This window comes from Excalfactoria chinensis, chromosome 13, assembly GCF_039878825.1.
Source record: "Excalfactoria chinensis isolate bCotChi1 chromosome 13, bCotChi1.hap2, whole genome shotgun sequence".
Lineage (NCBI taxonomy): Eukaryota > Metazoa > Chordata > Aves > Galliformes > Phasianidae > Excalfactoria > Excalfactoria chinensis.
In genome coordinates, this window is record NC_092837.1 from 15,917,326 (window position 1) to 16,148,371 (window position 231,046).

A 231,046-nucleotide genomic window follows, 5' to 3' on the forward strand; every position below is an offset into this window, starting at 1 on the left:
TCTGGGAACAGACCTTTATCACAGCTCTGTGCTACTACAGTTAGCTGATGGACCATCCCACTAACCCAAGTGGGACAAGGGGCTATGCCACACAAGACCAGCCCTATGAGGGATAAAAGCACCCCAAGAGACAGCAATGCAGGTCTAAGAACAGGCTAAAAGTTGTAGAAGCCAGGTTATCCGCAGGAAACCTCCCTGTCTTCTGTCAGAAGTGGGGACTGGGTGCCCTCAAGGGCCCAGAAGCCACAAGATTCTGCCTGGAGCAGCCATGTGCCAGGAGGGTGCCTATGACAGCTGCAGTCCATTCCCACCCTGCTCTTCTGCAGAGCAGAGGCTGAGCCCCAGGCTGTACCACAGGCCCAATGGGGTGCTGGCTGCACCGCTGGGAATGTGAGAGCAGCCAGCCCTGCCAAGCTCCAGTCAGCTCCTCCACACAAAAAAAAACAGCTCAGCTGGCAGCCAAGGCCATCCAGACCAAGCCTTTCCTACCGCTGGGATTTTCCCCAGACTCACAGCACTTCCTAGAGTGATTTCAGCCTTTGACTCCTTCCCTTTGACCCCTTTCTGTGCCAGTGCGATTTGCTGGGCTGCGCAGCAGACCAGAAGAATGGATTTTTCAAGCAGAAGCTGCCACACCTCTCCAGCATGGACAAGGCTGAGATGACCTGGCTCCCACAGCTAGGCAGTGGGAAGTCAGTGCTGGAAACTGGCACAGCCAGCCAGCCATGGGTTTTCTGTGTGCCCTCAAGCTGCTAAGCTGTTGGTAAGGCATCTGAAAGTCAGGTCAGTCCATGGAGATATGACTGCAGAGAGCTGGCACAGTCCATTATTAGTAGACAGTGGTGTCTATGTGCTGCTCCATGTGATATAAATAGTGTGAGAATGAGATGTGCAAGAGGCCACAGACAGGGAAGCATTCTGGTAGGGTCTGAATTCAGCAGGGTCCCGTGGACCATGGGGCTGCACAGGCAGAAGGACTGGAGAAGATCACATGGTTGACCTGTGAAGGCTGGTATTGCTTGAGTCAAAACCCTTTGGTTTAGAGGCACAGGGAGCTTCTAACATGGGTCATGGGTCTCCAAAGTCATGCAAACATGCAAAGACAAGAGCCTTGGAGAGAGGAGGTCTGGTTTGGGCCATACCCAGGTCTTCCATGACAAGGTCCAAAACCCATCATCTTTCCAGCTCTTAACAGGGAAACTGAGCAAAACCAAGGTCAGTAGAGAACTGCTGCTGAGGACAGTGAGGACAGGGTATCCCATCCCTCATTTCCTCCACAGACCTTGTGGTGTTTCCTGCCTGGTCTTGCAGCAGCCAGCTCGTTCTGCGGAGCATCGAGGGCTCTGCTGCTGGGTACCCCCAAGGCGGCAGTCCTGACAGCAAATCCCCTTTGGATCTCATTCTAATGGGTTCTGCTCTGCCCTGCCCTCTTCAGGCCATGTCTGCCTCCACTCACCATGCTGCCCAGGCTTCCTGCAGCCCCTCGCAGCACACAGGGCTCCTACCGCTGCTCCAGGCTCCTGGAGAAAACCACTCAGCGGCCTTGTGGCCTAAACACAGGCCAGGTTTCTCAGCCCACATCAGCTCTGCCAAGCTGCCATCGATCTCTTGTGCGAGATCGGAGTCAAGCCAGCCCATGAATGAATTACTGTTGCTGGCTTATTTGCTGCTGGTGTCTTGGTTTCCCACAGCTCGAAAGCCTCTGAAGCAGAGTCAGCAAAACTGAAACGTACGCTACCTCAGCTGCTGCCCAGCACTCCTCAAGGTAAGGGGATTTCCTCCTGGCTCTAGCAGCTGCAGAATGGCTGCACCATGCCCTCGGAGTGTGCCAGCCCAGCCCCCTGCTTGGCAGCACCTGGAATGCATGGACCAGACAGCAAAGTGATCGCATTACTTTTTGAACGCAGATTCGTGGACGTGCTCTGCTGCCTGCCTTCCCCAGGACAAACCATGTCCTTTCAGCAGCGTGAGACTTGGGTTTCCTGACCTCCTCTGCACACACCGGTGAGTTGAAACCCATGTTTTTGAGGGTGACCTCTGCTCAGCCTGTTCTTGCAGACAGGAAATCCAAGGTGCAGTAGAACTTCCATCAGTTGGGCTGGGAGTGCAGGGAGAATTCAAGCGTCTGTGATATAGCTTCAATATTCTTACCTTGACAGAGGAAGAAAAGAGCTATGGCTGTAACTTTACCTTCCAGTGCAATTCCTTGAGCCTCGGGTCTTGCCAGGGGACCCTCTTTTTCTGTGTTAATGAACCCAAGTAAAACAGCCTTCATACCCTGCATTCCAGCATAAATCCTGCTTGACTGGGTGGTGAGGGAGCATAAAGCAGGACCAAAAGACACTGAGCAGCATAGAGCACAGAGACCCAGGTCTTCAGAGAGACCTTGTGCAGGACTTGGAAAGGAAGCCAGGCCCTAGAACATGTGAGCAGCAGAGTAGATCAGAGCAGGACCAGGCTTTGAGAAAGGAGCTGTAGGTGTCCATTGTGTTCATTGCAGGTAAGCTGGACTATATGACCTCAAAAGACCCCTTCCAAGTCAAACAATTCCAGATATCTCCTTCTAAATCCTAGTGTCTCTGAAACAATGGACCTGAACATTTAAACTGTCAGTCCTCAGCAGGCAGGGCAGAGAACTTTCCAGGTAGCACAGATGATGCATGAGACAGACCTTTGTCCGGGGCAGACCCTGGCTTCCAGCACACACAGTGCAGACCTGCCAAGTGCACCCTGCATGGCAGCATTTTCACTCTGAGGTGTTTTATCGATCCTGGGTCTGCTCGCCAAGTCCACAGCACTGCGGTGTGGGAAGAGCAGAGAGGAAGAGGGCGGGAGTGCCGGACCAGGATCTCTCCATCTGGCAGCACTGCAGATGAAGACATCTCACTCCAGCCCTTCTGCCCTCCAGACACCTCCACCAAATCCGATCGCTGGCTGGCAAAACTGCCCAGCCCTGCCTGCAGCCTCACATAACCGCCCTGCAAGCCAGCAGGGTGTTTCACAAGGCTTTTGCAAGAGGTTTCACCTAATGACTGTGTGGAAAGAGGTGAGAAATGCAAAAAGAATTGTGGGCAAGCAACAGCAGCACGTTCTCTGCACAGTGGTCTTGCACTCTGTTTTTCCCATCTTACAACTCCTCTTCTTGGCAGTGCTGTGTGAGCTCGGCTTCTGCACTGTGCTTTACAAAGTCAAGCCATGCCCTCTGGGTTGTATCTCCTGGGCATAAAGATTGAACAAAGTAAACAACAAAGCCAGAAGCTGTGATTATAAAGCATCTGGATTTACCCAGGGTGGGGAGGGCTAGGGGAGGTAAATCTTGCTCAATCACAGTTTGCAAGCAGCAGTTTGTCCCGTAAGATGAATTCACATTTCCTTTCCCCTGTTCCCGAGTAACAGCAGGAGAGAAATGCAAGAGGAAACCAGTGGTAAAAGAAAGGGGCAGCAGGGGCTGTTTTGGTAAGAGCAAAAGCCTGTCTGTCCTCTAGCATCTCAGAGTGTTCAAGTGATGACATCAGTGCATCGCAGGAGATTTCTGCCCTCAGCTGCAACTCAGTTGTAACCACATCGCATGCACACGGGGCAGGAGCTGAACACTCCAGCAACGCCTGCAGGAGGCTCCTGAAGCGCTCAGGTAACTTCTTGTGGAGTGCCAACGCACTGATAGAAACCAGGTGAGCAAATCACATCTGTCCTGGTCCACCAGGAGTCTCACCTCCTCCCATCCCATGGAGAACTGGCTTGGAGGAGCGAAATCCCAGTCTGCTATGTGGGGGGAGATGAACAGTGTGAAATCCCAGCCTTGTTTCAGGGGTATTCTCACCTACAGAGAATTTCTATTAGAGAATAGAAGACTTCTATTAGAAGTCCGGACTCCATTATCTGAAGTGTATGCAAACTGGGTAACATAAAAGTAGACTTAAACATCGATTGTCATCTTAACATTTTAATGAAGCCAGTGTTTTCCAAAGTGCTTTCTAAGTTAATTTTTAACAAGACAATGGAGCGCGTCCACTGGCAGTACAGGATCGAGGTAAGTTTAACGTTAACCAGTGGAACAATGTATATCTGCCGTCCTGCACAGGCAGGACAGGCACGTCATTCACCAAGGCGTACACAAATGAACGCCGGGGGATTTGCACAGCTTCTTCCCGGCTGAGCCTCGTTAGGGACCCGGCGCTGCGGCGGCCCGACCGCCCCTGCAGCAGCGGAGGGAGCTCGGCCCCGCAGCCCTGACCCGCCGCGTCCCTGGCCTCGTTTATTTTACATCGCCCTCCCACGCCCGGTTTCCCGTTGGTAGCAAAACGCCGCGACACGCTGAGCGATCTCGAGTCCCCGCTGCACGGAGGGAGCTCAGGGACAACCGCGGCCCCACGCCCGGCTGCCGGCCGTCATAGCGCTCTCCGCGCTGCAGAGCCCCCACCAGCGGCACGGGGCCGCCGCCGCCGCCTCCCACGCCCCTCCATACTGGCCGCGCCCCCCACGGGGCGGCCTCGCGACGTGGCACCGCCCCCGGCAGCGCCCGGCTCCGTTCGGGGGGAGCCGAGGGCTCGTCCGGCCGTCGGTGCGTCACTGTCCTCGGTGTCCGTGGCAGGTGCGGGGCGAGGCGGCGGCGCTGCAGGTACGGCCGGGATGGGGGCGGGGGCGGCCGCGGGGGGTCCCGATGTTCGCGGTGCTGCCGCCGACCTCGGATCGTCCCCGCTGACCTCGGATCGTCCCCGCTCCTCCGGGGCGCGGCCGGGCTCCGCGGTGGGCGGCGGGGTTTCGTACCGCCGGGAAGGGCCGCGCGGTGCCGGCGGGGCCCAGACGGGGGCGGCGCCGCGCGGTGTCCGTTGTGGTCGCGCTGGATCCGCGCTTCCCCTTCCCGTAGCTCCGCCGGGTAGCGGGAGAGCAGGACCGCCGTGAAACAGGAGATGGGAGCGGGAGGCGCTCGGCTCCCCGCTGCCCCAACCGCCCCCCCCGGCCGCGGCCCCTCGGCGACCGTGACGGGAACGGCGTCGGGAGGGACCGCTCGAGCGGGGCTCGGCCCCACGCGGGGTGGGAAGGCGGGGGCTTCCGACGGCCGGCCGGCCGGGCTCCGTGCGCGGCAGCACCGTGCGGAGCTGCTCGTTTGCTGGGAGCGTCTTCTCAGCCGCGTCGGTTGAGTTCAAAGATGGTCGTAGCGCTGCTGCCGTTCGTCACTGAGCGAACCTCGCTAAGTTGCGGTGATCGGATTTCGGTGCTTTTTGGGGGTGGTCGGGACTCAACAGTGCACATGGCGGTGTTTTGGTTTGTGTTCCGAAGTACGGGAACTTACGCCACACTGACTGTTACGGGCTGCCTCCCCCGTGCTGGATAAAAGCCATCTTTATAAACGTACGGGTTTCTTATTCCCGGAAGGGTATGTGAGCAGTGACCGACAGTGTGCAGGTGCTGCTGTGTGCTCTCGCCGTGGAGGAATGTCCTGGGAGCGACTGACCTCTGTATACAGCCTGCCTGTGGCACCCGGCACCCCTGGACTGAGATGGGGCTGCCCCAGCACTGGGGCGAGTTGCACTGGGGCTTGGCTGCAGCTTGCTGCTCACAGCCCAAGTGTGCTTGCAAACATGAGCTTCAGCATCTCTGCTTCTAACGTTGCCCTGGAGTGATGATAGGGGTCTACCTGGGGGGCTCTGTGTGCAACCAGCAGAGGAGCAGAGGAACTACTTCTTTTCCAGGGTAATTCTGTGCATGTTCAGATGAATGTCGTGTTTTGTAGCAGGGCAGAGCAAGCTTGTGTAACTCCAGGTTTTCAGCACACAGGTTTACCTTCCTCCAGTCACCTGTTGTCTGTGCCCAGGCCATAAGGAGCCGGGATCACTTTTAGCGGCAGTGCTTGAGCAAGCGGAGCTCACGTATCCCCCTCTGATGTCGACATTTTCTACTGAATCCGTTGTGTGCTGTGCCTCTTAACTTCCTGTTTCTCAGTTGAAGAACAGAGTAGCACTCTGTCATTTTCGGGAAGAGGGGAAGATAGGGAGAAGCCTGAGTCATTCAGACAGGCTCATTACTACTGCTCTGGCATCATGCAGTCCGCAGCCAGCACATGGGCTGTTGCCTGCCCCAGCCTTCCAGATGAGGTGCTCTGCTATGGTGGGGTGCCTTTCCCAGCTACTGGCACACTCCTGCTTCACCGCTGCGCTGTCGTGGGGGGATGCCGGGAGCTGTGCTGGGTGCAGGCAGGGTGTGCAGGGAAGGCTCCATCCAGCTTTGCCAAAGATCTGGGTGCTGCAGCCCTTACATCAGTCATTACTATTGCAGTTTCATTTTCCTGCCTGCCAGAAAGATGTATTCTTCCTCAGCATTATAATGCATTGTAAAGGCATCTTTGGTACAACGAGCTGCTGATGGCCCTGGACTCTTAGTCCATCCTATATTGAGCAGAAGCTGTAAGGCGAAGGCTTTCTTGTGGTAGTGTTGGCTTCAGAAGCGCTAGCTTGTCCCCTGTGACTGGCAGCCATTAAAGGAGATTCTTGTATGTCCCCTGTAGGCTAACTAAAGCATCTATTACAGATGCATGTGTGATGTGGAAAAGCAGGAAAAGTGCAAGCAAGAAAGCCTATGCCATCCAGTTTTCCAGCCTGTGATGAAAAGCCTTTTTTTGAGGAAGGAGATCAGAGATGTAAGAAATGTGTGCATGATCCTGCTGCGTGTAAGAAGCCACGTGCTGCTGCTTCAGAAAATGGGGTGTTGTCAGGCAGGCAGGGCAGCATCCTCCGTTAAATCCACCAGCGTGTTGGTGTCGGGGACTGCTGCTTCACCACCGGGCAGCTGTCAGGGCACCGTCTGAGTAACACATGGGATTGTGTTACCTATGTTAGGTGCTTATAATCTTCTTGCCAATCAGGATGTTTGTTGTTCCAACTGAAAAGAGAACAAGAAGTAAAGTTTTTTTGGCTACTTTGCAATCTCGTTTAACTTGACAGTCAGATGTTCTCAGTGATTTTTTGTTTTAGTATTTGTCATGCTTTTAAAAAGTCTTAATGCATCCCTTTCAGTGCAACATATATACTCACATATTTCTGGAGGTGTCTCTGGTGTAGCACATTGCACAAGGCCCTGAACAACTGCATTGCACAAGAAAGCTTTCAGAGCCTGAAACCAGAACATTCACATCTGTATCTGCTGCGCGTTCCTTAAAAAGGCTTTTCTTTTTCACACGTCTTGCCACACCACAGGGCAGAGCTCAGCTGCTGTGTGACCGAGTGCCTTGGCTTGTAATGCTGGTGCTGGAGGATCTGTGCTGTGCTACTTCTCATCGTCACAGCTGCTCGTCTGTGCTGTTACATCACGTGTTCCTAAAACCTTCCATCACATGTCTGAAAATTGTGAAACGTTTTCCTTGGAAGGTTACGGGTCATGTGATACCAGAAGCAGAACACAGGATTTGGTCATCTTTTCCTCTAGCAGCTTCACTGTCAAAGCTGCACAAGCAGCTCTTCAGTCTCATACTGAAACTTCTGCTGTGCAGCCCATGTAGATGTACAGTGGGCAGCGTTTTGGAAGAAGGGAGATTAGCAAGGGAAATGAATAGCATTTCTTCAAAACAATTACTGATATTCATAACAGGAAGGCAGCGAAGCTTGTCAGCATAAATACAAAGTTCTGTGGAAGCCCATGTGCGAATGTGGTTTTGTTAAGAAAGTGTGACAGGTAATGGGACTGGAGAGGTGGGAAGGGTTGAAGCCCTCTGTTTGAAGGGGCATGGGGACAGCCTTGCCTATCCCTGGGCAGACCAGGTACCTTGGTGGGCTCTGAGGGCCCTGTGAAAGGCAGCACCCAGCTGGGGCGCTTTTGAGGGTTCATGCTGTTCATCGAAGCCTGAGGGGGTTTGGCCAGCAGAGGTGCCTGGCCTGGTGGCTTCTGCCCTTCGGAGTGGCCGCAGAGTTGTCATTTAGGGGAGTTCTGGCAGCTGTTTGGAGGACGATGAGGAAATCCAGCTCTTCCTGTTGCCCTATTCCCTGCACTCAGAGATCTCCTGAGGAAACTGATTTGAACAAAACAGCGTTTGAAGCTCTTCTGAGCAGGCAGGAGCCTCGGGAGGGGCCAGGCAAGGAGGAATCATATCATTTATCCCTGATGTACCTGTGATGCAGTCACTGTGTGGAGCTTAGATAGAAGCTGGTAGAAGGGAAACACAGAACCAGTGCCATTTAAAAGCCAGTTGTACTTTTTTTCATTGGGATGCCATTCATATGAAATATCATTTAAATTCTAGGCTCGCTGCCAAGAGCTGCGTTGTTGATGTTCGATGTACTTTCCATTAGGGTTCTGTATTGGCAAACTGCTTCCCAGCGCTGCAGGCATCGGCACGGTGGGTCACGCCAGGGCGCTCCACTGCCCCGCTGGGGCTGTGCCACTCACTGCATCCTCCATCTCGCTCAGCATGAAGCCTGATGGGTCAATACCCACCGTGCAGAGTGTGGTTCCTCCTGAGCACAAACAGCGGACGGAGTGTGGTGCTTGTTCTGCTCTCATGAAAGCCAGCTCTTGTTTCTCAGCTTTATGAAAGCTGGTAGTAACTCTTTTCCTCTACAGTGGAAGGCTTTCTGTCCTCCTTTGGTACGCAGCTCAGATCGCTGTGTCACCTCGTGTATGCAGCTTCTTACCTACTTGGTCTGTTTTCATAGGAGCTGGTATTTGAAGACTCAGACCTCCAGCTGCCCATAAGGATTGGTATTTCTTTGCAGGTGGGTTGGTACCTTTGATGTACCTTGCTGCTCGCATGTATCACATAAATGCAGATTCTGTGCGTACTGGTTTCAGTTTGGTGGTGATGTCAAAACGTGCTCCCCACCAGCAATTAGGTACACGTCCATACTGGTCTTCTTTACAGGGCTAGAATTGTGTTGACTGCAAAAGAAGTACCTGGGAGGGCCAGCCTGCTAAGGGCCCTTCTGGGGGAGCTGCAGGGCTGCTCCAGCCGTTTGCTCACTCAGGGAGATGGAGAAACCAGAGGCTGCTATCAGACAAGCCCTGTGGCAGCTTTGCAGGGATGCTGATCTCATAGGAGGCAGAAAGTTTGAAGCCGGCAGTAAGAACTGGATATTTTCAAAAGCATAACGGTGAAATTTGTTTCTTCAGAGTGTAGTGGTTGCCAAAATGGACAGGTTAAAAAACCATATCTGTAAGTACTCAAAGCATTATGTCTGCACCATTTGCCTGTGTTAGTCACAACTGCAGATGCAGAAAGACTTAAGATTTTAAGAAAGGTGGTTCTTAGGTACAAACCTTCCCTCCCGCCCTGTGTCTGTGTCTGTGTGTGGCTCATAGAATGACTTAGGTTGAAAGGTACCTGAAAGATGACTGAGCTCCAGCCCCTTACTGTGGGCAGGGCTGGCAGACACTGGATCGGGCTACCCGGGGCATTTATGTGTGCATATATACGCTGTACTGGTTACATACTCCTATTTTGGTGTTCAGCTTTATTTGTAGATTTTTTTTCTCCCTTCTCCCCAGCCCTTAATGGAGCCAGAATGTGGCCTCCTGGGGCATGGTGAGCTGCTTGTTTACAAATCCTGCCCTTCTGTTAGGATAGGGGAAGCAGTGTTTGCTCGGCAGCATGGAACAAAAGTTCAAGGAGAGCTTAGGGAAAAGTAATGGTATATTAGCAAGCTTATCTCTTAAAAAGAAGTGGGGAAGGGAGAAAGAACAGGGACTTGTGCATCTGAAGAAAATGGTAAAAGCCATGATGTACTGGCACGGCAGCAGCAGGCAGGGGACGTCCTTAGTGGTGTCCCAGAGGTCTGAGTTTGCTGGATTTAGTGCTAAACTCAAGCTTCACATCAGGCAAGGCTGCAGCACAGCCCTGGCTCTTCCTACTGGGACTTGCCAGTGTGCTGTGAAAAACAGATGGCTTCGCTTGACATGCTGGCCTCTTTCTTTAGAGCTTTGTCTTCAAAGTGCCTATTGGGAAACCTACAACTGTGACTCCTGATGCAAGCTCACAGCAGTTAGTCGTGGTTGCAGCTTCCATGGAATTTAGGGTGAGAGCCCACAGCAATGCTTGATAATACGCTTGAGTAGGAGCTCAGGTATGTCTCTGAAATGTATCTGCTTAATGATTTAAGGCCCTGCCTTGCTAACAGGTACCTAGGTGAGTGAATAGGGCTATTAGCCATGTAAATTTGTGCGTGGGTTCATGAGAATGGAGGAAAAGTACATATTGTCATGTGGTTTGAAATGGGCAAATAGAGAAGAGTAACCAGTAATGGAAGTGGGGATAAGGATAATGTATTCCAGAAAATGTACCTAGGGACAAATTCCCTTGCAGGAACGTCTCTGCCGGAGGTTGGTAGCATGGCCAGATGGGGGTATTGCGCTCTGAGTGTTACCATGGTGTGCTGTTTCCAGGGTGCCAGGCTGTATGTGGGAGTGAGCTGTAGGGCTGCAGTCCCAGCAGGCTTCCCCTGGGCCTCCGCTGCTGCAAACACACAAAGCCACGAAGGCAGCTGCTGTCCTCCTTCATGCAGCTGCAGAGCTGCAGGCCCCTGCTCCGAGCACAGGGTCAGCTCTGTGTTCCCATGTCTGGCTTGGGCATGGGGCACCACGTAGTGCCGTGCCGGTATCTGCCTGCTCCTACTCACACACACTGCTCCAGCCTTGTTCTTCCACTGGAACTTTTGTTTGGCCACTCCTCTGGCTGTTTCTACATTAGATGAACATTAGTGGTCTTTGGCGACCCATTTCTCTATCTGTTGCACCTGAGTAAGCTGTGGGTTGTTGCTGCTTGCCTTTGGCCAGGTCTATGAAGGGAGAACTTCCTTGCCGCGTGCTTGGGGGAGCTACTGAAACCAGGAAGGCTCCTGAGCACAGGGCACTGGGGACACTTATGTTTCTCAAGCAAAGGCAAGTATCAGAAACCTTGTGTAAGAGATGTCTTGCTCAGTCATGCTATTTGGAGGCTAACTGAGGTTGCATCATTGTGGTGGCAGCCTTGTCTTCTGATGGCTGTGACTTGAGTAATGCAGTAGAAAGGTTTGAGGAACTTCAAGTCCCTGAAGTGTTTTTAATGTTGCTTTTTGAAAGAGAGTGAGCCCGTGGTCCCAATTGCTTGTGACTGCTTAATGGATTGGTTGCACAGTGCTGGGAGGAGCAGCAAGTGATGTGCTGGGTTACACAGTCATCAGGAAACTCTACATACAGAGCCTTGCTCCAGAGTGAGTCTGGAGTCCGGGTGCTAGTAAGTTAGCAGACATGTAGTGTTCTGTGAATGAAGCACTGTTCTGCTGGAGATGAGGCTACCTGGTGTGTGTCTTGGATGGGCTGCTTTTCTGTCTGTTTTTCTGTTGTTGTAATGTTGACAGAAACATGAAGTAATCAGTTTTAAACATCTCCTAAAAGCAATTTAGCCATGAGGGGGAGCAGAAGGCATTTTCCTTGCAGTAGCAGATTTTTTGTGTGACTGGAAATGAGCAAGCTGCTCTCCATGCTGCTGTGAACTGGTTGCACTTCAAAGAAACCACTTCAGCTCAAGCTCTGTCCCTGTGATGGGGTTAGAAATCAGTCTGCTGCTTGAGCAGGTACTCTCAGGTCTGTTGTGTCCTACTCTGTTCCTCTGGAGTGCAGTCTGAAATGGGGTATGTATGCTGGGCCGAAAGCAAACCAACTCTCCTGTTTGTTTCCTTTTTCTACAGGACAGATTCTGCATCCCAAATGAACTACGAAAATCCTCCACCTTACCCTGGCCCGGGCCCGACGGCCCCTTACCCACCCTATGCACCACAGCCGGGTGGCCCTCCCGGCCCCTACCCTGGCTATCCACCAGGACCCACAGGGCCATACCCACCAGGCCAGCCAGGCTATCAAGGTTATCCACAGTATGGATGGCAAAACGCACCTCCACCTCCAGGACCAGTGTATGCAGATGGGCCTAAAAACACAGGTATGTCTAGTAGCAGTGGTGCTGGGTGATTCTGACCCCTTCCGTCTTACAGATGCATGACCTTGAAGTAGTGTGGTTACCCACTTCTGGCTGGTGGAGGTGGAGACCTGTTTGAGGGAAGTGTTCTGGTTATAGCTTGTTTTGCTGTCACCTTTTGCTGCTTAGCCTCTGATAGCTCCTTTGCTCTTTGAAGATACTGCAGAAGGTCCTTTATGCTGATCTGTCCGGGGAATTGTTGCACTGATGTTGTTGTACCACATTTTGCTGGCTCTAGGTTTCCCACAACTCTTCTGCCTGTCTTCAGGTCGATAAAAGTTTGCTGCTATGTGAGGCTGTCCTTGGCTGTTACTTATTGAGGTCATTGTCCATATATTGCCCTGTGCCTCTGGGGCTATGTGTAGCACTACTTGAAGCCTTCTCAGGATTGGAGTCGTTATGCTTCTGCTGTGTGCTTGAGATAACTGCCTCCTCTGCCCCTCTGCTTTACCACTATGTGATACTCTGACTGAACAGGGCATTGCAACAAAGGAATGTTCAGGTCCCTTGTGGATGCTCCACACCTTATGGCATCGCCTTCAGTAATAAAAGCTGGGGGGGAGGAAGGAGACGGCTGTTTTGGAGTGCTGGCTCTTTCTTCCTAAGAAGCGGTTGCACACCAGGAGTCCTGCTTCACTGGCAGTGGTGAACGTCTGCCTGCTGTGGGAAGCAGCAACTCAGTTCTTTGTCCTCTCCTTGTGCACGCAGCTATTGCTTTACCCAGCAAACTGTCCATATCTACACATGTAGTTATCACCTGCACCTTTGCACTTCTCTCCCCAACCTGGGGACAGCGAGCAAGCAGCTGTGTGCTCCTGAGCTGCTGCTGACTAATACACAGCAGTTCTGCTTGAGCAGGGTGTCCCATGGCAAGGCACAAAGACGTTGTAATTAAAAGGCTTTAATGACAGCAACTGCAAAAGTATAAGGCTGCTACCCTCCATTAAATTCTTACTGCTGCATCATGACTGACATTAAACAAAAACAGGACTAGGTGTGTTTGGCATCCAGAGTTTTCCACACAATGCTTAGCACCTCTATGCGTGCTGCCTGTGTCTCCTGTAATGCGTTAAGCTCCCATATTACAAGGAAGGAGCACATCATCTTGTACTCAAGGGGTGATATCCAGATGTCAGAAAGGCAGACTTCACAGTAACAGAACCGCTATGGTCACTATGAGGATTTTGCTGAATTACCAAAGAAAAACAAAAGCAAATTGTAGAAGAGATGTCAAGAGTGAGGATGAAGCTTCCAGACAAGATAGTACAAAAAAGAGCTGTGGTTGGAGGGGGAGGGTTATTTTATGCCTCACGTATAGGTAAGCATGTGCACAGAGCTGGGTTAGAGAACTTTCTAAGCTGAGGAGCTCACAGTTCAGATTGCACCTCAGTGGCAGAATTTCACAGTAGATTTGAGAAGGTTGGAGGAGCTCCTGGGTTTGCTGCTCCTGAAGCAGTGAAGATGCCTGGAGAAGTGATTCTGAAAGTCTTTAAGGTTGAACACGTGAGAGAGAGAAGCTTCGCTGGGGCCCTCTGCCTGTTCTTAACCACTTCTAAAAATAAATGCAAACCACACAAAATAAATTCATGCCAATGGGGATTTCTTTGATGAAAATAACCCTGTACTTCTAAGTAGGAGCCAAGTATTTCTAGCACATGGGTTGCAAGTGCACTCTTCAGCATAGTTTTGTTTCCCTAAAACATGCAAGAGCCCCACATGCTGGAGCAGTGTACTTTGATTTCTGGACCAAAGCAGTCATTCTGTGTAGCACAGTATTGACACTGATGTCTTTTTTTGCTTGATCTTTGCTTCTTGCTGGCACTGCTTTCATCAAGGTGTGTTTTTATTGCATGTGCCCCGGTTGTAATTCTCAGCACTTTGTGGTTCTGTGTGTTCCACAGAACAGGCAAAAAAGTAAATAAGATGAAGGGTAATTCCTCGGTGGAATACATTGTTTGCTTACGTAAAAGAACATTTATGAATGTGTAAAATGAAGTCAAGGCTATAACTCCATTTTTTTTCTGCCGAAGCTTCTCTTCCTCGATTCTTCCCCTGAGCTCCTGTTATTCTCCTTCCCACCCAGCCGATCAAACAGAAACAGACCTGTGTCCTGTGACAGCTCCACAGAAATCTTCTGAGAGAGCTCTTGGTGGGGCTTCCCTTAACGGCCGCCTCCAGCAGCGTCTAATGTAGAATTGATGGCCCTTAAAAAAGCTGAATTTTAAAGATGTTACACCGATGCTGTAAATCTGAGCAACTGAACCTCTCACAGCAAAAACTGTCACTGTGACTGAATCAGGGGGTTGCTGACTGACCTGGCGTGGTGTGATGTGGCTGCTCAGCTCCAGCAGTGTTCCCAGGCAAGTCTCAGGGCTGCTGTGTGCTTGCTTTGCCACCTTGAGTGCACATTCTGCTCCCCCACCTGAGTTTCCTTAATGTTACGGTTTAAGCTACTCCAAGTCATACACTAGGATTTATGTATTTACATTCTCCTGCTTAATTTTCGTGCTTAAAGGTATTGTACCATGTGCACAAACTGCAGGGTGGGCTCTTCTGCTGTGCTGATATGGAGAAGCAGTCATTTATCCAGCTTTGGTGGATCCGTGGGTAGAAATAAGAACTGCTGAAGCACTTTGGATCTGGATGTTTTCCTTCTGGTATTTATATGTAGGTCCTCACATACACACACTATCAGAATCAGATGGTAAGGCAGGATTTCTATGGTGGCAGTCTCCAATGGAACAACACCTGCGTCTCACAAGGGCTCATGGCTGGCTTGGCTTTGGGGGTGGGAGCTATACAATTTGATTTCTACCTGTGGAGGTGCATTACTTTTGGAGCAGCCCTCCTATTCCATTTCCCCCCCAGTATTTTAGTTACAGCATTAATTTAGTGTCAGCTGGTGCAGAGGAGCAGGTGATGACCAGCAGGTGCTTCCTTCTCACTCTCAGTTAGAGGTGTGGTGTAGTCCTGTTATTGATTATGTGCTTTAAAAAGAAGTGTAATGGTGCAAAGTACGAATGTCATCCTTTGTTTGTAGCTGTGAAGGTGCTGTTTGACGTTAGCAGTTTGCCCAGCTCTCATCTCTTTGTTTTCCCTGTTGGAGGATGTTTTTCATGCAGAAGGGTGATGACACACTGGAACTGGTTGCCCAAGGAGGCTGTGGATGCCCCATCCCTGGAGGCATCAAGGCCAGACTGGATGTGGCTCTGGGCAGCCTGATTTGGTGGTTGGTGACCCTGCACACAGCAGGGGGAGCTGAAACGAGATGATCATTTTGCGGTCCTTTTCAACTCAGACCATTCTGTGATGATGATGATCCATAACATCGTGCTTGGTGTGGGATCCAGGTTCTGGCAGCAGCCCACCTTCCTGGTGGCCAACAGAGCTCAGTGCTGCATTTCATCAATTGCACACACAGGGAAATCAGATTTCTGCAGGCTGATGAGCAGCAGAGGTGCTTGGGGCGGTAAGAGCAGCAGACACAGCGATGCTGCCTGCGTCTTAATGTTTGGCTATCTGAAAGAGCAAACAGGCCAAAGTGTGCGTTCTTCCTCTTTGCAGGTCTCAGTGCTGAGGGGAGGGAGCTGCAGGCTCTCCAGCTCGCCCTCCAGATGCCTTTCGGTTCTGCCATCCCCAGAATAAGTTTCCTTAGAAGGCAACGTGAGCAGCTCTGCAGGCTTTCTCTCTGCATGTCCATCCTTTCCAAACAGGCTGCTGTGGTTCTCGGTTTAACTGTTGCCTTCCAGCCCTGTCTCCAGACAGCCGGTATCCTCGCAAAAAATGGACGGCTGTGACCTGTTGGCAGCTGTTCTGGTCACTGCTTCTTACTGCAGTGTGCTTTGGAAGTCACTGTCCTCTCTCCCCCAGCCCTGCTGTACAGTGCCTCTTCCTAGTTCCAGTAATGCCCCTGGCACGAGCTGCTTGTTGGCAAGAGGGCTCCTGTTCTCCAGGAGTGCAGCCCCTTCTTCTGTGCTTGGTGCCAGCATGGGATTTACTGCAAGATGTGCAGCAGTCTGGGGAGCTCTGGTTGATTCTTCCTTCCTATGGGGCACACATCCCAAGGGGTGGCTCAGGATCATGGGATTTCTGGTTGCTGCCCCTTCTGTGTCCCTTGGCTGCTGCTAATGCCCTTGTGCTAACTTCCTCTGTTCTGTCTCCGTATGGAATGGAAGGACTTTGGGAAGACTTCAGTACCCATGTGCCGAAGGCTTATGCAGATGCACAGACAGTAACAGTGTGCTGCAGGCAGTGATTAACCATCAGAAATCACTGTTAAAATAGTGTTGCTTTTCACTGGCTGTCTGAACAAGCAAAAATAAAGCTCTTGGTGCAGAAGCAGCTTGTAACAAATCTGCTTTAATCACAAATGCAAAAAATCTTATTGGTCCATTTTCTTCTGAGTGCTCCCTCCCAGAGGATAAAGCAGTGGCATTAATGAACGCTTCTGCTCCAAGCAGCTGTTGCTGTGACAAGCAGTGCTGGAGATTTGCAGTCTGCAGCAGCAGCGGTCAGTAACCGCTCATCACCACTTCCTCTTGGAGCACTCCCAGCGTCGCCTGATGCGTGCAGCAGCGCAGTGCTGAGCAGGTCTGTGTCAGGGCTGGAGCTGGAGCTGAAGAAGCAGCACCTCACTTCTCCCTGGCAGCTGTGCTCATGGTTGCCTGATGAAGTGGGGTTTGCTGAGTGCCCAGGTGCTGTGCCTGAAATACCTCAACAAGGACCGGGACCTCAGGGGTGTCTGGAGGGGCTCATGGTCCTCCCAGCTGTCCAAGGGGCTCCCCATGCTGTTTTGTTGGCACCTTAGCAGAGCAGCGATGTCTGTGGCAGCACAGTCTGGGTGTGTTAGCAGAGCCCGTGTCACCGTGCCTCAGTCCATGTAGGTCCCCTGAAGTGCTGGGATAAGGAGCACCGAAGCTTAAGGTCATGGCTTTGGTTTATACCGAACTGGGTGAAAAGCACTACCTGGCGCCTTTCCCTCCTGGAGCTAATGATTAACGTATCAATGAGGTATGAGCAGAAAGAAAATGTGTGTGCTTAAGATAAAGGAGACTGTGCATGAAATAACAAGGTATTGTAGTATTTGTTCTAAAAACAAAGTGGGAGGTATTTGTATTGGGCTGTGCAGACTGGTACTGCATGATTACAGGGAGCGCTGCTGCTTCGAGGCCAGCGTGATTCATCATGATCTGCAGTCACTGAGGTTGATTAGAAGATGGGAGGGTCTGCTCCGTTCTTACCCTGTCCCATCCCATCCTACAGAGAGCAGTAGAAGTGGAAAAATTGAGCCTTTAAAAATCAGACAATCCCCCAAAAACAACAACAGAAAAAACACAACTTGAGTGCCTCTAAAAACAGTCGCTTCTGCCTGTGCTTTCAGTTGGACCTCCTGTCCCAGAGCACCCGTGGGCTTCTGCTTATAGTGGGAAGGACTTTGGTGTGGGAGATCCTCAGGTGTTTGACCTCGGACAGTAATTGGGCATGAAGGGCTCATGACCTCCCCATAAGGTGTGCCGTAACCATCTGGCTGCAGCTGGGAGGCATTCTGCTGTCTGACACAAAGCATATAGAAACGGCTGGTCCCTAGCTGACGTTTTAGGGGCTGGGTTTTTGTCAGCAGTTCTTGTGGCAGCAGACCTGTTAACAGCCCTGCTAATAGAAGGCTGCTGAGCTGTCAGAGTGCTGGGAAGTTTGTTTCAGTAATGCGGTGGTTTGGGTGTGGGTTTGTTATGCTGCCCTGTGAGTGCCCTGTTTATAGGGGATCCTATACAGACAGTTCCTGGAGGAGCGAGTGAGGTGCTTTGAGGTGCTCCTGCCTTCTCTGGGTCCTTCTTTCACTGTGTTTTAGTGCTTTGAAGCTGATGTTCAGTTGCTCAGTGCCCAAAATCAGGGAACTGACATTCCTGGCTCAGTGAGAGACTTTGCTGGGAATGGTTAATCTGCTCCCCTGTTGAACTGGTTTTTGTTCCATGCACATTGATAGCTGCAAGTGAATAACCAGCCAGCCTTCACCTTACAAGTGAGCCCTGCTCCCAGCTGGCTGCTGAGAAAAGCTCCTTAACGTCAGTGCATGTGGCACGGTTGAAGTCTCTCCAGCAGCCTGCCCGCTGCCAGCTGTATGCCCACCGCTCTGGAAGCTGCCAGCACTGACTTGCAGGGATGGGAGCACAGGGCTGTGCTGACCTACTTGTGCTGAGCAGCAGCATCCATCTATGATCCAGCACAAGCCACCTGTGTGGCCGTACGGCAGGAGTGTGGAGCTGCCATTGCGTGGGCTCAGGTCTGCAAAAGCCATTTTGTTTAATTTTCAGCAAGCATTTCGTAGCAGTGCTTTGTACGTGCTTTGAACACGTTTTGTCACTGTCCTCAGTGCTTGGCTGTACTTTAAAATTTCTGACGGATTAAACATAAATACTTGAGGCAAACTCTCTTCGTATGCCTGCAGTCCCAGGCAGCTTGCTGGATATAAATGCCCCAGGCAGCCGTTTCTGCTCTGCCTTGAGATGGGGGTGGTTATGCAGAACTATCCTCCAATGAAACTGCATATAGCGGATACTTTGTGAGTTATAAACAAACCAATAAACCTTTTATTGGTTTGAGTAGTGCAACAGAGTTGTTGTAAAATGATACACTAACAGTGACAGCTCTTCCGCATCCTCGTGCTGAAGTGACCAAAGATGGGGCGGCTGTGCAGGCAGCCCAGCGTGCTGGGCCATGAGAGCAGCCGCAGCAGACGTCCTGCCTGGCGTGGCAGTGCAGGGCCGTGGCCTCCTGCCCGCAGGTGCTGTGCAGGGTGGCTGGTGAGCAGGACGTGCCCTTGCTCAGGGTGAAGCACTGGCCCCGTGATGTGTGGGGAGGAGGCACAGCCGTGTGCTGCCAGCCTGAGAGCACCATCCGTCCCAGCGACTCCAGCACCCAGCTGAAGGATGCGAGGCAATGCCTTCAAAGCAGTGTAAGCTTACACTGATAAGATTTGAGAGTGTAATGTGCTACTGAGCTTTTTCTGGGGCACAAGAGGTTGTGCTGTGCCTGCTGTGCTTTCCGGAGGATGGTCAGCCTGCTGCCTTCAAGCTGCCAGAACCCCAGGGCTGCCAGCACATCCTCCTGCCCTGCATGCAGTGCAGATCTGGATGTGGCCTTCAGCTCTGGGTACATCACCCAACCTGCTCTGAAGCAGGAGAGCTTGAGCTGCACCGTGCAGCACTGGGAGCTGCTTCAGGAGCTTCCCGAGCAGCTGTGGGAGACGTGGCTGCCAGCTCTGAGGGGCGGCAGGAGCTGGGGACTGTCCTTTTCTGCGGGGGTTTTCTGTTCTGGCAAGGAGCTCTCGCGCTTCCTGTGTGCCCTTCAGCAGACTGTGTGATGCTCAAAAACTACGTCATCTTTTTGTACTGGGTTTTATAAATGTTTTGTCATTGCTCACTGTAAAAGAACTCCTCTCAGAGGAAACAAAGGCACCAGAAAGTTCAGACCTTGTGGATCTGCCAAGGGAAAAAAAAAGAAAAGCTTTGGAGGCTTTTCCCTGCCTGAAACTCAGCTCCTCCCTTCAGTCCTTCTGAGCTGAACTTGTTCAGCTGCTTTCTTTACTGAATGGCTTGATCCTGCGGCACAAAGGCACTGTGTGTTTGCTGCCCCATCACAGCTCTTAGGCCATGCCTCCAGGTGGGATGTGCATGTGGTCCACCCTTTCAAAGGAGTGGAAGAGGATTCCTGGAGAAGGCCCGGGGTGCTGAGCTCAGGCATCATTGCCCTGTGCTGCTCTGTGCTGCCGTGGAGCGGGCTGCCTACCCCTGGACAGCACAGCCCCAGCCCCACGTGCAGCCTTCCCTCACTGCCCCCACAGCTGCACACTGCCTGGGCACCTCACCCTGAGGGATGGAATGTTGCATGCGTGAGCTCTGCAGGGGCGGGTGGGCAGGATGACAGGCAGGTGCTGCTCCTCTGCTGTGTATGAAAGTAACACAGTGGCAAGGAATCTACCTGCATTTTTTTCCAAGTCCTCTTACTCCCCTCCCGGTGCTTTTGCCTCCTTGTATGTGTGGAGGTGGCAAAGTTCTGTGATGGATTCACTGCAGGGCACAGCTGAGCACATCTGTGAGGCTGGTGGCACCTCTGGGAAAATGCATTTAAGGCAGCTCCTGCTGCTCTCAGTGCTGTTTGCTGGGAGTGCTGACAGCCATCTGCTCCATCCCCCATCCATAACAACCCACATGGAAATGAGCGGGACCAGAGCACAGAGTGCTTCAAGTGCATGCAGGATGGGGAATGGGCAGGCCAAGTTCAGAGTGCAGTTGCAGGGCTGTAATTTTGTTGGCAGTGGTTTAACACTGATAGGCAGCTAAGTACCACCATACTGCTCCTCCTCCTCCTCCTCCTCCTCCTCCTCCTCCTCTGAAAGTGGAAAATATAATGGAAAAAAGGCTCCTAGGTTGAGATAAGGACAGGGAGTTCACTCACCAGTTATTGTCATAGGAAAAGCAGACTCAGCTTAAGGGAGATTAATGTAATTATTGCCTATTGATAACAAACTAGGCAGTGTGAACTAAAAGCGAACTAAAAGCAAATTAAAGCACATTATTCCCATCCACAGTCTCCTGCCTCCTCCTCAGCGGTCCAGGACAACCAGGAGTGGGGGTTGTGGGCAGCCCAGAACACCCAAGTCTGTACCAGTTCTTCTGCTCCTGCTGCACGTGGACACCTGCTCTGCACAGTGCCTGTGGGCTGCGGGGGGACAGCCTGCTCTGCCATGGCCTACCTGTGGCTGCAGGGAACCTCTGCCTGCAGCACCTCCTGCCCTCCTCCTACACTGACCTGGCTGTCTGTAGGGCTGTATCCCTCACATTTCCCATTCCTCCCCCTCAGGTGACACTTCTCAGCAGTAATTTTCCCTTCCTTAAGTCTGCCTTCGTGCCTCAGCTCTGGCAGCATCAGGTCCCTTTGGGAGCAGCAGGAGCTCTGCTCACAGAGGGCATGCTGCAGCCCCCCCCACCAAACAGTGCTGCACGGGTGCAGTGCGTGGGCTCAGGGGAACGTGGTGGGGTAGCTGCCATGGCTGTGGCTGGAGGGTTGCCCTGGAAGGACAGGGACTCCTTAGGAAGGAAAGGCTGCAAAGTTTCCCTTTATGTGAGAGAACAGTTTAAATGTATTGACCTCAGCCTGGGCATGGATGAACAGCCAGACAGTTTATGGGCTAGGATTAAAGGGAAAATAGACAGGTGACATTATAGTGGATGTCTGCTACCAGACACCTCTCCGCATAAAACAAGCAGATGAGGCCCTCTATTGACAGATAGGAGCAGCCTCATGTTCACAGGCTCTGGTCCTCGTGGGGACTTCAACCACTCCGGTATCTGCTGGAGGAACAACGCAGCAGGAAGTAAGCAATCCAGTTCCTGAAGTGCCCTGATGATAAGATCCTTCTCCAGATGACAGAGGAGCCGATGGGGAGAGGTGCTGTGCTGGATGGCAGTTGCCAGCAGGGCGGGTTTTGTTAGGAACATAAAGGTCAAATGCAGCCTTGGTTGCAGTGACTGTGAGGTGGTGAAAGGCCTGGGGGTGTGGCAGGACCCCGAGAATAGGAGACGTGCCTGTTCTGCATCCTGAGCTGCATTAGACCCAGCATTGCCAGCAGGGGAGGGAGGTGGGCTTGTCCCTCTGCTCAGCTCTTGTGAGGCCACAGCTGGAGAGCTGTTCTGGGCTCCCCAGGTTAACAGAGAGAAACATGGAGCTACTGGAGAGAGGCCAACAAAGGGCCATGAGGGTGATGAAGGGGCTGGAGCACTTCCCCTGCAAGGAAAGGCTTAGAGATGGGACAGTTGTTCCTGGAAAATAGGAGGCTCAGAATGATCTCATCAATGTCTATAAACACCTGAAGGGAGGTGCAGAGAGGACAGAGCCAGGACAAGAGGCAGTGGGCACAAACAGGAGGTTCCTTCTGTACTGTGCAGGCAACCAGCGCTGGCATAGGTTGGCCAGAGGCTGCAGTGTTCTCCTAGGAGCTGCCTATTTGTGGTCCTGAGCCACCCTGACCAGGGTGTCCCTGCCTGAGCTGCGGATGGAGCAGATGGAGATGGAGGTCCCTGCTGGCCACAGCCACCTGTGACTCTGTAGGGCAGGGAAGCACCCCCAGCTCCTCATTTTCACAAGCAGTTACACAGCTTGCATCTCCTGGCAGGGGCAAGGCAAGGTGCAGGGAGGCTGAAGAGTGAAGAGAAGGGGGAATTGCTGTGTGCTGACAGCATCTGCCCCTCACCGTCGGTGTCTGTGGGCAGGGAAGAGGAGGCAGAGGGGTCAGTGGTGCTGAGCCGGGAAGAGGGAGGAAAGGTGTTGTGTTAATGTTTGTCTTTCTCACTACACAAATTTATTTTAAGTGAGGTTCAATTAATTTTTCTCATCCCCATTCCTGAGCTGGAAGCTCCTCCCAAGGCTTGACTCCCTTCCACAGAACTCCCCAGCGATGTGGGTCCCCTCTGGGCGCCGGGGCCAAATGGGCACTGACTGATGGCTCTTCTGTCCCTGCAGTGTACGTGGTGGAGGAGAGGCGGAGGGATGACTCGGGCGAGAGCGCCTGCCTGACGGCGTGCTGGACTGCGCTCTGCTGCTGCTGCCTCTGGGACATGCTGACCTGAGCCGCTGGAGCTGCCGTACCTCTCACGAGTGCTATGCAGTCTCCCCACTCCTTTCCTGACTCCTTTCTGTTACTGTAATCAACACTCTGCTTTGCACAGCCAAGAGTTCCTGTCTGTCAGTCCTAGCGCCTTGTTGGGGTGGGGGGGTGCACTCCTTTATTTTAGTAAAGGAAAATCCCTTTTTAACATTTCTAAAACTTTTGTTGTAACCTTGAAGAATGTGCTCATGGTGTATTTCAGCCAAAGGCATTCTGATGAAATGTGTATTTATCAGTTGAAATTTTCCTAGCCCTAGAAATGAGGATATATGCAATAATTAAAGCCAACAGTTGATTTTATTTGCTAGGTCCCAATTGTTTCAATAAATCTGTCCCATAGAGGGTGTGCTTTCCCCGTCGCTGTCTCGGCCTCCTGCATGCTCTGACTGCAGTGCAGCAATGCTGGACTCGGCTTCCAGCACTTCTGCTGCAGAAACATGTGCCTCTGCCCCTTGCTGGGGCCTGGCACAGGGTGTCTGGCACTGCTGCTCCCAGTATCTGTGGGGTTTCTGCAGAAATCTCTTGCATAAGCTGTGGCAGCGCAGTGAAAGCAGCCAGGGTGGGGAGGAGGAGGACGACGGAGTGTTGGCTACTGACAGCATTGACCACTGCTGTGTGGGGCTGCCCCTCGGCTTCCTCAGGGCCACTCCTGCTTTGGGATGCTAATAGGGTGGAGTTGATTTTGGGAGGGCTCCTGCTGGAACCTGGGACCCTCAGGCAGGTCCTGGAAAGACAGAGGGCAGAGGGGAGACAGCACACTGCTGCTGTGTGCACCAACAGCTCCTGGCTGCGTGCTGATCCATCATATGCTCCACTGTGGCACTGCTGCAGAGCCTTGGTTGCAGTATGGGTAAATAAATGGGTAAGAAACAATGGATTAATGTACTGCTCAGAAGCTGCCTGACATGATGGGGTGAAATTGGGCTGACAGTGCTGGAGCAAAGAGGGCTTCATCAGGACTGCAGCAAGCAGGTCAGAGCCTTCCCTTGTGTCACGCTAGGCCAGCGCTACTCCTGGGCACTGGAGAGAAGCTCAGCCCCAGCTCTGTGCATAGAACTCCCCTGCCCAGGCCAGGTCTTCTCTGTGCCCAGGGCCAACACAGATAAGCACCTCGAACCAGGGTGCTCATGATGCACTCACTCCATCACATCTCATAAGCATAAGGCTGCCAAGCAGTGCTGGACGTGGGCTGGAAGTGGGATGTAGCAGACACAAATGCACACATGCATGTGTGCACAGACACCAACAGGAGTGGCCCATACCACACAAGTGCCAGCAGCAGCACTGGGTTGCCTCACACTTACTGCACAGGGCGGATGGCCAGTGCCCAGCCATGGTGCTCAGGCAGGCAGGACCATGCCTGCCCAGTGCAACTCAGCCACTGTAACATCCCAGCAAGCTGTCGGTGGGAGAGGACACCACTGAAAAATCCATTAACAGCAGCCAGGAGTAGGAGGGAGTGGGAGGCCCCAGTGCAGTCTTGCTGTGATCGCAGTATCCACCAGTGAGGGAGCAAGGAAGGCAGGATGTCCCCAAGGGCACCCACCCCACGTCCTGTCCCTCTCCTTTATTTCTCAAAGCTCAGCAGGGAAGGCAGATGCCACATGACACAGGCAGCTGGCAGACACAACGAGCCGACACGGGCTTTGCAGCAGGGTTTATTAGATCTGCCAGGTAACAGCCATCACAGCAGAGCTGCCAGTGTCACCCCGAGGGTGGCACAGGTCCATCCGTGGCCCAACAGGAACTCACATCTACTGCGCCCTCCGGGCCATCAGCATCTCTCTAATGTTATCTTCTGCTTCCTTCACGCTCCGCTCCAGGTACGACTTCTTCTGCTGCAAGGCAGAAACCCAGAGGAGAGTTAATGTCTAGTCTGGCACTGGCAGCAGTGAGCATGCCCAGGGCAGAGCCCCAGCACTGCCAAGGGTGCAGGACACGGTGCTTCCCCAGGAGGGAGACCATCCCCAGACACATCCTGGAGGTGTCAGTATTTTGCCTTTCTGGCTGGGCAGTGGTCGCATCAACTGAATTTTGTTCCCTCTGAAAGCTCCTCAGAGCTGCTGGGCTGTATCAACCGTGGAGCTACAAAGGATCTGCTAAATTAAATGCAGATCCAAGAAAAGGAAATGAGATCCCATGTTTGGTGCCCAGTGATAAATGAATGCACCACAACATGCTTGTGCTGCCATCAGCAGTGGCACTGAAACCCCTTCACACACTCAGGTTAAGAAGGTTCTTTCCCAGATGGGATCCTCAGAAACCAGACCCTCCTTTCTATCTGCTGTGTGTTCAGAAATTCCCTACTGTCACCACAGAATGTGTATGTTTCTTTAATCATCTCTCATTATCCAAGGCTTGGCAGGGAAGCAGACCGAAGCTGTGCATCCTAAGATAGGAATTCAACAGACAGCATTTTTTCCTGCTAGTCCGGGTTCTCCTAGGTGACTGGAAAACATGTATTTGGCTTTCCTGACTACTTTCTCTGGGTTTCCAAACGACAGACACAACAGTCTCTCATGGGTGCCAGGCCTGTAGAACGTGTTCCTGTCCCCATGCTGTTCCAGAGCTGCCCCAATGCAGGGCATGCCAGTGTCTGGTGCTTCAGCAGAGCCCACTGGAACCACCATGGGCAATACTCCCAATACTCTCAAGCTGAGGCTCCCTCACACTGTCCCCATGAGCACAGCGCAGCCCCAAGCTGGAAGAATGATCCTTAACACCACAGGAGGTGGGCTTGGGGCATCACAGAACCATCTGAGTTGGAAGGGACCTCCAAAGGCCATCCAGCCCAGTCCCCTGCAGTGCACAGGAACACCCACAGCTCCATTAGTGCTCAGTCCAGTCTGACCTTGGCTGTCTGCAGGGACAGGACACTACCACCTCTCTGGGCACCCAGCGCCTCACTGCCCTTATCCAGATGCTGCACTCCAGGTGAGGTCTCACGTTGCAGAGCAGAGGGGCAGATCCCCTCCCTCACCCTGCTGGCCACACTGGTTTGGATGTACCCAGAGCATGGTTTGTTCCCTGGGCTGCAAAGGCACATCTCCATTGAACTACTTCCCAACCACAGGCAGAGGAACCCAGTATGATGTGAATGACCTCCAGATCCCACTGGCACTAAGAAGAGCTGCACTGCTCCCAGCACTGCCCAGGCACAGAAGGTGGTGTTAGGGGTGCTCAGCCCCAGCCTCACCTCACTGGAGCAGAGCAGCAGCAGGGCTCAGGTATGATGTGGGAACTGGGTGATGTGGCCTCCAGAAGCTGATGCTGCACTCATGGCACCTAGCTGCTGGTGGAAGGCCAGATGGACTGGGTGTGTGCCATAGAACAGTGACTGTCGGCAGCAAAAGGGTGGTAAAAGGGTGCTCTGCTGATGGCCTCAACTAAACGGTGTGAGAATGCAGGGCGCTGGGGTGTGTGACACAGAAGTAAACCCATTCGCACATGGTGCAGTCCTGCTGCCATCCGCACTCCCAGAGCTGACCCACTATGACTCTCCCATACACCCACCTGAAATTCCCATGCCGAGAGGACAGCCCTTCCGCTCCCATTTCTAAATACCGAAGAACTTTCATTTAAGCAGTAAAGGTTAACAACAGCTAGGGCTGGGGTTACAGTAAAGGGCTCCTTGTCTCCCTGACGTGGTCACAGACACGTGGGATGCCTCTTGCTACAAGAGCTGCTTTTCAGGAAGCAGCTGGGAGGCGGCCCGGCGTGGGTCCCTGCTCAGATGCCTTGCCGGAGCTGATGCACGAGCAGGACAAGACATCCCCAGCCACTGGGAACTCCAGCCCCTCCTCCCCAAGCATGAGGGGCTTGGGCAGGGACCAGGCTTGGTACACTGCTGCTGTGGGGATGGTGCCCATGTGGATACCTACACAGGATTGAGCTGCTGGGGATACGGGCAGCCCTGAGCAGGGCAGGATTCAAGGGATTTGTATTCACAAGATGCATGGCAGAATCAAAGTGTTCCTTCCTGCAGATCTGAAGCATGGCTTCTGTTTAGGTAATCACAGGAGAGGGAGCAGGAACTTGTACCGATCCCCTTCTCACCACAATTACCGGGGTCTAGACAGGAAACTCAGAGTCTCTGATGCTCTTTCCCGGGGAGCAGTGCTGTGAGCCAGCAGGGCTGACACATCCCCACCCATCCAGGCTGTGTGTGGGGCTGGCAGCACAGCTCTGAAGTCATCCTTGAGTCTGTTCCAGCCTGGCCGGCACTGCTGTGCTGCCAGTAGCCGCTAGCTGTACAAGGAATGCCCTCTGCGGCCTCCCAGACTCCACCTCTGCAATTCCTGCACCTGATGCTGCCTGGCATTAAAGGAATTCTGAAACTGCAGGCTTGGAGGCACTAAATGCATTGGCTTTTTGGGAGCACTTTCTCCAGCTCTGTTCTCTGTCAGCTACTCTCTGCTCTCAAAGGTTCAGAACACTGCCTTGCTGCTGTGATCACCATTTCCAGCATCTCCCACGCAGGGAGGAATGACCTGAGGCTGCAGCCCTGGTGGTGCAGAAGCAGCTTTTGCTGCAGGAGGAGCAGGAGGCAGCCCAGGAGGCAGCTGAATGCACGCAGGGACATAACAGGATTCGCAGCAACAAATTTCCGAGAGGGCAGCACGCTCAATATGCACCTTGAAATCCAACCAGCTACCCTGCTCCAGAACAGGACAAACTCCTGCACCCACCCCATCACAGGCTGTCACCCATCAGATCCCATCTCAGCCACTCCTTGCAGAAACAGCTGCTCCAACCCCTCCTACTCAGCTTCTCCCCTGCACAGGAAGGGCACTGCCACCCACACTGGAACATGTGAGACAGCCACTGCTGCCACTGCAGCTAGCAAGGCCCAGGCCATGTGGAGAGCAGCTGAGAGAGCAGAGTTGGAGAAAGTGCTCCCAAAAAGCCAGTGCAGTTAATGCTTCCAAGCATGCAGTTTCATGATTCCTTTACACTAAACCCTGTAGCCAACAAGTTCTCGTCCCCAGCCAGGAAACTGGCAGCAAAGCAAACCACAGAATTACTGATGTCTCCAAAAGCTAGCCCTGAAAAAATGTTTTCACTTATATCTGCTTTCCCTGCCTGGCACCAAGAAAGAGAGTCAGGACCCACAGCCAAGACCTGCTCTCCAGGCAGCAGAGCACATCCCTCGTGCTGTTCACAGCTGTTCACAGGGTCAGACCCCCCTGCACCTCTCAGTACCCCTGCAGTCATGCCGGGGCTCTCCTGGGCTGCCCCCATTCACCCCAACCTTCCAGTTCTTGGGAGCCTTCCCCACCTCCAGGTACTCCTGCAACCCTCCTAGACCCTGTGTGTGGGGCAAGGGGCAGGAATGGCGCATGCCAACCTGGCACAATGCACCCAGTGCCCGGAGCATCATAATGCCCAGCCTCAGTTGGGGGCTGGAGGAGATGACACTTCCAAGGCACCACTCACTGCAGCACGGGGGCAGGTCTGTGCCCAGGTGCTTCTGCACACAATGAAAGCAATGCCCTAAGTACTTCCAGCTGTCACTACCCTGTTTCACAGCTTGAACTTTGCTCTCTGATGCAGGTAACCTTCCACAGTCTGCTCCCTGACCAGCTCCACACTATGTGCTCTCAGCAGCTGCTGCAGGAATTCTGGATTTAGTGCAAATACACCTGCAGGTCACAGCCCTGAGGAACAGCTGCCGTGGTTAGCAGACATAGACAGTGACCTCCTGACACTGCATAAACCTCCCACCTCCACGCTATTGCATCACGCTGTGAACAGCAGCCAGGCTTTGTCCATGATGACACATCCAGACTGTGCATTCCTGTCAGATTAAGGAGCCAGCATCCACAGATTCCACAGCGAGAAAAAAAAAACATTCATCAGCTCCTTGTGGATCAGATTCAGATGATCAAAGCACCATACTCACTCAGCATCATAATCGGAGCACCACTGCCTTCAGAGCGCTGCCCAGGGCTGGCAGCTCCATGCAGGGGTTTGGGGCCAGGACTCTCAGCTTCAACAGCCAGCACAGCAGTGCTGTGCTCAGCAAGAAACCAAAGGACAGCAGCTAATATTTATTCAGGCTGCATTATGCCTAGAACTCACAGGTGCTGCCCTTTTTCAGACAGCGGCTTATCATTCAATTCCTGCTTCCTTTGCTTTTTAAGTTTTACTTCTGTCTCCTTACCACAGCTTGTAAATTTGTGGCCTGCAAGCAGAAGTATGAGGTGCCTAAACTCAAATTAAAACATCTCCCAGCAAATTGAAGGATCTAGAAATGGAATGATATTGGACAATCCAAAGCACGGAGGAGTGGCTGACGCACTAGAAGGCTGCGCTGCCACGTGGTGAGATCTGGACAGGCTGAGAGTTGGGCAGGGAGGAAAATTATGAGGTTCAACAATGGCAAGTACAGCCCTACACCTGGGGGGGGAATAACTGCACGCATCAGTACAGGTTTGGGGCTGAGCTGTTGCAGAGGAGCTCTGCAGAGAAGGACCTGGTATCCTGGGGTATTGACCTTGTGACCAAGAAGGCCGATGGTATCCTGGGGCATATGAAAAAGAGTGTAGCCAGCAGAACGGGTTCCTCCTCATCTACTCTGTCCCGGGAAGGCCACATCTGGAGCACCGTGTCCAGTTCTGGGCTCTCCAGCTGAAAAAAGATGGGGAGCTGCCGGAGAAAGCCCAGCAGAGGGCCACAACAATGATCAGGTTCTCAACGAGAAGAGGAGGCTGAGGGGGAAATCTTATCAGAACTTATACATATCTAAATGGTGGGGCCAGGCTCTCTCCAGTGGTGCCCAGCAACAGGACAAGGGGAAATGGGTTCAAACTGAAAGGCAGAAGCTCCATCTGAACAGGAGAAAGGATTTCTTTGAGAGTGACAGAGCACTGGGACAGGCTGCCCAGAGCAGCAGTGGAGTCTCCTTCTCTGGAGATACTCAGAACCCACTGGAAGCTTTCCTGTATAACCCGCTGTCAGGAGCCTGCTTTAGGGGGTGGGGAGGGCTGCTCAGGATATAAGTTCCAGGGGCCTTTTCCAACACATACAGTTCTGTGAATGCGATTCTCACATATGTATTTATTTCTTTTACACCACTTCCCTACAACTCCAACGTGTGAGGATGATACACACTCAGGTCCCTCCAAGAGTCCTCCCTGGCACACCCCTCCCACACACAGAAGACTGCTGTGGAAGAATGCCCTGGAGTCTTCAGTCATGATGCAGTGCTTCAAATAGGTGCCCTGATATAACTCATCTTGTGACAGTCTCAATAAACTTGCCTGCTTAGTTTCTCTATCCCCCAAAGTTAAATCAGGTCATTTTTGGCATTCCTTGCAGGCTCTGCGTGCACACTCTTTGGGAAAGTGATAAGCAGATCCCATGATAGAGCAGAGAATGCACCCTCAGCTGCAGAGAGCCCTTCTCCAGAGGAACGTGGGCTGTGCCATGGGGCTGTGCCACAGCACAGAGCTCTCCTGCACAGGGTCTCATTGTGCCCAAGAGATGCACTGTGCTCACTGAGTTTTCCACTTAAAACTTCTCCTGAACAGCACTCAGCCATTCTGCAACAGGAGACACCAGCAGCCCACAAGCAGCACAGAGGGGAGCCCCACACCCCCCAGCCTCACCCTGCAGCATGGTGTGGCACACTGACACTGTGAATAACACAGCAATTACCAAATATTTAGATGCACTTCAGACTTTCCAAGCAGCAGGGTTATTGCTCTCAGGAAGTTGCCTGTAGTTTGCTTAAGAGTGAACTGCAATAGGAAGGGATCACAGCTGGTTCCTGACGACAGCCACTGACAGCAGCATGATGATGCCACCCACCAAGGAGGAGAAGCAATGATTCAGGTCCTTGGGTTTTCCCTCACTTTCCACAAGGCAATGGGGACACACAGTCACTCTCAAGCCATCTGAGCTAGAGAGAGGCAGCACAGTCTGCCCCAGCTGGGAAGGAGATGTAGCATCATAGAACCATTTGAGTTGGAAGGGACCCCCACAGGCCATCCAGCCCAGCCCTCTGCAGTGCACAGGGACACCCACAGCTCCATCAGTGCTCAGAGCCCGTCCAGCCGGACCTTGGCTGTCTATGGGGACGGGGCACTGCCACCTCTCTGGGCTCCCTGTGCACATAACTGTCATGTCAGACACATGGCAGCTTGTTAATTAGAGGTGGAGACAGGTGCTTTCCATGACCAGGAAGTGACAGATCATTCCAGTGAACTCGTGCACCCTACCCCAGTGGTGTCTACCAGGGAAAGCTGATGGGAAACGTTTCAGTAGGTGGCAGCAGAAATATATCTGCCGTGCAGGCTCCTATTGGGACACTCCTTGGAAAAATCACCCTTCTAGAGGAGAGTTCTCAGACGCATGTTGCTCTGGGCTCGATACCACACTGCTGGCAGCCTCATGGCAGTAGTCATGTCATATACAGAGAACTGGAGAGGAAACTCACCCTGGTGCTGAAATCCCCACATTCTGCCTGGAAGGAAGTGTGCTTCTTGCAAAACATGGTAAGTTCCTTCACTCTCTGCTTCAGTTTCTACATTCCTGCAGAGCCAGAGTGGCAGAGCAGAGCACCTGCTAGCACCATGGCTGTTGTATAAACCAAACCACATCTCCATCTCGCTCTTAGAGTTGGAGCCAGAGGAGGCTGTTTTTGAAGAAAAATGACTTCTGTAAATGTAAGAGACTCAAAGTCAGCCAGCAGAAGACATGAATGCCTGAGCAGTCAGCACTTCCCCAGTCAGTGCCCGTGGGCTCATGGGCAGAAGGGAGGACATGGCCACATCCCCCCAGGAGCTGTCAGGCAGAGCAGGGCAGCGATCCGACAGGGCCAGCAGGAAGTTGTGACAGCCTCCCGCATACCTGGAGAGCAAGGTGTGGCTCCGCAGAGCTGACTCAGGGCTGGGTCAGGCCTCCCACACGCAGCAGCACGCTTTGCAAATAATCGCTTCCTGTTCTCCCAGGGCAAGACAGAGGAGATGGGGGCGGCAGGTATGTGTAATCCCCCTGCCCAGAGCCCTGGAATCGCCAGGCACAAAGGGCAGCGAGGAGCAACTGTTTGAGGCCGGGTGACTCAGGCAGGCACAGCGCGCTGGGTTTGTGACTAACTATTACTCATGCAAGGAGGAATTTGGAGAGGGACCCACGTCCAGCTCTGCTTGCTGCTTTGGTTATTTCCACTGCCCTAAGTACAAAGAAGAGCTTTGACAATGAATCAGACCCTGGTTTAAAATGACAAAGAAAGACTTATCTATCAGTTCAAACAATTTCAACATGTTCGTAAGAGCAGCTCAATGCTAAGCAGAGGAAACAAGCAACATTTTCAGACTCTGATGACAAAATGCGTGCTCCTGGGTGGACAAAGCCATTGAGACAGTGGAAGAAGTGGTGGTGGGTTTTTTTTTATTAGCGTGTAATGTACTTCGCTTTCCCCGACTGATAAAGGAATGCCAAAGCACTGGCACAGTTTGCTTCAAAAAGCTTTTTCCATTAGATTTGTGTGTCAGAACAAAACCAAAAATCCCAAATCAAGCTCTGGGATAAACTTGTTTTGAAAATGCCTCTGTAACGAAGTTAAGAAGGATTTAAAAGGAAGCATTCAACATACATATTAATTATAATCCCACCTCTATAATCTACAATTATACAACATAAAAGGTAAGAATAGCAGGGAGAAAAAAAAAAAGAAAAAAAAAAAAAAAGCTGCCAAATTCCAGTTCCCCCTTCATGAGGCCTTTGCCCTTTCATCTAGTTTGTGTGCTCACTTTGCAGTCTGCCATGCAATGAAGGGTAACACAATTACTAATTAACTTATTCCTTGCAAAATTTGGGAAGGTTGAAAACTTTATGCTGTGAATGACTGCTGCAAGTGAAAACTCCAGCCCTGTGAGCATCATACACGTGACACTACAAATTCAGGTCAACCTACAGGCAATCAAAGGGCATCACCTACAGCCCCGCTCCAGAAAAACAGAATGAGTTTTCATAAGCTATTCTGTGTCTGAGCTGGTGGGAGATCCTTTCCAAGAGCTGGGAATTCCCTCTTAAATGTGATTATTTTCATGCTCCTTCACCTGGGAGGTTACAACTCAGCATTTTGCAACTGGTGACTTCTGCGCTACTTAACACATGACCAACTTGTTAAGCAATTTTCAGCACAGACACACACCTATTTGATCTTTATCTAACAAATCTCGTACAGGGATGTGGACCAGTATAAAAAACATACACCTTCTTCCTTGCAATTACTGAAGAGTATTTGTTCCCTTTTGAAGCTACAGGACACGAACTGCACACAACCAACTTTCATTTACCTGAGAGTGAAATTATGCGATCTGGATAGAAGGAAAACATCACAAAATACATGTAAGGTAGGCTGTAAGAAAGCAACCCTCTTACTGTCTTCTTCACTTTTCACAAGCAACATTTAAGACAGACAGTGAGGCTTTAAAGAGCCTTGGAAGCAAGGGGTAAGCATGCTTGCTTCTCAGGCTCTTGAGAGCAGAGTCAATCCAGAGGATAGAAAGAACTAAAGCAGCATTACCCATGCTCAATATTTACCTTAAATTTGTATTGCATCAGTCCAGCATCAGAGGACTTCTCCATTAAGAAGGTTCTGTCCCAAGAGCATTAGCTCCAACACTCTCAATCTTTTCATCTTTACATTACATTTAAGGCTTGTTTTGCTCATTGTTCAGAGTATTTCCCTTTTCAAAGGGGAAGAAAAATTCTCCTGCGCTAAAAGACACCCAGACCTACAGGGAAAAGAAACAAATGAGCTTCATCACTTCAAGCTTCATCACAACAAGCCTGCAGGTGGAGAACAGATGCGTGCCAACAGCTCTGTCCATGCTCTGCTCTCCTATGGGAGCAGCTGTGGATGCCCCCATGCTGACAGGAAACTACCTCTGGAAGCTTCCTTCCTGGACCCAAGGCCTCCTCATGGCCAGAGAGAGCTAATGAAGCTCCCGAGCATAATTCAGGCTGCTGGATGAGCAGTGGGGACAGAAGCACAACAGCCTTCCCTGGAGGAGACAAGGCCATAATGCCAAGAGGACTGAGACCAAGCCAGTGTCTGACATCTTCTATATGCATACTTAAGGCTGTCCTTAGAAGCAAGGGGCTGCTGCTGCTGTGACAACTTTAAATCACGTCCTGAGCACATGGAGATATGCTAGCAATGCAATAGAGAAAAACACACTCTTCCAAAGTAAGATCTGCTCTAGGCTAAATCATAGAGAGCTATTCTTGAAGCTTCCCCCTTACAAGCCAAACACAAGCATTCCTTATTTTCCCCTGTTTATTTATGTGGTGAAGCACACCACACATTCCTGGGCACTGGCCTATCCATTCCAACTATGGGATCAGAGCTCCCATACTGCAAATCTCGGGAAGAAATTGGCCCAACAACTGCTACCTTCTGGTGGTCACCCAGCAGTCTGCAGAACTTTCCACACATCTCAAGAGACTAGACTGCACACCATTAAAGCTACCCTCTGAATTGGCCTCCACATGGACAGCTTCAGCACAAAACTCAAAGGACTGTCCAAAGAACTGCTGCAGAGCAGGCCATGCCTATACTGAGAGTACAAAGCACCAGCTCTCAGACTCTGGCACTACTCCCTAGACACACCTCACCCGCTTCAGCCTTAGCTGCCCCAGGGAAGGAAAACTGTGCTGTGGCAGCCAGCAGACACCCTGCTTGCACAGCAAGAACAGGGGTGCAGCCATGGCACTGAAGAGCTGCAGTGAGGCCATTCCAAAGTCCCCAGAAAGCATCACAGAACAGACGGCTGGAGTGCAAGCAGGTTTGTGTCCAGGCAAACCAGGGAAGACCTGTTGCTACATCTGACAACCAAGCACCTCAAAGCACCACAATTCAGTGGCATTTTCACTTCAGCACAAAGGAGTCCTGCCAAACCTGATCACGGAGCAGTTTTTTTCCAGTCATGAACAAGAGTTAAGAAGCTTTCTGCGTGGGATGGGGCAACCGGACACTGCGCTTTGTTTCAGAAATTCTTTCTGCGGCCCGTAGCACTTGGCTGTGCCTTCCCCCAACTTATTTTCAACTTCAGACAGACAGAGAAGAAACCAACCAACCCTTTAGCCCTACTGCATTAAACATTCAGATGCCATACAAGTGCATAAAGAATTGTATGGGAGACAGGCGCACAGCAGTGCAGTGGGCAGAGCCTTAAAAACCAAATTCAATTCCCCAAGGAAGCTGCAGGTTACTTTTGCCCTTTGCATGAAGGAGCTAAATTCAGTGGCACAGTCAACAGCACAGCACAGCCTCCCCCTTATTTGTTATTTTTAGAAATTCAGTCTGACAACGCCTGACGACTAAACATGCTGAATATAGCAGGAGAGAGAGGGATTATCAGATATTATCAGAGAAAACACACAGCAATAATCACTTTCTCCACCCCTAATGAAGAACCAATTTTCCATGTCTTTGTAATATCAGAGTTTGTTCTTTTCAAAATGCCACATTTATAAACAGAATCCATCTAGCCCTACAATGGAAACGGATAACATTTCCTGAAACAAAGCATTGTTCCACCCCTCACATATCATGTTTCCTTAAAAACAAGGGAAGAAAAACATTACTTGGTTTTTCTCTTAATACTGCACAAACATTGCTGAGCTTAAAAGAGTCAGTGCTCATCCCTTTAGAATGCTTTCAAAATAGATTTACTCATACCCTTCGCACTGTGAAACACAACAAGAATTTGATATTATCAGGACTGGAAAAATCCAATAGCCACGCTTAGGCAGGAAGCTTCCCATGTGATGGCAGGGACTCATACACTCAGTCTCTGTAAAAGCCAAGAAGGTTTTGGTAAGCTTCACTGGCACAGCCTGTAAGCAAGCATGTGCATTTTGTAAGCAAGCCTAGACAGTCACTTTGGATTCCAAAGGATTATACACAATGTGTGAAGATAAGTTTGCTAAATGCGTATATATACACATTCATACCTACTTTAAAAGAAGGATAAAACAACTTTGTGTGCTGACTGACTGGCAGACTATGTCTGCCCCTGTTTGTTCATACGTATCGAAAACCCCTTTGGGTTTTCAGAGCCGTGCTCACACAGTTCCATTCACAAAGGACATGGAGTGCATATTCCAGCAAAGCTTTATTTTCACAGCTCTGTACAAAGCCGGCCCTGGCTGTCCTCACTGCTTTGCTGTGTGGTGAGCAGCAGGGAGAAGCAGGTTAGCAGTGTCACAGCCCTGTCCTGATGCTGACATAAAAGAAACAGTGCAGGTCTTCAACAACAGGCAAACACAACAGAGGGGAGTAAAGGAAAGAGAATAACTGCAATCACTGTCAGAAAAGAGAGAAACAAACCTCCGAAAGAAGAGGCAAAACCCCTTCCTGCTTTCAAAGTTCATTTTGACAACTGTGAATGTCAGGAAACCCAGCTCACACCTCCAAAGCAGATGAAAGCCCACATTTTCACAAACTGCTAGCGCTCAGGAGTTCTCCTTACAAACAGCTGAGAAGAGTTCAGCTGTGAACCCAAACTTTATTCTGCACTCCTCCAGAATAAAACTGAGCTAGCAGCGACAGCACTTCTGAAATTCAGATTTATATCAAAACTGCACATTTCATAGTACCTTGGCAATGGCTCTGTAACTGCAGCGCGCAGTTGCCTCCAGCTCATGCTATGAGAGTAACCAGGTGAGTTGCACTGCACAGATACTGGAGAACTTCTCTGGCCAACTTAAGTAACAATGCGAAGTGTAGTAAGATGACGTACAATGAGTAATAAGGTAGTTAATATGAAAAATAGCTTTAATTTTTTGTCCACTTTTAACAGTTGATGAAGGGATATTATAACCTGGTTATCTTGGGCTTACATTTATTTTACAACAACATAGTGGGAGCACGAGGTCACAAAGTTTCACATTCTTTTCTCTTTCTGTCACCACTTGTTTTCAGCACAGCAAAATTCTCTGCTCCTGTGATAAGAAGACTCAGGTATTTCCCTTGAAATGTTACTTTCCAGCAACTGTCAATCTAATCCTCTTCCTTAGCGAATCCCAAGTCCAAGGAATATCCGTGAAGGATGTGTGTGAAACAAAACTGCCAGACATCTGGAAACTAGTTAAAAGATGGACCTGAATGTTCAATTAAAAGAAACTGACAAAAGTTTTGGCAATCCAAGACTTACTTTTAATAGTTAAACAAAAAACAATCTACATGGCAACCACCTCCCCACTTCTATGAGCTTTTGAGACAGTTACTATTGCTGGGAATTGCAATTCAGTGGCCATAACAATAGACCTGAGGCAACAAAGAGCTACAAAACAGTAAAAAAAACATCTGTGAAGCAACCACCTCCAAGGCCGAGTGCAAGAACGGCAAAGGTTATGATCTGGGAGTGGGGGGGGAATTCCATCCACTCTCCTGAACTCAGCAATATGAAAGTTCAGGAGGTAAGATTATGCTCCATCAGGAACAGGGAGAAACTGAGATGCACAGCTGAAAGGTACAGTAGCCAAAAATGTCAAACGCGCTCCAACCAGTTCCAAATGCAGGCACACTGCGATGAAGTTCTATAACTTCAGTGACAGTGCTGGTTTTATTCAAAGCCAGTGTTTTCAGGCATGGTCCCAGAGTAGCCAGGATACAATCACACTTAATCACGTAAACATAAAAAAGGACTGTGCCTTGCCAGCATGAATACTAGCTGACATATACAGCCTATCCATGGAGCACTTACTTTCCTTGTGTAGAAAGGTTCTGCTGGCCCCTTATTATCTGACACAGAAAACGTGGCAGGCAACACAACCTGCTAGTTCCTATGGCAAAATGTGTCTTAAGAAGAAACGCACAAAAAAAGCCACAAGTTGTGAAAAAGCACAACCTGACTTTTACTGTAGTGTAAATAGGAAACAATAGAGACCACACAGTCCTGTCTGAGCACCTACTTCCTATTGCTGCTTGTCCCTACTTTCCTGGTCTGCACGCTAACCTTCTCCAAAACATTAACAGATTAGACAAGCAGCTTGACTCAACTCAGCCTATCCTTGTTATCATTCCCCAAAAGCTAAGGAACACAGTTATGTATTGATTTTATTTTAGGAGCATTAAGAATAAAAAACAACAAAACACTAATGGCCTTGGGAGAAGTACAGTCTAAACACCTTCTCCAAAGAACTGTGATCTGTACACAGGACCACTAGAAGATACTCAGCATTCAGATGATGGCATGTTCATACAGACTACTTTGTACGCCTCAGGTATTCCTCTCTGCCTCAATAAGCACTCCCTCCATAAGAACACAGGAGTACTCTGATTACATCATTACAGTCCATCCTCCCTAGGGTCCAGTCTTCAACAGCAGCCATAAGTAGATGTCTAGGGCAGAGTTTAAGAACGGGGTAAGCATATATGGCACTTCCTCCTAATATTTTCCCAGCCTCCAGACATTTTTAGATCACATACTTCCTTAATAGGATGCAATTTCTACATATTTGGAAATGCTCAAAGGATTTCTTTTCCTTGAATCTGTGCAATTATCCTGCTCCAAAATAAACTTTTAATACTCAGAGCAAAGAGCTTCCCATCACTTACCTGCTGCAAGTAACCTATGGACACCCTCTAAGTACTTTTAAAGCTAGCTCCTACTAGTTTCACTTGAAACCCGCACATCCAGTTTTCATATCAGGACACAGAGGGAACAATCAGTCCCTATCTGCTATCTTAACACTCATAAAGTTTGTAGACCTAGCAAAGAAACCACAGCACACAAATTACCTGTAGGTTACTTGCGACAGCCCTCACGTTCCCCACCAGTTACCTGAGAATTAACAGTATCACATAAAAATAAGCAATGTAACAAACAGTACCTTGTTGACCTTCAATGTTCTGTTTTCATCATCTTTACTAGACAAAAACTTACCTCTAACTCCTTAATTTTCTCTTCTGCTATTCTCTGCTTCTCTAAAAGCTGATTATGAATGACTCCTTTAGACTGAAGAATAAACCTACAAGTAAAAAAAGAGACAAAATCTGCTGGATTTTGCTTTTAAAAAAATAAAATAAAATAAATCTAACCACTGCATGCTTAGCTGCACAATAAGTTTAACTGCGATGACCTCTGAGAAGTATTCATTCTCATCCATGTTCTAGACAAAGACAGAAGAATGAACCATGAGACAGAAGAACTGACCCAAGAGGCTCAGAAAAATCAGCTGGAAAACACTTGCTGCCCGCTACTAAAAATTCATCGTTATTTAATGCCTCCAAATAAAAATTTCCACTGTTAAAGACTCCACATTTTCTTTCTGTTCATCAGTGCTGTAATGTTTGCCAACCTTCCATCTTCAGACCTATCTTAACATTCAAAAAACACATATAGAAGACCACTGAAATACTAAGCTGGATGGCAAACAACACAACAGCAGAACTGCCATGTCATCAGGCTCGTCTCCCAGGTTTGCTTGCTGATTTCACCCATTATTCTGCAGGAAGAAAATGAATGCTCACAGGTTGCCCTCTACAATCAGTGTTCTGGATATTTTAAAAGCAGTTCTGGGATACAACTAGCAAGGTAAGTCCTTCTTATCTAATAACATTCAAAGAGATCTTCAGCAATGACAGCATAATAGTATGGAAATACAGTCAAGGAGAATTGACCAGCATCCCGCAAAGAAGTAAAGGACAACCAAGTTCAGATGAATTTTAGGAACCCTCCATAGCTGCCTCTTGTCCTTCAGACATAAAGGACGCACAAGACACAGATCAGCCCCTTCCCTACTTAGAAAGTCCCCCAGGGGATTTAGAAGGAGCCTCTGTGGGTCATACCAATGAGGTCAAGGTCTGCCCCAGCACTACAGAGCGTCTGGGACAACACCATGCTGCCAGGTGACAGGAGCTCGTGCTTGGACAGTTACAGCTTCGTACAGTGCAGCATCAGAATGCATTCCTCATCTACCACAGCAAAGCCTGCAATCCGTGTGCAGTGCCATCTCCAACGACAAATGATATTATTAACAGGTTTGCTCAGGGCCTGCAAGATGTTCTTTGAGCACAAATGGAGTCCACTCTGTTTGGCTTGAAATTCAGCCTACTCTGCACCAGCAACACAACAGCCAAAAGAAAAACTACGTGCCACATTCATTCCTGAAATGCATTGGAATGGAACTGTGGTTAATTACAGCAGACGGTAAATTAAAACTCCTCAGTGCTGCTATTAGCTGTGCTTAGCAATCACTTCCTCCTCCTCCTCTCCTTCCTCTCTCTTGTTCCACACCACCCTGTCTTTTCTACAGGAATTTCTGCTATGTTTTCTACTTTGGAATTTTCTCCAATCTTCCCTTATTCTTTTCCAGTCTCTCTACTAGTATCATCATGGCTGTCATACTCGTTCCCATTCTTCACAACACAGCACACTCATGCTCTCTCCTCCATTCAGCTCCCCGTTTCAGGCAGTGGTTACATTTCCAGTTCCCAGCACACGCCACCGTGCAGACAGAACACAAGAATCTCATTCAGCCCTGTGAAAGTCCCATCCACAACCACCCTTCTGTCAGATGCAAACCCCACAGCCAGGCAGATGGGAGCTGCTCTTCAGAATCATCACCTGCATCATCACACTGATGCTCCTATACTGCATCTGGATGCTGGATAAAAGAAACATGGAAAGAAATATACTGGAAAGAAATATGAGATTTCATATCCCCTGTGGGTTTTGGGGTGAAGACAACATTGTGCTTTGCTCCTGCTGTAGCTGTCATCAGTGAAAAAAGCAAAGCTGCAAGGTGCCCTCAGAATTTCCTGCCACAAGGTCACCAAGCCCTCAATGATCACAGGTACTGCCCCACGTCTGTCCAAGGCCACATTCTCAAAGCTGAAGCTGCAAACCCATATCCACAATTAAACATATAAGTCTATGGTTTCACTTTTCAATGTAGTAAAGACTGAAAAACTCACCAGTGTTTTAGCTTTAAGCTTGGGATACACACCTTATGAACACCTTGGCCAAAGTTTTTATTAGGAAATAACATGGCTTAAGAAGTAACTGAAATAGCATGGAATTTCTGTTCACTAGGTAAGAAGTGCCACAGACAGGGCACCTGTAATATAGCAAGATACATCACTGAAAGGCTTCCTGCACAAACCACTCTGCCAGGTCCATCCGAAGAGGCTCCACACTCATAGCTTGGGCACAGATGACTTTTAAGTACTGGCATTCCACAGAAGACAACTAGCACGACTCTTGCAGATAGCTGCAGCCAGCTGTGTCCTGCAGAAACGAAGCTCTTCTTGCTTACATGCAGACACTTTGCAGCACACACCAGCTGTCAAACACAATACCTACACTATCAAAAATGAAATACTGATTCAGAATGACACAGCGTCACTGAATGCTTTAATTAGAAAGCTTAACAAATAATCTTGCCATGGGAGCTTTTTTGCTACTAAAAAATTACCAGAAATGCCCTACTGCAGGAGGGGGCCCTAGGCAGCCTGCTCTAGTGGTTGGCAACCCCATGCATGGCAGAGGAGTTGGAAACTGATGAAGGCCCTTCCAACCCAAGCCATTCTATACTCTGCCTCAAAACAGACAGCTTTTCCCAGCCTTGGTTGCTCACTCATTTAAAAGGGAACAGCAAGTAACACCAGAGCAGAATATGCCCTATTCCAGATGCTTACCAGATTACCCAGTACTTACATATACAAAATTACAAGAGAAAGTGACAGAGGACTGGGGTCCTTCAGGACAGCAATGCTCAGCCAGCTCTGAGATGCCAACAAGAACAGCTCTAGAACACAGCCAAGTATTTTTGAACCAGCAGCATCTACGTGGCCTGGCATCCCAGCAACTGCTGGTTCATAAAGAGCAATGCGAGGAACAAAAATAGAGCATAAGGGAACTGAAAGAGAAACCTCACTTTAAATATTCCCATTTGCTTCTATTCTTTTCCCTGCAGTCCCCTGCTAGCTCCACATTGGGTATTTTGTTTCTCTAAGGCAGAGCAAGTGATCTATAATACTACAGGATGAGTTGGTTGCTTCCTTCTGAAGAGATCTTTTCCTCCAAATTTGAATTTCTAGATCTCATGTCCCACTTGGTCATTATTTACATAGGACTCACTCATACCCTGGCCAAAATGGTCTTCAGGCTCCAGTTACACTGTTCAGTGATGCTGTTAACTTCATCTGTGACATGTACACACCCACCAAGTGATGTTCATACTATGTAAGTAATTCCATAACCCAGTTTGTTTGCACCAAAATGTACTGTTTACTCGACTTTAAAACACAGTATTAGATACTGAAATATTCATCTGTTAATGAATGAGGTTATGGAGATGTTTGTTCAGCACACGCCAGCCTTCACTATGACATAGAACATATTGAAGTTATTAAAGGTGGAGTAACAGTGATGCTCATGGCAAAGGTTTTCCATTAACAACATTTCCAATTACTTGCAACCTCAGTCAACTTTAGCTTTCATGTCTGGAACTCCTGCAGGCAGGCACCTGGCCCAATGACAAGCACTTCTCCCCTTCTGCTCTGTTTGGTAACAGTTCAGGTGTTTCTCAGGGAGGACAGAAGCTGGCAGTCCGCAGGTGCGGGGTTTTTGGAGAGGCATTTTTAGAGGTAGAAAAGTTGCAAAACAATTTTAATTAATGGTAGATCCAGAAATCCACTCGTTCCAGCTTCCAGCTCACACACAGTGATTATAACATCAGCTTTAAAGTCCCCTTTATATTTGGGAAACTCTTTTTTCCTTAACATAAGTTTAATGCAGAAAACTGTCAACTCTGTACAAAGTCCTAGTATTATCCTATCATATATGCTGTATTTCCAGAGGAACCTAATATGTACAGCACAGTTGTTTGTACATAATACCCTTCTCCTTGAAGCCAAGCATGTTCATTAGACTACTCCAAGAGAAAAGTTGGACTAAGCCCAGTCATGCCCTTATCTATTTAAAGACGCTTTTTAATTCTGAACTTGCACTGCTGTTCAAGCTCTGAGCGTACTCAGAAAGGGATTAATGCATATTAAGCACTGCTCAAAGCCAATGGAATAGAGGCTTCCAATGAGCTGATCCCAAGCAATCTAGCTTGACTGAACAGGAGCTGGCTGTTCACCCAGAAGTCCCCTTTTGCTCTCCCAGGGTATGCTTCTGTTTCTACAAATGATCCCTTATTCTACAACATGCAGCTTATAACAGGCACTGATAGACCCCAGCAAATTCCAGTTTAGCCACCCTACATGAGTAAGCCAGTTCCAAACAAGACAAGCCAGCAATAATAAAAAAGGAAAACCGTGGCTAATTATATTCTATGCTGCCACCCTTCACGTTCAAGGGTTTTGCATTTTTCAGTCTGATTTTGAATTTCCCATTCACCAGATCACAGTCTTTAAGCAGAGCTCCCACAGCAGCTCACATGGGTTGAAATGGTTGCGGCTTTTCCTCTATCTGCCATTACTTCAGAACCCCCCATCTCACTGGATCACCCAATATAGCTCAGTGTAACTGCCCCCCTTCCCCTTGCCAGAGCAGCACATACCTCACAGCAAAACAAACCCTGCAGCTTATATTGGGAGGGTTATACATGTACACATTCTAGAAGCAGCCATTTATAGTTCACGTGTCATTTTACCAGAGCGGTGCACCCATGCGAGCCCAGCAGCATGGGGAGGGGGATTAGCAGCATGGGCAGCATGCCAAAAGCGGTCTTATGTAGGCCACAACAAGGGGAACTTTTACTCAGATGAACACTGGTAAGCTATAAACCTATTTACCTAAAGGAGCTAAAGGAAAAGAAGAGCAACACCAGACTGGCTGCCTCTTAGCTGCTGCAACCTGCCCAGCTCACAGCCACCCTGCTGCAGGTTGATGCTTCTGCCCCAGTCCCTGGGCATTTCTTTTTTTTTTTTGGTGGGGGGAGGATGGGATCTGTCAATAGCTACAGTGTATTACATTACCTCAAACAAAGATAGTAACACAGCTTGCAAGCAGCAGTTTCTGCATTGCCAGACACTTAACAAGATGGTAGAATTATACCATTGTTCATACTTGGTTCTTTTAAAAAACTGAAATTGTGAATATATCTGAGTGTGTATTAAATATAGCACAACCCAAAATAACAAACCAGTACTGTGCTCAGCTTTTAAAGGACTTCATCCATTCTTTTTGAAGGCTCAAGAGAGATAAGTGGAATTAAAGGGAAAAAAAAAAAAGCAACCACCTCCATCTCATTATACAGGAATGGGGAACATCTGAGATTCAAAACCTGTGTGCAAAACAGCACGAGCATGACGGACTGCAGTCCATGGAGGTGAAAGCTTCACCAATAGTTCTCCCTCATTACTACCCTGGTTTAGTGACTCTAAGTTTGTTTTACAGTCATTTTTTGTTTGTTTGTTTTGCTATGCAGCAATGATACCCTGCAGCTTGTTGAGCAAAAGAAGCTCAAACTCGTGCAGCACTTCAAACAGATTTTTCTGAAGTGTATTTTCCACTAACCTTCAAAGTTGCAAACTGCAGAAAACAGAAGCAATTCCTTCCAATGACGGGAGGTCCAGACCCACTTCTGATACATCCGGGATTTTCAAGAACATCAGACAAATTTTTTTTAGAAAGAGCAATTCACACAGCAAACCAACAAAGCACAAAACAAAATACAACAATCAAATGAATGGGCACCTAGGAAAACAGAAGCAAGCAAAAAGCTGGCTTGAACACAAGCACCCTGGTCAAGCAATCCTAAATATGTTTCTATTAAAAAAAAATAAAATTCTACTGGTAAAACCTCAGTGATCTGAAAGGTGAGGTTTGTATTAGTAAATAAATAAGTGACATGGGCATACTGCCCTACTCTGACAAGCAAACTTATTTATTCTGCTTGGTAGCATCTCTTCATGAAGAGCCCTCACAGGCAAACAAGGAAGTCAAGCTGCATCTGTCTTGAAAAGGAAATCCATCCCCAGATGCAGGGGAAAATAATCTCCTTCATTCTTCCTGGCCTACCCAAACCAGAAGTGAAAACATGGGCAGAAATAGGGTAAACCACCGCAATGCTGGAATGAGAAGGAAGACCCAGCTATCAGTTCATGGTTCTTAAATAACAGCCTTCACTCCTGCACGCCATGAATCCCACTATTAAAACAACAGATCATCAAAGAAACCAATACAGCAAGTATCACAGAAGTGGGTGTAAGGTAACTGTTTCAGTCAGAAGAACTCAAGCATTACATTCACATAGGGATATTTCTGGTGCTAAATTTAAACTAGTTAGAACAAGATTAACTCCACTCGCTGTTTTCTCCTAATCATTAGAACAAACTTTTTTACATTAACATTCAGCCTTTTTTTTTGGTCCAGAAATGCTGTTTTGGACAAATCATTCCTTCCCAGAAAGCCTTTCACCCCTTCCCTCCCCCCGACTCCGGCTCCAACTGGCTGAAACGTTCTGTCAATTCAGCAAATAGTTCTGCTGAAAACAGGAATAAAAATTCAAGACAGAATTTTCACAGAATTTCTGAGTTAAGGACTTTGCTTCATAGCACTGCAGAACAGCGGGATGGGGAGGGCCTTGAAGCCCCCCAACTCAGGGCCCATCCATGGCCTGGGGCACTTCCAGGCATGGTGCAGCACAGCTGCAAGTACACACTGCTGCTTCAACCTCATGTCCAGCTTCTCACCCACCAGAACCTCCAAGTCCCTTTCCACAGGGCTGCCTTCAGGGAGTCCTTCTCCCAGTAGCAGTTCTTGTTGTGCCTCTGTACTCAACTTACATAAAATACAATCTCACTGCACAGCAGTGCAGCCTGTGCCCACCTGAGCATGCTCCATTTCTAATCCTGAACAGAACTCAGCAACCGAAAGTCCCAAAATCCCACTATTGCAGTTAACTATGAGAACCACTGACCGAGCACACCCTTCTCTCACACTACACATCAGCCAACAAGAGGATGGCAAACAACTACTGCCACTGACTGCACTGCTCGAGCTACAGACACCTGTAAAGGCTTCAACCAGATTACCGGCAGATTTCTGCTCTCTGTGACAACTCTCGAAAGACAGCCTACAGCTACTATACCCACACTCACCCATAACATGGTAAAGAGCACTGTTCAGGCTGCAACAACATCAAGAAATGAAAAAAATAAAATAAAATAAAAAATAAATAAATAATAATAAAAAAATCAGGACAAAGCCACAGTGAAACAAAGGGAGTTACATAGAACCCACTCACTTACGGTGCCCTGCAGCCTTTTGTTCCACACAAACAACTGTCTTGTTCAACACAACGTATAAACAGTGTCCAATCACAAGCAGCAGGATACAAACTGTTTTCTTCTACTTCACTGGACAAACCAGACTTTATGTGGAAAATTAAACTTTCACTTTTTCAATATTAAGATAAGTGAGCTTCATACTTATGATGTGCATATTGGCCAGAGGCAGAGACCAACACATTTGTCCTGGGATCCATTTAAGTATCACAGCACCTGCCAGCTACTCAGCAGCTGGGGTTCAGCACTGAACCTGCACAAAGCCTTACCTAAGGCAATGGGAAATAGTGGCCGCTTGTATTTCACAGGCCGACCTATACATAGTAACCAAACCATAAATACAATGCCTTGCCTGTCCTTCCATTCTGAGTGAGTTTTGGAAACCTGAGCAGGAAGCAGAGGATGGCTACCACGTTCTGCAGTGATCTGTCCTCAGAGAACCACACATATCCACAGAGCAAAACAAAACAAACAAAAATCAGCTCTTACTTCTGCATCCAAAAATACACCATTGGAAAATCTTCAGGAAACTTTACAATTATCTGTGATGTCTTAGTTAGAAGCAAAATCCAGAATCACACTAAAAATGGGAGTGCATTCAAACCCAAGAAATGCTCTAAACCCTTGAATCCTCTCACAGCTTTCACTCACATATGGTTCTGCCAAAAAATCCGTGTTGCTTTTAAAAAAATAAAAACTAAAAATTCCATTATTACAGCCATCTCTGTAGGAATAGTATACTCACAGAAACCCTTAAGCACAAAGGTGTGCTACAGTATTTGCTTGATTTTTACTTCTACAGCAAATGAGAGAAAACTAATGATAAAACACCAAAACAAAGTGGAACATCTATTTTGGCATGGCATGAAAAACTGCAGCGGTCTCCTCGCTGTGCCCAGCATAAAGCCCTGATGTTTTCCTTTGGTAAATAAGAAGCTGGTCCAGGTCATCATTTAAAGGAATGTGAAGGGAAAGGTCGGAAGCATTCAGACAAAATTCTGAAGCTTAAGCTTTCGGCATAGTTCTCAAAGCAGCATGATGATATCAGTTCACAAATAGCTCAAGCAGGAGTCCACCACAGTGGTAGTTGTCTCGGGCTACATAACAAGCCTTTCGAAGAGCATGAAGTAAGAGAATGAAAATGTATTTGGCATGATGCCACTACTCAGATGATATCCTAGTCAAACAGATATGTACAGTACACAGCAATTCATCACCTCATACTATGTGGCACTGACAATGGTTGTGTTGAACCAAAATTAGCTACAGTAAATGTTTAGGAACAACAAATGGACTTTCACATTTGCCAGTGGCTCAGGGAAAGCCTCTTGGGCAGGAAGCAGGCTCTGGGCTCAGAGCAGAAACCACATAATTCTTTTCAAGTAGCGCAGAAGCAAGTATGGAACTAGGTAGACTTCTTCCCAGGATACAGCACACCACCACATTCCTGAAACACTCCATTTTCACAAAGTCCTGGAGTAGCTTGTTCTACAGAAGTGTCTGCACTGTTCCCACGCACACAGCACGTATTAGAACACAGAACAGTTTGGGCTGGAAGAGTCCTGAAAGATCACCTAGTTCCAGCCCCCATGTGGCAGGCAGGGCTGTTGAGCACTACATCAAGCACTAGATCAGGTTGACCAGAGCTCCATCCAACCTGGCCTTGAACACCTCCAGTGACAGAGCATCCACAGCCTCTGTGGGAGCCTATGCCAGCATCTCAACATCCTCTCTATGGAAAACTTTTCCTTGTCATCTAAACTAAATCACTCCTCCTTTAGTTTAAAACCATTTTCCCTTGTCCTATCACTATCTAATTGTGTAAAAAGTTTATTTCGCTCCTGTTTAAAATCTCCATTTAAATTTTGGACTGGTCATAATGAGGTCTCCCTTCTCTTCCCTGGGCTGAACAAGCCTAGATCTCTAGTCTGTCTTCTAAGAGAGGTGCTCTAGCCCTCTGAGCATCTTTAAGGCTCTCCTCTGGACCCTCTCCAAAAGCTCCATACCTGTCCCAGTTAGAGGCCCCAGGCATGGACACAGAACTACACATGGGGCCTCGTGAGGGCAGAGCAGAAGGGGATAATCACCCCTCCAGCCTGCTGCCACTCCTCTATTGATGCAGCCCAGGACACAGTTGGCTTTCCAGGCTGCAAGCGCACGTTGCTGGCTCATGTACAGTTTTTCATTCACCAGAACCCCCAAGTCCTTCTCCACAGAGCTGCTCTCAAGGAGTACTTCTCCCAGTCTGTACTTATATCTGGGACTGTCCTGGAAGAAGTACACCTTGCACTTGGCACTGTTAAACCTCATTAGGTTTACATGGATCCACCTTTCAGCTCACCTCCATGACATCTGCAAACCTGCTGAGAATGCACTCAGTCCCATCATCTATGTCACTGATAAAGATGTTAAAGTGCACTGGTCTCAAGACAGACCTCTGGGGAACATCCACTTGTCACCAGCCTCCACCTGGACAAAAAGACACTGACCAAAACCACCTGGCTGTAACCATCCAACCAATTTCTTATCCACAGCTGGAGAAAAATAAAACAAAATAAAAAAACACAGCAAACTGAGCAACTATCAGAAGCCAGACTCTAAGCAGCAGCTTACGTGGGTTAAAGAAGAAAAGAATGAAGAAAGTAAAGTTAGAAACTGACTGCAGGAAAAGCAGCAGCAAATCCACCTTAAAGAATTCAGCTATTCAAACAAGCTGTCATAACATCACCAATCATCAGAGCTAACACTGATGCAGACACTCATCTTTTCTGCATAGCTGAAAGCCACTAGAGCTCCAACACTATTTACAGAAAACACACATATCTCTTTTGGTCATATGAGATGACAGTAAACTACACCACAGAGATATAGGTGTTGGACACATCATAACATCCCTTTGGTGGCTGAAATCGCCTATATGTACAAGTTAGCATGCTGCATAGTGAGTCAGCACACACATCAGACTGGAAACCAGTTTGTATGCTGCTCTTCATGAGGCTGCTGCAGCCAGAGCTACGCTGCCAAAATCAACCCAAGTGCATTACTTCAGGTGTAAGGTGTGTGACAACCATCCGGCACGGGCACGCAGCTTCTCGAGTGTGCATACCAGACTCATGCTCACTTCCAGACCCAGGGATGCGGACACCAGCCAGACACACACGCTGATACCAAGACGCGGTGCCCGCCGCACGCTGAGGCTCCTCGGGGAGCCCAACACACACCGAGGGACGGAGCGCGGGGCGCTACTCACATCCTGCCCACGCCCTCGTACATGCGAGTCTCGTCCACTAGCGTCATGATCTCGGTGTCGGTGAGGTGCGCGTGCTTCTTGGTCTTGCTCAGCTGCTCGATCTGGATGTCGGCGAGCTTCACTTTCTGCTGCGTGTCGATCACCTTGGCCTGCAGCTCCGTGAAGGCCTGCGGTGGCAGAGCGGCACATCGAGTGGCTGCGGCCGGGCCGGGTGCAGAGGGGCGGATGGGGCCCGACCGGACCGAGCCACCCAGACTGCGGAGAGAGGGCGAGGAGGGGGAGGAGAGGGGAGCAGCAGCCCGAGAAACCCGTCGGACAGCGCCGGACACCCGTTACCTTCTTCAGCTCCAAGTCCACGGGCGCCGCCATCTTCCCCCCTTCTCGGCGCCTGCGCGGTGGGAGGGGAGGGAGGGCGGGACGAAAGGACGAAAGAGAACGCAGCCGAATCGGTGGCCTGGGATGGAAGGGACCGCGAGCGTCGAGTTCCAACCCCCTGCCACAAGGCAGGGCCGCCGACCTCCAGGTCTGGTACCAGACCAGGCTGCCCAGGGCTCCGTCCAGCCTGGCCTTGAGCACATCCAGGGATGGGGCAGCCACAGCCCCTCTGTGCAGTCTGTGCACCTCACCGCTCTGTGAGGAACTTCCCCCAGCATCCAATCTAAACCTTCCCTCCTTGAGCTTAAAACCTTTCCCCCTTGTCCTGTCACCGTCCACACGAGTAAAAAGCTGATTCCTCTCCTGTCTATAACCCCCTTTTAAATACTGGAAGGCTGCAGTGAGGTCACCCCACAGCCTTCTCCAGGCTGAACAAGCCCATATCCCTCAGCCTGCCTTATCCTCATAGGATCATAGAATCACAAGGTTGGAAAGGACCTACAAGATCATCTAGTCCAACAGTCCTCCCATTACCACTGCTACCACAACCGTACCTCACAGCTCCTCATCCAGACACCTCCTGAACACTGCCAGGGACAGCGACTCCACCACCTCCCTGGGCAGCCATTCCAGTGCCTGGCCACACTGAGAGAAAAGGCTTTTCCTTACGTCTAATCTAAACCTCCTCTGGTACAACCTGCAGCCATTTATTCGGGTCCTGTTTGTTGCCTGGGAGAAGAGGCCAAACCCCTCCTGATCACAGCCGCCCTTCAGGAAGCTGTAGGGTGCAACGAGGTCTCCCCTGAGCCTCTTCTTCTCCAACCTAAACAACCCCAGCTCCCTCAGCCACACCTCACAACTTGTGCTCCAGACCCCTCACAAGATTTGTTGTCCTTCTCAGGACATGTTCCAGGGCCTCAATGTCTTTCTCATAGTGAGGAAGGTGCAGCAAGGTGATGCACAACAAAAGGGCCTCCTGCTCAGTAACTGGAGATGTTAGTTATTTAACAGACATTGAAAAGATCCAAAGTTGGGAATCTCATTAAAACCAGCATTAAGATTTGTGCAAGGCAGAACTAGTAACTTGGCCTCCTGCAGCTGCCAGGGGCTCTTGCTCTCTGAGTGATAATACACAAAGACATCCCCCTGTTAAAAACCTACTTCCCATCTGCCACAACTGTTCAATTTAATCCTCCTGTCCTGGGAAGCTCCACAGAGCCCAGGACAGGGAGCACCCCCCCCGCAGAGCTTCATCCCCCTGCCCACACCCAGGTTTTGCTTTACAAGCTGCACAAAAGGTTTGAACTTGTAAAGTCACTTCCTCAGTAACCCACAATCCCTTCCCCAGGCAGCAGTTGAGCACAGATATTATTCCATGCACTGCCAGAGCTAAGTATGGGTTAAACTCATCCAAAACACAATCCTTTTGCAGACTACTTACTGTCCTTGCTTCAGTACACTTTGTGGGTTTGATGTCTACAAAAGCAAAATGGACTGGAGGAAAGCAGATTCTTGCAGTGGGACAGCCATTTTTGTTTGCTTCATGTCTCTTCTTCCCCCATAGAAGGCCAAGAAAGAGGACAGACAAGCAACCTGGTGGTCATCTAAACAGCAGAATCAGGAATGGGCTCTGAATCACAATCCAAAATGCTATAGGTGACTACAGCCCTCAGTTCACCCAGCAGCTCCTGCAGGGCAGGTGTGACTTCCAACTCAGGATCATAGCCCTCCCCCAAGGCCAGCAGGCTTGAGATCTGTGCCACTGTTCCACAGATGCTCCAGGGTAGCTTTAGTACCCCACCAGAAAGGGCAAGTTGTTATCTGTACCCTTTGGAGACCTGACTCCTTCCCGCATCTCTTAAATCAACAACTCACGTGTTTGTTACAAAGTTATTTATTAGAATATTACATTGCACTTAAAAAATAAAGGAGGTCTGACCCACACAAGGATCATCTTGACTTACACAGAGGGTGCAGAGGCAGACCTCCAATAAATATAAATACTATGTACAATTTATCTAAAATAAATATATAATTTAAAAGGAACATTCTCTTGTTAAATAGCTGTTACCCTCCCACCCCTCCTGTGCCTACGGAAGCCTCGAGCCTGCTCTCCGAGCCTTCACAGTTCGTTCCCCTGCATGGATTGCAGCGGGCGGCCCCAAGCTGCTGGACAGTCCCACGCAGCCGGCTTGGCTCAGAGCCTGCACGAGAGCATCGCTCCCAGCCTCCTCCATCTGGAGGTCACCAAAGCTCCCTGCAGCGGCACAGCTGCCAGGCAAACCCTGAAGCAGCCTCATCCTGCTGCGCTGCAGGGTCCCAGGGCAGTGCTGGCTCCATGGCTCACATCTTCCAGGAGGTAGAACTGCATCAGTGCCGAGCCCTGAAACAGAGGATCAAGGGAATGGTAACAGCCTGGCCATGCACCTAATGCATCATCTAACACGTAGGATTTGGAGCAGAGCTGAGGCAGGCTGGCAGCACCCCAGCACCCAGTGACCGCTGCTGGGAAGAGCACACCCAGCCACAGTGATGGAGAAACACCACAGGGCACTCCCATGCCCAGCTGCAAGGCGTTACGTTGCAGTAAGTAATGAGCAAAGAACAAGTGGGAGGGAAAAGGAAGCTTTTTATATATGTATATAAATAGAGGAAATATCTAAGGAGGGGAAATGACTCAGTAGATCAGACAGAGGGTACAGAACAAATTGCGGGGGAGACAGTGGGGAGGGCAGGGAAAGCAGTTTCACTGCTGCCAAATGTCACCAAACTATGCAGCAACAGGCCCAAGGAAGGAAGTAAAGAAGGTGGCAATAGAATCATAGAATCCTTAGAGTTGAAAGGAACCTCTGAAGGGCACCTAGTCCAACTCCCCTGCAATGCACAGGGACATCCACAGCTCCATCAGGTTGTCCAGGGCCTGATCCAGCCTCACCCTGAAAGTCCCCATGGACAGGGCATCAACCATGTAACTGGGCAACCTGCTCCAGTGCCTCACCACCCTCACTGTAAAATACTTTTTCCTTATATCTAACCTAAATCTCCCCTCCCTGAACTTGAAGCCATTTTCCCTGGTTCTGTCATCACAGACACTGCTAAAGAGACTGTCCCCTTCTTAACTGTAACTCCATTTTAGGTAATGAAAGGTCAGGAATATCAAAGGAAATGAGTGTGAATGGGAAGCAAAGATGGCTGGGCCCAAGCAAGACAAGCTAGGCTCTCAGGCCACCACACACATCCAGCTCATGCCTCGCTCTGGCACAGGATCACACAATAGTCCCAGCCAGCAAAACAAGCAGAGCCAACAGCATGCAGCAGTACTCTATAGCCCCACGCCCAGCAAGGGCTCACCTTGCCAGCACCTGGCATCCTCAGTGATTCACAGTGATGCCCAGCTTTATTTTTTCTTCATTTTCTACATCGTAGACACCCCTCTTGTGACACCTGTGAGGCCAAGCAGAGATGCTCAGAGCACAGAGCAGCCATCCCCAACTGCTCCCACATGCAGCCTTCCCGGGGACATGGCTCCAGCAGCACAGCCCCATTCCACCCACCTGAACATCAGCAAGGCTGTGATGATGATTAGGCACAGCGAGGACAGGACCACGGCAACAACAGCAAGTGCTGTGGTGTGGTCATACGTGCTCAGGGGATGCTCTACAGGCAGCAAGAGGCCATGACATCTCTCTCCATGATATCCTGGCTGGCATCTGGGGGAAAAGAACAAATTTCAAGGATGGTGGTAGCCAAGCAGTGGGATGTTGTGTCCCTTACACCTACACACAAAGACTCCCGGAAAGGCCAGTTTAAGTCTCAGAGGGACAGACAGCAGGGACACAGGAGAGCCCAGCAGGCTGCCATGAGCAGGTTCCTGGGGCACACAGCAGTGGGCCGTGTTGACTTGGGACACTCCCCCATCCCAGTTTCTTTTTCTCCCTTGCTGTGGGTCCTTCTCTCACCCTTCAGTGTGAGACGGGCTGCTGCTTGTGGGAGAGGAAGGCCTAAGGCTCAGTGTTTTGCTTGGGGCAGGGTTTCCCCTGCTCTTAGCCAACAGGCAGGTGGGAGGTTACTCACATACCAGAAATAATGATCCTCGTCAGAGCTGCGGGGCAGCCACCCAAGCCCTCCCTGTGAGCCAAGGCATGCCAGTGTGACCAGCTGGATGCACTCAGCACCACCAACACTGTGCAGAGCCAAGCAGAAACATCAGCCCCTCCCTACATCCAGCTCTGCTGCCTGGGGCACAACATCAGGGCCACTCTAACACCACCGCATGCCAACACTTCCACCCATGCAGAAGAGCTGGGCACTGTGCCCCAACACCCAGCCCCAGCCATGGGATCTGTTAGAGGGAGCAAATGTTGAGGAGACCATGAGACAGAGTTAGCACAACTGGAGCCAGCTGTGAGCTGTGAGCTCCAGCCACCAAGAGCAGTGTCCAGGCAAGCAGCCATAATCTGACACCAGTCACAGACACGAGGCCTCGTTACAGAAGGAATGGGGTTGTTTTCCCTAAGAACATCCCAGAGGTGGGCTGAGGCCAGCACCAAGGATGGAATGCCCCAACATCTGCATGTACCCAGATGTCCCCTTTTGGCCTCCAGAACCAAGGGAACACCTGCTAGGAAGGGGATATGGCTCTCCCAGCCCTATGTGCGCTGGTGCTGCCACCTGCCTCACACTGGGACAGGAGCCCCAGCTGATCCTGGAGAAGTCTCAAGAGCCCTGTTGAAGGGCCCAGCAACAACTCTGTGATGGTCTCCAGGCACAGAAATCTAAGCAGTTCACAGAGCTGTGCAGGCCCTGATCCCTACAAACCATCAGGAGTGAGAGCTTCTGGGCACTGTAAGCCAGGGAGCTATTATCTTCCCTGGGCTCTGGGCTGGGTGGCTCAGGGGATTGATAGCAAAGAACAAAGCCTCTTATATCCACCAGCTCAACCTCTGCCCACGTCAGCAGGGATCAGGCACACACCCTTGGTCGCTTCTCAAGGCAGCAGTACTGGGTCCAGGTGCCCAGGCAGCGAGCAAACTATTTCTCCTCTCTGCTTGCCTCCTCCAATTCCTGCTCAGCACCTGCATCCCTAGAGGGTGCGAGAGGGAATGCACAGACACAGTCTCACCCCTCAGGGTCAGAGGGCTATTAGCATGCAGCTTTGTCAGAGCATCCCCCAAGAAGCTGTCTCCATTCTGCCTGCTCAGGTGCACAGTGACCTGTCTAGGCCCAACTACAGCTGAAGGAAAGTCACCTCTGCCAGAACCTTGGCCCCACAGCAATTCCACCTCCTCCAAACTCCACAGCCTCTTCCGAGCTCAGGCAGAGCTCAAAAACTGACACCCTGCAGGCAGGGGGTGCTGGAGCCTCTGCCCTAAGGCCAGATGGATTTTGGCAGAAGCCAAGTTTGCTTGAAGGAGCAAATCCTGGCTGAAGTTTCTCAGTGCTCTTCCAGCTTCAGTGTGCAGAGAGGACACTGAGTCAGAGCAGTCCGTGCACGAATGGGGAACAAGCACTAAAAATATCCCCTACGCTCTTCCTTTGCACTGCCTGGAGAATTCAAGGAACAATGACAAGGCTTCCCCGGCATGCAGCACTCACTCACATGCAGGATGGAGCACCCAGCTCTCTGATGTACTTGCATTCACCATGAATGCAGAAATCCTTGTACTTCCGCAGGCACGGGTCTCTCTTCTTCCCCAAGCCTTTTCCTTTTCTTCTTTTATTCCCATTCCCCTTCTTCTTGGGAGTGACTGGGCCTTGAGGCTTTGACAAGAAAGCAACTGAAAAACAAATTCAAAAGGAGAAAACATTTATCACCTCAATTTGCCATTTACAGACAAGGCAAAGCAGCGCAGCCCCGGTGGCTGAAGCCAACTCAACCCTGGCATTTGCACAGCCTTTTGTTGTCTGCCCCCAAGCAGACGTTTTTCCATCTTCCCAGATTTTCACAAATATCATGGCCTTTCTGATTCATACAAATAATTCTAAAGGAAATAAAGGAGCGAGTAATCAAGAAACCAGGGCAAAAAACAGAGCTTTATGCATCTCAAATGTTGCCATTATGCCCACTAGTTTCCACTGAACACAAAACAAAATTGCTAATTGTGCTGTTATCTGGCTTTTATTTCCCCAGTCTTTTGTAAGAGTCCATTCATGGCCCTGAGGGATGCTCCTTCCTGTGGTTACAAGAATGCTTGCACACAGGACAAGAGCAGGATTAAAAGGGCAAACTCAGGTCAATTTTTGGTTTTGCAAAACCAAGCAGATGGTAAAGGAAGCATTCCCATGAATTGCAGAGGTATTCTTTAATTGCAGGACATAAGCTGGTGGGGTTTGGGCCAAGGCCAGCTCCCTGCCAGGCTGGTGGGAACTGGAGCACCAAGTTCCTTGCACACTCCCTACAGACACGGGACAAAACCAGCAACATGCTAGAATAACTTACGATAAGCCGGTGCCAGAAGTAAGCCCTTCACTCAGCCTCGCAGGGTGCCGATAGCAGAGGGCACTCACTGCTTAGATAGGGACTGCTCAGCTCTCCCTGAGCACAGTGCTCAGTAACTGCAGCAACACTGTGGGAACAGGAGCTGAGCAAGGCACTAGCTGGGGAGCAGGCAGCACATCAAACCTGGCTAGTTCCATGCTCCTGCCCAGCAGCTCCCTCACAAAGTGAGCCCTCAGCAAGCTCCTCCCTGCCACGCGTGAGCCTCTTGTGCTGCAGAACTCCATCTGCAAGTCTAGGAAGTCGTTGCGCAACTTCAACGTCCTTCAAGGATGAAGAAGGAAACTGATACACCAGTAAACTGGGGCTTGGAGAAACCCCCAAGCACAGGTGAGGTACCAGGCTACAAGCAGCTCTTCTAGGGCAAGGGTTGTCCTCTCACCCCCAGGCACCCCACTCAGGAGCTCTGCTATCATCAACCCACATCCCACGGCTCTGCCCCGTGTTGAAAGTCAGAAGTGGGAAAACTGCCCTGGCCCAAGCAGGTAGGGGGATACCAACAACATCCTTTGTGCTTTGGATCCTGGGGAGCCGCAGCAAGGAAAAGGAAGGAGACTTCAACATTGGACAGACTTATCTGTCCTTAGCTCAATTTGATGCACTGAGGGAGCTTGCACTCGGTGGTGGAGGGCAAAGAGCAGACGAGGAGGGAACAGGGTGGAGGGAGGCGAGGGGGACTCCCGGGGGGCCGAGCACACCCCGCCAGGTGCCGGGTTACCGAGAGCAGGGCCGGGCAGACACGGGTCCCCCATCCCCACGCAGCCCCCGGGACGCCCCCCGCCCTCCGTCCAGGGGAGAGGAGCCGAATGCTGCCGCGCGGAGCGCTCTACAGCCGGACGGCGCCACCGGCATCCCGGCCGAAACTCTCCGCTGACGAGCCCAAGGCATAAAAAGCAGCCGCGTGTGGGCGGCGGTGAGTCACGGCGGTCCACCCCACCGCCAGGGTCGCGCTCGGGAAAGCGGCTCCGGCCCGCCATCGACCCGGGACTGTCCCAGCGCGGCTCTCCCCTCTCCAGCCGAACTCGGGCTGTCGCTCGTTTCACCCGCGAGTGCTCGAGAACTCCGGCGCGGAGCAAAAGGGTGCCGGAGCCCGGTGCGCAGCCCCGAGTGTCCCTGACGGCGCTCCGCCGCCGGAGCTGCTCCCCACTGCGGCCGAGATCCCGCCGCCCCCCAGCCCCGCCGGTTGCTCCGCTGGAGCCCCCGGGTTTCCCCCCAAACCGAACTCACTCCCCTCCCGCCGCCCAGACGCACCTCTCGGCAGATCGCTCAGCGTGTCCCCCGAGGCCGCTCCGCCGCCCTCCTTCTCCGCGACAGTCCCCAGCAGCGGCGCCGTGGCCGGGACCGACGCCACGCCGGCGGCCTCATGGAGCAGCACCTCGTTGTGTAGCGCCTCGCCGTGCGGACCGTCGCGGCCGAACCCTCCTACAGCCGCCGAGCACACTGCGGAGAACGAGGCGCGGTGAGGTGGGATGAGACCGAACGCCCCGCACCCAGGAACCCCCGAAACCGGACCCCCAGCTCCGCACCTGCCGTCAGCAGCGCGTGGATCAGCACCGCCCGCCCATCCATGACCGGGCACAGCGTCCCGGCAGCCGCTCAACTCAGCTCTGCTCCGCGGCGACTCTTCGCCCGCACGGCCCCGCCGCGGGTAGAAGCCGGCGGGGCGGGGCTGGGGGCCGTCCCTCCACCAGGAAGGGCTTCCCCGGGGCACCGCGGGGCCGCCTCCGTCGGGGTGCGTTTCTGCCTTGCGAGGAGCCGCAGGATGCTCTCTGGAGCCTAATTCTGCCGTGAAACGTGGGCTGGAGAGGAGCGAGGCTCCCCTAAGCACCACCCGAGGGGTGTTGGAAGCAGAATACAACGGCTCGGAGCTGAAACCTCCTCACTGGTACTGAGGCTGGCAACCATTAGAGGACTAGCGATAGGACGAGAGGTGAAGGCCTGGTATCGCACCAGAGAACATTCAGGTTGGACATTAGGAAACATTTATTTGCAGAAGATATGGTGATGCGCTGTACAGGCTGCCCGGGGAGGTGCTGCGATCACCATCCCTGGAGGAATTCCAGAAACGTGGAGATATGTCACCGAGGGACGTGGTCAGGGGGCATGGTGGGGTCTGGTCTGTGGTTGAGTTCGGTGATCTTAGTGGCCTTTTCCAACCTTCATGATTCTGTGATTCAGTTTTGTGTCTCTTTCCCTGTTACCATGCAGTGTTGATGCTCAATGCGGCAGCCTGCAGAGGTAGTGGAGGTCCTTTGTGTCAGAGGACATAACTGCAGAGCATGCGAAGGGCCATGGAGAGGCTGAAGGGGCTGGAGCTCCTCTCCTATGGGACAGGCTGAGGGAGCTCTAGTGTTCAGCTCAGAGGAGGCCCAGGGGTGACCTTATCAGTGCCCACAAATACTTGAAGGGGGGACATGTAGAGCACAGAGCCAGACTCCTCTCAGTATGCCCAGTGCCTGAACAGGAGTCGAAGAGTGCACGCTGCAACACAGGCTGTTGCCTCTGAACATCCAGCCGCGCTGCTGTGCCAGCAGTGGCAGAGTTCCGGCACAGCGACCAGAGATGCTGTGGTGTCTCCTGGGAGATCTCTGAAGCTGAGTGGACGCAGTACTGGACACCCTGCTCTGGATAGCTCTGCTGGGGCATGACTGGGCCAGATGGGCCCAGAGGTCCCCACCAGCCTCAGCCCCCTGTGACTCCATGATAAGTCCTGGAGCCACCTCTGTGCCTGGATTGTGAAGCCATTAACCAGGTGGACTTGTGGCTTCCCCAGAGAATGTGACACGTCAGCAGGTTGCCCTGGATACTGGCCCCGTTGCTCCAGCAGTGTGTGTCCTCTACCACCCCGGGAACCACTTTGGGTTGTGTTGTGTTTGGCCTTATTTTCATCCCAGGTGACAGGCCAGAAAACACTGGTGATGCCAAACACTGGGCAAGTGCAGTGGCTAGGCATCATTCCAGGTTACATTTAGCATGGCCGCCTGCCCTGCATTGTTCCTGGTGGTAGCTTAAATTCCCAGGCCCAAAACCCTGATGCCAGTTTCAGTTCCGCACAGCAGCAGCATAATTAAACATTCCTGTGATTGTTGTTGTTGTCTCCAAGGAATACTGCCGGATTTGGTAACCCCCTGGCTCACACCCTCAGCTTTGCTCAGACCTGACTTTTGCAATTGTTTGCTGGATGGCTTTCCTTCCGGCTCCTCCAGGCACCATCAGCCTTTAAGAATTTGGCACAAAGGCAGCGCAGGCAAGGTGAGTGTGTCACCACATGGCAGCTCCTGCCTTGCTGACCTGCACAGCTCCAGTACCTCCAGTACCCCCACACATCCCTCCCCAGTCATGTCCCTTCCTCAGGAAGGGATTTTCTCTCCTGCCCCTTTCCTGCCACCAAAATCCTCTAGAACAACCTTGTGCAGCTGAGGCGCACAGGAGGAGGACTTGCATTTCCTGGCAGAGTGCAAAGGCGGCACTGAGGTCAGCAGAGGTGCTGCTGTACCCTGGAAGTGGCTTTTGCTCCAGGCGGCCTACGCAGCTGAATGGGGCACGTGCTGGACCTGGCAGGGCCAGAGTGCTCACAGGTGCTATTCCTGGCCTTGGGCTAGTTCCAGCACCAATGCAAACACTTTCCCCCCTGCCCTGTTCTTCAACCACTCTTTTCTCTATCTGTTGCGTGCAAATACCTTTTGCAGACAGAGGGAAATGGCTGAAAAAACTGGCTATTCCGGAGGAACCACAGCAGCAGCCAAGCTCAAAGATACATCAAATACATTGAGCAAACAATCTGGGAAAGATAAAGAAGTTTACGGTTCCCATTTGGTTCCCTGCAGCCCCCTATTGAACACCAGAAAATGCCAGAGGCAACACCACTTCTCCTGTATTCCCATGTTTCCACTTCCCTGGGGCTGCTTCTGGAAGGTCAGGATGAGGCAGGCTGGGAGCAGCTCCACACCCCTGCTGTGCTCATGCCTCGGTGCCAGTCTGCTCCCACTCTGCTGGCAGCAGCCCCCCAGCCGGGCGGCCCTACAGCCCTGCTGGCAGCCGCACACTGCCCGGCTCTGCACCCCGGCACACTCCTTAGGAAAACGCCGCTATCGCAGAGCAAACAGTGCGGCTGTACGCAGAGTGCAGCTGGGGTGGAAAAGGCTCCTGGACGATTCGGGTGACTGAGTCCAGCCCCGAGGGCAGCGCTCGGCTCCCTGAGACGCGGCAGCTGAGCCGTGGAACGGAGAAACGGGAGAAAAGGGCCAACACTAAACCAAGGGCGAAGCGGGAGCGGGTAGACGGGGCGGCACACAGCAGGCGGGTAGGATGGCTGTACGGGGAACCCGGCGGAGCGGGTGACGGCCACCCCCGTGCCAGCCGTGCCCAGCCCCTGCCGCGCCCAGGAGCGCCCTGCGGAGCCCGCTGGCAGCCGGCTCCCCCCCGGGCTCCCTCCTGCGGTCTCTCGCGGCCATCGCAGCCTTCAGCTCCGCCTGACTCCTCTCTGCAGTTCCAGGGCACGGCCTGAGCGCCGAGGGTACAGGGATGTCCGTGCCAGCTGTAGCCCCATTCTCTGTGCTTGTGGCAGGAAGGATCCTGATGGGGTGGCCCCATTCAGCACCTGCTGGTTGCTGAGGGCTGGGAGGAGCAGTGGGATGCAGGCACAGAGCAGGGCAGGTACGTGGGGCAGATCTGGCTGTAGTCTTGGGATAAACAGGGTTGATGAAGAGGGGCCCCATCTCATCAGGGTGGGACTGGGTGCCTCATGGAAAAGTGGGCTGACCTTTCACTGCAGCCTGGGAAGGGCAGAGGGAAGGCTGAGCAGCACATGCAGTCACAGCAGCATTACGGTTGGAAAAGGCCACTGAGATCACCAAACCCACCATGCCCACTAACCACGTTTCCAATGCCATGTCTACACGTTTCTGGAATACCTCCAGGATCAGTGACTTCACCACACCCCTGGACAGCCCGTGCCAGTGCATTACTGTTCTTCCAGAGAATAAATGTTTCCTAACACCCAACCTGACCCTCCCCTGGCACGACATGAGGCCATCACCTCTCATCCTTTCACTGTTACCTGGGAGTAGAGGCCAGTCCCCACCTTGCTACAGCCTCCTATCATGGAGCTGCAAGGAGCAATGAGGTCTTCCCTGATCCTCCTCCAGACTGAACAACCCTGGCTCCCTCAGTCGCTGCCCACAGGACTTGGGCTCCACATGTGAGAGGAGCTCCTGCTCATCACAGTCAGCCTGGCACATCCCAGGGCCTTATGGGGACCAGAGCCATGTCCCAGCCTCACTCTCAGTCCCAAGCCCATTGAGTCTGAACTGCAGTTTCTACAAGGCACATCTCAGCACACTTCAACCAAGTGTGCTCCCCTTTGACACAAGGGCCGACGTTTATGACCACCCGTGCTGTCCCGAAACGTGATGTCTGCCACACTGGTGCCTGGCTCCATGCCACCCTGCTCCCACCAGTGGCTGCTGCACAGGCTGGCTGGCTGGTTCCAGTACAAGCAGCCTGTGTTTGCTGGGGTGTTTGTGCTGTGTGTTGTGGTATTTGCACTCTATACAATGAGGCTGTTTGTTTGCAAAGAGTGAAGGTAGCAAAGCCTGGTGGTGAAGCACCCTGTGCAAGCAGGGCTGTGTGTTGTGGCAACACGGTGCACTCGTCTCCACCATCCCACTCAGCCTGGTGGTGTGGGCATCACTTGGTGCTCTCAGCCCTTCTCTGGCTGGGGACAGCCCGGCTGCCAGCTACAGGCTGCTGGTGGGGCTGAGTATGGCAGTCAGGGGGGTTCCTCTCTGCCCTGGGGATGCAGGCTGTCTCCTGTCGTCCCCTCCTTCCCCACTCCAGATTCCCTCCCAGTCACACATCCCCACAGCCCCGTGACAGCAAGGAGGGACACCGTGCCACATCTCCCTGCCTCAGCACTGATGCTGCAGGGCCATCCGCTTCCCATCCCTTGCACTGATGCTGCTGTCAGAGATCCACTCTTAGCCTTGCCATGTGCTCCCCAGAGCTCTATGAGGTTCAAGAGGGCTCGGGGCCATGTTGCTTCTTCCCAGAGCACAAGAGCAGGTTGTGGTTGGCCTCAGGGGCAGGTGCAGGTGCTGGGTGTGACATTCAGCTGCGACGGTCACACCTCATCCTCTCTGCCATAGTCACACAGTGACAGCAGCAGCTGTCTGCATCATTCTCGTGTCCCCTGCAGCAAGCCATGTGAGCAGTGGTGGGCTGCGATGCCCACCAGCCCAAGTTCGATGCAGCTGGTGGCAGAGCTGGAATCCCCCAGTCTTTTGCCCATGTAGGCAGCTGGGGCAGCGGGAGCCACTGACACCACGGCCTTCAGGGCTGGTCACTGTGTTTTGATAACACTGTTTGGGGTTTGGCTCCTGGCTGTTGGTCTGTGGCCAGTTTGAACTTGCTCACAACTTTTATAAGGGTGTGATGAGGTGCTGCGAGTACTGGCAGCTACAGAAAGCAAGTGCCCAGTGGTGCATATGGCTCCTGGCTGCTCTGCACAATGAGAGCAGAAGCACCGGGGCCAGCCAGCACGGCTACAGCTGTGCAGCCCGGGCAGGGGGACTCTGCAGCCGGCAGCTCTGAGCTCCTCCACACAGTGATCAGCCATAGCATCTTCTCATCAAGCACCTCTGCAGCAGCTGAGCGCATCAGTGCTATCCTGCAGCAGGAAGAGCTGGGGGACCGAAAGTCCCCACTGCTGTTCGTCCAGCTCAATGAGCTGCTCAGCACCGCGGCAGGCCCGGCATGGAGAGAGACAGCTAGGTAGGCAGCGGGAAGTGGGCAGGGCCTGGTGGCAGACTGGGAGCAAGAGGGAAAGCCTGTAAGTGTTCTGCCTTGGGGGGTGCCCCAGGGGCGCCCTGCGCTGTGGGAGCGCTCAGTTTGCTTTGCCGCCTCCACTGGCAGCACCATGCCTTCCAGGAAACCCTTCTTCCTGAATCGGAGTGACTCATTTCATGTGAAAGCTTTTACCCCCTGTGAGGGCATGGTGTCAGGCTGGGTGCAAATGGTCACGCTGTCTTCTAACAGCATTCATGTATTCTCTTAGTTCTGCTTCTGCATTCACTGCCTCTCCAAGTCCATGGCAGCACGCCAGCGGTGGGAGTGCTTTGCTGTCTGGCTGGGCAGAACCGAAAGCACAGCGCTGTGGGAAAGGGGCAAAGACATCACGGGAAAGCTGATCGGAAGGATGCGCTCTGCGGGACACTTGCGTAAGAGGCGGAGCCTGCGTGCAGTGTGAGCAGCGAGCAGCTCTGGGCAGCTCTTAGGGCGGGGGGTGCATCCTTCCCACAGACCGCTGGTTGGAAAGGAGGCGCAGCGCTCACCTCAGGGAGCTGGGGCACTGCAGGTGTGAGAGGCCTGTGGCCGTCATCCCAGAGCATGTGCCTCGAGGCCCTGGGAGATTGTTTGGTTTCTTTTCCAGAGCAAGCAAGAGCAGCCTGTAAAAAAGGCTTGGCCAGGAGGCAGCACCCCCACTGTGGAGCTGGGCTGCAGTGGGAATGGAGAAGTGGAGCCTGAAAATGGCTCAGATGATCAGGGCAGCAGGAGTCAGAAGCAGCCTGGGGGCAGAGCCAAGTGCCAGGAGGACACTTGGTGGAGCATGAGGAGGGTGATGGGATCCTGGGCAGGGGCACAGCAGAGCTGGGCTGTGTGGGAGATTGGTAATCACAGCCTGAACCTCTGATTAATCAGCTGAGGCAAGTATGGGGTCAGCTGTGGGAGCACAGGTGAGAGTGATGTAGCTGTGCTCCCGGAAGGGGTGGAGCTCGACTCCATCCCCTCTGAGACCTCATTGAAGGGCTGACTCCCACTGAGGCAGCATCTCTTGGAGATCGCTCACCAGTGAGGACTGCCCCAGCTTCTTCAGCCAAGGCACCACCACTGGTGAGTTTTCCTTTGCTTATTCCTTCTGTACATTTGTTACCATCTGTATATTAACAACCAATACACGGGCCCATCGCAGTTCTGGTGTGGGGCAGGAGCACGGTTGGAAAATGCCACCTCACTATGCTGCCCCTGGTGATGCTTGAAGGGACACGGAAATACGTGCTGGCAGTCCCCACACAGCAGTGGGCCTGCCACAGAGGCCTGCAGGTCTGGAGCCATGTGCCCGACCCTCCTCTCCCAATGCAGCTGTGTCCGAGGCAATGCCCTGAGGCCTGGCAGTGGGCTGCACTGGGCACTGCCCTGAGGAGAGGCCAGCCCTGCCCTGTGGGTGCTGCTGGGCACGCTTGCCCCATGCTGCATGCCAGTGGATGAAGGGAAGCTCCGTGTGTGCTGCTCTGTAAGGATGTGTCACAGCCTGACTGTGGCAAACTGCTCCAAACACTTCTGACTGCCAGCAAGCACTGCTGCCCACAGGGCTGGGTGGAGTCCCTCCAGCCAGGGGCGCAGAGTGAGGTGTGGGGCGGCAGGGCCCTGTGCCCAAGTCAAGCTTAGGGAGCTGCGCTCCTGCTGGTGAACACAGGACACCAGAGCAGACATTCCCTGCTCCTGATTGGGCTTCTTTTCCTTGGTGTATGGGAGATTGGTAATCACAGCCTGAACCTCTGATTAATCAGCTGAGGCGAGTATGGGGTCAGCTGTGGGAGCACAGGTGAGAGTGATGGAGCTGTGCTCCTGGAAGGGGTGGAGCTCGACTCCATCCCCTCTGAGACCTCATTGAAGGGCTGACTGCCACAGAGGCATAATCTCTTGGAGATCGCTCACCAGTTAGGACTGCCCCAGCTTCTTCAGCCAAGGCACCACCACTGGTGAGTTTTCCTTTGCTTATTCCTTCTGTACATTTGTTACCGTCTGTATATTAACAACCAATACACTTGGGCAGGTGGATTAAATTTGAGGAGAAGGTGGAAGATGGAGGGGAGCGCTGGAGCATACCCCACGTTCCAGCACTCCGCCTGCACAGCCTCTTTGAGCTGAGGACATGCCTGCAGGAGGGGACGGTGCTGCTGGATCTGGGTGCCCACAGTTTCAAGGAAATAATCGGTACGTGGGTAACGCAGAGAAATGGGATGGGATGCTCCTGGGGCAGGAGCCAGCCCACCAGGAGATCACTAGATAAAGCAGTGATCAGAGAGTACCTGGATCCACCAGCAAAGAGGGCCTTCCCCAGCAGAGCCCCATGGCTGGGCAGAGCTGGGTCTCAGCACTGCCCCATGTTGCAGAGAAAGCAGTCTGTGCGCAGCCTGAGGTGTGGGAGCCTGAGCTGCAGGACTGCCTGGCAGATTTGCTGCTCCGCCAGCCGCTGCACCGAACCACCGTGTCCCCACTGCGTGTGCTCACAGAGCTCAGCCTTACTCCCTGCAGAGGTATGCCTGGCACCACGGCAGAAGCTGGCAAGCTGCTGCTGCCCCGGGATGTGTACTGTGCTCATCTTTTTCTTGCGTGTGTATTTTGCTGCTTGCTCTTTCTCTTTGCAGGGAAGGCCAGATCCTGCCCTGAGCCCACAACCCACTTCTCAGAAACACCTCTCAAGGAGCAGGTAGGGTGGGAGGAACTGGGTAGACTGATCAGGTCTCTGTGGGAAAAACAGTTTTCCCAAGAAATGCATCAGTTTCTTGGTCTCAGGCCCTAAATGAGATGCATCTGTCCACAGATGGCAGAGAAAGGTTTTACAGGTCAGGACCTGTGCCTGTCACTGCAGGACACAGCCTCCCTGACAGGTTCTCACTGGGGGAGGCAGAGAGTCCCCTCAGGCTGCAGGGCCCAGAGGAGGTGGGGGGGGGGGCGGGGGGGTCGTGGTGTAGGTGATGAGGCTGGAAACTGGAGTTTGGTCTCAGCTGGCCATCCCACATGGACCTGACTTTTCATGTCCTTTCAGCTGAGAAACCAATTTAAGAAGAAGCTCCTGCCAGGGGCTGAAGTAGCCAGTGTTCTTGTTGGGGAAGTCGACTTCCTGAAGAAGCCGTTTCCTGTCTTCATTCGCTTAAGAGAGGCCGTGACCCTTGGCTCACTGACTGAAGTTGCCTTCCCCAGCAGGTAACTGGAACAGCCAGTGGCTTTCTAGCCCACTCTGCTGTCAGGGTCCCTGTTCCTTTGGCATCCCTTAAGCTCTGTGCCTTGGAGCACAGAACAGCCATAAGGACCCAGCACCAGTAGAAAGACCTTACCTGGTAAAAGCAAAGTAGAAGACACCCAAAGGCATGTACAGATCCTACACACAACCCCAGAACCTCTACTTATTGCCTCTCCTCTTGCATCCTGCAGCACCTCAGGAGCACTCAGAGCATTGCAGTGGGGATGCTCTGAGAGCAGTGTCACCACTGTCAGGCAGCCTTGGGGCAGAGACACAGTGCTGCCCCTACACAGGCTCTGCATTCACCCTCCTCCCTAGGGGCCTCTGAATGCACTCTACTTACTCTCTGGGAGCATCAGTGATCAAGGCTGGAAAGGGATGTAGATTTCTAGGACCCTCTCTCTCTTGCCAAGCTGCCCCGTGGGAGTGCTTTCCAGAGCTCTTGTCCAGGGTGAGGAACAAGAACAGATGTTTTTCCTTGGTATCATTTGAAGCTGTAACAAGAAAACCTGTGTGTCACACTGAAGTGGGGACTTCCTTAGGAAGCACCCTGAGGAAGGGTAGGGGTCAGGATGGACATTGCCACCTCCTGGTCACTCAGGCCAGAGCGCCCGCAATGAGCATGCACAGAGCAGAACATTCACTTCCTGCACTCTCCTCAATGGAAAATGTATGGCTTTGGGGTTGAGGCAGATCCACGTGAGGTCTTGCTGAGTGTCTTTATTTGGCTGACAGCAACCGCTTTTCATGTGTTTTCTGAATGGCCTGAAACTGGATGGAAGGAGAGCTTGTCCCTGCCCAGCTCCATGCCCTGAGTGCCATTCCCCTTTGCCTGCTACTCCGAGGTACAGTCAGAATTTTGGGGCTATCTCCCACTCAGATCCATCTCTTGGATATTAACCATCTAGTTTTCCCCTAGTCCTGATGCATGTACATTGGTCATTCCAAAAGTGATGCCTCCTATTTATTTCCATGGAAACTACAGCAGATATAAAGTGTACAGTAACACAGCTTGATAGAGCAAATTCTCAGCTACAGAACACTATTTCCCAACACAGTCACCACCACTAGCCAATTTGTGCAGATTAACACACCCCCTATATACTTAGGAGACTGCCTGCAGAGCACCTGGCACCATAGCGCCTGCCCTCAAAAGGAGCTCCCTGAGATAAGCTGCTGGTGCTGCAGTGTTCATGGGTTGCTGTCTTGTCTGCAGGTTTCTTTTCATTCTACTGGGTCCCCAAGCCAAAGCGAAAGCCTACCATGAGATTGGAAGGGCTATGGCCACACTGCTGACAGATGAGGTGAGCCTAACACAGCACCTGTCCTGAGCATACAGCAGCAGAATGGGGCCTGAGCTGAAGACACAAAGGCTCTTCTTCTCTGCAGGCTGCAGCAGAGGTGGCCAAGAACAGGGTGGGCTGGTAGCCTTTCTGGCCCAGGATAAAAAAAAAAAAAAAAAAGAAAACAACAAAGAATGCGGGTAGTTATGAGGTCTGAGCACATCCATTGGCAATGGGCTGGATGGGTGCCTTCCTTAGTGATGTCTACATACTGGGAGAAAGGCTCTGATTAGCTGAGTGCAAGGGTTTGTGGCTAATCCACTGCGTCTCACCACAGCTCTTCCAAAGGATTGCCTGGCAGGCTAAGCACCAAGAAGACCTTATTGCAGGGCTTGATGAGTTTTTGGATGAACTGGCTGTGCTTCCTCCTGGAAAATGGGACCCCAGTGACCGAATTCCTCCACCGCGTTGCCTGTCATCCCCAGACAAGAGGTATCCTGGGGGGAGGGCACTCACAGCCTTTGCTGTGTGGAGGGTCCCAGCTGGAGACCTCTGCTGCAAGTCTGTGGTGTTGAAATCACAGAATCATAGAACGGTTTGGGTTGGAAGGCACCTTTAGGAGATCTGGGTCTCAATGGGGATGAAGCTATCTAGGAACCAGCCTTTGTCAGTGAAGCATTCCTGGCCAAGCCCCTTCGCAGGTGCTGTTAGTTCTGCAGTCCCACTTGGCTCTTGCCAGTGAGGGAGTGGCAAAACCATCCCATGCAGTGTTCAAGCAAGAGCTGCTGGGAATGCAGGGCCTCAGCACCTCCCAGCAGGATACCTCCTGCTCTGCCCAGCTCCTCTTCCATAACTGGTCTGTATGGGGTTGATTCAGGGGCTGGCCTGCCAGCTGGTGCAAATATCTTGTCCTCATCCCACCCCACCTCATTGCCCGGGAATACAGAAGATCTCTCCAGCCCTGTCCCCTTTCCATCCTCCCTGTCCTCTGATAGCATCTCCTTGATGCACTGATGTCCCATGGGCTCTCGTCTGCAGCCTACCTGATCATGCTCCCCTGGCTCTGCCTCAGGATCTCCATGCACCTGCGGGAGCGGAAATCTCACTGCAATGGGAACAGAACTGCTGCCAAAGACAGGCCTAGCCCAGCCCACCTGCATACCAGTGAGGAGCTGGAGAGGACAGGAAGGTCAGTGCATGCAGATGGGTGATGGAGCGGGGTGAGGCCTGGCCTGCTACATCAATCCTGGCTCCACTGGGCAGACCACTACTGCCAGGGCCACCACCTCCAACCAGCACTGGCCAATGATTCCAAGGGGGGACTCTGCTCTCTGGTTGGTGGCCATGGCCAGCTGGAGGGTGCTCAGAGCCCCGCTGCCTCTTCTCCTCTCTGGGCTGCTGCAGGCTCTTTGGGGGGTTGATCCGAGACATCCGAAGGAAGGCGCGTTGGTACCGCAGTGATTTCTCTGATGCCATGCACATCCAGTGCCTCTCAGCAGTTCTCTACATCTACCTGGCGACAATCACCAATGCCATCACCTTTGGGGGCATGCTGGGGGATGCAACGGCCAACATGCAGGTCAGTGTGACTTGGGGTGCTAAGCTGAATACGGACTGTGCTTCAGAACAGTGGGGCATGTGGGGTTTGCCAGCACATGTAAGGGCAGGGCTGCCAGGGAGTGCCACGTGGAGCTCTCTGCTCATGCACTGCTCACCCAGGCTGCAGGGTCTCCTGCAGCATTGCTCTCCATTGGCAGTCCCAGAGCACTGGCTGAGCCTGAGCAACTGTAGTGCTCAAAACCTTCCCAGCTGCCCAGGGCCCCGGTGCCCAGCTAGGACCCTGCACTCTGTTCTGCAGGGGGCTGAAGGAAGGTGGCTGCCCTGAGAATGACCTGCAGGCACAGGCAGGGCTGGCTGTGTGCTGGGGTGCCAAGCGAACCCCTCAGCAGGCTACGGGGGGCTGTGGCCCCTGGTGTAGCCCTGCTTGTGCAGCTCTATGCCTGGGCGATGTCAGGACCTGGGCCCAACGTTGGGCTGGTTTTGGTGACAGCTCAAGTGTGGAGTGCTGAGATGACTTCTGGAGCAGTGGCTGGCCTCTCAGACATCTCTCAGACTCCTTCCACCCTTCTTCAGTTTGACATACTGACATCACCTTTGGTTGGAGTGATGTCACCTGTAGTCAGGGTGACAGGTCCTGCAGCTGCAGCCCCAGGCTGCCTGTTTCACCTTGCTGTGGCTACAGTTCTGAGCGCTTGGAACAGAGCAAGGACCTGCATGTTCTCCCTGAGCAGAATCACCTCACCCCTGTAGCCAGTGCCAGGCCCACATGCCCTCTGTCCCCCTCCTCCTGCCTGTGGGTCTGTCTCCCTGGCACCTGTCCTTCTACTGGCTTCATCAGGCTGGCAGCACCTAAGCACTGTCCCCCTGGCCCCACTGCACACCTGGTCCTGCCATCCCATCCCTCTGCATTGCAGGGTGTGCTGGAGAGCTTCCTGGGCACCGCCTTCACTGGCTCCATCTTCTGCCTCTTCTCTGGCCAACCCCTGACCATCCTGAGCAGCACAGGCCCAGTTCTGGTCTTTGAGCGTCTCCTCTTCTCCTTCAGCGAGTAAGAACCGTGTGAGGGCATCTCCCCACGTGGCAGCCACCAGCTGCACCATCCCTGGGCTGAGCATGGGCTGCCTTCACATGGCTGAGTGCCATAGTGAGGGCCTGGGCCACTCTCCCCACTAGGGACTATGGTCTGGACTACCTGGAGTTTCGCCTTTGGATTGGGCTCTGGGTGGCCTTTTTTGGCTTGGTTTTGGTGGCCACTGAAGCAAGTCACCTGGTGCAGTACTTCACCCGCTTCACTGAGGAAGGCTTCTGTGCCCTCATAAGTCTGATCTTCATCTATGACTCTCTAAAGAAGATGCTGAGCCTGGCAGAAGCCTTCCCCATCAACTGGCACTACCGGGCTGATGATGTGACCTTGTACAGCTGCACCTGCAACTTGTCAGGCCCAGGTGAGTGTAAGCTGTCTGCCACAGCTCCTGCCCACGTACTCAGAGTGGCCCCTGGGCCGAGTCCTTGCACAGTGCTGGCAAACAGAGTGCCGTGCTGTGTTCACGGGGCTGTGCCTTCACAGAGATAAAGCCCCAGCATGGCAGCCTCGGTATTACCTGCTGAGCATTTGCCTCCACACTTCTCTCAGAGTGGCACAGGGGAGATGAAGGATGTGAGCATGGCAGGAGGTGGTGGTCCCAGGTTCCACAGGAGCTAAATGTGGCCACAAGGAGCACCACGGCCCCTGAGAAGGATGAGGGATGTCTAGCTCAAGGATGCCTCACAGTCAGAGAGGAAGGGGACTGCTCAATCCTACCCTTGCCTGCCCAAATGTATTGGCACCTGGTACTCCCCCATGGCCCTGGGCACCTTGGGGACACCTTGCTTAGGTGCAGGCATAAGAGTGAGCAGTCAGCTGCGTGGAAATGCCACCTCGTCCTGCCCCTGTACTGGTCGAAGCCAGACCTTTTCCAATGGGATACAGGAACTACCCTCCTGCCACTACCTGCCACACACCAGGGACTTCTGCTGAGCCTCTTTATGCTGTGGGGCCAGTGCCAGGACAGGTTCACCATCTATATCCCTGGTCACGTGGGATGGCACCCCCTGACAAGCACAGCCCAGCTCCCAGTGCCTGGTTCAGGCATCCAGTCTGTCACTTGTGCCCCCAGGTGTACCATCTCCCCTGCCTGTGACCCCAGGTCCGATTGCTCCCAAAGGTTTGTCCCTTTTTGGGAGTGGCGCTGCCTGTCCCCCTCTACTCTCTCCCCTCTGCTTCCTGGCTCAGGCAAGGAAAGAAATCTGCAGCATCCTGGGGCTGTGCTCTCGGAGCCCTGACATGCTGGGATCTGGGTGAGCTGCAGTTCAGCTCCTGCAGCTTGGGGCCAGAGCATGTGGGGCACAGCAGAGCAGACCGTGCAGCACAACAGACTTTCTGTGTAGTCTACAATCTGGTCTATAATTCAGAGGGTGTTTCATAGGGTCTGAACAAGATGTGTCTCTGCTTCCATGGTGATCACCATGTCTGCAGGGCCACTGGGGCAGTGGAGCCATGGCACTGCACGGCTGAAGCACCAGTGCTAGGCAGAGCTTCCTGCTGCTGTTGACTGTTAGTGTGCTGATGCTTCAACCAAGCCCTTTCCAAGCCTTTATGACCCCAAAGGCACAACTTTGGGCTGGAAAATACCACCCTGAAGGACTGAAGTTCAGCCAACCTTAGGATTGCTGGAAATGGGCTGTAGGATTTGCTGAATAAGGATTATTTTAGCACGGCAGCAAGGAGACAACAGTGAAGAACTGTGAAGGATGTGAAGAAGCCTTGCAAGGTCTGTGAGGAGCTGGGCCAGGGATGCATCCTGGAAACCTTGACTCTGGTGCTCCCAGGCATCAGCCGTGGCCTGGTGCTGTCCAGAGCATCCAGCTGCAAGCCAGGCTCTCCCCCTGCTTGGTGTCATTCACATGGCTCAGGAGTTCCACATGGCCCCACCTGGATAGCCAAGCCAGCTCGGGACTCCTGGGAGTATTTTGGGGTCAAGAGTACTGGCTTCTTGGTGCCCAGCTCTGCAGCCCCGTGGCTCCTGGGGCACTGACTCCCTCCATTACCTTGCAGGCAACGCCTCAGCAAGCAACAGCACGCTGTCTCCTCCAGCTACAGCCCTGCAGCAGGTACAGACCCTTCTCCTGGGAGGGGACGCAGAGCACCAGGCTACTCACACTCGCCCTTTGGCTCCAGTGCCGCATCCCTGGCTCTTTTCCCCCCCTTACACCCTTCCCACATCCTCACAGCCTTCTGCAGCCTTGGCCACACTGAGCAGGGCCCAGTGCCTGAGCCGAGGAGGCCACCTCCTGGGGACCAGCTGCCACTATGTGCCAGACATTGCCCTTCTGTCCTTCCTCCTATTTGGAGGCACCTTCCTCTGCTGCACCATGCTCAAGCACTTCAAGAGCAGCCGCTACTTCCCCACAGGGGTGAGTGCCCCCCAGCTGCCTGGCTGGGGCTGACCCTGGGGTGTTTCTGGGGCCGTGTGGGTGATCCCTCTGCCACAGCTGCCTGGGAACGGTCCCTGGCCAGTGTGGGTGAAAACCTCCCTGTCTGTGGCACTGCAGCTTCGGAAGCTGGTGAGTGACTTCTCCATCATCCTGGCTATCCTCATCTTCTGTGCCGTCGATGCAGCCCTTGGCCTGGAGACCCCCAAGCTCCTGGTTCCCAGCGAGCTGAAGGTGACCAACAGATGGGGAGCCAGGGGCACTACCAAAGAGCATCTGGCTCAGCAGCAAGCCTTATGCTGCTTGTGTGGCTGGGCTGAGCCATCAGGGCAGGGGCTGCTGTGGCTTCCATGTGGCCTCCAGCACAGCCTGGAGAAAGGAGGATTTGTAGAACAGAGCCTTTGTTTGAACTTGCCTGCTGTTGACCAGCCTGGGCGCCTGTCACACACACTATGGGTATGTGAGGACTTGCCCTTGCTAGCAGGAGGCAGCCAGTTCATCTTCCCAGCTTGTGAACTGTCTCCAGCATTGTCTCAGCCATAGTGGAGGTCTTGGAGAAGAGAGGAGATAGCAGGCTTCCTGGCAGGGCTGGTGTCTGCCCTACATGCCCCAAATCCAGCCAGACCCAGTGCAATGCAAGGAAGGCTGGCCAGCACTCCAAGCATTGACATGCCAAGCTCACTCAGACTGGATGGCAAGCCTGGCCATGCTCAGGACTGTAGGATTTGCTGTGCAGTGCCTCCAGGAGCTTGCCTCCTCACCTCTCCCCACAAACAACCTGGCTGTGCCTGGATCTCTGGCCAGCCTCCCCCACATCCCACTGTGCTGCTAGGCTGGACATTGCAAGCTTTGCTGGTAAGCAGGCCTGCATCCTCTGCAGAACCTGCCCCGCACTGCTGCTGTCTTTGCCATCGATGTCTGAGATGGTCTGCGTGGAAACGCACCATGGACTTGTTGGCATGGCTGCCCTGCAGCCCCTCAGCCCTATGCTGCTGCCCCATTGCATACAAGGGGTTGGGCCACAGACAATCCTGTCTGTAAATGGCCTGGCCTGGTCCTGCTCATGCAGGAGCAGGAGTTGTGAGCTCAAGCCTGGACTTGGGCTCCCCACCCTGGGTGTGGAGAGGGATTGGCAGAGCAAAGGATCAGGCTCTGCCTCCTCCATGAGCTGGGCTGTAGTCCACATGTGCAGCTACCTGCTCGGGCTCTGCAATATTCCCTCTTCCACCCACGACTCAAATGCTGACCCTGCAGCTTACCCAGGTGGGCACGTGCTGTTCTAGGTGTGCCCAGCTCCCAGCACCAGCTCATGGTGCCCAGGAGTAAGCCTTGCTGCAGTGGGTGTTGTTACAGGCTGCTGGGTGTGTCATACTCCCAAGGAAGGAACATCCAAAGGCATCCATGTTGATCCAGCTTTTGTGCCCATGGGCTGGTCCCTTCACTCTGCTGCACTGCAAGCCCTGTAGGCACCTGTTGGCTGGCGTGACCTTTCTGCCTTTTGCAGCCCACAAATCCCATGAGGGGCTGGATCGTCTTCCCCTTTGGAGCCAACCCCTGGTGGATCTGCCTGGCATCTGTGGTGCCTGCCATTCTCGTTACCATCCTCATTTTCATGGACCAGCAGATCACAGCTGTCATTCTTAACCGCAAGGAGTACAAGCTGCAGGTAAGCAGGGCTCAGGGGTGGAGTGGTGCCAGCTGCAGATGTGGAGCACTGTTCTACCCTGTGTGTGAACTCCAGCCTGGGCCAGGCTGGGCAGCCAGGGAAGAGCTGGCATTGGCAGTGCCAGTGTCTTGGTGTGTTGGCTCCTGGAGAGGCATGGCCCTTGCCAGGCAGGAGGCAGTGGGACTTGCTGTGCTGGGGTTATCAGCCCTCCCACCAGCTCTGGGGATGCCCCTGAGCTTCTCTCTCCGTGGGCATCCCCACCATACCTCCATCACCCACTGCAGGAGGGGCTGTGGATAGGACTTGGTAGGGGACAGTGGGCATAGGACATTGCTGGGACAAGCCAGCTTCAGGCTGCAGACATCCTCAGGGCTGGGCGGTGTCATGGCTGATCACCAAGAAAGTGCAAATATCAGGTTGTAGGCTGGGCGTTGGGCGTTTTTGACTCCATCTGAAGGTTTATGATATTTACAAATGCTCTCAGATAGATGCAGGATGTGGCAGGGCTCCATCTGCCCAGGACATATGGTTCAGCGTGTCCCTGTGAGCTCTGGGACTTGGATGTGGCTCCACAGGGCTGAAGGGCAATGCTCACGGCATAGTCAGGCAAGATGCCACTCCCTGGCCTTGCCATGTGGCTCTTTCTTGGCTTCCTACCACATCCACCACCTGCCCTGATGGTTTGCAGTAGCCCAGGGCCTGCTGTCCTCTGTGACAGTGTCCTGTTCCCATCATGCTGGGGGGCCTCCCAGTGCTGCTGTGGCCCACGGTTCACTCCTAACCTCGATACTTCCCTCACTGCAGAAAGGGGCAGGCTTTCACCTGGACTTCCTTTGCGTCTCACTCCTGATGATCGTCACCTCTGTGATGGGCCTCCCTTGGTATGTGTCAGCCACTGTCATCTCCCTGGCACACATGGAGAGCCTCAGGAAGGAGAGCACTGCCTCAGCTCCAGGGGAGCAGCCCGAGTTCCTGGGCATCAGGTACAGCCTGAGCTCTGCCACACAGTGAGCTGCTCTGCATCCGGGCTGGAGCCCCTACTCTGGGGGACTCCTGTACCTCTCATGCCCACAGCAGTGGCACCAGGGGACAGGCTGCTGCCTATGCAGGCTGATGGGGGCTGTGGGTGCCTGGGGGAGCCTGGACACTCATACGATGCCTGCACTGCTGCCCGCAGGGAGCAGAGGCTGACCGGCCTAGTGGTCTTCATCCTGACTGGAGTCTCTGTCTTCCTGGCACCCATTCTCAAGGTATGGGAATTAGTTCCTGGTGTTGGCCTTGGGGTGTCTTTGCCTCCTTTCTGAAGTGGGCAGGGTGCACTGAAGTGGGGCAAGCAGGTGTCCCCTCTGAAGGTGATGATGTCCTTGCATCAGTTCCAATCATAGACAGGAACACATCCAGTTGTAATGCCTTTGGAGCCATAGGATGAGCAAAAATACATGAAATGAAATCGTGCTATTCCAAGTGAACTAACATTGCAGCCATATACACAGACTGGTTTTAGCTTAGGGAGTGCAAATTGCACCCTGCTGAAGCCTCACGCCGGTGTTTTGCAGTACATCCCGATGCCGGTGCTGTATGGGGTCTTTCTGCACATGGGAGTGGTGGCTCTGAACAGCATCCAGGTGAGTGGGGCTGCAGAGAGCATGCCTCTGCATTGTACTGGGATACGTGTGGGTTTTAGAGAGGAAGGGCTTCACTCAGCACCAGCTCACACCGTGCAAAATGGCTCAATGCCTGGAATTTGGACCTATGATCAGGCAGAGGGAAGAAGTGGTGTTTGGGTTGCTGGGGAGCATGAATGACTCCTGCGCTGATGGATCAGGCAGTTTGCGTGAAGCAGAGGGACCAATGGATGGCTCAGAGCAGCTCCCCACAGCTCTGATTTGTCACCTCTGCCCTACTGTTGCTAAACTCTGGGCAGGAAAAATCCAGGCTGCAGAAATATCTACCTCTTTTTTCTTTTTTTTTTTTTTTTTTTTTTTTCCCTGAACATCTGCTTGGAAAGAACTCCTCTGGGTCGGGCTGGTAGTGTGGCCATAGCCCCAGGTCCTGTAGCACTGTACAGATCAGCTCCCCTGCAATAGATCTTATGAGGAGCCCTGGCAACAGCATGAAGTGGCCTTGCGGAGGGCTTGTCCTGCTCCGGGGGCAGTCACTGGCATCCCTCTATGCTAAGAGATGGGGTGGTCACAGCAGGGAGGTGGGTGACAGCTGACTGGAATTGTGTAAGTATCCTTTCCCTGAGCCGTGTTTGACAAGCCTGCTGTCCTCTCCCTGCAGTTCACAGACCGAGTGAGGCTGCTTCTGATGCCTGCAAAGCACCAGCCAGATCACCTCTACCTCCGCCATGTGCCACTGTGCCGGGTGCATCTCTTCACCTTCATCCAGCTGCTGTGCCTGGCTGTGCTCTGGGTCATCAAGTCCACCGCAGCTGCCATTGTTTTCCCAGTGATGGTAGGATGTCTCTTGTAACCAGGCCACTGACCTGAACCCACATGGAAAGCATCACCCTGCCAGACCCCTGGCCTGAGCCCTGTGCATTGCACAGTGCTGACATGCTCTGCCCTGGCCCCAGCTGCTGGCCCTGGTGGGGATCCGGAAGGCGCTTGAGTGCATCTTCTCCCTGCATGACCTGAGCTGGCTGGACAACATTATGCCTGCATCAGCCAGTAAGGAAGCAGAAGGGAAACTGCAAAGGAAGCAGGAGGAGCAGGAAAGCTACGCTGATGAAGAGGTGGGTGATTTCCTGGGAGCTGCGCTCTTTTGCAGCTGTCCCCAAGGACTCCACAGTGCAGGGGCTGCGCCTGTCTGGGGTACGCGGCTCAGGCAGCAGTGTCTGCCTGCCTGGAGAGGCAGGAACAGCCGAAAGCCCCAGTGCAAGGTGCCAGATCCAGATGGAACGGCACCAGGGCTGCGGTGCTGGCGTCTGGGAGCAGCTATGGGAGCACGGACAGCAGCAGGGCTGGGCCGTGGGCTCAGCACACGCTGCACCGCAGCGATTCCCGGCGGCAGGCTGAGCAGCTACAGGGGCTGGATGCTCGCGGGCACGGCTGCTGGAGGGCCGCCCGGAGCAGCGCCAGCCGCATCACCCCGCACTTCTGCAGTGTGAGCCGATGCGTCGCCCGGGACGAGAGGTCAACATCTCTGTGAATTAGGGCCGCAGCTCGGACGGGGCACAAGCAGAGTTGGCCCGGCCCGGCCCTGCTGCTCGCCTCGCACCCAGCGCTGACACGAGGCTGGGCCGCCCGTCACCTCCGCGCTGCAGCGGGGTCCGAACCCGCCCCTCGCTCCGCTCTGCGCCGGGCTCCGGGCTCCAGCCCCGCTCCTGTCCCGGCCCGGATTTCGGCCTGCGGGTGCCGCGCCCGGTGTCACGGCGGTGGATCGCCAAAGTCGCGCGGATGATGACAGCTGACCGGCGTCAGAATAAACGGCGCTTTGCCCCGCACTGTTTCTCCCGGCTCTTTTGCTGGGGGAAAACCGCGCTCCGGCCGGACTCAGCCCGCACGCCGGGCACGCGCGTGGCACTGACAGAGGCCACGTGGCTGAGCGGGTGCCGTGAGGGCGGGGCGGTGGGCGGCGTGAGTGACAGCGCGCGGGGCCAATAGCGCCCTCTCTGCGGGCGGCGGGGCGGGCCGCTCGCGGCCGGGTCACCCGCATTGACAGGCAGCGCCGCGCGCCAATGAGCGCTCGAGGCGGACGGGCGGCGTCGGCTTCTGCGCTGACGGAGACCTTCAGAGGGCGGTGAGGGGGAGGGGCGGGCCCACGTCGCGGCAGGAGCCAATCGGGCAGCGTCAGACAACGCGCGTTGTGAGCGACGGGCCTTCTGGCCAACCGGAATCCCGGGTTCTCGTATCACCGTTGATCGACAGCGCGGTGGCCCAATTGGCGCCCGAAGCTCCGGCGGGACGCGTGACTGACGTTGCGAGTGGCCAATCGGCTCTCGGGAAGTTCAGGAAGCGAAGCCAGGGGTGCGGGGCGGGGCAGGGGGCTCAAACCGCCTCGGCGTGTGCTCTCAAGGCAGCATGCTGGGAACGCGTGACGTCGCTCGGAGCGGCAGCGGCGCGGCCCAATAGCTCGCGGCCGTGGGACGTCCCGGGCCAATGGGCGCGAGCAGCGCGGCGGGTGGGCGGTGCGGCGGCGCGGCCGGGTAGGGTGTGAGAAGTTAGTGGCGCTGCTGCGGTGCCGTGAGGGACGGAGACGGCTGGGCTGTGCGAGCGGCGGCGGCCCCGGATCGGCGCGATGCTCACGGACGGCACCGCCGCCCCCCTCGGTGACGAGGAGATCGACTCGGTCGCTCCCCGCGCTCCGCCCGCCGCCGAGCCGCCCGTCGCGGCCGGGCCCTCCCCGCTGGGGCTGCGGGCCGTGCGCCTCTTCGGGGAGGCCGGGCCCGGCGGTCCCGGAGGCCCCGGAGCGCCCGCGGCCGGCGAGACCGCCCTCGACTTCAAGCTGGCGGCCGCCGTGTTGCGCAGCGGGGGCGGCGGCTCCGGCAGCGACGAGGACGAGGTGTCCGAGGTGAGCGATCCGCGGCCGAGCCCGGCCGCCGCTTCCTGACAGGCCCGGCCTCCCGCCGCGCCGTCGCCGCCCGCCCCGGGAGCTCCCCGCCTCCCCGCCCGGCGCGGTGGTCGCGGCCCGCGGCTTCTCCCTGGCGCTGCCCCCGGCCGGGCCCTCCCCGCGGCCTTAGGCGGGAGCGGCCGCACCGGAGCCGCGGGGGCGGGTCCCGGCGAGTAGCGCGGGGCCTAACGCCGAGGCCGGGGAGCGAGGCTCGGCTCCGGGGTGGAGCGGAGCGGCCGGGCCTGCGCCCGCGGCCTCCTCTCGGCCTGCGGAGGGTGGGCGCGGGCCGAGCTCTGCGAGCGGTTTCCACTTTGAACCGTGTCCGAGCGGGAGGTGACGTTCTCCCGCGAGCGGAGCGCATCTCTTCTGCGGGAACAGAAGGAAGTCAGCAGCCCCGGTATTGTCGCGCTGGGCTCTGGAGGAGGAGGAGTCTGTGTCTCCCAGACTGCTGAATTCCCGATGGGTGCAGTTCTGTGGAATAGAAGTGCTCTTTACCCAACATCCTCTTTCCAGAAGAAATGGAAGGGAGTAATGGAGGTGTTTCCCTTTGATCTGCCAGACCTGCGGAGGGTTCCAAGGGGAAGGTGTGTGGGAGGGACTGTAGCCCCATCCCAGCCCAAGTGGAGCATTGTTGGCCCTTGAAGCTTGCATCTAGGGCTGCTTTGTGTAGCCTAGGAAGAGATGGCCCCATCCACCACTGCTGCCCGCTCATTACACACCAAGTGGTGGATCTAACTGCCTTTGTTGTCTCTTTTAGAAAGAAGAGCTAGGATCTCAGCCACTGCTGTAGCACTTAATGTTCTTTTAGTGGGTGCTGGGGGAAAGTGGTCATCACTTGGAAGTGTGTTGCAGCTTCAGTGTTTTGTGCCTCTTTGTGCTTCTGCGGGATTAGGAAGATGATAGGCAGTGCAATATGAGGGCCGGGAGCAGGTACTTAAGTGTGTGCGCATGTTTCTTTGGAGGGAGTGGAAGGAGGGGAGCCTACATTTTCCTCGTGTGTCTGAATGTTCTGCCTTCCATTGATCATCTTTTGCCCAGCCCAGCTGAGGTCTGAACTAAGTCTGAATTAAAAAGTGGTTACACTGACACAGACCCACGTTTCTGCTTTGCTTGTGGGTTGACACAGGATACATAACTATGCTCAAAATCTAATGATCAAGCAGATAAAACTCACTTGAGAAGAATGTTCCATAGCAGTCTGGTGTTGGGAGTGTGAGGTGATACAGAGAGGTCTTCCTCTTTTGGGAAGGTGGTAGGCCTTCTGGGAATGAATAGGACGCAAGTAACTCAGGAGTTTCCTCTGCCTGGGATGTCTTTTGTGTCTGCTGGCTCACATGTTAATGTATCCTTGAGAGTGCAACGCTAGTTACAGAACCTGGAAAATGAGGTGGACTATGTAACAATGTTTGTGGCTCTCCTTGCAAGAAGGAAATGGTAGAGCTCTGCTATTCTGTTTCAGCCCACATCTTCAGGGTGTGAAGATTGAGCAGCTCAGGTTGGTCTTTTGAGTTACATCAAGCTTTAAGAGCATTTATTTGAAATGTGTCATCAAAATTAAGTTGAAGTTAAAACACTTGGAGATTTCTGGGGCGCGCGGTTAGAGGAGTTGGGCCAGTCTCTGAGGCTGAACTTGCTTGGGGGATTCTTGGGGTTTGTGTCTCTGACTGTGGGGAGCAATGTGTAGAAGGAACGTGAATGGGAAGAATGTGTCTTGTGCCTCTCCAGCCTTGCTGGGGTATGGAGCACAGTTCTGAAGGCCAGAAGGGAACTTTCAGTTTTCTTCTGTGAGTGTGAGAACTCAAGAAGCACCTGTTGCCAACGTGTTGTGGCTTTTTTGGGCTTTGACTTCTTGCTTTTTTTTTTTTTTTTTTTTTTTCTTTTTTTTTTCCTTGTTGTTTTTGAACAAATTAAAGACAACAGAACTATTGGGATGGAGCACTGCAGTTCTTGAGTTGCACTGCTTTGAAAACCCAGTGACTGTTTGGACTGTGGTCTCGTGTAATGAGTCACTGATCTGGGTGTATGCCTTCAGCTGCTACCACTGTGTGAAATTAGTGGGAATGAGGAGAGAGAATGAAATAAATAATGAGAACGTTTGCCATGTGGCCTTAATCTGCGCTCTTCTCTCCACTTCTGAAGCCTTGAAAATCACGGTGCAGTGTTCTGTAGGCTGTGCCATGTCTGTGCATTGCTATTCGATTTTTTGTTTCTGTGTATTAGTCTGAGTGTAAAGTAATTAGATTTAGTTAAAATGGCAGATCGAGTAAAAAAAAAGTCGTCAGAGAATTTCAGGAAGAACATAATGAGGTTTTTAACTAGAGAAGGTAAAGAGCAATAATGTATTTTAGCTTAACTTTTCAGAAGATGCATTGTGTTTCTTACTTTGGGTTTTCAGGTAGTTTCGGTGGGAGTGCTGTCCCGTTTTTACAGGTGAAGCCACGTGAGGAGTGGATGCTGTGTTTATCATATGTTGCAAAATGGGGAGGAAGAATGGAGCTTTCTGGTGTCCCAGCTCAGTGCCTGCTTGCAGTAGGCAGCAGGGAGCTGCTTCAGCTGCTCAGGAAAACAGAGTCTGGGCTGGGCGCTGTGCAACTGAGCTGTGAGAGGTCTGCAAGATGAAATTCAAATGGAGTATTTTCTAGAATTACCAGTTAAAATTATCACATGCAAACAGTAAGAATTGCAAGCTGAAGCATGCCTTTGGCCATGGGAAGAGGAGGCCAGGAGGCTTTCTGCTGTTCCTGTGTAAAATAGAAGGGAAGCTGTGGTTCTCTTGGTGCTTGGAGAGACTTTCAGCAAGATTTGTGTTCTGAGTGGCAGAGTGGCTCTGGCCTCGGTGCTTGGGGTATGGTTTAAGATTTGGATGCAGCTGGCTACTCAATTGGAGTGAAATTTTGATGCATCTTTGAGTGTGCTCTTACCAGGCCTTGTGAGTTCTGCTGGCTCTTAAGAGTGGTGCCAAAGGCATGAGTGCAAAGCAGGCTTTGTGATACTGGTTGCGGAGCCTGTAGGTCAGGGTGAAGGCATGCTGTCAGGGCAGTGATTAATAGTGCACGTATGTGGAATCCACAGGGTCCTCAGTCGTGGAGAACTTCCGGCTGCAGAGCGTGCAGACTTTTACCAAACTGTGCCTTGGAAGAAAACTGGACCATAGACAAGTGGAGCTGAAGCAAGTGATAAATATGGCAGTGTTAGTGCTTGCAAGATTGTGTGGTTTGCTGATCTGTTGTGAATCAAGTATGGGAAGCCAGCTGTGCTGACAAACGTTCTGAATGATCTCGGAGCCTTGTTCAGTGCATGGCCTTTGGGGATGAGTGTATAGGTGCAGCAAGTGCCCTGGTGTGCTCCTCAGGGCTCAGCCGCCCAATGGCAACCAGAGCTCACTGGCCCTCAGCCATGAAGCCAGCATGCATCTTGGTCTCTCTCTCCAGAGCAGGCTGCCTGCCTCCTCCAGCTTGCCTTACTTAAGCCTCTACCTATTGCATAAGCCTCTGGGGATATTTACATAAAGCATAATTAAAAATCAGACATAACATACCTCCTGCAATGGGCAGAATTATGAGTTGAATGGCATGCACTCCGGGTCGGTTCAGTACTTGGGGTTTTTGTCTGGGGCTGAAGTCATTTTTTCACAAATCCTAGGTCTTCTAACTTAGTTTTTTGTTGTTTTTTTGGGGGGAAGGGTTCCAAGGTAAGTACTTAGTTTGTTTTAAATTGTTAATGTAATCTATTAAAGCTATTGCTATATCACTGAACCCTATTAACATGGCACTGCTTAAATGGTCTAAACAGTGCATCTCTGACTTGAGGTCAATTGAATGCTTACAAATTTCAGGTTTAGTGTATTATTTAAAATAACATAACTAGCAATTTCTTAACCATAAGGAATAGGAATTCAGGAAGTTGATGCAGACGAAGTTCAGCTGGGCAGAAAAGGCTTTCCTCTTTCCTCTGAAAATTTATCAGTTGATGTTTTTCTTATTTTTAATAGTTCAAAATTCAGGAAATCAGAGGTGGAACAAAATGGAAAATCTTCTGGAATTATTAATTGATAGAAAGCACGGAGGGATAACAGTATTAGATTTCTCAAAGTATTCAGAGGCTTAATAATGCTGATAGCCACTTAGTAGTGTATTTGCTCATGCTCAACCTGTTTAGAATCTCAGAATATCTGGAGTTTGAAGGGACCACTAAGGATCATGGACTCCGGCTCTTGGCTCTGTGCAGGAACGTGTGAAATCCAGACCACAGGAGAGCATTATCCAGATGCTTTTTGAAACATCGGTGTCCTCAGGGAGCCCATTCCATGCCCACCGCCCTCTGGTGCGGAGCCTTGTCCTGATTCCTTGACCATCTTCCATCACAGCCCCGTGCCGATCCCTTGGGTGCTGATTCTTGGGAAATCCCAGTAACTGTTGCAGTTAGTTCGGCAGTGTGACCCATGGTAGCCAGAGCGGATCTGCTTACTTGTAGTTAGTACTTCCGTTTCAATAAGACTTAAAAATGAAATTATTTCTAATGTTTCTTGCAGCATTCTGATTTCCCTTCAGTGCACCTTGACCCAGTTGACTGCATGATCTAACATAAATGTCAGCAACCTTTTTAATGATAGCTATTGAAAATAAATGTGAGACACTGCTATATAATTATACAAACATGCAGTGCATCCCCTTGCAAAGACTTACCAAAATTTAGCAGAACATCTATATCTAGTTACAGATTTGCACGTGGGTGCAAATTACTAGTTACTGTCAGTGACAGGGGAGAAGGGCTCATCTGGGCATTAGTGAAAAACAAGACTACTGCTGGCAAATGTGGAGACTTAAAGTGGGGCCACCCAGCTGCTCCCCCCTGAAATTGGCATCAGGATGCTCTCCTCACTTCCGTCCTCATCTCGGACAATTCCTGTGTTTAGAGGTCAAGCCCTCCTTGTGACGTTCAGTTAAGAAAAGAGTAGGTGTGGAGGGAAGGGAAATAGGTGCTCCTTCTGCGCATGCATGTGGCCTGACCTTTATGCCTAGGAGCAGCTACGTTACTTGCTTGGCATGTTTGGTGAGGGAGTTCAGAACTGGGTTTTGGCCCCTGCAGGTGAGAAGCCTGTGTGGCTTTAAGCTTAGTAGGTCATTTTGAGTTCTTGTAACATATGTGAAGATACCTCAGGAATATTAAGCTGTTGTTGGAGGGGAGCAGAAGTGACTCTTAATTTGAAACTGAGGAAAGTCTGACAGGCAAAGAAGGCAACTTTCCTTGGCTCATTTCTAAATGGTAACTTCATGAAGCAGGTAAAATAACTTCGTATGCTTGAGCACTATTTGCAGAACTCAGTGTGTAAGTTGAGTTCCAAAGCTGAAGCTTTAGTGACGTGCTTCAGTTTTGCCTATGTGGATCCTTGTGAATGGGTGGATAACAGCTCAAGTGCACTGTTGCAGATACAAGCTTTAAGTCCTTAAAGCTTATCTTCCTAACTGAGATGTCCGCTACCATAACAGTTCAGAAATTAGTTCAAGTTATGTAAATTTAGGAATTTTTTGAAAAGTTTTGGCTTGAGGGGCTATTTTTAATGGAAACTTTTTCATTGGATGCCTCATGTCCATGGTCTTTTGTGATTAAAGATTAATTTAACTTCTAAATGATAAAAGTACTGTTTTCTATAGCTGTGGTGTAATACCACGCTGCCTTTGAATTAGAGGTAAATAGTGGGCAGAGGTGAATTAATGTTTGGGTTTAAAGATTCATTTCATTAGGGTGATATGCTTGTCTGAGCTATAACCTCTTGGTGCATGTCAGTAATAGGTAGCTCTTTGTTCTGTGTTTATTTTTTCTCCCTCTGGCAACTAGCTCTCCCTGTTTGTTGTGGAGGTTTCATTTTGGGTGTAATTGGAGGGATACTGAGCAAGTGAATTCTGCAGAAGAAATGCGCCATATAGGAGGATATTGTCTTCCTTTTACTCTTGCACCTTATTACTTAACGTTAGTTGAGAATTTTTTTTTTTTTAAATACTTAGAAATATTTTCAATAGAAATACTCAAAAAACTTCCTCTTCTTTATTACGCTATTCTGCATCTTCTGTTTAGATGTGTATAGAAAGCATTATTACTAAAAATGTAACTAATAGGATTGGTCCTGTACTGAATCCTTTTAATTGCTTTTCAGGGACTGAGGCCTCTCATTTTTCGCCCTTCTCTTTTAGGAGGGATTTATGCAGCTTGTTTTTCAAACTTCTTTTTATCTTTAGCTCTTTCCAAACACCCCTACCCGGAAGCAGTGTCCTACACTGGGTGACATTGCCCACAGTTGAGTTACTGCATTGTGTCTCTTGGAGAAGTAGGTGGGAATGAACAGAGGTAGCTGGCTGTTCCCACCAAGAGGGATTTGAAAAGTTACTAAGCTGTGCCAGTCTACAGGAGAGGTGATTCACTGTTTGTCAAGTAAAAATGGGTGTTTTACCACGTGATGAATGGTTTGCCAACTGAAAAGTCCCTCTGAGATTTTCTGTGTGGGTTTTATTTTTTATTTTTTATTTTTCTATATATTTTTTTACTGTTTCCTAGGTATTAAGCTTCAACTAGACCCATGAGTTATTCTCATTTGCTTTCAGTAAAACAGAGAGATTACTAATTAACCAGGAGTTTCCTCCAGGAAAATCCCTAACCCTGTTGAACTCTTCCCTTTCCAAATTCATGAATAAAATCTTACATGGCTGGTATGTGGTAAATCCACTGTTTGAGTCCAAGTGAAAGGAGATGAGCTGTTGGGGCTGAATGGTCTGTCTGATGTCTTAGCATCCTCGGAGCTCACTGCTCAGTGTGTGTGCATTTGGTGTTATCAGATAGCGTGTGGAAAAGGTGTCCTTGAAATGGCCACTTAACATCTTGGATTTGTTAGTTTAAGATCAATACTGTATATGGAATGCACGTGCTTTACTTGGTTTTCTGAAGTAGTTACATTTCAAAGCCCTGTTAACTGCCACCTGTAGAGTTTTCAGTGGAGTGTATTTTAGATATGTGGGATCTGTGCTGTGTTGTTCAGTATGATAGGTGTTTTAAATGGCTCTCTGATGGATCTGTAGTTACATGATAGTTTTTTGCTGGTTTTGCAGTAGCAGAGCACACACAGGCTTGTTTATAGATGCCTTGGAAAATGTCTGCCACTAGCTTCAGCTCTGAGAATGGAAGAAATGCTGGCATGAATTTCAGTTTGATATGAGCCTCTAGGTAACTTAACATTTAGTTATTTCAAATGTTGAGATCCTCTCTGCCTGAAAGAGAGGTTGATGTGGGAATGGATTATTGAATTGTTAGACCAGGGTGTATTCAAGGGATTTTTATGTATGATTTTGAGTGCTGGAGCGATGGCAGACCTGGAAAATTCATCTACATGTGATTTATTTATTTTTTTAAATTAAGCTTGTGTGTTGATATATGTTGGATGTTTCTTGAAGAGATGGCTCAGAACACTTGCCGTCTCCATGGGTGTGAGCTTTTACATCAGAATCATAGAATCACATAAAAATTGCATTTGTTTCCTTCACTCGACACAATTTCAGACATTAAAACACTTGAGCAAAGAAGCCTTAGCTACAATGAAACTGAAAACATGCTTTAGGTAGTAGTCAGTCAGCATATTGAGGGTGTAAACCTGCTGAGATGGGGAAAGAAAAGGGGCTATTTTTCTAATAGGTGCTTATCTGTTATAGCAGTCTGAAATTGAACGCTGAAAACATGTCTTAGAGTGAGTTGAAACAGAACATATGAAAACAAGTAGCACTTAGCGTAAGTTCTCATTTCAGGTAGTAAGGTCTGCTTGTCTCCATTTGGTCTTTGGTGTGAAGACTGTATGTGTCAATAACAGGCTCTTGGTTTAGTGTGAATTTTGAGTGGCTTTTGGTTTCAGATTTGTAAATGGCAGCTCCTAGTTGCAAAAGGAGATTTATCTGTGAATTAGGAGAAGTTACTCATAATTCTGTTTCTTTTTATCAGGCGTGGGCTATGTGTTTGTTTGTTTGTTTGTTTGTTTTATTAAGTGAGCAGCACTTCCTGTACTAAAGCCCTTTTAATGGTTCCTGCCTTGTACCAGGAGGATGCAACCATGAAACTATGGGTATAGCTGTGTGTTGGGTCAGCTGTTGTGTTTTAATAAAAGTGAATTGCATATTTCTTGTTTGTAGACAGCTTTGTCCGGAGGCTGATGGATGATATAAGATACAGTGTAGCCTGTAATATCTAAAGCTACTTAAATTGGCATGGTGTAAGCTAGTGCCTGTGGATTGCTTAAGAGAGATATTGGGTAAGTGGTTACGTTTGCCTGAATCTTTTAACACACACTTGGTCATGAATCCTGCTTTTGTATTTTCTGTTAGTATTAACACAAAGAAATGGAAACCCTAGGATGATGAATCTCTGGCATGGAGAGTAGTCTCACACAACCTTAACTTTTATTTATTCCTTCATCTGCGTGTTTCAGATACTACCTATAACTGTGAGAGCTGCCTCGTTCCTTGTGGTGCTGGGCTTGAGGTCCTTGGCTAGAGCTGACTTTCCAGAGAGGAGCAGCTGAGGGGTGTCAGGTCTGCCTTGCTGTTGCTGGAGCACCGACCACCTCAGGTGGACCATACTTTGTGTCTGGTGTGGTAACATTGTGTCCACCCTTGTGTTACCTTTGTATCAGCATTTGCAAAACGAATTGCTATTTTGAAATAAGGTTGGGGCCCAGCTCCCATATTTTCTTGTGCCATTATAGAATAACTGCTCAATATATATTGGAATAGAGGCTGTCTTTTAGATAATCCAGATGTACTTTATTCAACTTTCTATTGTAGTTAGAGCTAAATGGATTTGAGCCATCTGATTTGCTGTCAGGAAAAGCAACTCTTTGTAGAGCTCAGGGAGTTTGCAGGTACTAACAGCTCCCCTGAAATCTGGAGTCAGGCAGTCACAAGGGTTGCAGGCTCAGGAAGGGCTAACATGATTTGGTGGCTTGCTCTTCCCAGAAGAGATTTGTTCCAGCTCCTAAAACACTGCCTTTGTAAGCTGGAAATTCAGTAGAGTAGCAGAGAACTATCAGCTCCCCTTTTTCGCCCGAGTTTTCTGCCATGTTAGTGTTAATTCATCTCATGAGGATGTGTTTGATATCTGCCTCGCTTGTCGTAGGATAAGCAGTGACTGGAAATGATGCTTCAGCCACTCTGGGCTTTCTCTGCTGATGTGATGATATCTCCAAGTACACGGTAACTGCTGAGTGCTGGCAGCAGCCCTAGTAAGCACGAGATCCAGAACTGGAAGATGTGTGGTGATTAATAGATTTTAGTGACTTAAATTTTCTTGAGCTATTTTGAATTGAAGAAACAGCCTTCAGAATTCACAGTTCAAGCCTTAACAGGGATGGTGTATCTCTGTAATCATGGCTGAATTGTCATTTACATTGTTTAAATGACTCTGAACTGTTCTTTCTCTTAGCTTTGAAGTGCCAAGGGAAGGTAGCATATGCTACTGAGGTCACCCTGGGAACTTATGTGGAAATGTATGTGTTTCTGTATGGTTTTCTGTCTCTTAACCCTTTTCCTGGGAATGAAATAGAAGTGCCAAGTGCCAAGATTATATTTCAGTATAGTAGTGAGAGTATTTGACTGATATTGTTGAGCTTTGAGGGATTGATGTTAAGTACTGCTTATAGCATAGTTAAACGAGGCCTGTGTGCAATCTGCCCTGGGACTGGGGCTCCCAGTTGTCAGCCTTGCACTTTGCTGTCTCCTTGGGCTGATTATTTTCAGTAATTTTGAAGCTGACGTTCTTTAAATGTGGAATTCAAAGGTGTTTTATGTCAAATTTGAAAACCACAACACTAGTGAATTGGTTCCCATCCGCTGTCTTACCGGTACTCCCAAGGTCTTTAAGTAGGAATGATGATAAGGTAGTAGTCAGATGTTGGCATTCAGTGCAATAAAGAACATGGCAGTGTAAACAGAGGGGTAGGATTATTAAAGAAAACCACAGTGTATTCTTAGTTTGATACTTATACAGTGTTGTACGTCTTAATTATTGAATGAAAATAGTTTAAAGGTCTATTTCCACTTTGTAACTATGAAGTTTCAGCCTGTGATGCAGGCTTTCTGAAAGAAGCTGGTTTGCTGTGTACATCAAGATGTATTTGAGATATATCCAAATGGAATTGTTACAGAAATAACTAGGAAGGGTTACCCAGTTCAGAAACCGGGTAGTAGTTTATTGGCATTGTGATGTCGCTTGAGGGTCTGCAGCCCTGCAGGTACTCCAAGTGCAAGGCGTGAAGGCCTGGCTCTGCAGGGGTCTTTGTTGCTCACTGCATATCTGGGAAACTCAAGTTCTAGGGGGTGACTTCCTTGCAGCTTTGTCCTACCTATTGACTCTGTCAAGATGGTCTTCCAGAAGCAGTGGTTTGGCACTCAGGAGATGCAGTGAGCAGTCCTTGTGGCTACCCTTGTGTGCCAGAGAAGGGATGGTGCGGGTGCGGCCACAGCAGGAAGCATTTCCATCACTGATCTGTCCTGTCAGGAGCAAGCTGGTGGGAGCAGTCCAAGCTGTTCTGGGAAAATACTGCTTTTGTCAGTAACCTGCAACAACAGCAAAAAAAAAAAAAATTAAAAAAAAAAAATAATTTCAATGCAGCACAGAAAAGATCAGTTTAGACTTGAAAATAGAAATGTGTTCCTACCCTTACATGCATTTGCCAATCTTAGAAGAATGGCTAATGTTATTTTTGATGTTAGCACTTGCCAAGTTGCCTTTACATACCCCTGACCTGGGGTGAACTCACTCATGGTATTAATGTATAAATACTATTGGGGCAGAGTCCAGATAGCTGTGAATTTGGCTGGGGGGAGGACCCTGTAGTGTAACTGGATCTGCAGAGCTGAGGGATTGCTGCAGCCCTTGGCAGGGTGTCAGACAAGCCCTTCGTTCTCCTGGTTGAGGTGCAGTGCTGCAGCGGTGCTCAGGTCCCACACAGGGTGTTGGGAGTGTTATTGAGAATCGTTCCTGCTCATAGTTAGTTTTGTAATTGATGTCTTGAGTGTATGTATTCCTGATGAGCATTACCAAGTAAGATGCTTATCAATTGCAACTCGCAAAATAATCCAAAAATAGCACAGTAACCAGTGATTCCTTTGCTTTGCTGCAGATATGTTTACCTAATTTTTGCAATGTGAGCGCTGTATTAAAGTGAAATCTATTTGGCTATGGTTTTTTTTTTTTTTTTTTGTAATGTATTTGATATTGTTTGGTTGTTGTGTGATCATCACAGGTCGCTTTCATTCACAAGTGGCATTTTGTTGACGAAGGCATTTCTTACTGTGCTGTTAGTGAGAAGGTGTTCATCCCCTGTACCATGCCTGTGTGAGAAACTACAGCTGCAGAAATGTCAGATGTTCTGACTTGAAAATGCATTGACAGTTCTGAAAAACTGGCGATGATACGAATGCCTTAACAGGCCACGTGTGGAATTTCTCTGTTTTCAGAGTCGAGATCTGTTTGTATTGTGGATATGTTATTAAGCACTTACTAAAGAAATCAGAACGAACAAAAGCTAACAGTTGTTGCTGGTATGAGCCCTTGCCTGGGGTGCTGTCAGGCTCTGCTGAGGCTGAAGGGTAAGCTTGTCAGAAGGCAGTCTGAAAGTTTCTGTAGTGTTTGTTCTGATGTGAGGTCACTTTTTCACACCTTTCAGTATATTTTCAAAAGGGGGGGTGGTGCTATTATTTTTAGCAGTGTAATTGGAAAAGGGGAGAAAAAAGAAACACACAAATACCGACAATTATGATGCAGTACAGCTGCCTATATGGAGTCCTCCGCTAGGTACAATGGGCGGTCACTTGTAAACACGGTGGTATTTTTCTACCAGTCAGTTGGTCGAGTGTGCTGTGGCAGTAGGAGTTGTATGTCTGGCGCACTGAGGAAGCAGAGTTCCATGTGTAGTTTTAGGGGAGAAAAATGGAATACCCTGAAGTGCTCCTGTAGATGTCAATTTTTCCTGAGATATCTTTGCTTCAGACCTTATTTCAGCAGGGATTCCTTCCATGGACTGGATGAACATAACCTACAATGTGAATTTTGCAGAGAGGAAGAGTTTTAGTGCAGGGATACATATCCTGAGTCAGCAGTGTGCACTTGCAGCCCAGAAGGCCAATGGTATCCTGGGTTTCATCAGCAGAGTGGTGGCAACAGGGTGAGGGATGGGATTGACACCCTCTGCTCTGCCCTCATGAGCACCCATCTGGAGTACTGTGTCCAAGTGTGGGGCTCCCAGTGCAGGAAAGATGTGGAGCTGTTGGAGAGGGTCCGGAGGAGGGCCACAAATGTGATGTAGGGGCTGGGGCACTTCTCCTAGGAAGACAGGCTGAAGGAACTGGCCTTGTTCAGCCTGGAAAAGAGAAGGTTGCAAGGAGGCCTCATTTCAGCCTTCCAGTATTTTAAGTGAGCTTAGAAATATGAGGGAAACCCAATTTTTATGTGGATAGATGGTGGTAGGACAAGGGGAAATGCTTTTAAACTAAAGGAAGGGATATTTAGATTAGATGTCGGGGGAAGATTTTAACTGAGAGAGTGCTGAGGTGCTGGAACAGGTTGCTCAGAGAGGTTGTGGATGCCCTGTCCTTGGAAGTGTTTCAGATCAGGATGGATGAGGTCCTGGGTAATCTGATCTAGTACTCCATGTAGCAGCTGGCAACTCTGTCTGTGGCAGCAGGGTTGGAACCTGATGATCCTTGAGATCCCTTCCAAGCCATTCTGTGATTTCTATGATTTCATTCTATTATTTCTATGATCTTTTGCCGTGTAGATCTTCTTTCTTTGCAGTAAAAATGTTTATCACTGGTTCAGGTCATTAATTTTCTGCTCTTCTCCCCTCTTGGCTCTTACTTAACACTGACCATTTTCTTTGTTTTTAAGACTTTTGTGTCTCATCTGGATTAACCTAGAAGTCTTACTGCTTAAAACTGTAAGTCGTAGCCTGCTGTCTTACCTTTAATATTGGTGTGTGGGCACACCAGGTACAATACCTGTAAGTTAGGCAGCATTGTGCAGATGAGGGACTAACAATCTGTATTCCTGAAAGCTACTCTTACCACCTTCTTCCATGAATACAAAGCTCATTGTATTCACGTGTGAACATTGTATTGCACTGGGAACCTGCTGATTGGGGATGTTACAGGGTGTTTACATATTAAAAAGGGAGAGACATTAACGCAGGTAATCTTGAATAGCGATGCTATATATGGCTCTCCAGACTCACGAGCATCCTTCATACAATAGGGCATTTTACCGAGCCTTTTATTGGGCCTGATGTGTTGCCTTGTGTAATAGCACTGAATGTGGTGGGAGCTTACTGCTGGTATGAAAGGGATAGTGGAACGAATTAAGGGAAAACAGAGAAAGGAAGGTGGGATTGGGATGTGAAGTGAGAAAGAACAGCAACATGTGTGTCTCATTTCTGAGGGATACCAAAGGCACCAATAGTACTGAATGGGTAATTATGAAATGATGTCCATGTTTTCATTTTAAAATATTGCTGAAAATAGAAGGAGTTTTGTTTGCACTTGAGACAGATTCTGAAACATAGTTCCACTCTAATGAGAGTATGAGTCAGGTATCCTCCTTGTTTACGCTGACAAGCTGCCCTAAAACTACAGTGTGTTATGTTGAGTAATTCCATGAGCTTGTGTTTTGAGATCACGTGGGCCAGTAGTGGGATGGCATTATCACTGCTTCGTTGGAATACCTGCTTGCTTAATTGTTCTGCATATCTGATCTGGTCTAGGAAATGTTGATGACTGGGGTAATGTTAAGTGCTGGTGTGGAAACAATTGCTCTGGTTTGAATTGTCGTTGACTATCTTGTTTCTACTCTGAACAAAGAAAATCCTTCTGCTACATTAGTTGAAATAGTATTTTAAAAGAAAATTGAAAGGTATTTAGAGAAATCATTGGGTCCATCCCTGGCGTTCAGGAAGGCTCAGCTGTACTGAAGTCATTACTGATGGCTGTTTTCTGTAATAACAAAGTGCACTTCTGGTGACAAAGGTGCCACAACTTCTTCTGGTGGTTAACTGTGCAAACATCCATAATGTTTATTTTCAGTATTTAATTTGATTTGGTTTGCTGTAGTTTCAGCTCTTGTCAGTTATTATTTTTAGGATAAGCTGTTTTTCATGCAGAGTTCTTTATTTCAGCATTTCATCTATCTTTCTAGTGAGTTGACCATGTAACTTCTAAGGTTCTATCTAATAATCTGTACATTTAAAGTATTATGATATTGCAGTTCAATTCCTTTATATGTTTCATGTTTTCTGGCTTTATTATAAAATGTCAAAAATGGTAAAACTGTTTATCTAACTTGTCAAACAGGTTGAATCATTTATTTTGGACCAAGAAGATCTCGATAACCCTGTACTTAAAACCACATCAGAGTTGTTCTTATCGAGCGCTGCAGAAGGTGCGGACTTGAGGGCTGTGGATCCAGAAACACAAGCAAGACTAGAAGCCTTACTGGAGGCAGCAGGTACTTTATTTGTGGAGTATTTTATTTTTTTCTGAAACTAACTTGCACACAGGTCTGGCAACATGTACATTATGACCCTACTGAAGTCCAGATACTTACTGTGATGATGTAGAGCAGAGCGTAACAGTAAGCTAATAGTTCTTCCAGGTGCTGAGGGTTTCTTGGTTCACTGTTTCTGTATGCATAAGGTTAGAAAGGTTCGTTTGAATTAAGTGGAATTTCACTGACCAGGTGAGATACATGTGTACTCGAGGGAGGGTTACAGAAGAGAGAAGGGAAAGAAACAGACTTGCTAGAAGTACTATCTTTGTGCAGATTTGGTCAGTATGTAATTAATAATGAATTACTGTTTTGTTTCTGTAGTTCTGAGATGTGGATTTTGAAAAATACAAATTTAATGTTCTCTTTACAGAACCAAATTAGATTAAAACAATGCCACTTACTTACATGAATTACTTCTATGGTAAAGCTTGACTAATGAAGGCTTTCCAAATTTTGTGTCACAGACATTTGCAGTGAAATTGGAAATGACTTGTCTTTCAAAAACAGAAGGACAAAAAGTTGTAAAAACTCACTTTTCAAACAAGTCTTACTGCTTTGAAACAAATCCCATTTGATTGTTATGCATATATATTCAGGATATTTTGACCAGCCTTAGGAAATAGTTGAAGTATTATTCATTTGCAAGTGTTTAGGTGTAAAGCTATCTACAGTCTTAAAGAAGAACTTCAGGCTGAGGAAACAAAGGGAGCAAGGCACTCGCTTGCATTTGGAATGTAAAAAAACATTATATACCTTTTTGTCAGCAGAAAATTACAGCACCTTAATTAAAGGTGGAACTCTAAAATTAATTAAACTGGGTGCAACTGTTGTGGCTCAAACTTTGCTTTGCAGAGAAGATGGAATATATCTGGGATTTTCTGGACACTCAAGAATATTTGTGTAATGGATCCCATTTTTCATTTAATGAAAATCAGCTGCAGTTTCTCTTGGGTTCCTCTCAGGTGCCCGAAGGCTGATGTGTCCTAAAGCCTACTGCTAGCTTTATAAATTGTCAGTGGAGATAGCTGATGGCTAGTGTTGTAAGCTCAACTCAACTACCCTCACATCTTACTCCAAGGTTATATCATTCTTTGAGATATGTAGAACGTATCATTGCTTTTTATTATGTCTGTGAGACTGCCTCCTTCAGGTGTATAGATAGCAGTTTGCTGCTTGTCCATGGGATTCGATAATTCATTTTTAATCTGAGAGTTCCATGCTTTGATTTCCTGTAATACTTGGTGTGGAAACGTAGACAACGGACAGAATAGAGAAGTAAACTTATTGGAGGGCTTTTTGTAGGCTCCTTCTCAAATAGAGAGGACAAAATTCATCCAGTTGTTCAATTGATGAGTGTGTGAGGTTGAAAGACCAAAAGCACTCATGAAGAAGTCCACCAGTTAAGGAATTCTTGTCTGTACCACTGTGAATTTGAACACTGAAAATATCTGAACACTAAAAATACTGAAAAACACTGAGAACCTAGTAGCTTATTGATAAAAGCTGTATATTGAAGGTGACTAAAAAATAAACTTGTGCTTGTGGGAGATGTCTGAGATGTTTTTACAGGGGTTCACACTGATCTGCGTGATATTGCTGAAAATACCCTTCCAAGTTTTAAGTAGTGTTTAGGGCACAACAAACAAAACAGCCCACTGCTGTGATTTTTGTATCGTTCTGCAATTTGACAGGGAAGGCAATTTCTCTTGTCACTTTAGTCACATTTTAGTCATATTTTATTTCCCAACAGTAAGTATAGCTCACAAAAGTAGATGACAGCACTGCTGCTGGAACAGGTAATTTAGTTCCGAATCGACTGATGTAGTTTCCAGGATCTTTGGCCTTCATTGCTGTGATTCCTCTCTCCTGTGTGAGGCTTGATCTTAACTTGCAACAGGGAGAACAGGTGGTCATGCATACAGTGTCTCAGATTTGAGTGTTTTTCAGATATCTGGGTTCATGGCTGTGTCCTTATTAGGATCTTAAGTTTGACTTGCAAAACTAGTTCTGCTTATTCTTCCAGATTTCCTTAATGCTCAGATCTCACATGAATGTTGGTTGTTAATTCTGGGAAGTAGCGACTGCAGCTGGATGAAATATTCTTTTTCAAGTCACTTACACAGGAGTGTTTTTTGTTTTTTTTTCCCCCAACCATTCCATCCTTCTTACTACAACTTGTGTGTGGTTTTTGTAGCTGTTTTGATCTGAGAACTGATTAGGCCTATCTATGGAGATGTAGAGGTCTTGTGTTTAGTTGAACTGCCTAGAAGTGTTCCTATATATTATATTTATCTATCCCAATAGTTTAGTTTATTTCTTCAGTTTCTCTTTTCAAGATGATTTAACATCTGAAAACACATATTATGAGTGGCAACAGCTTTAACAACAATTTGTAGTGTGAGAGCTATGTCTAATTCCCCTTTGTTAAAACAAAGCAGCAAATGCGTGCACACACACACACAAATGCATGCAGGCTAACAGCAGTTAAATTCCTTACATTTGCAAGGGCCTCCTGAAACCTGATTCATTAGCTTCAATTTCAACAATGAAATTTTGTAGCAAAATGTAAGCAAAGCATAGGCACTTCATTACTGAAAATCCATTTTTAAAGAAAAAAAATTTGAGAAGTGAACTCAATGAACTAGCTTTAAATTCTGAAGTCTGAGAGTGACCTTGCTGTTCTAAAGTTATACATTAGTTGTTTTCATTTTCAGGAAAAGCAACTGAATCGAGTTGTTTGGGAAACTCTTCTGAACAAGCCAAGGGTTCCTGCATATCTGTAGTTTTGACTGCTAGTAGCAAGGAAGGGATTTATAGATGAAGTGAACCTATGGAAAGAGATCACTGTTTGGAGACGCTTCTGTTTTTCAGACTGTAATTAAACTGCTTCTTTGTATTCTGATGCTAGATTCATCTTCTGAAACATTCAGCTCTGCTGCTAATTAGGGCAGTGTTGATCTCTTAAAATAATATTTCAGCTCTAAAGAATTACGCTTCTTTTGTGGACTTTCAATGAGGTTGAATATTATATTTCTTTTTAAATTTTTTTTTAGAGATGATAGTTGGCAGCTGGAGGGATGAATGCTCCTTGCTGTAAATGAATGGGTTTAACACTGGTGTAGGAGTTCTTTACCCTCTTTAATCCATCCTGGTACCTTAGAAGGAACAGAGCTCTTGCTTTTGGTAGATTCCTCAGTGGTCCCTAGGCATGTTTTCTTAGAAGGGCAAACTAATCCCCAAAATAAGTGTTGTGGAATATTTGGAATGTAAAAGCTGGTTCGTGTTCTGGTCAATGTGTGTGTGTGTGTGTGTGTGTGTATATATATATGTATAATTTTTTTTTTTTTTCCCCCTAGTATAGAGTGCTTTCTATTCCTGTAAGTTATCAGAACTGAACTAACTGTATTCAAGGAGACAAAATGAACTGCCCCTCACCAGCTTGGTGTCCACTTGGTGCATACTTTTCATGCTGGGATGGCACTGGGGTTCTCGCTGCAAGTATACTGGTGCTTCTGATGTAGGACTTGCGAGTACATTTGCTCAGGGTTTGTAATAGGCTTGTGTTTGAAAATGGCTTGTATGCAAATCCAGTGGAGGCCATGAAGGTGATGGAAATATCTCTCCTATGGAAAAAGGCTGAGGGAGCTGGACTTGTTCAGCCTGGAGAAGAGAAGGCTTTGGGGAGACCTCATTGTGGCCTTCCAGTATGTGCAGGGACTTATAATCAGGATGGAGAAAGACTTTTTACATGGGCAGACAGGAGAGAATGGTTTTGATCTAGAAAGTGGAGATTTAACTTAGAAGGTAGGAATTGGCTGTGGTGCCCCATCCCTGGAGGTGTCCCAGGCCATAGATAGGTCCTGGGCAGCCTGAGCTGGGGAGGAAACAGGCAACCCGTGGCAGGGGTGGGACTTGGGGCCCCTTCCAACCCAACCATTCCATGATTTCATGATTGACTTCTTCAGAAATCCTACTACTAGTTACAGAGCGGCTTGCAAGGAAGAATAATTTGGAGTGGGACCATCTTCAGACAAAGGTTTGCTTAATGTAAGAGATGTAAGTACTCCATCCTTATGCTCAAACAGGAGCTGAGTTGTATTTCAACAGAAAAAAGGGGTATCTGGATATGAGTAAAGGTGACTAGAGGCCCTCATGCAAATGACATTTTAGTGCGCTTCAGACTTCAGGAGATAAAATGTAGTGTAATTCTATTTAAATAAATGGTCAAAGAGAAATCTGTTTTTTTTCTTTTATATTTTTTTTCCCCTACAAGTATTTGTTAATACAACAGGTGTGCCTTTACAAGAGGCAGTGGGCACACACTGCAACACAGCCTCTGACTGTCAGGCAGCACTGTTGTTCCAGCAGTGGCAGAGTGCTGGCACAGCAACCAGAGATACTATGGGGTCTCCTGGGAGATCTCTGAAGCTGAATGGATGCAGTGCTGGACACCTGGCTCTGGATGGCTCTGCTGGGGCATGCTGGGCCACATAGACCCAGAGGTTCCCACCTGCCTCACACATGCTGTAGTTCTATACGACCTTAGTAGTTGATTTGGAAATGGGAGCCTGAAGCTTCTATTTGAAAAGCCAGTAGGATGAAAGGGAAGGAGGTGAGGGAAGCAGGTTGTATGTTCTGGAACTGGGGACAACAAAAAGTGGAAGTAATTGCCAACTTAGTGGAAATTCAGAACGCAGGTCAAAATGTGAATGGGCCTGGACAAAATCTGCCTGCTTTAGGATAAACTGAAAGGGTAGAGTGAGATTCAGTAATTGTATAATTGAATGCTTTCCAGTGTCTGTATGTATCTGTATACCCACTAGCTATACTGTCAACCCAAACTGCTTTTTTGTGATGTGAACAAAATCATTCATCATTCACTGACATCACTTTTTCCAATAAAATGGGCTTAAAGAAGGAAAAACTTTTCCTCCATTAGATGACTTGAATGGGACTAAATGGATTTGTGTTCCAGCACTATGGGAGAGTGTGCTGTGGTCCAAAAGAGAGATCTAAAAGATTTGTGACCTGCTTTCATCCTGCATCTGTGTCACTTTGGGAAGTGTTGGAGACTGAGGGGGGTACATTCTCTGATCATATTTATTGTAAAATATTTATAATTGAACCTGGTGTTTTTTCTCTGGAGTTGATGAGTAACTTACCAGTGATTTTAAATGGAGGTGTGCGTCTCGTACATTAGAAGCTTAACGTCTAATGAGTTATCCAATTGGAGTTCCACCCCAAGCTGTAGAAGCTGCAGATTGGGAACTGCAGGAGACATGGAAGATTCATTCATTTTTATCAATTTAATGACTGTGAATACATACTTGTAGAATGTAGTGAATATCTTTCTGGATTTATTTCAGGTTGATTGATTAAAAAAAAAAAAAAAAGGGCAGGGGTTACTATTAGAGGAATCTAAGAGAGGAGTGCTGGAACTGGAGCAAAGATTAAGCCTTTTTAATTGAGTTGTCATTAACAAATAAGAAGCATGTTCAGGCTTCCTCAGCACAGCAAAAATCTCACCTTAGTTTGAGCCACAGTTCTTACTGAATGGTTGTTTTTAAACCAAGGAAACCTTTTTACTTCAATTTGCTCAATTTGAAATATTTGTGTTATATGGACATGGTATATGTATCAAATAAGCAAAACAACTTTCATCAGTTAGTTTCATTCTAGGAACTTCTAAAGAAGTCAGAGCTATGCTACTACTCAAATCACCAGTGTTTTGTAACTGGAGTACTTTTGCCTTTTGAGATACTGGCACATTACAGTGACTTGCTCATTTTCTTTCTTCACCATTTAAAGATTCAGAATGGGAAGGAATATATGGTATGTGAAACCTACAGATGTGTTGTGCTTTTGAATAAGTTGGATAAACTATCTGAGTTTTTGTGCATGTAATTATTAATATTATATTTTGCTAAGGTTTTGCATGATTGAAATACTTTTTTTCTAATCTTAGTCATTTGGATTAGAAAAAGGTGAGTCTAACCCTGCTTTTGAAAAATTAACTTCCATACTTGTAAAGTGTTTTGAAGTGTATGGACTTCTCACTTACATGGTTCTTTTTAAGCTGGATTTTGTTGTGAAGAATAGTTTAGTTTTAACACTTAAACTGATGTTTCTAGGTATCAAACAGTTCTCAGATCAAATATGGTAACTTAGCAATGTTTTGGGGATTCTTTTTTATGGCAGAAATGATTCCAAAATTTTAACTTCTCCCCACTTCTTGCAGTGGGGAGAAGCTTACACTGGGCCTCGTGTGGCTGAAAGCTTAGGCTGAAGTGTTAGATTCTGCAGCTAGTGTTGGAGAGCTGGGGGTCTGCTGAGGCAACTGCTGATGCTTTCTGGTTGCTGTCTGTAAGTTGATGCAATAGAGTGAAATACAAATTGTTCATCTTCAGTTTTGCAACTAGTAAATAAGGATAGTGGATAGCAATACTGCATTAGGTGTATTGTCTTGTGAACCCTCAAACTCATCTTGATGAGGCTTTTTTCCTAACGCATTCAGAGTAGTAGAAGGATGTGTTCTTTCTTGAATGTGGGTCCTGGTCAAATAAGTTGCTTGGATTCTTTCCAAAGGGAGTACTATCCAGACTGTGACTATCTTGTACTCTGTAATCTATTTTGGCATTCCTGGTGATCATATTTGCAGAATGTTTTGTTGTACAGAGTGTATTTAATGACAATACACTGAAGGGCTGTACGTCATTGATAGAAGGGAGATTTTATGAACAGTTAATCAAATGTTTGTTTTGGACTGGTTACAACTGGTGTTCTGCAGGGGTCAGTACTGGTGCCTGTCCTGTCTGTATATCTTTACTGATGGGCATGGAGTGTGCCCTCATTAAGTTTGCAGATGACACCAAGTTGGCAGGAGGTGTTGGTCTGCCTGGGGGGAGGTAGGAAGGCCCTACAGAGGGATCTAGACAGGCTGATGGCTGGGCTTAGGCCAGTGGGATGAAGTTCAACAAAACCAAATGCTGGGTCCTGTGCTTTGGCCATGACATGGCCCAGGCAACACTGCAGGCTTGGGGCAGAGTGGCTGGAAGACTGTATGGATGAAATGGACCTGGGAGTGTTGGTTGATGTTCAGCTGAACATGAGCCAGCAGTGTGCCCAGGTGGCCAAGAAGGCCTGTGGCATCCTGGCTTGTGTCAGAAATAGTGAAGCCTGCAGGAGCATTGAAGCGATTGTCCCTGTGTACACAGCTCATGTGTTTTTTTTTTTTTGTTTTTTTGTTTTTTTTTTGTTAAAACTGTTGCCCAGATTTCTGAATTTGGAGCCTATCTGCCCTGATTCTAGCTGGGATGCTCAGGAGCTGATAGCAGCTCCCGTGTGCCCGTTTAGAGCCGTGCTCTGTCAGGACCTGGGTGAGCTCATGGTTGCAGGGGTGTGGGCAGGTGACTGCTTGGCTCTGGGACTGATGTGCTGAGTCTGCCGTTTGGCCTCTGTCCATTTAAAGCTGAACAAAGCCTCACAGACAATGCAGCCTGCAGTTGGTGTATTCTCTTAACTAATCACAGTGTTATTGTCAAGTATGGTACAGCCAGAAATGTGTTTGTGTACATGAATGTCCTTCAGTACTTGCTGGTGCGTGGTCCTGAAAAAGATGTTGCTGGACCTTGCAAGGAGGCAGCTGAGTAGGGAAGAGAAGGTTCAGTATGGAAAAGGCTGCAGGCAACCGGGAGTTGATGGCAGCTGTTGTTGCCATGGCAGATCTTTTTGGGTGTGCTGCAGGTTTTAATGTTCAGGCTGGGGAAAAACAAACAATAACCAAACAGACCCAAACAAATCAACAGAAAGCAGGCCATTACAAAAATAAATCAATCAAATAGGAAGTGAAAACCTCCTATTTAATATACAGTATCTCCTGTTTACTCTTTACTCCAGAGCAAATTCATGTCCGTAGTAAAGTAGGAGTTTGTAAATGCTTCTGTGCTAACTAAAGCCAGTTTGTGTACTGAAGGAAAGCTGGCAAGGTACTATGAGTTTTCTATAGCAGTGTCCCGGGGTTATCCGTAGATGTCAGTCCGTGACAGGGGCACAGGACCCGGGAAAGAAAAAAGGAGAGACAAAGGAGCGAAGGGAAAAAAAATAAAGAAGGCATTTGCCGCACTACCCGGCCGGCCCCGGGCCACGCGCTCCGGGAGAGGGGGAAGGGCAGCAAGCGAGCAGATCGTTTTAACAAAGAGAAAACACAATGGCAACGATCTGAGGAGGAACGGGAATTGACTAAATGTAACTAAATCAAACAAAACGAGAGAGACGAGAGTACCCAAAGTACGAGTGGAAGCACGACAGTGCGAGGGAAGCACGCTCTTTGCTCTGAGGCGGCCAGAGGCAGAGAGCGGCTGGGGTCCGGTCCGGAGTCCCACCCCGCCTCCTTTTCTCGCCAAATCCTCTGGGGATGCCGCCCCTCCCCTCCGGGAACCCAAAATGCCTAAGAAGGCGGTAAAACGGAGCCAGGACATAAACCCTTTAAATGCCACTGTTCTGTATGACATTCTGATGTGGAATACCGACAACAGAAAGCACAAAACGACAATGAGAATCTTTTTTTCTCTAAACATTCCAGTAGGGATGCTTAGTAAAACATTAGACCTTTACAGTATGACAGTACAGGGTGGGGAAATCTGCTTTGTGGCTTTCAACAGTTGTAGTCAGGTTGAGTTCCCACTGCCCCAGAGTTAGACCAGCTTTTTTTCCCTCATTCTTTCATATTGCACTTCTTACTGTCAGTTTTTGGAGGTTATGTTTTTTGCTGATCTGGTCTTCTACTTTTGCCCTTAACTTATAATATGTAAACACAATCTTTCTCGAAACCCAAATTCAAATCTCAATGTACATTTGATTTGGCTTGGAATCTAAAGCTTAAATACTGAGTTTGAAAGAACCTCTTTTGTTGAAATCTTCAAGTGCTGCACATAGAAAAGGTCTAGTTTAACTTCCGAAGTTAGGCTCTTCAGAGACACTTCGTTTTTCCTCCCTCCCTGTCTGTCTTCCCTTCAGACGGTTGGACTGGATGATCTTTTAGGTCTTTTTCCAGCCTTGGTGATTCTGTGATGCTATGAGAAAGTCTTGGGACTGAAGAAAATGCTTGCTTCTTACCTCCTATCTTGTTGCCTGCTCAGTGTGTTTGTTGAGCAGATGCTTTGGCCAGCAGGGATGCTGTGCTATCAATGTTAAAAGCTAGCAGTTACATGTCAATTGAAGTCTAGTTATTGATAGTCAATAGAGAGTAAGAATTTCTGTCTTTCTGTCTGAGAATTCCTGTGTAATAGCTTTCACCATTTACCAAATAGTTCTCGCCTTGGTTGGTATTTCATAGGTGTGAGATTGGTTCAATATCTAATGAGTACCTAAGCTTTAAATATTTCTAAGAAGAAAAAACAAACTAAATACTCCAGACCAATCTAGAACAAGCATGTTCTTATTATTGCTTATTTGCTGGAGGAAATAAAATTGTTTTTTGATATTTAAATGCAGTTCTTCAGGCTTTGTGTTGGTTTGCTTTCCTTGAAGCCACTTGGTCATTGAACTACTGCTTACATGGGAAGGTTTTCTTAGTGTGTTATTGCTTTTCTACTAATAGTAGCTACTTCTCTGAAAATAGGTGATCTGAGGGGTGAATACCGACCTGACAAGGCACTTATCTACAATTAGATGAGTGAAAGCCATGTGTTCTGCATGACATTTCTGCCTTCTGTGCTTACTGCTGTAGCATCTACCTCTGCATTGCCAAAGCAGCATCTGCAGCTCATGTGCAGCTGCATGTTGTGTTATTTGCTTCAGCAGCACTGAAGGAATTGTGATGCTTTGCGGGAACACACATAGCAGAGCTCCAACTGTGGGGAAAAAACACCTATTGGAGAAGAAAATGTTTTTTCTGTATGAGCATCTATCTGTAAAATATTCAGGTGTGAATTTTGCATCTGGGAAGTACAGAAAATGGTTTATAAAGTAGATCTCTGACTAATGTAGGAATAGCACATGATGCTTCTGTATTAACTACATGTATAGGAAGCAAGTACATTTGGTTGCTTGATCAGCATGATTTTAGGCACATTCAGATCTGCGGTGAGCATGTCTGGGTGTCTGGGTTCCGATAATGAATCAAAAGCATCAAAGATTGTGTCTGGTACCTTGTCCCCTTGTATTTGAATTAATGCTTCTTTGATAGAGGTAAAACAAGGAAAACCTTGAAGGATGAAAAAGATCTTTCTTTTTACTTCCTTTTATTAGGAAATCTAACTGTTTAGACATTCTGAATGACCATCACAGAATGATGGTAGCTGTGGTGACCTAGTGGCTATTTGCTGTCACCATCAGGCAGGAATCCTTCAGTTTATAGCTACATTGTTTTCTCTCTTCCGTTGTTTGCTAGGGCACTTAGTAGCCATGTTTGCTAGGGCACTTAGTAGCCACGTTCATCTTGGAGTTCACATTCATTCAACTTGTTATTCTGGCAGACAACTCGGGGCAGAAAAGCATTGAATCCTTATCTGCAGGAGGGTTGTCTTAAATGAGAAACTTCTAAGAAACAACTATTTCTCAGGGGCGTTTTTCAGGAAAGGGCTGGGAGGAGTGTAAAGCTTCTATGACTTTGTTAGCTGTTGTCTAAATATTTCACTGCTACGTAATAAAAATGTTTACTTTTTCTGTGGTTACAATTGAGATGTTCTCTTTTCTCCTGCAAGGTGGTTTTGTTGTTTTATTTTCCACCTACTCCTGCTCTTCCTTCTTCCCCAGTCAAGACAAATCTTTTACAAACCTGTTGTGATTTTAGAGAGCGTGTCTTAGACGTGCTAGGACTTTATTGGACTTTATTAGTAGCTCTGTCATTGTCTGATTTTTTTCCAAATTAGTCACAACTTCAAGCTTCCTTTGCATTGTACCAAGGAGCTCTTTTGCGCCTGTAGCAGCAACTTTTGTCACTGGAACTCTTGAGTCAGTCTGGCTATTTGCAGGAGAGTTCTTTAGTTTTTATTATTATTATTACCATTTGGAAGGTAGCAAAGGCTTAGAGTTAAGTAGAGTCTTTCTACTGTCAGTTGGAGTGCCTCTGGTGTGTAAGCTTGTTATCCTCTTTTGTCCTGTGTTTGCTGGTACTATTTGTGGGGAAGACTGCTCTTCTATGAAAGTATCACGCTTGAGAAAACTTGAGGATGTTCTGTAGTTGTATGGGATTGTGGAGGACATGATGGAGTCTGACAGTTGTGCAGTGTAGGCTGCAGAAGACCAGCTCTTCCAGAGAGACCTGCTGGAGGACTGCTTGCTGTTACTCTGCGCTGGCTGGCCACAGGCTGCCTTGGGTCTGATGGACCAGCTGGGCAGGCACAGCTGCTCAAATGCATCCTGAAAATGCCACATTCAGCTAACCCCCTTGGATCAGCTCAGAATATGTGTGGAATACACACTGCTTCCCCGAAGATGCTTGTTACATTTGCCTGGATAGAGAGGTGGCACTGCTGTGAAGCAGTGTTTCTATGAAGGTTAGGATACTACAAAAAGCTGTTAATCTTTTACTACATCAGTGTGAGGAACTGAAACATTAGGAAGCTTTGTGTACAGCTTTGGTTGCACAGTGGGGTGATCAGTTAAAAACTTCAATCCATTTTTTTCCCATCTATTTTGTTTGCAGATTTCCCATAAGACAGTAAAAATTCAGTCTGTCTTAGTTGATTTCTAAATTGAGATTTACTGACTATGCTCGTGGTGTTCTGCTCACCCACGATGTTACGTCAAAAAGACGCGTTTACCTTGTCACGTGATTGGTTTCAAGCAAAAGTGCTGAACTTTTCTCATCATCTCAGGAAAATGTCGGGAAAGCTTATGCTTAAGCATAAGTCTTATATCTAGTTCTGTATGAAAGAATGCTTTTTGCTATGAGTAAATGAGAATGGCTTCTTGCTGCTGAAGTCTCTTCAAATAGGAATCTCTCCCAAATCTAGAGCTTGCAAGAGGGGAACAAATAGTGAATGGAAGATTCTATACCTTAAATCTGATTATCTTTGCTAGAGGCTAGAATCTTACTGATGCATTATTTTGAGCTATCATGACTTTGGGGTGTGGGTTAAGTATTTATTCACTTGAGTTGATCTTAGAAAGAGTCTGGGGACAGGAATGACACTTGCCTTGAAGAAGAATGTTATCTTTCAGTGAGCTCTGAAAATACAAGGCATGAAAAGAAGGCAGTTGAGAAAGGGGAAAAAGAATAAGGTGTTGCACGACATCTCTGATGGTCGGCATTCTTGAATATGTGCTGTTGTTACAGGAAGCTGTGAATGTCAAACACTGTAGGTTACAGTTTAGCCATTTTTCATAGGGTCCTTGTCAATTTTTGTGACTCAGTGTAGTGCTAGGGAGGCTGTAATAACATGGGAAGTTGAGTTTATCTTGCGTGTAAATGATCACAAATGTGGAGAATCCTCTGGAGAGTGCTTTTAGTTCTCAAGGGATGGGAGGACCTAGATCTGATTATTGCATGAGATGTTTTAAACACCTGGGTGAATGACACAAGAACAAATAACTATTAAGTGGACTCAAAAACAAATAAATTGGAGATCAGATGACTGAGTATTACAGCATAGTCATCGTAAATCACAGTATAGTAAAACCTGAGCAATTATTCAGATGGTTCTATAAACTTGTAAAAGGGAAGTAAATGAATGGGTGTCTGAGTAGCAGTATCCAGCTGTCCCCTTTTGATGTGTTCAGCCTAATACACCTGCTCTGATGTTTTGGGTAGCTGTTAATTAGCTTTAGCATGTGTAAAAAATGTAGTCAGGATCTTGTGCTGTGATGATGGCTGATTTGAGGGCTGACAACCATGTTAACATTTTGGTTAGCAAACAAACAAACAAAAAGGTATTGGCACCAAGGAATGTCAGCTGGTGTCAGCTGGGTTGTTGAGCCCTAGCTGGTGATGTAAATAAATGGCTTTTTCAGATGACACTCTGAAAGTCCTTGGTGTGATTATATCACTTTTTTTTTTTTTTCTTCCCCCCCCCAGCAAAGTGGGAAAGTGTGAAGTGAGCTGTCAGTGTGTGTTAAGCAGCTGGAAGGAGCCCACCAGCCTGTGAGTTGGTGGCTCTTCTGGAATCCCACTGGTTGTTACCAATGGAAGCAAATACCTTGGAGCAGGAGCTCTGCAGTTGTTTGAGTTCCATTTGTCTTCATAGGACACAAGAGATCTGTGCTGTGATGTGTTTTTCTTAGTTTCAGAAATCCTGTGCATGAATGCTTCAAAGAGACAATAGCAAAGTGAAGGTTATGCTTGTCTATATCTCATCCTGATTAGATCCAGCAGCTGCTCCTCTTAGGCAGTAAGTAGATCTAAGGCAAGTCTAGTTAGCCTACAAGATCAAGGCAGTCAATCCCTTGCACTAGGGTCACTTGTTGTATATTTCTGCAGCAAGTCTCTCATCCTTTTCCTCTTTGATGCAGAGAGGTTAATTCTGTCTTGATAGCTGTACTACTGGAATGATTTGTCTGCCCAGTTCAGTTTCAGATATCCAGGTAACTTTTTCGTTTGTTTTTTTTTTACCCGAGTTATCATTTTTCAGGTTCTTTGCTGCCAGCAGAGGTGTTCAGTTCCCTTCATGAAAGCCTTCAAAATAGAACTGTTATGCTGATCCTTGAATGCAAACATACTCCTTGAGGCCTTTGATTGGGGATCATTTTCTCTCCTTCCACTTTCATTTTGCTCAATGAGGCAGTCAGATTTGATTGTGTGCTAGGTGTGCTGTTGATGCTGGGCCGTGAGTTAATAATTCCCTTCCTTTCCTTGGACAGTATGCTCTAAGCAGATGCACTGGCAGTGCCATGTTGGTATGCTTGTTGCACCTCATTATGGCGTCTTTTATGCTGGCTGGGGAGGGGTTCTTTTCCAGCAACCTGGAGGAGTGCTCTAAGCCAACACTTAGCAGCTCTTTAACAGTGATGTGGGTTATGTGACAAAGTGTCTCCTGTGCTGTTACAAGTTGTTTTCAGGATGCCAGAGTTTAGCAAGTATTGGTTCTTGGATTGCTTGGAAAATAATTGAATACTTTCAGAGTGGGGAAACACTTTTTCTGGAGACAGTGTTTGAAACTTTCAAAGTGTGATTTCGGTATTTACACTGTAGCAAGCTGACTTGTGGGAGACATAGTGTAATCAGTCGTGTGCATCACAAATTCCCAAATTGCAGGTCTTCGGAGATGTAAGATGCGTTCTCCACCCCCCGCAGAGTTTTATTTCTAATTAGACTCTATTTAATCGCTAAGGAATTGAAAAGTTACTGATTCATCACTGGTGAAGATAACTGATCTATAAACCAGAACCTGTTTTCTTTCTCTTTCACATGAAAATGTTTTTTGTACTATACCTCTACTTTTCCACTTACACTATTTTCACATTAGTATAGGCAAATCTGGGCCCTACATGTGCTGCAGTGGCAATTGTAGTGGTGTTTACATGATAAAGTGAGCTGAACTTCAGTTCTTCACTGTGTTTCAGTCTATGAGGGGCTGTGTGTAATAAAACCTGTGTGGAGTAAACTGCAGTTTACTGTGCAGATTACTACCGTATCTTTATATCAGCCATGTAAATGAATGAGATAAATAGCTGCTTATAGTAATTGATATTCTGTATTGCCCTTCAGATTTAGTCTTGTAGCCAAGAAAATGTCTAAAACAAATGACTTGTTACCAGAGTTCACTGAGTCTGTTTCTACTCTGTAGTGTAATGGTAGCACAGACATTCTTAAAAAATTGAAGATTTTGTTTCATATTTGTATCTGGAGGTGTGCAGTTTAGAATACTAAATTAGTGGAAATTCAAGGTATTTTTTTGTTTATATATATATATATATATATTTTTTTTTTTTTTTTCCTTGCTTTTAGAAATAATGTGTTGGAAGCAAGTCCACTTTGTTTTGAGTGGAGTTGCATGTGCGAAGTAGAAAACTCTTCACATGTAGATAACCTAAAGCCATAACTGTGGAATAATGCCTGCTGTCCAAACCTGTGTGTGGGTTTGACCCCTGGGCTTGTCTTTAGTCCCCTAAAAGATTTTTAATTCATGTTTTATTCTTCAAAGGTATGAGCTGAGAGTTTTGGATGGGTGTTTAAATTGCCAGCTGGAAATAGTTTGCTACCTTTTTACAGTTAAAAATGTTCAGGTAGTAGACAAGTGTTAACTGCTAGTGTTACATAGCTGATTTTCTGGCATGTTTGCAAATGATTTTTAACTAATAGTGCATGTGGCTGAAATCTAAAATAGTGTCTTTGCATTTTTTTTGTGTGACTTTCATACTAACCTCACTGAACGAACGTGCACTGAAGGAATTGGTAAATTGTCCACTGCCGATGGTAAAGCCTTCGCAGATCCCGAGGTTCTCCGAAGACTGACGTCCTCTGTGAGCTGTGCACTGGATGAAGCTGCTGCTGCATTGACACGGATGAGGGCAGAGAACAGTCACAATGCAGGGCAAGTGGACAAGTATGTATTGATTTCTCTTTGGTTTCTGAGTGCTAGAATGTAAGTTGATATTTCTCATTTCAAATTCAGTTTTTACAGTTTGTCCTCAGTAATGTATGTGCTGTACTAGCAGATAAACTGGAGGTTTAATTACTGCTATATCAGGTAATTAGCTTCAGAAGCGTTACTTGGTTGATCAGAGGACATTCTTCTCTTCCTGTGTGCTAGGTGGTCAATTTCTGGTTTTTGAAAACACGTAGAAGAATTGATGGTAGTTCTGTTTATTGCTTTATGTTTTGCTGGAAACTAAGGAATCTAGTTCATATTATCTTCCAGCTTTTAGTACAAACACTTAATGGGTAGCAGTTTGCCCAGGAATCTTGCTCAAGGAACCTGGGGGAAAAAGAAGCTATATACCTGGTAATTCTTCATAGGCAATCATTAATGAGGACAACATTCAGTTCCCATGGCTGTAGAAGTGAGAATTTGTCCTTGGTATCTGAAAGCTTTCCTCTCCCATTGGTAATTGCGAAGCATTGTTTGGGGTCCTGGAGTATTTTCTACTTTGACAAATGATTAGACGTTGTTGCTGAACTGTTACAATAGTGTGACTGCGTGTACAGCTGAACTTCAAATCTCAGATCAGAAATGCAAAGGATTTTTGTTTTCATGTACATTTAGTTTTCAGTATATTTGTCAAAATACTGAAGTTATTGTACTGCAAATAGAAGTGATCTAGGTACTGGGTATTTTCTTCAGGTCAGATTTCAGCTTAACTATCAGATACTAGCACAGCGTAGCTCATGTTTGAATGTCTTGCAAATGAATTCCTTTTCATGTCTGCAAATAAGGCTTTAATTATTCGTTTAACTATTTGTCTCTGAAAAATTGAAACTTATGCATATCAAATGGATATATTCTTCATTGCAAGTGTGCTTCTTAAATGACTGTCTCTTTTACAGAAGAAAAGTGAAAGTTTAAGATATTTAATTCATCTGAATATGTTAGTTTTCAGGATTTTTATTTTTTTTTAAAGAAACGAGATTCCCTCACTTTTGCACAAATTATACCAGAAAGGACTGCATTGCATACAGTCCACAACTGTTAGTAATGGAAGGCTCTTCCTCCCTTCCCTTTTCTAGCCAGTATACTAGTGATTCAGGGACAGTGATTTCTCCCATATACTTTCTAAATTGACTTCTTTCATCCTGTAGGTAAGTGTAACTGAGTTGGTACTGAGTGTGACTTGCTCTTGTTTAAACTTAATTGTTTAGTAGTGCTTTAACTATCATCTTAGAATTAGATTCTAAGAATTAGTTCAAAATCAGTTGAAGCTCACTCACCTTCTCTAGGTCTGCTTAGTGTATTTTTGTAGGGAAAATATTTCTTCTCTTGAGGGCAGAAGTTAAAGATATTTAAGGTAGTGGTAATAGATCTCCTGAGCTTTTAGACATCAGGAGCATCTTAAAACTAGTGTAAGGCTCTTTTTTTTTAACCTCTAAGATGTTGTTAGGTGAGGTAAGGATTTTTCATTAAATACCTACTTAAAGAGAAGAAATCAGTTTGTTCCCTTAGAAGAAAAAGGCTTTGGACTACTGCAGGGAAGGAAACAATCCTACTATAGGAGTGACTATGGTAAGGAAGTTTGACTTCTTGCAGTATTGATCATGAGTGGGTGCTGTGGACTGTTCACTGTTTGGCTTTCTCTCTACTAGAAATTTCCCTTCGTACCTGTGGTTTGCCATAGTCATAGCCTTTGTCTATGGCTTTATGCCAAAGTGTGAATAAAACATTAGTGTTTACCTTTGTGTTTTGCACACACTGCACATTACCTAGTTTTGAGCACTCTTCTCTGTATGTAGCTTGTATAAGAGCTTGAGTGAGTTAGCAAATGTGAACAAGAACTAATGTAAATGTGAGGTCTTTATTTCCATTTCAACAGTGAAAATAATGTATATGTGTATTTTTCTCTTAAAAAAAAAAAAAGCAACTGCAAGCTACATTTTCTAGGAAGATGTCTTGAGTTCTTAGGACTTCTTCCATGCATAAGAAAGCTATCCCTTATTGCAGCTCTTTCTTGTGCTTATTCTGCCTTAAATGGTTTTCTCAGTCGCAGTTTGGCAGAAGCATGCTCCGATGGGGATGTAAATGCTGTTCGGAAGCTGCTGGATGAAGGAAGAAGTGTAAATGAACATACTGAAGAAGGGGAGAGTCTTCTTTGCTTGGCCTGTTCAGCTGGATATTATGAATTGGCACAAGTAAGTAACAAATACAGTCACAACTAAACCTTTGTGAAACATTGTTAAAGGGGTTTCTTTGATAGCTGAACACCTTAACTGTCATGATTGAAACAGATTTTATAATCCAAAAAGCATAATAGTTAATACAGCTTAATGTGAGCATGGAGTTATTGGTTGTCTTTTTAATATAAAATGCTGTCAGCATTGAATTAGTTTGGGTTGATATCTGGCTTTCATACATGTGTATTCAAGAGCAGAGTGTGTCCTTTTGGTTAAGTGACAATTCTCAGAAAGTGACCAGGTTCATGTTTATTGTGCTGACAGCTGCATGGGGGACAACTGTTTACCTGTAAGCTTGACCTAATGTGGGCTGTAGTCATTAATGCAAACTTACAGCTTATCTGCTGTCATTTTGGTTAATGAATTGCTCTGTGACATTTGAAAATGTCAGTTCTGTGCTGTAACTTAATGTTGATTTTAACAGATATGGATAACTGTAGAAAAATAGTGTTACCTCAAGCAGAGCGCAGTACAGATGGGGAATTATATGTGATCCTGAGGAGTATTGTTGTGTTTTACTGCTGTGGGTATTGTAATGTAAGGGGATGTCATGACTGACTGGAGAGTCATAGTCAAGCTCCACTGAACTAGAATCAAAATGTCACTGCTGGAATTTATTCATTCTAATAGTGAACTTTTTTTCTTTAGGTGCTACTAGCAATGCATGCAAATGTTGAAGATCGAGGGAATAAAGGAGACATAACTCCCTTAATGGCAGCTGCCAGTGGGGGCTATGTAGATATTGTTAAACTTCTCCTCGTTCATTGTGCAGATGTCAATGCTCAGTCTTCAACAGGTAACTGGAAAGCAGAAACTGAAAAAATGAACAAAACTAGAGCATAAACCAAGTGTTTCTGTTCTGAGCATGGGTGTTCTTGTTGATATTTTAACTTAAAGTACACACAACAGGAGTGACTAGGCTACATGCATACTGAATGTAATTAATAATGGCCAGATTAGGCTCGAATGATGGCTTTTAATGTTAACTGTAGTGGAAAGCACTGTTCCTCAGGAGTCTACTGTGGTATTAAATGACCAGAAAGATGCATCAAGTTCAGTTTTTCTCATTTGTACAATCCAGAGCTGTCCCACAGGCTTCTTACTGGATATGTCTGATCAAGACCAGTTACTTTGGTCTGTTTCATTTTACCAAAGAAGAACAGTTCTTTAAGCATTGAGTGTTGTCCACATTGCTGATGCTTGACCACAACCTGACTAACCTTGCTGAGAGTATTAACCTGCGTTTTGATTATTTTTAAGATGGAATTAATTTTTTTTTAAGTAGGTAGCATTCATTTTTTTTCTTGATATTTAGTTGTATTAAGTGGAACTTGCCTTAGAATAGACAGTAAAATTTAAAATGTGAGCCACTGTGATTGTCATTTTCAGAATCAGAGTTTTAAACTTCATTTTTAATCTTTCATTTTTTCGTCTAACTTCATTTTCTGTATTAGGAGTGGGAAGTGGAGAGGACTTACATGTAACTTCTTCTTCTCTGCAGGGAACACAGCGCTCACTTATGCTTGTGCTGGGGGCTTTGTTGACATAGTGAAGGTGCTATTGAAAGCAGGTGCTAATATAGAAGACCATAATGAGAATGGGCATACCCCCTTAATGGAAGCAGCCAGTGCAGGTCATGTTGAGGTTGCAAGAGTATTGCTGGAATATGGTGCAGGAATCAATACTCACTCCAACGAGTTCAAAGAAAGTGCACTTACACTTGCATGCTACAAAGGTATTGTCTCGTATGTTGTTTTGTGTTTTTGTTGATGAAATTTATTTCTGGGTTTTATCTAGCTTTAACTTCCAGCCAAACTTTTGGTCCAGTACTTTCTTAACTGTTTAAAATTGATGTCAGGAAATATTCTTCCTTGGTGTAGTGGTCTGCTTGTATTCAAATGTGGTGGACATATGCGGCATGCTGGAGCTGAAATCTTGTGAATGGCTATGTCCAAACTTGTGCTTTGGTGCAGCACCACTTTCTCTCCTTCCACTACTGCATTCACTGTTTCATTCAGATTCTCCTCACCAACTACCAGGAAGTTTTGAAAACACCTCAGTTAGTTGTTAAGAAAATGTTGTTAGATAGGATGTTTATGTAATAACTGGTGGGAGTAAAATGCTAGTATTATTACTGAATACTCTTTCTGTAGTGTAAATTTTGGAGGATGTTTTTGAATTATGTATTATGACCTCTTATGGACTTAATTTCTTTTGCAGTTCAAAGTTTCTACATAAAATAACTTAGTGCCAGAGTAATCCAATGGACTGCCAACCAAATTATTTTCTTTCAAGGGAAAATAAACTAAAAACCATAACATTTTCATCAACTGTTTTCCCCTAATAGAAGCTGTAAGCATGCAGATTATTGTCAAAGTAGCTTACATTTTTGCCTCTGCAGATAGAATAGGAGGATACAAGTTACTTGTAATCCATCAGAAGGCTTGGATCTGACTCTGTCATGGATATTCTCCAGCATGTTGTTGTAGTTCTTTATGAGAATTTTCAGTAATAGCACTTTTGGATATGTTTGAAGGAATTTTCCTGTTTCTTTCATTGTTAACTTAGTAGGAGTGATGTAATGCAATATCTTCACTGACTGGGGATTTCCTGTGTCATCTTTGGCAAGACAATTAAGCTGCATTGTTTTTCTATGAATTTGTGTAATGCAAAATCTGGCTTTCAAGGATAAGATTTATCTGCCTATTGGGACGATGAAACATATAACTTGTAAGGGACACATTCTAGAACAACAGAAGCCACGATAGATTTGAGTTAAAAACATGTTTTGGTAAAGTTCAGTAGAAGTTTTCTAAAATAGTATTGCATATATGCACATTATATCATACTGTGTTCCTTAAATTTTCAGAAATATTCCCAAGAGCTATGCATAAAAAGCTTGAAGCTCAGATCCACATGGGCCTATTTTTGAAGATAGATAGTTCCCCTTCCAAAACTTATTCTGCTTTGCTTAAATGATATGTCAGTATTCTGTTGAATAAGGAACTACACAGACTTTTATAAGTTGAAGTCACAAGGAAATGTTCCTATTGTATAAATTAGAGGTCTATTTTAATTTCATAGTTGGTGTCATTGAAAAAGACAGTCTTATGGCTGACCATTTTCCTTTACTTGTTAGAAAACTTAGAGTGGGCTTATGACTTGTAACTTGTAAGTTTCTATTTAATGGTAAGCTATGAAAATCTAAATGATTTTGTTAACATATTGTCTGTAGTAGTAAAGGTTTTTGCAGTTAAATGCTTACTTATTTTTACCTGTTTCGTTTGAAGGCCATTTAGATATGGTTCGTTTTTTGCTTGAAGCTGGAGCTGATCAAGAACATAAAACAGATGAGATGCACACAGCGCTAATGGAGGCCTGCATGGTAAATAGCCTTTATCTGTTCTGCTTCTTCTTCAGTGAGAGAGAAATAGAGGAGATGATAAAATAAATGAAATGAGCTTTTGATAACGATCTAGTTTGGGTCTGCAAGTGAGTGTTTCAGTTTCTGCTGTAGCCATGGACTCATAGTACCATTGGGACGCAAAGGGACCACTGGAGATCATCTCCAGACCAACCCCCTATGAAAGCAGGTTCCCTTGAGAAGGTTGTGTAGGGAAGCATCATGTCAGGTCTCTGAATATCTCCAGAGATGGAGTTTCTACCATGTTTCTGAGCCACCTGTTCCAGGGCTCTGTCATCCTCAAATGTGAAGTGTAGGGATAAGTAGCTTGCAATGCCATTGCGTAGTAGGTTGAGCCCAAGTCACTGTTTCTTTTGCAGTGTAAAAGAGCTAGTTTCCTGTCTTTGTCTTTGTAAATTAGAGATCAGAGATCATCATGGTGTATGCCTTCTAGAAGTGCATTGTTCTGAAGGCATTGCGTTTATCCCTTCGCCAGTACTGGAGACAAGCGTGTTGTGCATAGACAGAGTTTATTCTAGGTTTCTGTAACTGGTGCTGTGAGTTTTTGTTTTCTAAATTAAAGAAAATGGGAGAAAATTAGTTCAGTTCTTAGTTCCTTAGGTAGCGTAGAAAATGGAGGAAAAAAGTTTTCTTTGAGTAGGCTACAACCTTTAGAGGAAAGTGCGGTATTCCAGTAGTCTTCTGAGAGCAGTAGGATCAACTGTTCTACTGCAGCTGTGAGGATGAGGCCAGTGACAAAGATCAGATTATAATGTTTTGTGTTGGGGTCTTCTGCTCATAATGCACTGGGTGTCACCTGAAGGAGACTGCAGCATTTCAACATGCTCACTTTATTTTCATTGTGATTGTCTAAACAGTGGGTTGACTTGTAGGCTATGAGTAGTCACTCTTGCAAGACAAGTTGTGTGGATGGCCTACGTATTGTAATTTTTCAGTTTTTTAGGTCAGTTTGCATCACAGTACATGTATTTAACCTTAAAAGCAGTAGGGAGGAAACTGACCCTTTGAAATCCTAATTCCAAGGATTAGTGATTAAGTTTTTTCCTTATCGTTGTCTTCTAGCTACACTTGTAGAGAAGGGAACCATTCTGGCAAATTATTGTAATTTATGCCAATCTTCACAGGTTTTTAGCCATGTATTCTGTAAAGAAATACAGGGAACTGATGTGACTGTTTTTTGTTCAGCAGTTATATTGCATGTGCCTTTGTTATGGTACTGTGTTCTTATAAAATTGGTGTGCTACACCTAAGGTAATATCTTTAGTTAGAGGGGTTTGTTGCTTGCTTTTGGGCAGCTTCTCTGAGAACAGCAGCCTATCCTTAGGTTGCTGTTAATGTCATGTTGCGTACTACCTGCTTCATGGTTGACTTAATGGAGGCAAGCACTGTCAGGAGTTGCCTGTTTGATATCCGCCTTTCCCCCTTTTCTATCACTGTCTTGGTGGTTTGAATTACTGACTGGCAATTCTGATGAGATCAGAATGGGGAAGTAGTAGCTCACCCGAGGTTACTGTTTTCAATGGATAAGTTCCTTAGTTTTGAGAACTGGGAGTAGTTATACATAGGAACTTCACAATTTTGCCAAGGTGTTTGTGCCCTAGCCTGAACAAATCTGTGTTTAACATTGGGCAGAGATGTATTCTAATATCTCTTTTGCCCTTTATTGTAGTCCAAGTTCATTTCAGTTTCCTTCCAAGAAAACAGTATAAATACATAGACTTTTTACTGATGAAGTTGGCCCTTTTCTTGGTTTTCATTGGGAGGAAGTATTTTCATACTTCTGTAGGAAAACCTACCAGCAGGTGTTGGGAGCTAGTTTGAAGAAATAATCCTGATCTGAGGCCAAATCCCAGGAGAACCACTGTGTCAGGACACAGAGCTTTGTGAGCATTGCAAAATCATCAGATCTGTCTGACAAATTTTTTTTTCCCTTCCAGAAGAATCTCATTTCTTTGGATGGTAAATAGAGTGATCAAGGTGATGCACTTACTACCTAAGCATCTGCAAGGCAGCAAGTATCTCTGAGATACACAAGCGGCATGCCTCAATTCAATTTCTCACTTTGGAGTTCCCTTTTTTGTCCTTAAGTTATCCTGTTACTTGTGTATGCTTGAGAAAGATCTAGTTTGAAATGTTCCTAGGGTCTATTCAGAGGACTCCTGTATCTCACTGAGCACTGTTTTCATTACTAGGGTCTTTTAACAGTGTAGTTCATAATCAGTTTCAGTTTACCAATTTCTTTCCTCTGTGTTCCAAAAGTTTGGATCCCATTTTAATAAACACGAGAGGAAAATATATATATATTAATAATGTGAGAGGAAAAAAACATAAGGATGTTTCTTGTTTCCAGATGCCAAAACTTATTTGCATTTACCTCAAAGGTATTGTGGGTTTTTACAAACCATACTTTTAAAACATACATTTTTGGTGTTTGGGCTCTTCCAAGGAACTTTGAGGAGTTTAATAATAGTTTCTTGAGAAGCTAACAGCTACGTTTGTATCTTTTGGTAAGTCTCAAACAGACTGATACAGCAGTCTTAATTCGCTTTGCTCTGTAGCAAAGGTCGGTTCACTGCAGGGTACTTTTCTCTGTCCTTTAAGATTTATTTCAACCTTTCTCGCTCCTTTTAAACTACCTAGATGTAACCCACTTCAGTTCTTCTGCCGGTATCTTTCTACGATACAGAAACTGACAGTTGGATTTTTTATTTTTTTTTTTTGTCTGTAGAAGCGATGAATCAACTATAGAGAGAAAAATCTTTTTTTCCTGCTGCTTGTTTTAAGGTTTATTCATGTGGTGGGTTTATTTGTGTAACTCATTTGTTATCTACATTACTTTCATGCCATGGGTATTTTTCTGGGTATTTAAGAATACCTTACCTCACAACTCTTCCCTATCTCTTCCCAAGAAAGAAAGAGGAGAAAAAAAATCTATCTCTCTTGTCATCCATTTAAATGTAAAATAAGTGTAGGTGAAAATCTAAATATCAGTTTAATCCATATGTTATAGTAATTGTCATAAATAAGACGCCTCAAAATCATTTTCAGACTTAATGCAATGGTAGTTGCAATTACTGCATTAAATGGCTTTTGATAGTTTCTGAGTTTTGTCTCTGTTTTGTAGGATGGACATGTGGAAGTAGCACGCTTACTTTTAGACAGTGGTGCTCAAGTGAATATGCCTGCGGATTCATTTGAATCTCCCCTCACCCTGGCTGCTTGTGGTGGACATGTGGAGTTAGCAGCTCTCCTGATAGAAAGGGGAGCTAACCTGGAGGAAGTCAATGATGAAGGCTATACTCCTTTAATGGAAGCTGCACGTGAAGGCCATGAGGAAATGGTGGCATTATTACTGGCCCAAGGTGAGAGCACTGTTGTTTCTTTAGCATTCATTATAAAGCATGTGGTGTTGACTGTTCCCTGTTAAGTGTTCTGCACAAATTCCTCTTACCCAGTATGTGGTTATCACTGCTTGTTGCTGTTACAGCAGAGCAAAGCTAGAACACCTAAGCTGCAGAGGTAATGAGCATTCACCTTTCTTCCCTGTCTCTGGTCAGTTAGAATAACAGCTGTTTTGTTTCCCAGGGGCAAATATAAATGCACAGACTGAAGAAACGCAGGAGACAGCTCTTACTCTGGCATGCTGTGGTGGGTTTTCTGAAGTAGCTGACTTCCTCATTAAGGCAGGAGCTGATATAGAACTTGGTTGTTCAACACCTTTGATGGAAGCTGCTCAAGAGGGTCATCTTGAGCTGGTGAAATACTTGCTGGCAGCAGGTATGTGTCCAGTACAAATCTTTAGCTCACAGACATTGTGGAATAGATTACCTATATGATTTAGAAGATACCTTGGCTTAATGGCAGGTAATGTAGCATAAAACTATCCTGGGGTATTTGAAAGATAAAGCAATGCAACTTTCCCTGTGAGGACAGGATGAAAGTTCGGGATGTTCAGTCTGGAGAAAAGGGTTCTGGGAGACCTGAGTGTGGCCTTTTTGGACTCCTTAGGAGGGTCTGTTGTGGTAGAGCAAGGGAAAAATGGTGTTAAACTAGAAGAGGGGAGATTTAGACTGGGTATTTATTAAAAATAAAAAAAATGCTTTCCAAATAAGAGCTGTGAAGCACTTGAAGAGGTTGCTCAGACACATGGTGGATGCTCTGTCCTTCGGGACATTTGAGGTCAGGCTGGATGGGGCTCTAAGCACCTGAAAGACTTGTGAGTGCCCCTGTTCATTGCAGAGGTGTTGAACCAGATGACCTTTGAGAGTCCCATCCAACTCAAATGATTATAGTCAATGATATGTTCCTTCTTAACGTTGCCTGATACTGTTAAGAGGAACATGCCTTATGGAACAGTGGTTAATGTTGCATTTATAAGAAATACCTGTGCTTATTAGGAAAAGTGTTCCTAGCATTTAGGGCAAAATTTTAATATAAATGATGCTTGTTTTTATATGCTACTCCTGTGTTGACTGTGCCAAACTTTCTACATGCAAACAATCTCTTTGCATAAGCAGTGCATTTGAAATTGCACCTTGATAAAGAGCACAGAAGGCAGATTTCTGGACTGTGCTAAACTTCTTCATTATAAAATGTTGTAAAATTTTAATCTTATGTGAGTTTTATAGGAACAAAACCATACTATCAGTTTAAAGCTGGTAGAGGCTAAAGTGCAATAATTAAAACAAAAAGTAAAAGGAGCTGTTTTTTCAAAATCTTCCTTGCAAGTAATGTATTCAATCACTCTTTTCTAAGAATAAGCATAAAATTTGCTGAGTTCATAATTCTAAAAAGTAACGTGTCTCTTTTTGCAGTGATACCAGCAGGTGACACCAGTTGCTAGCTCTCTTGAAGCTCTGCTTACACTGCACTTACACCATGTACAGTGATGTATAGTGACAATAACGTGAAGATTGTACAGGAGAGGTGGTGATAAGTATCCAAAAGGTTATTTAAAGGAAAGACTCACCTAATAGAGGCCTTCAGTATGCTGGAAAACACTGAAGTGATCTCCACCAAGGAACTATCTCCAAGAGATGCTGCCTTAGTGGTGGTCAGCCCTTAAATGAGGTCTAGAGGAAGTGGAGTCAGGCTCCACCCCTTCTGGGAGCACAGCTAAATTACTCTCACCTTTGCCCCCACAGCTGACCTGAAACTTGTCTCAGCTGATTAATCAGAGGTTCAGGCTGTGATTACCAATTTCCCATACACACCAATAGTGTAGAGGTTAATAGAGGAGCCTTGTTTTGGCATAAGTTAGTTTCTAAATACCTCTCACTTGAAAATAAGAAATTGGGTGATAGCATTCACCTTTTTAGAAGACCAGTGCATAATATAATTTTCAGGTAGAAGTACATAAAGCAAATCTAATTTGTTTTAAAGAAAATTATTTTAAAGAGCAGGGAAGGAGTGAAATTTGGAGAAGTATACAATCTGCAACATAAGTGTGTTTCACTGAGTAAGCATTAAATGTGGCTGTCCTTGGCATGCAACTATCTGTCAGTCGGATAGCCTGGACAACCATCTGGATTTAGAATTCATAGGTAGAACTGACATTTCTAGTGCTGTAGGGGAAGAATTAGGAGCAAGTAAGCATATAGGTTTGAGTGCTTAGATTGTCAGTCAAGTCTGTTTTAAGCCTTGGCTTGTCCCATCTTCTCATTGTATTTTCACAGTGAGAGCAATTTTTTAACTGTTAAGAGTGATGCTTGTAGGCTGTGGAAGCTGTTGGTCATTGGGATGTAGCTGCTGTCATGGATAAATAGAGCCTTGATTTTAGTCTGAAATGCTTGGTAAGGTGATGTCCAGTAAGAAAAAAATAATGTTATGTTTCTAGGAGCTAACGTTCATGCCACCACAGCAACGGGAGATACAGCATTGACCTACGCGTGTGAAAACGGACATACTGATGTTGCGGATGTGTTGCTTCAAGCTGGTGCAGATTTGGTAAGGCTTCTGCTACATCTTGTGGAGAAAATCTTGGGTTTCAGACTTAATGCCAGAGCTTATGTGCCTGTAGAGCAGAAAGAGGATTCAAAAAATTGAGATTCTTATATGGGTGTAAAGAGAGGTAGGAAAACTTCTGGGAAGCCTGTGTATTTTGCTTGGTCTAAAAAGTGCAATTTCTTATTAACTATTGATTCCTTAGGTGAAAAATTTTAGCTGCTGCTTACATTTGTGATGGTTAATTTCAGTACGTTCCCTATATTTTATTATTTGGCAGTATGCATTCCTGCATTACCTTTGCTTTCCATGCAACTTGTTTTTCCTAAACAACTTGTGATTTACAGTTTTTGTTCCACAGCTGTGAAATTAAAATGTTTTATTACTAGGAGCTATTAATACTCTCTTGTTAATTTTTAAGACATATATATATGTGTATATATATATAAATATATTTATATTTATATAAATATATATTTTTTTCATAGCTTTCAAAAGTTAAACTAAGTACCTCTAAAATGACTTGCATAGTATGGTCTCTTTTATTTGTTCCAGAAGTCTTTTATCTTTTTCTGTATATTATTTTCGAAGTGTTTTTTTTCTATGATGCGTTTAACCATTAATTTTTTTCACCCAGTTGTTTTCACTTTTCTGTGCTGCAGCAAGTCTTAAAACTGCTTCTCTATCAGCAACAGGTGGTTTTCTGATTTTTAAGTAGGAAAAGCAAATGATAGCTTAGTATGGTAGAGTTCAAGGAGACAGAACTATTCTCCTTTTCTTTTTCCACAGACTGCTTTTGTGTTGGTTTTTGTTCTTTGTTTTGTCTTGTTGCAAGTCTTTCATTATTCAAAGTTCACACTGACTAATATTAATAAACAAATGCTGTAACTGTGAATAATACTTTTCATCTTCTTTGTGAGGATTCTCCTTTCAGGCCTTACTAATTTATCTGCAGGAAGGTTTTAGTTCATAATTACCTGTTCCTACCCGGGGGGAAGGATATGTTAACTTGTTAACTGTGTAGGGGCAGGGAGGGCTGGGGCCTTTTTTTTTTTTTTCCCCCCTTTGGTTTTACTGCGAATTTAAAGCGCACATTGGTACTATGTTATGAAAGATGTAGTCCACGACAATGAGGAGCACAACTGCAAAGCTTAAAGCAAAAAGGCATAGATCAGTGTGCGCAAGCCTTAAAAAGATGCAGTGGTCACTGTTTAAATGTTACTTAAATTATCGTAAATTTTAAATAATTCTGTTTTTTTCCATCTTGTCTCTCCTGTGAGTGGATTATATGGACCAGTGTTATGCAGTACCTGTGGTTTGATGTGGTTGGTATTGCTGAGAAAACTCAAGCCTTTCTAAGCAGAAGGTCTTTTTACTGCATTTTAACTACGTATAATCAAAACAAAAAGCTGTCAAGAGAGTTTACCAGTAAAGTAAAAATTGCTGTCAGTGGTAATTGGCCGTAGCCTATCCAGATAGTTGCTTATTATGGGAGCATTGATTTGCATGTGGAAAGACTTGCTATGTAGTCTCCTATTTTTTGAATATCTCACATTAAGTAGCAATCATAAACTTAAAAGCAAATTATAGTCTATAGCATAGATATGTTAAGCTTCAGTAATTCTGTCTTGAGAGGGAGGGAAGATGTGTCAGCAGCCATGTGATGAAGCTATAGTCATATCTGAATGGTAAAGCTGAAAACTGCTTAGAACGTGGAAATACCTGAAGAACTGCAGTCATACTTACAGTAGATGCTTCAAATTTTAAACAGTTTCCTTCAGTTCTCTTCATTGCTTTGCTTTTTTAGAAGCTGTAAACTGTTTTGAATAAATCTACTGTGTAATGGTTCTGAGATGGATTTCATAAGTGTGTGTTACCTTATGGCTGGAATATGAAATACGTTCGTTGACAGTAGTGTAGATTATTGTTCTAGACTTCAGTGCTCATTTATGGTGTTTTAGATTAGATGATTTCACCAGATTGTCACAGGATGTCTGGCGAATTGCAGTGGGGAATTGCACACAGATTTAGAATATTGTTGCTCTGTCTGTCTTCAATTTGTGTAGTTAATTTTGCTTTATTTTTATTGTTTGGAATACTGCAGGTGAAAATACATTTTCAGTTCCTTCTTTTTCCTCTGCTTTTTTCATGCTGTGACTGTAGTATTTCCTGAGATGGCTTTCATTAGTACCTCATTGTTTTCTAGAATCCAGTTTTTCGCTGGGGTTTATATCACGGATGTTGGGAGATTGACCTTGTGTTCCTTTTTGAGGAAAGCACTGATTAAATGTGTATAGTAAAAGGAAGCAAGGCTGAGGACTGGTACTGGAATGCTAGGAGAACTGAAGCCATCTGCACTGTGTTGCAATGGACCTGGGGATTTGTTCACTTGGGCTGCACCCCATGTCTGTAAGATTTTGGGGTGGTGTGTGTGTACTGGACACCCTGGGCTGTGGGGTGAGCTTTTGAAGTCCTTCATGGTACAAAGGCCTTGGAGGTCTGTGGACACTACCTTTGCCATCATGTCATCCAAACTGCCCGTTCAAAATGGTCTCTGATGCACACTTATTCAGGACAGGGCCAGACCTGTGCCAGGGCGGCTGCTAAGGAAGAAGCGGTGTGAAAATTGTGGATCCCAGCCATGAGCTCATTTCCTAGCCCTGTTTTATTTACCCACGGAGGTGTAGTCAGTGCTGAGCTTTGTTGTTGATACAAGTTGTTTCATGAGCCTTCGGCATTCGATGTATTATTTCTCACCAGGAAGGCAAGGAACACCACTGTGGAGACCTTTTCTCTGATTCTAGATTGCGGAAAGAAAGTTGCTCATCTCTTTCTTCCCAATTGTTCTTAAATTAAAGGGCAGTAAATACTGTCCGTCAAGATCTGTTACAATCACTTCTCCCATTTCTCCCCAATACAGAACCTCTACTTCTGCTTTAAGACCTCAGATCTCTTTTAGCTTCTCAAGCCTCTTAGTTTCTCAGAGGTCAGGACTGTGTGGGATTCAAGGTGGAGGCTTTGGGGCTGCAGTTCTGAGGAGGATCCTCTTTAAGGCTGCACTGATCACATTGGCAGAAAGCCGATAATATTTTTCAGGCAGCTTCCTCTACTGTGCTCACAGAAAACAGAAGTCTTCCAACACTGCTGAAGTCACGCACCCCAGCTTCTTAACTATCTTCTGTGTGTTGCTCATGTATAGTGGTGTTTTATCAATCTGGAAATAGAAGCCTGAGCCAAAATTCAAGCGATTCCAGTTAGCAGTAGAGTCATGTTTGAATTGAAAGTAATTGTTACTGTTATGTCTTGACATAATGCATATGTGCTGCTCACAAGCAGAAAGCTCTGGTGTAGGTGTCAAATATGTTAAATCCAGGAACCAATTAAGATTTTGTGAGGGCTAAGCTAGGTTAGTTAAGCAAAGAGTCTTTATAGGTACCATAAGAGCTAAAAGAAAATTATATCTGAGATTAATGTTCTTTGGTTTGTTGTTTCATATTCCCTTAAAACTTAATGGTGGTAAATAGTATTAGAAGTTACCAGTATTAGATTGTCTTGTCCTTTGCAGAGGTGTTCACTATGTATGGTATTTTGACGTGACTAATTGTTATGGTCTGAATTCTTACAAATTATTTTGATGCTTTTCTGATGGAGTTCTTAAAGGGATATCTTCCATGCCCATAAAGTATAACACAGTTGGCTTGTGGAAGTATGTAGCAAAATTCTTTTGGCAGGCCTACACCATGTTTATGTATCTATCTTGAAATTTGTTTGCTGTTCTCAAAGAATAGGAGTGATTTCTCATAAGGCATATCTGAAGGCTTCAGCCTACGATTCCATCCCTATACTAGTTGCATTCTGATTCCTTTATTGCCTGCGGAATTAAAGACTTTGGGGTCACGGCCTGAATTTCTGCCAGAGGACAAAATGTAAATTATATTTGGCTACAGATTTCTTGATGGATTTTCTTGAGATTTTATGATTATTAGGAGTAAAACATTGGAGATTAGAACTCTGAAATATGATTAACTAAAACACTTTATTTAAGCAATACCATGGCTTATTAGCTTCACTGAAAAAAGTAACCAGTGCTTCAGTAATAGTTATTTACCTGTATGACGTGATTTTGAAATCTCATAGGTGGGAAATGTTTTTCTGATGAGAGATGTAACTTTTTCTGAAGTATCCTAGCAGATCTCGTACACAGGCTCTGTGCTGAAGGGAAGACGTGCAGGTTCCCTCAGGAACTGTGCTAACATCTAAAAAGGACAGAAAGATAGTTGGTGAGCCTGAATGAGGTGTAATGCTCTGCTTTTAAGTACTGTGAACTTGAGATTGTTATCTCCTTCTTTAAAACATGACAGCTCTTGACAAAGTGGTTACATCTTTGCTTCTTCTGGTATAGCTGGAAACAAAACAGATGTTCTTTTTTGGACACTGGGAATATTTCAGCTTTTCAGAGCTGTGAAATACGGGGTAGGAAAGGAGTTTTGAGTTAGGATTTTCTGATCCGGACTGCCTTGCTCCTTTACGTGAGGCTCTGTTACACAGGGGCGTCGACCCGTAATGGAGATTTTCTTCCTACTATAAAAAATATAGGCTTCTTTATGCTGAAGATGAGAGATGGGAGAGAAGCTCTGGGGGCAGCTTCATCTTTCCATGCTTGTTATTTTAGCATATTTTTTTAAATTGTGTGCAGTTTCTTAAGACTACACCTGGCACCCCTGTAACTCCAATTGCAAAAAACATTAAAAAAAAAAATAAAAAGCATGCTGAATTACCTCTTGACCCTTCCCCTACGACAAAAATGTTTTTACAAATTCTCATATCATTGTAGGGATTGTTACTTTGCCTTCAGCTGATCACAAATTAACATTACTTACAGGAATGTGACTGCTTAGTTAGAAACTCACTGTCCTATATGTGTGTGACACGTTGTGTTTGATGTAGTATAAGGCAGTGTTTAAATACTTACAAGAGTAGCCAATACTTGAAGGATTTGAATGAAACCATAATTGAAATAGCTATGTTTTTGTTAGAGTGAGGGATGAGTTTCCGTACTGTGTCTTGAACCACCATGGATCGTTGTGGGTCAGGGATTTTAGGTTTCTGTTTGGGCCTCAATTTTATAAAAATAAGGGGAAAGGCAGTAAGGACACAGTAAGTTTTTATTTTATTTTTATTTTTGCAGTTAACACCTTTTTTGATGCTGTATTTTGTAATTTCTGGGTGGTATGAAATACAATGAAATACTTTCTTTTGCCAGAAGTGAACAAAAATACATTTTGTGTTTAACTAGATGCTATGCATAACCTTTGTGCTATCTTCATGAATGACTTGCAGTAGAAGTCTCAACTGGCGAGGGCTGCTTGCTTGGATTTACCTTTGTGCTTGTCCAGCAAAGCAGAGTATTCCGCTGGTGGATCTGTTCCATTGAAGTTCACATTCCGGGTCTTCATGACCAAGAATGACGTTTATTTGTAGAACAAGAGCCGTGAGTTCTTCTTTTTCCTTCCGCAGGACAAGCAGGAGGACTTAAAGAAGACTATTTTCGAGGGCATAGAGACGGGCAAGCATCAGGTGAGGTTGGCCTTTGATGCTTGTAAGCTGCAGCTTCAGGATACATGCTGAAAAGATAAGCATGGCTTTAAGGCACTTAAATTTCTTAAAAAATTCTTCTCAGGATGTGGTGTATAGACTAGAAATCCCTTCTTTGTGCTGCATTCCCCTTCTGTTGGGTTTTCTGAAACCCTGTTTAAAAAAAACAGAAGTATCTCAACCTTCGTACAGGTAGCAGGTTATCTCATTGAGTCTATTAGCTCATGTAGCTGTGTTAAACTTGTTAAAATGTTTGTTTTGCTTCTTTGGATTTTTACTTTGAAATAGCGGCCCAGTTGATTTCCTACCTGCCCCTGAATTATTGGTTTGCTTTGTGCCTTCAGGAGGGCAATTAGGTATGGTGGCAGCTGGTGTACTGTCTTTTGATAGGAGTTAAATCTTGAAAATTAGTGGTATGTAACTGAGAACTGTACTGCTCGGTGTCTCTTGTCATTAGTTTTGTGTAAATCATTTTGCTTAAAGCAACAAATTTAGCCATTAGTTGTTGAACACTTAGGAGTTCACTGTTCACTGAGAGAAGACACTGCTGTGGACTAGTGGCTCATCAAAAAAATGATGAGAGCAGTGAGGCTTTACTTCAAAAAGTTATTTTGTTCTGGATCTTTTAAATAACATGTTACATTAGAAACAAACTCAGGAGAAGTATCCTAGTGAATACTTGCAAACCAAAGAGAGTAGCTTTATTAAACTATATTAACATTTTTTATAAAAATGTAGCTAATCTTGGAAGTGAATAGAATGGGACTCGACTTGAAGTCAAGTATTGAAGTATTATGAATGGTAATTATAAGTTGCTTTTGATGGCATTGCTTCAAACGCAATACTGAAGTACTGATTTGTCTAGAAGGGAAATACTGCTGTCTGGATCATCATCTGGATCATTTTGGGGTCCCAGTGAAAAGGGTGCAAGTAATGTAAACTCTTGCTTAATTTGGGGAATTCTCTCATGTTCCTTTCTCTTCCTGTGTGGTACTCAAAGCAGAAAATTATGCTCAGGTTTTCTTTCTGTTTAGATTGAACTAGCCATTCTCTGCATGATGTTGTCTCCTGCTTTTCTGGTCATGGCTGACATAGGTGGTTTTTTTTTATACCTCTTTCCAATATACCAATTACAGAATTTGTCAGGAGTTGGTCAGTGAAGAAAGGAAGCAGAATATAGTGATGACTACTGTAGCATAGATAGCATGGAAAATTGTCCTTGGTGATACGTTCTGTGCTAGTTCTTGCCCTGATAAAATGAGTGTTTGCACTTCTTCCTTGTGTGAGCAGAAAATACAAATACAGCAAAGCAGATGTGGGGTGTTGTTGGACACCTTTTATGTTCTCTATCCTGATTGAGATCAATTTTCTACTTGGCATGAAAAAAGTTTCTGAATTTTTTGTTCTTTCAGCTGAAAGAAAGGATACAAGTAGGCAAAGGCAGTGTACTGCCATAACTTCTTCACAGAATCGTGGGGGTTGGAAGGGACCTCCAGAGATCAAGTCCAACCCCCCTGCCAAAGCAGGTTCCCTACACCAGGTCGCACAGGTAGGCGTCCAGGCGGGTCTTGAATATCTCCAGCAAAGGAAACTCCACAACCCCCCTGGGCAGCCTGTTCTGGTGCTGCTTTTGGTTTGTTCTAGACGTTTGTCAGTGAAGCTTGAGTTGATACTAATCCATTGGCCTTTATTAGAGCTAAATATAGTGCTGCAGTCATAGAATTAACTTAAAAAAAAAAAAAAGGCATTTTTATCTTCTGATATAGCATTTCTAATAGTATTTTTCATAGCTTTTGAAATTCTATAGCAGATGGGCACACAAATGTTTTAGCTTGGCTGGACTGGTGATATGTATCATAGAAGAGATGATCTGAGACAGTAGAGGTTTTCCAAGGGCAGATCATACCTGACCTATCTGATGACCTTCTATGGTGGAGTGACAGAATCAGTGGACAAAGGAAGGGTGACTAATTTTTTAGGAAGGGAAGGGAAGACACAGGCACACAGGTAATGCTGTTGAGGCAGAGATTCTCAATAGCTTTTGTCTCTGTCTCTACCAGTATAGCTGGACTACAGGTCGTGGGGCTGAGTAGCTACACCAATGTATGTTGACTCACCAGTAGGTGGTGGAGGGGCTGGCATGCAGCCTCTGTCAGGGGTTCAGCCCATGTAAATCACAGCCACAAATAGATCCACTCCAGCGTGTGAAGAGAGGTGGTTGGCTTGTTGCAAGGCCACTATTTATAATATGTGTGTCCACACTTTTGGCTTGCATGGTCCACAGTGAGTGAAGAGGAATTGTCTTGGGCTGCATATAAAACACACATTACAGTTACTGAATATAGTTCTCTTAATGCATTTTTTATTATTTAAAAAAAAAGAAAAAGAAAAGAGAGCTGCAGAAACACTATTGCGATAGTTTTAGCAAAACTAATGCATCGATATGTGGTTCAGTGGAAGCGGTTACCATTCTTAGTGAGTTCCCAAGATGCTCATCAGAACGCTTTTCCTGTGCTTTCTCCTTGAAAATAGTTATGCATAGATGTATATACTGTCAAAAAGTGAATAAAGTGTGATTGTGAAACAAGAGATTTTTTTTCCCTCTGGTAAGACAGTTCTTATAAATATCTGATAAAGAGACATGATCAAATTTTTGAGTGCAATATCTGATTGCAACTCTGTACAGAATCATAGAATTGCTCAGGTTGGAAAAGATCTTCAAGATTAAGTCCAACCTCAGCATAACCATATACCCTAAGTCCAACAACCCTCTGCTAAATCATGTCCCTGAGCATCACATCCAAACAGTTTTTAAACACATCCAGGGATGGTGACTCAACCACCTCCCTGGGGAGCCTATTCCAGTGCTTTCTGTATAGAAGCTTTTCCTGATATCCAACTTAAACCTCCCCTGGTGCAATGTGAGGCCATTTTCCCTCATTCTGTCACCAGTGAGAAAAGACCAGCCCCGCACTGCTGTAGTCACCTTTCAGGTATTTGAAGAGAGCAGTCAGGTCTCCCCTCAGCCTCCTTTTCCCCAGACTAAACAGCCCCAGTCCCTTCAGTCTCTCCTCGTAGGGCACATTCTCAAAGCCCTTCACAAGCCTTGTTGCCCTTCTTTGGACCTGCTCTAGCACCTGCATGGCCTTTTTGTATGGAGGTGCACAAAAGTGAACGCAGTACTCAAGGTGAGGCCTCACCAATGCCGAGTACGGGTGCAGGATGACTTCCCTAGTCCTGCTCACCACACCATTCCTGCTCCAAGCCAGGATGCCATTGGCTTTCTTGGCTACCTGGGCACACTGCTGGCTCATATTCAGCCAACTGTCCATCAGCACACCAAGGTCCCTTTCCATCAGTCAGTTTTCCAGCCGCTCCTCCCCAAGCCTGTAGGGCTGCCTGGGGTTGTAACCAAAATGCAGGACCCGACATGTGGCCCTTTTGAAACTCATACAGTTTGCCTTGTCCCATCAACCCAGTCTGTCCAGCTCCCTCTGTAGCGCCTTTCTCACCTCTGGCAGATCAACACTCCCTCCCAACTTGGTGTCATCCATCCATGAACTTACTGAGGGTGCGCTCAATCCCCTCATCAAGATCAGTGATAGCCATGTTAAATATGCTTCATTTGAATGTTTGCAGGTAATGTATTCATGCCAAATGAAAATGGAGCTGCAAATATATTGAAAAATTTGTGACTTTTTAAAATCTGGAAACCTGTTCTCAAATTGTTTATCAAGACTGAAAGTAAGGCTGTGTATTTTTCTCTGATCACGGGACTGTGTTTAGCCAATGTATCAAAATGCATATATATATATATATATATTATTTTTTTTCTGTAAGCTAAGTTTGCCATAATTTAAATTTCATTTGGAATGAAGCTGTGGTTTAAAGCATAGCACAGATCAGTTGATTTTTCACCTTGAGGACACGTGTTTAATTCATTTAAGTGAGCAGTCAAATCCATCAAAAACGCTAAATCTGTGAGCCATTCTTTCTCTTCCAGGATCTGGCAGAAATTTTCCTTTTGATTTCATTGATTTAATTTCATGAAGCATGAGATCTTTTTTAGCATTTTACCCTGACTTGGCCACCTTGCTTCAGAAAGTAAATGATGTTTCCATAATCAGCATCCATATTTTTAAGGAATCCCTGGAACTGGCCGTGATTCAGTCCTTTGGTCTTTATGACACTTACAGTTTCCACATCATCCACTTTTAAAGCTTTCATGCACAAATTTCCTCAGAGTATGACGCAGTGGCTTTTCATCAAGTAAGAGTTGCTGGTGGCAATTGCATCATTTTCTATTAATTTTTATAAGTCCTTCTTGACCAGCTGTTGCTAGGCCTATCAGTAGCTGTATTGGACATGCAGACTAAAGTTAAGAAAATTGCTTTAATGTCATTTTCACTGCCATTACTTCAGTGGCATTATGTTCTATTAGTTTACATTCAGAAATCTTATTGAGTGGTTATTTTTCTGGCAATTTTATTCTGTTGGATATTTATTCTCCTGGATAATCTCTGCTAGGCTCCCTTTTCCCTTTGAAGTTTGGACCTCGTGTTTCTTTGAGGTCCCTTCCAGCCTATGAAGTGTACAAACAGAAAGGTAACTTAAGGTAGAGGTTTGCCATCAATGCAAGCTACGTATCAAAGGATATGCAAGATTCTTCAAGAAACTAAGGGAAGTAGTTAATCTCTTCTGTCAAATATATTCTTGTCTTTTTATAACTTTAGCCATATAACTCCCTGTCAGTACCAAATATTAACTTTTATACTTGGATGTGCGTGCTATACTAGGGTTAAATTATGCATTTAGAGTTTAGCTTCTTGGATTTTAAATTAAAAAGGAAAACAACATAAAACCCCAACATATTTTCTATTGTTTCTGTTGCATTATCAATCAGACTGAATACAAAGGGTGTAAATTCAGACTCCCAATAAGGTAGTATTCTCTTACCTTATTGCAATAGAATAGTTGATATGTGTTGACATTCTTAAAGTGTTGATCTTGTCCACCTAACAGGCAGATTTTTTGACTCTAATTTCTCTAGTACAGCCGTCTTGAACCGTATCTTTCCAGTTGTCAAAGACTTTTTAAATCAGAAAATTGTTCTTATTGCTCTGTCCTTCTTTGTTATTTTGTACCATCTGTGAAGATGAAGTCTTCCTTTAGTCATTCTTGTGTTTTCTTTTTGAGTCCTTTTATTCAGAGTTTGTGACCTAAAATGAAGTACATTTGCTCATCAAAAAAAAAGCAACAGAGGCGATTGTCTGATTTTATTGTTGCTCATCTTCAGTGTGTCATAAAAAGGTTTTCTGCAGTTTGGACATTATTTCAATTCTGAAGGTGTCAAGTGCTGCCTCAGTTCTCAGAACCTCTACGTAATGGTTACTCATGTACTGCACGGTGTTCACTGATATGTACTTGTCCATCTCTAAGGAGGAAATAAGATATTACTATTCTCAACTGTGTTATGTGTTTGAATGCTAAAATACAGACAGGTATATACTCAGGGAAACTTCCTTGTATGACTAACAGTAGAGATACAGTCCTTACGCCTTTTGGCAATGTGCATTGGCAGTTAAGGTAACAGGAAAACTGACTCCAGTCAGTTAAGATAGGTGGATCTTCAGAGACCGATAGTTCTGGTCCCATTTATGCAGCATCTGTTATTTCTCTTTTACAACAGGAACATGAATCTGAAGGGGGGAGAACCCCGCTAATGAAGGCTGCACGAGCTGGTCATTTATGCACTGTGCAATTCCTTATTAGCAAAGGTAAAATATTAGTTTAAGAAATTGCTATTAAAACTGAAAACATATAGTGCCAGTTAAATTCAGCATTTGTGGTCTTGTAGCTTAGTGTTATGTTGTGCATATGAGCCCTTGTGAGGCTGTTAAGGATTTTCTGAATTTCATTTTGTTTATGCTAAAAACAAATCACAAAATATGTTGCTGTTTGCCTTTTTTTTTCCCAACTCCTTTGTTTAGATCAAGTAGTTTTGGAGTATGGTAAATATATTCAGGTTCACAAAAAAAGCCAAAGAATACCATGGTCCCCCAGAAAAAAAAAACAAAAAAACAACCCCAAAACCATCACCCTCAAGGTAGTGTCTGGTAAAGAAATAAAGCCATGCAGTAATACTGATAAGTGGTTAGAATGAAAATTTAGAAGTTGCCCTTTAGCACACCTCTCACTGCTTCTGAGGCCCACTACTACTGTGTCATTTCTATGTTGCTGAGATAGTGATGGTTCTGTATACAAGCCACCAGTTTAACTAAAATCTCTTGCTTTTATCCCAGAAGTATGTATGAATTTAGATGATTAGAAAACAAAATATGCTATCCGTATTCCATAAAATATTCCAGAATCTGTTGATATTTTAGTAAGCATGTCCTTGTGTTTAATTCTCAGATTTTTTTTCTCTTTACAGGTGCCAATGTCAATAGGGCTACAGCTAATAATGACCACACTGTGGTGTCTCTGGCATGTGCAGGAGGCCACTTGGCAGTTGTTGAGCTCCTTCTAGCTCATGGTGCAGATCCTACTCATCGACTTAAGGTATTCACTTGAAAGTGCCTGTTAATTGTGGGTACTGCATGTTATATATGTATATATATATGCTCATATATAATATATGCATATTATAAAATGTGCAATTTTAAATGGACTAATTCATGCTTTGTATACCATAGAGCAGAATTCATTTTCTGACTTATTTCCAATATCTCAATTTAGGATGGCTCAACAATGCTCATTGAAGCTGCCAAAGGAGGACATACAAATGTTGTTTCTTACTTGCTGGATTACCCAAACAATGTTTTGCCAGTTCCTGCAGCGGACTTGTCTCAGCTCACACCTCCATCTCAGGATCAGTCTCAGGTATTTTAAATACCACAATGAATGTTTCAAATAAAAGTTTCCTTCGGAGCGCAGGAAACACTGTACGTTTGAGAACAGGAATGTGAGAAAGTTGATTGGTATTGTCTGCAGAGCATAACTGCCTTGTTTTCTGCTTCTTAAGCAGGCTAGTCCCAAACCTAATATCTCATAAGTTTGTTGTTTTGTTGGCCTTTGCTCAGTATTTTGTTTCTCCAGCTCTCAACCACTATGACAGTGCCTCTTAAACATTATTGCTGGTTCTGGTTGTTATATGAAAGAGACTGTACTGTGTAAATTTATCACTCACTGTGTGGTTTGAGAGGTACCTTTTCAGTGCAGGTAGCTGATTAAAAAGCTAAAAATGTTAACAAGTTTCCAGACTATGCCATCCAGGGCTTTTTATTAATAAAGAGCCGTACAGCTAACTGACATAACATCCGTGATAGATTAGGTTCAGACTGGTTATGCCAAGAAATAACAGGGCATAGATGTTTTAGGAACAGTAGAATGGAAGTCTACTGTAGAAAACTATGTTTGTGTAATTGCTTCATGATTGGGTCAGCTGAGCAGTCTTTTAATTTGACTGTTTGGCTTTATTTTAAGGTTCCACGTGTTCCAGTGCATACGCTTGCTATGGTTGTACCTCCCCAGGAACCTGACAGAACCCCTCAAGAGAACTCTCCGCCTCTTGTAGGAGTGGTGAAAGGTCAGTATGCAGCCCTTCAGAAAACATAAGCAGTTTGGAAAGTGTTAGGCTAAGAATACTGAGTGCTTATGCACATCATAGTCTGCTTCAGCAATTCCTGAACACCTGTAATGAAGATATGATTTGAATACAAAAGTATTTTATATAGTGTGTAGTTGTTACTAATTTTCTTGTGTACTATCATATAATAGCACTGGTTACTAGGCATGCTTATTCTCATTTTTTTGGAATAAGGTTTCTATAGTCCAGACTGATAAACTCCAGGTATGCTTTTGACTTCTGAATATCGATCATTTAGAATAGTTACTATTATCCATGAACTTGATATATTATCAACTTATTCCTGTTTTTAAAGGATCAGTGCAAGCATGTTGACACTGTAAGTTGCCAATGCAGATCTATTTACTAGAGGACAGGTTTTCTTATTATTATAATAGTACCCTTGTAAGTAATTATAGCATCAGGGCTTTTGCTTTGAACATGCTTAAACTTGCTGGTTAAAACTTATTTGTGGTCATTTAGTGGCAAACTGTGCCATCCAGCTATGGATTGCGTTAGAAATCTTTGCTTCTAAGTAAGCTCAGAAAGCAAAGCACATCATTGTTACAACTTTGAATGATTTAGTCTATGGGTTCTGGTTTGGAGTTTGAAAGCTACAGTAGTTAAAGCTCTTAGATAGCTTTATTTTTTATTTGTTTATTCTGGAAGTGTTCAAGGACTTCCTAAAACACACAAACAGGAATGCCAGGGGCACAAGGGACTAGCAGGAAAAAAAAAAGTGTACCTAGTGTTTCAGTGTATAACCTTGATTCTCTCTATGCATATATGCTGTGTGTGTAACTGTGTGTGTGTAAATACAGTTACTGTGTAATTTATGTAGGATGTGCAATACTGGTATTTCAGACCAAAAGAATGTAAGAATATGCAACTTCTGTTTTAAATAATGCAGCAAAAACTATGTGCTTACATGTGCCCTTAAAATTAAATAACTTTTGGTACTATTAAGTAGGCTAGTGTATGGTGACACTAATGTAAAGATGGTAGTAAATATCCAAAAGTTTATTTACAGGAAAAACTCACCCATATGGAAGCCTTCAGTCTGCTGGGAAACACTGAGGCAGTCTCCACCAAGGAGCAGTCTCCAAGAGATGCTGCCTTAGTGGTGGTCAGCCCTTAAATGAGGTCTAGAGGAGGTGGAGTCGAGCTCCACCCCTTCTGGAGCACAGCTAAATTACTCTCACCTGTGCTCCCACAGCTGACCCGACACTTGGCTCAGCTGATTAATCAGAAGTTCAGGCTGTGATTACCAATTTCCCCGTACAGCTAGTGTTCTGGAAATGCAGCTTATGATGCATCAAGGAGAGAACAGTTGATTGTGTCAGGAGACTGTAGTTATGAATTTCAAGTCTGTTATTTAATCAAATTATGAGATGCAGATAGTTCATGTAGCTTAAGAAATAGAACTCATTTGAAAAAAGAAAAAAAAAAAAAAACAACAAAAAACTTACAGGACACATCAGTTCATATTTTAGGCACTTTTTTAGCAGTACTGTCTTGCTGAAACTGGTACCAAGAGATCTAATAGTTGTCAGTATTTCAGTATATGTTTTGTGTGTGTCAGCCAAACTAGTCTGTGATGCTACAAGAGATACAGCGATGTGGAATGTGCCATTGGGCTAATTAAGAGCTCTGCCTAAAGTTCTTGTGCCTCTAAAATCTTCAGGGAAAAGTCAGTATTTCTGTGTTAAATGCTTCACGGTAATTATAATCTTACCCCTTTGTTGTTCTAACTGTAATTGAGAACTTGGTATTTGCTGAATTTCTGTTCTTGTCTTGGACACACACATGGCTTTGTTAGACTTGGGAGATGAAAGATAAAAGAGAGTGTAAATAAAACAATATTCATTATTTCCACGAGGAAAAAGCAACTAAGTTCTTACATAACAGTTACTTTGGAAAAGACTAATTCCTTGCCTGCAGAGTTAGAAATAGTCTCCTAAGGTTTTTCTGTAGACTTGCCTATGTGGAGGAAGGAGAGGAACACTTAGTCTTATAGCCTCAGCTCAGCGTTTTTTAGGTGTTTAGTTTTGCAAAAGAACATAGTAGTAGCAACTCATTTCCTAAAGAGTTCTTGGGAAGTCAGGTGTAAAACTAAAATGCGCTTGTGTATTATCATAGTGGGTCACATATGCTGTGAGGCTTTCCAAGAATGCGTGGTTTAATTTTAATTGACAGTATTATCCTTACTCTGGTGAAAAGGCTTACAGAATAGTTGCAATGGAGTGTTCTGGCAAATGATTTGATTTCAATGTTTAGCAACTGAAAAGAAAAAGATTTCTGAGCAGTGGATCTAGAGAAGCAGGTAAGGGTAATATGCAAAGGTAGTAACCTTGGTGAGGATGTCAAACAAAAGCAGCAGCAGGATTTTAATTCATGGTACTGGGAAGAACTTGACTTGTTATATGGAAAGGTTGTAAGTGTGCTTCTAGCATGTGGCTAGTGTGTCTATGTGAGAGGGAAATTGTGGTGTGGTTTTGCTTACCTGGTTTCTATTTGTTGCTGTCCTCTCTTGAATGCAGTCTGAATTGCTCAGCAGAAAGCAGTAATTCTGATGCAGCTCAACAAGGATAGCATTCCCACTAGAAAGAGAAGTGCACTATTTCTGTGATGATGGAGTGGTAGATCTCTCCTGCTGCTTGCAGCCCGGACAGGCTGAGAGCACAGTATAGGGCAGCCCCCAGGAGTGGATCTCTGTGCCCAGTGCCAGCTGCTCTGCAGCTTCCAAATGCTTCCTCCCTCCTTCTCTCCAGCTCTGGCACTGGGTAGGTTGGCTTCCTGCAAGGCAAGTGGGATAGAGTGGGGTGACTAAAGAACCCTTTATAAGCTGTTTCACCTGGCACTGTCTGATCCTCTCTGGCTTAATTGTTTTCCTGTTAAGAAAGGTTGCTCTTCACACTCAGTCCCTTGTGAACATACTGTGAAGCTCAGAAATGGCGTGTGTCCCTTTCACGTGGCTGTGAGAGCTGCTAAGCCCACTTACTGCAAGCTGTGAATATCTTCAGGATGGGTTTGGAATTTCAGATGCACCTTTTAAGTTTTCTTATTTACCTCAAATTGTGGACCATTCCAGCTTACAAAATGCTTGAAAGGAATGCTATTATATTTCCCTAAGGAAATTCTCTGTGATATTGTTGTCACCATAGTCATGCATAGTTTGTAAATGCAAGCTCCCAGTGACTGTTATGGTTCTGCAGTGCACTGACTTCATCTTTCATAGAATGTGCTTGGAGAGTGCTGTGCCTTGCACAAACAACATTTTTAGAACATTATTGAAAAACAGTGCACTAGTGAAATAAAGGGATGCTTAGGGACTCCACAGATAGCAGCACTAGTGTTTTCTTAGTCAAAATATTTGAACTGAAATAAGGCATTATTAAATGTGTTGATTTAAACATGGAGTTATCAGTAGTTGTGGTTTTTTTTTCCCCGTTTTTCTGTACTTCATAGCTAATGTGAAATCCTAGTTACAAGATAACTAATTGGCCATAAATTAGTACTCAAAAGGTGTAAACACACTGACATTCAACTTCTCCACTGTTGTTTTTAAGTGGAGAGTAACTTGCGGCATTTCTTATTTGGAGGCTTTGCTTATCTGTTTATCATGAATTCACCAGAGTTTACAGACTTGTTATTTGCAGGAAAGCTGTCCACATTTGCCTTTTGTCACCGAGGAGGTCAGAACACTAAAAGTTGAATGGGTTGGGAATTTCTAAGCTTCTTAAGTTAGACCTACAGTTTTCCCTATATCTTCATGCTAAATCTTACTAACAATCTAATGTCTTGGAGAAGAAAATTTTAAAAAGCATTATTAACTATGAAATCATTGAATGTTTTTACTGAAACATATGACTTCTTTGCTTAATACTGAGTTATGTACTGAACTCATGCATTGTGTGAGTTATTGAAAGATCCTAAAGGACAGTGTGCCTATAAAGGTGGATAACTCTATATAGGCAGAATGCTTTCCTGAATAAAGAAGTACTATTTGCTAACTTCTCTATTTTTGGCTGACTTGGGTACTTGCTATTCTTTCATGTCACTTCAGCAATGCAGGCAGATATTAGAAACCAGACAGATGTAGATCCCCAAGATCACATGTGTATTAAAAATATCAATAAACAAAACTAAATTAAAAGCCTATAAACAAACAAAAAAACAAACAAACCAAACAAAAAAGCAACCTTTGGAAGGAGACGAGACTAAGGTTAAAGTAACCAAAGCTTATGAAAGTCAAAAGGTTGGTTAGAATGTGGTTTGGTTTCAACCATGTAATCATTGCACCTAATTCCTGGAAGTTTTCTATAGAAAAAGCTGCGGGAGTGACAGGCAAAAATGCTACGCGGCTTACAAGAGAAACGCAGCAGAATAGAAACTCACCTGAATGCTCAGCCCTCTCTGAATCATCCTGTTCTTATTGAAGAATTAAATATATCTTTCCTTTTCCAATTCATAATATTTTACTTTGTGTATGTGAGTTGAATGATTATTTCCCTGTGGTCTTGCAACTGAGTTTTTTATTCCTGTATGAATTACAACAGTTAAATGCAGAATATTGTTGATATTGTTGCAGATTCAATACTTAGCTCATTCTATTCCTGTTGAAGCTGACTAATTATAAACTCCGGTTCAAAAACAAACGCTCCTTATTTTGTGCCCCAGTGCAAGTATAATAGACAAATTCTTTTTTTTTTTTTTTTTTTAATTTTTTTTTTTTTAGTTCTAGGTTATACTATCGCGATGATCAAATGATCAACATAGGTTTGTATACTAGATATTGGCTTCAATGGAGAAAAAGTGTATTTGAATGTACATCACAATTGAACTTCTTTCCTTGCTGCCAGTTTTATATGTCAGGAAAATTGTTTGGAATTGAACTGTTTGTAATTTGACCTACTTGTTTTCATTTAGATCTCTTGAAGTGAGGGAGCTGTTAACAAACCCCAGAATTTAATCTAGTAAAAAGTAAAGCAGAGTGAAACTATTGCTGGTGGTGGCCAAGATGAAAACCACTAAGGTGAAACGCAGGAGTAATGAGCAATTGCATTGACAAAAACTTCCTGAAGAGCACAGTGGATTATAAAAAAACTTTTGGTCTTCATGTTTTTCTGGAAACAGTTTAAAGATCAAGTAGTGATTTTCTTAAACTTTGGTTGCTTGCTTAGAAACGCTTTGTCACTATGCCTGTCTTTGCCAGTTTATCAGTTGTGCTGTTAGTGTAGGATCTAGGCTTTGCTTGTGTGACGTAGTTATGTGTCTGTCTCATGTCTTGGATACTTTCTTGGAAGTCCTTTAACTTGCAGAAGACAGAAGTGCCTGCCTGTGCTATTACTGTAAATTACAAGGGGGTTAGCAAGTCTAGACGGCACAGCTAATAACAGACTGATCAGGGGTCAGTTAGAGTGGTTCTGTGTCGGTTCATTCTGAACAGACAGCACTTTACCTGTGCTAGTCAATTACCTGTGAGAAGGGACGAAAGAATTACTTTCTTGGAAAAGTAAGCCATCCTGTAGATTGGGTGGCAGGACTAGACTACTTGAGCAGTAGGAATGAGATACAGTATCTGGCTTGTTCACAGGCATCAGCCCTATGGAGAGAGATTGTGTAAGGAGATCTTAATTACTTAGGAGAGCAGAGAACTATAAACAGGAAGGCTGTTTTTCTGAACTCTTGTTCACAACGTCTAAGACCTTTAAATATTTCTTACTGCCAAGTTGGTTTAAAAGACGAAACAAACAAACAATAAAAACCCCATATGTTAGGGTTGCTAGTGATGTTCTCTACTGCATGGTATTGGATGTTGAAGAGTTCAGAGATGAAGTTTGGAGCATGCTCACATGGATGAATAGACTGCTGTGAATCAGTTTAGGTACTTAGAGGATTCTGCACAATGTGCTGAATGAACACAGTAGACGTGTATGAAACTTCAAATTCCCTTTTCTGTAGTAATTCAGAGAAAATAATGGGAAGCCGTGTTTGTACAGAGGAGGTCTTACTTGAGTGGTGAATGTTGGTTAAAAAAACAGCTGAGCATGTACTTGCGAAAAGAGAAGCGTGAGAGGCAGCAAGCAAGATGGTGACTGCAGGAATGATGGTAAGGGCTAAACTGATACGGTTAGGGTCCAGAACCTGTGGAAATATGGAGCAACAAAGAGGTGCTACAAATAAGTGGATGCTACTGTTCACAAAGTAAACTAGGGAGGAACTGTTTCCTTCCTCTGTGGCTGTTCTGGTGTGCCCGTAACCACTCTGGATCTTCCATCAGCTGAATGAGTCTCTTTCCTGTAACTTTGATTGCCTGATAGCTCAGCTGCAACTGGGCTTTCGCTCTATTCATTTTGTACCAAAAGGGTCTTCTAAAGGTGGCCAAAATAATTGATGTGGAAACCAGATGGGCTGCTTAGTATTGCTGGGTTAGTCTTGTAGTAGCTTGGTTTTATAGATTGGTACTCCACTCAAATATGCATACACATATGCATACACACACACACGCACACACATACACTATTATATATTATATATAAACACATATCTACTTTATATTTTCAAGTTGAAGTAATTATGGCCTGGCCTGACTGGATTTTTAATTCCTGCCTGTGTTTAAGTATTTCAAAAGCAAGGGTATAAAATAGTGTCTTGTTCAAAAGTATTTATTAAAGTTGGCATAGTGTTTTTCAGGGTGTAAAGAATGCATAGAAGAGATTTGGATAAAACCAGGAAATCACTGCCTTTCAGTACTTCCAGCATACCCCCAATGCTTACACCTTCAAAGCTACCAATAGCATCCTCTCCAGCTCTGGCTTGAACAGGTTGTTACAATGAGAATGTCAAGTTTAGCATATCTTTATTCCCAAGATTATAGGTGGCGTGCATTTTCTGGTATAGAAATGGTGGTTTAGAACACATAAGGCAGCTCCACTAACTAATTGGAAGCTGATAAAAGTACGTATCTGCACCATGTTTGGAACTGAAGAGCCTAGGTGTTCCCTTCTTGCATTATGTCCGTATCTGTGCAGTCTGCCCAGCAGTATGCTGTAGGCTCTACTGATTTTTCTAAATTGTGTTCAAAAGTTGCCTGAACTGTCGGTGCCTGTTCCAGACCTGAGACACTGTTAGGATAGTTGGCTTTTCCTTGTGAGACCAGCTTTGTGTCTCTTGTTCAACACAGACTGGAAACGCCCAATCTTTATATAGGATAGCTTTGGCCGTTCATTTTCTCCTGATGTTTTTAGATAAGGCTTTCCTATGACAAAAAAGCTTGTTTTCTACTCAGGTGGGAATGAATATATAGTATTGATACTTCATTATTTGCGGGCACTTTGAACTGCAGCTTTGCTTTCCTGTGGAGTGAAGGAGGCTGCCCAGAACTGTCAGAAGTCATGGGAATGCTTCGTGTTATGATGAGGGTGGTACATACACTAATCTTAGGAAGGGCTGTAAGCAGAGCAGTATGAAGCATTCCCTTCTCAGCTGTGGCTTAATTTACACTTACTAAAATGTTTTTGTTAAATAAGAGAACTTGTGGCAGAACAGCAAAGCACCAACTAACTCTTTCTTTTATTTGAATATAACACAATTGTAGAAAAACATTTTACATAATTTTAGTGAGTTGAAATGGTTTTTATAGTGGTCTCAAATTATATATATATATATATTTTAATTAAATTGCAGCTTTTAAACAAAAAGATAACTATGTAAACCTACAAATGCTACAAAGCCAAACAGCCAAAAGCTTCTACTAAGAGTCTTGAGCTGAGTATCCACTGGCAAAGTCAGCAATTGCTGAACTTCACTCACTTACTTTATTCTCTTTGGAGAAATTCTCTTGGGATTTAGGATTCAGAGATAAAGCACTAGGAGAGTTTTGAATGGGTGTTAAGCTGGAAGGTACTAATTTTTCAGTACATATTGGTGACATAGAATAACTAAATGGGAGGAAGAGCTTAATGAGGGGATCTGCCTCAATGTACCTAGTATATTTTAGTACTTAGCACACATACGGCTTTTGGTATGCTGAGGTTATGAGTGAGGTGTTGCATTCACTTCAGAGACTGTTTGGTGAATGTATTTAGCATAGAGTTGGTTCAACTCTATTTTATTACCTTTTCTTTGTCTTTATAACAGAAAATCCTCAAACCTGTTTGTTTGTTCAATTAATTTGGAAAAAAAATAAAAAGTGCAGTGTATGTGGATTCTTTTTGTCAGAGCAATGTACAATGGAATCACTTGTAAATTAACATTTTGGTGAAAGAAGATGCAGAGAAAAAATAAATTGGTGTTTTAGAGAATTTAATCCTTCCAGAGCTCACGGAACTTTAGTTCTTGGATCCAGACTTAAATTTTACTGAATAATTTTTTAGGTAACTTCTTTCTTAGATAATTCCCTTACTTAATGCTAAGATGCATGAATCTGCTTTGTAAATGTTCAAGATCTGTTTGCTTTTTAAAGCAGCATGTATTACTGTTTAGGTATAGCAAGTGAGTGTTACTGCAGAAAATTACTTGGTCAAGGTAAATCTTTCACATTTGTAATGAAACTATCTTAAGCTGAGGTAATAATCAAAATGTAAGCACTGAAGTATTAGCAAGATCTGGCTGTTGCTATTGTGAGACTTTCATGATAGCAGCCTGTGCTGCATGGAGGCAGTGCCTTGTGAGCATTCATAGGAGCTGTGCTCTGGCATGGTATGTTGTTGGACTGATTTTTGAGCCCTAGTAGTGAGCAGAATTGCTAATTTGTAACTGGGGAGAGTGTGGCAGGGAAGGTGCAAGCTTTCTGTCCAGCTTTCAAGGTGTGCTAAAGCTTTAAAAGGTATTTGCATATGTGGCTGTATTTTGTTTGTAATGTGAGGGTGGAACACAATAGTATTTTGATAAACTGATCTTACCATAGAGCCAGTTTTCTGTCAAATGCAAAGTACTTTTGCTTGTAACTTTGCTGTTGGAAGTTAGCATCTAGAAAAGTCTTAGTTTAATTTGCTCTGCACACCAGAACAACATTGAGAACTTAGCAGATTTGTTTTAACTGCCTCACTCTTGCTGATTTTACTTCCAAGATGCACTCTCGTGTGTCAGATATCGTAAAGGTTCCTTATTCCTAAAGATTAAAGCAGCTGTGTTCAAGGGAATATTGAAATCAATACTAAACATTCTAGCTATTTGCTTTGCTTTGTCCTTTCTGTGTTAATGTCGAGCACAGGGTTTTTACCTTACTATGGTTTGCTATGGTTTGAAGGATGTGCGGTGTTAAACTTTTTTTTTTCTTTTTCTTTTTTCTTTTTTTTTTTTTTTTTGGTGGGTAAAAGGGGGAGGTTTGGGGTATCTTCAGCATGGCATTTTTTCAAACATTTTTCATGTGCTTAGGTGCATCCAAGCAGAAGTCAAGTTCCCTGCAGGTAGCAGATAAGGACCTACTGCCACCTTTTCACCCATACCAGCCTTTGGAATGCATAGTAGAAGAGACTGAAGGCAAGCTGAATGAACTTGGACAGAGAATTAGTGCTATTGAAAAAGCACAACTTAAGTCATTGGAATTAATTCAAGGTGAACCTTTAAATAAAGATAAGATTGAAGAACTTAAAAAGAACAGAGAAGAACAAGTACAGAAGAAGAAGAAAATATTGAAGGAACTACAGAAGGTGGAAAGGCAGTTGCAGATGAAAACACAACAGCAGTTTACCAAAGAATATTTGGAGACCAAAGGTCAGACAGACACACCACTTCCCCTGCAGCAGCAGTGCCCACTTACGGGGGTCTTCCCAGAAGTGGAAGCTGATAAGGGTCTGCCAGAGGATAACTTTTCAGAGTTACCTCAGGTTGACTCAGTCTTGTCAAAAGATGATGAGCAACAACATTCTCCACAACCTGCTGAACAAATAGAATTTGTCCCTATCCAGCCTTTGCCAGCACCGCAATGTAATTTTTCTGGTAATTTAGATTATAATGGGACAGAGTCTCTTGAACTTCAGAAAGCAATAGGTAATCAGCAGAATGTAGGACAGCAGCAGCAAATTGCTGGGCAGGGACTGTTAGTTCAAGAACCAGACGGATTAATGGTTGCCACTCCAGCACAGACGCTTACCGACACTCTTGATGACCTAATAGCAGGTGGGTTAAGAAATATACCTATGTTTGCATTAATTTGTGTGCTCAGTTTCCCTTTTCTCCTTCCCTCCAAAAATATCTTGGGGTTTTCCAGTTTGGGAGTACTTACTTATGCATAAAATTCCTAATTAGAACTATTAATCTTAACAGTGAATTCCAGTTCTAACATGAGACTTTTAAGCAAAACAAAAAATCTCTTCTCTTGTAGTGGAGACCTGTTAGAGTCTCTTTGGCATTATCCTTTTCCATGCTACTTTAAAAAGCCTAATTGTGATTAGTAGTGCCCACTAGGAAACTTAAAAATGTGATGGTTTTTTTTTCTGTCTTCTGTAGAATTTTTCATGCAGTAGTGGCTTATGTTTTCAGAATACATTCTTAACTGTGGTTGTTATGCAGGAACATTTGCTTATTACATATAACATGGCAAAAAAAAAAAAAAAAAAAAAAAAAAAAAAAAAAAAGAAAAAGTGTCCTGTTATCTGGATGAAAAGGAAAAATCAAAGCATTCTTCCACTTGTAGGTAATAGTATGAAACGGAATTGAAGTTCCCATACATTAGGTTGTGAGTTTCATTGTGGAATAGAGATGCCATTTTTGTTGGCTTCATTTCATGTATTTGATTAGGATGTGTGTTTACTGCTGGAGGTGTGCAGGGCATAGCCAGTGCTGTTCAGTCTGTAGTAGGTTGTTTCTGTGTTTTTAATTACTTTACTTAGCACCTTATGTCTGTCCCTCGGCCCTTGTTTCCCTGTCTTGTTCTCCCCCCTGCATAATCACTGCCCTGTACCCTGAAGTTTGTTTCAAGGTTTTAGAAATGTGTGGTAAGAGATTCTGGTAACAAGTCTGGTGAGCTTTTAGAATGGTGATAACCATAATTGAGGCTCACTGCGACTTTGCAGCTTCCTCGGAAACGCAGTCAAACCAACAGTTGTGATGTCCCTCCACCTAGGTGGTTTTAGTTCAAATATATCGTTTTGGTTTTAGAGTATTGGGTTTAGTTCTCTGCTGTTCTGGGGTGTTCTTGGGAGTAGTCAGTTCACTTTAAAAAAAGAAAACACAAAAACAAAACAAAACATTTGGATAATTCAGAAACATTTCTCAGGATTTGGAGCTGCAGTATGCAAGGAATAGAACTTCAACAATTATTTCAAACCAAGAATCATCAAGAACTCAGTCTTTGAAATACTGTTGTTTAAGAGCTGAACATTTCTAGCAGACCGTCGTGCATTATATACCTATTAAAGGTTAGCAACTGTGTTTGATATAGTAATAGTCAGTATGCCCAGAATGAAAAATTGCTGTAGTCAGCTCTTTTAATTTTGTTCTAGGCTGAAAATAGACTTGTCAAGGATTTTACCAGTCTACCTTTTGAAAAAATTCACATTGTCTTTTCATTCACTGATACATAAGAAATGAAATAAACTCAGTTGTTTGCCATTTGTAGAGATCTCAGGCAGGCAGAAATAAATCTTCTAATGAAAAAATGTTTGAATGGAAATAGCTTGACAGTAGGACCTTTAAGAGTAAATGTGATGCTTCCTTTTGTTTTTTTTTAATTTGCGTGCAACTTTTTCAGGATAAACCTAATCTCTGAACAAGGTGCAAATAGCACAAACTCCTAAAATTATTCAAAATTTTTATTTTTTCATTTTATCTTTTTTTTAAAATAGAGATGCAACTCAAGGAAACATTAACTGTCCCAATTCCAGACACATCTGCAACAATTACTGGCATTGCTTCACTTGATTCCCAAATTCATAAATTTGTTTCATTTTAAAATGTCTGCAAAAATGTTGAGAGAGATTTTAGATTATTTTGTTCAGTTTAAATCCCAGGCACAGGTTAAACCATCAGCTCACGAAACTCAAATGTATGTGTATTTAAAAACAATCTGTAAATCTAACAAATCTTTTAAGTTCTTTGATTTGTATTTGAAAGAGACCTGAACTTTCCCCCCAGATGTGTCTTAGTGATTAGTTTGGTAAGGAAATAATGAGCAATAAAATACACAAAACCTGTTTTTTTTTTTTTGTTTGTTTGTTTGTTTTTTTGTAAGAGGACTGTAAACACTGGTTAAAATTGCTATAAAAGGGGCTGAGCGCCCGGTGCACAGGAAGACTCCTCCCTTCTCTCAGACTCAGAATTTGGTGTGCCTGTGAAATATCTCCCTTGATTGCAGGATTGCTGGTGGATCTACTGGGGCTGTGCAGCCTGAAGAAGAGAAGGCTGTGAGGTGACCATGAGAGAGGCCACTTGGTATCTAAAAGGGAGCTATAGGAAAGATGGGGTCAGACTCTCTTGCAGGGTCTGTGGTGATAGGACAAGGGGAAAGGGTGGTGAGGCACTGGAACAGGTTACAGGGGAGTTGGACTAGGTTGGACTAGGTGGCTTTCAGAGGTTCCTTCCAACTCTAAGGATTCTATGATCTATATTAATGGCGATGACTGATGCTTGATTTAGAAGAAATAATAATTTTATTCTTATTGAGTATCCAGGTTGTATTAAGGCTGCTTCAAAGGAACAGAGATGTTGAATCAGCTTTTGCCCAGTGCACTGAAATAACTGTTATTGTTGCTCTTACCAGTGGCAATGGAAAAAAAGCAATTTTTTTTCCCAGGCTTCAGGTTAAACTAGTTCTTGGGATGCCTTACATTTCTACAAAATCTTTATTTTGCCACACAGCTTCCTTGTGACAATATACATAAATGGAGTACTTATCTTGTCTCCTGCCTCGCGTCAGCTAACAGAATAACTGGTAGGAGATGAGATGATGGTAAGGTACAAAGTGTTTAAAGTCTCAGTGGCAGTCAGAATCATTGGTAAGTAACCTGAGTCCCTCCTTTCACAAAGCTGCTTGGCCTGCACCTGAGCTGTGCGGAATTAACTGAGTAACTTGTAGTGTAAAACTTGAAAATGAAGCAACTCCTTTTGGGTATAGCGGAATTTATTTACATGTGGTAAAGGGAAACTTTACAATAAATGCCTAATCCAGTCTTTGAAGGTGTCACATGCAGTCAAAATTTAAATCTGATTTACAAATAAATAAATAAATAGACACAGTTTAGAGTGGGAAAACAATAAGTTTGGATCACATCTTCGAGTATAAGAGCACAATTTTCACTTCAGTTTTCATTATTCAGTACAGATTTGGGTTCTTGTGAATCTCGCCCTGCATCATTGGAGTTTCATTGCTGTTCATATTGCACATTTACCTCAGTGACTTTTGTAGATTGCAGTATGAATCGGTACTTTCTTGTTTGCTTGTTTGTTTGTTTTGGGGGTGGGGAGGATGGGACGACACTCAAGGTGGGGGACTAACTTTTGTTGTTGCTAGGTTCTCTGTGTAGTTAAAATGTTTTTATTCCTGTTGATTCTGCTCTGCATTAGCATTAGCGTTTCTGTGTGCTTCTGGCTGCCTCTCCTCCAGGGAGCTGGGGTTCATCTACAGAAATACCAGATGCTTTAAGACACTTAAATTGTATTTGGTTCTGAAATTTCAGTTGTGGCTGGATACATAGAATAGGAACGTTTTAAAGGAGCTGTTTTAAAGGTGTGACCTGTGAGTTACTTCGTTTTAGGATTGCTGTTTGGAGCATAACTAGTTACTTGGGTTAGCTGGAGTGAGACAGTGACCCCTGCACAAATGCCTGTGTACATTAACATGTAATTTAAAAGCTCCCAGGGAGGACTGAAAGCAGAAAGGCTGCTCTGTTGTGGAAACAGGTTGTTCTCTTTGTCCTGAAAACCATTGTATTTGAGGAAAGCAGAACTGAAATACAGGACTAGTATTCATGAATGTTCGTAACAGTTCTACAAATTCTGAATAGACTGCAGCTGTGGTGGCATCCAGAAGCTGTTTGCTTAAGGTTCTATCAGTGTCTGTGGAGTTGTACAAGATAAAATACTAAGTTCTTGCTTCTGTTTTACTTCTGCTTCTTGTGATAATTTTTTCACTACTTTGGGAAATGATCATCCATGTCTTTGGAGATTTGCCTTAGGTTTGACTATGATGCAAAGAAAGTCTTTGGAAAACTGCAAAGCCCATCTTAAAATACAAGGAGATTGGACTTTGTCATCGTTACATAAATTTTAGACCCGGTATAGGTATTTTTTAAAAAGTATATACAGAAGTATCCACAAGTTATGTCATAAAATGTTTTATCAAGATATAAGTTACACATTGTGAAGAGAGAATGTAACTTGTTTTTTAGTCAGTGCCTGACTCAGTATATTTATTGACATCTTTTCTTGTGGAAAGATGAAATACCTGTTTTGTTGGAAATGAACTACATTTTGAAAAGCTTTTGTCTTAGATGAAAGCAGCACATTATTCTAGTCCATTAAAAATCCTGCACTGTTGCTTGGAGTCACTGAAAGTGATCTTGTTGATCACTTGTTTTGTCCTAGCAGTCTTTCCATAAACACTGCCATCCATCCGTGCCTCTGCTCCTCGAGCTCTTGTGCTGTGCAACTGTCGCAGCAGTGATGTCAGTTACGGAGACCAGAGTAATTGCTGTTATCTGGGCCAGGTATGGTGTTGCTACTGCTTGGGAAGTCAGTGTTGTCAATACAACTAGCTACAAGTTGGCCATTGGAAAGTTCCCTGCAGTTTCCCTATTAGCTATCAGATGGGCTCTGTCCAGCTGATTATTTGAAGTCTGATGGGCCCAGTGCCAGCCAGGACAGGTACTGCTTCATCTCTGGCAAAAGGCTGCATTCACAAGTAGAATGATGTCCTCTGCCAGGATGGGTTTTGGAAGGCCAGTAACGGTTGTGTGGTGACAGAGGCGAGTGTACTTGAGGAAACAGGCTCTGGGATGGGCATCTGACCAGTCTCAACTAACTCTCATTTCTTCACAAACCTTTTTGTGATAGCTTGCAATAAAGTTTCCAACATAATACTTCTGGTTTAAAATGTGTATATTCTGTAATCTTGCTTGTTCACTGAACTAAATCATCTGCATGAAATGGGAGGCAGAAGTGCTCAGCTGTGTTTGACTGCAGAGCACAGACCCCACTGACACTTCTATTAAGCCATCTTCAATCTTGTCAGACATTCTAAGGAAGCATAAATTAACTGAGGGAAAAAGAAATCCTGCAGTTTTGTGGGCACAGTAGTTAAGAGGAGAGGGTGAATTACCGGCTACTGTAGGACTCTTCTTAAATTGTATTTTTTAAAAGGTGATACCTAGAGACAGTTTGTGTTTCTGTTGCCCTTGGTGTGTTCTCTCACGTTTGCCCTTATTGTTGCTATGTAAAGTGAAGTGCTTAAAGCACACGCCTGTATCAAGCACGTGGTGAGAATTGAAAGTACACAAGAAATACTTTGACACTTTCTGTGATGGCTGTGGAGTGTGGAGAACTCTTTGAATCTGTCAGCAGCACTGGATGGATTCCATTCAGGAATCTTCAGGTGGCACCAGCAGGGTTTCTCTGTGCACACCTGCTCTGTATCGCTATCTCATGCACATCTGTAGCTACAGGACTTGAAAGCATCAAGTCAATATCTTTCTTGATTTAAAGTGAAGTTATTCCTTTGCAGAGTGATTTGGTGTTTTGTATTTTGGAAGGAATAGTCTTCGGAAATCTGAGTAATATCTAAATGCACATCAGTGTTTTGAGGGGGAAAATAATCATATTACATTATTTTTTTGTCATCTGCTGCACTAAGTGGTAACCCATAGTAAGCAGATGAAGTGTGGGAACTTACAGAAGCCTGATTTCTTCACAAAGGCTATAAGGTGAAGCAAAAGTCAGTTTGGCATTCAGATGAGAATACTTTGTTGTTGAAATGTGGTGGCTCAGTGCTAATGCTTGTTTATGACTTCAGACCAGGGAGAATGCTTTAGTTAGCGACTTCTAAAAAATACAATGGAAAACTGTCACCTCAAAGTCTGTACGTCCCACCCCCTGTTCATTCATTCATCCATCCATGTGCTCCTGCTCCCAGGCTGAACTGACCCACCTAAAACTTCCTCCTATCTGTATTTCCTTTGTCACCTACAGTCAAATATGAGTAGGCTTCATTAGTGGTATTAGTCATGTTGAAGATTTCTCTGAAATATTTCTGTCTGCCCTGTTTATGCATGGATAATTGCCAGTGTGTGAGCTGTTAATGGCATTTTGAAGGCCAAACTATTTAATCACAGCTACACTTAAATGTTTGTAGGCAATACATAGATTTGAATTAACCTTTCATATCCCCTTGTCACTTGAAATATTTGGACAAAAGCAAAAGACTGTGCTGCTTATTTCTTACCTGACGTTAATGTTCTCGATCAGTTGCTTGTTTCAGGAATACTGCGAAGCACTACATCCTTAGGAATAATTAAAACTAATTAAATATTCTATCTAAAGATACTGTACGTTGTAGGAACTTGGCATTCCAGCAGTAATAGTAACTTGTTAAATACAGCTGTTTTGCAGGAGTTTTTGTAGAGTGCATCAGTAGTTGGTGCATTAGAGCTTCCTGGCAAGTGACCCCAGCTGAGAGCCTCTGGTTTGAGTTCCCCTCAGATGCTTTGACTGGTTTAACAGAGGCATACTAAGGTCTTAACCCTGTGCATATGTATTGCAGGGATCCTCTGCTTGATCTGCTAAGGCTTTTCAGCTCTTACCTCTAAAATCCATAATGTAAAAACTGTTTCTCAACTTAATTATTTTTTAAATTTAAATATGAAGTTGCCCTACCAAAGTACTTGCATCCCTGAGCTGAGATGTACCTTCAGGATGAAATCTTTCGAAGGCTGTGACCAATCAGAAATAAACCCTAGGGAGCACACAGTTTTCAACTTGCTTTTCCTTCCCTCCCCTCCATCTCTTCTGCCATTCTTGGGTTGTAACTCACAGGCATAAGTCGCTGTCAACTCTTCTTGCTTTACAATCTTTCTCTGATAACTTTCAAGTGAAAAACTTCTGAATTCCAGATTGATACTTCATTTTTGAATGTTAGGTTTGTATTTTATTGATAAATTATCCATCTGCTTAGATTTAGTGTATGATTCATCTTTAGTGTGGTAAAAATAGAATTTTGAAAGGATAACTAAATTTTGTAATTTATAATGTTTCCAGACTAATAAAATTCTTTTTCTAAGTTAACACAGTTTGGAGATAATATTTATATTATTTGACTGCTGAAACGCTTCTTTAAGCAAGATATCAACATGTTTGTTGTTAGGAACCCTTAATTTGTTTTCTTCCACTTCTGTTTTGGCATCGGAGTGTTGCAGTCTTATAGAAATGTAGAATTTCTAAGAGTGGGCTAAAAATGCATTGTTACTTTTCAGCTGTGAATAGCAGAGTGCCCAGTGGCTCCGCCGGCTCCTTGCACACTACAGAATCCCCTGCACCTGAGCCCTGCTCGCAGGCATCAAGCAATGTGGCGCCACAGTCAGTGCTCCCTGTGTATCCTTCAGTTGACATTGATGCACATGTGAGTAATTTCAATTAGTTTTTACTAGATTTCCTTTCTGATAAATTCTGAAAAGAAAAATAATAATAAAGTAGCATTAAAAATACTAAAGCTCTCTTAAAGTATTTTTAACCTTTGAATATTTTCTTCTTTTTCAACCGTGCAGACTGAAAGCAATCACGACACTGCTCTGACCCTTGCATGTGCAGGAGGTCATGAAGAACTTGTTTCTGTACTAATTGCACGTGGTGCCAATATTGAACACAGAGATAAGAAGGGTAAGCTGAAATAGTAGAAGTTTGCTTTTGAACTACGACTTGAAACGTGACATTTCAAATAGAGATTTGGATGATTTTGCTTCTGGAGATATACAAAGTTTGCAAAGATGTAGAGTTCTAGTACATATTCGGAAATGTATACACCATATAGTGATATTGTATGACTTTCTATCCATATTTTTGAAATTAAGTTCATCTATCTGAATGGCACGTGAGGCAAATTTTTTGAAATACAAAGCACTTGTATTGTTACAATTAACCCACCACAAAATACCTTAGTATCCTGGATAGAATTTGCTAATTTGCTCAGGGACATGATTTAGTGGTGGGTTGTTAGAGTTAGGGTTATATGGTTAGGTTGTGGTTGGACCTGATGATCTTGAAGATCTTTTCCAACCTCTGCAATTCTGTGGTTCTATGATTCTACAACTGGAGTAAATATCAAATCTTCGCTTACAGAGCTGATGTGGAATAGGGGTCAGGCTGTGTATCATGTCATTCCCAATAATCAAATTCTGCAAAATCTTATCCCTTGGAGCTGAGAGAACAGAATCATCATGCTTCTCTCCCAAAGGTCGTGCTAGCCGCAGTGAATATGTATTATCTTCTTGGAACTTCAATAGGAATTAAATAGAAAGCAGTGATTTGTCTAAAGACTTGAATTGGTCAGAGCTTAATCCATGTTGGACAGTGCAGTACTGTTCAAGTTGGTTATTTTTTTCTGATGATCCTTTAAATGTAGCTGGCAGGAGTCATGCACTAGATGTCTCCAGGTGTCAGGGTCAGGAGGGGGCTAGGAGACTGTCTGATAGTGTTGGGCATTACTCAGAAAATACTCAATCTGAGAAAGACATAGCTGAGCAATAAAAATCACTGTAACTTGCATATTTCTGCTGCTTAAAGTTTTGAGGTACTCCAGTTTATTTTTAACATGATCTTTTGTTACAAGGTTTTACGCCTTTGATTCTTGCTGCAACTGCTGGACACGTTGGTGTAGTGGAAATTCTTTTAGACAAAGGTGGGGATATAGAAGCACAATCTGAGCGCACAAAGGATACTCCGCTTTCATTGGCATGCTCTGGTGGACGCCAAGAGGTACAGACATATTTGTCCTTGATGAATTTGTTTTTTGTTGGTAGTTATTTTTATGTACAGGTTTTTTGTTTGTTTTTATTTTGGTGGTATAGTAGATCTTTTTTTCTAAAAGCTTTTTTTTAATTGAATAAGTGTAGTTAGTTTTAATCTCCTCCCACGATGAAGGGGTATTTGTTTTCTACATTGGCTGTCCTGGTATTATTGTCTTATTTTTGTTACCTGTGATTATTCTGCTGTCCATTTCATCCCTGCAAGGTGAATAACCTCGTGCAGGAGGTAGAGCTTTGTTCACTGAACACTTCCCTTGTGCATACACCCTGCTCTTTAAATTAGGGTATCCAGTGCAGGCATATAAGGACAGAAACTGGAATTTTGTGTTGACAGTACATAGCTTTGGTGGTAAAGCTCAGGGCTGATAAATGCAGATAGAGCATGTTCTTAATAGAAGGACACATATTTCTAATCTTCAAGTAATGTTTCAGTTCTCTCAGCTGTTTTATTTGTACTTTAAAAAAATAATAATAATAAAAATTTTCCTGCTTCAGTCATGGGCAGGCAACATGGAAGATACCATATTAATGGCTAAGGATTCTCTGACAGGTACAAAAGTGGTCAGTTTTGCAACTTGTAAGAATTAAAACACATTGGAAAAATTTGGAAAACTTCAACTTTGAAATCACAGATGTTTGAGAGCAGAACTGGCACTCTTAAATAAAATTTGAGGTTAATATAGTCTGTGCATATTGAACTACCGAGGTGTCTTTATTTATTTATTTATTTATTTATTTTTAAATTATTTTTTTGTTTCCTTATGCCGGAATCTACGTGTTCTGATTCTTAGCAGGTGATGGAGAAGCTTTCTGTTCTGGCCACCTTGGATGTCTTAGTAGAAAAATGATACACACCAAACTGCAGTATTTCACCAGAAGCATTTTATTTTTCTGCTCTTTTTCTCTTAAGGAGGCCCTGTTCAGAGTTCTTTCTCATCCTTGTTCCATTAAGATCAGTCAGTCTGATTTTTATTACTTGTTTGTTTGTTTGTTTGTTTTAAAGACCGTGTAACACAGAAAGTCAAAGTCGTCTATAAGTTTCATTGGAATTAAAGTTATGGGAGTTTCTGAAAGACTCTGAGTGAGATGTTACAGGAGTTGAACTGTGTACCTGGCTAGCAAGCAAAAAGGTTTCTTTTCAAAGCCTTGACTTTTTTCATGTTTTGGGACCCTCACTGCAAGGAAGACATTGTGGCCCTGTAGTGTGTTCAAAGAAGGGCAACAAAGCTGGTGAGGGGTCTGGAGCACAGGAGACGAGGAGCAGCTGAAAGAGTTGGGACTGTTCAGTCCGGAGAAGAGGAGGCTCAGGGGAGACCTCATTGCTCTCTATAACTCCCTGAAGGGAGGTGGTTGTGAGCTGGGGGTTGGCCTCTTCTCTCGTGTAACTGGTGATGGGACCAGAGGGAATGGCTTCAAGCTGCGCTGGGGTGATTTAGGCTGGATGTTAGGAAATACTACTGCTGTGAAAGGGTGGTCAGGCGGTGGAATGGGCTGCCCAGGGAGGTGGTGGAGTGGTGGTGGTGGACCTTGGAGGTATTCAAGGAACGTTTGGACAATGTGTCAAGGGACATGGTTCAGTGAGAGCTATTGGTGATAGGTGGACGGTTGGGGTGGGTGATCTTGTAGGTCTTTTCTAACGTTGGTGATTCTGTGGTTCATTAGGTAAAATTATTAGACAAAATCCAAAACTTGCCTTTTTGGAAGGCAGGTGCTGCGCTACTAAAACCTGTGCGGACTATTTGAACATGATAATCTTCTTTTGTTTCTCAGATAATAGTTAAGGCTGTGAAATGTCTTTTAACGTGAGTGCTGTCTTTTCAGGTTGTTGATTTGCTGTTGGCCCGGGGAGCGAACAAAGAGCATAGGAATGTGTCTGACTATACACCATTAAGCCTTGCTGCATCTGGTGGATATGTCAATATCATCAAGATTCTTCTCAATGCTGGGGCAGAAATTAATTCAAGGTAACACCTCAGATGAATTGCATGTAGGACAGGTGCTCTGTTGTTGTCTTTAACTGTTCTGAGTCATATATTGGAATCCGTAGTTCTTTCAGGGCTCCTCTCAGCCTTTCTACAGTATTGATGTTGTTATTTATGTTGACATTACCTTAATTAAGGCTTTTAAGTTATCTTTAACTACCACAGACAAACTTAATCTCCCTTATACCTAAGTTTTCAGTGATGCTGTAGTCTGCAAACCTGTTTCTTCTCTTTCCCTTTTTTACCTTTCTGAGATCTGGAAGCCAATTGCAGTTTTCAGTCGAACCAGGCAAAGGAGACAGCCAAAGCACAGGGCAGCTATTTGTACTTGCTTAAAAACTTTCAGCAGAAGGACCAAATGTATTTTAGCTACGTCTCTCAATCCTCCTCTTTATTAGTTGTACGAAAAGGAATGTTCTTTCAGTCACTAGAAGAACTTCAACTTATTCTGAATGTTGGAAGTGTGTGTTCCTGAATCAGACGCAACTGAAGTAGTTCAGTACTTGCATGTTCTTTAGCCATTCTTATATCTAAAAGCTGAAACACATTTTACTTGTTCATAGATTTTAGTTATCTGTTGTGTGTTGTTACTCAGCTGGTCTCTGATAAGCAAATCAAAATTGCTAGTATTTTAGTCAAGTGGCCATGTTTGTATGTGTTAATGTTCATTTTTGGCTTCTCATGAAGCATTTTGTTCCTCATGGATACACCTGCATTTCATAGGGCATTCACCAGTTCTGGGAACTGTGGTTTGTTTCTTTCTCACTAGGACTGGGAGTAAGCTAGGTATTTCTCCTCTGATGTTGGCTGCTATGAATGGCCACGTACCTGCCGTGAAGCTGTTGCTCGATATGGGTTCTGATATTAATGCCCAGATTGAGACCAATCGGAACACAGCCCTCACCCTGGCCTGTTTCCAAGGCCGAGCAGAGGTGGTCAGTCTGCTGTTGGACAGGAAGGCCAATGTTGAACACAGGGCAAAAGTGAGTATTTAAACTACTTTACTTTTAAACTACCATATCATTTACTTTAACAAGTGCGTTTCTCTCAGTAGTTATTTCTTCATATTTTCCTGTAACTCTTTCATCATTCATCTTTCTCTTTTCAGTGGTTCAAAGGCAAATTATTAGTGAAAGGAGGTGGATATTTAACAGTATGACTTTGTTTTCTTTAAAGGTATTGAACATGGTTTGTGCTGATGAAAAATTGAATTGTAGAATATCTGCATTGCCCCAGTTGATATGCAGAGCTTATGCAGAAGTGAAGGATCTGAGAACTTGCTAAATGTTCTGAAATATTTTGTTGTTGTTGTTGTTTGCTTTGTTTAAGAATGTGAGCATCGGGGAAGATCAGTTATTTGCATGGGGAAAAGCTGATTGTTTCTTCCAATTTAATAATGGAACATTGTCTCTGTAGTACTGAGAAACTTATCAGATTTAAGATTGGTGTTGATATTTGTCAACAGACCAGATAGACTTCACTCATATATAATGTCTGGACAGGAATAGAGTTGTACTGTTATAGTGATCCTCATTTATAACAGATTGATTTGTCCATGTGAACAGAAGTAGTGCAGTCAAACCTTATAAAACTTCTATGTTAGTATAGAACCAGTGGCTTCAGTATTGTGACTTTGCCCCTTTGAAACACTCCATAGGTCCCACGTGTTTGTGCTCTGGGGCAGCTTTGTTTCTCCTGCAGTAAAGCAAGCTTAAATCTTGTGTGGACTGCCAGATCAATTTCCCTAGCACAAAAGTATGTTTGGTAACTCCTAAGGCTGCTCAAATAATTGCTGTGTCTTCCTGCTTCTGGAATGACTTTGAGTGAAGGAAAAAGGGAAATGGATAAAAGCCAGCTCTCAAATAGTCAGTTGGGCACGTTGGGAGCTAGTATTAGTTTTTTTAGTTGTCTGACCAGGCAACTGAGTTGACTCAAGATCAGCCTCAGTACTGAGCAAGGATAGATAAAACGTGTAAAGCCAGTCTGAAGGCATTTTCATAGGAGCACTTGTCTTCATTTGGATCTGTTCTAACCTCTCTTTTAGAGATTCTTTTGAAGACTTTTGGTTTTGCTATTGAGATGGGTATGAGGTGGTAGTCAGTAGTTTGCCTAAGTTTATATAAATCCAGTGCCAGGAGTTTTTTGAGACCACTTCAGGTTAGGTTCCTAGGCATCTAAGCAAATAGAAATCTGATTTCTGTGTGGGGCAATTGTGTATGGTTTATCCAGAGAATATAGTATGAATTTCACATTATGTGATTCCTTGTCTTTGCACAGACTGGTCTCACGCCGCTAATGGAAGCTGCTTCAGGAGGATATGCAGAGGTTGGAAGGGTTCTCCTTGATAAAGGAGCAGATGTTAATGCTCCACCTGTGCCTTCCTCAAGAGATACTGCTTTAACAATTGCAGCAGATAAGGGTCACTACAAGTTCTGTGAGCTGCTGATTAATCGGTAAATTATTCTTTTCTCATTAGCAGGACACATATTTTGCAGCTATATTCCTTTGTGGCAAGGGTACTCTTGTTTATGCTGCTTCTTGCATCTTAGTGCAAAGGGAATAGGAATCCTTGGAAGTAGCATGTTACGTCTGCTCCCTACTCTTTCAGTGTTACCTTAGAGTATCCTGCTACTCCAGTATTAATTAAGCTCAGCAGACAGCTGAGATCAAAGGTAAGCAAACAGTGTCTGATTTGGCTGCTTTGCATATTAATCCAGAAATTCCCATGATCATGTCCTTACTGTCACTTGTGAGGCAAGGCCTGGGAACAACTCTTGGCTCTTCAAGCATAATCCTACAGGCAGCTAAAATCTCAAGGGGCTGTTTGTTGCATGGATAGTCACAATGTTAATGATCAGGTAAGGGGACCTTTGATTGCTAGTTGAATAACTGTGATGCAGTAAGCCTGCATTAGATGGACATGGACGTTTGTTGCTGGGAGGTGAGAGGGAGGGAGTCATAATTCCTGCTTTGGCAGGGGGGTTGGACTCGATGATCTCTAGAGGTCCCTTCCAACCCCTATAATTCTGTGATTCTGTGATTCTGTGATAATCCTTGTGTTACAATGTTACTTAAAGAGCAGATTTCAAGGACACAATTTCTCTCTCTAGCCCCTAGGTTTCAGTAATTAAAGTTGTGTATGTAATTGTATTCTGATCATTCATTATCTTATCTTTACTCATGTCTTATTTGATTACACTTGTACTCTTTTAGAGGAGCGCATATTGATGTTCGTAACAAGAAAGGAAATACCCCTCTTTGGTTGGCAGCTAATGGTGGTCACTATGATGTAGTTCAGTTGCTTGTGCAGGCAGGAGCAGATGTGGATGCAGCAGATAATCGAAAAATAACACCTCTTATGTCAGCATTTCGCAAGGTAGGACACCAGCTTGGTTGTATGATTCAGTGCTAAATGCTTTCAAAACAGAATTTCTCATTTGGTCATAAATATGACTGGTTGATTTTGGAAGATCAACACAACAAAATTCCTGTTTTCATAAAATGTCTGCTTTAAAGTAATGATAATCTGTGAATTCTAGACATTCTGAAGAAAAGAAGTAAAACATGTATCACACCGACCTCATTTTGGAGAGATGAAAAACGTCTATTAAAAAAGTTAACTAACTCTGTTGCAGAGAATTTATTAACTTTATCTTTAATAAAATGTAAAACAAGTTTAGAGCTTTTCTGACAAATGAAAATACTAAGTATGCCATTACTGTCCTTCCACTGCTTGCAGATAACTTCCTAGGCAACGTTTAGCTGTTGTCTGTGTGACTGCAAAGTGTACCCCATCAGGTAGCAGATCCAGCAGCAGTTTGCTAGGGTAATATTCAAGTGGCTCAATTTGTCAATCAGACTTGCCTTGCATCGGCTCTGTGGAGTGGCTGGCAAGAAAGTGAGCCGGGGGTGACAGATGAGGTCTAAGCAGTATGGTCTTGAGTGCTAAAAATGTGGACAGCTTTTCCCTTGAGACCAGCTATCTGCTTGCATTTAAATTGAAATGTAAATGTACTGAACAAACATTAGCCACTTTTCATTTCAAACAGCAGTTTACCAAAAATGTCTTTGTATATTCTCAGTCTTCTGCACTGAACCAAGAGATACCAAATTTGCAATTTGATGATGAATGTTATCAGTTGTATACCAGAGACTAAGATTTTCTTGATGTTCTAGGGCCATGTGAAGGTAGTTCAGTTCCTAGTGAAAGAAGTTAACCAGTTTCCATCGGACATTGAATGCATGCGGTATATAGCAACTATAACTGACAAGGTGAGTGTAACTATGAGGGAAAAATCCCTGTCCAGTATTTTCAGCAAAAATATGTATGGGGAATTCTCAGTTATTCAGAAAGTGAATGTATGTTTGTTCATGCATATGTTTGATTCAGATTTTTCTTTTCATATCTTTTTTAATATGAAACATCAAATCAGTGTTTAGAGTCTGTTGAACTAGTTTGTTTGTTAATGGATGCAGGGAATCTCCTATTTTGTGGAGTAAGTATCTGTCCCTTAATTCTAGTTTACTACAGATGTAATAAGAAAAGTTTTGCATTCCAGGACCTGTTGAAAAAGTGTCACCAGTGTGTGGAAACAATTGTGAAAGCTAAAGACCAGCAGGCTGCAGAGGCAAATAAGAATGCAACTATATTGCTGAAGGAGCTAGACCTGGAAAAAGTGAGTGGAGGATTCTGGTCATCTAGCTTAGTGTCTAAAACTGTGATTTAGGGGCAGTAGTTCTTTATGTTATGACTGTATCTACTTTCCATAAGAGTATATACTGAGGGTATAGAACTGTTACTTTAGCTAGACACTCCACTGTCCTTGTTATCATGACTAGTAGCTCTCTGGCATTACTTCAGCACAAATGAAGACTGTGGATAAGGGAGATCTTCAGTCTCAATGGTGTGATGCATAGTATGTTGTGAAGTGTTGTCCATAAGTGTTTTATGGACCAGTGCTCCGTTTTACAAACTACGCAATTAGAAGCTGCCACCTGAGCTAAAGTGAGTTGAAAAGGTAGTGTGAGAAGTGAAGCTTCTCCTCAATGAGAATATTAATTGTCCCGGACTAATGCAGAGATTTCTTAAGCGATCTGCAGTGGACATTCTAAATAGAGGCTCTTAACACTGTAGATGAACAGTTCATACAGCGTTTGATTAACGAGGGAAGATTTGGAAGATGTGTTTTCATCTTCCAGGTTGCTAACTTGTAAACAGTCTGTCAGTTGCTCTGCAAAGCTACAGTATGGTACTGCTGTTGTGACCAATTTCATACTAAAAAACATGATTTAAGTGAAAAAGTGAGACCAGTTAATTCTGTAACATACTATGCAATACTTTTTAAAGTCAAAGCTGTTAATCTCACCAATTCTTTTGCAACATTATTAAATGGTTTTTGATTAAGGACTGAGATAACGAGGGATTTTACTGGCTTTTTCAGAAAAATTATTTTTACAACGTCCCTCACTAGGTTGTATTTACTGTTGTTCTTTAGAAATTTTTGGAATCACCCGGTCCCGTTGTTCCATAATGTCTGTTCATTATATACATAATGCTTCATTATGTGACAAAGTCATCCTAGTTCGCCATGATCTCTTCTCTTTTATCCCCTGCCCCAGTCTGTAGGAAAGATTGGAATTATAATTTAGTTTTTGTGATCATATTTAAATATGAATCCTTTTCTCCTACATAGTCAAGAGAGGAAAGCAGAAAACAAGCCCTTGCAGCTAAGAGGGAGAAGAGAAAGGAAAAGAGAAAGAAGAAGAAAGAAGAACAAAAAAGGAAACAAGAAGAAGATGAAGAAAATAAGCCTAAAGAAACTCTAGAATTACATGAAGATGATGATGAAGAAGAAAATGATGATGAAGGTAAAGAACTGAGTGTTTAAATGTAAAAAATGCAGTTGTAGAGTTGCCTTTTTAAAAGCACCTAGGCGAGGTAATCTGTTAGTAAGATGGCTTTTTTGGTACTGCGATGATGTTGTATGTTTTCTACCCTGGTTCTTACCTGCTGTAAATTGTGGGAGTGCTGTGTTCCTAGTAAATCATTGTTTCTTCTTCTTTGTTCCCAAAACTTTTTCCCTCTTGGAGATTTTACAGCTGCTTATAGTGCAAATAGACTTGACAGCTCAGCAGGAGCATGATCTCAGCTGAAGTGTCCTCAGTCAGAGGCACTGATTGATATATTTTGTGATCTTTGTTTTTCTTCAGTAGAGCAAGAAGTTCCTATAGAGCCTCCTAGTGCAACTACTACAACTACAATTGGGATTTCTGCAACTTCAGCTACTTTCACTAATGCCTTTGGGAAGAAGAGAGCTAATGTTGTGACTACTCCCAGCACAAATAGAAAAAATAAGAAAAATAAAACAAAAGAGACTCCTCAGAATATGCAGATAATTTTACCAGATCAGCATATATCTCTAGCACAGCAAAAAGCAGATAAGAATAAAATAAATGGAGAGCCAAGAGGTGGTGGTGCAAGTGGAAATAGTGATTCAGATAATTTGGATAGCACAGACTGCAATAGCGAAAGTAGCAGTGGAGGTAAAAGCCAGGAGTTGAACTTCACGATGGATACAAATTCCTCTGAGCGGCGCTATGCCTCATTGCTCATCCCTTCTCAGGAAGAAAAAACGAGCACTTCAGCTTCAAAAACACCAACAAGGTGAGACTTCAGTGTTATTTATCTGTTTCTTCAGTGTTTTGCCGATGCTGATGTATATTTTCTGTAGCTCAGGCATTATACCAGTTGGTGCATTCTTGGAGACCTGAAAGACTGAGCTTGTTAAATTACACTGTCTGGTTTGTTGAATGCAACCGTGTCAAAACACTAGTGGTAAAAGTCTTGGTATTGCTGACTACTTTAAACTACTCTAGCAGAACAGACAGTTAAGTAGACTCTGCACTGTTTTAGTAACTGTGCTAAACTCTGAATTTATTGGAGTAGATTTTTAGAGTAAATTTGCAGGGAATTTAAAAAGTAAAATGCAGCCTTATTTATAATATAATCACAAGTTGTCGTTACCCTGTGATTTCTGTGATTTCTGATTTCATAATTAACACCTTTGAATTGCCGTCTCTTTGTTTTAAGGAGGGAAGAAGCTGATGACTCTGAGCATTTCCCCTGCCAGGTTGATGGCCAATTTGATTTAACCTTGTCAAGCCAGAGGTGAGAGTCAAAAGAGTTCAGTGAATGTACTGGGTCCATACTAATGACTTGGAAGATGATTGAGCTGCCAGTGAAGGAGATAATAACTAGCTGTTACAGCACCAGTTTCTGAATGCGATCATTACTCAAAACCAATAAGCTTAAATAACGTCTAAATTTGTAGTGTTTGCTAAGAAATTTGCCTCTGCTAACTTTTACTTACATGGAGATCAGATTCATACTACTTATGGTTTTTGTTGTTTTTTTTTTTTTTTTTCCTGTGCATTAAAGGAGGTAGAGAGCTATAGGGGCTGATCTGCAAGACACATGGCTAACTTCAACAAGAATGCAGACCTGGCATCAAAAAGCACAGCAAGCAAGAGAGCTGTTGGCTGAGAGGGGGGAAGACAAGTTGGGCTCTCAGCTTTGTGGATTTCCCCCCCTCCCCCCTCCAGAATTAAAATTGCCATCCATCATGGTTGTGAGGAAGGGGGAGGAGTTCCCTAAAATTCTTAAGAATGTCAGAAATTTGATTGTCTACATATCCTGTTTTAAGAATATAAACTGAGTTTTGCTTTCAACCTCTCCTACAAATACCTTGGAATCCTTTATGACCCACTAATGTAGAGCGCACTAACCATGTTAAACTCCTGAAATTGAAAAAGGGGGTGGTTCTTCTGTCAGATAGAAGTATCCCTAAAAATCAAGACAGTGTATAAATGAAAATTGGGCTGGTGTTTTTTTAATTTCTGCAGGTGCTCTTCTTGCAATAGGCAATCGTTCTGAAAAGTTTCTAAATTTTCTCTTCCTGAATTTCTTTTCTCTTTCAGCATGGACTGGTTGATGACAGTGCTGTTATAGTTGAAAGATTTTCTAAATATGCCATAGATTTGTTATACCAAATCACTTTACAAGTCATTAACTGTAAGACTAGCCTTAAGTTGTAGGGATTGCCTCAGTTTCAGTGCTGCCTGAGCACCCAGAAATGCACTTCTTACATTCATGTAGATAAATTAGCCTACAACAGCTTACCTGTTCCTCTCTTTGTCTCTTTGCTATGGTTGTATTATTACAGGTTTTGCATACGCACTTTCATGTTGGCTTCGTTAGGAGTAAAATATCTTAAAATACGTGTGCCACGCAGTTTTACCGATTCATAAACTGGGGGGGTGGAGGGTAAGCAGAGTGCTTACCTACTGCTTAGCTGTTTACAGGGGATCTCTAAAAAGAGATGAAAAATAAAGTTTTCAAGTACCTTGTAAGAAAGGGACATTATTTATAAAAGCATTTTTTCTTAAAAGCCTATTAAAAAGGAGAGTGCATAATCAGGGTCTAACTTAAATGGCTGTCTAACACTTATTATAAAGTATTTTATAGATTATGTCTTTAGTACTTCTCATATTACCTGATTTAGCTTAGCACTCCATTTTTTGAAGGAAGGCTGTGAACTAAAATGTAGGAAATTATTTAGGTCAGCCAACAGTTCCTTCAAGTAGGGTGTGTGTGTGTGGGGGGAAAAAAGGATAAAAGCAATTCATGCTGCAAGTTTTGAGGTCCAGAAATGAACACTCTCGTGCTGCCAGCTTTGTTCTGTAATTTGTAATTGGTTTGTTTCTGTTCCCAGACTTGATGGTGAAGGTAATTCAAATTCTTTGTCAACTGCTTACAAGTCTGTTTCCCTGCCTCTGACCTCTCCAAATGTAAAGCTGAATCTGACCAGCCCAAAAAGAGGCCAGAAAAGAGAAGAAGGCTGGAAAGAAGTGGTTAGAAGGTAAATAATTTAATTCTGTATTTAGGAAGTGTTTCAACATTTTTACTTGTAAATTATACACAAATATAGAATCTCCATCATTTAGTTCATTTAGTTCATTTAGTTATTCCACTGTAATAATTAAAACAAACAAACAAACAAAACATTATTTTGTCATGCAGTCATGTGAAAACAAATTGCAGTCCTGATTTGTAGTAACCCCTCACTAATTTAGCATTACTATGCTATGGACATTTTATTTGGCACAAGGGTTTTCTGTTAATGTGTTGTCCTTGGAGTACAAGGAGAAGGGAACAAATGGTAGCAAAAAAAAGCTCCTAGTGCAGATGATTGCTTGCAATAAAAGTAAAGTAGATGTTGGTAGAAGACAGGTGGATGATCATTTGGTGACTAAAGTTCATTGTATTTTGAGTGGTTACCCTAATTGCCAATTCCAATGAAAATTTTGTGACCTTAATTCAGTACTGGAAAACCTTTAAATCAAATTGTACTTCTGCAAAGCATTTTCCCTTTGAAAATGTTCTGATTATTTATTTATTTATTTATTTTTTAAAACTGTCTAGCTAATAGTCATCTGTAATCATTATTGTGTCCACTACATTTAACTAGAAATAGTCATCTGGCTGTCCTGTTTTGCTCCCTTTAATGAGAAGGAATGCAGCATGAACATAGAGGTGTCCCATGTCTAGGTGTACTTTCAATACCCTGCTGCTTTTCTGTTCTGCAAAGGTAGTAACCGTATGTGCTCATTCTAGGGAATTCTAGGCTGTGTACAGAGGAAGCTACAAGCTTTATAATAACTTTTAAAAAGTCATTTTCATCTGAAAACTTAAATGTATGAACCCTTAGAGAGTTGGCTCAGTCTTCTGCCTTCTGTTGCATTTACTATACAGTTCCCTACTGTGACATATCCTTGCTAAAGGTATAGCCACAGACTGCCCTGCCACCTGGTGAGTCATGCAGGCATGAAACTGTTGCAGAGGCAGCTGACTTGTCCAGCACTGCACTCAGACCCTGCCATTGACCCTGGAGCTGCTCCATCTCTGCTCCTGAGTCTCTTGAGTCTCATAGGCTCAATCTAATTGCTTTGTTGGATTGTCTGCTGTTCAGGTGGAGATGCTGGTGTTCTAGAAACAGCATCTAAAACCTGAGCTTTCCTAGTCCCTAGAGGATCAAGTCTTTTCGCAAAGACTGTGTGCATAAAGTGTTTTGCACATGTATTTGTTATGCCCTGACTGATTGGCAAAGCACTCATTCAGCCAAAGAGCTGTTTGGCAACTGTAGCTTTGTGTACAAAATGCCTGGGAGCTGCATGCCTTCATCTACTAAGTCTCTCCCAGTCTCTACAGCAGGAATTTTTCTCCTCCCCTCTCTCTGTGAGTATCCCAATGTGGCTAGAAGGGATCAGAGAAGTAACCAATGAAAACATCCCTTCTACCCTTGACAGGCAAGTAGGCAGAGTTTTGAAAGACCCTCCCCCTAGCAACACTCTGCAGCCAACACCAATTGAGCAATTTCAGCTGCAGAGAGGAGGGCGCTGCTGTTCAGGAGCAAAAAGGTACTGTTTGGGGTACTTCTCAAGGTAAAAACCACTGAGATCTGTGGGTAGGGAGGGAATCGGCAGTGGGTGATGGGTGGGAGGGATCCTGGGTGCTGGGGCAAGCTCTTGTGGTGGAGGAATTTCTTGGTTGGTGGTGGCGTTGGGGTTCCTAGTCGGCAGAGTTGAAAGGACACCAAAAGGACAGTTGGAGTCCTTGGCATAATGGGATTTTCTTAAGTTAGGTGATGCTGGGAGCTTTGGAGGTAGCAACTGGGTTGTCTGGCTTGAGCAAGAGGAGCCTCTGGGGTGGGTGGAAAGACAAGACCCAGAGCATGAAATTGCTGTGGAGTGAGAACTTGGTGCATGATCTGAGTGCCTGAGAAACAATTTCCTGAGGATCAAGTTATTTGAAATTCTCAGAGTGGAACAGCTGAGTGAAGCTGACAGCCTTTTCAGGGGGTTCGTGGTGATCTGTACAGTGTTCAGAGGTGCTTGAGCTATGATCACTGTGGTTTCTGAGACCCCTTTGAATCCCCTCTAATTGTTCAGTGTAGAACTACTACTGCATATCACTGGTAAGCTGGAAAGCACTGTATGGGCTTGAGAGGTCCAGCCTTTACAGTCTGCGGGGACAGAGGTGGCCCAGAGAGACCTCGGCTGGGGTCTGGATGCAAGCATGGATCATGTTCAAAGACTTTCCAGTGCTGTATGCCTGCACTGACCCACCAATAATATGTGAATCAGAAAAATGCTAAAATGACTTATTTCACTAAACATATGGGTTGCAGTGTTGTGGCCTAAAGTGAGCCTGCTTCTGAAAAATCTGTGCTGCCTTCATAGTGGCTTCCAGCAGCTCACTGAATTGCAGGACTGTGTGGTTTAGCAGTCTAATATCCACCGCTGTGTAGTGTCACCAGTTAAACTTTAAGATCTTTTGCCGCCTGGGAGACCATTTGAGGTCTGAGAAAAATGGATACTAAAAGGGTTGTGAATGCATGTGGTACCACGGAGCTCATAACTGGGAAGATCATGGAAAACCACCTTCTACTATAAGTGATCATAGTAGCTAAGCTGTGGCTTTCTGTGTTGAAGCAGTGCCTCTTAAGTAAATTTAGGTCATAAGCTAAGCATATAAAATTGAAAAATGTTTCTGATGGCAGTACATGAGACACGTTTGTGATACAGCAGCGGTGGTAGAAATGCTTCTAAAGAATCCTTGTCAGGTGCTGAAGATGATAAATAATCTGAGTTGGTGATTTTTAGAGAGGCTCCAAAGGGTGAACAAAATATCAGCAGAAAACCACTTGCTACCCTGAAACATATGTATATGGCTTCAGCCACATGTGAGACAGTGAAGCATTTTTAATGTGCTTAAAGTTTAAATACATTTGACAGATTTATGATCTTTGTGATATAGGTCAAAGAAATTATCTGTCCCAGCTTCTGTTGTGTCTAGAATAATGGGAAGAGGTGGGTGCAACATCACAGCAATTCAAGATGTCACCGGTGCCCATATTGACGTTGATAAACAAAAAGATAAGAATGGAGAAAGAATGATCACTATAAGGTACAGTTTTTAGAAAGGAAACTCTTAACTCAGAAATGTCATTTATCAATAACTTGTCTTTGCTTTTTAAAACAGGACATACTTAGTTTCTTGGTTTATAAAATATAACTTTTATTGCTGCTGCCAAGATATGCTGATGGTCTGCTTATTCAAAGTTACTTCTTGACTATGGCTATATCAAGGATTAACTTAATGGAGCAAAACTGTGGTAGACTTGTAGATCAATATCAAGTTGGGGCTACAGAATCTTGCACAAAATGGGGTTTCCCTTCATTGAAGGTAAATATATTTGTATCTAATCTAGGGGTGGTATGGAGTCAACACGATACGCAGTGCAACTCATCAATGCCCTTATTCAAGATCCTGCCAAGGAACTGGAAGACTTGATTCCTAAAACTCATATAAGAACACCTGCTTCAAGTAACAAATCAATCCATGCAAACTTCTCGTCTGGAGTTAGTACTGCATCTGCTTCAAACAAAAACTCCTTTCCTCTCGGAGCACCACCTCTCGTCACATCGCAGTCATCGACTCTATCTACTTTCCAGCCTACTAACAAATTAAACAAGAACGTCCCAGCAAATGTGCGCTCATCTTTTCCAGTGTCTCTTCCTCTAGCTTATTCTCATCCTCATTTTGCCTTGCTGGCAGCCCAAACTATGCAACAGATCCGGCACCCTCGCTTACCTATGGCCCAATTTGGAGGAACCTTTTCACCTTCACCAAACACTTGGGGACCATTCCCAGTGAGACCAGTTAACCCTGGCAGCACAAACAGCTCTCCAAAGCATAATAGTTCAAGTCGCGTAGGTAGTCAGAATGGAAATATTTTACAGGCAGAGTCTCCCGGATTAGCTACTTCTAGTCCCATTACTGTCTCTTCAGTAGTTGCTTCCACCCAGCCGCTATGTGCAACAAGTAATCGGACTCCCTCTTCAGTTAGAAAGCAGTTGTTTGCCTGTGTTCCGAAGACAAGTGCTGCAGCAACAGCAATCTCAACTGTGACAAACACGTGTAGCACTCTGCCTTCAGCTTCCTCTGCGCCCCCAAACAATGGGCAAGTTACTGCAGCATTTCTGCCCTCTACTGCTCCACAGACGCAGCATTCTGCACTTAAAGCAGACTCTTTCTCAGCTGCCTCAGCACCCAAGGAGAAAGTGTCAACACCAGACCAGCCTGTTGGAAATACATGCACACCATCTTCTGTTGCAGGTAGTTCCAGTATGTCAGCTAGCAGCAATTCAGGAGTCACCGAAGCTCACCCATCTAGCAGCCCTGCACCTCTAACGAACACCCAAGATGAAATACTACCAGCCAGCATGTCGGAAATGAGCCCTTCTATGTCAATGCCTATTTCTTCCAGCTCAGAACCTACTCCTTTAAGCTTAGCATCACCCAGGTCGGTTGTTGCAGATAATCAGGACAACAGTAACTTACCTCAAGTAGCTGTACCAGCACCTCGAGTTACTCACAGGATGCAGTCCAGAGGTTCTTTCTATTCAGTGGTACCAAATGCAAACCTACATCAAGATCCTCAGTCTATTTTTGTTACAAATCAAGTTCCTATAACACCTTCTCAAGGTCCACCTGCTGCGGTGCAGCTTTCATCAGCCATGAACGTCATGAATGGTTCTCAGATGCACATTAACCCAGCAAATAAATCATTGCCTCCTACCTTTGGGCCAGCAACTCTCTTCAATCACTTCAGTAGTCTTTTTGATAGCAACCAGGTGCCCTCTAACCAAGGATGGGGAGACTGTCCGCTTTCCACCCGAGCAGCAGCTGACCCATCTTTCGCTGTTCAGTCTACGTTTCTGAATAACTCTGTGCTAGGACATGTGGAGAACACGCATCCTGATAACTCCAAGGCTCCTGGTTTCAGGCCGCCTTCGCAGCGGGTTTCTACTAGTCCTGTAGGTAAGTCATGAAGATCATGCACTGAATGGAATTTTTTTCTACAATGCTTCTGTTGTTTGAGATTGTTCGAGAAATAGTTTACAGATGACCTATTTTTGTCAATTTCTTTTTTCTCCAGCTCTTCTCGGGTATTAGTTGTTGGGAAAGTTGTAGATGTTGTGTTGTTTTCCCTAAGACGGAGGAATGTGTTTCCCTATTTGTAGAATTTAGAGTAGCTTTGATTTTTAGCTCTTGAGTTGGAGTGTGGCATGTTGTTAGGTGATACTAAAACTGAAACAGTCAGGCCAGAACTTTCAACAGATTCAACCTACCAGCAGGAGTGACAGCATGTAGTTGTTTAATATTTTCATTGTATGAGATTCCAGATGGACTACGAGAGAATACACTACTTTTTTCCTCTGTATGACTTGATCCTGTAGGCCCAAGGGTGATTTCGCTGTGTCTTTCTAGGGTTTTGATAAGCTTATGTGCTCTGGGAAACTGGTGTGCTTCTGCATGGTTGTTATTAAGAAGCTGTTGTTGTTCAGCTGTTATGTATAGGAGTTCGAGCTTAGAAGTTTTTAATTGAAGTGGGCTAGAAACACAGTGAACTCTCTGCCCTGCTGCGCTCTGCCTAGGAGATTATTATCATTCTAGTGGTGATGATGATGATGCAGGTGCGTGGCTCCAGTCATTTGGCTGGAAGAAACTCTCAAGAGGTCCCCAGTGTTACTCCCTTTCTTCTTGCAGAAGTGTATTTATGGTGCCTTGCAGCTGGATAGCTGGAGAAGCTTACTTTAAAGTTGTCTTCCGCAACACAGGGCAGTGTTAGATGATTCAGCATGTTTCAGGGCTTGAATGCTGAATTTGGACACTTCAACTGTTTGACTTTCATACTAAAGAAGAAGGGGGCATTAGAAAGATGTGGTGAGAAAAAGGGGTTTTGGTATTCCCATTCATTCAGTGAATTTAAAAACATTCAGGGTTTCTGAAAACCAGATCACTTCTTTCAGACCAGGTTTAACCACCATTGAGATACTTGTTTTTGACTGTAGTATTCTCAGGTGTTTAATTTGAGCTGCGTAACCGCACTGCAAAGCACATGAATACCCAGACTTTTTATACCATATCCATTCCCAGTGCAGTAAGCAGAACTAGTCATAACTGAGACTTCAGGGGGGTCAAGTAACTTGGCCTTGTTCATCAGATGCCTGCTGATGGAAAGGCTGGCAGACCCTCCTCAGTAGACTCCAGAAACTGGCTCATTGGAATACCCTGTTCTGGGGAAGAAAGGTTATGCCAGATTCTGAGTGATAGTGATTAACTGATTCGTGGGGTTCTCTACTGACTCACAATGTCACTGTTATTAATGCCACTTTTGATCACCCTTATTTCAGAACCTGCATTTTTTTTTTCTGTCATACAGAAAGAGAAGGGATTTGTGGGAGCTGAAGGAGAAGGGGGTGTTTGAAAGTTGTGATGGTGAGGAAAGAAGTGAGAGTGGGAGGCTGAGGACCTCTCCAATACCTTGACCCTTAGGCCAAGAAGTGTGGTTCTCCAGCCTGTCTGCCCCTTCTGTCACTGGGGTTTTACAGATGAATAGGCCTTTCCAGTAGGCTCAGCTGTTAAGGTGGGATGAATTGGAACTTAAGTTTTAGTGGCAGGTATTGTGTGATTTCAAAGAGTGCTTGCATGTGCTTTAGCTGCAAGCAGTGTTATGGCCTCAGAACGGTTTGGGCTTTGCTTGGTAATTCAGTATGCCTTTATATGTTCAGAGTGGATAGTAATGGTCATAAAAACAGATACAGTCCTCTAATGTCTGGCTGTGACTCTACACTTGATGGAGCAGAGGTTTCTTTTATGCCTGTCTTGTACAGCTGGGCTGTAGGAAATCTTTCTGCAGATCAGCATCTCATAGCAATCGCCTCTAAGCTGTTGTGGTAAAAATGTAGTCTAATCTGATTACACACCACAGCAGCTTTTTCTTAAGTGTTTCTTTAATGTAGAGTTTCTGTTCTCAATTCTTAGGTAAGTGCTATTGCAACTTGAGTTGTCTCTTTGTCTCTGATGGACCAGTTTGTTTGAGGCTCAGATACCTGTGCACACATCCTTAGTGCTTGTGGATCTGTTTTGTGAATGGCCTTTTGTCCCATGCATGCCTTCAGATCTCAGATTGATTTTAGGGTGGCCAGAAGTCTGCTTTTTCCTCTGCATTTTAAAGAAGAGGTTTGAGAATTTGCGTTAAAAGTTACTGCAAAGTTGATATAAGCCATTTGAAAAAGGCAATATAAAAATAGAAAATGTTCTTAACAAATTGGGAAGTCACTACTCTGAATTTGTACATCTTTGACTGTCACACTTCCTTCTACCTGTTAAAAATATGAAGCACTGCTGAAACTGCCCTGGTAGTAGTGTCATCACACCTGGAAAGCTGTGCCCCCATCCTACCAAGCGCTCACAGCAAAGTTATGCATCTTACCTCTGCAGAAGAACTGTTTTTGTCATAATCTGTACTGTGCTCTGTTTAGGAAATCAGCAATCCCCATGGGCCTCAGCTCTGTTACCCCTTCTGCACAAGGTGTAGAGCTCTTGAAACTCATCTTCAGTGGTTTGCCAGCCAAATGGGAGCTAGTCTTTGATATGCAATGGCATCCATGGCCATAGAGGCTTTCTAACTGCTTCTGATGTACTGTCATACACGGTGGGATAGCAGGAGCATCTCATCTGTAGCTTGGTGGCAGGTGTGTGGGAAGGGCCCTTGGCTAGAGATGCTGCAGTCTGTTTTTGGCAAGGAGTATTCTGAAGGAGACCCACTGCCCTAGGAGGGAACGGTCCAGGCACAGTATGTGTGCCAGCAGCCTGCACAGGCCTTGGCAGTGTCCTCAGAATTGTGCACTCTAGGCTGTAGTTGTTTGTGGCACAGTAGGGGCTCATTTTAATCACTCCATATTCTGGCGTTGGTGTGATTTGTCTTTGCATTTGCTGGATCTGCTCCTTCTGGAGGCAGTAAATTGAGGTCATTTGGTTGATATGTTTTTCTGCTTCATTTAATAATGTGAAAAAGACATGGCTTCAGTAATGTATCCAGAAGATGAAAGGTACATCTGTAGTTTATGACCTAAACCGTTGCCTGTCACCAGTGCTGCTTTCAGACTTCCAGTGTGTAAGCAGGGATGCTGTTTCAACCTCGCTCTGTGACAACACAGACTGGTCCTGGTTGTGGTCATCTGGAAATGTTTAAATGGTATTGAGACTAGTCTTCTTCAATAGGCCCTTGAAACTAAACCCAGAACAGGGATAAACATATGGCCATGCCTGCTTCTGCTTTTTTTCCTTTTTTCTTTCTGGTAACAGTGTACGATAACTATTTTTTTACTTTTTTTATTTTGGAAAAGTGCTTAAGAGCTTGGACTTATTCATAAACTGTAATTTCTCTTGCTAATTCATTTTTGTGGGACTTTAAACTCCATCTTTTCCCTCCTCTCATGCATTTCCATAGAAAGTAGCCCCTCTTCTGTTTCTCTGTACGTTATCAGTCGTGTATCCTTGGAGGCAGAGTGTTCTGGCTGACCTGTATGTGAATGTACCTAGATGGCAGAACTGTGCTGCAGTGAGACTTCCTTAGTGCTTGATTCCCATGGGGCTTTCCCAGAACCCTGTATTCCTATTTGACTAGTGGCACTTGGTAAAGAAAGATTTTTGCCACCACCCAGTTTTCCTCTTATAACTTCCATTTCAATTCCTTGCAGTGACTGAAGAAATGTTTTTTTAAAAACACAGTCAAACAAACAAACAAAAACTTGAAGCAAAAGCAGAGATCATACAGAAATGCTTTCTGTTGGTTTCTGTCTGCAGGAGAATTGTGCACCTGTAAAATGAACTTAGGGTATGCAGATACCCCTGAAGGTGATGAGATGCTTTAATTAAGTATATTGAAGCGCAAGCTCTCTCTGGTGCTTTGAAGTAAGTTCCCGAAGAGTATTTAATGAAATTTATGTTTATTTCAGGCTTACCCTCTCTAGATCCATCCAACAGCTCTGCAACTTCCTCTTCAGGTCCTTTGACAGGCTTTTCAGCAAACATGCAAGGAGCACGGGTTTACCTTCAAGGGCCAGCGCCTGTTGGGACTCCCAGCTTTAACAGACAGCATTTTTCACCACATCCTTGGACAAGCGCAACAAATTCATGTAGGAACTTCATGGGTCTGTCTTAGTTAACTGTAAATTCTTAGCTATTTTCTTCAGTAGATTTGTAACTTGAGGGGAAATTAGACAGTTAAGAACACAGTGCTTTCCAATTGTGTTTAGCAGTTGTGAGGTTGCCATGCCAATCCCACTTTGCTATTTTGTTTCTTAACAAAACCACTAGTTTTTTTTTAACATACCACTAGTCCTGTTGACATTTCTGAACACTATTTGGGAAAAAAACTGGTTCTGTAGGTTCTAAAAGGAGAAGGCATGAAGTTGTGGGGGAGCGGGAGTGTTAACAATTCCCCTCTAAACGAATGTAATGTTAGGGGAACATGTTATATTTATCATTGTTTGAAGTTATAATTCCTTTTTTCTTTTTGTTTCTATTATTTAAGTTGGTATTCTGGAATTTTCTTGTTAGTCAAAATATCCTAATATCTTAACGCATCATCCAGGGTGACATAGAGGTTTCCAACTAATGGGAAGAACATGGAAGTAGCTAGTAGTAGAAATATGGGTCTTGGATTTAGAGTCTAAAATGAAGAGACTTTTCTTGTCACTGCAAGCAGCTTCATTGCAACTCTGAACTTAAGAAACAAAATGTTTAAATGAGTGCTCAAAACAAGCTGGATTTCTCAGAAACAGTGACGCCTCTGAAGCTGGTGAAAGTTGTGCTCTTATGTTACACATTTGGCTTTGAGAAGCTGTCTTTTAATTTCTCTTCTGCTGGAGGTGGTAGATACCAAAACCAGTTTGCTTTGATATTTATGGTATCTTGGCTGATTTTTCATATCTTCCTGAAACTCTTCCATGTTTCTTATTCTTTCTTGTAGTTATTTTAGGTGTACTGCTATGTCATGAGACTATCACAGATGTGGCGGCTGAAAGCATTTGTGTTAATGTTCATTCCAGAGCTAAGCAGAAGTTCTGTGAAAGGTTGAAGAATACTTTGAAGGAAAAAAAGCCAAAAAAACCACTTTTTATCATTTGCCTTGAAATAACACTGGAGGGATAGAAAGGGTAGCATTTACTATCACTAACTTCTGTGTTTTTTGTGTGGGATTAAGCAAAATAAATTCTCTTTCCAGCAGGTGAATCTCCTATTCCATCAGTTTCCTCAGGATCATCTTCACCCCTTTCAGCTGCTTCTGCACCTTCTAACTTGAGCCAGCCAAAAACGGGTAACACGAATCAAGATCGAAAGGTACCCCCCCCTATTGGGACAGAAAGACTTGCTAGAATTCGACAGGGAGGATCTGTCACTCCTACGCCCTTAGGAACCAACTTTACAGCTCCAGTTGGTCATAGTGGTATTTGGTCATTTGGAGTTAACAGCGTATCTGGTGAGTCTATTTTTCACGGTCTGGAATAGCTTGAAGAAACCTGTGGGGCCTTTTGAAAATAGTACATTTGAAAAGGAAGTTGGCGAGGGAAAGAGGGAGGTGGATATAATGTACCTTAGAAGGAAAACTAGTATCAAATGCTGTAATTTTCAGGGAGATCATCAATGCAAATATTGTGATTTTTGCTCCTAACAGAGATGATTCTCACTCAGTCTGGGTCATCTGTATGAGGACACTTGTAAACCCTGAAAAAGATTTCAAAAATGTTATATAAAAGTCTATTGAGAATTGTAACCATAAACAACTTTTACTTACTAAGAGTGTCCATCTCTGGGTCTGAACCTTGGCATTGAAGGGTAATTGCCTTCCTCCAGGTTTTTCAGCTTGTTGTTTGCAGACACTTTAATAGCTGTGGTGCAGCTAATACATCCAGAAATGTATAGTTGTGAATGCTGATTTTACATTGTTTCTTTGGATTTGTGGAGGTGCATGCAGCTGTACACACTCAAGCTCTAGAGTATTTTTATTTAGTCAAATCTAATAGTTCATTTTCAATCTTGTTCTTTCCAGAAGGCTTGTCAGGTTGGTCTCAGCCTGTAATGGGAAACCATCCAATGCATCAGCAGGTGTCAGACCCGGGCACGTTTTCTCAGCATCAGCCAATGGAGAGAGATGATTCTGGAATAGTGGCTCCCTCAAACATTTTCCATCAACCTATGCCAAACAGCTTTGTGGATTTTTCTAAAGTAAGTCATAGAGGGATGAATTTGGGCTGTTGAATGACAAATGACTTTTTAATTGGAAGGATAGTTTGGGCAGTCTAAGCCTAGTAGATTGGGATTGTGATGCTTCTTTTCTGTGATTGGTTTGGAAAATAACTGGAAAAACTGGGTAATGTAGGAATTGCACTGTACTAGTAGACATAGGAGTCTGTAGCATTGATGCTGAGAGACAGGCTTACTCTGTGTGCAAGTGTATTTTCTGTTTTGTCTGTTTACACTGTATGTCTGTGCCTCTTTTACCATTTCTTGCTGTAATATGTAAATCTACTTTCATCCTAGTACAGTCTTACTAACTAGAAGGGATGCTCAAGCCCAGAGAGGCACACTTAAACAAAACCAGAATTTGCAGATGTTCTCCTGTCTAGGCACGGGATGCCTCCATCAATCTTTAGTTTCCTTTTTCAGAGACCCAGTCACCTGGAAACAATAGCGTAAGGCTGGCTGAGCTCCAGAGCCTCATTAAAGGTAGAAACCATGTTTGTGAATGCCACAGGCCTTTCTTAAGGAAGTGACAGGATGAGAAAAACACTTGCAAGTCTGCCCTTTGTGTATTAACACTGAAAAATAGCTGGAGGCAGACCACCATAGCAGAGTCATAATGAGCTCAGCCTCTGCTGGGGAAATGTCCAGCGCTACGCGCTTGATAGTGAAACCGCTTTGCAGTGTGTTTCAGAAGTTGCTGTAGTATGGTTATCTTTGCTACTAGTAACTGTTTCCCTGGTGCTTGTGTGTTTTCCTTTCAGGGCCTACCGATTTCCATGTATGGTGGCACTCTCATCCCCTCACACCCTCAGCTAGCGGATGGCCCAGGAGGCCCTCTCTTTAATGGGCTTCATACTCCAGATCCAGCCTGGAATCCCATGATCAAAGTTGTCCAAAATTCAACAGAATGTACTGATGCTCAGCAGGTAGTGTGGTTGCGTTTTTCTGTCTTTGCTTGTGCTTCTGTGGGTTCTGTGGGTCTTCTTATGGTGCTATGCTTTGTTTGGCTTTTTTTTTTTTTTTTTTTTTAAGCTAAATGTCATTTTTTTTCCTAGTTCTTTGATGCTAGAATCGAGATTGTGTGATTTTTGTGTTTATTAATACATATAGCAGTATCAGTGTGGAAACTTTCAGGTAAAATGGTGAGAATTTCAAGAATGTTCAACTGTTCAACAGGGTAACAGCTCTTGTTGTAAGAGGTAGGGTTTACACCCTTGTTATCTTGCAGGTTGTCAGTCAAAACCAGGCCAGAGCTGAAGACAGCTCCCAGTGTTTGGACAGTCTTGTTATGTTTTAGGGGAAGCCTTAAGCTTGCCCTCTAGTGGTTACATTCTCTGTTAAAGAAAGCTTTATTTGTTTTCATAATAGACTTGTCTTTCTATTTCTTGCTATAGATTTGGCCTGGCACCTGGGCACCTCACATTGGAAACATGCATCTCAAGTACGTCAACTGATTTAAGGGGGTCTATCCTTTTTTAGCCTTGTTTGGGAAACCTTATGATTTGAAGAACCCTGGGGATTTTTTTTTTTTAATGTGCCTAACTAAGCAATTTCTTGTGGGCTATGTAACAGTGAAAACTTGATTGCCCATTGTATAAGAACAAATTGATTTACTTATACAATTGATTCTGTTCTCCAGTTAGTTTAGCCATTCTGAACTTCAAAATCAGATAAAATTAATGCTTTTGGCTAAACTACTAAATGCTATTGGTATGCAGGAGAGAACTAGATAATTACATGATTTCAACCTGCTAGGGTGGTAAATACATGTATAATTGTTTACATACTTAAAAGGAAAATCTGAGTAAATTTCATGTCATATATTGGCTCTACTTTCTGTAGCCTGTATTAATGTGAAATATTTACCTGAATATTCAATAAAAGGTGAACAGTATTTATAGGTTGTGTGTGAGAATTTTGGAGAGGATGTATATTGTCACTGGTAGCTGCCATGCTCAGTGATGCATCTTTTCAGTCACATCATTAGCGTGTGTTTGTAGTCAGGGTTTGGGGAAAGAGGGGAAGGGTTTTGATATGCAGTTGTTTGTGATGCAAAGTTTGCTGGGTCCTTCCCCTGCCAGTCGTGGTGATTTGGGGTATGGTACTTTGCTTTCTCTTTTTTTCTTTGTGAACATGGTCTTGTGCTTTTCTGGGTTAGTTTTGTTTCTTTCCAGTGCTCTTTTTCCAGGTGTGTTGCCTGAGGTGTTGTTCAGGGACTGACTTGATACCTTGTCAACCAACATACATCAGTATCTCATCGACAAATGCAGGGCTTGTTTATCTCATTCTCCTACTGCCCCAAAGCAGATATTAAGAAAACAGACTGCTTTCTATTAGTGAAAAGATGTAATTACACAATTTTAAGCTTTTTGTAACTCCTTAAATCTCTAAGTGCTCCTCATGCCTTTTCTATGAGGAAGAAGAGGATTTTTGAATACAGCAAACAAGACAAACCCTCATTCTGCACCCAGGTTGAGTACGATGTTGGCCTGCTCTAGAAGCTTTCCGCTTTCTACTTTCAGACAATGCTCATTCCTGCTTTTGCTCAGTGATAATTCAGTAGCCACACTGAATATTTGCTCTGTCTCTCAAGCAGGTAAATACAGTGCACAAACTGTCTAGTGTAATGGACCATTTCTGATGGTCTCTTAGACCTGAGGGCAGATGGAAACTTCCCTGCCTCTCTTCTTCCTCCTCCTGACCATTCCTTACCACGCAAGATCAGAGTTTCTCCGGGAGGAGCATGAGAAAGGAACAGCCAAAAGAGAGGATTCGGTGATAATTTGCATGGAGTGAACTCTTGAAATAATGTATTAGTGTCTGTTCTCTGTCCCAGTTACTCCTGACTGTTCAGGAATATTAAAAGATATGAAGTGCACAAGTAGTATCTGAGTATGATAGGCAAATAAACATCAGAAACAACACTGGATGTGTTCAGATGTTCTGTCTAGTATCCAAGAAGGGAATGAGCTTACTGCCACCCCGATAACACAAATGCCAAAGGAGAAATGATTTTGTTGTCGATAATTGTATTAAAAGTTGATGGTGAAGGAAGAAATGGCATTCTAGTGCAATAGCTTTTGTGCTGACTTAGCCGGCTGTTCTTGGGGCTTCATTTTTGCATTAGTGAAGAGCTCTGCTGTAGGCATTGTTGTATCTTCTACTGGCCATCAGACACTGCGCAAGAGAAGGCAAAAGAGGAAGGCTGCCCAGACTGTCAGTGATGTGTGTGTGGGGGGGGGCAGTGTGACGACAGGGAGCTGTCTGTCCCCAGCCTGTACTCTGAGTTGAAGGGCCCCTTGGGGCTGCTTCCTTGCTGGCCTCAGCTGTGTGGCTGTGATGTGCACAGCTACCTCCTCCTGAACAAAAGTTGGGCTTTGTCTTGAACGGGAGCGGTGCCCTCAGTGGCTGTGTTCTTGCCTGCTGGGGGCTGCCCTGAGCTGGTTCATCAGCCTTCAGTGCTCCCAGACGGCTCTGCCTCACAGCACGATTCCAGGTGGCTCAGGGATGCTGTGGGAGCACCCTGGTCCCATGCCTAGCCAGGCCTCCATCCATAGCTAGAATGGAATAGGAAGCCTAATGTTTTATTAATCAGAAGGCTGTAGCTGTTGCCGAGGCCATCACTGACATTGTGCTGCCTTTGGGAGCAGGCAGAGACCTTGTCTGGCATTTGGGGGTTGTATTGATGGGGAATGGTTTCCAGCAGAGAGCTCTGCTCCCAAGCAAGGACAAGTTGTACTCTGGCACCCTGACTTGCTGGAGCAGCACAGGATGCCTGCATAAAAGCTATTCAGACCTGAGAACTTCAGCCCCAGGAGCAGGAGCTGGTTTGTACAGCTCTCACCTGGGGTACCTGAGTTGTGCCCTATTAACTATCATCCAATTCCCCCCCACAAAAAACAAAACAAACAAACAAAAAAAAAACCCCAAACCCTCGTAGCTGTCAAGCAGGCCCTTTTCTGAACAGAAGCCTGGTGCTAGTGCCTGTGCTAGTCATGTTTCAGTTGAGTGGCAGGCACTCATCCTGTGGGCACTGGCTCCATTGTGTGCCATCAGTAAGCTTGTTTTAGGGCCACCATGAGAGCCGGGTCTGAAGTAGAGAGGGCTGCAGCGGGTGCCTTTGTGGGTTATGCAGTGCCACTGTCCTGCTGCTCCTATGCAGGAGCTCTTGGGATGCAGGATGCAAAAGCATCCTGGTGCAGAAGCCTGGGAAAAATCCTGAAGCACTGTTGGCAACACAGGGTGGACTGGGAGCCACTCCAACCTGAGCCTGGCCTCCACTGTGTGGGCTGCCGTAGAGAACTGAGTGTGAGGCTGCTTTCTTGCCCCCACCTGTCCTGCTTTCTGTGCCTCCAGGGGGAAGGAACAGTGTGAGCAGTGGCTGTTGGACAGGATGAACAGTCTACTGCCAGCAGGAAATTTCACCATTGCTCCAAACTCAGCTGTGGCTCTCAGCATAGCTGAGTGCTGCCCCTTGCACTGGGCTCAGGACAGAATTGTTGTACACAGGAAAGGGGGCTGCCAGGGGACATCAGTGCCTGACAGCCCCCTGCTTTTGGCAGGTACCCGCATCACCTACGACCGCAAGTTCCTGCTGGAGTGCAAGAGTTCACCCGGGGCCAGGACCCTTCCCTGCTGCCTGCCCCAGATCCCAGATGTCACCTCCCTGGCCCAGTCCAGCCTCGTCAAGCTGGAGGAGCTCAAGGAGCAGAATGAGAGTGAAGAAGCTATGCCAGGTGAGCAGCCCAGGTGGTGCAGCCCCTGCCTAAGTGAGGACCAGGCCAATAGTGCCTGGGGCACAGGGCTCCTGCCTGACCACAAGAGCAAGTGGGGGGGGGAAGATTGCAGCTCAGCCTTGGGCTGTATACCAGCCACTTGCACTATACCAGCACTATACCAGCCACCTTACTCTTGAAGGAGCCCCAACCTAACCCATGTCTGTGTCCCTCCATACCCTTGCAGATCAAGACCAGTTTGAGATGGACGTCTGAGTTTCCAGCTTCCTGTCTCCAGGCCGTGGCTGGGCCTGTTCCTGGGCCTTGTGGAGGTGCTGGCACCGTGACCAGCTGGCTGCAGCCCTCTCTGATGCTGGGGATGGATGTGTGACACCTCAGGCTCTAGCACAACTGCCTGGTGCAACTGCCTAGGAGCTCATGCTTGATTAATAAACACCATGAAACCCCTTTGCTGAACTGGTGGATCTCTCCATTGGTCCTCAGTGCACCAGGGAGGGAGGCTTAGAGAATGCGAACAGCAAAGGTACCTCCCTCCTGCAAAGGAGATCTTGAACATGAATGCAGGTTATGCCAGCAACTGCTCCAAGTACCTCAGAAGCTCAGGCTTACATCTGGGGACAGCCTGTTGTAAACACCCAGCTTGTGCTGCCAATCGTCTCCCTCATTGTCCCAGCTGTGACCTGATGTTTCTATACCAGCTCTGAGGCTGCCTGGGGTGGTTCCCCTTCCCCCTCTCCCAGTGCTTCCTGCAGCTGACATGGGCTCTGGCTCTACTGCTGCAGTTTTTCCCAGCGTTGCCAAATGTGAGGTTGGAGGGTGCCAAACTGCACCCAGTTTGGCAGGGATGGGCAGTGCTCCTGTCACAGCCAGCTGCAGGGTGGCCTCAGTGCTACAGGGGTGGAACCGCTTCCCACAGTGGGCTTGCACTGCCCACAACCCACAGCTGAGGCTGCTGTAGCCTTGCACAGCAGCTCTGTACCTGGAGAAAGGGGGCTGGGGACAGATGAGCACAGTTTATTGAGCATCAAGTAGTGAATCGCCACCGAGACGTTGCAGTGATTAAAATCCCCCTTTTCTGGAAGAGAAGCGAAAGGCAGCAGCAACGCCCCCCCTCCTGCTGCCCCGCTCAATCCGCAGCTCCAGACGGTACAGGCGCCTCCGGGCCGTCCTCAGCTGCGGTGCCGTCCTCAGCTGCGGTGCCGTCCTCGGCCGCGGGCAGGTTCCTGCACTCGGCGATCAGCCGCTTGACGCCCACCAGCCACAGGCTCACCTCGTTCACGTGGTCCACCATCAGCGAGCGGTGGATCTCGTCGGCTGCGTCCCACCGGCGCCGCTCCAGCTCTGCGGCAAAGGTGAGCCCGTCGGCGTCCCGCGGCCGCTCCGCGCGGCTCCGCTCCGCTCGCGCCCCCCCCCCCCCCTCCCGTTCTCACCTCGCACCAGGAGGACCGTCCTCCTCCTCACGGGGGCCGACAGCTTTCCCTGGGCCCACGCGTCCCCGAGCGCCGTCAGCCGCCGCGCGATGTCATCGCACACTTGTTTCTGAAAGCAGCGACACGCGCTGGGCGGGGCTGCACCGGCGAGCGGCCCCGGGGAAGGACGGCCCCGGGAACGGCCCCGGGAACGGCCCGGCCCCGGGCGGAGAGCGGCGGGGTCTCACCTGCACGGCGGGGCGGCACGCGGACAGCGCCTCCCGCAGCGGGGCCAGCACGGCCTCAGCGGGAGCGTCCGCGGGAGCCTCCCCGTCCGCGGCGCCGCCCTCCTCGCCGGGCGCTCGGCTCGGGGTGCCGCGGGCGCTCGGGACGGGGCCGGGCGGGCCCAACGGGGGCGCTCCCAGCGCTGCGGCGGGGCGGTCCGGAGGGGCACCTGCGGGGAACGGAGCGGCGCGGGGCGCTCAGGGCCGGGGCAGCCCGCGGGGACGGGGCTGGACGCGGGGCCGACGTCGCTGCCGCCGCCGCCGCACGGCCCGGCCCCTCCCGTCTGTGCGGCGCTGACCTGCGGGAGGGCCCTGCGGAGCTCCCGGCACCCGGCGACTGAGCGGGGTCCGCCCGGGGACCGCGCCCCGAGTTTGCAGCCCGTAGGAGAACTGCGGGGGGTCGTTCCAGCCGCGCCGCGTGTTCCCTGCGGGACGGAGCGGAGGTCGCGATGAGAGCCGGCGCGGCACAGCACTGTACTGTATTGTACGGCACAGCACTGTACTGTACGGCACAGCACTGTACTGTACGGCACGGCACTGTACTGCACAGCACTGTACTGTATTGTACGGCACAGCACTGTACTGTATTGTACGGCACAGCACTGTACTGTACGGCACTGTACTGTATTGTACGGCACAGCACTGTACTGTATTGTACGGCACAGCACTGTACTGTACTGTACGGCACGGCACTGTACTGTATTGTACGGCACGGCACAGCACTGTACTGTACTGTACGGCACGGCCGCTCGGCTCCCGCCGCCCCCGCCCCGGAAGCGCATCCCCCCGCGCCGCGGCCCTCACCCGGCTTCACGTAGAGCTCCTCCATGGCGACACGTCACCGCGCCGCGTCCCTTCCGCCCGGCGCCGCGGCGAGACGGAACCGAGGGCGGAGCGAAGCGGAGGCGGAGCTGAGCGCGGAGCTTTATTGGCGAGCGGCGGGCGGGCGAGGGCCGGCCGAGCCCCGCGGCGCCCCGTTAGGGCAGGTGCAGCAGCGCGTGCCGCTGGCGGAACGCCTCCAGCAGCGCCGGCAGCCCGCGCTTCCGCGGACCGGATCCCGCCGCGCCGCCGCCGCCGCCCCCGCCCGCCTTCGCCCCCCCGGCGGCCACTTGCTTCGCCTTCGGCCCCGGCGCGGCGGCCACGAGGCACTTCCGGTACTGAACCTGCGGGGATGCGGGCGGCGTGACGGCTCCGGCTCCGAGTTCCGCTTCCCCCCGCCGCCCGGCGCCGCCCCGCTCACCATGCAGGCCGTCTGCACCGCCTCCGAGATGGTGCCCGCGTCGGGCTCGCACCAGAACGCCGCGCACTGGAAGCGCCGCCCGGTGTCGGCGATCAGCGCGAAGGTGTGCGCGTCGCGGCCCACGCCGAGGAAGGTGACGTAGCGCACCTCGCACTGCCACACGTGCGCCTCGTCCTCCTCCTGCGGGCGCCGCCCCGGCCCGGCCCCGCCGCGCCCCGCCCGGTTCCGCCCCGGCCCCACCTGCGCCCGCCGCACCCGCACGGCCGTGTCGGACACGCAGACGTGGGCGGGCGTCCAGCTGTGCCGCCCGGGTCCCGCCAGCAGCTGCTCGATGGCGGCGTTCAGCACGTCCATCCCTGCGGGGAGAGGCGCGCCGTGCTCCCCGCCGGCTGCGGGCCGGGCCGGGGCGCGGCGTGGCGACCTTACTTACCCATGGCCCGCGGCACGGGCCGGCTGCCGATGTACAACGCCTCGTAGCGCCGGGGCGGCCTCCCCGCGGCCTCCTGGACGTCCGCTGCCGGGACACGAGCGGTAAGCGAGACCCCCGCCCCGCCCGGTCCCCGAATCCCCCCCCCGCGTTGTCCCGGTACCTGCACGCAGGGGCCACGCGGCCGCGGGGACGGGCTCCAGCGCGGCGCCGCTCGGTGAAGGCCCGCTGCCAGCTGCCGCGCGCTCCGCCACGATCTGCCGGGGACGGCGATCCGGTTTGCGCGGGGCTCGCGCCGCCGGGGCCGCCCGACGAGAGAGCTCCGCGGGGCGCACCTGGGAGCACATCCCGTGCAGCGCCTTGGCGATGCCCTTGGCGGGCACGTTGCAGCGGAAGACGTGGCACTTGAGCACGCAGGTGTCCTTGTCGCTCGCCACGAAGGCGAAGTCCCTGCGAGGCCGCGGAGCACTGAGCGCAGTCCCGGCAGAGGCGGCGCTACGCTCGGCGCCGCGCGGCGTTACCCGCCGTTACCTGTCCCTGTGCGCGCCGCGACGGCGGGGGGAAGAGTGCGGTGGTCAGTTCGTGCCCGGGCCCATCGCGGATCGCAGCCGTGGCCCCGCCCCGCGCCCGGCACCTGCCCTTGTTGCAGCCGACGCCCCAGACGCGAATGTTGAGGATGTGCTGGCGGTGGATGAGGCTGTGGTCCAGAGGGTCCACCAGGCTCATGGTGTCCTTCTTCAGGATCATCACCAGGTCCTGGCCCTGTGGGGAGCCGGGGGCAGCCTTACCTGGTAGCGCTTCCGCTGCGCGCGTCCCATGTGTGCAGCAGTACTGCCCCATGCCCGGCCCAGAACTACACCGAGCGTGGGGACAGCCCCGTCCCACAGCACTGCGCTCCACGGAGTGCAGCAGTGGGACCTGCCGTGCAGCTCACCTCTCCCCTGCTGTCTGCAGAGCCCTGGCTGTTGGAGAGCTGCTGGATGCAGTTGTTGACAGCAATGCTGCTCTTGCCAGGTGCTAGGTCCTCTTCAGGGATCTCCACCCAGCCCAGAGAACGCACAGCGAAGCACTGAGCAGAGAGATGTCGGGACTCTTTGCCGGGCTGGCATAGCCCTAACCCATGCCTCTCTCCATGCCTGTGTGGCCAGCCCTGCTCCCACCCTGGTGACCGTCAGCTGCTACTAACCCCCTCAAGTGGTTAGCCGGTATCATAGTATCATAGTATCGTGCGAGTTGGAAGGGACCTTAGAGATCATCGGTATGTGGCAGTGCAGGGAGCCTTCAGGCTGCGTGTGTGCTGGGAAGTGCCTTGATACAGTACCTTGGAGCTGGGCTCTGTGCCGCACTGCTGGAAGTCATCTCCCTGCCATGTCAGCGAGGTCCTGTGAAGGGATGGGATGAGGTGGGGAGGAGAGGGGAAAGCTCCTCCTCAGCATTTCTGGCCTTGACTGCCCCGAGGTGCAGCGGGACACCCCTGCAACGCTGTCTGGGCAGCATCCCACCATGGTGCCAGGCCAAGCTTCTGAGTTTCCCTAGCCACAAGCCAGCAGAGCACGGGCAGCCTTACCTCCTGGTCAGCGAGGCCATGGGGCTGGGAACAGGCCTGGCTTTTGATGTGTGCTTCACAGCAGGGGCCTGGCAGTCCTGAGAGAGGAGGAGTTGTCAGGAGAGCATATGCTTGCAGAGGCACCTGTAGGAGGGCCTCCCTTCTAGGACAGCAATCTCAGCTCATAGACAGCCTGGCAGGATGGCTGGGGTGGGGCTACTGTGCGGTTTCCTGAAGTCCTTCAAGGGACTTAACCCTGGCCAGGAATGGGCTGAGCAGGACTTTTGGTGGACAGAGAGTGTCCTGCTACAGTGGGAGGCTGCATCTGCACCCTGGCTGCTGGGATCCAGCACCAGCCTTTCCTTCCCTGCCCGTGTCCCATACCGTTTCCTGGAGCGTCTCCTCTCCATCAGCCTTCAGGCACCCTCCTGGGCTGGTAGAGCGAGTGGGGTGCTGCCACTGTGTTGTGCCCGTGGGCACGTGCCAGTAGTAGGTGCCCTGAGAGTCATGGATTTTTCTCCAGCTGGGAGGAAGGTCAGGATCCGTGTCCAGGCTGTGGTCACTCCAGAGGTTGTCTGTGCGAAGACAGGGTGAGGCAAGAGGGAAAGCTCTCACAGCTGCTCCCAACTGCAGGGAAAAGTAAGCAATAAGCTGGTGGGGAAAGGGTGGCACATTGGCCTCTGGGCTGTGACCCAGTGTCCCAGCACGGAGCAGGAGGGTGCTGAGCAGGATGGCTTGCAGAGATGCCAGAGCAGCTGCAGCAGCAGCAGATCCCCGCACCACGGTCAGCACAGCCAGTTGTCTCACTGGCAGCCTGGGAGGGGTGGGGAGGCACTGAGTTGGGGTGCCCAGGCATAGCCCAGGGAGAGACTGAGTGAACAAGCCCGAGGTGCAGATAAGTAACAGGATCTGCTCCTTGGCCCGCGGCTAAAACTACAGAGGTCATCGTGCTCCCTGCGTTGCTCGTCTCCAGAGCGGAGCTGCTAGGAAGGGCGGGCGTCGCGCCATCCGCCCGTGACGGTGCTCTGGCCGCCATTGGCCAGGCCGATTCTCCCGCTGGGCCACGAACGCTCCCCGCGCGGGACCGCGTCCCCGGCTGCTGTCGGGGGTCGCCGGCACCCCCTGTCTGAACTCGGTTCGGCAGCACTCGGACGCGCCGTTCCTCCGCGCCCGCCTCGCCGGGGCCCAGGCCGTCTCTGAGGCCCCCACAGCGCGGCGGGGGGAGGGAGGCGGCGAGGGGGGTCCCGCGGCTCCCGGCACCGTTCGTTGCGCGAGCTGCGCCCCCCGCCCTTGGGAAAGGGCGAGGGTCGGTGCCGCTGTCCCGGCCCCCCGCCCGCGCGGGAAGAAGCCTCCGGGCCGCGGTGTCCGCCCTGCCCGGCACGGGCGCCGCGAGTTCAGCACCGCGGACAGCGGCCGCCGCTGCTCTGTCCCCGCGCGTCCCCCCTCCCCGCTCCACGCGGCTTCCCTCGGCCGCCCCCCGCGCGGCTGACCGTCGCAGTTGACGAGGATGATGGCCAGCATGTAGTCCTTGCCCAGCATGGCCCCGGATGGTGCCTCGGGCTGCCGATCCCGTCGCTGCGACCCGAACGGCGGCTGCGGCGGGGGCGGGGCGCGGCGAAGCGGTCGGCCGCAGAGGGAGCCCGAGTGCAGGGAAGGGGCGGCGGCGGCGGGGACGTTTGGACGTGGGTAGGGCGAATGTGAGTGGGGTGATGGGGAGCGGTGCGGTGTGCGAGGGAGGGGCTTCAGGGGCTTTTGGAAACGCGAGGCGGCGCTTGGGTGGATGTCAGGGTTACTCGATTTCAGCGTGTGTGGAAGGAGAGTTTCCAAGCGCCAGAAGGGGGACTGGAGGGTATCTGGGACCAAGATTGGAGGATTTGAGTGTGTAGTGGGTTCAGATCAGCTTTATTCTGCTCTGTGTGCCCTTAGGTTCGTTCGTCTCCTCTCCATACACCCTTTACATTTTCTTCACTCCCCTCCCTCTCTCACAGATCTCCTCCCCTTCCTCTGTGCTTATTCTGCATTCATTCTCTCTCACGCATGCTCAGATCCTCCCCGCTTAGAGGGAAACGGGGAGAATTTGAACATCACTGAAAAATAACTGCCTGCGCACCGGGCCCTTCCAGGCAGTGCTGAGGACACCTGGTTGTGGGTGCTCACCGTATTCCCCTGATTACTTGGGGTCTGGAGCTTGGTGTCCCTACTTTGATACTTCTGTTTTCTGTGCTGTCTTGAGCAGGCAGTTCTAGCTGATGCTCAGTACCCAGGGACAAAAGCTCCCCATGCATCAGCTCTACATTTTGATTCCCCCCCCGGATCACTTCATGTGCTGTTACAGACAATTCTCCCAAAGGTTTAGGTGCCCAATAAGAACCACTGCTTGTGTAATGTCCCCAGCACCAATGTACAAATTGTGTATTTATTAATAGGTCCTTTTTTTCTTTTCCTTTTTTTCCTGGGGCAGTAGTTCAGGGAAGCGTTGCTGTTTCCTTCTCTGCTGTTCTTTTTCTCCTGCCTACCTTAAACTACCATTTAAAAAACATTTTTTTTTCCTGTTGTTTTTTTGAGTTGTACTCCCAAAAAGAACATCCAGCTGGATCTGGAACAGTTGCCAAAAAGGCGTCTGAGGGCAAATAGTGCAGGACTGCATCTCCCAGATGGAGATGTTCTCATTTGAGAAGTGTTCTCACATTATTCTTATATAGCATTGTATATTACTGCTGTACCAAGATTTTTATTACAAATCCCTTCTCTGTTGCCCAAAGGCGATGCTAAGAAGCATTGCCTGGTGATGACTTCCATAGACCTCATGCTTTGTATTAACTCTTCCTTTGGGTCAAAAGTAGACCAAATCCTTGAAGCTGTGACTGGGAATCCCACTGTGACTAAATGGTTCAGCCATGGTGCCCGGGCTCAGAACACCCTGCAGCAGATGCTGGCAACAGTCGCAAATGAAAGAACTGACGGCAAATCACTTGATAACAAAACTGATGCAGAGGATATTTACAAGCCCTGAGTGAAAGGGATGGAATCTCAGAGTGGAGAGGCCAGCTATGGAACCTGTAACTACTCGGTTGGTTCCAAAAGTTGCTCAGCTGCGATGCTTTGCTCTTTTAATCGTTCCAAACCATCCCTGGCTTCACTGCACGCATCTGTCCAACTGATATGATCAAAGTTCATTACCCCAGACGCTGCGAGAAACAAACAAAAAGCACGACAACATCAATTCGATGATGATTTATTTACAGATATTCACAGGCAATTCGCACAGCTTTGCTGTGTTCGGAGAACTCTTCCTTGATTCTCTTAGTTGTATTTTTTCTTGTATTTTCTTCTTTTCTTTCTCCCCCGGTACTTCGCTTACCGCACCGCGTGCTTTGCCTCCGTCAGCAGCACGGAACGGACCGGCGCGGGCTGCGCCAGCAACGCGACCAACCGAACGAATCGTGTCCGCGGTCTCTGCTGCCACCGCGTGGCCGAACTGCAGCACTACACCCGTATGTACCAGCCACACAACACGGCGCATGCGCAAGATCCAGGACGGCAGTGCGCATGCGCCAGAATCCGAAAATCAATGCGCATGCGCCAGGATTATTAACTCAATGCGCATGAGTGAAAACCGGAAGGGCAGTACGCATGCGCCAGTTACCGGAGATCAATGCGCATGCGTCAGTTCCGGAACGCTACTACACGTGCATCAATTACGGAGCAGCAGGACTCGTGCTCCAGAACCGGGATACAAACGATCACGCGGCAGTACCGGGACGAAGGTGCGCGTTGCCACATTACGCACCAAGAGCAGAAGAGCGCAAAGGCGCCAGATTCAGCACAAAACACCGCATGCGCCAATTCCGGAACGACAATACGCATGCGCCAGTCGGAATCGGCGCTACGCACGCGCAGATTCCGGAAGAGCAGTACGCATGCGCCAGGTTCGGCATGCAAACACGCATGCGCAAACAGCGAAACGGCAATACGCATGCGCCAGTATAAGCACGTCAATACGCATGCGCCAATTCCGGAACGAGAATGGGCATGCGCCAATGCCGGAACTGCAATACGCGTGCGCCAAGTCCAGAAAGGCAACACGCATGTGCGGCAATCGGAAAAGCACTACGCATGCGCCAAATTCGGAGCCGCGCTACGTATGCGACAAATCAGGAACGGCGACACGCAAGCACCTGTTTTACGCAGAGTGCGTACTGGCGGTCCGAAATTGGCGCATGCGTATTGCCGTTCTGGAATTGCCGTATGCGTATTGCGTTTCTGGTATTCGGGAAAGCGTAGTACCCTTCATAAACTGGCGCGAAAGCAGGCACGTACGTATTACCATTCCTGAATAGGTGCATACGTAGTACGGCTCCGGAACTCGCGCATGCGTATTGTCGTTCCTCATTGGGCGCGTGCGCAGTGCGGCTCCGGATCTCGCACATGCGGATTGTTGTTCCTGATTTAGCGCATGCGCAGTGCCGTTCTGTAATTGGCTTTAAAACTGGCGCTTGCGTATTGCCGTTCTGTGTGTGTATCTGCGTGTGTATATATCTGTGTGTGTGTCTGTGTGTGTGTGTGTGTCTGTGTGTGTGTGTGTGTGTGTCTGTGTGTGTGTGTGTGTGTGTGTGTGTGTGTCTGTGTGTGTGTGTGTGTGTGTGTGTGTGTGTGTGTGTGTGTCTGTGTGTGTCTGTGTGTGTCTGTGTGTCTGTGTGTCTGTGTGTGTGTGTCTGTGTGTGTCTGTGTGTGTCTGTGTGTGTCTGTGTATATTGCAGCGTTTGAGGCACGGACTCAGATGTGAATGATCCAAATCGTTTATTACAAGATCTCCCATCCCTTATATACCTTCACAAGTTGTTTTCTCACTTTCCCATCCGCCCTTACAACTTTCCCAACCACCTTTACATGACAACAAACATTCTACATAACATTTCTCAGCTGTCCGTGCAGGCACATCTCCAATCAGAGCTGTGATTCTTCTCCTTCCAGAGGCGTCCTTGGTTCTCATGCCGTTTCTCTTGCTCCACAGCTGCTGCTCTGAACAGCTTTTGTTGTATTTCCACAGTATATCTGTGTGTGTACACATCTGTGTGTGTGTATATCTCTGCGTGTGTATATGTGCGTGTGTCTCTGCGTGTGTGTGTATATCTGTGCATGTGTATCTCTGCACGTGTGCATCTCTGTCTGTGTGTATATCTGTGTGTGTATATACCTTTGTATATATATCTGTGTGTGTATATCTGTGTGTGTATATATCTGTGTGTATATCTGTGTGTGTATATCTGTGTGTGTATATATCTGTGTGTGTATATATCTGTGTGTGTATCTATACATCCCTTATACCCCATATCCATCCTGTTGTTCCTATTGCAGTGCTGATGCCTTTATTAACCATCCCTGCTTTCCATACTCACATGCTGCAGGTTGGATTCCTCTTCTCATTCCAGATTGTTGCCGCTCTGCATCCATGTGTGTCAGCTCAGCATCTGTGTGCACAATGAAACACCAGTCACTGATTGGGTGCAGGATCATCTTATTGCCTGCAGGACCCCATTGTGTGCGGTAGGATCATCCCATTGGCTGCAGGACCACATTGTGTGCGGTAGGATCATCTATCTCCATCATCATCACCTTCATCACCATAATAATGGCCTATTGCTAATTAATAATGCTCCATCACTAATACTACTCCATTGCTAATTAATATTATTCCATCACTAATAATTTGCCATTGGCAATTAATCATTCTCCATTGAGAATTAATAATAGTCCATCGATATTAATACTAAATCAATAACTAATAATGCTCCATCATTACTTAATAACATTCCGTTGCTAATTACTAATAGTCCATTGCTAATAATGCTGAAATTCAATAATAATGCTGTAGTGCTTTAATAATGTTACATCGCTCATTAAGAATGCTCCATCAAATACTAATACTGCTCTATAGCTAATAAAGTTCCACTGGTATTAATAAGACTCCATTGCCAATAAATAAGACTCGACTGATAATAAATATAACTCCACAGCTAATTAGTAAGACCCAATTGCTAATAAATAGGAGTCCATTGCCAATATCTAAGACACCACTGCCAATAAATATAACTCCATTGCCAATAAATAAGGCTCCATTGCCAATCAGTAGGACTCCATTGTCAATAAATAAGACTCAATTGCCAATTAGTAAGACTATATTGCGAATAAATAAGATTCCACTCCTAATAAATAAGACTCCATTGCTTATAATTATGACTCCTTTTCTTGAAGAGTCCATTGCCAATAAGTAAGACTCCATTGCTAATTAAACATTCCTAATAAATGAGACTTCATTGTCAATAAATAAGACTCTATTGCCAACAGACAAGACTACAATGCTAATTAGTAAGACTATATAGCTAATAAATGAGACTCCATTGCTAATAAATATAACTCCATTAAGACTTAAGAGTCCATTGCCATTAAATAAGAGTCCATTGCCAATAAGTAAGAGTGTATTGATTGTAAGGCTCCATTGCCCATAAATGAGACTCCATTGCCAATCTAAAAGACTAATTGAAATAAAACTATATTTTCGGAAATATAAACTAATAAACTAACAACTAATAACACTATATTGCGGGAAGGGACGCTACTGCGCATGTCCAAAATGGCGGCAGAAAAAGCGCTACTGCGCATGTCCAAAATGGCGACCACCCGAATTTTGGCGGGATATCCCAGAATGCACCGCGGCAGAAGGGACGCTACTGCGCATGTCCAAAATGCCGGCGGAAAAGCGCTACTGCGCATGTCCAAAATGGCGACCACCCGAATTTTGGCGGGATATCCCAGAATGCACCGCGGCAGAAGGGACGCTACTGCGCATGTCCAAAATGCCGGCGGAAAAGCGCTACTGCGCATGTCCAAAATGGCGTCGGAAAAGCGCTACTGCGCATGTTCAATATGGCGTCCTCCAATTTTGGCGGGATATCCCAGAATGCACCGCGGCAGAAGGGACGCTAATGCGCATGTTCAAAATGGCCGCGGAAAAGCGCTACTGCGCATGTCCAAAATGGCGACCAACCGAATTTTGGCGGGATTTCCCGGAATGCACCGCAGCAGAAGGGACGGTACTGCGCATGTCCAAAATGGCGTCGAAAAAGCGCTACTGCGCATGTCCAAAATGGCGTCCTCCAATTTTGGCGGGATATCCCACAATGCACCGCGGCAGAAGGGACGCTACTGCGCATGATCAAAATGGCGGCGAAAACAGCGCTACTGCGCATGTCCAAAATGGCGAACAACCGAATTTTGGCGGGATATCCCAGAATGCACCGCGGCAGAAGGGACGCTACTGCGCATGTCCAAAATGGCGGCGGAAAAGCGCTACTGCGCATGTTCAATATGGCGTCCTCCAATTTTGGCGGGATATCCCACAATGCACAGCGGCAGAAGGGACGCTACTGCGCATGTCCAAAACGGCGTCGGAAAAGCGCTACTGCGCATGTCCAAAATGGCGTCCCCCAATTTTGGCGGGATGTCCCACAGTGCACCGCGGCGGAAGGGACGCTACTGCGCATGTCCAAAATGGCGGCGGAAAAGCGGTACTGCGCATGTCCAAAATGGCGACACCCCCCTATTTTGGCGGGATATCCCACAATGCACCGCGGCAGAAGGGAGGCTACTGCGCATGTCCAAAATGGCGGCGGAAAAGCTCATTATACCCCCCATTATACCCTATGGGCCCCATTAAACCCTATGGGCCCCATTATACCCTATGGGCTCCATTATAGCGCCGCCTTGTGGCTGTTAATGGTATTGCAGGCCCCATTAAACCCTGTGGGCTCCATTAAACCCTATGGGGTCCCATATAGCTTATGTTAGAGCGCCACCTGGTGGCCGCTATTGGTATTGCAGGCCCCATTAATCCCTATGGTCCTCATTAAACCCTATGGACCCCATTAAACCCTAGGGGCACCGTTATAGCGCCGCCTTGTGGCTGTTAATGGTATTGCAGCCATCATTATACCCTATGGGCCCCATTAAAACCTACGGGCCCCATTATACCCTATGGGCTCCATTATAGCGCCGCCCTGTGGCTGTTAATGGTATTGCAGCCTCCATTATACCCTATGGGCCCCATTAAACCCTATGGACCCCATTAAACCCTATGGTCCCCATTAAACCCTATGGGCCCCATTATACCCTATGGGCTCCATTATAGCGCCGCCTTGTGGCTGTTAATGGTATTGCAGGCCCCTTTAATCCCTATGGTCCCCATTAAACCCTATGGACCCCATTAAACCCTATGGGCTCCGTTATAGCGTCGCCTTGTGGCTGTTAATGGTATTGCAGCCCCAATTATACCCTATGGGCAACATTAAAACCTATGGGCCCCATTAAACCCTATGGGCTCCATTATAGCGCCGCCTTGTGGCTGTTAATGGTATTGCAGGCCCTCATTATAAGTATAGGGAGGGGCGTGGCTTAGTGCCTCATTAGCATGCGATTCCCCGCCCCTTTGGACTCCAGCCTATTGGGGGCGTGGCTTCATGGTTCATTAGCATATGAGACTGAGGCTCCTCCCCTTTGGATTCAAGCCTATTGGGGGCGCGGCTTCATGCCTTATTAGCATATGAGGCCCCGCCCGCTAATGATACTTGTATCTAGATGGGGGCGGAGCTTCATGCCTCATTTGCATACGATGCTGAGGCCCCGCCCCATTGGACTTAAGCCTATTGGGGGCGTGGCTTTGTGTCTCATTAGCATACGAGGCCCCGCCCACGTATGAGACTTGAAGGGGGCGGAGCTTCATGCCACATTAGCCTAGAGCAGTGAAGCTCCGCCCCTTTGGGGGTGTGGCTTCAGTCCTCATTAGCATACGACACTGAGGCCCCGCCCCTTTGGACTCGAGCCTATTGTGGGCGTGGATTCCTAGCTCATTAGCATATAGTAAGTAGGCGTGGCTTCATGCCTCATTAGCATACGATACTGAGGCTCCGCCCCTTTAGGCAGAAGCCTATTGGGGGCGTGGCTTCATGCCTCATTAGCATACAGTAGTGAGGCTCCGCCCCTTTGGGGGCGTGGCGTCATAACTCATTAGCATACGATGATAAGGCCCCGCCCCTTTAGACTCGAGGGGGCGTGGCTTCATACCTCATTAGCATACGGTGATAAGGCCCCGCCCCTTTCTACTTGAGGGGGCGTGGCTCAAGCCTGGAAGGGGCGGGGCTTCAGTCCTCATTAGCATATAATAACTAGGTCTCGCCCCCTTGGATAAGCTCATTAGCATACGGCAATGAGGCTCCGCCCCTTTGAACTCCAGCCTACCGGGGGTGTGGCTTCATGGCTCATTAGCATATGGGGCTCTGCCCCTTTAGACTGGAGACTGCAGACCCCATTAAACCCTATGGGCCCCATTAAACCCTATGGGCCCCATTAAACCCTATGGGCTCCATTATAGCGCCGCCTTGTGGCTGTTAATGGTATTGCAGGCCCCCATTATACCCTATCGGCCCCATTAAACCCTATGGGCTCCATTATACCCTATGGGCTCCATTAAACCCTATGGGGTCCCTTATAGCTTATGTTAGAGCGCCACCTTGTGGCCGCTGAGGGTATTGCAGCTCCCATTAAACCCTATGGTCCCGATTAAACCCTATGGGCTCCATTATAGCGCCGCCTTGTGGCTGTTAATGGTATTGCAGCCCCCATTAATCCCTATGGGCCCCATTAAAACCTATGGGCCCCATTAAACCCTATGGGCTCCATTAAACCCTATGGGCCCCATTATACCCTATGGGCTCCATTATAGCGCCGCCTTGTGGCTGTTAATGGTATTGCAGGCCCCCATTAAACCCTATGGGCCCCATTAAACCCTATGGGCCCCATTATACCCTATGGGCTCCATTATAGCGCCGCCTTGTGGCTGTTAATGGTATTGCAGGCCCCATTAATACCTATGGTCCCCATTAAACCCTATGGACCCCATTAAACCCTATGGGCTTCGTTATAGCGCCGCCTTGTGGCTGTTAATGGTATTGCAGGCCCCCATTATACCCTAAATTATTTATTTATTTATTAATATTGATTTATTTTATTTTTATTTTATTTTATTTTTATTTTATTTCATTATTATTTATTTATTTATTTATTATTTATTATATATTGAAATAAAACCATATTTTCGGAAATATAAACTAATAAACTAATAAACTAACAACTAATAAAACTATATTGCCGGAAGGGACGCTACTGCGCATGTCCAAAATGGCGGCGAATACAGCGCTACTGCGCATGTCCAAAATGGCGTCCTCCAATTTTGGCGGGATATCCCACAATGCACCGCGGCAGAAGGGACGCTACTGCGCATGTCCAAAATGGCGGCGAAAACATCGCTACTGCGCATGTCCAAAATGGCGTCCTCCAATTTTGGCGGGATATCCCACAATGCACCGCGGCGGAAGGGACGCTACTGCGCATGTCCAAAATGGCGGCGGAAAAGCGCTACTGCGCATGTCCAAAATGGCGGCGAATACAGCGCTACTGGGCATGTCCAAAATGGCGTCCTCCAATTTTGGCGGGATATCCCACAATGCACCGCGGCAGAAGGGACGCTACTGCGCATGTCCAAAATGGCGGCGAATACAGCGCTACTGCGCATGTCCAAAATGGCGTCCTCCAATTTTGGCGGGATATCCCACAATGCACCGCGGCAGAAGGGACGCTACTGCGCATGTCCAAAATGGCGGCGGAAAAGCGCTACTGCGCATGTCCAAAATGGCGTCCTCCAATTTTGGCGGGATATCCCACAATGCATCGCGGCTGAAGGGACGCTACTGCGCATGTCCAAAATGGCGTCGGAAAAGCGCTACTGCGCATGTCCAAAATGGCGTCCTCCAATTTTGGCGGGATATCCCAGAAAGCACCGCGGCAGAAGGGACGCTACTGCGCATGTCCAAAATGGCGGCGGAGAAGCGCTACTGCGCATGTCCAAAATGGCGTCCTCCAATTTTGGCGGGATATCCCACAATGCACCGCGGCAGAAAGGGACGCTACTGCGCATGTCCAAAATGGCGGCGGAAAAGCGCTACTGCGCATGTCCAAAATGGCGTCCTCCAATTTTGGCGGGATATCCCACAATGCACCGCGGCGGAAGGGACGCTACTGCGCATGTCCAAAATGGCGGCGGAGAAGCGCTACTGCGCATGTCCAAAATGCCGACCTCCTCCTGCCGCGTTATATCCCACAATGCACCGCGCTGGAAGGGACGCTACTGCGCATGTCCAAAATGGCGGCGGAAAAGCGCTACTGCGCATGTCCAAAATTGCGGCGGAAAAGCGCTACTGCGCATGACCAAAATGGCGACCTCCTATTTTAGCGGCGTTCTCTCCCGCCTTTGGCGCGCCCCGCGGTTTTTCGTTCGTTCTCCCTCAGCCGAACCCACGGGAGCCGACAAGGAGCCTCCATCGGCTGAGCGGTTTGTGCGTGGGATCAGGGCAGCCCGTCAGCCGGACGGAGCCGTCCTACGCGGGGTAGAAGCGCAGCGATCGTCGCTGCCCCCGGCCGGGTGAGCTCCCGGGTCCGGTTGGTTCCGGCTGGGGTAGAAAAGCTGCCGGCAGTTCCTGCCCGGGGAACAACAGTCGGACCGTGGAACAGCGTTTGGACGCAGGGAAAAGTCCGGGAGCGTCGCAGCAGGAGATGCAGGTTGTTGCCTCGTTGCTGTTCTCAGCCATGGCAACGATAACGGTGTGTTCGTGCTGCTGTTCCCATCTATTGCTTATGGCCAGGTACCGTGTATTGCAGTCAGTGCTATCAAAGCGCTTGAAAGAAGGCCTGCAGCTCTGACTCAGTGCAGTGTGAAGCCGGCAGTGTGTGTGACTATGAAATAGATGGTCGTCTATTGTTGGTTTACTTATGATATATAAAATTGCTGCTAATGTCCCCCTATAGCCCCCCATCATCCCATTGCCCCCTATAGCCCTCCATTGCTTAGGAGTGTGGGGGTGAGCCATGGAGTGGGGTGAGTGATCCCTTCCTTGTGGGGTGGGGTGAGTGATCCCTTCCTTGTGGGGTGGGGTGAGTGATCCCTTCCTTGTGGGGTGGGGTGAGTGATCCCTTCCTTGTGGGGTGGGGTGAGTGATCCCTTCCTTGTGGGGTGGGGTGAGTGTTCCCTTCCTTGTGGGGTGGGGTGAGTGTTCCCTTCCTTGTGGGGTGGGGTGAGTGTTCCCTTCCTTGTGGGGTGGGGTGAGTGATTCCTTCCTTGTGGGGTGGGGTGAGTGTTCCCTTCCTTATGGGGTGAGCCATGGAGTGGGGTGAGTGATCCTTTCCTTATTTTAAGGCTGTGTTTTTCTCTTTTTAGTGGATCCTGACCCCATTTCAGGGCTGGCAGCGGCAGGAGCAGCATCTGTACCTGATTGCTTCCTTGGGAGTGTGGGCTGTTTGTCTCTGGAATGAGGTGAGTGATTCCTTTATTTTGGGGCTGGGAGCTCTGTTTTTCTCAGGGGGTTGTGACCATATTTAAGGGGTGCCACCTGCAAGGGACACATATCTCCTTGCAGACTGTTTTCTGTGGGGTGAGCCCCGCTCCTCGGGAAGGGGTGAGTGATTCCTGCCTTATTGCAGGGCTGTGATCTGCCCCTGTTGGGGCTCATAGCTGCATTGGAAGGCTGGCAGCCATGAGGGCGGTATCTCTCCTTGGGGACTGCTTCCTTTGGAGTGTGGGGTGAGCTCTGGGCCTTGGATTGGGGTGAGGGGTTCTTTATGTCAGGGCTGTGCTGCCCTCATTTCTGGGGCAGCCTGACCACATTGAAGTGTCAGCAGCTGTAAGGGTGGTGTTTCTCCCTGGAGTTTGCCTCCTGCGGGCTGTGGGTGAGTGTTTGTCTTTGGTTTCTGCTTTGTTTCAGGGCTGTGAGCTCTGCCATTTTTAGGTATCCCGACCACTGCAGTGCCTGCTTGTGCAAAAGGTGCTGCCCTGCACATGTGGGTAGTGCCTTCATTGTTGCATTGTGTCCAACAGGTGCCAGCAGAGCCCTGAGAGATGTGCAGCTCCTGATGAGAACAGCGAGGAACAGAAACCTGCATTGCCTGGAACGCCTCGGAACTCAACTTTGCTGGCCGGGAATTGCCTGCCCAGCAGATAAGAGCAGCACACACTGACTGTGTTGGATCTGTTCCATACTGAGACCCAAGGTAACGTTCCAGAGCTCATTTCTGCACTTCAGTGCTTAATTCTTATTGCAGTGCCCTTCTTGCTGCCCCCAAATGCAGCCATTGCCTTTTGCTGCCCCCAAATGCAGCCATCTCTTTCTGCCCCCCAAGTCCAGCTTGTGTGTCGTGCCCCATAAGTGCTGCCATCACGTTCTGCCCCCCAAGTCCAGCCATCGTATTCTGCCCCTCAAGTTCGTTTCTGTTCCCCCATGGCTCCATTCAGTTCTTTATTGCTGCTGTTGCTCCTCGTTGCAGTTCTGCGTTGTGTCCACAAGGCGGCGCTGTTGTAGCTCCCATTGCTGTTAATAGGGCTGCAATGCAAAGGGAGATTCAGACTGCTGCTATTAATGTCCTCTATGGTCACTATGGGGTTTAATGGGCGCTATGGGGTTTTATGGGATCATTTGGGGCCTTTATGGGGTCTCTATGGGGTTTAATGGGGCCTTTGGGGCCTTAGGGTGTCCGATGGGGTCTTATGGGATCCCTATGGGGGTTTAATAAGGGCCTATGGGATGTTATGGGGTCCTTATGGGGCTTAATGGGATCTTCTGGGATATTTATGGGGCATGATGTGTGTGTGTGTGTGTATGTGTGTGTGTGTGTGTGTGTGTGTGTGTGTGTATGTATGTGTGCATATACCCCATAAGACCTCACTGGCCCCCATAGAGGCCCCATAGGCCCCATTTGAACCCCATAGGACCCCATAGAGACCCCATAGGCCCTAATTGGAACCCATAGGTCCCATTTGAACCCCATAGGACCCCATAAGACCCATTTGAACTCCATAGGACCCCATAGAGACCCCATAAGACCCCATAGGCCTCCATTAAACCCAATAGAGAACTGATGTGAGATGTGTGTCTGTGTGTGTGTCTGTGTGTGTGTCTGTGTGTGTGTCTGTGTGTGTGTCTGTGTGTGTGTCTGTGTGTGTGTCTGTGTGTGTGTCTGTATAATGGCCTTATATCCCATAGCTGGATGGAGTTTTGTCCCTATGCTGTTCCTGTTGTGTGTTGGTGCCTTTATGAGCCATCCCTGCCTTATACCCCATATCCATCCTGTTGTTCCTATTGCAGTGCTGATGCCTTTATTAACCATCCCTTATACCCCATATCCATCCTGTTGTTCCTATTGCAGTGCTGATGCCTTTATTAATCCTCCCTGCTTTCCATCCTCACATGCTGCAGGTTGGATTCCTCCACTAAGTCCAGATTGTTGCCGCTCCGCATCCATGTGTGTCAGCTCAGCATCTGTGTGCACAATGAAACACCAGTCACCGATTGGCTGCAGGATCATCCCATTGGCTGCTGGACTCCATTGTGCACCACAGACCCCACTGTGTGCTGTAGGATCATCCCATTGGGTGTAAGATCATCCCATGGGCTGCAGGACCCCATTGTGTGCTGTAGGATCGTCCCATTGTGTGCTGTAGGATCGTCCCATTGTGTGCTGTAGGATCATCTATCTCCATCGTCATCACCTTCATCACCATAATAATGGCCTATTGCTAATTAATAATGCTCCATCACTAATACTACTCCATTGCTAATTAATATTATTCCATCACTAATAACTTGCCATTGGCAATTAATCATTCTCCATTGAGAATTAATAATAGTCCATCGATATTAATACTAAATCAATAACTAATAATGCTCCATCATTACTTAATAACATTCCATTGCTAATTACTAATAGTCCATTGCTAATAATGCTGAAATTCAATAATAATGCTGTAGTGCTTTAATAATGTTACATCGCTCATTAAGAATGCTCCATCAAATACTAATACTGCTCTATAGCTAATAAAGTTCCACTGGTATTAATAAGACTCCATTGCCAATAAATAAGACTCGACTGATAATAAATATAACTCCACAGATAATTAGTAAGACCCAATTGCTAATAAATAAGACTGCATTGCCAATATCTAAGACACCACTGCCAATAAATATAACTCCATTGCCAATAAATAAGGCTCCATTGCCAATCAGTAGGACTCCATTGTCAATAAATAAGACTCAATTGCTAATTAGTAAGACTATATTGCGAATAAATAAGATTCCACTCCTAATAAATAAGACTCCATTGCTTATAATTATGACTCCTTTTCTTGAAAAGAAGAGTCCATTGCCAATAAGTAAGACTCCATTGCTAATTAAACATTCCTAATAAATGAGACTTCATTGTCAATAAATAAGACTCTATTGCCAACAGACAAGACTACAATGCTAATTAGTAAGACTATATAGCTAATAAATGAGACTCCATTGCTAATAAATATAACTCCATTAAGACTTAAGAGTCCATTGCCATTAAATAAGAGTCCATTGCCAATAAGTAAGAGTGTATTGATTGTAAGGCTCCATTGCCCATAAATGAGACTCCATTGCCAATCTAAAAGACTAATTGAAATAAAACTTTATTTTCGGAAATATAAACTAATAAACTAACAACTAATAAAACTATATTGCCGGAAGGGGCGCTACTGCGCATGTCCAAAATGGCGGCGGAAAAGCGCTACTGCACATGTCCAAAATGGCGTCCTCCAATTTTGGCGGGATATCCCACAATGCACCGCGGCAGGAGGGACGCTACTGCGCATGTCCAAAATGGCGGCGGAGAAGCGCTACTGCGCATGTCCAAAATGCCGACCTCCTCCTGCCGCGTTATATCCCACAATGCACCGCGCTGGAAGGGCCGCTACTGCGCATGTCCAAAACGGCGGCGGAAAAGCGCTACTGCGCATGTCCAAAATTGCGGCGGAAAAGCGCTACTGCGCATGACCAAAATGGCGACCTCCTATTTTAGCGGCGTTCTCTCCCGCCTTTGGCGCGCCCCGCGGTTTCTCGTTCGTTCTCCCTCAGCCGAACCCCGCGGGAGCAGACAAGGAGCCTCCATCGGCGGAGCGGTTTGTGCGTGGGATCAGGGCAGCCCGTCAGCCGGACGGAGCCGTCCTACGCGGGGTAGAAGCGCAGCGATCGTCGCTGCCCCCGGCCGGGTGAGCTCCCGGGTCCGGTTGGTTCCGGCTGGGGTAGAAAAGCTGCCGGCAGTTCCTGCCCGGGGAACAACAGTCGGACCGTGGAACAGCGTTTGGACGCAGGGAAAAGTCCGGGAGCGTCGCAGCAGGAGATGCAGGTTGTTGCCTCGTTGCTGTTCTCAGCCATGGCAACGATAACGGTGTGTTCGTGCTGCTGTTCCCATCTATTGCTTATGGCCAGGTACCGTGTATTGCAGTCAGTGCTATCAAAGCGCTTGAAAGAAGGCCTGCAGCTCTGACTCAGTGCAGTGTGAAGCCGGCAGTGTGTGTGACTATGAAATAGATGGTCGTCTATTGTTGGTTTACTTATGATATATAAAATTGCTGCTAATGTCCCCCTATAGCCCCCCATCATCCCATTGCCCCCTATAGCCCTCCATTGCTTAGGAGTGTGGGGGTGAGCCATGGAGTGGGGTGAGTGATCCCTTCCTTGTGGGGTGGGGTGAGTGATCCCTTCCTTGTGGGGTGGGGTGAGTGTTCCCTTCCTTGTGGGGTGGGGTGAGTGTTCCCTTCCTTGTGGGGTGGGGTGAGTGTTCCCTTCCTTATGGGGTGAGCCATGGAGTGGGGGTGAGTGGTCCCTTCCTTATTTTAAGGCTGTGTTTTTCTCTTTTTAGTGGATCCTGACCCCATTTCAGGGCTGGCAGCGGCAGGAGCAGCATCTGTACCTGATTGCTTCCTTGGGAGTGTGGGCTGTTTGTCTCTGGAATGAGGTGAGTGATTCCTTTATTTTGGGGCTGGGAGCTCTGTTTTTCTCAGGGGGTTGTGACCATATTTAAGGGGTGCCACCTGCAAGGGACACATATCTCCTTGCAGACTGTTTTCTGTGGGGTGAGCCCGCTCCTCGGGAAGGGGTGAGTGATTCCTGCCTTATTGCAGGGCTGTGATCTGCCCCTGTTGGGGCTCACAGCTGCATTGGAAGGCTGGCAGCCATGAGGGCAGTATCTCTCCTTGGGGACTGCTTCCTTTGAGTGTGGGGTGAGCTCTGGGCCTTGGATTGGGGTGAGGGGTTCTTTATGTCAGGGCTGTGCTGCCCTCATTTCCGGGACAGCCTGACCACATTGCAGTGTCAGCAGCTGTAAGGGTGGTGTTTCTCCCTGGAGTTTGCCTCCTGTGGGCTGTGGGGTGAGTGTTTGTCTTTGGGATGGGGTGAATGTTTTCTGCTTTGTTTCAGGGCTGTGAGCTCTGCCATTTTTAGGTATCCCGACCACTGCAGTGCCTGCTTGTGCAAAAAGGTGCTGCCCTGCACATGTGGGTAGTGGCCTTCATTGCTGTATTGTGTCCAACAGGTGCCAGCAGAGCCCTGAGAGATGTGCAGCTCCTGATGAGAACAGCGAGGAACAGAAACCTGCATTGCCTGGAATGGCCCTGAACCAGCTTTGCTGACCGGTAACTCTCAGCCCAGCAGATAAGAGCAGCACACACTGACTGTGTTGGATCTGTTCCATACTGAGACCCAAGGTAATGTTCCAGAGCTCATTTATGCACTTCAGTGCTTAATTCTTATTGGTAGTGCCCTTCTTGCTGCCCCCAAATGCAGCCATTGCCTCTTGCCCCCCAAGTGCTGCCATCTCTCTCTGCCCCCCCCAAGTACAGCCTGTGTGTCGTGCCCCATAAGTGCCGCCATCGCATTCTGCCCCCAAGTTCGTTTCTGTTCCCCCATGGCTCCATTCAGTTCTTTATTGCTGCTGTTGCTAATCCGTTGCAGTTTCTGCGTTGTGTCCACAAGGCGGCGCCTGTTGTAGCTCCCATTGCTGTTAATAGGGCTGCAATGCAAAGGGAGATTCAGACTGCTGCTATTAATGTCCTCTATGGTCACTATGGGGTTTAATGGGCGCTATGGGGTTTTATGGGATCATTTGGGGCCTTTATGGGGTCTCTATGGGGTTTAATGGGGCCTTTGGGGCCTTAGGGTGTTCGATGGGGTTTAATGTGGTCTTATGGGATCCCTATGGGGGTTTAATAAGGGCCTATGGGATGTTATGGGGTCCTTATGGGGTTTAATGGGATCTTCTGGGATATTTATGGGCCATGATGTGTGTGTGTCTGTGTGTGTGTGTGTGTGTGTGTCTGTGTGTGTGTGTGTGTCTGTGTGTGTGTCTGTGTGTGTGTCTGTGTGTGTGTCTGTGTGTGTGTGTGTGTGTGTGTCTGTGTGTGTGTGTCTGTGTGTGTGTGTCTGTGTGTGTGTGTCTGTGTGTGTGTGTCTGTGTGTGTGTGTCTGTGTGTGTGTGTCTGTGTGTGTGTGTCTGTGTGTGTGTGTCTGTGTGTGTGTGTCTGTGTGTGTGTGTCTGTGTGTGTGTGTCTGTGTGTGTGTGTCTGTGTGTGTGTGTCTGTGTGTGTGTGTCTGTGTGTGTGTGTCTGTGTGTGTGTGTGTGCATATACCCCATAAGACCTCACTGGCCCCCATAGAGACCCCATAGGCCCCATTTGAACCCCATAGGACCCCATAGAGACCCCATAAGACCCCATAGGCCTCCATTAAACCCCATAGAGACCTGATGTGAGATGTGTGTCTGTGTGTGTCTGTGTGTGTGTGTGTGTGTCTGTGTGTGTGTGTGTGTGTGTCTGTGTGTGTGTGTGTCTGTATAATGGCCCTATATCCCATAGCTGGATGGCGTTTTGTCCCTATGCTGTTCCTGTTGTGTGTTGGTGCCTTTATGAGCCATCCCTGCCTTATACCCCATATCCATCCTGTTGTTCCTATTGCAGTGCTGATGCCTTTATTAACCATCCCTTATACCCCATATCCATCCTGTTGTTCCTATTGCAGTGCTGATGCCTTTATTAATCCTCCCTGCTTTCCATCCTCACATGCTGCAGGTTGGATTCCTCCACTGAGTCCAGATTGTTGCCGCTCCGCATCCATGTGTGTCAGCTCAGCATCTGTGTGCACAATGAAACACCAGTCACCGATTGGCTGCAGGATCATCCCATTGGCTGCTGGACCCCATTGTGCACCACAGACCCCACTGTGTGCTGTAGGATCATCCCATGGGCTGCTGGACCCCACTGTGTGCTGTAGGATCATCCCATTGGGTGTAGGATCATCCCATGGGCTGCAGGACCCCATTGTGTGCTGTAGGATCATCCCATTGGGTGTAGGATCATCCCATGGGCTGCAGGACCCCATTGTGTGCTGTAGGATCATCCCATTGTGTGCTGTAGGATCATCCCATTGGCTGCTGGACCCCATTGTTTGCATTCTGCCACCAGGTGACCCGGCGATGTGAAGTTGTTCTCACTGTCTCATGACACCGTGGGAAATAACTTCAAGTTATGACTGGGGGCCTGAGGAAGAAGGCCAGGAGGTCCCAAGGGTCAGGCTGTGATCATTAGAATAGAAGTCTAAGAGGTCTCCCAGGGGCACAGGCGAATCCAAGGCTCTGCAAAACTAAGATCTCAACTAAGTGTGGGCAGCTTGGGGATAAATACCTTAGAAAATGGAATGGATTGGAGACCATCCAGCTTCTGCCTTGGGAGACTTAACACTTTCTAGGTTAAGCTAGCCTTGAATTGAACCAAAAGTAATAAAAAGTTCCTCAATCATCTGTTGTTCTGGGCTTTTCTGTTATGGTGTTTTCTAAGACTGCTTGTATTTCTTTTTGCTCTGTACGGAGATACTTGAGCCAGTGGTATGGGAATAAAAGCGACAGGATGGGTTTGGCAATTAAACACCTAAAAAGTTTCAATAAAGATCTACAAAAACGTGAGGATTCTCAGTAAAATATCTTTCATTCTGGAAAAGTCAAGGAAATCATGAAACCATAAGTAAGAAGAAAGAAGTTCTGTAACACACTGTGTGTGAGTCTGCGTGTGTGTACATCTGCGTGTGTGTACATCTGCGTGTGTGTACATCTGCGTGTGTGTACATCTGCGTGTGTGTACATCTGCGTGTGTGTACATCTGCGTGTATATCTGTGTGTGTGTATATCTGTGTATATCTGTGTGTGTATATCTGCGTGTGTGTGTATATCTCTGTGTGTGTATGTCATTGTGTGTGTATATCTGTGTGTGAATGTCTGTGTGTGTGTATCTGTGTGCATATATCTGTGCGTGTATCTGCGTGAGTGTGTATCTGCGTGAGTGTGTATCTGCGTGAGTGTGTATCTGCGTGAGTATGTATCTGCGTGAGTATGTATCTGCGTGTGCTTATATCTGCGTGTGCTTATATCTGCGTGTGCTTATATCTGCGTGTGTTTATATCTGCGTGTGCTTATATCTGCGTGTGCTTATATCTGCGTGTGCTTATATCTGCGTGTGTTTATATCTGCATGTATATCTGTGTGTGTGTATATCTGTGCGTGTATATATCTGTGTTTCTATATATCTGTGTGTGTATATCTGTGTTTGTATATATCTGTGTATGTATCTGTGTGTGCATGTCTCTGTGTGTGTATATCTGTGTTTGTATCTGTGTCTATATATCTCTGTGTGTATTTCTGTGTTTGAATATATCTGTGTGTGTATGTCTGTGTGTGTATATCTGTGTTTGTATATCCGTGCCTGTATATATCTGTGTGTGTGTATATCTGTGTGTGTATATCTGTGTCTATATATCTGTGTGTGTATATCTGTGTCTACATATATCTGTGAGTGTATATCTCTGTGTGTGTATATCTGTGGGTATATATCTGTGTCTGTATCTGTGTGTATATAACTGTGTGTTTATATCTGTGTTTGTATATATCTCTGTGTGTATCAGTGTGTGTATGTCTGTATGTGTATAAATCTGTGTGTGTATATCTGTGTCTGTATATATCTGTGTGTATGTATCTTTGTGTGTATATCTGTGTTAATATATATCAGTGTGTGCATGTCTGTGTGTGTATATATCTGTGTGTGTGTATATCTGTGTTTGTATATCTATGTTTGTATTTATCTCTGTGTGTATCTGTGTGTGTTTATCTGTGTGTCTGTATTTGTGTGTGTGTATATCTGTGTGTCTATATCTGTGTGTGTGCATATATCTGTGTGTGCATATATCTGTGTGTGTATCTGTGTTTGTATCAGTGTGTTTGTATCTGTGTGTGTATATCTGTGTGAGTATATTTGTGTTTATGTCTGTGTGTATATAACAGTGTGTGTATATATCTGTGTATGTATTTCTGTGTGTGTGTATATCTGTGTGTGTGTGTATCTGTGTGTATGTCTGTGCGTATGTATATCTGTGTATGTATGTCTTTGGGTATATATCTGTGTGTGTGAATATCTGTGTTTCTGTCTGTGTGTGTATATCTGTGTTTGTATATATCTCTGTGTGTATCAGTGTGTGTATGTCTGTGTGTTTATATATGTGTGTCTATATATCTGTGTGTGTTTATCTGTGCCTGTATATTTTTGTGCCTGTATATATCTGTACCTGTATATATCTGTTTGTGTGTATATCTGTGTGTATATATCTGTGTGTGTATGTCTGTGTGTGTATATCTGTTTGTGTATATCTGTGTGTGTGTGTATATCTGTGTGTGTATATATCTGTTTGTGTGTATATCTCTTTGTGTATGTCTGTGTGTGATTATATCTGTGATTATATCTGTGTGTGTGTATATCTGTGTTTGTATCTGTGTGTATATATTTCTGTGTGTATATATGTGTTTTTATATATCTGTGTGAGTGTATATCTTTGCGTGTATATCTTTGTGTGTATCTGTGTGGGTGTACATCTGTTTGTGTATGTCTGTGTGTGTATGTCTGTGTGTGTGTATATCTGTGTGTGTGTATATCTGTGTTTGTATCTGTGTGTGTATCTGTGTGTGTATCTGTGTGTGTATATCTGTGTGTATATCTGTGTGAGTATATTTGAGGTTGTATCTGTGTGTGTATATATCCGAGTTTGTACATATCTGTGTGTATATATCTGTGTGTGTATATCTGTGTCTGTATATATCTTTGTGTGTATATCTGTGTGTGTATATCTTTTTATATATGTGTTTGTATATATCTCTGTGTGTATTAGTGTGTATGTCTGTGTGTGTATATATATCTCTGTGTGTATATATCTGTGTCTGTATATTTGTGCCTGTATATATCTGTCTGTATTTCTGTGTGTGTGTATATCTGTGTGTGTATATCCATGATTGTATATATCTCTGTGTGTATCTGTGTGTGTATATCTTTGTGTGTCTATATCTGTGTGTCTATATCTGTGTGAGTATATTTGAGGTTGTATCTGTGTGTGTCTATATCTGTGAGTGTATATATCTGTGTGTGTATATCTGATAAGGAAAATGGTAAAATCCTCAGCCAATATGCTACTCATTTATCCCCTGTACAGCCCCGAACCATGACCCATGTAGGGGTGTTAGACTTTGTGAAATCATAAACAGTAGAGTAAGACAAAAATAGTGCTGACATTGTTATTTAGTAGTTAATAAGTTGGTGATCATGAGACAGATGGAATGGACTGGTCTAGCTTGGATAGCTCAGATGAAAGAAGACCATGAGACAGGTGGAATGGACTGGTCAAGACCGGATAGCTTAGATGAAAGAAGAATAACACGCGAAGCATGAAAACCGGCGCGAACCAGATCCTAAGATGGGAAACAGCATCGAGAAGAAGAACTGATGATCTATTAATAATTAGTCTTAAGAATGGATAAATAAGTGATGTAATGTTTTTCTGATCATATAAATATAGGACCTTCGTATAGCTTGAATGTCATTCACTAGGAGTGACCCGAGCTCTGTATGTCTGTTGTACTGAGCTTGTTAATAAAATCAACACTAGAGTACCCACGAGTTTGAGTCTCTCCCTGGTGTCCCTGTCCGCAACAATATCTGTGTCAGTATATATATGTGTGTGTGTATATAATTGTGTGTATAAATCTGTGTGTGTGTATATCTGTGTGTGTCTGTATCTCTGTGTGAATATCTCTCTGTGTGTGTATATCTGTGTGTATACCTGTGTGTGTATGTCTGTGTGTGTATATATCTGTATGTGTACATATCTGTGTGTGTATATCTGTGTTTGTATCTGTGTGTATATATCTGTGTCTATATATATCTGTGTGTATATATCTTTGTGTGTATATCTGTGTGTGTATGTCTGTGTGTGTATATATCTGTGTGTGTATATATCTGTCTGTATATATCTGTGTGTGTGTATATCTGTGTTAGTATATATCTCTGTGTGTATTAGTGTGTGTAAGTCTGTGTATGTATATATCTGTGTGTGTATATATCTGTCTGTAAATATCTGTGTGTGTGTATATCTGTGTTTGTATATCAATGTTTGTATTTATCTCTGTGTGTATATTTCTGTGTCTATATCTGTGTGTGTGTATTTATGTGTGTGTGTATATCTGCATGTGTATATATCTGTGTGTCTATGTCTATGTGTGTGTATATCTGTGTGTGTATATCTCTGTGTGTATATCTGTGTTTGTAGCTGTGTCTATATACCTCTGCGTGTATTTCTGTGTTTGAATATATCTTTGTGTGTATCACTGTGTGTGTATGTCTTTGTGTGTATATATCTGTGTGTGTATATCTGTGTGTGTATATCTGTGTGTGTAAATATCTGTATGTGTATATATCTGTATGTGTACATATCTGTGTGTGTATATCTGTGTTTGTATCTGTGTGTTTGTATCGGTGTGTTTGTATCTGTGTGTGTATATCTGTGTGAGTATATTTGTGTTTATATCTGTGTGTGTATATAACAGTGTGTGTATATATCCGTGTATGTATTTCTGTGTGTGTGTATATCTGTGTGTGTGTGTATCTGTGTGTAAGTCTGTCTGTGTGTTTACCTGTGTATGTATGTCTTTGGGTATATATCTGTGTGCGTGAATATCTGTGTTTCTATCTGTGCGTGTATATCTGTGTGTGTATATATATATGTGTGTGTATATCTATGTGTGTATATATCTGTGTGTGTATATCTGTGTGTGTATATATCTGTGTGTGTATATATCTGTGTTTGTATATATCTGTGTTTGTATATATCTGTGTGTGTATATATCTGTGTGTGTATATCTGTGTGTATATCTGATTGTGTATATCTGATTGTGTATATCTGTGTGTGTATATATCTGTGTGTGTATATCTCAGTGTGCGTATATCTGTGTGCGTATATAACTGTGTGTGTATATCTGTGTGTATATATCTGTGTGTGTGTATATCTGTGTGTGTGTATATCTGTGTGTGTATATCTGTGTGTGTATATCTGTGTGTGTATATCTCTGTGTGTGTATATCTCTGTGTGTATATCTGTGTGTGTATATGTGTGTGTTTATATATCTGTTTTTATATATCTGTGTGTGTATATCTGTGTGTGTGTATATCTGTGTGTGTGTATATCTGTGTGTGTGTATATCTGTGTCTGTATATCTGTGAGTGTATATCTGTGAGTGTATATCTGTGTGTGTATCTGATTGTGTATATCTGTTTGTAAATATCTGTGTGTGTATATCTGTGTGTGTATATCTGTGTGCGTATATATCTGTGTGCGTATATATCAGTGTGCGTATATCTGTGTGCGTATATCTGTGTGTGTTTATCTCTGTGTGTGTATATCTGTGTGTGTATATATCTGTATGTGTATATATCTGTGTGTGTATGCCTGTGTATGTCTGTGTGTGTGTATATCTGTGTGTGTGTATATCTGTGTGTGTATATCTGTGTGTGTATATGTCTGTGTGTGTATATCTGTGTGTGTATATAAATGTGTGTATATATCTGTGTGTGTATATCTGTGTGTGTATATCTGTGTGTATATATCTGTGTGTGTATGTCTGTGCATATCTGTGCGTGTGTATATCTGTGCGTGTGTATATCTGTGCGCGTGTATATCTCTGTGTGTGTATATCTGTGTGTTTATATCTGTGTGTATCTTTGTGTATATCTGTGCGTGTATATATCTGCGTGTATATATCTGTCTGTGTGTATATCTGTGCGTGTATAGTTGTGTGTATATATCTGTGTGTGTATCTGTGTGTGTGTATAGTAATACACCCCTCACACCGCATACTCATCCTGTTGTTCCTATTGCAGTGCTGATGCCTTTATTAATCCGCCCTGCACGTTGGATTCCTCCACTGATTCCAGATTGTCGCCGCTCCGCATCCATGTGTGTCAGCTCAGCATCTGTGTGCACAATGAAACACCAGTCACCGATTGGCTGCAGCATCATCTTATTGCCTGCAGGACCCCATTGTGTGCGGTAGGATCATCCCGTGCCTGCAGGACCCCATTGTGTGCGGTAGGATCATCTATCTCCATCATCATCACCTCCATCATAATAATAATGGCCTATTGCTAATTAATAATGCTCCGTCAAATACTAATTCCGCTTTAGAGCTAGTAAAGTTCCAGTGCTAATAATAAGACTCCATTGCCAATAAATAAGACTCCATTGCTAATTAGTATCCATTGCCAATAAATTAAACTCCATTGCTAATAAGTAAGAGTCTATTTCCAATAAATAAGAATCCACTGCTAATTAGACTCCTTAGCTAATTACTATGACACCATTACCAATAAATAAGACTCCACTGCCAATAAATAAGACTCCATTGCAAAGGAAGACTATATTGCTAATAAATAAGACTCCATTGCTAATAACTAAGACTGCATTGCTAATAACTAAGACTGCATTGACAATAATTAAGATTCACTTCCTAATAAATAAGTCTCCATTGGTAATAATGAGATTCCATGGTGAATAAGTAAGGCTCCACTGCCAATTAATGAATATCCATTGCCAAGAAATTGAACTCCATTGCCAATAAATAGAACTCCAAGGCCAATAAATAAGACTCCATTGCTAATTAATAAGACTCCATTGCCAACAATTTAGACTCCTTTGACAACAATTAAGACTCCATTCCTCATTAGACTCCGCTGCCAATAAATAAGACTGCATTGCTTATAATTAAGACTCCATTGCTGATAAATAAGAGTTCATTGCTAATATGTAAGTCTGCATTGCAAATAAATAAGATTCCATTCCTAATAAATAAGACTCGTTTGCTAATACATAAGACTCCATTGTTAATAATTAAGACTCATTTGCTAATAAATTAAGAGGCTATTGCCAATAAATAAGACTCCACTGCTAATAAATAAGACTCCACTGCTAATAAATAAGACTCCACTGCTAATAAATAAGACTCCATTGTTAAGTAGAAAGACTCCATTGCTAATAAAGAAAACTCCATTGCCAATAAATAGACTTTATTGCCAAGAAATAAGACTCCATTGCCAATAATAATACTATATTGCCAATGAAAAAGACTACATTGTGAATAATTAAGACACCATTCCCAATAATTAAGACCCTATTACCAATTAATAAGACTCCATTGGCAATAAATAAGACTCCTTTGGTAATATATAAGACTCCATTGCTAATTAGACTCCATTGCTAATAAATAAGAATCCATTGCATATAAATAAGTCTCCATTGCCAATGAATAAGACTCCATTGCTAATAAAGAAGTATCCATTGCCTATAAATGAGACTCAATTACCAGTAAATAAGAGTCCATTGTTAATAAATAAGATTCCATTGCCAATTATTAAGACTATATTGCTAATAAATAATACTCCATTGCTAATTATACTCCTTTGTTACTAAGATTCCATTGCTAATTAATAATGCTGCGTAGCTAATAATAAGACTCCACTGCCCATAAATATAACTCCATATTCAATAAATAAGACTCCATATCCAGTAAATAAGACAACATTTCTAATAAATAAGACTCCATAGCTCATAAATAAGACTCCTTTGCTAATTAGAATCCATTGCCAATAAATAACACTTCACTGCTAATAAATAAGACTCCACTGCCAATGTCTGAGACTCCATTGCTAATACGTAAGACTCCATTGCCAATAAATAAGACTCCATAGCCAATAAATAAGACTCCATAGCCAATAATTAAGACTCCATAGCCAATAAATAAGACTCCATTGCCAATAAATAAGACTCCATTGCCAATAAATAAGACTCCATAGCCAATAAATAAGACTCCATTGCCAATAAATAAGACTCCATTGCCAATAAATAAGACTCCATAGCCAATAATTAAGACTCCATTGCCAATAAATAAGACTCCATTGCCAATAAATAAGACTCCATTGCCAATAAAAAAGACTCCATAGCCAATAAAAAAGACTCCATAGCCAATAAAAAAGTCTGCATTGCTAATAATAAGGCTCCATTGCTAATTAGACTCCGTGGCCAATAAATAAGACCTCATTGCTAATAATTAAGACCCCATTGCCAATAAATGAAACTCCACTGCCAATATTAAAGACTCCATTGCTAATTAGACTCTACTGTCAATAAATAAGACTCCATTGCCAATAATGATACTATATTGCCAATTAAGAAGACTCCATTGCTAATAAATAACACTCCATTCCTAATAATTAAGACACCATTGCCAATAATTAAGACTCCATTGCCAATTAATCGGACCCCATTGATAATACATAAGACTCCATTTCTAATAAATAAGACTCCACTGCCAATAAATAAGACTCTACTGCCAGTAACTAAGACTCCATTGACAATAAATAAAAGTCTGTTGCTAATTAATAAGACTCCATTGCTAATAAATGAAACACCATTGCTTATAACTAAGACTCCATTGCCAATAAGTAAGACTCCATTGACAATAAGTAAGACTCCATTGCTAATTAGACTCCACTGACAATTAATAAGACTCAATTGCTAATTTGCCTGCATTGGTAATAAATAAGACTCCTTTGCCAATAAAAAAGAATCTATTGCCATTAAATAAGACTCCATTGCCAATAAATAAGACTCCATGGCTAATAAATAAGACTCCATTGCCAATAAATAAGACTCCATTGCTAATTAGACTCCATTGCTAATAATGCAGACTCCATTGCCAATCAATCAGCCTCCATCCATGTTACTCACTCAGTGCCTGCTTGTGTTCCCAGCCCTATTCCTGCAGGTAACAGCATTGTTCACAGTGTGGTACCTGCAGATGTGGGCAGCGCCTTCATTGCCGTGTCGTGTCCAACAGGTGCCAGCAGAGCCCCGAGAGATGCGCGGCTCCCGATGAGAACAGCGAGGAACAGAAACCTGCATTGCCTGGAACGCCTCGGAACTCAACTTTGCTGAGCGGGATTGCCTGCCCTGCAGGTAAGAGCAGCACACACTGACTGTGTTGGATCTGTTCCTTAGTGGGACTTGAGCTCATGAGCCAGAGCTCATTGCTGCACTGCAGTGCTGAATGCTGAGTGCAGTGCCCTTCTTGCTGCCCCCAATGGCAGCCATTGCCTTCTGCCCCCCAACTACAGCCTATGCATTGTGCCCCCCAAGTACAGCCTAAGGATTGCACCCCCTAAGTGCCGCCTTCCTCCTCTGCTGCCCAAGTCCAGCCATCCTCTTCTGCCCCCCATGTACAGCCTATGCAATGCGCCCCCTAAGTGCCACCATCCTCTTCTGCTGTCCAAGTCCAGCCATCCTCTTCTGCCCCCCAAGTACAGCCTAAGCGTTGAGACCCCTAAGTGCAGCCATCCTCTTCTGCCCCGCAAGTACAGCCTAAGCATTGAGACCCCTAAGTGCTGCCATCCTCTTCTGCCCCCCAAGTACAGCCTATGCGTTGAGACCCCTAAGTGCTGCCATTCTCTTCTGCCCCCCAAGTACAGCCTATGCATCGCGCCCCCCTATTACAGCCTGTGCATCGCGCCCCGCAATTACAGCCTATGCATCGAGCCCCCCAATTACAGCCTATACGTCGCGCCCCCTAATTGCTGCCACCCTCTTCTTCCCCCCAAGTACAGCCTAAGCATTGAGACCCCTAATTGCTGCCATCCTGTTCTTCCCCCCAAGTACAGCCTAAGCGTCGCGCCCCCCAAGTGCCACCATCCTCTTTTGCCCCCCAATTACAGCCTATGCGTTGAGACCCCTAAGTGCTGCCATTCTCTTCTGCCCCCCAAGTACAGCCTATGCATCGTGCCCCCCAAGTACAGCCTATGCATTGCGCCCCCCAAGTACAGCCTATGCTTTGAGACCCCTAAGTGCTGCCATTCTCTTCTGCCCCCCAAGTACAGCCTATGCATCGAGCCCCCCAAGTACAGCCTATGCATCGCGCCCCCTAATTGCTGCCATCCTCTTCTTCCCCCCAAGTACAGCCTAAGCGTTGAGACCCCTAAGTGCTGCCATCCTCTTCTGCACCCCAAGTACAGCCTATGCGTCGCACCTCCAAATGCTGCCATCTTTTTCTGCCCCCCATGTACAGCCTATGCATTGCGCCCCCCAAGTGCCACCATCCTCTTCTGTCCCCCAAGTACAGCCTATGCATTGCGCCCCCCAAGTGCAGCCATCCTCTTCTGCCCAACAAGTACAGCCTAAGCGTCGCACCTCTAAAAGCCGCCATCCTCTTCTGCCCCCCAAGTACAGCCTAAGCTTCGCACCTCTAAAAGCCACCATCCTCTTCTGCCCCCCAAGTACAGCCTATGCGTTCAGACCCCTAAGTGCTGCCATTCTCTTCTGCCCCCCAAGTACAGCCTAAGCATAGCGCCCCCCAATTACAGCCTATGCATAGCGCCCCCCAATTACAGCCTATGCATCGAGCCCCCCAGTTACAGCCTGTGCATCGCGCCCCGCAATTACAGCCTATGCATCGAGCCCCCCAAGTACAGCCTATACGTCGCGCCCCCTAATTGCTGCCACCCTCTTCTTCCCCCCAAGTACAGCCTAAGCGTTGAGACCCCTAATTGCTGCCATCCTGTTCTTCCCCCCAAGTACAGCCTAAGCGTCGTGCCCCCCAAGTGCCACCATCCTCTTTTGCCCCCCAATTACAGCCTATGCGTTGAGACCCCTAAGTGCTGCCATTCTCTTCTGCCCCCCAAGTACAGCCTATGCATCGTGCCCCCCAAGTACAGCCTATGCATTGCGCCCCCCAAGTACAGCCTATGCTTTGAGACCCCTAAGTGCTGCCATTCTCTTCTGCCCCCCAAGTACAGCCTATGCATCGAGCCCCCCAAGTACAGCCTATGCATCGCGCCCCCTAATTGCTGCCATCCTCTTCTTCCCCCCAAGTACAGCCTAAGCGTTGAGACCCCTAAGTGCTGCCATCCTCTTCTGCACCCCAAGTACAGCCTATGCGTCGCACCTCCAAATGCTGCCATCTTTTTCTGCCCCCCATGTACAGCCTATGCATTGCGCCCCCCAAGTGCCACCATCCTCTTCTGTCCCCCAAGTACAGCCTATGCATTGCGCCCCCCAAGTGCAGCCATCCTCTTCTGCCCAACAAGTACAGCCTAAGCGTCGCACCTCTAAAAGCCGCCATCCTCTTCTGCCCCCCCAAGTACAGCCTATGCGTTCAGACCCCTAAGTGCTGCCATCCTCTTCTGCCCCCCAAGTACAGCCTAAGCATAGCGCCCCCCAATTACAGCCTATGCATCGCGCCCCCCAATTACAGCCTATGCATCGCGCCCCGCAATTACAGCCTATGCATCGAGCCCCCCAAGTACAGCCTATACGTCGCGCCCCCTAATTGCTGCCACCCTCTTCTTCCCCCCAAGTACAGCCTAAGCGTTGAGACCCCTAATTGCTGCCATCCTGTTCTTCCCCCCAAGTACAGCCTAAGCGTCGCGCCCCCCAAGTGCCACCATCCTCTTTTGCCCCCCAATTACAGCCTATGCGTTGAGACCCCTAAGTGCTGCCATTCTCTTCTGCCCCCCAAGTACAGCCTATGCATCGTGCCCCCCAAGTACAGCCTATGCATTGCGCCCCCCAAGTACAGCCTATGCTTTGAGACCCCTAAGTGCTGCCATTCTCTTCTGCCCCCCAAGTACAGCCTATGCATCGAGCCCCCCAAGTACAGCCTATGCATCGCGCCCCCTAATTGCTGCCATCCTCTTCTTCCCCCCAAGTACAGCCTAAGCGTTGAGACCCCTAAGTGCTGCCATCCTCTTCTGCACCCCAAGTACAGCCTATGCGTCGCACCTCCAAATGCTGCCATCTTTTTCTGCCCCCCATGTACAGCCTATGCATTGCGCCCCCCAAGTGCCACCATCCTCTTCTGTCCCCCAAGTACAGCCTATGCATTGCGCCCCCCAAGTGCAGCCATCCTCTTCTGCCCAACAAGTACAGCCTAAGCGTCGCACCTCTAAAAGCCGCCATCCTCTTCTGCCCCCCAAGTACAGCCTATGCGTTCAGACCCCTAAGTGCTGCCATCCTCTTCTGCCCCCCAAGTACAGCCTAAGCATAGCGCCCCCCAATTACAGCCTATGCATCGCGCCCCCCAATTACAGCCTATGCATCGCGCCCCGCAATTACAGCCTATGCATCGAGCCCCCCAAGTACAGCCTATACGTCGCGCCCCCTAATTGCTGCCACCCTCTTCTTCCCCCCAAGTACAGCCTAAGCGTTGAGACCCCTAATTGCTGCCATCCTGTTCTTCCCCCCAAGTACAGCCTAAGCGTCGCGCCCCCCAAGTGCCACCATCCTCTTTTGCCCCCCAATTACAGCCTATGCGTTGAGACCCCTAAGTGCTGCCATTCTCTTCTGCCCCCCAAGTACAGCCTATGCATCGTGCCCCCCAAGTACAGCCTATGCATCGCGCCCCGCAATTACAGCCTATGCATCACACCCCCCAAGTACAGCCTAAGCATCGCGCCCCCTAATTGCTGCCATCCTATTCTGCCCCCCAAGTACTGCCTATGCATTGAGACCCCTAATTGCTGCCATCCTCTTCTTCCCTCCAAGTACAGCCTAAGCGTTGAGACCCCTAAGTGCTGCCATCCTCTTCTGCCCCCCAAGTACAGCCTATGCATTGAGACCCCTAAGTGCTGCCATTCTCTTCTGCCCCCCAAGTACAGCCTATGCATTGCGCCCCCCAAGTACAGCCTATGCATCGCGCCCCCCCAAGTCCAGCCTATATGTTGCGCCCCATAAGTGCCGCCATCACATTCTGCCCCCAGGTCCATCCATCATATTCTGCCCCCCAAGTTCGTTTCTGTTCCCCCATGGTTCCATTCAGTTCTTTATTGCTGCTGTTGCTCCTCCATTGCAGTTCTGCGTTGTGTCCCCCAGGTTGTTGCTCCCATTGCTGTTAATAGGGCTGCAAAGCAAAGGGAGATTCAGATTGCTGCTGTGAATGTCCTATATGATACCTATAAGGTTTAATGGGGCTTACGGAGTCTTATGGAATCCTATGGGGCCTATGTGGGGTATCTATGGGGTCTAATGTGGGCGTATGGGGTCTTATGATATCATTTGGGGCTTCTATGGGCTCTCTATGGGGTTTAATGGGGCCCTATAGGGTCTTAGGGGATCCTATGGGGCGTATATTAGGTCTCTATGGTGCTTAATGAGGACCTATGGGGTCTAACGGGGTCATATGGGGCATCTATGGGCTTTAATGAGGACCTCTGGGGTCTAAGGGGGTCCTATGGGGTTTATTGGGGATCCGTATGGGGGGTACATAGAGACTATGGGAATTGATGGGGTCCGTAAGGGGTGTAATGGGGAGTTATGGGGTATTAATGGGGTTTGATGTGTGTATATGTGTGTGTATATATATATATCCCTTATACCCCATATCCATCCTGTTGTTCCTATTGCAGTGCTGATGCCTTTATTAATCCTCCCTGCTTTCCATCCTCACATGCTGCACGTTGGATTCCTCCACTGAGTCCAGATTGTTGCCGCTCCGCATCCATGTGTGTCAGCTCAGCATCTGTGTGCACAATGAAACACCAGTCACCGATTGGCTGCAGGATCATCTTATTGCCTGCAGGACCCCATTGTGTGCGGTAGGATCATCCCGTGCCTGAAGGACCCCATTGTGTGCGGTAGGATCATCTATCTCCATCATCATCACCTCCATCATAATAATAATGGCCTATTGCTAATTAATAATGCTCCATCAAATACTAATTCCGCTTTAGAGCTAGTAAAGCTCCAGTGTTAATAATAAGACTCCATTGCCAATAAATAAGAGTCCATTCCCAATAAATAAGACTCCATTGCTAATTAGTATCCATTGCCAATAAATTAAACTCCATTGCTAATAAGTAAGAGTCTATTTCCAATAAATAAGAATCCACTGCTAATTAGACTCCTTAGCTAATTACTATGACTCCACTGCCAATAAATAAGACTCCATTGCAAAGGAAGACTATATTGCTAATAAATAAGACTCCATTGCTAATAAATAAGACTCCATTGACAATAAATAAGATTCAATTCCTAATCAATAAATCTCCATTGGTAATAATGAGATTCCATTGTGAATAAGTAAGGCTCCACTGCCAATTAATAAGTCTCCATTGCCAATAAATAGAACTCCAAGGCCAATAAATAAGAATCCATTGCTAATTAATAAGACTCCATTGCCAACAATTAAGACTCCATTGCCAATAATAATACTATATTGCCAGTGAAAATGACTCCATTGTGAATAATTAAGACACCATTCCCAATAATTAAGACCCTATGACCAATAAATAAGACTCCATTGCTAATTAAAAAAATACCATTGCTAATATCGAAGACTCCATTGCAAATAAATAACAATCCATTGCTAAAAAGACTCCATTCCTAATAATTAAGACACCATTGCCAATAAATAAGACTCCATTGCCAATAAATAAGAATCTATTGCCATTAAATAAGACTCCATTGCCAATAAATAAGACTCCATGGCTAATAAATAAGACTCCATTGCCAATAAATAAGACTCCATTGCTAATCAGACTCCATTGCTAATCAATCAGCCTCCATCCATGTTACTCACTCAGTGCCTGCTTGTGTTCCCAGCCCTATTGCTGCAGGTAACAGCATTGTTCACAGTGTGGTACCTGCAGATGTGGGCAGCGCCTTCATTGCCGTGTCGTGTCCAACAGGTGCCAGCAGAGCCCCGAGAGATGCGCGGCTCCCGATGAGAACAGCGAGGAACAGAAACCTGCATTGCCTGGAACGCCTCGGAACTCAACTTTGCTGAGCGGGAATTGCCTGCCCTGCAGGTAAGAGCAGCACACACTGACTGTGTTGGATCTGTTCCTTAGTGGGACTTGAGCTCATGAGCCAGAGCTCATTGCTGCACTGCAGTGCTGAATGCTGAGTGCAGTGCCCTTCTTGCTGCCCCCAATGGCAGCCATTGCCTTCTGCCCCCCAACTACAGCCTATCCATTGTGCCCCCCAAGTACAGCCTAAGGATTGCACCCCCTAAGTGCCGCCTTCCTCTTCTGCTGCCCATGTCCAGCCATACTCTTCTGCCCCCCAAGTACAGCCTATGCGTTGAGACCCCTAAGTGCTGCCATCCTCTTCTGCCCCCCAAGTACAGCCTATGCATCACGCCCCCCAAGTACAGCCTATGCATTGCGCCCCCCTAGTACAGCCTATGCATCGAGCCCCCCAAGTACAGCCTATACGTTGCGCCCCATAATTGCTGCCATCCTCTTCTTCCCCCCAAGTACAGCCTAAGTGTTGAAACCCCTAATTGCTGCCATCCTCTTCTGTCCCCCAACTACAGCCTATACGTTGTGCCCCATAGTTGCTGCCATCCTTTTCTTCCCCCCAAGTACAGCCTATGCGTTGAAACCCCATAAGTGCTGCCATCCTCTTCTGTCCCCCAAGTACAGCCTATGCGTTGAGACCCCTAATTGCTGCCATCCTCTTCTTCCCCCCAAATACAGCCTAAGCGTCGCGCCCCCCAAGTGCCACCATCTTCTTTTGCCCCCCAAGTACAGCCTATGTGTTTAGACCCCTAAGTGCTGCCAGTCTCTTCTGCCCCCCAAGTACAGCCTATGCATTGCGCCCCCCAAGTACAGCCTAAGGATCGCGCCCTGTAATTGCTGCCATCCTCTTCTGCCCCCCAAGTACAGCCTATGCATCGAGCCCCCCAAGTACAGCCTATGTATCGCACCCCCCAAGTACAGCCTATGCATTGAGACCCCTAAGTGCTGCCATTCTCTTCTGCCCCCCAAGTACAGCCTATGCATTGCACCCCCCAAGTACAGCCTATGCATCACACCCCCCAAGTACAGCCTATGCATCAAACCCCCCAAGTACAGCCTATGCATCGAACCCCCAAGTACAGCCTACGCGTCGCGCCCCCCAAGTACAACCATCTCTTCTTCCCCCCAAGTACAGCCTATGCGTTGAGACCTGTAATTGCTGCCATCCTCTTCTTCCCCCCAAGTACAGCCTATGCGTCGAGACCCCTAATTGCTGCCATCCTCTTCTTCCCTCCAAGTACAGCCTAAGCGTTGCACCCCCCAAGTGCCACCATCCTCTTTTGCCCCCCAAGTACAGCCTATGCGTTGAGACCCCTAAGTGCTGCCATTCTCTTCTGCCCCCCAAGTACAGCCTATGCATCGTGCCTCCCAAGTACAGCCTATGCATCGAGCCCCCAAGTACAGCCTAATCATCGCGCCCCCCAAGTCCAGCCTATATGTTGTGCCCCATAAGTGCCGCTATCACATTCTGCCCCCATGTCCAGCCATCATATTCTGCCCCCCAAGTTCGTTTCTGTTCCCCCGTGGTTCCATTCAGTTCTTTATTGCTGCTGTTGCTCCTCCATTGCAGTTCTGCGTTGTGTCCACCAGGTTGTTGCTCTCATTGCTGTTAATAGGGCTGCAAAGCAAAGGGAGATTCAGATTGCTGCTGTCAATGTCCTATATGGTCTCTATAAGGTTCAATGAGGCTTATGGAGTCTTATGGGTCTATGTGGGGTATCTATGGGGTCTAATGTGGGCATATGGGGTCTTATGATATCATTTGGGGCTTCTCTGGGCTCTCTATGGGGTTTAATGGGGCCCTATGGGGTCTTAGGGGATCCTATGGGGTTTATGAACGTCCTTTCCGCATTCATTGCCATTCACTGTCCAATCATTTTCTGCGTGTCACTCTGTCACAGTTCCCTGCTGCTCCTTGTCCAATCGTTCTTTGTGTTTCAGTCTGTACCCATTCCCTGCCCCTCACTGTCCAACCATTTTCCGTGTCTCATTCTCTCCCCATTCAGTGCCACTCATTGTCCAGTCGTTCTGTCTCATTCTCTCCCCGTTCATTCCACTCAGTGTCCAACCATTCTGTCTGTCCATCCCTGGGCACCCCTCACTGCCCAGCATTTTCTATCAGCGCTCTGCCCACAAATGTCGTAGCTCTCTGCCTCTCATTGTGTACTAATTAGCTGCCTCTTGTTGTAATGACTGTCTGCCTCTTATTCTGGCATCCCTGGTTGCTTCTCGTTGTGTTACCGTTCTTTCCTCTCCTTGTCCAACCATTCCTTGCCACCAGGTACAGTTCTTCTCCCTCACTCATTCTAGCAATTCTCTGCCTCATTTCTCTTCTATTTTGCTGCCTCTCATTGTCATCATTCTCTGCCTCTGACCGTAATCATTCCCTTGTTCTAATTCTCTACTAACTCTGTACCCGATTCCCCCTCCATGAGCTCTCAGCATTGCCACACAGCGTCCCTTACAGCGTCAATCCAGCACGGCTCCTTGCTGTGTAACACCAACGATGCCTCCAGATCTACACACAGCTTCAGTGCCAAACATCAGCTCAGTGTCTCGTCCCAGTGACAGCTCCAACTTCCCATGCCTGCTATTTATCTACAGCATCAGCACAGCATTACGGCCCTATGGCGGCCCTATCAGCCTTACGGGTCACTTCAGGAACATCAGTCCTCCGGGTCAGTCCAACAAAGTTCCCCCTTCAGTCCTTGCTGGCCTTCCAACACTAAGTCAACATCACTCCACCGTCTCACTCTCCCTCATTGCCCCACAGTGTCACTCACTCCCATCAACTCTCACATTGTCTCTGCCCCACATTCTCACCCCACACCATCAGTGCAGTCTCAGAGCAAGGCCTTACCTGCTGTAGTGCAGTAATAGAACAGGCAATGCAGCAGCACTGGCAGAGAAGCGCAGTCCAGGAGCACAGCACGGCAGGTAACGGTCACACACAGCAGCTACGAAGGCAGAACAGAGAAGAGGAGCTCCTCAATGTGGGCAGAGCTTCCGGCAGAAGGAGCTGCAACAAAAACATTCTCCCTTCCACTGGCAGCCCTTATATGAGGATTGAGAGGGGGCGGAGCCAGGGTCCGCCCTGCAGCCAATCAGGTGCATTGCCTGCAGCTGTGCTCTGCTGCCATGTCTGCCCCCAATCATGGCTTCCTGCATGACTCAGCATTTCTATTGCAGCACCCCAACGTCCCCCCCGGCATCGCCCCCCGCATCACCCCCCGCATCACCCACATGTCACCCCCCTGACGGAATCCACGTGCCGTCATTTCTCATCTACTGATGCACCCCCCTTTCTTTACAGGTAGATGTGATTGTTGGCTGGTTATGACTTTAGTATTGTCTATAGTATTGTCTAGTATTGTCTATAGTATTGTCTATACTATAGTATATGTCTTTAGTATTGATTGCAGCTGTTACGTAACAGCCTGATTGTTTACCTGCTGGGGGGCGTGGGCAGCCAGTGAGCACAGGTGGGAGCAGTTCAGGGCTGGAAGCTGATTGGGCCCAGCCTGGCTCCACCCCCCTCCTTGAGCCACATTTAAGGGCTGTGCAGGGCAGGGGGCAGCATCAGCTCCTTGCGGTGCCTCCAAGAGAGCATTCCAATGAGTGTTTGCTCTTTCTTGCTGAATGCCGTATGGGCCTTGTCTCTGCTTGGAGAGCCTTTCCTTTGGGCTGCACAGTGAGTGTTGGGCTTTGCAGTGCGGTAAGAAATTCCTTCTTTATTACTGGGTTTTAGATTTCCACTTTTTGTGGTTCTTGGCTGCGTTTAAGGATGGGAAGAAGGAGCAGCATTTGTGTCTGGAATCCACTTCCTTTGGAGAGCTGGGTGAGCCATTTCCCATCCTTTCTTTATTTCAGGGCTTTGGGGGTGAAGGAAGCGGGGTGGAACAGGGGGCACAAGTTGGTCTGTCCCATCCTTGGAGCTGTTTAGGCTGCGTGTAGCCTGCTGTGGTGCTTGGTTATTTTAGTCATAGCAGGGGGGTTGGAAGGAGATGATAGTTAATGATCCTTCTCAGCGCAGGCCATCATATGATTCTATGATTATGTATTGCAGAGTATCTCCTACAGCTGTGATTGCTGTGGCACACCGCTCATCGCTGCAGTTGTCATCATCGTCATCATCTCCATCATCACCATCTTCATCATCTCCATCTGGACGTGGAGCCTTTGGCCGCCGTTGTCTGGACTTGGTTGTACAGCGAGTTGGTCATGCATCCTAAGTCCACCCATCCAGTTGGTGTCTTCCTCATTTGGAGCCGAGGATGCTGTGGGCTCCCACGTCAGAGGCCTTGCTGAGTTCCAGCTGGATGATATCAGCAGCTCTTTCTTCCCCTTCCATCCCTGCACCGACACCGTCACAGAAGGCCACCAGGTCGGTCAAGCAGGATTTGCCCTCGGTGAAGCCACGCCGGTTCTCCCACATCACATCCAGCTTCCACGTGCCCTGGCTCTCTTCTAGGAGGATCTGCTCGGTGGTCGTTCCCAGCACAGCAGCGAGACTGGCGGGTCAGCAGTTCCCATCATCATCCCTTCTACGCTTCCTAAACAGGAGTGCGATGTTGGCCGTGTTTCTGCTCACCAGGACCGCACCTGACTGCCACCACTTCTCACACAGCACTGAGAGCAGCTCGGTGACTGCAGCACTGAATTACCTCCTCACTCTGTGATGCGTCTCATCAGGATCCACAGAGTCCTGGTTTTCAGGTCCTTAGGACATCTAAAGGTGGATGTCACTCACAGCGCGGGACAAGGAGGGAACCAGCAGGGCTGGCGTCGCTTCCTCCATCCCTCCCTCCCAAAGCAAAGGCGAGGGCTGTGTATAATGAGCAGCGATCAGAGAACACAGAGGTAAAAATGTGGTTGAGTACCTCAGCCTTCTACTTGTGTGTTCCCAGCCCTATTGCTGCAGGTAAGAAGCATTATGAACAAGTGTGGTACCTGCAGATCTGGGCAGTGCCTTCATTGCAGTATTGTGTCCAACAGGTGCCAGCAGAGCCCCGAGAGATGCGCGGCTCCCGATGAGAACAGCGAGGAACAGAAATCCGCATTGCCTGGAACCCCGCAGAACCAGCTTTGCTGAGGGGTAACTCTCAGCCCAGCAGGTAAGAGCAGCACACACTGACTGTGTTTTATCTGTTCTATATTGTGACTTAAGGTAGAGTTCCAGAGCTCCTTTCTGCACTTTTGGGGTGCCCTACGGGCTGTCTGCTCTCGTCCTTCTGCATTCTGTTTGCCTTTGCACTCTGTCACTGCTCATGTATTTCCTGCAGTGTTCTCTTTGTTTTCAGTTTTGCTGTTCTTTTCAGCATTCTGTTAGGTTTGTTTTCTGTTTTGGTGTTCTCTCCTGTATTCTCTTGGGTCTTTCCTCCCATATCAGAGTCCCTTGCAGCTTTCTTTAGTGCCTTATATCCCATTCTTTTGTTCACTGCAGCCTTGGAGGCCATGCTCTCCATCTCAGTGGTTCTTGCAGTGCCCTTTTGGGCCTTGTCCCCACATTTATGCTTCTTGCAGTGCCCTTTTGGGCCTTGTGCTCTGTTTTAGTGTTCTTTGCAGTGCCCTTTTGGGCCTTGTGCTTTGTTTTAGTGTTCTTTGCAGTGCCCTTTTGGGCCTTGTCCCCACATTTATGCTTCTTGCAGTGCCCTTTTGGGCCTTGTCCCCACATTTATGCTTCTTGCAGTGCCCTTTTGGGCCTTGTGCTCTGTTTTAGTGTTCTTTGCAGTGCCCTTTTGGGCCTTGTGCTTTGTTTTAGTGTTCTTTGCAGTGCCCTTTTGGGCCTTGTCCCCACATTTATGCTTCTTGCAGTGCCCTTTTGGGCCTTGTCCCCACATTTATGCTTCTTGCAGTGCCCTTTTGGGCCTTGTGCTCTGTTTTAGTGTTCTTTGCAGTGCCCTTTTGGGCCTTGTGCTTTGTTTTAGTGTTCTTTGCAGTGCCCTTTTGGGCCTTGTCCCCACATTTATGCTTCTTGCAGTGCCCTTTTGGGCCTTGTCCCCACATTTATGCTTCTTGCAGTGCCCTTTTGGGCCTTGTCCCCACATTTATGCTTCTTGCAGTGCCCTTTTGGGCCTTGTGCTATGTTTTAGTGTTCTTTGCAGTGCCCTTTTGGGCCTTGTGCTTTGTTTTAGTGTTCTTTGCAGTGCCCTTTTGGGCCTTGTCCCCACATTTATGCTTCTTGCAGTGCCCTTTTGGGCCTTGACCTGTTTTACTGTTCCTTGCTGTGCCCTTTTGGGCTTTGCCTCCTATCTAGATGTTCCCTGCTGTGCCCTTTTGGGCCTTGCATTCCATCTTGATGTTCCCTGCAATGTTCTCTTGCACCGTGCCCCCCTGTTTAGTGTTCCTGCAGTGTTCTTTTGGTGTTTCCATTTGGCCTCCTGCGCTGCCTTCCCTTTGGCCTCTGTTCTTAGTGTTTCATACCACTCTCTCTTTGCCCTGACTTTCCCTTGTGCTTTCCCTTTGCTGTTCTCTTGTTTTTGCCCTTGTGTTACTGTTGGCTGCTTGCTTTGCTTTTCTTTTTTGGGGGCTTTCTGTGGGCGTTCTGCTTCCATTTGCCTTTGGCTCTCTGGGATTTGCTGGGAGGCGGCGTTCATGTTAATGTTGACCTGAAGCTGCACCTTAGTGGGAGCTCTAGTGATAATTGCATTTGTCTGCAGAGTATGTGTAAGTAGAACCCTTTGTTTTTGTTTAAGTAACCTTAATTCTAATCCTAGTGCAAAATACCACTTGTAAAGTAACTGCACTTTTAACCTTAGAAATAGCATTACTTCTATCCCTAATAGCATTAATTCTACTGCTCCCTTCCATCACAGTTAGTGTAATGTTCACAGTGTGGTACCTGCAGATGTGGGCAGAGCCTTCATTGCCGTGTCGTGTCCCAACAGGTGCCAGCAGAGCCCCAAGAGATGCGCGGCTCCCGATGAGAACAGCGAGGAACAGAAACCTGCATTGCCCGGGACACCGCAGTACCAGCTTTGCTGAGCGGTAACTCTCAGTCCAGCAGGTAAGAGCAGCACACACTGACTGTGTTTTATCTGTTCCATATTGTGACTTAAGGTAGAGTTCCAGAGCTTATTTTTGCAGTTTTGGGTGTCTTATGGGCTGCGTGCTTTTCTCCTTTTGCCTTTTTTCTTGCCTTTGCTCTTTGCTGTTGTTTTGGGTTTTGATGCAGTGTTTTCTTTGCTCTCACTTTTGCTGTTCTGTTCAGCATTCTATGGGCTTTGTTGTTCATTTTGGTGCTCACCGCAGCATTTCCTCCAGCCTTTCATTCCATATTGGAGTTCCAAGTAATTTCCTCTGCTGCCTTGCCCTCCATCTTGATGATCTTTGCAATGTTCTCTTGGGCCATGCCTTGCGTTTCAATGTTCCCTTCAGTGCCCTTTTGGGCCTTGCCCCCCACGTTAATGTTCCTCGCAGCACCCTTTTGGGCCTTGCCCTCCATCTTGATGTTCCCTGCAGCATTCTTTTGGACTTTGCCATCCATCTTTATGTTCCTTGCAGCATTTTCTTGGGCGTTGCCATGTATCTTGATGTTCCCTGCAGCGTTCTTTTGGACTTTGCCATCCATCTCGATGTTCCCTGCAGCGCCCTTTTGGGCCTCGCCCTTTGTTTTGCAGTTTTCTGCAGCGTTCATTAGGGCTTTGCCCTCTGTTTTAGCGTTCCCTTTGTTCTTGTCTTGGCCTCCTACGCTGCCTTTCCTTTGGACTTTGTTTTTTCTATGACCTACCACAGTCTCTTTGCCCTTGCTTTTGCTTTGGCTTTCTCTTGCCTTTTCTCTTGTTTTTGCCTTACTGTTGGCTGCTTGCTCTGTTTTGCTTTTTTGGGGTTTTTTTGTCTGCTTCTTGCTTGAATTTGCCTTTGTCTCTCTGGGATTTCCTGGCTTATGGCATTCAAGTTAATTTTTATCCGTTTCCCTATTTTAATGGGGGCTCTAGTGGTAATTATAGTAACCTGTAGCGTTTCTGTAAATATAATTGTTAACGCAATATTAAAGATGTCTGTTAAGCTAAATGTAGCCATAAAAATTGATGCCTTGTGTTGTATGTGAATGTTACTTTCATTGTAATCATAGCGTGGAATGAAATTGTTAAACTTAGTGCAAATTTAAACATATAAATAGCATTAATTGTTTCCCTAATGGCGTTCATTGTTTCCCTAATTAGAGCCCCGAGAGATGCGCGGCTCCCAATGAGAACAGCGAGGAACAGAAACCCGCATCGTCCGGAACACCGCAGAACCAGCTTTGCAGACCGGTAACTATCAGCGCAGCAGGTAAGGGCAGCACACACTGCCTGTTTTTTATCTGTTCCATATTGCGACTTAAGGTAGAGTTTCAGAGCTTATTTCTGCACTTCGGGGTGTTTTACGGTCTGTCTGTTTTTGTCGTGCTGTGTTGTTTTTGTGTTTGATCTGTGCTGTTTCCCAGCTGTTTCTTGCAGTGTTGTCCTCGCTCTCCATTTTGCCATTGCCCACATCATTCTCTTGTGCCTTGCCTTTCATTTTGGCATCGTTTGCATTGTTTTCTCGCGTTCTATTTCGGCGTTCGCGGCATCATTCTCTCGGGCTTTGCCCTGCATTTTGGCGTTTCCGCGTCGTGCTCTTTGCCTCGCCCTCCATTTTAGCATTCTCTTCATCATTCTTTTGGGCCTCGCCCTCCATTATGGCGTTCCTTGCATCATTCTGTAGGGCCTTGCCATGCCTTTTGGCATTCATTAAGTCGTTCTCTTGGGCTTCGCCCTCCTTTTCAGCGTTCGCCGCATCATTTTGTAGGGCCTTGTTCTGCATTTTGGCATTTTTTTGCATTGTTCTCTTTGGTGCAGGCCTCCATTTTGGAGTTGCCTGCATCATTCTGTAGGGTCTTGTCCTTCATTTTGGCATTTGCTGCCTCGTTCTCTCATCCTTTTAGCTCCTTTTTGGAGTTCTATTCAGCCTTTTTTGGGCTTTGCCCTCTCCGTTACCCTTCCTTGCTTTGTTCTGTTTGGTCTCTCGGTGTTGCCTGCAGCCTCGTCTCAGGTCTGATCTGTGCGTCAGCTTCCCCTTGGGTTTTGTGCACGCCTTTGTCTCATGTTTGCCTTTGATGTTTTCTTCTGTCAGGCTTTTGCCTTTTCTTTTGTCTTTGCTTTTTGTTTTGCTAATTGTGAATATAAGGGTAATAAACGTGACCTTTATACATTCACCCCAACCCTAATTTGTTAGCCTGATACGTGGTGTTAATTGTTATTGTCACTGTACAGATATTTGTTTTAAATGTAGAGATTAACTCTGAATCTACTTTGCAATGTGGCACTAAAGTTACATCTTAATGTATTGCTAATAGTTTGTTCCATTGGCTTCAGCCCACGATCTAACTTTGCCATTTTCTTCCTTAGGGCCCTTCTGTTCCCCGGTTGTCGGATGCTTCCTCGTGACGCAGCACTCCATTGCTGCTATGTTGGCGTTTAATAAAGTTTTTCGAGGCCCGATGAGCCATTACGATACTACATCAGCTGCACACAGTAGGATTTACAGTCCTATTTTAGCTTTACACTGACTTAACCTAATTAGTATTAGCTTAGGAATCAATTCACTTCACCCACATTGGCTTTAGCTTTGCATTCAGTCACTTTAATTTAATTAGGTTTACGTTAGGAATCAATTCACTTTACCCACATTAGGTTTTGCTTAGTAGTCACGTAACCACAAGTAAATTGGTTTTTTGCTTTGCAATCTGTTAACCTTATAGTAATTGCTTGTAGTTTTACATTTATTTAACTTTAACCAAATTGGCTTTAGCTTTGCAATCATTTAATCTAAAACTAATCGGTTTTAGCTTTGCAATTATTTAACCTTAACCAAATTGGCTTTAGCTTTGTAATCATTTAACCTTAATCAAATTGGCTTTAGCTTTACAGTTATTTAACTTTAACCAAATTGGCTTTAGCTTTGCTATCATTTAATCTTAAAGTAATTGGCTTTAGCTTTACAGTTATTTAACTTTAACCAAATTGGCTTTAGCTTTGTTATCATTTAATCTTGAAGTAATTGGCTTTAGCTTTACAGTTATTTAACTTTAACCAAATTGGCTTTAGTTTTGCAATCATTTGATCTAAAACTAATTGGCTTTAAATGACTCCAAAGCTAATCTTAAACTAATTGGCTTTAGCTTTGCTGTCATTCAATCTTAAACTAATTGGCTTTAGCTTTGCTATCATTTAACCTTAACCAAATTGGATTAAGGTTTGCTTTCCAAATTATATCAGCCAAATTGGCTTTAAATTGGTCTTGCTTCCGGGGCTGGGCGAGCCCATTTGTTTGTTAGTTAGGGCGGACCCAGCCCCGGAACCAACGCCCACGGCCTGGAGGAAAGCCGAGTTGCTTCCCGGCCACTTTGAGACTCGTGCCCATTTTGCGGCCACTCTGAGACTTGCGCTGGTTTTAGCGCCGGTGCAGCGATTTTGACTCAGCCACATTGGCTTTAGCTTTGTAATCAAATAACTTCAATCAAATTGGCTTTAGCTTTGCAATCAATTTAATTCAACCAAATTGGCTTTAGCTTTTCAATCAATTTAATTCAACCTAATTGGCTTTAACTTTGATATCAAATTAATTCAACTAAATTGGCTTTAGCTTTCCAAATTATATCAGCCAAATTGGCTTTAAATTGGTCTTGCTTCCGGGGCTGGCGAGCCCATTTGTTTGTTAGTTAGGGCGGACCCAGCCCCGGAACCAACGCCCACGGCCTGGAGGAGCCTAGTTGCTTCCCGGCCACTTTGAGACTCGTGCCCATTTGCGGCCACTCTGAGACTTGCGCTGGTTTTAGCGCCGTGCAGCGATTTTGACTGAGCCACATTGGTTTCAGCTTTGTTGTCCATTCATCTCAAACCAATTGGCTTTAGCTTTGCAATCAATTTAATTCAATCAGATTGGCTTTAGCTTTGCAATCAATTTAATTCAACCAAATTGGCTTTAGCTTTGCAATCAATTTAATTCAACCTAATTGGCTTTAACTTTGATATCAAATTAATTTAACTAAATTGGCTCTAGCTTTCCAAATTATATCAGCCAAATTGGCTTTAAATTGGTCTTGCTTCCGGGGCTGGGCGAGCCCATTTGTTTGTTAGTTAGGGCGGACCAGCCCCGGAACCAACGCCCACGGCCTGGAGGAGCCTAGTTGCTTCCCGGCCACTTTGAGACTCGTGCCCATTTGCGGCCACTCTGAGACTTCCGCTGGTTTTAGCGCCGTGCAGCGATTTTGACTGGGCCACATTGGTTTCAGCTTTGTTGTCCATTCATCTCAAACCAATTGGCTTTAGCTTTGCAATCAATTTAATTCAATCAAATTGGCTTTAGCTTTGCAATCAATTTAATTCAACCAAATTGGCTTTAGCTTTGCAATCAATTTAATTCAACCTAATTGGCTTTAACTTTGATATCAAATTAATTTAACTAAATTGGCTCTAGCTTTCCAAATTATATCAGCCAAATTGGCTTTAAATTGTCTTGCTTCCGGGGCTGGGCGAGCCCATTTGTTTGTTAGTTAGGGCGGACCCAGCCCCGGAACCAACGCCCAGGCCTGGAGGAGCCTAGTTGCTTCCCGGCCACTTTGAGACTCATGCCCATTTGCGGCCACTCTGAGACTTGCGCCCCCTTGCGGCCATTATGAGTGTTGCGCTGGTTTTTAGCGCTGTGCAGTGATTTTGATTCAATCAAATTGGCTTTTGGTTTGAAATCAATTAACCTCAATCAAATTGGCTTTGATAAAAAAATTAATTTAATTCAACCAAATTGGCTTTAGCTTTCCAAATTATATCAGCCAAATTGGCTTTAAATTGGTCTTGCTTCCGGGGCTGGGCGAGCCCATTTGTTTGTTAGTTAGGGCGGACCCAGCCCCGGAACCAACGCCCACGGCCTGGAGGAGCCTAGTTGCTTCCCGGCCACTTTGAGACTCGTGCCCATATACGGCCACTCTGAGACTTGCGCCCCCTTGCGGCCATTATGAGTGTTGCGCTGGTTTTAGCGCTGTGCAGTGATTTTGATTCAATCAAATTGGCTTTTGGTATGAAATCAATTAACCTCAATCAAATTGGCTTTGATAAAAAATTAATTTAATTCAACCAAATTGGCTTTAGCTTTCCAAATTATATCAGCCAAATTGACTTTAAATTGGTCTTGCTTCCGGGGCTGGGCGAGCCCATTTGTTTGTATGTTAGGGCGGACCCAGCCCCGGAACCAACGCCCACGGCCTGGAGGAGCCTAGTTGCTTCCCGGCCACTTTGAGACTCGTGCCCATTTGCGGCCACTCTGAGACTTGCGCCCCCTTGCGGCCATTATGAGTGTTGCGCTGGTTTTAGCGCTGTGCAGTGATTTTGATTCAATCAAATTGGCTTTTGGTTTGAAATCAATTAACCTCAATCAAATTGGCTTTGATAAAAAATTAATTTAATTCAACCAAATTGGCTTTAGCTTTCCAAATTATATCAGCCAAATTGGCTTTAAATTGGTCTTGCTTCCGGGGCTGGGCGAGCCCATTTGTTTGTTAGTTAGGGCGGACCCAGCCCCGGAACCAACGCCCACGGCCTGGAGGAGCCCAGTTGCTTCCCGGCCACTTTGAGACTCGTGCCCATTTGCGGCCACTCTGAGA

The 231,046-nt window shown here is 46.5% G+C and overlaps 8 protein-coding genes across 24 annotated transcripts; 4 read left to right on the plus strand and 4 right to left on the minus strand.

The window, feature by feature from the left end:
- The first annotated feature begins 4,014 nt into the window (after positions 1-4,014).
- On the plus strand, positions 4,015-22,942 carry CYSTM1 (cysteine rich transmembrane module containing 1). Of its 2 annotated transcripts, XM_072348016.1 has the most exons (4): positions 4,015-4,618; positions 8,646-8,705; positions 11,652-11,899; positions 22,454-22,942. In XM_072348016.1, exons 3-4 carry the CDS (start codon positions 11,671-11,673, stop codon positions 22,558-22,560), a joined length of 336 nt encoding a protein of 111 aa, XP_072204117.1. In that variant the 5' UTR covers positions 4,015-4,618; positions 8,646-8,705; positions 11,652-11,670; the 3' UTR covers positions 22,561-22,942. The 2 variants fall into 2 exon arrangements, with proteins under 2 accessions (XP_072204117.1, XP_072204116.1); XM_072348015.1 differs by lacking the exon at positions 8,646-8,705 and having other exon boundaries at positions 4,024-4,618.
- Positions 22,943-23,072: 130 nt separating this feature from the next.
- PFDN1 (prefoldin subunit 1) lies at positions 23,073-49,760 on the minus strand. 2 transcript variants are annotated; one of them, XM_072348014.1, is made up of 5 exons: positions 49,448-49,549; positions 49,112-49,278; positions 38,504-38,588; positions 38,359-38,401; positions 36,758-37,959 (listed from the first exon to the last, which is right to left on the minus strand). In XM_072348014.1, exons 1-4 carry the CDS (start codon positions 49,478-49,480, stop codon positions 38,366-38,368), a joined length of 321 nt encoding a protein of 106 aa, XP_072204115.1. In that variant the 5' UTR covers positions 49,481-49,549; the 3' UTR covers positions 36,758-37,959; positions 38,359-38,365. The 2 variants fall into 2 exon arrangements, with proteins under 2 accessions (XP_072204114.1, XP_072204115.1); XM_072348013.1 differs by lacking the exons at positions 36,758-37,959; positions 38,359-38,401 and adding an exon at positions 23,073-24,436 and having other exon boundaries at positions 49,448-49,760.
- A 1,610-nt stretch (positions 49,761-51,370) lies between these two features.
- On the minus strand, positions 51,371-57,689 carry HBEGF (heparin binding EGF like growth factor). Of its 2 annotated transcripts, XM_072348468.1 has the most exons (6): positions 57,509-57,689; positions 57,234-57,422; positions 55,086-55,263; positions 53,041-53,196; positions 52,838-52,930; positions 51,371-51,869 (listed from the first exon to the last, which is right to left on the minus strand). In XM_072348468.1, the coding sequence occupies exons 1-5, from the start codon at positions 57,549-57,551 to the stop codon at positions 52,858-52,860; spliced, it is 639 nt and encodes a 212-aa protein (XP_072204569.1). In that variant the 5' UTR covers positions 57,552-57,689; the 3' UTR covers positions 51,371-51,869; positions 52,838-52,857. The 2 variants fall into 2 exon arrangements, with proteins under 2 accessions (XP_072204569.1, XP_072204570.1); XM_072348469.1 differs by lacking the exon at positions 52,838-52,930 and having other exon boundaries at positions 51,505-51,869.
- Positions 57,690-62,490: 4,801 nt separating this feature from the next.
- Positions 62,491-77,594, plus strand: SLC4A9 (solute carrier family 4 member 9). The gene is given in 23 exon segments (XM_072348605.1): positions 62,491-62,753; positions 64,816-64,976; positions 65,156-65,299; positions 65,411-65,472; positions 65,812-65,969; positions 67,223-67,310; positions 67,627-67,781; positions 68,362-68,478; positions 68,694-68,868; positions 69,764-69,897; positions 70,023-70,294; positions 71,944-71,999; positions 72,120-72,302; positions 72,441-72,554; positions 73,825-73,986; positions 74,791-74,969; positions 75,164-75,236; positions 75,543-75,611; positions 76,270-76,443; positions 76,565-76,809; positions 76,842-76,915; positions 76,918-76,997; positions 77,145-77,594. Coding segments are annotated over 23 exon segments (3,588 nt in total).
- Positions 77,595-78,130: 536 nt separating this feature from the next.
- On the plus strand, positions 78,131-179,805 carry ANKHD1 (ankyrin repeat and KH domain containing 1). 13 transcript variants are annotated; one of them, XM_072347940.1, is made up of 39 exons: positions 78,131-78,501; positions 92,916-93,069; positions 108,440-108,596; positions 110,686-110,833; positions 111,524-111,671; positions 112,377-112,610; positions 114,166-114,260; positions 117,424-117,661; positions 117,885-118,076; positions 120,136-120,245; positions 125,760-125,819; positions 131,527-131,614; positions 132,271-132,398; positions 132,576-132,719; positions 133,323-133,425; positions 142,846-143,589; positions 150,873-151,018; positions 151,164-151,275; positions 152,225-152,370; positions 154,242-154,384; positions 155,172-155,385; positions 156,680-156,855; positions 157,616-157,778; positions 158,579-158,674; positions 158,962-159,078; positions 160,096-160,270; positions 160,613-161,066; positions 161,493-161,570; positions 163,174-163,320; positions 164,768-164,878; positions 166,278-166,427; positions 166,732-168,344; positions 172,331-172,525; positions 173,602-173,856; positions 174,427-174,602; positions 175,382-175,546; positions 176,015-176,061; positions 179,183-179,356; positions 179,583-179,805. In XM_072347940.1, exons 1-38 carry the CDS (start codon positions 78,229-78,231, stop codon positions 179,334-179,336), a joined length of 8,049 nt encoding a protein of 2,682 aa, XP_072204041.1. In that variant the 5' UTR covers positions 78,131-78,228; the 3' UTR covers positions 179,337-179,356; positions 179,583-179,805. The 13 variants fall into 13 exon arrangements, with proteins under 13 accessions (XP_072204041.1, XP_072204044.1, XP_072204042.1 ...); XM_072347943.1 differs by having other exon boundaries at positions 174,430-174,602; XM_072347941.1 differs by having other exon boundaries at positions 173,605-173,856.
- A 73-nt stretch (positions 179,806-179,878) lies between these two features.
- Positions 179,879-181,831, minus strand: SRA1 (steroid receptor RNA activator 1). Its single transcript, XM_072348606.1, has 5 exons — positions 181,778-181,831; positions 181,349-181,474; positions 181,014-181,219; positions 180,787-180,914; positions 179,879-180,697 (listed from the first exon to the last, which is right to left on the minus strand). Exons 1-5 carry the CDS (start codon positions 181,829-181,831, stop codon positions 180,483-180,485), a joined length of 729 nt encoding a protein of 242 aa, XP_072204707.1. The 3' UTR covers positions 179,879-180,482.
- APBB3 (amyloid beta precursor protein binding family B member 3) lies at positions 181,347-186,684 on the minus strand. Of its 2 annotated transcripts, none has more exons than XM_072347954.1 (12): positions 185,753-186,677; positions 184,647-184,837; positions 184,284-184,360; positions 184,038-184,098; positions 183,651-183,785; positions 183,248-183,478; positions 183,052-183,166; positions 182,880-182,973; positions 182,720-182,803; positions 182,290-182,645; positions 181,854-182,212; positions 181,347-181,474 (listed from the first exon to the last, which is right to left on the minus strand). In XM_072347954.1, the coding sequence occupies exons 1-11, from the start codon at positions 185,799-185,801 to the stop codon at positions 181,860-181,862; spliced, it is 1,746 nt and encodes a 581-aa protein (XP_072204055.1). In that variant the 5' UTR covers positions 185,802-186,677; the 3' UTR covers positions 181,347-181,474; positions 181,854-181,859. The 2 variants fall into 2 exon arrangements, with proteins under 2 accessions (XP_072204055.1, XP_072204056.1); XM_072347955.1 differs by lacking the exon at positions 181,347-181,474 and having other exon boundaries at positions 181,919-182,212; positions 183,248-183,253; positions 183,351-183,478; positions 185,753-186,684.
- LOC140258050 (uncharacterized) lies at positions 182,785-204,179 on the plus strand. Its single transcript, XM_072347956.1, has 8 exons — positions 182,785-182,820; positions 187,653-188,578; positions 189,695-189,849; positions 196,588-196,683; positions 197,245-197,417; positions 198,620-201,182; positions 201,759-201,858; positions 203,290-204,179. The coding sequence occupies exons 2-3, from the start codon at positions 187,784-187,786 to the stop codon at positions 189,746-189,748; spliced, it is 849 nt and encodes a 282-aa protein (XP_072204057.1). The 5' UTR covers positions 182,785-182,820; positions 187,653-187,783; the 3' UTR covers positions 189,749-189,849; positions 196,588-196,683; positions 197,245-197,417; positions 198,620-201,182; positions 201,759-201,858; positions 203,290-204,179.
- The last annotated feature ends 26,867 nt before the right edge of the window (positions 204,180-231,046 follow it).

What these genes read in the sequence shown, in the direction of transcription:
- CYSTM1 (XM_072348016.1), top strand. Translation starts at nt 11,671, where the DNA reads ATGAACTACGAAAATCCTCCACCTTACCCTGGCCCGGGCCCGACGGCC. An exon ending in AGATGGGCCTAAAAACACAG is followed by an intron (nt 11,900 to 22,453) that starts GTATGTCTAGTA and finishes CTGTCCCTGCAG; the next exon opens with TGTACGTGGTGGAGGAGAGG.
- PFDN1 (XM_072348013.1), bottom strand. Translation starts at nt 49,480, where the DNA reads ATGGCGGCGCCCGTGGACTTGGAGCTGAAGAAG. An exon ending in TGGACTTGGAGCTGAAGAAG is followed by an intron (nt 49,279 to 49,447) that starts GTAACGGGTGTC and finishes CTGCCACCGCAG; the next exon opens with GCCTTCACGGAGCTGCAGGC. An exon ending in AGAAAATTAAGGAGTTAGAG is followed by an intron (nt 24,437 to 38,503) that starts GTAAGTTTTTGT and finishes TCTGCCTTGCAG; the next exon opens with CAGAAGAAGTCGTACCTGGA.
- HBEGF (XM_072348468.1), bottom strand. Translation starts at nt 57,551, where the DNA reads ATGGATGGGCGGGCGGTGCTGATCCACGCGCTGCTGACGGCAG. An exon ending in GCTGAGCGATCTGCCGAGAG is followed by an intron (nt 55,264 to 57,233) that starts GTGCGTCTGGGC and finishes TTTGTTTTTCAG; the next exon opens with TTGCTTTCTTGTCAAAGCCT. An exon ending in ACAGCCTTGCTGATGTTCAG is followed by an intron (nt 52,931 to 53,040) that starts GTGGGTGGAATG and finishes TTGGCCTCACAG; the next exon opens with GTGTCACAAGAGGGGTGTCT.
- ANKHD1 (XM_072347949.1), top strand. Translation starts at nt 78,229, where the DNA reads ATGCTCACGGACGGCACCGCCGCCCCCCTCGGTGACGAGGAGATCGAC. An exon ending in CAATGCTCAGTCTTCAACAG is followed by an intron (nt 111,672 to 112,376) that starts GTAACTGGAAAG and finishes TCTTCTCTGCAG; the next exon opens with GGAACACAGCGCTCACTTAT. An exon ending in GAGTGAAGAAGCTATGCCAG is followed by an intron (nt 179,357 to 179,582) that starts GTGAGCAGCCCA and finishes ATACCCTTGCAG; the next exon opens with ATCAAGACCAGTTTGAGATG.
- SRA1 (XM_072348606.1), bottom strand. Translation starts at nt 181,831, where the DNA reads ATGCGCTTCCGGGGCGGGGGCGGCGGGAGCCGAGCGGCCGTGCCGTAC. An exon ending in TCCGCAGGGCCCTCCCGCAG is followed by an intron (nt 181,220 to 181,348) that starts GTCAGCGCCGCA and finishes CGTTCCCCGCAG; the next exon opens with GTGCCCCTCCGGACCGCCCC. An exon ending in GACGGTCCTCCTGGTGCGAG is followed by an intron (nt 180,698 to 180,786) that starts GTGAGAACGGGA and finishes CCTTTGCCGCAG; the next exon opens with AGCTGGAGCGGCGCCGGTGG.
- APBB3 (XM_072347954.1), bottom strand. Translation starts at nt 185,801, where the DNA reads ATGCTGGGCAAGGACTACATGCTGGCCATCATCCTCGTCAACTGCGAC. An exon ending in TGCACGGGATGTGCTCCCAG is followed by an intron (nt 182,974 to 183,051) that starts GTGCGCCCCGCG and finishes CGTCCCCGGCAG; the next exon opens with ATCGTGGCGGAGCGCGCGGC. An exon ending in CGGTGCAGACGGCCTGCATG is followed by an intron (nt 182,213 to 182,289) that starts GTGAGCGGGGCG and finishes GCATCCCCGCAG; the next exon opens with GTTCAGTACCGGAAGTGCCT.
- LOC140258050 (XM_072347956.1), top strand. Translation starts at nt 187,784, where the DNA reads ATGCGCAAGATCCAGGACGGCAGTGCGCATGCGCCAGAATCCGAAAAT. An exon ending in ACTGGCGCGAAAGCAGGCAC is followed by an intron (nt 188,579 to 189,694) that starts GTACGTATTACC and finishes TTCTCATTCCAG; the next exon opens with ATTGTTGCCGCTCTGCATCC.